The 288,358-nt window shown below is 41.1% G+C and overlaps 1 protein-coding gene and 4 long non-coding RNA genes across 6 annotated transcripts; 1 reads left to right on the top strand and 4 right to left on the bottom strand.

Moving 5' to 3' along the window:
* Positions 1–11,574: 11,574 nt before the first annotated feature.
* Positions 11,575–68,093, bottom strand: LOC146400366 (uncharacterized). Its single transcript, XR_014812287.1, has 4 exons — positions 67,523–68,093; positions 20,167–20,286; positions 13,610–13,858; positions 11,575–11,694 (listed from the first exon to the last, which is right to left on the bottom strand). It is a non-coding gene; the product is annotated as an uncharacterized LOC146400366 (long non-coding RNA).
* A 47,355-nt stretch (positions 68,094–115,448) lies between these two features.
* Positions 115,449–126,941, top strand: LOC146400365 (uncharacterized). Its single transcript, XR_014812282.1, has 4 exons — positions 115,449–116,346; positions 116,515–118,830; positions 124,518–124,610; positions 126,176–126,941. It is a non-coding gene; the product is annotated as an uncharacterized LOC146400365 (long non-coding RNA).
* Positions 126,942–134,893: 7,952 nt separating this feature from the next.
* Positions 134,894–287,959, bottom strand: STIM2 (stromal interaction molecule 2). Of its 2 annotated transcripts, NM_001435944.1 has the most exon segments (13): positions 134,894–136,575; positions 140,904–141,177; positions 150,836–151,074; positions 151,319–151,419; positions 151,823–151,846; positions 152,104–152,271; positions 156,741–156,918; positions 157,451–157,628; positions 160,557–160,672; positions 164,533–164,644; positions 193,229–193,343; positions 226,373–226,503; positions 287,339–287,959. In NM_001435944.1, coding segments are annotated over 13 exon segments (2,265 nt in total). In that variant the 5' UTR covers positions 287,490–287,959; the 3' UTR covers positions 134,894–136,097.
* On the bottom strand, positions 173,856–186,566 carry LOC146400364 (uncharacterized). The gene is made up of 2 exons (XR_014812273.1): positions 181,295–186,566; positions 173,856–179,577 (listed from the first exon to the last, which is right to left on the bottom strand). It is a non-coding gene; the product is annotated as an uncharacterized LOC146400364 (long non-coding RNA).
* On the bottom strand, positions 215,471–217,332 carry LOC146400363 (uncharacterized). Its single transcript, XR_014812286.1, has 2 exons — positions 217,285–217,332; positions 215,471–216,477 (listed from the first exon to the last, which is right to left on the bottom strand). It is a non-coding gene; the product is annotated as an uncharacterized LOC146400363 (long non-coding RNA).
* Positions 287,960–288,358: the final 399 nt, after the last annotated feature.

The following is a 288,358-nucleotide window of genomic DNA, read 5'->3' as shown; positions in this document are numbered from 1 at the left end:
TGACACAGCTTTACAGTGTCTTATTTTTTCTGTCTGTCTAGTCCACCTAGGTGATTTATCAAGATAACTAAAGCTTACATGAGTCAGTGTCAGCTTTTGTTTAAATATGCCTAAAGTGTATTACCTCCTCACCTACATTCTCAAGCAGAGTTCACTGGACATAACTTCACCTATTTCTGATGGCCCAGCTGCTGCCAAGGAGACAGTCTGATAAGGCATTGGATGTTTTTTCCAGCCTTAGTAAGGTGTAGTTGACAAATAAAATTGTATGATATTCAAAGTGTGCATCGCAGTGATAGGATATACACACACATTGTGAAAGAATTCCACCATCTGGTTAATTAACACATCCATCACCATATTTACCCTGGTTTTCTTTGTTTTGTTTTGTTTTTGGTGAGAACATTTCAGTTCTACACCCTTAGAAAAATGTCATTATATAATTTACATGTGATAAAATAACACAAGTTGTACAAGAACATGTAATATAAGACATATAGACATATATAACGGTTACCAACTATAGTCGTCATGTTATATATACCCCTCAGACCTTATTTATCTTTGAGCTGAAATTTGTATTCTTTCACCAACCTCTCCCTATTTCTCCAACCCCCCGACCCAGCCTCTGGCCATCGCTCTTCTAACTCCCTGTTTCTATGAATTTGACTTAAACAAAAAAAAATTCCACAAGTGATACCATACAGTATCTACCTTTCTCTGTCTGGCTGATTTCCTTTAGCACAATGCCCTCAAGGTCCATCCACATTGCCATAAATGGGAAGAATTCCTTCTTTGGTGGCTGAGCAAACTCCATTGTATATAGGTGTCTTCCTTATCCATCTACCGATGGATGGATACTGAGGTGGTGAAATTGCTGGATCATAGAGTAGTTCAATTTTTAACTATTTGACAAATGTCCACGGAGCTTGTCATAGTGGCTGCACCGATCTCCACTTCCATCGACAGTATATGAGAAGTCCCTTTTCTCCAAAATCTCACCAACACTTGTTATTTCTTGTTTTTTGGTTTTTGGGTTTTTTTCATGGTGGCTATTTTAGCAGATGTGAGGAGCTAATTCAGTGTGGGTTTGATTTGCATTTCCCTGATGGTTAGTCGTGTTGAGCGCCTTTTAGTGTACCTGCTGATCATTTGTATGTCTTCTTTGGAAAAATGTTTTTTAGTTCCTCTGTCCATTTTTCATTGGATTGTTTGACTTTTTTTTTTTTTTTTTTTGCTATTGAGTTGTATGAGTTCTTTATATATTTTGTACATTAACCTCTTATCAGATATGGTATTTGCAAATATTTTCTCCCATGCCATAGGTTGCCTTTTCATTTTGTTGATGGTTTATTCTAGTGTGCAAAAGCTCTTTAGTTTGATGTATTCCCACTTGTTTATATTTGCTTTTGCCACTTTTGCTTTTGGTGTCAACTCCAAAAAATCGTTGCCAAGACTGATGTCAAGGAGCTTAGCCTGTATGTTTTCTTCTACAATCTGAACCCGCAACTGGCAAGAAAGTCTAACATGGAGTGTCAAGAACTGAGACAATATACATGAAATAAGATAGCTCAAGCAGTTGCCAATAGCTGAAAGAGTCCAATAGGGCAGCAAGTAACAAAACCAGTGCTTCCTCTAAAAATAAGGTTAATGATTATAGCAGGTTCCTGGTGATGTGTTATCTCACAGGACACCAAATCAGAGGTTGGAGATACCATAAATACAGTCCCTTGGAGGAAGGCCTCATCCTTGATGCTTATGAGTCTGTGTGCAAAGCAGCAAGATGTGTTCCAGATCCCACCAGTAGGGAAGCTCAGGTTGCTGATCCATTTCCTCCCCAGGCCTGGATGAGCTTAGAGATTTCATGGAACTGAGGGTGGGAGGCCATCACTGACTCAATGTGGTAAACTCTCAGGAAGGCACAGGTGAACATAATACTTTTTCATGGCCCAGCATCTTGAAAGTTGTGGCCCTGCTAAAATAAGGTGGTAGCTCCCTTGGAAAGAATACAGTTAGTACATGAACTCAGGGGACCATACCCCTCTCAGCCCACTGGCGTGGCCATTTCTCCACCAAACAGAGAAAAGAGCAGGAGCATTGCATTCACCATGCCCCTTCACTAAACAAACCCCAAACACATAGCTTAGTTTAAAGGTCGCATCAAGACCAAAACCCTCTGTCACTGCAGGCACCCTCTTCTCCATCACAGTGCCTTCCCTTGCCTCTAATTAACATGAATCCATCTCCGTCCCAATGTGAGTCATGAAGCCACAAATCACAGAGTTTGTTACCACACTTCAGACTGGTGATCACCCTGCTTCTGTGAGTGATTCTCCTTTTCCAATTCTGCAAACCTCACCGGTGCAGGCTTTTGCAGGAACCCACACCTCATTTGGCCCTTATAACTGGCAAATACAAAACCCGGAAGATATGTTGGCAAGTCCCACTAGATTTCTGGCTCCACACAAAACCACTCTTCCCCACAGAGCTCAGGTATCATTCCAGTTGCCAACCACATTATTTCAGAAGACTCCATCGTGGATGCTAAGTTTGGGGGGTGGGGAGGGGGGCAAATAGCCAAGAACTGAGGCAGCATTGTGCAGCCCAATCTTCATTTAGCCCATTATAAGGTATTACCTGCCTGCTATTCCCTCTTACTCTTTCCAGTCTTGGTTAATTTTTAAAAGATGCCTCTTGTCCTCTGCTCTCCCTTCTTTACTGAGAGCAGAGAATGTCACCTCTAAAACTTTTTTTCCCACCCCTGCTTTGACCAAGGAATGCACCCTCCCAACCTCCTCCCTTGGCATTCAATATCATATCCAATTCAAATAAATCACAGTTGACTTTAAAACCCTCCAGCAATTCATGTCTGCCTACATCAACTCCCACACTCTTCAGGTGCTCTTGTCACATAAACCATCTTACAGCCTCTTTCCTCTACTACTTGCAATTCTTTACCTGCCTTCCTCCCTCTCACCCACCTGAATCAACCTCCCATCACTAACTATAAAATTACTTATTTGAGAGGGAGCAGAAAAGGTTGAGTAAGGTATCTTAGTTCAGATTCTTACCCTGCTAGTTCCTAACTGTGTGGCCTCGTTAAGCAGCAAAAATAGTAATGAGAACAACACAAGGATTTATCACTGTTAGGTGTTCATCCAATTAATCACCACAACAACCCTATGAGGGAAAGCCTAGCACCATCCCTGTTTTACGGATGCAGAAAAATCACCCAATTTTTTAAGTACAAGTTTTCTCATGTAAAAGCCAGAAGTAATAATATCTTCTTCTCAAGGATAAAAAAATAAAGAAAACTATGAAATGCACAGCATACAATTTATGTCCGTGTCCTTTCTCCCTAGCCCCATCACAAACCCACCTTACTCACCATTTCCCACAATTTCTGCCTCTCAGGAATCTCCACTCACTTGAATATAAGGAAGAATAGAGCAGAGTTCCCATCGTGGTGCAGCGGAAAGGAAACTGACGAGTGTCCATGAGGACATGGGTTTGATCCCTGGTCTCTCTCAGTGGGTTAAGGATCTGGCGTTGCTGTGAGCTGTGGTGTAGGTCACAGACACAGCTCAGATCTGGCATTGCTGTGGCCCTGGTGTAGGCCAGCAGTTGTAGCTCTGATTGGACCCCTAGCCTGGGAACCTCCATATGCCAGAGGTGTGGCCCTAAAAAGACAAAAAAGAAAGAAAGAAAGAATAGAGCTCTTCTTCAGCAATTCAATATTGTCCCTTCCTTCTCTCCTTCATAATGCATAAGAGCTAAACACCAGAAAATAGAGTTTCTGTCTGCTCTGCTCCGGGAACACAATGACCCTCAGCTCAAGACGCTGCTCCCTGTCCCTTGGTTCGAACCAGAAATAGGACTTGGCCTTTAGGAAGGGCAGGTAATTCCTACTAAATGCGAATGGAGGCATTTTCCTCTGGAGAGAAAATGCCTTTCCCATCTGTTTGCCGAAATTCCTTCATCAGAGGACAAAGCTTTTCATTCCACAAAGCCAGGCTTAAAATGCAAATACCATTGGATGAGCTAATACTTTGATGTGACTCCAAGTTACTGGTTTCATCTCTTTTCTTGCCAGCAAGAGTTGGCAGAGATGAGGAGGTACCAGAAAGGGAAAGGAGGCACAGAGACAACAGTGTCCACTTAGCTGCTTGGCCCAGAAAACACCATTTGTCACCATGCCTTGTATATGAAAAGGCCACAGTAATGACCAAGCTGAAAGATACCAGGGACTTTTTTCATGTGACTTCTGAATGAAGAGAGAATTGATAAACTATGATTACAAGCTGCCTGTAGCCAACCAAGAAGACTTACCTCATTTTATAAGGTGGCCACCATTCCTTCTTCTCTATACCCTTGACATTACATGATAACTAATTTTCACATACCCACAAAGTCCTCTAAAGTCACTGACATGACCACATGTCACGTATGTCACGTACGTCAAGGTAGGGTTCGAATTTACTTTCCCTAAATAAATGGCATCTAGATGTAAAGACTGTTTTCCTTCAGTTAAAAACATCGAATAATCACTTTTTATCTCCATAACCATATTCTGGAAGTAAATAAGGTGAAGGAATATTTAATGTTGTGGTGATAGCCTCTAAGATGACCCCAATGATCCCCATCTCCTGGCTTAACAGCCTTATATAATCCTCTCCCCTTAAGGGCAAGTCAAAATTATTGACATGTTTCTAACTAATGTAGAAAAGTAATGAGATGCCCCTTTCGAGATCAGGTGATAGAAAAACTATACCTGCTGTCCTGATGTTCATTTCCTTTCACTCACTCGCACATCTTTCGGAATTCAGTGGCCATGTTTTGAGCTGCCCTATGAGATCAGCAAAGAATTGAGAAAAGAGAAGTCTACTCAACATCCAATAGGAAACTGAGAAGAGAATTCTACTCAACAGCCAATAGGAAACTGAGGTGCTCACTCCAGTCGGCTGCAGAGTACTCAATCCTTCCTACAACCACATAAGTGGTCCTGGGCATGAACCCTCCCTTAGTCGAACCTTCAGATGAGACTGCAGCTCCAGCAGGCAGCATGACCACAACCACACAACCTTGAGCCAGAGACACCCAGACAAGCCTTACCCAGGTTCCCAATCCATAGCAATTGTGAAATAACCACATTTGTATTTTAAGCCACTAAGTTTTGGGCGGATTTGTTACACAAGAATACATAATCAAAGCAAGTAGGAGTTTGCTTTGTGGCTCAGCAGTAATAAACCTGACTAGTATTCGTGAGGACTCAGGTTCCATCCCTGGCCTTGCTGAGTGGGTTAAGAATCCTGCGTTGCCATGAGCTGTGGTGTAGGTTGACGAGGTGGCTTTGATCCCGAGTTGCTGTGGGTGTGGCGTAGGCTGACAGCTATAACTCCAAGTCCACCCCAGCCTGGGAACTTCCATATGCTGTGGGTTCAGCCCTTAAAAGAAAAAAAAAAAATTAAAGCAAGTATCTCTTGAGCTCCTTTTCTTACCAAGCTCCAAAGAATGTAACTGTGACTTTCAGAAGAATAAAAAAATAAACCAATTTTATTTTAATATTTTATTTAATTTTTAATGGGATTCAAAGCATCAAACAAGCTATGGCCTCCTTATTCTCTGTTTGTTTCTTCTAATGCTAAAATGAAAACAACCTTTAGAATATTCTGGTTTTTGTAAAAGAAATGTCAGCGTTTTTTAAAATTAATGTTAGATTTTAAGGATTATGTGCTATAGTGAATTTTAAAATAGCAATTTAACTCTCTCTCTCTCTCTGATGGCACTCATAAGCTTTCTTTGAAAATCACAGCATTGCAGAGTATATGGATACCATCTAGACCAGCAGAAATTTAAGCAAACTGAGCTGAGAGGGGTAGTGACTTTCATGTGGTCACTGAATTAGCATGTGGCAGAGCTCAAACCGAAATCCACATTTTCTGACTCCAGACCATTGCTCTCTCCATCTCACTACTTGGAAAAACCAAGAAAGCATGGCCAGCTCTAATAATCTTGTCCATTTTACTCAAATGAAAGCAGAACATCATAGGAGAAAAATGTAAATGCCCCACAGCAGCATATCAATCCCTGGTTCTTTGTCATCACTTTTGACTTGAAATCTGCATCTCAACAGCAAATAGCTAATTGACCAGCTGATAAACAGACCTGATTTCACAGGTAGATTTCATCGGGCCAGCGCTCTCCTTGAGTAAACTTGCTTTCACATAGGTTAATTTAAATAGCGGTAAAAATTTAGCTTGAAAGGGTAATTACAATATTTCACCTCCTTTTATCTTGGGTTATGTAAATGAGGCTTTCATCTTCTCACAGTTCATATTATATTAATACAGGGAATAATAAGATCTCAATATATTGGATGCTGTCAATCAGTTTAGAAAAATATCCTCCCACAATCGTAGTGGGTACAAACTGGGCAAATTCCCATAAACTTGAGCTGTGCCTATTATCAATAAGTAAACAGATCAAGTTAGAGCTTGGCAGAGTTACCACTTGGGCACTGTCAGGTGTCATTTTTAGCAGCTTGCCAAGTTTGGGGGGCTTTTTTGACATTTCTCTGGTGTCAAGAGCATTTACTTGGTAATCAGGCATAACCCCGAAGAAGCAAATTCCACTTCTGCCCCCTTTTAACCTACGATTTTCACATCCTACTGAAGGTGGTGAAAGCACTAACCCTGAGTGACAGGCTCTGGACTGTAGCCTTATCCTCTCCTTTGCACCACAGCTCTTATGGGACATGCTGTCATTCACAGTATTGAATAGTGAAATGTGATGGTTAGAGAAACGCAGCATCGTCTGGTTTAATAAATATCAGGAGGAAGCTGGCAGATAACTTTTAACCCCAGGGCATTTTTTAAAACTCAAAATACGGTTCTCTATTCTTAGTGTTAACACAACAGCAGGTGTTTCAACAAGAGTTTAGAGAGAAAGAATAACTAAAGTTTTTCCATTATACCTTAAGGCCAAGCTCAAGGTCTAATTCCTCCAGGAAGCCCTCCATGATTATCCCAGCTCTATATACTGACTCCTGCAAGTGTGGGACCACAGGACACCACTTGCTCCAGTGGAAGGCAGTACATAATAGTGGCTAGGGGTATAAGTTCTGTGAATAGAGCACTTGGCTTCAAATTCCAATGCCCCTGCTCACTAGCTATGGAGCTAGGCTCAAATAAGTCTCCTTAAGTCTCAGTTTCACCAGTAAAATGGGGATAGGATCCTATCCCCATCTGCCTCATTGATTGCTTGAGACAATCATACAGAGGGATGGGAACGGCCTGGGCACTCGGTAAATATTAGCCCTTGCATGATTACTGTGTGCCAGCCAGAAACATTCACCTGTTATATTTCCTGTTTCCATATCTCTACTGTATTGTAACAACCCTCTGAGTTAGATTTGATTATCCGTTTGACAAATGAGAAACTAAGACTCATAGAGGTTAAGTAACTAGCACCTCCATACACAGTAAGTTACAGAGATTATATCCAAACCAAGGTATTTTGGGTCCAAAGGCCCTCCCTATAAAATATCACGTCTCGTACTTCTGCAAAGTATTACCTTCTGCCTTCAATAATTTATACATCTATCTCCCTCACTGCATTGTCAAATTATCTAGGGGCAAACATCGTTTCTTATTCTTCCTGGGATGCCCAATGCCCAGCATAACACTTAACCCATAAGAGATGCTCATTACATTTTCTTAAAATGAGTCGGGAGAGTGGCAGCTTCCCTATAACCCTTCTTTAAGGAAAAAGTTTTACCAAAAAAGAAAGGCCACAGATTTCCTTGAGCAAAGAAAATTGTTGAAAGATGAACAAACACCATCGTGGGCCCTGAGCTGTCAAAATGAAAATAAGACTGGGATTCTGCCAGAGGCCTCTCTCCTCAAGCCCCTGATTATCTTGTATTGATTATCTTCTGGATGCTAAAATAACCTCATGAGGAGTTCCCGTTGTGACTCAGTAGTAACAAACGTGACTGGTATCCATGAGGATGCATGTTTGATCCCTGGCCTCTCTCAGTGGGTTAAGGATCCAGCATTACCATGAGCTATGGTGTAGTTTGCACATGCGGCTGGGATCCTGTGTTGCTGTGGCTGTAGTGTAGCCCTGCAGCTGTAGCTCTGATTCCACCCCTAGCCTGGGAACTTCCATATGCTGCAGGTGCAGCCCTAAAAAGCAATAATAATAATAACAATAATAACCTCATGATATTAGTGACCTCCAAACAGCCAGGTCAACCTTATTTCTGACATCTGAAGGAACTGAACAGGTGATTATCTAACCCTAAAGGGCCTCGGAAAACCTCTATTTCAAGTTATCCCTAAAAGTTTGTGGTTCTATAACAAGCTCTCTGTCACACATTGGTTACCTCAGAAAACGAAGCTCCAATTATCAGGTTCTGTGGAGAAAAAGCAAATTGTGCTGTGGCTCCTCTCTAAACAATAAATGTCAGAAATGGAGCTAACCTGTAAAATGTGAGGTAATGAGAAGTTTATTTTATCTTATTTTTCTGTGTTGGTTAAGATGAACTCAAAGTTTTAAAGATATTGACAAGAAAAAATATTTGAAATAAGTAAAGAATCAGTGATAGGGATAATTAGATTTCTACATGCAAAAGAATTAAGTTGAACCCCTACCTCACATCATGTACAAAAATTAATTTAAAATAGATCAGTGACCTAAATATTGAAACTGAAATTACAAAACACTTAGAAAACTATATAGGGGTAAATCTTCCTGACCTTGGCTTTGGAAATAAATTCTTAGATTTGAAAACAAAAGAGAAAAAAATAAAAAGAAGATAAATTGAACTTCACAAAAATAAATCAATAAAAACTGTGCATCAAAGGACACTACCAAGGAAGTGAATGGGAGAAAGTATTTGCAAATCATACATCTCATTCCAGAACATATAAGGAACGCCTAAAACTCAAAAACAAAGAGACAAACAACCCAATTAAAAGTGGCCAAAATACTTCAATAGACATTACTCCAAAGAAGATACACAAATGGCCAACAAGTACATGAAAAGATGCTTGGCACCAGTAGTCATTTGAGAAAGGCAAATCAAAAGCACAAGATATCATTTCACACATACCATGATGGCTATAATCAAAAATCAAAAAGCAGCTAATGTTGGTGACCATGTGGAAAGATCAGAACTCTCATACATTGCTGGTGGAAACATCTGTGGGAATAGTTTAGCATTTTCTCCAAACACTATACATAGAGTTATATGATTCAGCAATTCCACTCCTACGTATATGCCCAAAAGAGTTGAAAAGACAAACCCAAGCATATTTGTGCGCTGTTTGCTACTGCATTATTTTCAGTAACCAAAAGGTAGAAACAACACAGATGTCCATCAACAGATGAACAGACAAATTAAAGTGCTATATAGATACAATGAAAGACTATTCAGCCATCAAAATGGAATGTAGATTTAACACATTTTACCACCGCATAAACCAAATAAGGCAAACACAGAAGGAGAGATAGTGTATGAGTCTACTTATATGAAATATCTAGAACAGGCAAATTCATAGAGGCAGGAAGTACATTAGAAGTTACCAGAGTCTGGCGTTCCAGTCATGGCGCAGCAGAAACAAATCCGACTAGGAACCATGAGGTTGCCGGTTCGATCCCTGGCCTTGCTCAGTGGGTTGAGGATCCGGAATTGCTGTGAGCTGTGGTGTGGGTCGCAGATGTGGCTCAGATCCTGTGTTGCTATGGCTGGGGTGTAGGCCAGCAGCTGTAGCTCCAATTGGACCCCTGGCCTGGGAACCTCCATATGCTGTGGGTACGGCCCTAAAAAGACAAAAGACAAAAAAAAAAAAAAAAAAGGTACCAAGGTCTACAGAGAAGGAAAAAATGGGTAATTTTGCTTAATGGTTATGGAGTATCTGTTGGGGGAGGTGAGTAATGAAAAAGTTTTGGAAATGGCAGCAAAAACTGCACAACATTGTGAATACAATTACTGTCACGAAATTGTACACTTAAAAATGGTTAAAATGATATGTTTAATGTTTCATTTTACCACAATAGAAAAGATTTTTTTGAAAAAAAATCAAGGTGTTCCCTTGTGGCTCAGTGAGTTAATGATCCAGTGGCATCGTTACTGCTATGGCTCTGGTTATAGCTGTGGCGTAGGTTCAATCTCTGACCGGTAAACTACCGGATGCCACAGGCATAGCCAAAAAAAATCAGTTAAGTGCTCCCCTTTCCAACTGGAATAGCTCTTTGAGTCAACTTTCTCCAACAAGTGGAAGTCCATCACCACGGAGATGCCTGTGCTGTGGGAACCCCATGAATCCCTGTGGTCTTACACATACCTCTTTTTTTTTTTTGTCTTTTTGCCATTTCTAGGGCCCCTCCCAAGGCATACAGAGGTTCCCAGGCTAGGGGTCAAATCGGAGCTGTAGCCACTGGCCTATGCCAGAGCCACAGCAATGCAGGATGGGAGCCACGTCTGCAGCCTTCACCACAGCTCACGGCAACGCTGGGTCCTTAACCCACTGAGCAAGGCCAGGGATCGAACCTGCAACCTCATGGTTCCTAGTCAGATTCGTTAACCACTGAGCCACGATGGGAACTCCTTACACACACCTCTTTCACCACTCCCCCTCCCCCTGCCCCAAGTGAAATGCAGCATTGTGGCACTCAGCCAGAAATGACTTCCCGGTTTTTTTTTTTTTTTTTGGTATTTTTAGGGCTGCAGCCATAGCATATGGAAGTTCCCTTCCAGACCAGGGGTTGAATCAGAGCTGCAGCTACCAGCCCAGAGCCACAGCAACACGAGATCTGAGCCACATCTGCGAACAACACCACAGTTCACAGCAACACCAGATCCTTAACCTACTGAGCAAGGCTAGGGATCAAATCTGCACCCTCATGGATATCAGTCGGGTTCTTAACCTGCTGAACCACAGCGGGAACTCTCAACAAATAATTTTTGAGTGCACACTGTATGTGAGGCAGTTTGAAGAGCAGATTTTTGGTGTCTCCATCTTTTTCTGTAACATCTGTGCTTTCTCTGTGACATCCTCCCCTCTCAACAAACTCGCCACATCTATTCCTCACCTCATCGTGGTCACTTACAGTCTCCTCCCTCAAAACTTGATTTCAAGAAAAGCTCTAATATCCACACATTCTTCATTCTAACCCCAGTGCCCAGAACAGAGACTGCTCACTGTTACAAAGTTTACAATTTATTTATTCAAATAGAGTAATCAATGCATATTTTCTGATGAATGAATATATGAATGAATGAACTTTCCTATGCATATTTGATTAAACAAATAAACTTTACTTTGTCTATAGGTTCTCAAAATAATTAGCAAGAATAGGGTCTTGGCTCTTTAGAAAGGCATCATGCATTTGGATGAATGGAGTCTGAGGGAGTAAGATAAGAAAATCTAGAGCCAAACAAAATTGTGTTCCTTGCATTAGTTTTTGGTTTAGTGTGATTTGCTCTGTTATATATTGGCAATTAAATGTCAACTACTAAACGATGGAAGATATACATTGGGAGAAGTGCTTACTGTGTAACATACTTGCCTATAATAGATGACAACATCATTGCTGGAGGAGGTCATTGAGAGGATGTGACCACCTGTTGGCCTGCAAGCTGGACCAGGGCAATCCAGAAGTCCTTCCTCTGTCCTTAGAATGCACTTCCTGCTGGAGGGGAGTGAAAGGTATATTTTTGGCATGAGGATTAATTTAGGCTGACGATTTTTAAAAGTCAGAAGACGCAGGAAGTCTTTCCTTTTACCTCCCCCTTGGCTACCTAAAGAATTTAGATAAAGGGCCTGTTCCCAGAATAGAGCCATCACCAGAGATAGACTATGGGCTGGATGGGGTGGTGGAGATCAGAGACCCCTCTGTCTCTCTGCCCAGCCCAGCAATCCGTTACTGACCCAGCCATTGCTTTTCCATCTTCTTGTGATTTGCCTCCCCCCCTTTTGGAGTCTCAAACAACTACCCTCAACATGCTCTTTCATCTTTAGCTGACGATGTTATTTAAGGGGACGTCTTCGGCCACTCTGGCAAGTTACTCAGTGTTTCTAGGTCTCTCCCCCGTACACTCGCTACAGAATTTTATGTTGGATTTTCTCCTGTCTTATATCAATTTAATTCTTAGACCAGCCAGAAGTCCCTTGAAAGTACAATTTCTTCCTCTCCAACACTGCCCACTGTTCCCACAGTGGAGCCATTTTCAAGGAGGAAGGCTCAAGAGAGTACTTGTTGAAGCATCTGGACTGTATACATGTCTGAACTTAGTGAAGGCCTCTACCTAAAGATTTAAGATTCTGGAGGGTGAGTGTGGAGATCTACTTGTCTGGCCCAAGACAGGCCTCATATGTCAGTTCTCTGGCTTATTAAACCTGCCACCTACCAATGTGGAGTGGCTGCCTCTTTCTTCTGTCTCTCCTTGGTTGAGATTTGCAAAGCAACAGTCATACACTCACTAGACTGTTTGGGGCCAGTTTGCAAACCAACAGACATACACTCACTAGGCAGGGAAGAACCCAGCACAGCCTTTTTTCCTTAGCTTTAAACGTAATATTTAAAGAGAGGAGCTTATGCTAGTTACTGTATCAACTAAGGCTTAGAGCTGAGCTTGAATATATTATCATTTTAACTCTCATCATATTTGAGGTATTTTATGGTTCTAACAGTTAAAGCTAATTTATGTGCCACTTTCTCAATAAAAAATTTAATCTCATCCAATGACATACACTCTCTTCTTTCTGTAGCTCTCACCAGAAAGAAGTCAGCTGAGCCCCAAGACAGACTGGCCCCAGCCAATCATGGGGTGGCTGCTCCCTGAATGCAGGCAAAATTCTTTAAAGAAATGGCCCTGCAATTTTAGAACCTTTTTAGTAATCAGTGTTTCAGAGAACTTGAGGTCAGTGGATTATTGCTACTAATGTGTTTGATGAAAGGTTCACATGCTTCAGAGTCAGACAGACACACTTTTGGATTTCTATTCTATTTCTTTCTAATTATACAAAGGAATAATAATTTTCCTAGGCAAGTTATTTAACCTCTCTAAGCCCTGATTTGTTCAAAAGGTTGTATGAGGAGGTAAGAGAACAGTATCTGGCAGAGAGTTAGCTACTAGAAAAACAATGGGGGTGGCCACAGTCATGGGAGGTGGAAATGGTCAGAAAATTCGTAGGTTTGCACCTGACAAAAGGTGGCCTGGAAGACAATGAGGAACAGGGAGGGAAGACAAAATTCTATTGTGTGCCAGACAATAGAATTTACAGCCCCAAAGGCTCCTCACTCACGTGTGACTTGACAGTAGATAGCTACCAGCGCCTCCATGCCAAAGGTGAGAGAATGAGGCCCATTAAGACTTGATGTAATTTGCCAAGTTACTTACCAGGGAAGGGAAAAAGTTGGAATTCAAACCTATGACTTTGTGACTTCAAAATCAAGGCTCATTTGAGTATCATTTTGCCTAGGTTTGTAATTCCAGCTGTGTTGGGCCGCATCCCACAGGCCTACGTGGTCTGAACAAGACCAAAGAGCTGAGTCAGCTACAGAGGCATCAGTGGCTTAATGGTTGGGGGAGCTTACACACCTGAAGCAAGGTCCTGGAGTGACACGCCACCACGTGCAGAGGACTTCCGGCTGGACAGGGCTGCAGTCTTCACTCCAAGGAGAAGTGGGGGGATTGCCAGGAACTGGGGGAACTGATGTCAGGCTGGCTCACCAGTTACCAGTGAAACCAGCAGAGGGGCAGGCCATTGATAAGAACAATCACGCCCTGGGCCTGGGGCAAGTATGTAGGGAGGTTTTGCAGGTGAGGAGGCTGTAGGCGAGGCAGGCCCTGGAAGAGCAGGGGATAAACAGAGACAAAGAGATTAGCTGTTTTGAGTGGCCTGGCCATATGTTAAATATATATTAAATAGCCCCAAAATACAATCATTATGGCGCATGACTCAATTTAAAATTTTCTAATAACTGCATTTTTAAATGTAAAGAAAAAATGACATTAATGTTAATAATATTTTATTTAATCCAATATAGCCAAAATACTATCACTTTGATATTACCACTTCATGCAACTGATATACGAATTAGTCACTAGGATTTTTTTACATATTAAGTCTTTAAGATTGTTATTTTTTTCTATTATAGTTGATTTACCATGTTCTGTCAAATTCTGCTGTACAGCAAAGTAACCCAGTCATATATATCTATATCTATATATAAATATAGATATATATACACACATTTTCTTTTCCTCACATTATCCTCCATCATGTTCCATCGCAAGGGACTAGATACAGTTCCCTGTGCTATACAGCAGGATCTCATTGTTTATCCACTCCAAATAGAATTGTTTGCATCTGCTAACCCCAAACTCCCAGTCCCTCCTACTCTATATACTGTCTTTAAAATGTAATGTATGTTTTACATTCATAGCACTTCTCAGAGGCACTAAATTCTCACTGTAAATACTTGATCTATATCTAGATTTCATAAAACATACAGTGGAAAAAGTAGATTTCACATAACCAAACTGTTCCTATATAAACTTAAAACTTTTTCAATTGCTATGTATTCATTTTAAAATTTAAACTGATTAATAATTAAATAAAATCTTTCTCAATAGCCACCTGCGGACAGCACAGGTCTAAATGAAAGATTTTGTCTATCTAGAGGATACTGAGAAATATACATACAAGATCTTCAGCAACCTCCCCTATGAAACTGATTTCTTCAGAACATCCCTCAGTGTTAGCTGAGGGTACACCGCTCAGGGTCAAGCAGAAATTCAAGGCTATGAAGTCCAATCACCCAACTGGCTGATTATCTGGAGAGAAAGGATCTCTCAAACGTTCTTCAGTCTACCCTCTGTCTACATTATCAACTTGACTGAGTTTTTGATTCGTAGACTAAAGAAGATAATATTTCATATGCAAGAGTCTGAAGTTTAAGTAACAATTCTGCTGATTAAGAATAATCCATACATTTTGAAAATCCATGGTGGAAAATTGATTAAGTACATCCAAGAACAAAACATACAAAGTTCTTTTGAGAATTAAAAAGATAGATTAATTTTTAAAAGCTCATGAATCCATTAGAAATAATATGTAATTCCAATACTATTTAAATACTGTTTGAAAAGAAAAAAATGTGGAAAGCATTCTCATTTAGCTTTATCGGATCACCCTAACACTTACAACAAAGTCTTAAAAAGGACTTCACAGGTTAAAAAATAACACACATTCAATTCAATTTAAAATGCCAGTTTGTAATGAGTAGGTGCAGAGATTCACCTATGAAATGTGAAAATCCTTTACACGCACTGTTTATCGATCCCCTGCTCTATCTAATCCAGTTATAGAAATAGATGAGTTCAAGTATATTTATGTCAAGGGTTGGGTGATAGAGAAATGACCAAAATGCAAGCATAATAGTAAGAAGAAGGGGAAAACAAGCAGGGGCTGAATCAGAATTCCTTAAGTGAAAATATAAAGAGAACTCCCCCCATTTTTCTCATCTGCTGGAAATTTTTAAATGCCTGTCCCATCCACAGGTCAGTTTTGTGAGGAACTTTCCATTTAAATCGACACATCCGCCTCTTAAGAATCCCGCCGGGAAGGGGTCCTCAGGTTCCATATTGACTCGAGCGGGTCTCCTGCTCTGGCAGCCAGAGATGATTAGCTACACCGCGGGGTGCGCAGAATAAATAAAGATTACATGATTATCAAAATGTGACCAACATCTGAGCAAACAGCATGCACCTTGGCAGGAGGGATGCCAGCATTAAGGCAAATCATATCCAACTGTGGAAATAAACTTGTCAGAGGCAGGTTGCGGCTCCAATCCAGGCTACAGACCTTCTGCTGGGCTGCCAGGCTCCTGGGAATAATTGCAAAGTGGTTCCATGGCACCAGCACCAGCTGGCCGCCTGGGGGAGCCCAGGGCTTCCCCTCCCCCTCCCCCTCCCCCTTTCCTTCCCCCCGGGCTGTTTGTTTGACATGCATGTCGGAGATCATAACATTTGAACTGGCAAGTCCCTCAAGGGGACTGAGCATAAGGAAATGACCGTATTTCTGTAATATAAGTGTGGGGGAGAGCGTTTTGATCTGTGGGTCTCCACATTTAGGCAGGGTGAGCGATATTTGAGGCAGAGCACCCGGGAAGGAAAGAGAGTTCTCTCAAAGGGAGGTGGTGGGGCAGGCTCCCTGGGTGCCAAGCGCTGTGTGAAACGCATCATTGCCTTGAACCCGTACCAGGGCCCTATGGAGTAGGTTCCATTGTTATTCCCATATTTCAAATAAAGCAACGAAGATACAGAAAAAGTAAGTAATTTTCTCAAGGTCACACAGCTAGGAAATGGAGGAGCTGGCATATTAATTCCAGGTGGTAAATCTGGAAACTGCCCTCTTAACAGCAGTGCCACAAGGCCACCCTATGGGCCTGCTGGGGAATTTCACTTGAGGATGAAATCCAGTTAAGAAAGAGTTTCATCAAAATGTACAAGTCAAGGATAGACGCACAGGGTAGAAAGGATGGATGGGGAGTTCCCACAGGGGATCAGTGGTTAATGAACCCGACTAGTAGCCCTGAGGAGGCAGGTTCAATCCCTGGTCTTGCTCTACAGCTCTGATTTGACCCCCTGGGAATGTCCATATGCTGGGGGTGTGGCCCTAAAAAGACAAAAGACCAAAAAGAACAAAAAAAGAAAGAAAGGACTGATGGGAGTTAGGGACTTCATTACAGATACCAAAGAGAAAGTAAACTGTGAACATTATAGAAGAAATAATATAATTTTAAAAATTGGGAAAGAGGGAGGAAATGTGAGAATGCTAAACTTTTATGGCAGAAATTCCAACTCGAAGAGCACCAATAGCTGTATCTTATTTATTTATTTTTGGCCTTGCCCACAGCATGCCAGGGATCAAACCCTTGCCACAGTAAGGACCTCAGCCACAGCAGTGACAACACTGGATCCTTAACCCACTGTGCCACCAGGGAACTCCAATTATATCTTAATAGATGAATGGTGTCTATTTCTGGATGACAGTATTTGGGAGTTTTTTCTTATTATTAATTCTACTTCTATTATTAGTATTACATTTATTCGATTGTTATATATGTATTGAGAACTTACAATGTACCAAGAATTGCTCCTGGCTCTGGGGATACAGCAGTGAAAAAACAAACCTGGTCCTTCTCTTCCTCCACAGGGGACTCAGACAATAAACAGATAAGCACTTATTCCTATGTCAGTATTGAACAAAGAAAAAGTGAATTGGAATGATGACAGGTAGAACTATTTTTTTAATGGCCACATCCACCACAAATGGAAGTTCTCAGGCCAGGGATTGAACCTGAGCCTCTGCAGTGACCCGAGCCACAGCAGTCAGATTCTAATCCACTGCACCACAGTGGGAACTCCCTGGCAGAGCCATTTTTATGAGATTGATGAAGGAAACTGCATGGTGGGAACATTTAAATCAAGAACCAAAAGAAGGAGTTCCCGTCGTGGCATGGTGGTTAATGAATTCAACTAGGAACCATGAGGTTGCAAGTTCGATCCCTGGCCTTACTCAGTGGGTTAAGGATCTGACGTTGCCATGAGCTGTGGTGTAGGTCGCAGATGTGGCTCAGATCCCGTGTTGCTGTGGTTCTGGTGTAGGCTCCGATTCAACCCCTAGCCTGGGTACCTCCATATACTGCGGGAAGCTGCCCTAGAAAAGGCAAAAAGACCAAAAAAAAAAAAAAAGAAAGAAAGAAAAGAAAAGAAGTGCAGGAGAGTGAGCCATGCAAAGACCTGAAGGAAAACATCAATGTACAAAGAGAAGCCAATTCAAATGTCCTGGGGCAGGAAGGGTATAACATGCTAATAAAGGATGGCAGTAAATTCTAGTGCTGAAGCTTTCAACTTGAACCAAGCATTTGGTAAACCAGAAGGCATGCTTGATTTCATGATTCCTAGCATAAGAGTCATGTTCAAGTTGGATCTAGCTTTTATTCATTTTTCTACTGCCTCCCCCAATTCCCAGGCCTCACAGAGCAAACCTCCTCACACTTGGATCCAAGTCCTTGTCCCTGTGGAGGCCTGTGGCATTTAGCGGATAGGCTGCCTGGGTCTTTTCCAAGAGCAATGTTGGCCCAAGTGGAGTGGTTAAATGCTTACGTAACTAAACTAACGGCAGCATTGAAACTTTTATTGACATGAAATCTGTTCAAAGGTATCTGACAACCTGGCTAGAAGCACATATACTGTGCGCATCTCCCTCATTAGTGAGGCAATTAATTGTGAGAATTGGCCAGCTTCATCCAGGACCAAGTGAGCTGCTGTGAAAACAGCTCAGGGCACCTCCTGAAATCCCCAGTCAAGAAAGGCAGCCCCTCTGCTGCTGAGGAGGCCTGGGGTGATTGACAGCTCTGCTTATTGATTTTTGGATTTTGAGAATAACTCCCAGCAGCCTGGTAGCTGGGAGTCAGAGGCGGAATTTGATGAGGCGGATGGGACCCTGAGGGAAAAACATCACGAGCCGGAGCAGCTAAGGGCCCCTTCCCCGACCCTCCGAGGTGCGATAGGAGAGAGTCCGCTTCTCATTTTTACTGGGATTCATTCCCACCAGGCTGCACTTGAAGACGATGACAGCCTGGAAGAGTCTTGCTCTTTGGGGAGGGAAAAAAAAAATTGTTTTAAGCTTCTTAAGCACAAACCTTTAAACCGCCACCAACCGGCATGTGCTTCAGGGAAGAAGAGAAGCAGCAAAGAAGCAAAACATCTGGCGCCCAGGCCCACCTCGCCCCCAGGTTGCCATGTGTTAGAGAGGTGAGAGCACGTGCGTGTGCACGCGCGCGCCCTCTCTTCCACTTGAGACCAGATTCTAGCAGGTTTTCTCAGGGTGCATCTTTGTAGAGGCCCCTCACCTCGCACCCCACGACGCCCGCCATCCGTCGGAGGCAGGTGGCGGGATTATTTGAAGCAAATGAAACAGCACGTCTTCCCTGCCTCCTAAGCAAACAGGTCGCAGACACACTCAGATGGAGCAGCGCCTGGGAGCCCTTGGGGTTTTGCCACACGCGCAAAAGAATGATGTGCTTAATTCCACCTTCCAAGACAAGAAAGGCTTCCTCTGGCAGGAAACGTGACCGCAGGATATGCAGGTGGAGGGAAAGCCCGACCAGACACGACACCCCCTAGGGCAACACCCGAAGTGAGAGGGTTGTGAGCTGCTGGGAAAGGTTTTTACATCAGCATCCTTTTGATGCCACATCATGTGTGGTATATTCTCCGTTCTTTACATTATCTGCATCTAAGCCTTAGCAGGTTAAAATGATGGGAAAAAAATTTTGAGTCGTAAACATTCCCATCGAACCGCTTTGTTGTTTCTACAAATTAGAATAAGTCTCCATTTATGGTTTGATTCTAGAAGGAGAATGGCTTGGTCCAGTGCAGTCTGCGGGAGGCATGCAGTGTGAACCTCACAGCACAGCTTTCGCTATGAAGGAGGATCTTTCCTCCCCTGGGCCAGTGCACCTTCTTCCAGGCTCCCAGCAAGCCCTCTGTGATTCCCAACAAACTTTAAAGGGAGTGGAGGATGGTCAAGGGGGGGGACCTGCTGTCTGGCACAGGGAACTCTGCTCAATATTCTATGATAACCTATATGGGAAAAGAATGGATATGTGCATATGTAGAACTGAATCACTTCACCGCACAGCAGCAATTACAACACCGTAAATCAACTAACTTCAATAAAAATTTTTTAAATGAAATATGAAAAATAAATTTGAAAAATCAAGTTAGATACAAGCATGTAATGTACAGCAAGGCAATATAACTAGTATTTTATAATATAGTAACTTTAAACATCACTATGTTGTATACCTAAAACGAATATAACCTTGTAAGTGAACTGTACTTCAATAAAAAATAAAAAAATGGAGATGGAGAGAAAATATAGAAATAAAAGGAATGGAGGAAATCATTGGAAAAGCAGTGAGCCTGCAGGTTACCCACAAAATCCACTCTCTCCATCTGCCCAGTTGATTGGAATGGAATTAAAGGTAAGCGCATAGCACCCTAGCTAGGCTACCTGCCCAGCCTCACTCTGTCCCTTTGACCTGTCGGACACGGGATGTGCCTCCTCTATGTGCCCGCACCTGTGTCCGATGGCTGGGACCTGAAGACGGCATCAATCCAGCTTCACCCAAATGGAAGATGGCAGCATCTTAGGGAATGGCAGACCAATTGACCTGGACTGTTCTCATCCAGAGTGCTTCCTAAAAGAGAAAGAAACTTCTTTGTTCATTAGACTGTTGTATTGTCAGGTCTCTGTTGCGGAAGTCTAGTCTCACCGTCTCTGCTGCAGGAATTAATCACAAAACCTACGCTGTGAACACACAAGACAATGCTACACGGCTCTTAGTTCCTCGTTTAGCATTTTTCCTGGTTTGCAAATCTCTCCTTTTACCTATTTAAATCCCCTTCCTTCCAGGTTTATCTCAAATGCCACCTCCTCCTGGATGGGAGCCAGCCACACTGGCATTCTGTTCCACAGAATCTCATGACTGTATCACTTGAATGCCTCTTACAGAGTCCAGCCCGTGGAAAGTACTGTTTCTTTTCTGACTGTTGCTTAACATTTTCAACTCAACAAATCAAGTTCTTCCTTTGAATTGGATATGATCTTGAGAATTCTGGCTTGACTGACCACTTGACTGGTATTCCAGTTAACTAAGATGAAGAGCTCAACTACAGAGAGGAAAAGAAGGTGGGCTGGAGAGGGCAGTTTTATCATCTAAGTAGTCTTCCAGAAAACTAGCCAGTTCTAAGAGAAAAATTAAAAGATGCTCTAAAAGAAAAATAAAAAAGGAAAAAAATGTAAATTTAAAAAAACAACAACACGACCAAGACTGATTGGGTCAGACAGCCAGAACTAGTAGGAAGAGAAAAGGCGGGGGCGGAGCTACCATTGCCCTTAACGTAGTAATACAATTTACAGACAATTTTAATTGACTTTGAACTAAAGATTTAATTCCAAATACAGCAACTCCCTCCTGGTCTGAGACTCCTCCAGCTGATCAACTTTTCCTCACTATATTTGCTTTTTGATATGAAAACTGGGAATAATTTTCATCTGAAAAATGAGAATAATGAGATAGCCAAATAGAATAACACACAGGAAAGTAACATAAAAAAGAAAATACCATACGCGTATGAGTTATTATGCCTCACATTGCATTCAAAGTGGGTGGGAATATGGGTAGTGTCTCTGGAGATGGGATGCTACAGGCTGGGGAATGGACTAAAAATAAGTTTGGAATGTTGAACAGGACAGGATGAGGTGCTGAAATAGGAACCTAGAAAATAGAACAGTAGCAAAAGCAGATATTTTTATCAAGCACACTCCTTACTTCTTTTATCCTCCAATGCTCTCCTTCCAGCATGCGCTCTCTCTCTCTCCCTCTCTCTCTCTCTCTCTCTCTCTCTCTCTCTCTCACATACACACACACACACACACACACACACACACACACACATGGATCCACAACCTAGCCTCCTTTGGACCCACGCTGGGGCCTGGAGAGGGACCCCACAAGGAGTGGAAGTCAAGCTGGTAAGCTGCACATTTCAAAGAGAAGTTGCACAGAAATGGCTTATGAAATCATACAATTTAGCAGGTGCCATAGGATCAAGAATAAGTTTTCACAAATGAGAATACAGACTTGGGAAAATGGAGAATTGTTGTCCAATGGATGTAAAGTTTCAGTTCTGCTAAATGAATAAGCTCTAGAGATCTGCTCGAAAACATAGTACCTATGCATTGTGCTTTCCAAAAGTAGTTAAGAGAGTAGCTCTCATGTTAAGTATTCTTACCATCAAAAAAAAAAAAAAATACTCAAGGGAAAAAAGCCCACAGAAAGCTTTGGGAGGTGTTAGATTTGTGTTACCTTGTTTGCAGTGATGGTGAGACAGGTATTTGCATATGTCCAAACTTACCAAATTGTACACATTAAATTTAAGCAGTTATTTGTATATGAATTATACTTCAATAAATCTGTATGTTTTAAAACAGCTAAATTTTCATGAAACGAAATATTTTTCTTTTTTTTTTTTTTTTGTCTTTTTGCTATTTCTTTGGGCCACTCCCGAGGCATATGGAGGTTTCCAGGCTAGGGGTCTAATTGGAGATGTAGCTGCCAGCCTACGCCAGAGCCACAGCAATGTGGGATCCGAGCCTTGTCTGCAACCTACACCACAGCTCACGGCAACACTGGATCGTTAACCCACTGAGCAAGGGCAGGGACCGAACCCGCAACCTCATGGTTCCTAGTCAGATTCGTTAACCACTGCGCCACGACGGGAACTCCAGAAAATGTTTTTCTTAATAATACCACCTAGCCTACATACCAGATCCAGCCGCTGCAAATTTCAGACTCAATATTTTATTTGTCCATTAAGGTACTGAACATTTATTAAAGCACAAGTTATGTATCAGATACTGTGCTTGACATTAATATCACTGAGTATGTTTATTTCTAAATTCATGAAATTAGAAGTTTAGCTCTGCCTTGAGGTAGGAAAATCATTAACTGGGTAAGAATAAAGCAGACTAGAATCTACCCAATTTGAAAAACCTTGAGAAAATTATATTCTAATAGCTCCTTTATTCATTGAACAAATACGATTTGAATTTAATTTTGAGTATGTCATTTCCAAGGCACAGTGCTGTGTGTTATAGGTAAGACAAAAGATAGACAATCTTACCTCTGAATCCCTTATATGTGGCTGAGAGTTTAAAAGAATTCATCAAATGCAGACACTAAGCCTTTGTGATAGATATGATTATCCCTGGTGTAATAATAAGAAAGCCGAGGCCTAAGAGCATGTAGCAGGGAAGGCTGAGGTTCAGTAGAGGCTAAATAAAGTTTGACTCCCTGCACCACAGAGAATCTACCCTTTCCAGATTTGAAGAGAGAACCGCAACTCAAAATCAAGACAGACACAAGACATAGAAACCCAGAGTTTGTATTAGCTAACTGAACCCAACAATACATTAAGAGGATTGCACACTATGAACAAGTAGAATCTATCCTAGGAATGCAAGGACAATTCAATATCCATAGATCAATCAGTGCGATACACGGTATTAAGGACTTGAAGAAAAAAATCATGTGATCCTCTCAATAGATACAGAAAAGCTTTTGACAAAATTCAACATCCATTTATAATAAAAACTCTCAATAAAGTGGGTATAGTGGGAACATAACTCAATATAATAAAGTTTATATATGACAAGCTAACATCATACTTAACAGTGAAAAGCTAAAGGCATTTTCTCTAAGGTCAGGAATAAGACAAGTATGACCACTCCTGCCACTTGTATTCAATATAGTATTGGAAGTCCTAGCCACAGAAATCAGGGGAGAAAGAGAAAGGAAAAGAAGGAAGAAGTAAAACAGTCTCTGTTTGCAGATGGCATGACATTGTATTTAGAAAACCCTAAAGATGCCACCAAAATATCATTAAAACTAATAAATGAATTCACCAAGGTTGCAGGATACAAAACTAATAAACAGAAATCTGTTGTGTTTCTATACACTAATAATGAAATATCAGAAAGAGAAATTAAAAACACAGTCCTATTTACAATTGTATTAAAAAGAATAAGATACCTAGTAATAAATTTAATAAGTGAGGTAAAAGACTTTAGAAAACTATAAGACATTGATGAAATTGAAGACAACACAAACTAATCTATTGAAAGATTACCTGCTCATGTTTTAGAAGAATTAATATTGTTAAGATGACTACACAACTTAAGGCAATCTGCAAATTCAATGTAATATCTATCTATCTGTCTGTCATCTGTCTGTCTATCTATCTATCTACCTATCTGTATCAAAATATTACTCAGTCATGGAAAAGAATATCTTGCCATTTGCAACAACATTGGTGGATCTAGAGGGTGTTATATTAAGTGAAACAAGTCAAGCAAAGACAAATACTGCACTGTCTCACTTATATATGGAATCTAAAACAAACAAACAGAATAAAATGCAATCAGACTCACAGATACAGGAAATAATGGATAGTTGCCAGAAGGGAGGGAATAGGAAGTGCACAAAATAGGTAAAGAAAATTACGAGATACAAACCTCAGTTATATAATAAATAAGGCACGAGCATGTAATATACAGCATAAGAAATCTGCTCAATAATATCATAACTTTGTTGTTACTATTATTATCAATAGGGTAGCACCCGCGGCATATGGAGGTTCCCAGGCTAGGGGTCTAATCGGACCTGTTGCTGGCAGCCTATGCCACAGCCACAGCCATGACAGATCCAAGCCACGTTTGCGACCTACACCACAGCTCATGGCAACACCAGATCCTTAACCCACTGAGAGGCCAAGAATCGAACCTGCAACGTCATGGTTCCTAGTGGGATTCATTTCCACTGCACCATGACGGGAACTCCTGTAATAACTTTGAATGGGGACAGATGGTTACTACACTTGCAGTGATCATTTCATAACTTATGAAACAATCAAAACATTATGTGGACATCCGAAACTAACATAACATAGTATGTCACCCACACTTTGATACAATAAATAAATAAAGGTATACCTAGCTGTGTTAAAAAAAAAAAAAGAACAAAAAGAAAAATAAATTACACATCACCAGAGGTACTATAATGTATCACAGATTTGCTTAAATATAGACCACTTTAAATTTGTATTTATCTGTTTAATTCATTTGCAGAGATACTATTAACAGCTTGCTAAACAGTGCTCCAACAAACACTGCAAAATGGAGCTTCAAATGATGTTTAATGACCTCGGCTGTGCAAGTACCATCAAAGGTGGCCTCGTACAGCTGGCAAAGCATAGAAAATCTTGGCCATCCTCAGTGGGCTCCCCAGACCCCCCTCGCTTTCTGCCCTATTACAAGAGGATGCTGTAACTCTGTGTGCCCGTTCAGCACATAGGTCATGTGCTTGGCACAGGAGCATGATAAAATAAATCAAGAACATTTTTCCTTGCTCCCGTGGTGCTGTCTGGTGAAGGCATGGAGGGTGCATGATCACCACTAGTCAAGGGCACGATGGGGTGATAAACACACAGAGTGCTCTGCAAGCCAGAGCCAGACGGAAACGAGAGCTCTTGAATATTCCCTGTGTGCATAGAAGCATACACAAACACACACACACACACACTAAACTTCACCTGGGATATCTCCACAGCTCTCAGGATAATGTTTGAGACACCACTGCAAGTCGGCAGAATTATGTGATTCTGTTGCCAACATCAGTATTGATTTACTTCCTGCCCTAAGAGAAGCTCTATAACCTCCCGGGGACATAATCCCCCATTTTCACTGAAGGAAAGGCCCTTGCTGACGGAGGCCTGGGGAGAGTCTATTAGCTCGCTGTCACAAGCCAGGGCTTCCGACCAAATGCGGACAGCTTAGTTTGCAGCCTTTACTTTCCAACTAATGAGTCTGCAGCCTCAACCTCAGGCTTAAGTTCTTCACCCCTGATACACTACCACCCAGATGGCCCAGCCCTCCCTGCGTGCTCCAAATGGAATTCAGCTTGGGTTCCTTGAGGCTTAGTTAAAGCTAACTTTTGTGTGTTTCCATCCTGCTCTTTTAGTGAGCCAGCAAAATATGGTCCTCTGTGATATATCCCTTATTCCAGAAAAAAAAAAAAAATACTCTATTTTGGATCAACTGACACACCCCTCGAATATCCTCGAGTTCACATTGCAGCTCAGCGGGTTAAGAACCCGACTAGTATCCATGAGGTTGCAGGTTCAACCCCTGGCCTCGCTCAGTGGGTTAGGGATCTGGCTGTTGAGAGCTGTGTTGTAGGTTGCAGACAAGGCTCAGATCCTGTGTTGCTGTGGCTCAGCTGTAGCTCCGTTTGGACCCCCAGCCTGGGAACCTCCATATGCCGCAGGTGCAGCCCTTAAAAAAAATAAATAAAAGGCCAAAACTCCTTGCTGGCTCTCTCATCTCTCACAGCACTTACCTATCACATACCTGGATTACAATCCCTTCCACTCTCTGCTTTTGACTGAGGCTATTTGGGAATTCCTTGCCTCCTCCACCAGACTGTCATTCCCACAGGGGTCCTGTGGAGGCTCCTGAATATATGGTGGCAGCAGGAACTGGGTGTGTGTCTGTGTGAGTGATAATCTCATTGGAAAGAGAGGCTGGGGACTTACTTGAAGTGCCATTTGTGTTCCATTTGTGTAGCCGGCACATTCGTTCTACTTGGACCCTGGAGTTTTATGAAGCCGATTGATTGCCTTGCAAACTCCCCATTTTTAGCACCACTCTGTGAGGGTTATTTTTATGCTTCTGGATATGCCTGTGAAGGTGTTTCTGGATGAGATGGGCATTGGAATCTGGACCCAGTAAAACAGATTTCCCTTCTGACGCAGGTACGCACCATTCATTCCACCGAGGGCCTGCACAAAATGAAAGGTAGATGGAGGAACTTGACCTTTTTGGCTTCCTGCTGGCATGCTGGAGTTGGAAACTTCCTCTCGTCTGAGCCCTCGAACTGAGATTTAAACCACATCTCCAGACTCCAGATCCAGACTGAATTACACCACCAGCTTTCCTGGGGCTCCAGCTTGTAGACAGCAAATCATGGGACTTCTCAGCCCCCATAATCTTTTTTTTTTTTTTTTTGGAGTTTCTGTTGTGGCTCAGCAGGTTACGAGCCCAAATAGTATCCATGAGAATGTGGGTTCGATCGCTGGCCTTGCTCCATGGGTTAAGAATCCAGCGTTGCCATGAGCTGTGGTGTAGGTCGCAGATGCAGCTCAGATCTGGTGTTGCTGTGGCTGTGGTATAGGCCAGCACCTACAACTCTAATTTAACCCCTAGAGCCTGGGAACTTCCATACGCTGCAGGTGCAGGTTTTTTTTGTTTTGTTTTTTTTTTGTTTTTGTTTTTTTTTTGTCTTTTTGCCATTTCTTGGGCTGCTCCCCCAGCATATGGAGGTTCCCAGGCTAGGGGTCAAATCGGAGCTGTAGCCACTGGCCTATGCCAGAGCCACAGCAACGTGGGATCCAAGCAGAGTCTGCAACCTACACCACAGCTCACGGCAATGCCGGATCCTTAACCCATTGAACAAGGCCAGGGATCGAACCCGCAACCTTATGGTTCCTAGTCGGATTCCTCAACCACTGAGCCACAACAGGAACTCCTGCAGGTGCAGCTTTAAACAGCTAAATAAATAAATAAATAGAACTTTTTTGGATAGATGATAGATAGATAGATAGATAGATAGATAGATAGATAGATATCCTGCCAGTTCTGTTTCTCTAGAGAACCCTGACTAATACATGCCCTCTGTTGAGTTTGGATGGTAAGAGCTGGTAAGAATTAGGGGGATAATAATGCCCTTTCCCAAAGTCACCCTTGGAGCTGCCAATGGCTAGAGCTAAGTCCTGTTCCTGGTCATCTTTCACAGAACACCGAGCACCGTCCATGCAGGGGCTGCACCACTCATCTCTAGGGTGACCCCTGAGACGGATGCACGATCCAGAGAAGGACACAGCAAAGCAGGGCCAGGGAAGGTCCAGGCCCACACAGCTGGGCCTAGTGTAGGTTCAGTGCATGCTATTACAACAGGCAGGTGCCTAAGACAGCCACAGAGCAGCCAGTAGAAATATGAAAAAATCAAAGAAAATCAGCCAAGCACTAACAACAATCCCATGGATCCCCAGGAAACACTCAGGGGGGTCACCTTTAGGAAGCACTCTAAAAGTGGAGGGAGAAATGTCAGCGCTACCAAACGATGGTCAGGCCTTAGAGCAAATTTAAGTTCCTGGCCTCCTGGGCGCCAAGCTCTCTTCAAAGGCATCTTGCCCATTAGCCTGCCGGTGTCTTGATCTAATACCCTTGAGGTCTCTAAGTAGCAGTTTTACAAGGGTAATTGAAAGGGTATTGCTGGCTGTCTATTTATCATCTCTTGATCACCGAACACCATGGTACCTATTAGGATGAGCGAGTGGACTCTGGGCTAAAGGTGCCTGCAGCTGGAAGCTTTGTGGCTGCTTACCCAACAGGAGACAAACAAAACAAGATTCTCCTCAAATCCTCTCTTTTTGGACCAATCTCATGCGCTAATTAATCATGATTACTCCATACAGTAAGCATATTTGAGGAGATTAATCTGCACTCGCCTCGGGTGGGTGTCCTAATTAACAATATGCTGAAGCAGCGTTCTCCTTGTAAGTGTAAATAAGCTTTAATGCCATTTGCAAGACAATGTGACTGTTTATTAGGCACCCACGCTAATGGATGCTACACTGACCTATTAAAAAATCCTCTTTCTTTTGACTTTTCTGCCTTATTGTCTTAGCTGGATAGTCTTGTACTGTCAAGAAGAGGCAGAATATGGCAGAATATGTGGCTCAGCTTCTTAGGATGTGTTAATCAAAAAAAAAAAAGGAAAGAAAGAAAAAAGTGTGGCCAGGAAAATATTGCAGAGTTAGGAAATCTTAAAAATCAATTACTCACCTTCCTATATCAAGTTTTAAGAGCTGAACATTGTTGCTGTCCAGAGTTGAGTCGGACATGATAGATGATTCGGATAATACATTTCCTCCTCTGTGTTTAATGGGCAAATGACATAGAGGCATCTGGAAGAATGGCTGACCACCCGCCCCTGTCCATCCGGCTGCATGCAGCTTTGGTCTTTCTTGAATGCTCTCCCAACTCCTAATCCTCCCTCTATGTTTCAATTTCTCTCTATTCCAGCCGTTCCCTTTTCTCCAGGACTCCCACTTCATGAGAAACAAGAGGAAAATCAGGGAGAATAGAAATTTAATGTGATGTCTTTACAAACCTATTTCAGATGTGGCTCAAATTTCCCACAGCTTCTCACCCTAACTCCATGAAAGGAGATCCTTTGCAAAGATCCAGCTGGAAAGGGGGAATAGGGCTGATAGGGATACCTAATATTGGCAGGTAAAGATCAGAAAGCAGATAATGGATATCTGCCTACTGATTCCTCTAAAGCATATGAGCAGAAGGGATGCGGAACAAAAGAATACATTCCAAGAGTTCCCAGTGTGGCACAGTGGGTTAAGGACTTGGCATTGTCTCTGCAGTGGCTCAGGTTGCTGCTGAGGGTCAGGTTCCATCCCCAACCCAGTGCAGTGGGTTAAAGTATCCAGTGCTGCCACAGCTGTGGCATAGGTTGAAGAGCTCAGATTTGACCTCTGGCCCAGGAACTTCCGTATGCTCTGGGTGCAACCAAAAAAGAAAAGAAAAGAAAAGAAAAAAATATATATATACATATATATATATATTCCAGAGAAGTCCATATCTTTGCAAGGCAAGGGAAGGAAAGAGAATTAAGCAGAGAAAAAAGTTGGTTTGTGATAAAGTCTCCACCAAAGTCTCCGCCAAACCTATGGGAAACTCTAGGGTTGAGATGGTCCTTCAGAGTAGCAACTAGATGAGGAGAAAATTATTGCATTTTTATGTTTTAAAATTATTCTTTGTATATGTGTGTGCATGTTGTTTCAGAGCAAGTTCTGAGATGGGGTGAGCAGGCAGGACACTCCCTGGGAAGTGCTCTCAGGAATACCTGAGGGCAAGGAAAAGGAAGAATGCATTGCTTTCTAGGCCAATAGTATAAATTCATCCACAGGGAAAAAATTCCCTGAATGCCAGGGATGAGCCCCCCCCAGGATATAAAAGGGAACAGTCTCCCAAATCCCTGCCTTCATGGAGCTTTCATTCTAGAAGGGGAGAAAGACAATCAACCACAAACATACATGACACCAGGTCAGGGACTTGTACGTACATTTAAGAGAAATAAAGCAAAACCAGGGAATAGAACGGTATAGACAGTGATTTGGGCTAAAACCATCATGAAAGGTCACTCTGACAGGGTAATGAGGAAAGAGCGAGGCATGCCATTATCCGGATGAGGAGCATTCTAAGCACAACACAAAAAACGATGAGAAACACATGAATTCTGTTTTTTGTGGTTGTTGTTGTTTGTTTTTGATAATTGATCTTATTATCTTCCAGTTTGATTGAGATATAATCGTACAGCACTACATAAGCTTAGGACATCCAAACAGTATAATGACACGACAATACTCATCACAATAAGTTTAGTGAACATCCATCATCTCATATGGATACAAAAAGAAACAGAATACATTTTTTTCTTGTGTTAAGAACTCTCAGGATTTACTCTTAACCATTTTCATATATAGCATAACATAGGGTTAACTATATTTACCGTGTTGTACATTCTATCCCTAGTACCTATTTTTCTTATAAAGAAGTTTCTACCTTTAACCACCTTCATCCAATTTCTGTTCATCCATCCTCCACCTCTGGTAACCACACATCTGATCTCTTTTTCAGTGAGTTTGTTTGTTTGCTTATGCAGTAAATTGACCTACAACACAACACTGATTCCTAGTACACAACATCGAGAAACACACGGTTATATTTAATAATTCACTGAGGCTGCGTAATACAAATGCTCCATAATTCATTAAACTTACTTCCTAATTGATGAGTATTCAAGAGGCTTTCAAGTTATTTCTGTTACAAAAATGTTGCAGTAAACATCTTTCTTCATATACCCTTAGTTTACTTTTCTTTTTTGTGGGATGAATTGACAGGACATTAGGAAAGATTTCCGGGTCAAAGGGTATGCTCACTTTTTAAATAAATAGATTTTCAGGAGATCCCTTCGTGACTCAGTGGTTAAGAACCCGACTAGGATCCATAAGGATGCAGGTTCAATCCCTGGCCTCACTCAGTGGGTTAAGGATCCGGCGTTGCCATGAGCTGCGGTGTAGGTCGCAGATGCAGCCCGGATCTGGCGTTGCTGTGGCCGTGGCGTAGGCTGGCAGCTACAGCTCCCATTCAACCCCTAGCCTGGGAACCTCCCTATGCCACAGGTGCAGCCCTAAAAAGCAAAAAAAAAAAAAAAAAAAAAAAAAAAGTTTTCCAACTTTTTTCAACAGTATATAGCAATTCAGAATACCACTAGCAATATATATGATATCCCATTTCCTCACATCCTCACCAGCACTGATTGTTACCAGCCTTTAAAATTTTTGCCCAACTGTGTCCAATATGGTTTTCATTCTTTTCATTTGCGTTTCTTGATAAATAGAGAAGCTGGGTAGCCGTTCATTTTAACTGTCCACATTCATGGCTTTTCTGAGTTGCTCAGTCATGCCTTTTACTTAGTTTCCAGTTGAGTTGCATGTCATTTCCTTATTGGTTTGAGAGAGGTTTTTGTAGATTAGGGATATTAATACTTGCCATTCATTTGTTACAAATATTCCCTCCCAATCCATTGTTTGACTTTTTAATCTGTTCATGGTGCATTTTTCCATGGAGAAGATTATAACTTTAAGTGATCAATTCTATCCATCTTTCTTTTATGAACTCACAAGATGAAATTTAGGTGGGAAAATTTAAATATTGGCATCTTTTATCAAACTCCAAATTGAAGTTCAGAAAATCCTTGTCATCAGAGATCTTGAGGCTGGAAAATTAAGATAATATTTTAAAAATTGAATTCAAGAAAATGAAATCAGAATTGAACCTATGAAAGGCCTTGAAAATATATTTTGCATTCAGGAAAACAAAAGAAAGACATTATTACATTAGTAAGCATGGATGTCATATTAATTTCCATTTGACTTTCTTGAAATTTTTGAGCTGCTTAAAATTTCAGTGAAATGCTTGTGAATTCTATTTTTTTTTCCTTTGCCTGGTTCTCCATTCAAATGATTAATACCTTCCTGGTTATATGACTCAGAAGATGTTTCCACCCCCTTCCTGGATCACATCCCTGTCAAATTCCTCTCACATCCCGGCGCTCCACTCCTCAGCTCCTTCTCACAGATGTCACCTGAATATCCTTCTGCGTTTGCTGTGCTTCATTTTCCTTTGTCTTCCCCAAGGAGTCACTGCAAAAATCTCTTTGCTTCCTTGGCCATCTGCTTCACCTCCTCTTTCTATTCCCAACTGCCAATTTCCTCTTTCTTATTATCCCCAGCAGAAGAGACTCACAATCCACACAGTTCTCTTTTTCTGGAGCCGAAATTCCAACGGTTACCAAACAGGTGTACAGAAGTAGATGTGATGCCATTTTTGTGTGTTTTGAAGTTGGAGAAAGATGATCCCACTTGAATTTAGTTAAAAAAAAAAATCACAGGCACTAGTTTAGAAGAGGTGATCTGGTTTAACAAATGTTCATGGAAAAATTATTTAGGAGTATGAGTTTTTTAAGAGTGTGAACTAGCAAAATTCTAATAGCAACAGAAATGAAAAAATCCACATACATCAACAGATCAGAATTTGGTCTTCCCAGGGGTAGTGGAGGGTGTGGGAATTAGCTTCATCAGTCTTCATTTTATTTATTTTCTTTTTATATAATTTTTTTTCCATTATAGCTGGTTTACAGTGTTCTGTCAATTTTCCACTGTACGGTATGGTGACCCAGTTACACATACATGTATACATTCTTTTTTATCACATTATAGCTTAGATCCAACTGCTTCTCCACCCTGGGCTGGGACTAGAGCATCGGTCATGGAGGAGAAAAGAGACTGAACATATAAAATACTATTAGAAATTATCAGATGGAATATTCATTTCCCACTCCTCATTTTCCTTCCATGTTGTTGGGAGCTCCATTAGGATTAATCTGCTGGGTCCTCTCTGTCCCTAAATCCACCCAGTTCAAAATGATGAGAAGGTAATAATAATAAAAAAGACAAAAAAAAAAAAAAAAAAAAAAAAAAACACGGAGTTCCCTTAATGGCTCAGTGGAAATGAATCTGACTAGCATCCATGAGGACACAGGTCTAATCCCTGGCCTCGCTCAGGGGTTAAGGATCTGGCATTGCTATGAGCTGTGGTGTAGGTCATAGATGCGGCTCAAATCTGGCGTTGCTGTGGCTGTGATGTAGGCTGGCGGCTACAGCTCCCATTCAACCCCTAGCCTGAGAACTTCCATATTCCATGGGTACAGCCCTAAAATTAAAAAAAAAAAAAAAAAAAAAGACAAAGTGATGGGAAGGGAATGGGGTGCGGTATATGACTGCTAAGTCTGGGAGGATAAACTGTCCAGAGATTCCAACACCCCTTCCGCCAACCCCTCGGGTGATTTAAGAAGCGCGCCGTCTCCTCTACGTCACCCTACTCTATATCTGACACAATTAAGACCCCATGCAGGAAAGTCCTATATATCTTGGGGTGAAAGGGGACATTCAATTCAGGGAACAGTTAACTTCTGATGCATGAGTCAGGAACATTGGGAAATAGATCAGGTATAAAATATGAGGCAACAAAGTCTTCAGGGACATGTAGCTTCTAATGTACAAGAACACCCAGGTCGGGGCCTCAGATGTGAGTATAAGGACAGGGAATTAATGGTCTTGTTGATTCCTAAATGTTTATTTTGATCCATACCATTCTTTTTTAATAGGCTTTAACCACCAAGGCCGGATCAAGAGGCATTAAGCATCTTGGCAGCACAGATTTTTATTGCTCAGAGACGCTTCCTCCACGTGGCAGATGCTCCATGAAAGACGAAAACGAAGGCATCTGGGTCTTGTCAAAGGACTGGGAGTCAAGGGACTCAGCAGAGGCAGAAGCCGTAGGGCTCCAGCCAGGAGGGGGCCTCACCCAGCCCAGGCCACATGGGGTTCAGGCAAAGGGACCCCTCCCTTCTCCCCTCAGCAAATGCCCAAGTCTTCAGCAGGCATGGAGACTGCCTTAGGAGGCAGGTGACTCATGTTTGACCTTGAACCTTGCCTTCATGTTTTCCTCAACAAGTATTACCCTAGGTCAGTTTCCCCAGAAGCAAACCCTGACACAAGGGTTCACATGCAAGCAAGTTATGAAGAACGTGCTTCCGGGAGAAAGTGCTGGGGATTAGGGGAGGGGAGGGGCCGAGCAAAGGCGCCAATTCAGGTCCCAGGAGCAGCCTGAACTCTCAGTGCTGTTCTGGAGTATAAGTGATCCCGAAGATTTTCTCCCAGCTCAAGGCACGGAGGCTGGGCACTCATGCTCCTCAGCGTGAGTATGAAAGTCAGCACTCAGAGTTCTGTGGGCATGAACTGTGTCTTGTTGAGAATCTGGTCTTGATTCTGTATAACTTCCGAGACCCCAGTTGACACTCTGCTCTTGAAAACTCCTCTAGGTAAAACTGCGCAGGCTAGAAGCTGACAATATACATTTTGGATTTGAGGCAGACACACTCGCCGGATGTCCGACAGCCCTCTGGTAACCTCGACAATGGAAGCCACATGCTAAGGATGGATCGGACAGACAAAAAAAAAAGTCTAGGTCCCTGACAGCTCCTGGTATGAATTCCCTAACTCTGCATTTCATTTTACAGGAGGAAAACTAACTCCCAATTCATTTAATCCCCGATAGTCAGCTCTCAGTCCCCAGCAGTCAAACAAAATTCCTACCTAATAGAGCAGGTGAACTACTTAAGAAAGTTTATATCCAAACGTACAAAAATGTTAGAAATCAAAGTATTGTTTTGCATCTTGGTTTTGGTGTTTCAGAGGTTCAGGGATTGTTGCATTTTTAATTCCCAAAATTATGTTCAACAGGTTATGTGTGTATTAATTATTTCATTCATATGTTTATTCACTCATTCCTCCTGCAAATATTTATTGAGCAGCTATAAGCTGCCAAGAAGTGTGCCAGGCTCTGTGGATGTTTAACAAGACAAGAGTCCCTTCCTCTAATGGAAATCCTGTGAAATTAGATGGTTAAGATCATTATACAAATACATATGTGATAAATTCATTTGAGTAATACAATACATAAATAAATAAAAATATTGCTACAATTAAAAAAAAAAAAAAAAGAGTCCCTTCCTCTAAAAAGTGCAGATTTAGTGGGAGAAGCAAAGCCAGAAGAAAGATAATACAGTGCAAAGGGCCAAACGCTATGATAAATATCTGAACAAAGAGGCTGTGCTGTCCCAGAGGGGATGGGTTGTTTCTCTGGTAGCTGGAGGGAAACATGTAAATAGCAGCATCTTCGGCTAAAAACCCAAGAAGGAAAAGACTAGGTCTGTCCTCACACAGCTCCCAGAGGCCTCGGAGTCACCAGCTGGGCACTGCAGCTGCCCCTTCTGTTAGGAGAGGAACTCGTGGAGCAACCACATCTGTACCCACAAAGGATGAATAAGTGGAAGCCTGGAGGTGGGTATGTGAAGTGACAAAGCCCCCAGCCACACACGCAAACCTTTCTCTCAACCTCTGCTTCAAGTCCATTAAAGGAACTGCAGACAAAAGCTGTCCTTGAGAAATCTTTGTGGCCTCCTTTTTTTCCTCTGTCTTGTTTTTTACCGCATCATTGTGCTTTGGGTTTTTAATTTTTTCCCATGAAGATGCCTTTGTGAAATTTACCCCCACAACATTGAACCTTACTTTGAGTCACATTCTTTTTTTCTTTTTAGGGCCACACCTGCAGTATATGGAAGTTCCTGGGGCAGGGGTTGAATCGGAGCTGCAGCTGAGGCCTACGCCACAGCCATGGCAACACCAGATCCGAGACGCACCTGTGACCTACACGGCAGCTTGTGGCAACACTGGATCCTTTAACCCACTGAGCGAAGGTAGAAATCAATCCCACATCCTCATGGATGTTAATTGGGTTCTTAACCAGCTGAGCCACAATAGGAATGCCCTTCTAGTCACATTTGTTTCCAAAACCACAGTGAGTTTATATCTACATGACAGTACTGTTGTGCCCTAAGAGGAAGATTTTTTTCTGAATCACTTAAAGGTTATTCTCCTGCAAAATTTTCTCTTTAAGTTCTTTGTTAGAAGAACCAGTTGCAAATGCTGAAGCTTGGGGAATAGACTCTTGGACTAGACTTATCCAGGATGCAAGGAAGGCAGGGGAGGGAATGAGCCGTGCTGTTCTCCCAACCAGATATTCTTGCCCAGTGGGTCCACTCACCCACCAGGAGGAGGAAGATGGGCTTGTGGGGGCTTGGCTATGGATCACACCATTCTTTTCACCAATCACCGTCTTGATCATTACCTTCAAGGAGCAACCACACAGAGTTCAAAAACCTCTTTGCTCAAAAATTTCAATAATAAAATAATTATCGAATGGAAAGGGACAAGAGAGAACATGGAAAGTGCATCTCATTTATAGGATTAAAAAGACAAAGAACACAGGCTCTCACATCTAGTTTTCAGAATGTTCCCACTTGGTTGTTCTCTACACAAGCCAGCACAGACCCCTCCCGAACCCCCTATTTCCTTGTCTCTTACCCGCAGCTGTCTACCCCTTTAGCTCTTTCTCTCCTATTGAAGTCTCTTGCCAAGAGAGAGAATTCAGCAGAAACAGGAAATGAGAGCAAGGGCTGAGTGGAGGAAGAAAAGGTAAGTTTCCCAAGATTATGTTGGGATATTAGGAGGCAATCTGAGTCTCCCATCATCAGGCTGAGGAGCCTGGGGACATCAAGGCAAAATACATTAGTAATACTCAGACAGGAAACTCACTGAAAAGCCTACTGCTTCTTGTTAGCAAGTAGGAAGCTGCAAGAGAGTGTCATGCCCACTTTAAGCAATGAAGAAGGTCCCAATAAGCTACATACAAAATAGATTTTTAAAGAAATTCTAAGAGCTGAAGATTCAAAGAAGCCTCAAGGAACTAACTAACATTCACAAAGTGGAAAGTCCTTCGGCGGAGAAAAGACAACACAGCCACTTTCATCCCTAGTAGAGCAATGAGATGGGGAGGAATTGGCAATAGATGGAGACAGAGAAACCAAATGAACTTCTTACAAACTTAATGGTCCTACATGAGCCAGGCTTATGCACTAAAATCACAAGAGGCCCCAGTAGAGGAATAAGTCTGCACCCATTTGCCAAAACTTCCTTAAGGTCCTTCTCAGAGTACAAGAAGTTTCCCCCCGAAGTTATAGAACAGAACAGGAGACACATCCCTTCTATGTACAATGACATGGGTCTTCAGGGATCGTGAGGAAGGCTGCAGGCAGGGTTTGCCGACTGCACTGTGGCATATACACAGAGCTAGCGACCACCACGACCAGCCCTCACACCATCATAGCGGCTGGCACCTTCTGATCTCTTAGGTCCCCAGGGCAGCAGTGGGGAGAGAGAGTTTCTGGATGGATAGAGCCAAGGGGCAGGACTGGAAAGCAAAAAACACTCCCCAGTGACTCACAAAATGTTGGCAGCCCAGTTGTAAAGCAGAGAGGGCTTCTCCATTATTCAGAAAGCAGGTGGCCGAGCTGTAACTATTTTCTACAAACATTCCCAGAGCCTTTCTGGTGCTGCCATCCTAAGGCCTGCTGAAGGGAAACCGTCAAAACATTTGAAGCCAGGGTGGACTGTCTCTAAATGAAACTGGAGCAAGCCTGAGACCCAACCCAGCTACAGATTTGATTGATTCAGCCTCATACGCCACCAACCAGAAGGAAAAAGGGGATCCTTTTCTGAAAACAAATATCGTTGACTTTTCTATGTACAATTCGCTTACAATAATGAGCATTCAATCAAAAATTGAAAGACCTCTGGTGATAGAAGAAAATATGATCCGTCTCGATCTTAAGAAGCTCAGCACGTTACAAAGGGAAGGGACCTTTTACCTTCTCTTCCTTTTGGCCACGCGACCACCACGACCAGCCCTCACACCATCATAGTGGCTGGCACCTTCTGATCTCTCAGGTCCCAGTTTAAATAAAACATCTTCAAAGAGGACATCCCTGAATGTAAAATATACACCCTCCCCCATGCCCTGTGAGTATTCTGTCTCGGTGATAAAAAAACAATTTATAATGAATGAATAATTTACTTGATTGTTTTCCCTCTTGCTCCCCTGGAGACAGGAAGACACATAAAGTCTGAGACTGCATCTCTTGTTCACTTCATCCAATTTTAGGAAGGAAAACCCAAGGCTCACGGAACTTATGTTATTTGCCTACCATCACTCATCTAGAAAATAACAAAACCAGGATTCAAACCCTGGGGTCATTCAACAAAACCTCCTTCCCTGGCATTTAACCTGAAGCATGAACCCCTACAAACCTGCATTAAATTGGTCAAAATTAAACAAACTAAAATATGAAAATCTATCATCATGGTCGGATTTTTTTTTTTTTTTTTTTTTTTTTGCCTATTTTTTAGGGCTGCACCCATGGCATATGGAAGTTCCCAGGCTAGGGGTCCAATCGGAGCTGTAGCCACCGGCCTACACCACAGCCACAGCAACATGGGATCTGAGCCGGTCTGTTAGCTTCACCACACCTCACAACAATGCCAGATCCTTAACCCACAGAGCAAGGCCTGGGATCGAACCCAGTCCTCATGGATGCTAGTAGGGTTCGTTAACTGCTGAGCCACAACAGGAACTCCCATGGTCAGATATTTTAATACTCAGTAAAGATGAAAAGAAAAGAGTGTGGTCAGTAAATTTAAGAAATAGGTTTAAAATACAGCCCAAAGCTAAGTAAGAGATTCTTAGATTACATGTGAGCCACTCAAGTTACCCAGAAAAGTCATTTTCCCATCCATCATTGTAACAGTTTAGGTGAACACAAGCTACTCTCCAATTAAATGCCAAAATCTCAGCCATTTCACTCAAGAGATGTTTGTTTTTCATTCCCATGAAATCCAAAACTGTCTTCTAATTGATGCGTAACCTTTTCTGTAAACGAAAATGCAGCCACCCATCAGCATCAAGCCAGGAAAGAAAAGGAACCTGAAGCGTCACATAAGGGAAATCTTTAAGATCTAGATGTGGTTTATATCAGAGCTTCTCAAACTAACATGCATCAGAATGACCTAAAGAGCAGGTATGCAGATTTCTGGGCCCTACCCCCCTGAGATCCTAATTCGGTAAGTCTGGAATGGTGAATGTAGCATCTGCACTTCCACCAAGCTCCCAAGTGATGCTGATGCTGCTGGTCTTTGGACCACACATTGAGTCGCGCTGGCAAGTATCACCTCTGCTGATGTTTTATGGCTAGAACTCAGAAATGTGGCTACACTTAACTGTGAGATGGTATGGTAACTAAGGCCCAAACACATGCTGAGAAGAAGACAAAATGGAATTCCTTTGTGGCTCAGTGATAACAAACTCAGCTGGTATCCAGGAGGATGCATGTTCCATCCCTGGCCTCGCTCAGTGTGTTAAGGGTCCCAGCCTTGCCGTGAGCTGCAGTGTAGGTTGCAGACATGGCTCAGATCCCGGGTTGCTATGACTGTGGCATAGGTTGGCAGTTGCAGCTCTGATTAGACATCTAGCCTGGGAACTTCCTTATGTTGCAGGTGGGGCCCTAAAGAGAAAAAAAAAAAAAAAGACAAAAATGGGTTTGATGCACAATTGGATAGTTTCTTCCACATGCCTCTTTTAAAAAAAAAAAAATTAGTAACTTCCCATCCAGACAATTAAGGAACCAGGAAATCAAAAGAGGGAGATTTATAAATTGAAATAACAGACTCTTCTCCTAGTCAAGCCTCTATCCAAGTAAGATTTCTTATTTAAGAAATCACCGTCAATTAAGAAAATATCAATGGCTATATTTTGAAGCCATTTATCACTATATCCTAACAAGTTAATGCTAAGAATGAGAAAGGGAGATAAAAACCCAAGAAAACAAACACACACGCACACACACACACAATGTTAGCCAAAGAGACTGCATTTGTGTACCAGGATCTAGGCAAACTACTCTTGCAAATGGAAATGCTAATGGGTCCTTAACTCTTGATAAAATATTAGCAGTGCTGTAAGTACACTCACTCATCTCCAGGAGACCACGTTTAATGGATATAACTCCCTGACCTTTAAGATTTTACTTATATTTTTCAGGATGCCCCTGAGAGTCCTTATTCTGTTCCCATTTAGCCATTGGTCATGCAATAACAATGCTCTGTGATATAAGTAATTGCTCAGAACAGTCATTGCCCTCCAGGGTTTCTTTCTTCTCTAGAAAGATTGTGTCTCCAGGTTCGGAGGGACTTAGAGAGGTCATTTAGTCTCTTCTGGCCTTCAGGCTGGAATGTACTTAAAAGAATGTCCCAAAGAAACAGAAATTCAAACTTCACTCAGTAACTCTTTCCAATTTCCATCCACTCTCCCTGGAAAGGAACACTGTTCTCATTTAATCGAAGGGTGTCTCATTGCAGTTAATTTACTTTCCTCTCATTTTACCCTCAGGGAGACAAGAGGTATTTAGCTACCTATATTCTAAGCTCAAGAGCCTTTTGAAAATGTGGTAATCCAACACATAAATTCACTTCATTGAGCACCACATATACGACTGCAACTCTTCCTAGCACTGGGGGTATAAAGGCAGACAAGTCCACTGGCTGGAAAGTAGAAAATTTTGTGTTAATACTACAATAGCAATATTTTCAAATAATATTTCTTGAAAAGAAATGTATTCCATGTGTTCCTTTTGAAGAATGCACTTCGGAGTAGTATAGACACCGTGTGTCAGCTTGATGTCTTTCCTACGAGAAATCAACCAAAATTGAACCATCAGGATCTGGAGGGACATTCTTACAGCCTTGAAAAGAAATGTATTCCATGGTTCCTTTTTTAACAATAAATTCGGAGTTGTATAGACACCATGTGTAACCGTGATGTCCTTCCTTCTAGAAATCAATCAAAATTGAACCATCAGGATCTGAAGGGACATTCCTACAAGCCCTCCAGGAGCTGGTTGTGATTGGCTGGACTAGGTAATCAGAAAGCCATCCTCAGCCCAACTGGTTGGCACTCCCAACCCAGGGCCATTCACTGAGCAACAACTTGGGTCAAGAATTCAATACATAATAAATTAAAAGTTAATAAAGTAAAATAAATAAGTTAATACATTTAAATAAATAAACAAACGTTAAAATAGCAGAAATGAATAAGGGCAAGACTTGGGTTTTGCCTTCTGGAAACTAAAAGAGAGGCAGCCTATTTCAGGAATGGTAATTACATTTTCCCTTCATGTCAAATCTTATTGACTGATGGTGGCTGAGCTGAGTTCTGGGTGGAGAATTACGAAGCGTGGCCTTGAGTCAGTGAGAAAATCCCAAGACTAATTAGCAGTATCTGCCGAGACATGGGCTTTGGGGGTGACAGTTAAGTTATCCGGTGTTTTCTTTCCCCATCTAGTATATTAGTCTGAGACTATACCCAGATGGGGGGAAATTACTTCCCCTGCCTACCAATTTCCATTATCGAAGTTTCTTTCAGGTCCTGCAGACAAAGATAAAGTCCCAAGAGGAGGCCACCGGGGCCTCAGGTACTTGGTGGTTGGTCCTTACATGCCTCCTATTACACTCTAGAGGGAAGTAAGCCTTTCTATTGTTTTTCTTTCCTCTCCCAAAAGAACACTTGAATTGCACAGAATCTAATCTTCCCCTGTATATGTTTGGTGTCACAATGCCTGAAAGTAAAAGCCAGTACAAGGTGGAATTACAGAAACAAATATTCTCAATATCCAAAACTGGATTTTTTTTTTCTTCAAGCTTTTTCACGTTGACTCTACTCCCACAGAAGAGGCCTTCGTGGCTCTTCCTTTAAAATTCTGACCCAAGAATGAACAAACACATCATTCCTGAGACAGCCTGACATTTTCATAAAGAAGTTTCTTAAAATCTAACAGAGGAAAAAAAATAATTTCAGAAATGTAAATGATGTTAAAATCGTGGGGTCTCCAAAGCACAGGTCTGCCATCCTAAGTGTCCCTGGAAATCACAACTAAGAAAAATGAGCCTCACCATCACTCATCGTCAGTTGACTGCATCCCAGTCCTGTGTGGGCAGCAAAGCCAAAAAGAGGCCACTGCTGGCTCCCTTCTCAATTCTCAGAAAGGTGACTTCGGGTGACTTCTGTCACCTTAACCCCTGGATAGTTTAAGGACAAATTCCAACTTTTTTCCTAGTTTCCCACTCCCACTTAGGGTCCTCCTCCTCAATTCCAGATGTCTGCCACACGATCTCCCAGAATATTCATGGCAGTGGTAACTGGCAATCACTGAGATTGAATGAAGGATCTTGCTCTTGCCTTTACCTGCTTTCAGTGGCTTCCGGCAAGATTTTGTTGTCATTCTCTGTCTCTCCTCCTGTACATATGAAGCACTTACCCTACAAGATATCCACCCACTAGAGTGTTAGTAACTCTAACTCATTCACCGCAGCTTGGCAAGGGGGCTCTGGCTCTGATCTGAGGGATCTGGGACTGGTCCAGGCTCAGTGGGAAAGAGTGCAGATATCAATGAGCAATGCCTGCCATGGGTGCGGGCAGTTCATGGGCATCACCAAGCCCAGCTTTAATTGCAAAATAACCATAATACCAATTTAGAGTTTGCAAATAAGAAAAGGCCCTTCCTTCCTGGTTGGCAGGGCCAAGAGGCGTTATCTAGTCTGCAGGAGAAAGCAGCTACAGCAACTATGGAGAAGTATCATGCTAGGTTTCTAGACTGATGATTCATCCACTTTTCCAATTAACTCCAAGCCTTTTCTTTCTTTCTTTCCTTCCTTCCTTCCTTCTTTCCTTCTTCTTTCTTTCTTTTTGCCTTTTGTCTTTTTAGAGCCACACCCATGGCATATGGAGGTTCCTAGGCTAGGGGTCAAAATAGAGCTGCAGCGGCCAGCCTACGCCATAGCCATTGCAATGCCAGCTCTGAGCCTCATCTGCAACCTACACCACAGCTCATGGCAATGCCAGATCCTTAACCCACTGAGCAAGGCCATGGATACTACCCGAAACCTCATAGATAGTAGTCGGGTTCTTTAACCACTGAGCCACAATGGGAACTCCAACTCCAGGCCTTTTCCATCACTCCTACTTTTAACCAGAGTAGATCTTCTTAAAGAAAACCCGCATTTGTCCACACGATGCTTATCCTCATCAGCAGTTGTATGGCTATGTTGGGAATGCTGTCATAACAGCTTTATTTAACATAATCAGGTTGAAATTAATGATACCAGGCAGCTTCCTGGGTCATCTAGTCCTCCAGCTTCTGAGTCGGATTTTAGAGGTTACTTAGTTGCAAAACCAAATGCAATCCACCACAAATCACTCTTCTCCTAACTGAAAAAGCTAGCGTCCAAGATCCAAACTGATCACAATTTTGTTGATTAAAAAAAGGACAAGCAATTTCACTCTTCTAACAGACATTCTGAATTTTAAATGCAAACATTCTCACAAAGAGTATCAAATAAAAGCCAAGTACCCTATTTTGAGTGCAGGCTTCTGATCCTAACTTTAGCTCCTATATATTATGAAGTAAGAGAAAACAGTAGTCTTGATATGTTCTAATGCCAGCGGGAACTATATCAAAAAGACTGATAAGAAATAAGGGGAAAATTAGCAATAGAGAGAAAAAGGCAAAAAGTTTGTCCCACATATTGCTAAAAACAAAACAAAACCAAAACAAAACAAAAAACAACTCTCAGGTAGAAATAGAGAATATGAAAAAAGTGAATAAAGGATGTATTCACCAGTATTTTTAGCACATATCAATACCTTGCTAGGAATCTCAAGGTTTTTAGATTGTGAAAATTGCCCATTAAATTGACATAGTAGAAGATGGGCTAGAAACAAAGCGATGGAGGAATTAGCTGCAAGGTCTAAGAAGTGTGCCTCACTGTTGAGGCTAATTCTTATACATTTAGGACTTGGGGTTCTGGTGAAGAATCATCAAAGAATTTAGAAATAAGGAAAATAAGATTGGAGTTATAACTTTAAGACTAATAAAAAGGGATCAGAGAAGAGAAAAGCAAAGTCAACCTAAGGAAATAGAATAGCTCATGCACCTAACTCCCACTTTGACCGTGATTTGATTTCTCATGTAGTCTCTAGCTGAACTGCATCCCACCCTCTGCCGAAAGACATGTCCAAGTCCTAACAGCCAGTCCCTATAAGTGTAAACTTACTTAGAAATAGCGTTTTTGCAGATGAAATTAAGGGTCTCAAGATGAAACCATCCTGGATTTAGAGTCATTGGATTTAGTGTCTGGATTTCTGAATTCCAGCAACTAATAATGCCATTGGATTTATAATGGAAGGAAGAGAGAAATTTGAGACACTGAGACACACCCGAAAAAAGGGAACTTTATAAAGATAGGGGCAGAGAATGGAGTTATGCCTCCATGAACCAAGAAATGCCAGAAGCCATCAGAAGCTGGAAGAGAAGAAGGTTCATTTCCTTTAGGGCCTTCAGGGGGACTGTGGTTCTGCCATGACTTTGATTTTGGACCTCTGGCCTCCAGAAGCATGAGCAAAGAAACTTCCATTGTCTTAAGCCATCGATTTTGTGATAATTTGTTACATTGTCCCTAGGAAACTAACACAAGGCCTGCTTTCAGGAAAGAAAGCACTGCCCTCAGGACTCAGATGTGCTGCGCTTTCACAGTTCTATCTACCACTGCATTCAGAGGAGCATTTGATGTCTCTGCAGCCATAGACTTGGTATATTAGGCATAATTTTGCTGCAGTGATTTAAAAAAAAATCTAAGTGCCTCCACATGCTACAAATCCATGAGGGGTGGGTGGGGGATGATGCTCTTACACATTCACTCGAGAGCCAAAAATCCACCCCCTTTGTAGCTGTACCCCATGGAATACAAGGCCTCCTGAGGTACAGCAGCAAAAGAGATTGCACAGGAATTTCACACCAACTCTTCCATGTCTTAAACCCCAAGAGAAAGATACAACTTCAGTTCCAAGCCCACCAGCAAAACCTAGTCATGTGGCTTTACCTCACTGCAAGGGTATTGGAAAATGTAGGCAAATAAATGAAATGTTTTGTGACTATTGTTTTACTGCCATACTTGTTTAATGTGAATCCATATGGATTTAAAAAAAAAAAAAAAGACTCTTCTCTGAGTAGACTCAAAAAAAGGAAACTACTAAGTTTGTGAGATTGAAGGTTAGTTCTTAAACAGAAGCAAACTTCTCTTATGCTTCTTAGGGGTAGACCAGGTGGCTTTCTCTGGCCACATGTCATCCTACTATTTCAGTTCTAAGCACAAAGAAAATATTTTAAAATTACTTTTATACTCCACTGTACAAAAATACTGAAGCAGCTCCAAAGATTCATCCCAAATCTAGCACTCTGTGGCTTTAATTCCCAACATACTCCAGCTTCTGGCACCATGGTGCATATGTGCAAGCCACCCCACCCCCCACTCCAGCCAAATACTATATAATTTTGAGTCCCTGGGATTCTCAAGAAATAAGGCATGCTGGGATGCTGAAATACTTGTCAATTGCAGGCCAAGAAAATTTTTATGCCAAGATTTTACTACGAATTCTTTTATGAAGTATCTATGGGCCATTGCAACTTATTAGATGGAGTCAAATCGACATAAAAGAATCTTAACTATTCTGCATCACAGAGTACCTAAATGTCATCCTTCTTCAGATACACTACTCAGAGAGGGATTTCCCACCCCAAGCAAGAGGGAAAGGCTCTATTTTGAGAGGCTCAAGCTATGGGAACTCTTCCAATCTGTCCTTCCTTCCTAGAAATCATTTGGAGTCACACCTTTCCTATTTCATCCAGGTCTCAAGAGACTGAACCCAATCCAAGTTTATTTCTCATCGTTTTCAAACAAGAATAGCAAAATCTGGATCTCGATAATTATCACTGAGGATGATTTACAGGGGAAAAAAAAAAAGGTAAACACTCTACAAATTATGATCTGCTGCAATTTCCAGTGGGGTAAACAAGCGACACAAACACAAACGTTTGCAGAAAATTCTTCCTGTGCTGGTAAAAACTGTTTTTAAATGGATGCAGGTGGCCCTGGTGAGACTCCAGGATAGCATTTGCGTATTCCCTTAAGGACAAGTTTCCTTCTTGCGACTTATTTTTGTCTAAGAATTAATAGGCACAGTTAACCTGGCATTGGGATTTAACTGGTGAGTAGGGAATGGGGACCTAAGAGACGGCTACACGAAGGAGAGAAGCCAGGTCTCCCCAGAAGGCACTGTCAGTTCCCCGTGATGATGCCTAAAGGTCAGAAATAAATGTCCTGCCTGCCAGGGAACTGGCCTAAAGGAAGAGCAAAGGAGATCTCATTTAACTTACAGAAAACCATCCCAAAGTGGTGGATCATATTAGAAAAAAAATGTTGTATCCTGTTACCAACCCTGCACTGCTCTGTTACCCTTTGAAAACAGGACTCTAGAGACCTCTAGTTACTACCCTCATTCGATAGCATCATTTGACACCACCTTGATCAAGGTTCCAAATACTATTGCACAAAGCAGAGGAAAACAGATTCTGCCCTCAAAAGCATGGCTTAACAGGTGACATGATCTAGATAACTCATTAAAAAGAACCATGAGTACTGCCTACACCAGCGTGTAACTTTCTTATGGTTAGACTTGAAAACAAGGCTGTTCATATGAAAATTTGAAACAGTCCGGTATTAGCAGGGAATCTTAGTGGATATTGACTTAATGAAAATAAATGTGTTGCTTTGTCTTAACAGTTTCTAATGGGGTGTCTGAGAAATCCAAATGATAATCCAAATTTAAATGATCCAGATTCTTCTATCAGTAAATGATTACCAACTATCTATTGTGATAGACTAGCCAACCTCCCTCACGCGTATATAGAAAAAATGGCCCAATTTTATTCAGTGAAATACTCCTCCTTTCACTCTCATTTGATGATGTTTAGATTATATTAATCCCATACCCGGCTTGGCTAATGAGAACATTACATCCTTAGCTACCAGGATGGGTCAGGTATGGGTATGCAACCCAATCAAAACCAATGGCTTCTGCTAGAAACAGAGAGAGACAGAGACAGAAGACAGTAAGAGATGCTCTCTTCTCGTTTTCTGGCCTGGATTAGTTGGAGCCAGGCTGCCACCAAGAGAGGCCTGAGCTAACAACCATAAAAACAAACCATAGGAAATAGAAGTGAAGGATGGAGAGATACCAGGACCTGACAAATCATTTGTGACATCATTTGAGCCTGAAACCAGCCACACCTGGAGACAACCCCTCAACTTTTCAGCCACTTAAGTCAGTAAGTTCCCGTTTTTGTTTGTTTGTTTGTTTGTTTGTTTAAATGTTTTGCCTGGGGTTTTTCAACTGAAATAATAAGGTCTACACAATTATGTTTCTAACACTGTGAAAGTATCTTTAAAATACAAAACACATAGGCTAGTCCCCCAAGAAATTTACATACTAGATAAAATAGCACCCATGGTACCCTGGAATAGACATTCATTGCTATGAATTAAACAACCTGCCACTCTGATAAGTTTTCACGAATATTTGGGAAATAGAGCCTGACAGGTTATCATAGTTCCATAAGAAAAAGAACCGGGGTTACCCAAGGTCCTATTTTTAATTCTGGCTGCTGAGTACAAAAAGGGCCCATTCTAGTAATGATTTGAGAATCTTGTAAGAGCAGATTTAGAGACCTCGAAATCTCCACCACCACCACCACCACCACCACCATCATTTCTTGCTTTTTTGTTCATGGCGAAAGGAGCTTTAGATTTTGAGTTCTAAGCTTGTCAAGGTAAAGACATGACACTGGAATCTCAGTTACGCAAAGCACAAAGAATGTCAGAGATGCTGTATATATTATACACGGCAGCAGTGACGAGAGGAAAGGCATTACAAAGAAATTGTACTCCTCAGAATTTTATGAACGTAATCTTTCACTGAAACTAGAAAATCTTGGAAACAATTCTTACTACAGGAGTGGTAAAATTGGGGAGTTAAGGTCTGTGTTTCTAACATGCTATGATTAACCTAGGGAAGGAAATTTTATCATCTGGATCATTCTCCTTCATACAAGGGGTAATGCCTCGTATTATTTTTGTAAACTATATAGAAATTAATCCTCAGATTCAAAGCCCAAATCTTTTCATGGAGCCATTTCTTCTGTGTTGTAATTATTTACAAAATTGGCATATAAACGAGTAAGATTAAAAACTATACAACATTTTGAAAAGCATTCAGAGTTCTGATGTTGTAGTTCAGAAAAAAAATTTTAATTACAAAGAAGTCATGTTAGTTTTCAAATTTTGACAGAAAATGGTACAAGCAAAAACAGAAGATCACAAGAGATCTGTATAAAAGATAAACAAATGGGAGGTATAGATGTGAATTAATTGACTTTGCTATCCTCCAAGGCTTTCTCTGTATTCTCCCTCTACTTTCCCCAACCAAGGAGAGAGAGAGAGAGAGAGAGAGAGAGAGAAATGGCCCATAATACAGATACTCAAAGGGCAGTTCTTTACCCTGTAAATTGTCCAAGTTACCACTCATTCTTTGTGGCATTTAAGAAAACAAGAAGCAAAAGCTGTGATCAGACTTTTCTCTGTTGTTCCTGATTTTAATAATTTGAGTCTTTGCTCTTTTGTCACTGTGTTAATTAGCTTTAAGTTTTGTCAATCTGGCAAAAGAATACACTTTTTTGTTTCATATATTTTCTCTAATGTTCTTATATTCTTCTTTTATGTATTTATTTCCTAGTCCTTATTATTTCCTTCCTTCTGTTTGCTTTGGGTTAGTTGCTCTCTTTTTACTACTTTCTTAAGGTGGAAGGTTAAAAAAAATTGATTCAGGGTCTTCATTTTTCTTCATCACTTCAATATAAGTGATTTAATATAAATGGTTGTTTAATAATCAGATATTTGTAAACACCCCAAATTTCCTTCCTTTATGGATTTCTTTTTTTAATGATTTTTATTTTTTCCATTATAGTGAGTCTTTTATGGATTTCTAGTTGTGGATTTAAATGCTTTTATGATGGAAATGCTTATAAACTTATTGAGGTTTTTTTATGGTGTAACACATAGTCTATTCTGGAGACTGTTCCAATGTGCACTTGAGATGAATGTGCATTCTGCTGTTTTTGGATGCAGTGTTTTATAACTGTATCCAGTTAGTCTAGTTGGTTTATAGTGTTTTTCAAGTCTTCTCTTTCCTCATTGATCTTAAGTCTGGTTGTTCTATCTATTGTCAACATTATTATTGTTAGATTATCTATTTCTTCTTTCAGTCGTCGGGGCTTGCTTCATGTATTTTGGGGCTTTGTCCTTAGGTACATATATGTTTATTATTATGGCTTCCTGATGAATTGTCCCTTTTTTCATTATAATACATTCTTCTTTTTCTCTAGTAACAACTTCTTTCTTAAAGTCTATTTTTTTCTGATAATATGGCTACTCTAGCTCTTGTTTAAGTACTATGTGAATGATATTTAATTCTCACCCTTCTACTTTCAACCTATTTGTGTCTTTGAGTCTAAGTATGTCTCTCGTACACAGTATATACTTGGATCATAGTTTTTTTAATGCATTTTGCAAATATCTATCTTTTAATTGGAGAATATAATTTATTAACAAATTTAATGTAATTACTGATTCTTGATATATGTCCCCCTTTTTGCTGGAGTTTTTTCCTGCATACTTTATGTCTTTCTTGTCCCTCTAGTCCCTTCTATTGTGTTAAATAGATTTTTTTGTATATTATTTTAATTCATTTGTTATTTCTTTACTATATGCTGTGGATTATTTCCTTAGTAGTTGCCATGAGTATTACAATTAACATCTTAATACAGGCTGAGTGCTTTAATACTAATTTAATTTCAATGCTATACAAAAATTTTACTCCAACATAGTTCCATATCCTCTGCTTTCCTTTGTACTGTTATGGTCACACAAATTACATATTTATACATTAGGAGCTTACCAACATGATTTTATAATTATTTTTATGTCATTGTATTTTAAATCAAGAAGAGAAAAATAGTTACAAATGAAAATACATTTTAAACTGTTTTTTATATTTACAAAATAATTACCTTTACTAGCTCTCTAATTTCTTCATATGGATTCAAGTTAACATATAATGTCCTTTTATTTCAGCTCAGAGGACTTCTTTTAGTATTTCTTGGAGAGCAGGCCTCCAGGTGATGAATTTTCTATTTTGGTTTTTCTGCCTATGTATTAATATCAAAATGATGGCTTTTCTGGATATAGAATTTTTGGTTGATAATATTTTCTTTCAACATTTGAAAATGTCATCACATTTGTCCTCTATGATGATAAATTGGTTAATCTTATTGAGGACCCCTTATACATAGTCACTTCTCTCTTGCTGCTATCAAGATTCTTTGTCTTTCTCTTTAAACAGTTCGACTACAGTGACTATAAATCCTTATTTATTCGTCCTCTTGAGTTGCTGTTACAAAAGACCACAGACTATGTGACTTAAACAACAGAAATATATTCCGTCACAGTTATGGAGGGCTGAACATCCAAGACAAAGGTGCAGCAGGGTTGGTTTCTCCTGAGGCCTCTCTCCTTGACTTGTAGATGGGCACCTTCTCACTGTGTCCTCACCTGCCACACATACCTCCGGTGTCTCGCTATGTGTCCAAATGTCTTTGTTGTGTAAGGACACCAGTTAAATGCATTGCAGCTCATTTTAACTGAATCACCTCTTTAAAGGCCCTCTCTCCATATACAGTCACATTCAAAGGTATCCAAGGCCAGGGCTTCTACATGTGGTTTTGGGGAGGATAAAATTCATTCTATAACACCTTAAAACACCTCTGGACACAGAAGCACACAGGAACAAGGCCGTGTGAAGGTGAAGATAATATAGCGAAAGCCAATGTCTACCAAATATTGCCAGCAAACCATGAGAAGCCACGGAGATGAATGAAAAAGATTCTGCCTCAGACCCTCAGAAGAAACCAATCCTTCCAGGACCTTTATCTTGGATTCCTAGCCTCCACAGCTGTGAGACAATAACTTTCCATTATTTAAACCATCCAGCCATGGTACTCAGTTGTGGCAGCCCAACAAAATGAATACACTCCTCTCTGCCACCACAGTGAATGCTGTCAGAGGTCCGACATTCAGACTTGCATTTCCTCATCCTCCCTTGCCTGCATCAGATTTCCTGGCTGCCAAGGTTTGCTCTGCCCACCTGTGTATCAGGGCAGAAGTGCTGGAGTACCAGTGCCCCCTAGAAGTGGCCTTTAACGAAGAAGTATAGAAATTGGTGAGTAAAAACCACAGATCCCTCACCTGTCAAGGGTGATGAGTGTGCTCCAGCTACAGAGTTTCTCCAGGGTATTAACTTTTAAGTGCCCACAGTGGTAGATGGCTTGATAACGTACAAATTACAGGCTGTCATGTCTTCCCGTCCCCTTCCCCACTCTCCTTCAGTGTTCACTCCACCACCCTAACTTTACTCAAATCCTTGCCTCAGACTCTGTTTGGGGAGATTCTACACTGATATATCGTTCTGGGCGGGGCCTGACGATCTACATTTTAACCAGCGCTCCCGTCATTCAAATGCAGGTTGTTCGTGGATTACCCCTGGAGACAGACCTTTTCAGGAATTCCAAGTTCAATTCTTGAGACCAATTAGAATAACCAGAGTTGACACAATTACCTCACAGTGGTTCCTTTCTGGCACAAGCCATTTGATGAGTTGGACTTTAATGTGACACTCCCCATCATTACAAGTGAAATAGCTACTGAAAACTACTTTTTAAACTCATCATGAAACTCTCATCATGTACATAAAATCCCTCCCCCAATTTTTTTTCCTTAAAGATTTTATGCCAAAAAACAATTAAGATCTCTCTAAGGAGCCAGAGTGGTTCTCTGTGATAATAAAAATGTTCATTTGCTCTTTTTTTTTTTTTTTCCCTCTTAGCCTTGGTGAGCAGGAAGCTCTAAGACAAATTAAATGCTCACATAATTATTGAGCCCACATTCACTTCATGTTTGCTTCTCATTCTTTTCGTGCTCTTACATCTCAATTCTACCAGTATTTCCTTTTTTTGAAAGAGTCCATGGAAAGGAAATAAAGCAAATATTAAAGTATGAATAAGGAATAATAAATTTTCCAAGATTACCAAACCACCAGAGTCAAACAGCTTCTCCTCTTTTGCATTTTCTTTTTTTCTTTCTTTTTTTTTTTTTTTGGCTTTTCTAGGGCCGCCAAATCATGCCAGATCTGAGCCACGTCTGCAACCTACACCACGGCTCATGGAAACGCTGGATCCTTAACCCACTGAGCAAGGCCAGGGATCAAACCTCTTCATGGATACTAGTCAGGTTTGTAACTGAGCATGACGGGAACTCCCTCTTTTGCATTTTCAATGATAGGCTTTCCCTGAGGAAATTTAAATGGAGCATTTCACTGGCAAAGGAAATGTGAGTGAAAGGGCCTCTGAGTAAAAAACATAAACAGCATTAGAACGTGGAATGCACTTGACCTAAGAGAATTACTCAATAACACTCTTTTGACCTCTAAGTCCAAGTATATCATATGTTAAAAAATATATATATGTTCAGGAGGAGAAAAACACCAAATATTCTTTAGTCAATAAGAATCCCAAAGGGAAGTTTTACCAGTGCTGAAGAGTTATTGGTTGGGATGGAAAGTAACCATGCACATTTCTTCTTGTGGAGAAGGTGAGAGTTCTGTTTCCATTTCAGTTCAACTCTGAAAGGTCCTACCGCAGACAATCACATTTTTAAATAATCGAGTCAGATTCCCCAAGTCCAAGTTCCTCTCAGTCCCATAAGGGCTTAGAAGAAACCCTTGGGCTAGTTTCTGTGTCAGAGGACATGCCCAGTGGTACCTTGAAAGTGATAACCTCTTGGTAAAGTGAGAGAGAGAAAAGATACTCAGAGAGAAGGGGGCAAAGCACATAGCATCTTTTCTATCTGTTGTCTTGGCAGAAATTTCAGCACATCATAAGCACTCAACATTTGTTTGACAGAATTATTTATGAATTAAATTTTAAAACTGACATCCTCATGAGATAGGTAGGAGGAAAAATTATTTTTATTTCAGAGATGGGAAAAAGGAGTACAGAGAGATGGTGTCTTGGTGGAGGTCAGACAATGCAAATGACTTAAGATGAGGTAGCCCCCATCTTCCCCTCACGATCTGCACCTTCTCCTGTGTTTGACATCTCCGTTCACGTCACCACCCACACCACCCCTCTTGCTGAACTTGTCAGAGTCAAGCTGGACCCCTTCTGCTCCTCCCCTCCTATAGGAGTTGTCCTCAAATGCTACTGAGTCAGCCCCAGCTTCCAGCCCTTCCTCTCTGTCCTCACAGCCATGACCTTGGTCCATCCTTGTCTCTCACCGGGACACTCAGTGGGCTACGAATCCACCATATTTTTGAGCACGACATTGTGCCAGATTCTGAGCAAAGGGACTAAGCAATTCAAACAACGAATACAACTCAACAGCAAAAATAAATAAATAATAAACAACGCCATTGGAAAATAGGCAGAAGACCTGAATAGACATTTCACCAAAGACGACATGCAGATGGCCAACAGACACATGAAAAATGCTCAACATCCAAAAGAAACGAAAAGAGTATTCCCAGCCACCACCCCAAAAAAAAACCCAAAAAAAACAAAACAACAAAAAACCACCCTTATAGTCTCAAGGGGAAGATAGAAAATCTACAGTGTACGAAGGTGACACAATAGAGGTAAAAAGAGCGCACTATGGGCACACAGAGTTCATTCATTCATTCATTTTTAAATATTTTAATGTTGAGCAAACCATGTGCCAGGCATTAGGCTAGCACAGCTGGAGAGCAGCAGTGATCAAGGCCATTAAGTTTATACTCTCCCCACGAAGCTTGTACTTTCATGGAGGTGACAGACCCAAAAATAGCATAGATGAGAGATGATGAGATAGATGAGAGATAGGTAGGCAGGTAGACGGTGTGTGTGTGTGTGTGAGGGAGGGTGAGAATCAAGTAATGTTAATGGCTCTAAAGCAAAATGCAACAGGGATAGAGATCCGTGCAGGTGTTAGTATAAACAGGATGATCAGAGAAAGCCTCTCTGTGGTGGTCCAATTGGAGCTAAGACCTACAAGAAGTGAGGGAACAAGCCACTGCAAAACACCTCTGCAAAATCCTCCAGGCAGCGTGAACAGAGGTACACAAACCCTGTGATGGAAATGTGCATTTCCCTCCAGCCAGGATCCAGGGACAATTTCGTAAAGATGAAGCATGAGCTGACTTGAAGAAAGAATGACTCACCAGGTGGAAACGGAGATGGACGGAACGCATCCCAGCCAAAGACAGATGTGGGCAGATTGCAAAGCCAGGAGAAAGGAACGGTTCCTTCTGGAGCTCCAAGGGGTGGTTATGACTACTTAGCCACCATATAAACTTGGGTCTGCGCCACCAGCTTCCTACACCATGAACTCGCCAGGTTTTCTGCCTCCTCTTTGCTCAGTTTGAACTCTCTTCCTACACAGGCATTTCGCCCAGAAAAGCTCTCTGTTGATCAGCTGCTCCTACAAAAAGCTGGCCCAGCCAGGCACTGTGGGTAAGGTTTTGACGCTTCTCCATGCACTCAACTGGCCTGAGGTTCTTGATGCAGGTAAGGGGGTGGGCAAAGCTCAGACATGGTCCACAGGTCACCCAGGAGGTGCTGGACCACACCCTGAGGCTGTTTCTGAGCAATAGCTCGGGGTAAGGGGTGGGGCCTTGCTTTGCTTCACTGATTCTTTGCAAAAATAAGCGGGGCCTCAGTTTCTCCATCTGTTACACAAGGACCAATAGTTTGAGCTCTCCTCCAGCTTTCCAGTGCCCTGGAGGGTTAATTAAAAGTAGCTTACTTATAAAGCTTGAATTCCTCCAAGCATGGCTTCCTATAAATACAATACTAAGCCTTCAGCAGCAGCCAGAGGGCCTGTGACCATTTCTACATCAGCACTCTTTATTTTTTGCTACAGAAGCAATTCCATCACAACAGAAGTCACAACTGGAGGGGAAAAAATTATTCCCAATGTAGCCTCCATATAATCGAGAAAGATACAAATGGGCCATAGGGATACCACAGAGGAAGCCAGAAGGGGCAAGGGAAGCATCACCAGGCAGCAGGAGCCCAGAACTCAGTGGGGGAAGCGGGGGTGGGGGTGGGGGTGCTACTGAGACAGCCTGACACAGTAGGGACATAGCAGGTAACCACCTGCCATTACAGTCACATTCCCAGGAACAGGCCTGGAAAAGCATCCACAAAATCTCAAGCAACGCGTGCCCTTATCTTTTAAACCAACTACGTCTCCACTTGAGTCCCTTCAAACAACAGAACCACCCGTATCATTGTCACCCTGCTAAGACCTTGAGTGGCATCCTGGATTTTCCCCATCCTCTCACAGTCTAATCAGCCACCAAGTAAGGAAACTGGTGATGTATGAAGCAGGGCTCGAAAGGCAACCCGTAACTGAGCGAATAGGGCCCTTCTACCTAGAAAGCAGCAGAGCCAGACATGCCAGGCTCCTGGAAGGCACTTTCTGCCTAGAGTTTGCTCCTGTCTCCAATCACTTCATTTGCTCTCCAGCTTCTGCTCTATGCTCCCGTCTCCCCTTCCAACGTGGATGCCTGCTCTACGTGACCTTTGCCTTCTCAAACACGGCCCTTGATGCATTTCTGGCACTGACCCCTGGTTTCAGTCTGCCTATGTCTCATGTTGAGGAAGGCACGCCAGCTCCTCCCTCTGCAGCAACACTCAGTCCTTAGTTCATTTCTTCACATGCAGGTAGCAATGAGGGACAGAGATCCTACTGTGTGTCGCATGCCATCTGGAGCACAGAGGACACAGGGACATAAGATAGAGAAGATTTCCACTCTTGGGGAGCACACGTGCTATAAACAGAAGAAATGTCAAGAGGAGAGAGGTGGCTGATGGGGGGTATCTGACAACATAGATGGTCAGGCAAGACCTCTCAGAAGAGGTGATATTGAACAGATGAGAAAGAGCCAACCAGGAAGCAATGCAAGGGATGAGAGTGAGAGTAGCAGAGTCAGGGAGCCCAGCCAGTTCAAGGGTCCTGGGGTCAGATCAAGCTGTGTGAAAAGCTGAGGGAGCTTGTGTGGCTGGGGCAGAAGGAGTGGGGAGATTGATGGGGATGAGATCAGAGAAGTTCCAAATGTTCTAGGGTCTCCTTGCCTAGGGTAAGGATTTAGGGTTTATAGGTGAAATGGGAAGGTGCTCCTAACAAAGAGTCATTGGTTCTGATTTGGGTCCATGTATTTTTAAAGATCACTACGGCTGCTGGGTAGAAGGCACGGGTGGAAACAGAGATCCATCAGGAGGCAGCCACACCTGAAACTGACAGTATTAACGGCCTGAACCGAGCCAGAACCCAGACTGGGACTTGAACCCACGGTTTTAAATTAGAATCACTCACCCTGTGTCCGGACGCACTGAAGTTCAGGTTCTTCATGTCTCCGTGCAGAAAGAATTCAGCGAGAGACAAAGTGATAGGCAAGCAATAGATTTGCTAAGATAGGACGCTGGTGAGAGATGCAAGCAGGCAGGCACAGAAGCTCTGCCCTGAGGATCTGGTGGGCTACAGTTTTAACATCCAATGGGAGCAGGGGTTGAAAAAGTCCGCCTCTTCCTTTCTGGGAGTAGCAACTCCTCCTTGGTATCCAGTAAGGTGTGTATTCAGATCAGCAGTAGGGAGATCCTCAAACTCCAGCCCTTGGTCTGAACCTGAACGCAGGCCTCATCCCATCCCCTACCCAACAACCTGAGGCAAGTCTCGTGCCTCCACTAGTCAAGCAAGCCTGCCTTGTGCTGATGGCTTTTTTGAGCAATTGACTTACGGTGATCTCCCAATGTTGCCTAAGTTTCCCTCGTTACCCGTGGTCTTTTATTGGGACTTCTAAACCTACCTGTGCCTACTCCATCCCTCTCACAGGGTCCAGATGAGTGGAGGTGGGTGCTGAGGTGGGGTGTCTCCGTGAAGATGGAGGGAGTTTCTGTAGTTCATCCACGCCCCGCCTTCACCCACCCGCATGCAAACCTTCTTCCCTTTTGCCCAGATTGCCACAGCAGCCTCTGGATGCTTTGTATTCCCCAGCCGCTCCCACATCATCAGCTCTCAACACCACCTGGCCCTACATCCTGAATCACAGCTCCGGGGACCCTGCTAAATACCTAACCCATCTCTCAGCCCTTATTCGCACATGCCCCTGACCCAATTCGGGTGAATGAGATGCACGGGGTGTGGCTTCCCAGAAAGCCCTGCTTTTCCAAAACAAAAATAACGGACTCAGCTGGCGCCAGAGTTTGCCCAGTTTTTTCCTGTGGTACCCACAACTTGCCTGCAGGTGAAACCCCGTGTTGAGGATGGTGGAGCGCGGAGCTAGAAGGGCCCAGGTCCTGTCTGCATTTCTGAGCCCTGAGAGCATCCCTAGACCGCCCCCCTCTGTTCAAAGCAGCAGAGCGCATGTTCTCACCAAAGCAAGGAGCTCATTCACCTGCAGCACTACCCTGCGAGAGTTTTCAGGGATACAAACTCTTGACTTCTGGGGAGTGACTGCCAGGCTATAGCACCTACAAGCAAATGTGCCACTGGAGGGAGAACTTTGGGCCAAAGCCCAGGGACTCAGCTCATCGTGGAGGTAGCGGTGGGGATAGGGGGCTGGATTCCCTCCTTTGAAGTCAGCGCATCCTTGGAGCATCTAGAGAAGCTCCAGAGCACATGGCCCAAGGCAGTGTCCTAAAGACAAACCCCCTCCGTCAGCTGCTGTGTATCAGGAGACCAAAGAGGACCTGGAATCGAGACAAGACTCACCTCCAAAATCCCAAAGACCCTCAGAGGTGGGACCACGAGCTGGGATGGAGGCTGCTGGTCAGGCCAAAACAACATTACAAACCACCTTATGGACCCAGAGGCAAAGCCCCAGCAGCGTTCAAGAGTCCCTACAGGTGGAAAGGGAAAGTTCCCATCAGGGAGAGGGCAGCACAGATGAATCAGAAGGAATCACATTCAAATGCATATTCCAAGTTGGTTTGTCTGGGGTGAGGCCTAGGGGTCTGTATTTCTAAGAGGTTTGCCCCTGAACCAGCAGAGTACTCGACCCCTCTTGGGATAACAGGAGATGGAACTGCTTTAGGAGCTGGATCCCTGGGGGGGAGGGGGAAGTAGCGAGGAAGCTACTGGGAGGAGTGTGTGTGTGTGTGTGTGTGTGTGTGCAGCCATGTGTATATGTCTGTGTGTTTGTGTGTCTGCGTCTGTTTGTGTGTGTGTCTGTATGCATCTGTGGATACGTGTCTGTGTGTGTGTCTGAGTGTGTGTGGTATGCACATTTGCAGGTGCATATTTTGACAATAGGGATGAGTCCATGACTCAGTAGAATCAGACAAATGAGAATAAAGAAACTCCAGTCTTAATGGACATTCTGAGAGCAGACAGGTTGCCTGGATAGAACCTCAAGAAGTTCCTGAGGAAAGAGACTCCCGTAGGAGCCCTGCCAGCCGCCATCACTACAGTGACAGAGCACGGCGCCCTGGTTCCAGCCTGGGTCTGGGGACTGCAACCCACAGACGCCATTGAGAGGCTGCCCGCTTCTCCCCACGCCAGGCATGTGTAACCAGGACGGACTGCTCAGACCAAGTAAGTTCCCGGAGTTCTTGGACTTGACCCAGGGAAGAAAAAAAAAATAGACCCCAGGAAGGACGATGCGTTCCTGCAATAAAAGCAAGCTGGTGCCCAAGCCATTTCACTTAAATATAAAAAGAGATCTGACCTCAGTCTGAATTCTGAGCCAGCAAGCCAGACAGATTGCTTACCTTTCTGATCGGTGAAAACAATAAGGCTATTTTCATTTGAAAGAAAGTAAAAGTGCAGAAAGGGCCTGGCACTCTGAAAATTGTTCCAGATTGACTACAAAACCAAGCAAGCCCACGCTTCTCCCAAACGTAACCTGCATCGGCAGCTCCAACACTCAAAGTCACAAAAACGCTTGGGTTTTTTTTTTTCTTAAATGTGGATGGGGTGGGGGGGGTAGGGGGATGGGTATGAGTACAAGAAGAGGAAATATAAAAGCAGGAGTGGGTTTGTCATCTGCTTTTGCCAGCCTGTCTGGGACGGGGGTGAAGAAAACATGCCCTGTTCCATCTGCCTTCCTGCTCTTTAAGCTGCACTGAGCCAGTCCTTGAATAAAGAGAAGAGAGAGGTGCTTCTTGCAAGGGCCATGTGTGCTGGACGGAGCATATGCAGAGCCCAAAGCTGAGCTATCTTGCGGTTCAGGATCAAATCTGAATGCCTTGTAAAGGCTCTATTTCCTGTTTTCTTTTCTTTTCCTTCTTGTCTCAAATTCTGGCATTCTCATGGATTTGCCACTAGAAGAGTCAACCAGGAACTGGGCTGCAGGAGAGAGCTTGCAGCTGCCCTGACTCCATCCTGCTGGCTGCTGAGGAGCCCGGCCCGGGAGGGAGGTGCACCTGCTTTTTCCTCCAGCTTCATCCAAGATGCCACTCACTGTGGACCAGCTCTGAGATTCTTGAGGTCCTGGCTGGTTCTCGGGAGGCATGTGTTTCTTCATGAGCAAAAGAAGTTCCCTTCTGTTCTTCTTTCTTATTATGGGTATAAATCCATCTACCATGCTGTCAGCAGAGAGCTCGTGTGCATCAGTCTCTGTGAAGGAGGAAAGAAATTCAACTTTGCTACCAAATAGATAAGGGAAGGCTGTGGGAATGCCAGAGATTTTCAAAGCAAATGTATCGAAAAATGAAACAAGGAGTTCCCGTTTGTGGCGTAGCAGAAAGAATCCGACGAGGAACCATGAGGTTTCAGGTTCGATCCCTGGCCTCGCTCAGTGGGTTAAAGATCCAGCGTTGCCCTGAGCTGTGGTGTAGATTTCAGACACGACTGGGATCTGGCATTGCTGTGGCTATGGTGTAGGCTGGCAGCTGTAGCTCCTATTAGATCCCTGGCCTGGGAACCTCCATGTGCCACGGGTGCAGCCCCAAAAATAAAAGTAAATAAATAAATAAATAAATTATCAGAAAAATAAAACCAAAAAAAAAAGAAAGAAAAGAAAAGTGAGACAAAATGTTTTCTTTTCTTCTTCTTCTTTTTCTTCTTCTTCTTCTTTTTTTTTTTTTTTACGGCTACACCTACAGCATATGGAAGTTCCCAAGCTTGAATCAGAGCTGCAGCTGCTGGCCTACACCACAGCCACAGCAATGCAGAATCAAAGCCTCGTCTGCGACCTACACCACAGTTGCAGCAACACTGGATCCATAACCCACTGATTGAGGCCAGGCATCAAATGCACATCCTCACAAAGACAATTTGGGTCCTTAAGCTGCTAAGCCACAAAGGAAGCTCCTGAAACAAGATCTTTTCAAACTTTATTTCCTATTAAACTTGTGAAGAGAGATTTGCTGTGAATCAAGGATGTGTTTGAAAAAGGGAGAAAGTGGGGACTTGCTAAGTTTTCGATCAAATTGCCCTGCCTGTTGCTGCCTGAGACCTTGGAGTCTCAAATGCAGTTTCTTGATAAATGCATTTCCTGCTCAATTACAGCCTGAAGAAACTTGAGAAAGAACAGAGAGCCTCCAGGTGAGAAAGTCTGATAAGGACCAAAGGAAAAGATTTACTCTCAGATTTCTAATGACTGTAGAAAGGTGTTTTATGTTCAGCCCTTCAGACACTAAAAAATTCAGGAATGCATCTAAAGATGTGCCCCAAAATGCTATGTAGGAAGAAAAAGTTAAAAGTGAGGAAACACTGGATGAAACTAGAAAGAATAATAGAGAAAACCTGGGAAAATATCCAGACAAAATTATAATTTAAAAAGATACAGTATGTTCAAAGCAGCACTATTCATAGTAGCCAAGACATGGAAACAACCCAAATGTCCATGGACAGATGAATGGATTAAGAAGATGTGGTACATATACACAATGGAATACTACTCAGCCATAAAAAATGAAATAATACCATTTGCAGCCATATGGATGCAACTAGAGATTCTCATATTAAGTGAAGTCAGACAGAGAAAGAAAAATACCATGTGATATCACCGATATGTGGAATCTAAAACATGGCACAAATGAACCTATCTACAAAACAGAAACAGACTCAGACATAGAGAACATACCTTGTGGTTGCCAAGGGGGATGGGGAAGAGAATGGGATGGACTGAGAATTTAGGGTTAATATACGGAAACTGGAGAAAAGGAATCTATTGTAAAACACCCCTGTGTTCACCCTGCACAGGCTGGTGGAGAAGATCAACAGGCAAACAGCGAGTTGCCCAGCTGTGTGACCAAAGCCAACTCAGTGCCACTCACAGCAATTAGGAACACAGGGCCACCTCCACCTCCAGGATGGGGCATCAAAACCGGCCGTACCCAAGAGTCGAGGCTGAGAACAGGCATGACTGGGACAAGCAGAGATAATACGGCCTCCCAGTGGAGGGGATGTTAGGAGCAAGGCACCCTGTAAGAAGGAGCACCCTCTGAGGAAAAGCAAAATCACAGAGGACTTGTGAGAGTTCCAGGCAAGGAGTCTGGGAAGATGGGCAGAGGCTAAGTGTCTGCTGGCCTGGGGTGCAATGAGGACTCATGGAGGGACAGGAGGCTAGGGGGTGCCCTCGGCAAAAATCAGCTTGCAGTGAAGTGCCAGGTGGACCAGAAGGGCAGGAGGATGGCAGCAGAGACACAGGTGCAGGAATCTGGGTGAGAAGCTGAGGCTGCCAACCTAAGTAGGGACAGAGGAGGAGGGGGAGGATTATAAAAGAGGGTGGGCGTGGCAGCTAAATGGAGGATAAATGACAGGGGCCCCTCAAGGGGGACAGTCAGGTTCCTATTGGATCATGTGCTGCATGGGACACCCTTCCCCACGCCAGGGCAGCGGGATGTGAGGATGACAGCCAAGGACCGACACCGAGGGCGCCAGAGATTATGCAACCACTCGCCCCTCCTGAGATGTTAGCGGAGGGATCTTTTACAAACGTGAGAAAGATGACATCGCGCCCTTCTTTAGGTCTTAGAGTGGCTCCCACGCCACGCGCCTGGATTCCTTCACCCACGTGATCAGACCCAGCGCCTCTCTGACCTCAGAGCCTCCCCCGGTTTATTGTTCCTCAGCTACACTGGCCTCTTTCTGGTCCAGACCAAGCTCGTTCTTGCTCCTAGACATTTATTTGGGCTTCATTGTCCCTTCCACATAATTTGTGCCTTTCACCATTTGTCTGTTGTTCAGGGCTCCTCTCCACTGTCTTCGCAGAAACGCTTTTCCTGCCCACACTATCTGATGCCACCCCGGAACCTATACACACGCACAGCCAGCAAAGCTCTCACACATTCCTTCCTTTTCTTTAAAGTCTGCGATGATCTCAGATATGCCTCTTTTTGGTCCATCCCTTTAGACTATAAGAGCCCTGAGGATCGAGGGAGGGTCTGCCATTCATCTCTACATTCCCTTTTTTTTTTTTTTTTTGGCCGCCCCCACAATGTTTGGAGTTCCCGCGCCAGATCAGAGCTATAGTTGCGACTTAAGCAATGCCAGATTTTTAGCCTACTCTGTAGGATGGGTGATCAAACTTCCTCCCAACGCTCCCAAGAAACCACCGATCCCATTGCACCACAGCGGGAACTCCATCCCTGGATGCCTAATGGCCAGAAGAGCAGGACTCAGAGGAAATAGTCACTAGTCATCGCTAAAAGGAATGAAGAGGCCGACCTGGGTCACTTGCCTATCCATGGGGTTTGAATTTAATTTTAGAGGGAGACTGAGGGGGAATGAGATATCCTGTGTATCTGTCAAGATGACTGTAAGAAAGAGTGTAGGGAGTTCCCGTCGTGGCGCAGTGGTTAACGAATCCGACTAGGAACCATGAGGTTGCGGGTTCCATCCCTGCCCTTGCTCAGTGGGTCAAGGTTCCGGCATTGCTGTGAGCTGCGGTGAAGGTCGCAGATGCGGCTCGGATCCTGCATTGCTGTGGCTCTGGCGTAGGCTGGCAGCTACAGCTCTGATTCGACCCCTAGCCCGGGAACCTCCATGTGCCGCAGGAGCGGCCCAAGAAATGGCAAAAAGACAAAACAAACAAACAAACAAACAAAAAAAAAAAAAAAAAGAAAGAGCGTAGTCAACAGGACAACAGAGGAGACGTAAATAAAGGGTCTATTCAGAACGATGCGAGGAGCGCTGAGAAATTGATGGGGGATGGCTTAGCACCCCAGGCACAGCCAGAAGCTGTTACCTCCTCAGGCAAAAAGGGGCACAAAGGAAGACTGTCCTAGCAGAGAAAGTGGTGGCTCTGCAGGAGGAGAACCACTGCAGGGAGCTTTAGTGAGGGGTGACCCCAGGAAGGAAGGGCTCTCAGGAATCATCTCACTCTCCAAGCTCCGATCTCTTCTCAGTGCTTCTCAATGGATGAATCCAACCAGAAGCCGTGGGGAAAAGAGTTCAGGGGCTGATGGTCCTGCCGCTCAGCCTCCCAGGCACAAGAGGAAAGGGTGGAGTATGGATCTGAGGGGGCAAAGGGGAGTTACCTCTGCATGGTTTTTTCAAACCTGCAGAACCATAGAGTAGCAGAGCAGTGGCTCATCAACGTGATGCAGGACAAACAAAACACCTCTGTCCACTGTGCATACAGATTGACCGAAAAAGAGAGTCTCATTTCCTATCACCTCCCTCTGGCCCCTTTGGAGTCTTACCTTCCATTTCTTCCCAGTGCCCCCATCACAGCTTCTCACCGCCCTTGGCTTGTCAGACATGGGAAACAGCATGGAGGCTACAATCTGAAATCATCCTTTACATGTCGGTACTGCCTTGGGTTGTGGTGCAGAATAAACTGGAGGCGTGAAAAAGAATGGCGTTCTGAAATTCTTACTGAGCTCAAAAGCAGCAGGAGATGGTAGAACAAGAGATTTGAATTTCATGCCCTCCATCACCTGGGCTGCAAGTTTTGAAAATGCAGAATTCCTGACCTTGGACATGACAGGCTCAGAATTTTCTAAAGGATTTGAGCTGCTCTGTGTTTTCCCCTGCAGTTTGGGTGCTTTTTCCACACAGCGCCTGCAGATGTGCTTGCACATGTCCCAACAATTCATTGACGTTTCTTATGTATTTGTTTCTTTGACATCTCATTCAGTGCTTTGCCCTAGGCTTCATATCACAGGCGCGATCAAGTATTATCAAATAAAACTTTAAACTGTAACCAATGCTTACAGTCCTTTTCTTAATGTAATGGAAACTTAGAGTATGGGAAAGAGAAGAGAAAATTCATCTTCAACCTTCACTGCTCTCCAGCGAGCAGCAGCATCGAGAAAATCTGATCCCCAAAGTTTCAGGTGCTCAGGAGGTGTCATTTGCTGCAGACACTTCCTCTCATCATTGGAGACTTTTCCCCATCGTGGATTGCCCATGCCGAAGGGGTGATTTGTAATTTGCATTTTTAAAATCAAATATCAATGCTGGGTGCTGGGAAGTTTTTGCAGGGACAACTTGGTGCCCCTGAGAAAATACACAGCAGCAACTTCGAATCTCAAGGATTTTTGTTTGTTTGTTTATTTGCAGAATCCACCCTCGGACTTCAAAAATAGTCCTGACTAGCATCTGGAAGAGCTGTCTACAGGAACTAGTCAGGTGCTGGGCTCTGTGACGGCCCTGCTAGAGGCTACCTGTGGACAGGTAAGGAGCAAGGGTGGAAAGAGAGAGAGAGACTAGGAATATGGGAGGGACAAGGAAGGAGACGACAGCAGGGAAGAAAACCAGGATTTAAGTGATTGGTCCATGGTCACTCTAGGAAGTAGAAGAGACAACAGGTACGAACCTGATCTTGACTCCCAGGTATAAATTCCTTTCTCTATAACCAACTTGGGGAGTAGTCACAGGGAATTCTCTGTTAAGGGCACTCTGATAAGGAGAGTTCCTAATTTGTCTGTTTCTCTAGATTGATTTTCACAGAAGCATTTTTAATAGGTCTTAGTGTGTGCCAGGCAGTGACCTGGGTATTTAGGATCCAAAGATAAATAAGACGTATTTCTCACTCTTGAGGAGCCACAGACTAATATAAAAATAACCACACCCCAAAATGTAGTAGGGGTGAAATCATATGTATAAGATGCCATAAGATCAGAGATGGGAGAGTAACAACTGATCTAGAGAATCTGACAAAGATACATAAATAGGGGAATAGTCCCACTAGGTAGGTTTTGAGGGATGACTAGGAGTTCAGCAGGTGATGGCAAGAAAAGGTGTTACAGGCAAAGAAACAGTTATACCAAAAGACAAATGTGGGAATTGTATGTGAAAATGATGAGGGGAGAGATTTGGCTCAATAAAAGCCTAAACAGCCCCCGAATAGAACACCATCCTCCACTGCTGGAGAAGTCTGAGCAGAGGGTACACAGCCCTGTATCCACAAGAGAACAGTCATGGTGACTTGTGCCTAGACTCCTTGGTGGTCCCTAAGGTGTTCCTGACTCAAGCTTGGCTCACATTGGAGTTGGACTGCAATGCAGTGGAGAAGCAGCCGGGTGGGAACCCTGGCTCTTCACTGACTGTAAGCAGGTAAGTTGCTGAACCTCTCTGAGCTTCGGGCATCTGCATCCTTGGACTCTAACACCTGCCTCACCTGCTAGAAATACATGGATTACTCTTGCATAGCACTTAACACATGGCCTGGAGGGGGAGGTGAATCCACAGGTATAACCTTGAATGATGACATCATGATTATAACAAAAGAAGGAAATTCCACGGAGGTGAGTAACGTTGCCGTGCTCTGATCACCTGGGCAACCTGGCCGGGCTGAGAGTGGCAGCCACAGGCAAAAAACATGGACGTATGTCCTGTGGACCAGGCTGGGACATGGATAAGGAGAATGGAGTTATAAAGCGTAGGCTTGGAGCCTGTCTTTATTTAAAATTTTTGGCATTTTGTTCATCACAAGTCTTTTTTGCCTTAATTTTGATTTTTTTCAGATCATGCATTAATATATTATGCATCTTAACTCCTGAGCTTTTTAGTGCCTTCTTAAATTTGCTGCCCAAAGCGAATTGCTCACTACCTTCCCCAGCCCCTCCCCGGGCCCTTCCCCCTGCTTTCCATGTCAAGCCCCACCCACATAGGTAGGGTTCCAGCCTTTGCCTTAAAAATGTCTTTCTCCCCAGGACCCGCTAACCTGTGCTGAGACCCTAAGACTCTAAACCAAACAGCTCCTGGCTCGGTGAGAGCAGACTCCACTTGCTTTCTCTTCTTCCTTTTTCACCTTGTTCTCTCCCTCTTTAAAAAATATTTATTTATTTATTTATTTATTTTGGCCTGCCCTGTTACGAATTTTATAAAATACAAAAAGAAAAAGGAAGCTATGGAACTGGAAGGCTGAGAGCTCTCCACTGGAAAATCAGCCCAAATTGTGTCATTACCCCGAGGAACCAGAGGAGTGCATTGAAACGAACACAGAAAAATCACATCACCTCCAAAGGAGGAGTCTCGATGCCATAAGAGCCCTGTGCCAAGGGCCTGTGTTCCAGGTGTAAAGTACAGACGGCTTCCACCATGCACTATGCCAGACCTGTTTTGCAAAGTGCGGAAGGAAGCCTTCCTCAGCCTTACCGTTAGCAGCTTCCTCAAGCCCTGGTCCTGCTGACGTCTCTCCCTCTGCAGCTGCCCTAAACGATGCTGTTAAGTAATTCAGTTTGAAGAGCTCTTATGGAGATCAATTTTACTAATGCACACACAGCGGAACAGTGGCTGGGCTACTGTAGGGTGAGGACTTGCTCCCTATTTTTTTTTTTTTTTTTTAAATCAGAGAACAAGAACGGGAATTACCAGTCAGGTTGGAGCCGAACCGGAGCTATGGCTTCCCTATGGAGTAACATCTCCTGACTTGGCACTTTGCAGAAAGGTTACAAATATTTATGTCATGTGCAAGCCATGCATGGCAATGAGAGCTTCTGCACAGCTTCAACTGGGACACTTGTGGGGATTTCAATGCAGGCATCAGAGTCCTTGGATTTCTGGTAATAGCTGTCACTCAGAATTGACAGCAAGGGCCTGGATTTTGCATATATATATATATATATATATATATATATATATAAATTCTAAATTATTTCTTAGCATACACAGTCTAAGTTCCTTTACCAATAACCCTTCCACTATATATGTTTCTATTCTGAATGTAAACAATTGCGAAGCAGTTACATTGCTAAGGCTTAGTTACCACCCCGCTAGATGGAGATCTAGTTCCAAGACAAACCTTGGTCCTGTGCGAAGGCTTCTTCAAAATATGCTGTGTTAATAAGAGTCAAGAATCAGCAAAAGGCCAACAACATCAGAACAAGGAAAACATTTTTAAAAGTTGGGGGCTAGGATACTCTAGAAACTGGTCAGGGAAGCACTTAGAATAATGATAATATTCCTGTTAAATTCATGCACATTAAATCCAACAGTTTCGGATTAGAGTGATAAACACACTCCTGTGTCATGTCCCCCAGGACTGCGAGTCTCTACAAAAGCCATGTGCTCTTAAAGCTGAAACTGGTGGCACTAATGGCCTGAACCGAGCCAGAACACAGATTGGGACTTGAACTCAGGTGCCGGCACTCGCGAACCCAGCCTAAACCCAGACTGGGACTTGAACCCACAGTTTTAAATTAGAATCACTCACCCTGCATCTGGACTTACTGCGATTCAGCGCGCAGAAGGAATTCAGCAGGAGGAGATAGGCAAGAAGCGGATTTATTCAGATAGGACGCTTGTGAGAGATGCAAGCAGGCAGGCACCGAAGCTCTGCCCCAGGATCTGATGGGCTACAGTTTCATCATCCAAGAGGAGTGGGGGTTGGGTCGGCAAAGATCACTTCTTCCCTTTTCCTGAGCAGCAGCCCCTCCGTAGTATCCATAAGATGTGTATTCAAATCAGCAGAAGGGCGGTCCTCAAACTCCTGCCCTTGGTCTGACCCTGAACGCAGGCCACATCCCATCCTCCACCCACTGACCTGAGGCAATTCTCTCAACTCCACAAGCCAGCCTCGTGCTGATGGCTTTTGGGCGCAATTTATTAATTTACAGTGATCTCCCAACATCCCCTAGATTTCCTCTGTCTATGGTCCTTTATTGGGACTTCTACAACCACCTGTGCCTACGCCATCCCTATCAAAAGTATGATTTCCCAGTAAGAGAGCGCCCCACCTATTTGCCTCTGTGATTCAGATGTTTCCAATAGCATTTTGGTTGTATATTAAGCACAGCCCCTGCTTGAGCCCATGGAAAAGTAGGACATCAGAGAGGCCTTAGATCACCCAGGCTACTTCACACCGCTTAGAAGATTAGTATTCTAAACGAGCACGCAAAACCTGCTTCAAAATGCCTTTGGCTTTCCAGCCTCTAACTTGAAATAGGCTTCCAGGAAGAAAAGATAAGGCAATGGGAAGGAGGGAGGAAATTAACGTTGATGGGGGTCCACTCTGTGTCAGACGCTACGCCAGGCGCCACACAGAACTTGTCACTTAAGCCAGGTCATGAGGATATGAAATCATCAATCCTCTTGCCTTTTTCTCTTACTTTTCAGAGCAGCCCATTCACTGCCAAGTGCCTTATGTATCAAATTTTAATTCCTTTGTTATGAGTTTGGATGCAAGGGACAGCACCAGCAATTCAAACCAGTTTAGGAAAAATCGGAGATTTATTAGCTCAGCTCCAAAGAAAAACCAAGGACTATGGGAAGGGCAGAGATGCAGCCCAGTTTTATGACAGCTGGAGCCTACAGATTATCACCAAGATTATCTTCTAAAAAGTCGCCTCTTTGTCTCTGGGTGCTGGTTCATTCTTCTTCAATACACCCCTGCTTTCTCCACATTTGAAAGAAAACGTGGCCATCTCAAGAGCACTTAGGCTTGATATCGTGTAGCTTCTAGAGGAAGAGAGGAGTCAACCAGTGTCTCTTATCTCAAGACCAAAACTACCAGCAAGAAAACCATTTGTGATGGACACAAGGCACCAGTGGTAGCCATGGCAACAGGAGGCGGGCACTTCCTGGGAGAAGGGGGCAGCGGGCAGCATACTTAAGACTCCTTACACCCATCTAGAAAGTATTTCTCTCCTTAGCAAATACCTAGTTTAAGTCCTAGCACGTAACAGGTCTTCAGGGTGTAGTTATGAATGTCAAGGGTAGAAAAAGGGAAATAAAAGAAACGGGAGTGAACAGAATAGACAAAAGGCCAGGCTGGCAAGGATTCCAGTTCAAAGTGACCTATCTTCCCTGCAGGTGAGCTCACCACCTACAAAAGCATATTGAGAGCCCAAGGGAAAGCAGCTCGTGAGTGTTTAGAAGAGTGGACGCCTCTACCCTCAGCTGACTCTCAGCTGGTGTGGCGCTCTGACCACAGGGACGAGGCGCTTGAGCTACCAGTGTTTCCAGGCTTATGTTATCTTCCCCGGCAATAATAATATTTTTCTTCTTTTAGCAGCTGGCAGGAGAATCTCTTCTCCAGGGAAGGACCTGCTTTCATCAGGCAAATGCTTTGATAAACGTACTCAGAGGCTCAGGTCAGCTGGTGCTGGGATTAGAGAAGCAGGTGGGGCTGCTCCGCGTGAGATAAGAAAAGCGCTTTGCTCCCGAGACAGGGGAAGGTGGGGAGAGCGGGGGGAGGGTGGAAGGAAGGAAGGAGCAGAGAAAGAAGACTCCAAGTCGAAGGCCCAGGAAAGGAAGCCTGGGAGGGAAAGAGATACGTGTCTGAGGGGGTGTGGTGCTCTGGGCTCTGTTAGGTGAGCCCCCTCCGTGACCCAAGCATCCTTCTTGATAGTAACATTCCCCACTCACTCATAGGGGTGGCCTTCCTGGAGAAGCCTGAGAAGGAGAGAGACTTCGTGTCAAGTGATTACGTGGGCACAGGGGTGACACCCAGCCTGGGTTCCCAATGCCCACGTGTGAAATGACCCACACGCCAAGCTTTAGTCCACACTTCCGGGAGCCCGCAGGGCACCAGCCCTGATGTCCAAGGTGAAGGGCGCTGGCCTTCCCTCCCTGCTCTTTAGGGAACAGGCTGCAGTTCTAACAGCAGTTCCATCTGGTGAGTCTAACCCTTGTAAACAGGTCCCAAGTTCCTTTTACTTGGCTGGCGTTTTCTGGTGCGAGGTCGTATCTGCTCCCTGTCTTCTTCCTCCTTCCTCCCAACCACCTCCCGCCTTCATCAAGTGAGCGCCTCTTTATCCTTCAGATTCACCTTCCATGTTCCTTTGTCTAGGGGAGCCGTCCCCCAGCCTTGTAAGCGCACATCCGCCTCCCTTCTGTGTGACCAGGATTTCCTGACTTATTTTAAGCATCACCCCGACCTGTTGAATTAGAATTGTTTGCTTGCCACTTTCCCGCCTGTCTCTCTCACCAGACTGTAACCTCAGCGAGGCCCAAGCTGCGTCTGTTTTATTCCCCACTGAATCCCTCATGAAGTGCCTGTCCCATGGCAGGGGTTCTATAAACATCTGTTGAATGTGTTTAGCAGATGAGTGAATGAATAAAGCTCTGGGAAAACCCCTTGCAGCCAATTCAGTCCCCACCTAATCGTTCCAAGCGGATCTTTTCCCTGCCTCGGTTCCACATCCTTCCACCACCCCTCCATCGAGGGCAGGTAGAACCTGCAGCCAGGGTCTGCCATCAACAAGTGACTCTTGGAGTTCCCGTTGTGGCGCAGTGGCTAACGAATCTGCCTAGGAACCATGAGGTTGCGGGTTTGATCCCTGCCCTTGTTTAGTGGGTTAACGATCTGGCGTTGCCCTGAGCTGTGGTGCGGGTTTCAGATGTGGCTCAGATCCCGTGTTGCTGTGGTTCTGGCGTAGGCTGGTGTCTACAGCTCCGATTTGACCCCTAGCCTGGGAACCTCCATATGCTGCGGGAGTGGCCCAAGAAATGGCAAAAAGACAAAAAAAAAAAAAAAAAAAAAAGTGACTCTTATGATGCACCTGCCGGTGACCTTCAAGGAGCAGAACATCTGGAGTCTAAGATCCAACCTCAGGCAAATGAGGCTGGGAGAAAAGGACTACTGAGAAGAAGGCTACCAATTTGCTCCATCCTGCTCTCCCCTGGCCATGGCCAAAAGGTCCAGAAAACATCTAAGTGGAGCCTGTAGGCATCAAATATGATCTTTGCCTGGGTGACCAGAGAGGCAAGAGCAGAGCCTTCTAGAAGATTCTCAGGTGTCCTAGATCTCTGAACATGTGAAACAGGAACACCACCATCCCTGTTCTCAGTGAGCCTGGACTCCAGCTGAGTAGACGGGACACCACAGAGAGCCGAGGTCTGTGGAAGGTGACGGCAGAGAGAAGGCAGGGATGGTTAAAGCCCACGGAGGAGAAATCCCTCAGAGAAGCACAGGGACAACCCCCAGAGGACTTAGAAAGCAGGTGGCGTCTGAGCAGACGTGTCGAATTAGGAAGGGGTCGAAGACATGAAGAAGAGAATGGGCAGAAAGACAGAAGTGGGAAAACCAGAGGGAAAGGCCCAGGGTCCTTGGGTCTGAGCCCCAGGCTGTAGAATTTGAACCCTGACTTTTACATGACAGGGACCCTTTGGAAAGCTTTAGGAACAAGTTCCGTCAGAGCAGAATTTGGGGACACGAATCCTGAATGGGAAGCCTGTTTGGGGAGAGGGAGGCTGAGGAGCAGGCGGGGCACCTGCAGCACTGGATGAGCTTAGATGGTCTTTTAAGGACCAGGGCCGTGGAGACAAAGGGCAGGAAGGGGAGGCGGGGGGTAAGAGTCCAGGTGTGGAGCTGGACTGTGAGCAAAAGAGAATTCAGCTTTATCCGAAACACTTTTCTTTAAGGAAAATTATGTATGTGGTACTTGAGTGATAAGAGGCAATAGAAGTATTAGAAAGGAGGGGGGAACAGGCAGAAGCAAGAGAGAAAAGAAAGAAAAAAGAAGAATGAAAGAAAGAGAAAGAAGGAAGGCAGGAAGAGAGGAAAGAAGGAAATAAAAAAATAGAATTCAGGAGTTCCCGTCGTGGCTCAGTGGTTAACGAAGCCGACTAGGAACCATGAGGTTGTGGGCTCGATCCCCAGCCTTGCTCAGTGGGTTAAGGATACGGCGTTGCCGTGAGCTGTGGTGTAGGTCACAGACGCAGCGCGGATCCCTCGTTGCTGTGGTTCTGGTGTAAGCCGGCAGCTACAACTCTGATTCAACCCCTAGCCTGGGAACCTTCATATGCCGCAGGAGCGACCCAAGAAATGGCCAAAAAAAAAAAAAAAAAAAAATAGACTTCAGTAGATTTGGGAGTAGCATGCTTTCTAGAGATAATTACTGGATGCCTATATGTGACAAGACAGAAAATGTTCTCTCCTTCATGGAAACTTTCCTTAATGGAGGAGATAGATAATACACAAGTTAAGAAATAAATAATTTTATTCCAAAGAGTGAGAGTAAGAAAAATAATAAGCTGTCGACATAAGCAGATAATGTTCCAGTTATCTTTTGTGGTCCAAAAACCAACCATCAGGGAGTTGCCTGGAGGCCTATCGGTTAAGGACTCAGCGTTGTCACTGCTGCTGCTTGGATCACTGCTGTGGTGCAAGTTCAGTCTCTGGCCTGGGAATGCCCACATGCCATGGAGCACAGCCAATAAACAAACAAACAAATAAATAAATAACCAACCACCAAATAATATCTTTAAAGAGTAATGATCATTTGGTTTTGTGCATGAGTCTCCAGCCTGGGCAGGACTACTTGGGACCAGCCCATCTCTCTCTACCAGTGTCACTGGAGCGGTTCAGAGCTCTTGCATTCTATTGACAGAAGTAGTCACTGGAGTTCCCGTTGTGGCTCAGTGGTGATGAACCTGACCAATATCCATAAGGCAGGTTCCATCCCTATCCTCAGTAAGTGGCTTAAGGATCCAGTGTTGCCATGAGCTATGGTGTAGGCTGGGAGGTACTGCTCTGATTCAGTCTCTAGCCTGGGAACCTCCATATGCCACAGGTGCAGCCCTAAATAGATCCCCCCTAAAAAAAGAAGTGAGTCACTAAGGCCAGGAGAGGAATTAGTCTCCACCCTTCTATGGGTTGAACATCAGAGGCTGTGTAGACATCACAGGAGAGCCTCTTACACCAGAAGATTAGTAAAGGGTGCTCCAGAATCGTCCGTCAGGGTTCTCCAGAGAGACAGAACCGAGAAGAGATTTTCAGTGTGTTTATAGATATTATTTTTATATAATTATATTGTACATACACACGTATGAAGAAATGTTTCTTTTCCAGGATCGGCACATGCAGTTGTGCTACCTCTGCCAACTGTGAGAAGTGGCAAGTCTGAAATCCACAGGGCAGCCAGAAGCTGGAAACTCAGGCGGGAGTTAACGGAGTGGAAACCGCTGGAAGACCCTGCCCAGGGTGGCGTGATCTGACTCACATGGTGAAGACAGGGCACCACCAGCTGACTGCCCAGAGTTAGCAGGTCCCTGGATCAGGAGTCTTGGGGGAGGCGACAAAGGGGGACAAGGTCCGGCGGCCTGCGCTTTCCAGGCCAGCTGTCGGAGGAGTGTCAGCTGTGGGACAGAAATGAAGAGATCAAAATGGGGCTTCTGTTCTGGGAAAGTCAGGTCTGAGATGAAAACCAATCGACTCTCTTGAATCAAAGCAGCAGGACCTTCAGGGCTGCAGCCTGGAAGGTTTAGCTCAGAGCTGCTGGCTGAAACCAGGGCATGAGGGGCTGCCCCAGTGAGAGAGGCAAGAGACCACAGTCCACAGCCAGCTCCTTCCCATTATCTATTCATGACCACAAGAGGGGATTCGCGAAGGCAAAGAAAGAAAAAGAAAACAGTTTGAAGAGAATACTGCTCTGTTCTCTGTCTCCCAAAAAGGCCACGTAGATGCTGAGAAGGTAGGGCGGCCAGGAGCCAGCGGCCAGGCAAGCGACATGCATTACTTATAAGATTCCACTGAAATGTAAATCGGGGGGAGTGTACTGCCTCCCTTGGCCTTAAATGGAATCATGAAGTATTCATTGGGTCCAGCCAAGGCTTTTCAGATCTGGAGCTCCTCGAGAAATAGGTGGCATGCTAAGGTTACATTAATAAAAAATAAATAAATCCGTGTCCAGGAAACCCGTGCTTGTGCACTCTAAAGCTGCCCATTCTGTAGATATTAATGTTTAATGTGTTGGTAAATAGTGGTTGGCTTTGCCCAGCACAGCATCAAAACCATCCCGCAACCCTCAGCGCGGAACCGCTCAGCCAGCGCCTAAGTGCCCGGCGGAGGAGGTGTTGTTCTGAGCAGAAGCTCACGGAGACACATTAAAAGTTGCTGCGCTAAGAGGAAACGTGCCTGCTTGCTGCTGATCAGAGTTAGAGTCATACTTTCACTCACCTTCCTGTTCCACAGGCTTGACCAGCACAGGAGAAAGGCAGTCAGAAGCGGATATTTTCAGAACTGAATACCTAATGACCAGAAACCTGCTTAAAGCAGGGCACACTCTTTAAAGAAAGGTAAACGTGTCCGAATCAACACAGTTTGGTTTATGGGGGAAAAAGCTGATGAACATTCAACTCAGAGAAGGAAAAGTACTTTTTGGCTTCAGACCACTTGCACGATCTCAGGTGTTTCCCAGAAATTTCTAGAAAGAGCACACCGACCGATCTGACCCATCACTTTCCCAGGCTGCTATACATCAGAGAGGCTGCTCCTGGTAGCTGTTCGGTTTTGCTTTGGGTCTCAGGTCGGTGCCAAGACATCTCTGCTTCCCCTAAGCTGATGTGCAGTCAGAAAACACTTCCGGAGTTCCTGTCGTGACGCAGTGGTTAACGAATCCGACTAGGAACCATGAGGTTGCGGGTTCGGTCCCTGCCCTTGCTCAGTGGGTTAACGATCCGGCGTTGCCGTGAGCTGTGGTGCAGGTTGCAGACGTGGCTCGGATCCCGCGTTGCTGTGGCTCTGGTGTAGGCTGGTGGCTATGGCTCCGATTAGACCCCTAGCCTGGGAATCTCCATATGCCGCAGGAGCGGCCCAAGAAATAGCAAAAAGACAAAAAAGAAAAAAGAAAAAGAAAACACCTACCAGCCCTGCCGACCAAACCTCAGCCTTGCCTGGTGCCTCTAGGTTTCTTTTCATCCAGAGGCACCACTGGGAACCAAACAGTGAAATGAGAAAGGGCAGGTGCAGAGCACAGAGCTGACCACTGAGGAATGGGGATAAATCCTCCAGCCCAGCATCCTGCCTCGCTGCTGACTGCCAAGCAAACTCAGCCCAGATCTGCAAAAAAGAGAGGTGCGTGGACAGCAGAGACTCTCATTCTCCCTCGGGCTCCATATCCTGGCTGTCAGCAGACCCATTTTTATTTCTGCCCAGACTGCAAGGCCATCCAGAGTGTCCCCGAAGTCAGGCACCAAGCTTGCAGGGAGAACATCGGGGCCCTCATAGCTTGGGAGATGCTGGGAGACCCTTGGAGCTTGGGCTTTTTATGCTAAAAAAAAGTGTGGGGCGGGGAGGGGGAATCTGGCTTATGACTTTCCCCTGGAAGCTTTGCTTCTCACACTCAGGGTTGTGGGGTGAATTGTCTCCCCCAGAAAGATACACAGAAGCTCTAACCCCTAGTCCTTGGGCATCTTGGCAATTTTGACTTGAGGATTAGAATAATGAGGTTAATGATAGTTACAATAGTCTCCTCGTCTGTTTTAACATGACACTTTGCTGACTGCAGTGTTTTAGTGCAACTGAATATTTGAAGCATATACTCAGAAATGTCCGTCTAAGAACCTTCTTTTCTCAAGAAAGCATTAGGGATGGAAGGGAGAGTGTTAACACGGAGCTAGCCAGTCCCTGCTGCAGGATTTATGGGGGATTTTCTGCAGAGGAGAGGAGCCTGCAGGTGTTTCAGGGCCTGAATTCTGGACCTGGACCATTTCTATCCAGTAATGTGACCTTGAGCAGGTCACTGTCCTTCTTTGGACCCCACTTTCCTAATTTTTAAAATGGCAGGAGTGGACTAGGAGATAGTTAAGATCTCTTTCCAGTTGAAAATCTCCCCCGCCTCTGTCCTGTGGTTGGATTAGTCACACTGCATTTCTCCTGAACGTGGGCATCAGAAGTTAACATCAAAAGCGGCTCCCAGGAGAAAGACAGAGAGAGACAGAAGATAAGGGTGTGAGTCCCAAGTCTGTACTTGCCGACCACCCTGGGGAGGTATATGGGTTGAATTGTGTTTCCCCAAAAGATGCTGAAGTCTGAGTACCTGTGAGTGAAGGCAGGGCTGTGGAAACAGGGTCTATAGACCCTATAGATGCCCGTGCTGGCTGGAGCCCCGTGGTGAGGGTGGGGTGATCCACACCTGGCACCAAAGAGGCTTCTAGATGGACTGCAGCTGCCAGCAGAACCCCATCTGGGCAGGACGTGGTTCTGGGCAGTGGCAGCTTTCACAGAGGCGTCCCCAACAGCATCACCAAAGTGTTACTGAAACTGAGGCCTAGCAGCCAAGATGCAAGAGGCAAGGCTGGAGGAAAGCAAAGTTGGCTCTATTCTGAAGGCCAGTAGCAGGGGGAGAGGGCAGACTCATGTCCAAAGGCCAGCTGCCCAAGGACAGTCAGAGGATAAGAGCCCTTTAAGGGGACTTTCAGGGGTGTATAGGCGGAGGGAGGGGGCTGCATGCAGAAACAGCACAGGCAGCTCTGACAGTCATTTTGAAATTGGTCATGCTGTGCTCTGATCAGTGTCATCTTGATTGTTTTAAGTACAGTGAGTCTTCAGTTCCACTCTGTTCTCATCATGTCTCTGAGGCCAGTTCTCAGAATTGTCGCAGTTTATGTCATGGCCACAGTCTGGGCATCATGTAGTTAATATCTTCCACCTGGTAGGGGTTTCAGTATCTATAAAACAGCTCAAAGGATATGGTTCAGAATATTACCTATAGCCCTTGAAGAGGAACTAAATATCCCTGACTTTGCCTAATGACTAAACGATTATTATTTGGTCTTGTTTGCCTGCTTTCCTTTGCTTTTGCATGTTCTCACTTCTCTGATTCAATGTATTTTTTGAGTAAAGTTTTTCTACAGACAAAAGACAGGCACGAGGACATGGTGGGGCGGGGTTTGGGAGGAGGGAGGACCAAAGGGACAGAGACAAGAGAAGGGAGTCGTTATCCGAAGGGAGGAGGCTGACCCTGCTGGGTGCCTGGGTAGCCACATCACACATGGTCAGCCCCAAGGGGTAGGGGTGGGGGGGAAGACTGTCCCCAGATAGTCCTCCAGCCTACCTCCATTTCTGGGTCATTTTTAAATGCCCCCCGCCCCCGAGAAGGAGGTGCACATAACGCTGTCCCCATCACTGGCCTGGATTCCAGTGACTCCAGCAGGCCTTAGGAGAGAGTAGGCACCCTATAGCTATTTGTCCATAGGTGAATCAAAGGAAGGGATGCTCTCTGTTAACTCCAGGGCGGGGTTAACTGGCCCCGGGGTGGGGATGGAGCAGGGTGAGAAAGGAGAGAGGGCATGAGGCTGGAGATGGGGAGGCCTCAAGGGGGCAAGTACAAAATCAGGACTGATGTGGGCTCCTCAGGGAAGAGTCCGGATGGAGCCTGGTTTCAAGTCATCTGCCCATGACCTTTAGAACACGGTGTAGGGCAAGTTCATGTAGGGAAGAAGCTGGAAAGTACAAATACTGAGTGCTTCACTCCCAGGAACTCATGGTTTGGCTTCTGAGATCTGCTTTCCCCAAACAGCCTCACTCTGGCCTGCAGCCATGAAGACTCTTCTGGACAGTTAACCCCAACCTTTCTAGAAATCCTGCCATGTTGTAGAGCCAAGTCTGCCACTGACTCACTGGGAAGGACCCAGCTCCATCTCCGTCTGTCTCTTAAGCAGATAGATGAATGAATAAATGAATGAATGAATGAGGTGTTTCTCGGCAGGAGAAATAAACACATGACCCTTGTGACAACATAGCAGGCCATAAGGCACACAGGTTCTGGAATCCGACAGACAGATGGCTGATACCACGTCCTAGCTGTGACCTACTGCAAATGACCACCTCTGGGAGCCCCCATCGCCTCAGGAGCAAAATGGTTGTTAGCAAGAACCGAACAGAACTATGTAAAGATCCTAGCACCTAACGGGGGCTTAATTCCAGGAGTTTCCTTCCTGGTCCCCCCCCCCTCCTGTATTCCTTCCTTATAATAACTAACATTTGAGCACCACCCGGTCGGTGCCAGGCCCTGTGTGCTTAGGACTTTCTTATCCATCATCTCATTCAGTCTCATCCTTACAGGTTAACTATCCTCCTGTATTCGTTGGCTAGGGCTGCCACCCTAACGAAGTATTACAAACGGGGCCACTGAAATTTATTTACCGTTAAACACATTTTAACAGTTTTATAGTGAAATAGAATTCTGGAGGCTAGAAGTCCAAGATCAAGGTGTGGCAGGCTTGGTCCCCTCTGAGGGCTGCGAGGGAGCATCTGTTCCATGCCTCTCTCCCAGCTCGGGGGGTGGGGGGATGGTTTCTGTCACTCTTTGTTGTTCCTTGGCTTGTTGAAGCATCACTCCATGGCTGCTTTCATCCTTACACAGTGTGCTCCCTCTCTGTGTCTGTCTCTGTGTCCCAGTGCCTCCTTTTTAGAAGGATGTTGTTCATCTCGGATTAACCCCCATCCTAATGACCACATCTTACCTGGATCACTCTATTTCCAAGTAAGTTCACGGTCACAGCACTGGCCTCCATTCAAGGTACTAGGCTTAGGGCTTCAACTTCTTTTGGGGAGACACACTTCAACCTACTCACCTCCCAAGGATGGCTAGCACATCCGGAACCAGCACGCACACCCCTGTCCTCTGTCTGTCTGTCTTTCTCCCGGGAGCTACCTTTGGTTGACTGTCCATGCCAAAGTTCAGGAGAAATGCAGTGTGAACGATTCAACCACAAGGAGACAGCTTGGGAGATTCTTATGCACATTGGATCAGAAAGAAATCCATTTTACAAATGAGGACACACAGGTCATAAGAGGGGCAGTGTTGGCCCACGGTCACATAGTTGCGTAGAAAGAGTCCAGGTCCGGGAATTCCCGTTGTGGCGCAGTGGTTAACGAATCCAACTAGGAACCATGAGGTTGCGGGTCCGATCCCTGGCCTTGCTCAGTGGGTTAACGATCCCGGCGTTGCCATGAGCTGTGGTGTAGGTCGGCAGCTACAGCTCCAATTAGATCCCTAGCCTGGGAACCTCCATATGCTGCAGGAGTGGCCCTAGAAAAGACAAAAAGACAAAAAAAAAAAAAAAAAGAGTCCAGGTCCAGAACTCAGGTCCCGATGCACCTGCAGGCCTTTTCTCTCCTCCGTTAAACCTGCAGCAGGGACATGCCATCTCCATGGATGTCGAGAAAGAAGAGGTTTCTTAAACAGAAATTTGAGTAAAAGCTTTAACCACTCCGTTGCACTAAAGCCCAGCAGTAGGCAAAGTGTCCATTTTAAACCAGATGAAGGGATTATTATCGTTCTTATTATTATTCTAAAAGTCAAGTCAAAATTACTGGTAAGTCCAAGAATGCCACTTGCCTCCCATGTCCACTTTCAAAAAAAACAACCCACCAAAAATAATCACAGTTTCAGCTAAACACGTATTGAATTCCTTATGTATTTTTTATATTTTGTTTTGTGCAGGACTGTTTACCTAGTTAATGATGAAATGAAATCTATTGTCATCCAGTCGCTGGGTTTTTTTCCCTTACTCAGTCTTGAAGTGCCCCCTAGTGAATGTTTTCAGATTTAAGAAGCTGAGGAATAAGCTGGAAAGATTTTCAAAGAGCTGAAGAGAATTTTGGAAAGAAATAGGGACCGCGGTGGGGCCGGGGGGAATTTCTCCCTTGTTCCAAAGGGATTTGAACATAGTTCTTCTAAAATCTATCCTGGAGCCCTTTTCTATGTGCTCACTCACGCGGAGTGCTTGGCAGGTTCGTCCCGGAGGCAGGGAAGTTTCACCCACAGAGCACCCACCAGAGAAGTCTTGCAAGCCTGCCTGCAGCCAGGCTGAGGGAACAGCCAGCACAGCCTGACTCCGGGAACCCAAGAGAAGCCAGGGATTCAGCCAGTCACTCCAGCAGGTGCCAAGAAACCCCTGCCAGCACTAGGTTTGCGCCTGAGCGATTTTAGGCAGCATCTTTCCGGGAGAGGAAATCCGAGAGTCATCCTTTGGTTTTTTCAAGTCACGCAAATTTGTATGGAAAACGGCATTTGATGGGACTGTACGTTGGGGGTGGGGGAGTGTACTATGGTACTAAGGGTACTCTCTGTAATAAAAGATAAAATTTATTAGTTAAATTAAAAAATTGTTAATCCACAGCACTTGATAAAGCAAGGAAAACTCAAAGGAACAAAACATCAGAGAGGCAACTAAATATCAGCTTCATCCAGTCAGCAGTTTGCAAGCTGGCCCCTGCTCCAGAGTCACCTCGAGAGCTTTTTAAAAGTGCTCACTCTCCTGGGGTTCCCGCTGTGGCTCAGTGGGTTGTGACCCTGACTAGGATCCATGAGGATGAAATCCCTGGCCTCACTCAGTGGGTTAAATATCAGGCATTGCCGTGAGCTGTGGTGTAGGCTGCAGACGTGGCTCGGATCCGGCATTGCTGTGGCTCTGGTATAGGCCAGCAGCTGCAGCTTCAATTCAACCCCTAGCCTGGGAATGAAAAAGCAAATAAAATAAAATAAAATAAAATAAAATAAAACCTCACTCCCTCTCGCCACCCTCAGAGCTTTGCATTTGATTGGTTGAGCTGGAGCAGGCATTAGTCTTCTTTCTTTCTTTTTTATATATAATGATTTTTTTTCTCATTATAGCTGGTTTACGGTCTTCTGTCCATTTTTTTATTGTACAGCATGATTCATTGCAGCACTGCTCACAATAGCCAAGACATGGAAACAACCAAAATGTCCATGACAGATGATTGGATTAGGAAGATGTGGTATATATACACAATGGAAAACTACTCAGCCATTAAAAAAAGAATGAAATAACGCCATTTGCAACAACATGGATGGACTCAGTCTTCTTTCTAAATCCCTCAAAGGAAGCTAACGTGCAGCCGCAGCTGAGAAACACTGACCAAGATGTCAGCCATGGCCCAGACTCCAGATCTCACCAAAGCACCTTCCAGGTGACCAGCTAGCTGGGTTTCCTTGGGGTCCTTCAACCGGGAGGAGGAGAGGAGAGACTGGCCATGCAGGAGATTGGGTGTGCAGGTGTTAAGTGTGCCCTATCCCCTGGGGCCTTGTGGCAAGTCAATCAAGTGGCTTCCGCTTGTGGATTGGTTTCCCAGGTGAGCAGCTCCCTGGGGGATTCAGCTCCCTGGGGGATTCAGCTCCCCACATCCATTCAAATCATCAGCCTGATTTTGTTAACTGGAAAGGGCCACAGAACAATGCTTCAGTGTAGACTGTACCCCAACCAGACCAGACTGCTACTGGAAGGGCAGGTGCCTCCGAGGGGAATGCATCTGGACACCCAGTGACCCCGTAAGGACAGCCAAGGGGCTGCAGCAGCACGTGCAGGAAGGCCCCTATAATACACAGATTCCTGGGAGTTCCCTGGTGGTCTAGAGGTTAGGATTCAGTACTTACACTGCTTGGCCTGGGTTCAATCCCTGGTCTGGGAACTGAGTTCCCATATCAGGCCACTGCATACCACTTCATAACCCTAACCCAACAAAAACCAAACCAAACCAAACCAAAACAAACAAAACCCAAAACACCAGATTCCCAGAACTGCCCCCAGCTTCTGAATCAGTCTCTGGAGATGGGACTCAGGAATTTGGATTTTTTTCTTTTTTTTTTTCTTTTTTTATCTTTGTAGGGCCACACCTGCCACGTATAGAAGTTCCCAGGTTAAGGGTTGACTCAAAGCTGCAGCTACCAGCCTACGCCACAGCCACAGCAGCTTAGAATCTGAGCCACACCTGCAACCTACTGCACAGTTCACGGCAACGCCGGATCCCTGACCCACTGAGTGAGGCCAGAGATCAAACCCGCATCCTCATGGATGCTAGTCAGGCTTGTTACCATTGAGCCACTACAGGAACTCCCAGGAATTTGAATGTTATTAATTCTCCTTGGGTTATTCAGATGTGCTTCCAGGTATGGAAGCTACCAACATATGAGAAATGAGGACCCAAGTTTTAATCCAGGCAGATCTGAGTTCAAGCCCCAGTTCTGCCACTTACAAGCTGTGTAAACACAAGTTGTTTGCCCTGTCTGAGATTCAGTTTCTCAATCTGTTAAACTAACATGCACGTGCCTTTTCTCATGGAACTGGGGTGGAGCTTAAATTTAAGAGTGTGTGTATCTGGCCCCACGTGTAGTGGGGCTCAATCAACAGTAACATACATTGAGAAGCTTTGGCCCTGATCAAGCTGCTAGTAACTCAGAATGAGGCCCTAGACCCATTCACTTGGGCAACTTACTCAACTTCTCTGAAGCTCTGCTTTCTCATCACAGAATGGAGGGAATAAGAATAAGAAATAGTTCTGTTGAGAATTAAATGTGTCAATTTATGGAGAGCAAAGCTCTTGAAATTCTCCTGGCACATAGTAAGTGCTCAGCAAATGCTGGCTCTTTTTATTGTGTCCAGCGTCTATATATTTGCTTATTTCATAAACCCCTTTTTCAAGGCCTAAGGAAAAATTCTCCTCCTCTGGTTACTCCAGTTAGTCACAAGAAGCCATCCAAATGCAGTAGGATAACAAGAGCCTATAGAAGTCAGGCACCCTGAGTTCAAATCTCCACATGTGGCTTTAGTAGCATGTATCCTTGGTTTTTTAACACTCCTGAACCTCAGTTTTGTTAGCAGTAAAATGGGCATATAAGGGTCTCCAGGCTTCAGAGATAACAATTCCATACCCATCTACTGTCATCCGAGCCCCCGTGCCATGACTTGTAGGAGATTCTCCTCTCTTCATATTTCTGGGAGCCTATGGGGAGCTTTCCCACATTGCAAGAAGCAGTTCCAGCTACAGCTTGTCAGTCCTTGAGGGTCAGACCCCTGGATGGGGGTCTCTTCTGCTCTGTTTCTGTTACATTGTAACCATTTCTTCAACCAACTTGCCTCTTTCTCTTGTGCTCCAAGTATGGGAAACACCCCTTTCCTATTTTTCCTCCAAGCCCAGAAAAGCCAGGCTGCGATATTTGGAGTTCCCACTGTGGCACAGCAGGTTAAGGATGCGGTGTTGCCTCTGTAGCTGCTCATGTTGCTGCTGAGGCGGGGGTTCAATTCCTGGCCTGGCACATTAGATTAAGGATCCAGTGTTGCTGCAGCTAAGGTGCGATCTTTTTGTTTTCATTTTTTTTTTGGGGGGGGGATTGCCTAAGTGAGGAATTTCTTTATTGAGAAGACAAAATAACAAACTACACAGGAAATTCTGCCAGCAGTAATTTGGGGAAAAGGACTAAATAGGTGACATGTGTCACCCTGCTGAACGCCAGGGTCGTAGGATGACTCCGTGTGAGAAAAGCATCTGCAGAACTTTACCGCTGGATTCTGATGTGGGTCTGAAGAGAATTCTTTGCTATGAAAGATTTGCCACTGATTTCATGAGTAAATGGCTTCTCACCCATGTGTATCCATGTGTATGTTTTGTTAGTCCTGACTGAATGTCTGAACAAAATATCAAGAAGTTGCAGTATTAGAACCATTTCAAACAGGGCTATCAGACGTCTCTACTCCCAAAGTGCTAGGGGTTGAATTGGAGCTGTAGCGGCCAGCCTGCACCACAGCCACAGCCACACCAGATCCTTAGCCCACTGAGCGAGGAGCCAGGGATCGAACATGCATCCTCATGGATACCAGTTGGATTTGTTTCCATTGAGCAACAACAGGAACTCTTTTTTTTTTTTTTTTTTTTTTTTTTTGGAGCGAGCTTCTTGAAGGCTGAAGGGACAGGTCCCCTAGAGACCTATATCCATGCTTCAGCCACCCAGGGACTGCGTACCTTGGTAGCTGATCCTGAGAATGTCACCCAAGCAAGGGGGGCTGGGGCCAGGTTGGGGAAGAGGACTTGTCAAGACCCGATAGCCACATGAAGCTGAGTCCTCACTGCTGGCAATGACCACCACAGGACCTGTGGTTCCTGTTAGCTCCTTGGCCACTAATCATACAGCCAGAGTGACACCTGTCCATGCCACAGGGCTGCTTGGTATCATCCAAGGTCCCCCTGTGAATACATGCACCCTTCCCAATAGCCCAAGAGAATGTGAACCCAGGGTCAGACAGGTAGACACCTCGCTGGGAGATGGGGATGCAGGCAGCCTCTCACCTGTTTCAGAGCAAACCTAACATGTCTGGAGTGACCTCTCTTAGGGGTTGTGACACCTCTCCTTACATCTGAGACCAGCTCCTCTCTCCTCATTGGACAGGGACATGCAACACTGTTCTCAGACAGCTAGACACTCTGGCCCCCTTAGCCCAGCCCACAAGGGCACCCCCGGAGCCCAGACAGTGCTTGGAGGAGATAGTGAGAGCTCCTAGGTGGGGACTGACTGCTCTGCCAAGGCGTGCGTGGGCTTCCACAGGGCGAGGAAGGGTGGATAAAGGACAGTACGCATCTGACAATACCTATAGAACTATGCGACACTGTGAACCCTGATGTATTTTATAGAACTATGCAACACCGTGAACCCTAATGTGAAATACGGACTTTAGTTAATAACAAGATATCAGTATTTGTTCACCAACTGTAACAAATGTACCACATTAATGCAAGAAGTTAATCATAGGGGAAACTGGCAGGGGTGGGGTGGGGGTGGAGTCTGGGAGAACTCGCTGAATTTTCTGTGCAATTTTTCTTGAACCTGAAACTGCTCTAAGAAATAAAATCTGTTATTATTCAAAAAAAAAAAAAAAAAAAAAAAGACACCACTCACTCTGTGACTCTCTCATGGAATGAAAAAAAGCATGGCCTTCCCCATCAGAGCAAGAATCAGTTCAAATGTCAGCCCGGCACATCTAATCATCCCACAACCAGGCCATCAGACCCGAGTACAAAGTCTCCAAGGCCAAGGTGGGAGAGGCCAGCATCCTCCCCAGCCACCCGAGAGCCTCGGGCCCCTTCTTAATCCCTGCGGGCTCGTCTTCCTCCCTAAAGTTCACATTCAAGTGTAAATGAACCAACCCAGTGGAGATCCCTGGTGAGGGCTTTGATATTGGGTCCTAGCTGCTCCCTGGGGCAGCGAATTATTTCCTCACAAAGGTGACTGCTTTCTCCCGGGCTGCTTCTGCCCGCAACATCCGCAGGTCGGCTCCCTTGATGAATGTACGCGGGGACCACAACCGGAAATTCTGCACGCCCCATTGGGCGCGCCCCCAGGAAATCCATCCGGGGCTGATGGGAGCTACATCTGCCCACCCCGACGAAGCCAATTTATCTGCCCTGAAAAAATGAGAAGGAAAAAAAAGAATACATGGAAAAGAAGGTCCAATTTTAAGGCAGAGGTTGTTTGTTTCACTATTGTGAAACAGTTCGTCGAAACGGCTATTTATCACCCTTTGCTTACTGCAGTCCACTCTGGCTGCTAGGAACAAGGAGCCCAATGTTCCCATTAGCCTGAAAGTGGTTCAACTTGTGTTATTAAAGCCGCCAGGGAACTGAGTAGCATCCTAGAGAGTACCAGGGGCACCGCCAGGTGAACTGTTTCGACAGCGCCTCCGAGGGGCGCCTTGCAGAAACCGAATAGCCACCTTAGATCTAATTAATGAAGAAGGAAGGAAAAGACTGGTGGTTTTTTAAAAAAAAAAGAATAATAAAAGTATCTCTAATGTAATGTCTTCTCCCTCTGCGCCGGACGACAAAAGGAATATTTCTAGGAGCTCGAATCTCCTCTTTTAATCGTTGGATTGTCCCCTCCCCAACCTCTTTCCACTTGCCCGTCAGTCACACAATCTGGGAGGTGTAGGAATCTCCACTTTCCCTTCCCCCCGGGCGTTTCTTGACAAGAGAATTCTGGCAAGACACTTACCACCACTTCCTCTCTCCAACCAGCTGGGTGGGAGGAGCCCCCAGCTCAGCGCCCGGCCTGAGATTTGTTGAGTAAAGAAAAAGGCGTCACTGGCCCCATTCACAGAGGCCAAGGCAACACCAAAGCCAGAGGCTCCAGGCAGGGAGGCAGCAGTTTTAATAAGCAAGGAAACTTACATAGAGTCTTGCCTTGGGCGTCACAAGGTGAATAGATCTCCATACGCTCCAATCAGAATTTTAGAAGTTACCTAGAGGCCTTCATGGTGTTCAGTCACGCGCATCATCCAGATGGTCTCAACGACATTTTTCTGGCCCTAGGCTGCATCTTGGCCAAGGGTGTCCGCTGAGGGAACGGTGGGCAGAAAGTACCTTCCAAGGACGGGTCCAGTTCGTGGGGTCAATATGCAGTTATGTCCTCCGATGACCTCTTCCAACACTCTGTGAGTGATCCAGCTGTGGTAACAACCCAGGAGAGTGACAGAAAGAGGCAGGTACAGCAAGAAGCCCGATCTGGTTCTCCATGGCATGTTGCTGCCACAGCATGGCTCTGCTACTGGCGGCTGGTGGCTTCACGGTGGGATAACCCAGCTGTTGGCTGAGGCATGGAGCTCAGCCTAGACTAGCACGCAGCCTCCAGCCTGTGCTTAGCAGACCTGCAGCCCCGTTCCCATTCCTGGGATGCATATTTTAAAGGAAAGTTTCTCGATTTGCACGGAACCTCAAAACTGGGAAAAAGTGTTGATGTTTGTACATCGTGAATGTAAAAAAGCCACTTTAGTTAAAATGCTAAATGTCCTATTATGTGTGTTTTGCCACCGTTTTTTCTTTATTCAAAAAAGCATGAATGCATTAACTTCTAACAGCTTTTGATTCCTTTCCAAGTCCCTTTTTGCCCCTTACTTCTTCCCCAGTCCCTTCCTTTGCCTGAGAAGAGGTATTTCTGGAGAAGCAGTTGACCTCCTACCAGGCTGGCTCCTACACCACTCTTTTTTTTTTTTTTTTTGTCTTTTTTTTGCTATTTCTTTGGGCCGCTTCCGCGGCATATGGAGGTTCCCAGGCTAGGGGTCGAATCGGAGCTGTAGCCACCAGCCTACGCCAGAGCCACAGCAACGCAGGATCTGAGCCGCGTCTGCAACCTACACCACAGCTCACGGAAACGCCAGATGGTTAACCCACTGAGCAAGAGCAGGAACCGAACCCGCAACCTCATGGTTCCTAGTCGGATTCGTTAACCACTGCGCCACGACGGGAACTCCTCCTACACCACTCTTAAGTCATCGACTCTAAAGGGTGAGCTGAACTGGGCTGGACAAATGGGCCCGACAGGAGCCCCCGGCTTTCTTTTAAAAATATTTGAAACCTGCTTCTTTGTTTAACATACCATGCACATTTTCTCATTTCAATGTGATCTTCAATATCAGCATAATACTCCATTTCTGGCTGGTTCACCTTCATAAAAACATTGCAGTGAACCTCATCCTATCGACGGCTCCGTGCTCATGTCTAAGTATTTTCATATTTTCAAAGGGTTTTCTGCTTGTTTTTTAGTGTTCACAGAGAGAGCCACCTCCTTTGTCCCCACAACTCTGTCCCCAGGCGCTCACTTCTAAGGCTCCCGGGAGCTCACCTTGACTCGCTCTACCCAGCAGAAGATGCAGAGAGTTCTCAGGATTGCCCCGCACCCCGACTAGATCTTCACTGGCAAATGTATTCGTTTCTTTAGAGGGCATTTATAGACCTCCACTTGCAATTTTAAGCATTCGTTCAGAAAGCATCTACAGACATTTTAAGACATGGGCATTAAACCAGGACATAGGCAAGGACGGTAAACCCAATATTTAATCAAAGGGGGAAACACACACACACACACACACACACACACACGGGGAGAAACACTGTTGAGAAGATCTCTCAGCACGTTGGACAGTTCTTTCCTTTGCAATACATGCATCTGGGAATTGCACTTCGCTCGAGCCATTTTTAAAGCCCATTCTCTTTGAAAAAGAAAACGGTAAGGGACGTATGTTTTATGCCACGAGATAGCTGCAGAAGGTTTGTGTTTCGTTTTGCTCAGAATTAATCTCCACATTCAAGTTGACGCTGCCTTCGCTGAGTCAGCGCCGTTCCTTTAAGTGACCTGATTCTGTAATTCCATTATTAATATTATGAAAATGGCTTTCCTCTCCACTATTTTGTGCTATCAATGGAAAACCACAGTTCCAAAATGCATTAGCCGTTGCCGGCTCTGGCGGGATTATTTGCATCAACAGAAACCGAGTTAATCATTGGCCTATTTGAATAATCAGTCACGTGGTGGGGGGGGAATGCGCACCTCTGGGGGGGGCGGGGGAGGGGGGCTCAGCCCCACAAGCATCGTCCAAGTGAGGCCGAGGAATTTCATCTGGGTCCCGTGTTCTCCTAGGCACTGCAGATTTTCCTGCGAGCGATCAGGGCAACATCTTGCCATTTACTCTGCCATTTTTCCTCTCCTTCCCTGACAGTAATGTAATAAGCCCTTGCCCAGCCCCCTAATCAGCAGGTCCTAGGTGGTAAATGGCATGTGTTAAATCCGATAAGCGAAGTAGAGCAAGAAACGTTCATTAGGAAAAAATAACGAGCCTGGAAGAATAAATGTCAGAACAGCAAAGACACCTCTTATTTTTCACAATATTAAATTGCCTTTGGTATCTTGGGCCTTGAGGTAATATTGTACTGCCTTACAGTTTGCAAAACCAAAATTAAGGCAATTGGGGATGAAGGAAGGGGAGGGGGGACGGTGCAAATTAGATGCTAATAAGGGGCTTCTGAGGCTTCAAGCCTAGGCACCTTCCCTCCCCTAAGCCTCCCAGAACTGTCATGGATTTTCCACCGGGTTGATGTTGGCTACCAGCAGAAAAGTAGGGCATTGGAAGGCTGGGGATAAAAAGAAAGGAACCAAGAAATTGCTTTAAAATGCAAATCAGATCATTTTCCCTTCAGGTAAAACCACAAGGCAGTGCTGGGTGGGGGCCATCCGAATCCACCAGTCTCTCCAGCTTATTGCCAAACTCTCTGCCTCCCCCCCCCCCCCCAGCCCTGTACACCCTCTCTCTCTGTTCCCGCCCCAGGGCCTCTCCTTTCTTCCCTGGGAAGTGCCCCCTCTCTTAGATCTCCCCCTTCCTTCCTTTGTAAGTCACCACCCTCTGTAAGGCTCCTCCTTCTGGTTTCAGATGGTGTCACCAAGAAGCTATCACACCATTTTCTTGAGCACCCTACAAGTTCTCTTTGTAACATGTTTCATGCCCCTAACGATTGCAGTGGTTAAATGGTGGCCCCCCAAAAAGATGTGTTAACATCCCGACCTCTGGGACCTGTGAATGGGACCTTATTTAGTAAAAGGGTCTTTGCAAATGTAATTAAGTTAAGGAACTAGTGATGAGATCCTCCTGGATCATCCAGACAGGCCCTAAATCCAATGACAAGTGTCCTTAGAAGAGACACCCAGAGGAGAGATACCAGGAAGAAGAGAGGCCACGTGCAGTCAGAGGCAGAGGTCAGATCGATGTGGCCAGAATCCAAGAGATGTCTGAAAAGGACCACAAACTGGAAGGGACATGGAGGGATCTCCCCTAGAGCCTTTGGAAGGAGCGCAGTCTCTGATACCATTTTTTGGACTTATGGCTTCTGGAACTCTACAAGAATAAATTTTTCTTGTTTTAAGTGACCAGGTTTGCTTAATTTATTACGACAGCCACAGGAACAGACTGTACACTCCATGGGGTCAGGCCCTATGCTTGTATTGATTACCAGGCTCTCCAGAGAGCATACCACAGTGCCTAGCACATATTAATGCTCGATATATGCTTATTAAATGAATGAATGAAAGAATGGACAAGTGATGAAAGGCGCATGAAAGGCGCCGTAGTATAGGGAGAAGTATTTTTCTTCTATATGAGCCTCCAGCTTATACGTAAGTACCCTATTGGAAAGGGCTCTGTTGTTAGTAACGGAGACTAACCAAAGCTACGTGGCAGTGTCTGAAGGCTACAGAAATGTGTCCGGGCCTCAGGGATGCAGGAGAAAGAACTGGGAAATGGCTATCACCATGTCTCATCTCAGCCCCATCCACAAAGCTGCTTCATTCTTCTCTCGTGCTGCACAGTTTTATCTGCTTCTGCCTGGAGGAATCCACCCATCCCACATCTCCTTTGGGGTGGTCCAGCTGCCCTAAAGAGTGATCTCGGAGTTCCCTGGTGGCTCAGCAGTTAAGGATCCGTCGTTGTCACTGCTGTGGCTGGGGCTGCCATTGTGGTATGGGTTCCCTGTCCCCAGAACTTCCACATGCTGCAGGCGTGGCCCAAAAAAAAAAAAAAAAAAAAAAAAAAGTGATCTTTCTCCTCTCTAATCCTAAATTCTGAGAGAAGGCTGAAGGCCGAACTTAAATCAAATGCCCACTTTTATAAGTCAGAGGCAGGGGCCAAACATGGCTGTAATGAATCACCTACCTTTGCACTTCTTAAAGATAACCCAGGAGGTCCCCCTTATAGCCACCCTGAGCTTATCCTATCCATCTAAAGCACCTGAGGGACCCAGCATCTCTGGAGCCATCATAGCCTTCATGAGCTGCCCCCTCTTGAAGGGACAGCCAGTGAGTGCATGAGAGTGGACTTGGAGGGTCGGCCCTGCACCCAGTCCCAGTGCACCCAGACTTGTGGGTGCTCCCCCTTGAAAAGTCCTAAGAGTGAAGTCAGTTCCCCCAGTACCTTCCAGAGAGTCGGGCTCTTGCTGATATGATGTTACCACAGGGAAAAGCCACATTTAAAAAGAAGAAATCCCACAATAAGAACAAAACTACTTAGAGGCACTTATCATAATGAAGTTACATTAAATTACAACAAATAGATGTCCTCTTGAAAGAGCTTCCCCAGATAAAAAGCTCCAAGTGGCAGAGGAAGGCCAGGAATGTCAGCGCTGGAAGGCATAGTGACAAGCTGTCCTAATTCAATGGCCTCACTAGACTAATGGGAACCAGCCTCAAGGGGAACAGGGACGTGCCTCCATCTCGCTGTCAGCCAGTGAGAAAGCCCTGGGTAGCATTAGCTCTCCCAAGTCCCTGGCTGGTGCCGTTATCGCCCCCTCTCTCCTCCTGCAACTGTAAGTAAAGCCAGTAGCAGCTCAGGGAAAAGACAGAAGCAAAGGGAAAGGCAAACAGACTTAAACACAATGGAATGTTGTAGTGGGGAGCTCCCGTTGTGGCTTAGTGGGTTACGAACCCGACTAGTGTCTGTGAGGATGTGGGTTCAATTCCTGGCCTTCCTCAGTGGGATAAGGATCCAGCGTTGCTGCAAGCAGTGGCATAGGTTGCAGATGTGGCTAGGATCCCATGCTGTGGCTGTGGTGGAGACCATAGGTGCAGCTCTGATTCAACCCCTAGCTGGGGAACTTTCATATGCTGCACATGCAGCTGTAAGAAGGAAAAAAAAAAAAAAAAAAAAGGATGTCATAGTGAAAGAGAAACTCTGTGGTTTTCCCTGAAACCAGCCTGGGATATAATACATGCTCAGTGAATCACACTTAACCCCATGCTAATTGCTGGTATTCTGCCCAGCTCATCGATTACAAACAGCAAAGTCTTTCTCGGAAGGACAACAGCCAGTTATAAGAATATTTTGTAGTGTTATTTTTCTCATTGCTTCTTCTTCTTTTTTTTTTTTTTTTTTTTGTCTTTTTGTCTTTTTGCCTTTTCTAGGGCCTCTCCCGTAGCATATGCAGGTTCCCAGGCTAGGGGTCCAATTGGAGCTGTAGCTGCTGGCCTACACCAGAGCCACAGCAACATGGGATCTGAGCTGAGTCTGTGACCTACACCACGGCTCATGGCAACGCCAGATCCTTAACCCACTGAGGAGGCCAGGGATCGAACCCACAACCTCATGGTTCCTAGTTGGATTCGTTAACCACTGAGCCATGATGGGAACTCCGAATAAGGTGACTTTTGGAAATCACCTACACTGGGGGCTGGTTGTCAGAGGAACCAACCACTGAGTAGAGGGCTGGAACTTTCAGTCCCACCCACACCTCTGGGGAGGGCAGAGGAACTGGAAAATGGGTTCAAATACTGATGGCCAATCATTAAATCCATCATGATTATGTGATGAAGCCTTCATAAAAACCCAAAAGGATGGAGTTCAGAGAGTTTCTGGGTGGGTGAACATGTGGAGGTTTGGGGAGAGTGGAACAGCTGGAGGAGGCAGAGAAGCCCATGCCCTTGACTCGACCTTGCCCTAGGTGTCTCTTCCAAGTGGCTGTTCTTGAGTTATATATACCCTTTTATAATAAAATGGTGATATGACAAGTAAAACGGTTCTCTGGATTCTCTGAGCTGCTCTAGCAAATTAATTGAACCCTGGGAGGGGGGCGTGGGAACCTCTGTCTATAGCTGGACATCAGAAGCACGGGTAACCTTGGCCTCTGCAGGGGGGTGCCGTCTTGTGGGACTGAGCCCTTAACTCGTGGAATCTGAAGCTATTTCTGGGTAAATAGTGTTAGAATTTAGTTGACTCAGAGGACACCCAGCTGGTATCTGAGAATTGCCTGAAGTGAGGAAAAAACACACATTGGAACTGGGTGATGGAACGGTGGTGACCTTCCCAGAGAGGTTTAGGCAGGCTCTGCAGTATGGAGGGAAGCTGCTCCACGTTCGCAGAATTAAAATAGAGACAAATCCCCAAGCCTGTTCCAGCTGGGGACACTGGAGTCGTGGGTCGTTTAGTCAAGTTGAGCTAATTAATGAGCCACACTGGCCAGACCTAGACATGAACTAGAATATGCGTGAATGGAAATTTAGACAGTCACCCCTATATCTGCATGGTCTGATCAGCAGATGGGGAACCTGCAGATAAGGGGGCTGACCATTCTATGCCATTTAATGGAAGGGTCTTGAGTATTCAAATAGTTTGTTTTATTAGGGGGGCAGTTCCTGGAACCAGTTCCCCCTTGGATACCGAGAGGCGACCATATATCCTTTTTTGCCAATGAAGTTAGAACCATCAGCTCCAGTCACCAAAGTATTTGGGGGCACATGGATTCCACTGTCCAGCTTCCTATTAACTTCTGCTGGGGGAAGCTTGGTGTGGGTAGGACATCAGAAAATCAGTTCTTCTCCCAAACTTCAATAGGATACAAGCTAAGCCCTTTTGCCCAGTGGCCACATCTTGCAGGTCTGGGGGCCAAGGCTGCAAGTGTGGAGGCAACAAGGAAGACTACACCGCTGGCCCCATCCTGTCTCGTTTTGCACAGATGCTCAGCACAGTTGGACCATCAGTGTGCAAAACAGGAAGCTGCCATCAGCCTTTTGTCAGGGGCCCTGAAAAGAGCCATCTCACTCTGATATCTTGCTCCTAAAATCGCTGGGTCCCATCCCATCGACATCTTCTTTTAATTACAGCACTGAAGCACATTCAGAAGGTTTTTTTTTTTTTCATTTATTTATTTATTTTTTTTAGGGCCACAACCCACAGCATATGGAGGTTTCCAGGCTAGGGGTCTAATCAAACCTACAGCTGCAGGCCTACGACACAGCAATGCGGGATCTGAGCCGCGTCTGCAACCTACACCACAGCTCATGGCAATGCCAGATCCTTAACCCACTGAGCAAGGCCAGGGATCAAACCCACAACCTCATGGTTCCTAGTCGGATTAATTTCTGCTGCACCACGATGGGAACTCCCAAAGGTTCTTAACACCGAAAGAGAGAGGACCCTGAGGGGAAGAGAAACAAAACAGAGTTATGTTGATGGGCAAGAGAAGGACCAGAGAAAGGAAGCCAGCAGCCAGGAGAGGTGGGAGAAGACAGGGCTCGAGGGGTGTCACAAGGCCACCCCAAGGCAGATGGAAGAGTCTGGGTGTCAGGAGTCCTCCCCTGTGCTGTGCTGAGTGGAGGTGATCACATCAGGTAACCCTAGAGGGACCACCCGCAGGTGAGGAGATACGTGGAACATAAGAATTGCTGGAAATCTCTGTGGGACTCCCCGTAGCCTGGGCGACAGGGAACCCCGCAGGAGCTGGACGGCTGGGTGCATTCCTTCCCCTCCTTCCTTTTCCCTTCGACCCAGTGAGCAGGGCTGCTGTCATCCCCACACCTGCGGCTTAGATCACAACTATCTTGAATTTGATCCCTGGCCCCGGGGTGGACAAAAAAGGAACGAAAAGAAAAGTTTTGGGGAACCATGCCTCCCAGTCAATTTCATCTGAGGTCTGATGGATTATAAGCCCAATGCCTTACATAAGGGGAATCTGAAGATTCAGGAGAGGTGAGTATCTGGCAAAGGGAAATGAATGGCCATTCTGGATTAGATCGCACCTGATTTATCCCTGAGAAAGGACACATGGTCAGATCAATAACTAACAGGGCTACCCCTTTTTATTATTAATGCTTGAGACAGACAAAAGCCAAAACAAAACAAAGCAGCATGAAGAATAACAACCCACCACCCAGCTTAAGAAAATAATTCCTTGACAACAGAGTTAAGTCCCCCTTCCCGGGCCCTCCAAGATTCTTCCACTCCCTTCTTCCTGCCCAGAGGGAACCTCTGTCCAGATTTTGGAGGTTTTACATTTATTTGCATCTTTTTTCTTCTCCATATATTCATCTCCCTGTTGAATGAATAGAACTGTTGGGTGTATTGAACTTTCTTGTAGATATCATATGGCAAATATTCATTTGCAAATTGCTTTCTTTTGATCAATATTATGTGTGTGGAATTAATCCGTATTGATTCCTGTAGCTCTAGTTCATTCATTTTCACTACTATGTGAATTCCATTATAGATATAACACAATTTATTTCTCCTCTGGATGGACACTGGGAAGTTTCCAACATTTTACTGTTACAAACAATACTTTTATAATTGTTCTTTTTCATGTCTCCTAACACTTATGTATGTGCTTGTGTTTGTATATATATGTACACATGTATCTTTATGCTATATATGTACACATATATATGTGTGCATGCACATATGTGTGTATATTAATTCATCTGGGGTATACATCTAAAAGTATACTTCTGACCAATAGTGTATAGGTATCTTCAGCATTACTGTTGCCAATTTCCAACAGCAGCGGAAAAGAGGTCCCATTACACCACACCCTAAAAAAACTTGATCCTCTCAGACTTTTCATTTTTGCCAATCTGATACTGTGAAACAGCATCTAGTGTTAGTTTTCATTTGCATTTCCCTTATTAATAATGAAGATAAGCATCTTTTCATCTGTTTATCATCAATTGATGTTTCCTTTTCAGTAAATTATGTCTTAACTCTTCTGCTCACTTTTACTAACCTGTTTGTTTTTTTCTCTTTGATTTAGAGAAATTCCTTATGTATTCTGGATATTAATTCTTTGTTATTTTATGATTTTTATTTTTTCCATTATAGTTGATTTACAGTGTTCTGTCAATTTCTGCTGTACAGCAGAGTGAGCCAAGCATATATATATATATTCTTTTTCTCACATTATCCTCCATCATGTTCCATCTCAAATGACTAGATATAGTTCCTTGTGCTATACAGCAGGTTATATACAGCAGGATCTCATTGCTTACCCACTCCAAATGCAATAGTTTGCATCTATTAACCCCAGACTCCCAGTCCATCGCACTCCCTCCCCTTCCCCCTTGGCAACCACAAGTCTGTTCTCCAAGTCCATGAGCTTCTCTTCTGTGGAAAGGTTATTTGAACCATATATTAGATTCTAGGTATAAGTGATATCATATGGTATTTGTCTTTCCCTTTCTGACTTACCTTCCTTAGTATGAGTTCTCTAGTTCCATCCATGTTGCTGCAAATGGCGTTTTTTGTTCTTTTTTATGGCTGAGTAGTATTCCATTGTGTATACACACCACATCTTAGGTATTCTGGATATTAAATCTTTATTCCTTCCTACCTTTTCTTAACAGTATCTTTGGATGGAAAAAAAAAACTTTTTTGTTTTAAAGAAAATTGAATTTTTCAATTTTTGCTATAGTTTGTGGGTTTGGAGCATTATGAAATTCTTCTGTCCACCAAATTCATAAAGATGTTTTATTTTCTTATAAAAGTTTTTGTTTTTATTTTTAGGGCTGCACCTGTGGCATTTGTAAGTTCCCAGGCTAGGGGTCAAATCAGAGATTTAGTTGTCAGCCTACGCCACAACCACAGCAGTGTGGGTTTCGAGCCACCTCTGTGACCTACATTGCAACTTGCAGCAACACCAGACCTAACTCACTGAGTGAGGCCAGGGATTGAACCCACAGCCTCATGGATACTAGTCAGATTCTTAACCTGCTGAGCCACAATGGGAACTCCTCTTATAAAAGGTTTTAGACTTTTATATTTAAGTGTTTCTACAATTAGAGTTTTAACCCATATGTCACTGTATTTTTCTCCACAGTAAAAACCAATAAATAAATAATGTTCATTGAAGAGTGTTCTGTTTTTTTCGCTGAGCTGCAGCACCAGCCAGATATGCATGGAATGTGTCTAGGCTCTCTATCCTTTGCCAGTGATCTCCTTGCCTGTGTCTTCACTGTAACTTCACAATCTGTCTCGAGAGCTGGCAGGGAGAGTCCCCCCAATTCCTTGTTCTTTCCTTTCAGAGATGTCTGTTAGCAGAGAATGACATAAAGGGGTACCCCAGTCCCATTAGGCTCCCTCCAGCCAGTCCACACAGCTCTGGCTGCTTGCCTGACTCTGTAACCCACTAAGACCATCTCTCCTCTTTTAATTTGCACATTCAGCAAAGGACGGGATGTTTTGCACTCCTTCGAGCTGAAAGATGCACTTCCTGTTTGAAGCCCCATCTGAAAATAGACACCCCATTAGCAGAACTGCATTCAGACGACAATTCCAGTGTCATAACCAAACCCCACTCGACCACATCAGTGAACTCGAGGGGGTAAAGAAGGGCTGGGCTCGGGACTGTTGCACACCCCCGACCCCATAAAGTGTCAGCCCACCCAAGCCAAGGAAACCTGTGCACAGGCACCAGGAAAAGCTGATGTCAGAGGAACAGCCAGGAAGGATGGGGGCTGGAGTGGAAGTGTTTAACCCTGGCTCCTGTTTCCTCCTCTTCACATCACGGACCACTCCAAGCCCACCTGCACTCCCTACCCACACTCACGCACCCCCCTCTTTCACCTGATAGGGCGAGAAAGAACTTTCAAGTTTACCTCTCCCAGGCCTCCAAGGCTGTCTCAGAATGGAATTTAATGTTCAGATTTTGCCTTCCCACATTCCTACCACTGATCTCTGCTCAGTGCTCCTATGGAATTCCTCATTTCTGCTTATGTATCTCTAAGTGCTGTTTGACACGCATTTATATTTGTAAGTATCTTCAAAAATGTTTTAGGGAAAGGTGAACTCTAAACCCATTTTCTGTTTTACAGAGAAGGAGTTGCTCTTCAGGGAGATGGAAGAGTGTGGTCAAGAATTCGTGGAGTATCTTGAACATAATCAAAGCCATTTATGATAAACCCACAGCAAATATAATACTCTATAGGGAAAAACTGAAAGCCTTCTCACTCAAATCTGGAACAAGACAGGGATGCCCACTCTCACCACTGCTCTTCAACATAGTTTGGGAAGTCCTAGCCACAGCAATTAGACAAACAAAAGAAATAAAAGGCATCCATATAGGAAGAGAAGAGATAAAACTGTCCCTGTATGCAGATGACATGATACTATACATAGAAAACCCTAAGGACTCAACCCCAAAATTACTTGAACTGATTAATAAATTCAGCAAAGTAGCAGGATATAAGATTAACATTCAGAAGTCAGTTGCATTTCTGTATACCAGCAATGAAATATTAGAAAAGGAATACAAAAATACGATACCTTTTAAAATTGCACCTCACAAAACCAAATACCTCGGAATACACCTGACCAAAGAGGTAAAGGTCTTATATGCCAAGAACTATAAAACTTTAATCAAAGAAATCAAAGAAGATGTAAAGAAATGGAAAGATATTCCATGTTCATTGATTGGAAAAATCAATATTGTAAAAATGGCCGTATTACCCAAAGCAATCTACAGATTCAATGCAATCCCTATCAAATTACCCATGACATTGTTCACAGAACTAGAACAAACAATCCAAACATTTATGTGGAACAACAAAAGACCCATAATTGCCAAAGCAATCCTGAGAAACAAAAACCAAGCAGGAGGCATAACTCTCCCAGACTTCAAGAAATACTACAAAGCCACAGTCATCAAAACAGTGTGGTACTGGTATCAAAACAGACAGACAGACCAATGGAACAGAATAGAGAACCCAGAAATAAACCCTGACACCTATGGTCAATTAATCTTTGACAAGGGAGGCAAGAACATAAAATGGGAAAAAGAAAGTCTATTCAGCAAGCATTGCTGGGAAACCTGGACAGCTGCATGCAAAGCAATGAAATAGAACACACCCTCACACCATGCACAAAAATAAACTCAAAATGGCTGAAAGACTTAAATATAAGACAGGACACCATCAAACTCCTAGAAGAAAACATAGGCAAAACACTCTCTGACATCAACATCATGAATATTTTCTCAGGTCAGTCTCCCAAAGCAATAGAAATTAGAGCAAAAATAAACCCATGGGACCTCATCAAACTGAAAAGATTTTGCACAGCAGAGGAAACCCAAAAGAAAACAAAAAGACAACTTTCAGAATGGGAGAAAATAGTTTCAAATGATGCAACGGACAAGGACTTAATCTCTAGAATATATAAGCAACTTATACAACTCAACAGCAAAAAAGCCAACCAATCAATGGAAAAATGGGCAAAAGACCTGAATAGACTGTTCTCCAAGGAAGATATACAGATGGCCAGCAAACACATGAAAAAATGCTCAATATCGCTGATTATAAGAGAAATGCAAATCAAAACTACCATGAGATACCACCTCACACCAGTCAGAATGGCCATCATTTATAAGTCCACAAATAACAAGTGCTGGAGGGGCTGTGGAGAAAAGGGAACCCTCCTGCACTGTTGGTGGGAATGTAAACTGGTACAGCCACTATGGAGAACAGTTTGGAGATACCTTAGAAATCTATACATAGAACTTCCATATGACCCCGCAATCCCACTCTTGGGCATCTATCTGGACAAAACTCTCCTTAAAAGAGACACATGCACCCGCATGTTCATTGCAGCCCTATTCACAATATCCAGGACATGGTAACAACCCAAATGTCCATCGACAGATGATTGGACTAGGAAGATGTGGTATATATATACAGTGGAATACTACTCAGCCATAAAAAAGAATGACATAATGCCATTTGCAGCAACATGGATGGAACTAGAGAATCTCATCCTGAGTGAAATGAGTCAGAAAGACAAAGACAAATACCATATATCACTTATAACTGGAATCTAATATCCAGCACAAATGAACATCTCCACAGAAAAGAAAATCATGGACTTGGAGAATAGACTTGTGGCTGCCTGATGGGAGAGGGAGGGAGTGGGAGGGATCGGGAGCTTGGGGTTATCAGATAAAATTTAGAATACATTAACAAGGAGATCCTGCTGAGTGGCATTGAGAACTATGTCTAGATACTCATATTGCAACAGAACAAAGGGTGGGGGAAAAATGTATACATGTAAGGATAACTTGATCCCCATGCTGTACAGTGGGAAAAAATAAATTAAAAAAAAAAAAGATACCACAAAAAAAGAAAAAAAAAAATTGTGGAGTACTTGGGCTGGAGGTCAGACGTCTAATGCCCAGGCCAACATCCTTCTCTCTTCTTCAGTTTCACCCTCTTCCAGGGCCTTCTGGGAACAAATCTCTAGTGGCCAATCAGGCCACTCTTGCTAAAGGCTGTCTAGGAAACCACAACGGAGCAGAACCTGGCTTCAAGGAACATGATACTGCGGCCCCTGCGCGAGAATGCACAAGCGCGCGCGCGCGCGCGTGTGTGTGTGTGTGTGTGTGTGTGTGTGTACCCACTTTAGTAATTAAGTGTGCATCTGAAACTCTGCAGGAATGGCAACCCCCCCATGCCAATTCCTTTTAAACCCCTAAACCCTCAGCACTCCTCCTAAAGCAGAGTTTTAAAAGCTGTTCAAGAAATGGGGGGGGGGGGGGATATTTGATACCAACTTAAAAGCTCTATTCGCCCAGCAGGAACCATCAGTTTTTTCCTACCAGCGCAGAGAGCTAGCCTAACAATCAGGCCCAGAGGCCCTGTCCAGCAGGCAGAAGAAAGAATTGCAGCAAATTGCAAGAGTGTTAGCACAGGTGTGAATGGGCCCAGAACCAGCTCGCTCAGAGTTCAAGAGCTATAGGAGGACTTTGCCGGAGGGGCAAAGTGGGGCAGGCTGCCAGGGCACAGTCCCTGCATCAGGGCCTGGGTGCCCACCCCCCCACCTGTGCAGGTGCCCAGGTGTCCCTTCTCACAGGTGCGTGCGGCTCTGACCCGGCAGCTCTCATACCTGCGAGAGCATCAGAATCCCCCAGCTAGGAGTTCTGGTTGTGACTCAGCAGTAATGAACCCGACTGGTATCTATGAGGATGCAGGTTTGATCCCTGGCTTCATTCAATGGGTTAAGGATCCATTCTTGCTGTGAGATGTGGTGTAGGTCCAGACGCCACTTGGATTTGGCATTGCTGTGGCAGCTACAGCTCCAATTCGACCCCTCGCCTGGGAACTTCCATATTTCTTGGGTGCAGCCCTAAAAAGACCAAAAAAAAAAAAAAAAAAAAATCCCCCAGACAGGTCGTTCAAGCCGATTGTGCCCCCCACACACACCCAGAGTTTGGTTCAGTGGGCTTGGGGTGCACCCCCAGAATTTCTGTTCCCAAGAAAGTGATGCTTCTAGGGCATGAACCACACATGAGAATCACGGTTCCACCCAGTTCACACCCAGGAAGCCTGAACATATGCAGACTTCTAGGCTCCTCCCAGAACATACAGAATTAGTACATCGCGGATGAGATCCAGGAATCTGCATTTTCAACAAGCACCCAGATCATTCTTATGACCATGAAAGTGTAAGACAAACTTGAATTAAGCTCTGGTTTTCCAAAAAGCCCAGAATTTCTACTACGTGAAAGGTCTCAGAGTAACCCCATTAATATTCCCACTTCTGTTACCTGTTATCTGGCACAGCTGATTCTAAACAAACTGGCTCTTTCCCATAAAATATCTCATAGAAATCTGGAATAACAAGGGGGATGATGAACAAAAAAAGGGAGTGAAACCAATGCCAGGTGAGGTTTAGTAGGTCTGGGTGGAAAGCATGAGATGTGAGAGGTGTCAGGGACGGGGGCGGGGGTCGGGGGGAGGGGAGCGTAGATCGCAAAACGACCACAATGCTTTGCAGCTCCTCCCACAAAGACATAGAATCTCCTTCTTCTCCACTTCCTGAATCGGAGCTGGCCTGTGACCTGCCTTGGTCAATAGGAAGTGGCAGACTCCTTCTAGAATGTGGCATGACACGGTCAAAAGCCACTCTAATCCTTCACAAGCCAGCAAGCCACCACAATGCCTGAGCAAGATGGGCTGGAACCAAACTGCCCTTCTGAGCCCCACCCAAATTCCCTCCAGAATCCTGAGCCAAAGGGATGGCTGCTAGCTTCAGGTGCTAAGTTGTGGGTGGTTTGTTACATAGCAAAAGCCAACTGAGATAAAAGGAGGCCAGGAAAGGTCCAGGGAATCCTAAAAATCACCCCCCTCACTGGAGCACTTTGCCTTAGGCCAGATCTCAGTATCTCGCCCCTTGGGGGGGAACAAGGCCACCTTTTGTCTTCCCCAGACCCCAGCCTGCCACTCAAAATTCATTGCGTTGTGATCAGAAAAGTTCATAGAGTTCCCGTGGTGGCACAGCAGAAATGAATCCGACCAGGAACCAAAAGGTTGTGGGTTCGATCCCTGGCCTTGCTCAGTGGGTTAAGGATCCAGTGAGCTGTGGTGTAGGTCGCAGACACTGCTTGGATCCTGCATTGCTGTGGCTGTGGTATAGGCCAGCAGCTACAGCTCCGACTAGACCCCTAGCCTGGGAACCTCCATATGCCGCAGGTAAGCCCTAAAAAGAAAAAAAAAAAAAATTCAGATCCTTCTACTATCTCAGCTTTGTTCATTGCCCTTTTCCCTGCACTCCGTTCAGATGAGAAACAGCTGCCATTTCATCACTTGCCTCTGCTACCTTCTAGGAAGGCCAAACTGGTCAGTCCCCTATCCGTGCGAGTCTAAGGAGTATCCAGCCACATCATGGGGATAATTGAACCCTGGAGAATTCTCTGTGCTCTGGGCATTCACACTGAGCTAACTCTTAGCAGACAGGGTAGCTGAGAAGCAGATGGCAAGGTGATGGATGGAGACAGTAAGCAATGGCCCAGGGGCCTGGCAACGGGGCTCCCGTCCAGCCTGTGCTCACTGCGAATCTTGGCATGGGCACTTAACCTCCGTGGGCCCCAGGAATTCAGTAGCTGCATCTGCCCACCAACAAGTTTCTACTGATCTGCAGAACAGAGGGTGACGCTCGGTCAGAGATCTGGGCCCCAGTTCAGAGAAAGCTCTCGCTTTGTGGGGGTGCAAGCCGTGCAGTCCACAGGGCCTGGGCTCAAAGAACCCCATGCTCGATTTAATGCTCAACGTCACTATCTTTAGATGCTTAGTAATTTCACCTTTGAACTTGAGTTTTGTACGTGAAGGCTGATGGGACAATAGAACGTGTGCAGCAGCAGAGAAGATAGATAACACCATGAGCATCTGCCTCGGGCCCTTGTCGCCACCTTCGCAGGTGGTGTTTATGGCTCCCTGTGAGCACAGAATCCTGGAGGTCCTGGGCTTCAGCAAGGCTCGAGTCTAGGACTGAGTTGGGACAGGGGGGTACTGACAACCCCAAGAGATCATGCTTTCTGCTCAAACCAAATTTGTTCCAAACAAGGCAGTGAGCTTGAAGAAACATGAATGAGCAAGGAAAATGCTATGGGTTGAACTGGGTGCCTGCTCCCCATATGCTGGGATCCTAACCCCCATTACCTCAGTATGACCTTACTTGGAAATAGGGTCAGGGCAGTGTAATTCATTAAAATGGGGTCTTACTGGAGTAGGGGGGCCCTAATCCAATATGACTGGTGTCTTTACATAAGGGACATTTGGACACTGGCATGAGCACACTGGCGTGTCAAGGCTGGAGTTACACAAGCTGGGGGACTAACAGAAGGCCGGAGAGAGACGTGGGAAAGCCTTCCCTGGACCCTTCAGAGGGAGACGGGCCTGCCAGCACCTTGACCTCAGACTTCTCCCTCTACCAGAGCTGTGAGACAACAACCCATTTCTGTTAGGCCCCTCCATTTGTGGCACTTGATGACAGCAGTCCCAGCGAAGTAAATCAGAACCTGCCACATCCTTTTCCCCTGATGCAACTTCCCTTTGCTGGTCAACCACCTATGCTGAAAAGGATGACACAGGAGGAGAGGGAAAGATAGGCAGCTCCTAATTCTTTTTTCTCTCCATCCTTCCTAACTCATCATCAGCCAAAGACAGACTGTTGGTGGAATGCGCATGTATCAAGAAGAGAAATTTCAAACAGCGGGGGTTCATTTTGTGCAGCATTTCTACTGTTCCGGTAAGAATATATATATATTCTTGTGTGTGTGTGTGTGTGTGTATCTGTGTGTGTGTTTGTGTGTGCGTGTATATAGCGTGTGTGTGTATATGGTGTGTGTATAAATATGGTGTGTGTATACAAGGTGCAAAAGATGAGTTATGTAATTTGGGTGATTATATGAGCTAAATGCTCTTATGTTTGCATTTAAAAGAGGCATTGCACAAAATAAAGATGAACAGTAGAAGTCTTATTAATAATTTAACTTAATTTTTTTCTTTACCAAAAACAACATTAAAGAGCAAATATAAAACCCCATGATGAGCTGAAAAAGAGAGCACAGAAGAAAATAAGGTTTTACATTGCACCACCTTTAGCAGCACTTTTTTCCTGCTTTTTGATTTGCATTTTGTGCTGGGACCTGCAAATGATATAGCTGGCCCCGTTCTGGAATCAGCCAGGACCTGCAGGAAATGATCTTTCTACTTAGGTGCTCTGAACTTTCAGCTTTTTCCCAACTCCAAAATCTGGAACCCCCTAATATTATTTCTCTTAGCAATTTATATGCATATAGCACACATGGATTTTACATAATCACAGCGCTCGGCTGTGCAAAAAATGTCACTTTTTTCATTTCTCCATAACTGATACAAATTTAGTTCTTGAGATGCCATTTACCACTGAGCAGGGGGAAATTGCTAGTTCAAGAAAACTCAGTGACTTAGGGGTTTGGACTCAATCAATTCAGGATACTGTCCCTGTAAACTCATACACACACACACACACACACACACATACACACACACACACACACACACACACGCCCCTCCAGGGAGGGATTAAAATTAAAATCTGGGAAGAAACTGCTGGCTCCATCACTAGCATTCATCCACACTGACTGAGATATAAAATCTTCTTTTGCCTTTACCCTTCGGTCCTCATCCGTCTACAGATGTAGCTGAAATTTGGAGGCCCTCTCCGCCCTCCCGTCCACACAGCTCCTTCTGCATCTCTTTGTGCTCATAGAGAAGCCCTTCCAGGTCCAGGAGGCTGCCTGCTTTCACTCTGAAGGCAGACTTAAGTGGTCGTGGTAGACAATGAACGGTCCACAAGAAAAGCACTTATTATCCGACTCTTTGCAGAAAATGTTTGCCACCCCCTGGCCTAGACACACCAGCGGTTACTTCTACTTCCTGCTCTTTCAAGGCAGCGAGTATTCTTTTCTCCTGTGGGAAGTCTGCTGCCTCCTCAGGAAGCAAGGCTCAAGTCCACTCTATGTGGCAGAAACCCCCAAACTTACCCTGGGTTTCTATCCACCTGTCTAGGAGGATGGGGTCTTTGTCCATGTCCCTAGATGGAAATCCATCACGACCTTAACCTTAGCGACATTCTGTTCACATCCTTTACCACCAACAAGCCATCATCCGATCTTTATGGCCTCTTTGAAAGACAAACTGAATTTCCACCATCAAGCATTGACCACGTGTATTAGTTATCTACTGCTGTGTAATGAATGACCCCCAAACTTAACAACTCAGCAGAACCAATATTGATGATCACAGGGTCTCTACGGGTCAGGAACCTGGGTGATAGCTAGGCGTCTCTGCCTCAAGGTCACTCCTAAGATTGCAGTCAACCTGTCATAGCCAGACTGGATGGGGGAGGATTCATGTCCAAGCTCCCCCACACAATGTGACAGGCCTCAAAAGACCTGCTCCAAGCTCCCTCAGGTGGGCCTCTTCATCGAGCTGCCGGATGACATGCCAGCTGGCTTCCCCAGAGCAAGCAGGCCAAGAGACTGAGGGACAGTCCCAAGATGAAAGCCAGAGTCCTTCCATCCTCTCTTCTCCAAGTGACATCTCATCGCTTCTGCCATATTCTATTCTATTTGATCCAACACGCTATATGCCATTTAAAGACATGGCCTTCAAACTGCCACATCACTCTAAGGCTTATGACAAACTCTAGCTGCAAAATAGCTTTTGTCAAAAATAAAACCAGAAAACAGAGATCTTGACAGCCTGTGCTATCAAGACAATTGTATCCACCATTCTCTCTCAAATTCCATTCAGACACTAGTTCGAAAGCCATTCAGATTTTTTTTCTTTTTTTTCTTTTTTTAGGGCTGCACCTGTGGCATATGGAAGTTCCCAGCTAGGGGTCAAATTGGAGCTGCAGCTTCTGCCACAGCCACAACTCAGAATCTGAGCTGAGTCTGTAACCTACACTACAGCTCGAGGCAATGCCAGATCCTTAATCCACTGACCGAGGCCAGGTATCAGACCTGCATCCTCACCAACACTATGCTGAGTTCTTAACACGCTGAGCCACAATGGGAACTCCCAGAAATGTTTTAATGCTCCCCTTTATCCCACTCCTCCCCTAGAGGCAATAAAAACTTTGTGACAAAAGAGAGAGAGAGAAATGGCAAAAACAAACAAACAAACAAACAAAAAAACCAGGAGGATAAACCTTGGTTATCATATTCTAATTTTATCCTGCCATACCCAGTTGGCAAGGCATTTTGGATGTCTGAAATCTACCTGTTCATATAAAGAAATCAAGTAGATAAGATGGACCAGATGAATGGGACAAGGCAGTGCAATGTACCATAAATACTCCATTGTCTGAAACGTGATTATTAGAGAAAACGTTTAGATCTATATAAATATATGCAATCTTTCAGGAACGGATCATTGGCATCCACCAGCTGACATAAATCAGAGTCACTGTTCAAATGGAGTCTATCCTCTCCACGCATGTATTTCCTCCTCTCTGGCTGGTCCAGGCCCCTTCCTCAACCCTACATGAGAAAAAGTTTCACAATGTCCACTGCGAGACCTCAGCCTTCATTAAGACTAAAGTTAAGTAGGCTTCCAACATCAAGGAGATGAAAACTATTTCCTCTCTTCTCTCCTTCTAAGAATAAGTCACAATTGTATGGGGCTTCTTTAAAAAAAACCAAAAAACAAAAAACAAAAACCCTAAAAATTGAGTTACCATATGATCCAGCAACCCCCACCTGGGCATTTATCTGGAAAAGATAAAGCTCTAATTTGAAAAGATACATGCACCTCAATGTTCATAGCAGTGCAATATACAATACCCAAGACATGGAAACAACCTAAGTGTCCATCAATTGATGAATGGATAAAGAAGATGCGGCATATACCTTTGGAGTATTACTCAGCCTTTTAAAAAGAATGAAATACTGCCATTTGCAGCAAGATGAATGGACCTAGAGTTTATCATACTAAATGAAATGTCAGACAGAAAAACACAAATATTATACGATATCATTTGTACATGGACTCTAAAAAATAGTACAAGTGAGCTTATTTACAAAACAGAGAAAGGAGTTCTCATGGTGGCTCAGCAGAAACAAATCTGACTAGCATCCATGAGGATGCAGGCTGGATCCCTGGCCTTGCTCAGTGGGTTAAGGATCTGCATTGCCATGAGCTGTGGTGTAGGTTGCAGATGCGGCTTGGATCTGACACTGCTGTGGCTCTGGAGTAGGCTGGCAGCTACAGCTTATGGTTACCAAAGGGAAAGGGGAATGGGGAAGGGATAAATTAGAAAGATGGGATTAACAGATACACACTACCATATATAAAATAGATAAACAACAAGGATTTATTGTATAGCATGGGGAACTATATTCAATATCTTGTATTAAACTATAGTGGAAAAGAATCAAAAAAGAACTATATATATACACACATATATATAAATAACTGAATCACTTCAGAATAATCAACTATTCTTCAATTAAAAAAACACAAAACATTTTAAAAAAACAAAAGAATAAGTAACAATAAAAATAGCAGCTACTGTTTTCTGTGCACATATTATCACATTATTAGGCATTTTACATGCATTATCTATTTAATTTTCATTCTCACAACAACCCTGCCAAAGAAATATATTCTCTCTCTTTTTTTCAGATGAGATAACCAGCTCAGAGAAACTAATTCGTTTTCCACAGGTCATACAGCTACAAAATGTGCAATCCAGAATTCAAACCCATATCTGTCTGGGCCCTGGGCCCATTCTCTTTTCAGTATTATCATTCAAGGAGTAAAGCTGGTGCACAGTCTCCCTGGAGCAGCTGTTATCTACAAAGATGTACGGGAAACTATAGCGTGAATGTTAAATAAATTATTACATTTAGGAAAAATTAATATGCATCATGAAGATCAAATAAATGCCATGCCTTTTGGTCTGTGGGTTTGGACCACACATGGAGATCTCTGGGGAGATGGGTTTCCTCTTGGTTGTAGTTGAAGTTTCCTCCATAAAAAATTCAAGAAGCCCAACACCTCCCCCCTGCCTCCCCACACGTAAGCAAATAACAAGCTAAGAACAGCAAGATACGAGGTGGAATGGACCAGGAATGGACTGGGAGTTTGGGGTTGGTGGAGGCAAACGGCTACATTTGGATGGATGGGCAATGCGGTCCTACTGCATAGCAGGGAACCGTGTGTGTGTGACTGGGTCACTCTCCTGTACAACGGAAATTGAAGAAACATTGCAAATCAACTATACTTTAATACAAAGAAATAAATAAAATCTCAAAAGAAATTTTAAAAAGAGAATAGCAAGGCATCAGATAAAGTTTTTGGATGTTTTTGTTTTGAATACAGTCTTGATGCCTCGTGGGGCTTTCTCAACACAGCGACTGCTCTACCTGTGAAAATGGATGGTTGCTTTTCTCATTCCTGTACGCACCCCTATCTGGCCTTTGAGTTCTGATACCACGCTGTTGAGATCCTTGCAGGGGAATGAGACATTTTGAATTGGTTGTTGATTTCAAAGGCAAATCCCTGGGACATATCACCCGAGTTAATGCTTTTGCTTAGTAGAAAACAGTCTTTGCAGCAGGAGCAAGCCATGCAGAAGATTTCCAGACCAGGGAGAAGGGCCGAATAGGGACACTTGGAAAGTCATTGATAATTTCTTGAGATGAACTAATGTGTCCTATTTGAGAGGAAGGTGAAGGGAGCCTAATGGGTCCATTTGAAAGACCGCACATCAATAATTTATTCATTAATTTACCTGTTCATTGAAAATTTGGACCTGGCCTGAATGAATAGATGACTGCCATTTATAGAGTGACTTCAAGCCCCACCTCTGCCCACGCAGACCACGTCTGTTCCTCTCAACAACACGTTGGGGTAAGAATTATCATTCCTATTTTGCACTGAAAAGAGGTGAAAGATTCAGGAAGTCCCCTGGGTCACTGAACTAAAAAGGAATAACAGAGTGTCTGGTTTGGGGGGACAAACCAAGGCGCTGCAAGGGTGACGTGCCCAGGGAGGGCGTGGAAGACGTGTACACGTATACACATGCCTTACACATCTCTTCAACTTGCATGTTCTGGAAGGAAATTCTTTATAAAAAAATGAGTAAACTTAGTTTTTTGTTTTTTTGTTTTTTGTTTTTTTTTTTGGCCACGCTCATAGCAAGTGGAAGTTCCCGAGCCAGGGATCGACCTCCTGCTACAGCATCAACCCGAGCTGCAAAGTGACAGCACCAGATCCTTAACCCACTGAGCCACAAGGGAACTCCAGTAAATGTTTATTTTTAAAAGGTAGCAAAGTAAAGCTTTCGACTGGCATCTGGATCTGCAGGGCCATCAATCACAGGCACGTGCTATGCCCTAGAAAATTTCCCTTATCACAGCAGTCATCACATTCTAATTTCTGATGTAACTGGAAATCTCCCCCACCAGGGGTTAATACATCCTTAGAAGTCTGGGGAAGTGAGTGCTTGAGTTCATAAACCCAGAAGCGCCCTGGCCATAGGGGTAATTCCTGGGAGTTCACCCAGACGCTGTTACAAACCTCATGGCTACATCCACTCTCACCTCTGCCCACAATTCCCTAAAGACAATAGCTTCGTCTTTCATTTTCCAAATCTCACTCAAGTGACTCTGATTGGTTGAATATAACCCAGAACCATAAGAGGACAGGAACTGTGGGGCATGCAAGTCCCTGCTTCTTCCCCAAAACACAGGAGAAAATGGACAAAGGCAGTGATGGTCCTGAGCTGGTCACAGCCAATCTGGTCAAATGCTAGTCTATGCATCGCCAATTTATAACTCCAATTTATACACCTGGGATTACTAAGAGTTTTTTTTTTTTTTTTTAATGGATGCCATTGTTGTCTTATGAACCTATTGCTACATAACAAACTGCCCAAAACTTGGTGGTTTAAAGCAGCAACCATATATTGGGCTCACAGGTCTCTGGGTCAACAATACGGGCTGTGTGCAACTGGTCTCTCTCACATGTCTGTGGTCAGCTTCCTTCCACGGAGTCCAATGTCTTGGGTCATTGGCTGGTGGTTGGCTGGGGCCACCTCCTTCTCACCCTCCAGCAGACTGGTCCAGGCTTGTTCCTATGGAGACTGGCAGGGTTCTAACAGTGTGATTAGAGAAGCTGCAAAAGCTCTTGATGCCCCAGGCTCAGAGCTGATGCGACGTCATTTCGGCCACATCCTATTGGCCAGAACCTGTCACAAGGCCCTGCCCAGGCTCAAAGGGTAAGGAAATAGACCCAGCCACTGATGAGAGAGACCACATTCCAACCAAGGATGCCCACAGAATGGGGTGGATAATATTAGCAAACATCTACGATTATATCTCCAATAATTCTGGGAATGAGGAAAACGAAGTTCAACATGTTCTTATAAATCCCTCTGTAGGTTGCAGATGTGTTCGAGTGCATTGTGTGTGGTGTCCTGACAAAGCCCTTTTGGTTTTGTGTGTCACAAGGGCTTGGGGCGCTGAGAATCAGCCTTGGGGACCACCGCTCTCCCGCTTCGAATTCCCAGCCGGAATAAAGGAAGGCATCTGTTTTCATAATTTAGGGGATAAAGTGCCATCGCTAGGGCAGACATTTTTGTGGGGAAGGTTGTCTTGTTTTATAGGAGGGTTGACAGGGGAAATTAAGCCCCATTTAGTCCCTCGACCTTTGGTTTCCAAACTGGAAAGAGCACAGTGTGTGTTCCAATAGCCTCCCTGAAGTCATTATTGCTTCAGAGCCAGCTGAATTGCTTGATAATAGCGATTCTTTGCACTTGTAGAATGTGTTTCCTCTGAGGAGGGCCAAGTAATTTACAATCACTTATTAATTAATCCTCAGTCCCCTGCATGAGATGCGGCTGCGATGCGGCTGCGTCATTGTGTATCTTTGACAGATGTGTGAAGTGGCCAAAGGGAGACAAAGCGACATTAAGCCTCTGCCCAAGGTCACTTGTCTAACTCACTGGACACCGTCCCAGCTCCACCAGCCTCCCCATCCGCCCTGCAAGCCTTTCCCACAGAAGCGCTGGAATTTCTCGGGGCTGGTTCCAGCCATTGCAGAAAGCCTGACTTTTTCAGATCAAACGTGAGGATTTTGTTGTTCCATTTTGGGAGGGGGTGGGATGGGTGGTTCATTTCTCACTGTTCTGTTTTTGGTTCTGGTGTTGATGTGCACAGCTTTAGACCTGCCGCGTAGATGTCCAAGAAGAGCTGGTTCAAAAAGCGTGGCTTTTGCATTTTGTTCAGGCACATCACTTACTGGGGAAAGCATTCTCCCAGCTGAAAGAGGAAGCACTTCCAGCTCACAGAATGTGAAAGGGGGCTTGAGAGAGAAGGAGGGGAGTGCGTGTTGCCTCCACCAGTGACTTGTATTTTCGCAGCAACGTCCAATTAGGAGATAAATGCCAATTTGCTTTTCTAAACCGATTGTACTCACACCAACACTCAGAAAACGGGAGCCCACTTCGCTTAGCAGAGGAACACATCCACAGAAAAAGCTACCGGCTACAGAAGAGTCTTTGAGCTGACTTTCAGGCATCCTTTCCAATTTATTTTCAAAAGGATCTCTTACCTAAGTATGTGTTTTTTCCCACACATACAAACGAAACCAGCCAGAGTGGGTTTGTTTTTGTACAGAGAAGCAAGAACCTGTCAAATCGAAAGAAGAGCTTACTCGGTACATTGGAGACTCAGAAAGTGTGAGGCAGATACTTCAGTAATGAGGCAATGAGAGCCACAGCCAGCCTTGGGAGCTGTACCAGATGTGCTGCAGTCACAGCTGGCACGTGAGAAAAGACAGCTGGAAGGACATGAAAAGCCAGGGGCCACAAAGGAGTAATTAAGCAAGGTGACTTCCAGGCTCAGTGCAATAGACGAAAGCCTTGTCATGTTTGAACTTTGAGGAATACTCTTTGCATAGGATCCAGTCAAAGTTATGCCAACTGGTGGAGCTCCCTCCCTCCCTTCCTTCCTCCCTTCTCTCCTTTACCAAATGTTTATTGAGCATTTCTTTTGTTGAAAGCCATGTTCTGGGACTCTGGAGGGAGGTACCCAAAGCCAGCAGCCCACAGTGGAACCTTCAGTGACTTAATTTTCTTGTACTTTCTCCCCCTCCCACACTGCCCCCTGCAGGCCCGTGTGCCATTGTGTTCCGCTGGGTATAGTATCCCTCCCATTCCTGGTGGACTAGGATGGAAAGGAGAACTCTGTTCTAGGAAACCATCTAATAAGGTTTCCAGGAAAACCCAAATTCTCCAGGTCTCAAAGGAAGGAGGCATGATGGCAGAGTTCCACTTAGCAAGCTTGCCCTTGTGGGACAGAAGCGGTGTCACCCATGCACCCTATAAGAGCCTCTCAGAGTGGGGCCCGGGGAGTCTGACTTTGAGAAAGTCATGGTGTCCGGGGACTGGCCTACACTTACAGCTACAGGCCTCCTATCCAGAGGCTCCTATGGGACCCCAGCACATTGTCATATTGCTCTCATTTCTCTCTTCTTTTTTGTCCCTGGGTCCTGAGATCAATCTGAACGACTGGTGAATGGATATCCTTACCTGTGTTTTAACTAATTGCTCATTATTGAGTGAAATGTAGTATCTTCCTTCCCATCAGCCCTCACCTCCTAAATTCTCTTGATTACATTCCAAAGCCATGTTCAGCTAGTTCCAACCTCATCTCCACGCCTGCGTGACCCTGGGTGGGAGATTTAACTTCTGGATCTCAGCCCTTGCTTCTGCTATCTGTTTTACAGGGTCACTATTAAAAAGAACTAAAATCACCTTGGCATTTGGCATTGAGTCCACAGAAAGTAGGTAAATGTTCATTCTTTTCACTGCCCCCTCCAATCTCTTCCCCTCTGTTTCCATGAAGTTTGATCAATTATATTTGACTTAGGTGATGGGCTGCTTTGTATAAAAGTTGGTGACAACTAGCCCTTTAAAGTGATGGTGAGGAGTTCCTGTAGTGGCTCGGTGGTTAACAAATCCGACTAGGAACCATGAGGTTGCAGGTTCGATTCCTGGCCTTGCTCTGTGGGTTAAGGATCTGGCATTGCCGTGAGCTGTGGTGTAGGTCGCAGATGCAGCTTGGATCCCGTATTGCCGTGGCTCTGGCAGAGGCCAGTGGCTACAGCTCTGATTCTATCCCTAGCCTGGGAACCTCCGTATGCTGTGGGAGTGGCCCTAGAAAAGGCAAAAAGACAAAAAAAAAAAAAAAGTGATGATGAATAATTTAAAGAAAAGGGAAGCAGACTCTGCATTGACTCACAAAGGTAACAAAAATAGAAATCAAACGCAGCCTTGGGGGGGGCTGCAAAGTGGGGATAAGACAGGAATCATACTTGATTTGCATGTGCTCGTTCACCAGGGAGTTGCAAACAGTCATTATTTATTATCAGATTCTATCATTTCAAATATTTACAAAGCATTTATCAAATCAACACAACCATGTTTCAGAATAAAGTCATCTTTCAGAAATTTACCATAGAAGAGAGTCACCGTATTTCAGGAGACAAAAGGAAATGATAGATGATGATAAACCAAGTTGCTACCCAAAGGGGATATAAATATGATACAAAAGAACCCCAGAGAATAAACATGTGATGTTGGTAAAGGATTTGCTTGCTTTGGGTAGATCCTTGAGTGACTGCCAACATCCATCTATGCACAAACTAATAAAATATGTACACATAAAGTGCAAAGTTTGGCAGACATCTGTGAAATAGCAGCTAGTGGATAATGAGTTAACACATGCTCTGGAGAAAACCTCATTTTTCTGACCTATTTGTCAATGAAGGATAACAAAGAAGATCCTACAAGAAGCAAAGAGAAATTCTACCTCTTACCAAAATCATCTATTGCCTGGTCTATAGCACCACCAGGCACCTAAGCCACAAAAGCACCCGAGTAGGACCAGCCACCCCTAAACTGGCCATTGCCCCCTTCCTGGGACCAGCTGGAACAAACCCAGAAGCAAATCTTCAGATAGCCTCCTGCTTTGAGCCCTGCTCAGCACAACAATATTTCTGTAATTCCACGCTCTTAGGGAAAGAAATGTATCTTCACCTGCATTTTATTTTGAACCAAATACACTTTGGGAAAATCCAAAAGAAAGGGTTACTCCCTGCCTCCCCCTTCCCTAAGCAATGTCTCACAGCTTAATTAAAGACAGTCATGACTCTAGGGACAGAAAACAGGTTCACATTCTAAACCAGCTATAGCATAACATGTTCCCTCCGCAAGCAGGAATCAGGAAAAACAGAGAGAGCGCAAGCCTGGCCTTCTGAAGGTCACCACACCAAGGGAAGTTGATGCAACTCACCTCCAATTTTAAAAAGAGGCAGAAAAAACCAGAAGCAGCAGTTGCTGGTCCACTGAGCTGTATTGGTACTTGGTCAGGGAGACAGGCCTGCAAAGATTATAAAGGTCCCACATTAGCAATACACAACGTAGGCAGAGCAAACCAAACGAGGCTTGCTGGTGTGCTGACTGGGACACACACACTCATCAGATACACTTCCTTTAAAGAGATGTCCACAGGAGTTCCTGTTGTGGTACAACATAAATGAACCACACTAGTATCCATGAGGATTCAATCCCTGGCCTTGCTCAGTGGGTTTCGGATCAGGCATTGCTGTGAGCTGCGGTGTGGGTCACAGACGTGGGTAGGATCTGGTGTTGCTGTGGCCATGGTATAGGCCAGCAGCTTTAGCTCAGATTCAACCTCTAGCCTGGGAACCTCCATATGCCACAGGTATGGCCTTTAAAAAAAAAGAGAGAGAGAGAGAGAGAGGTGTCCCCAAATGAAAAACACTGATTTCTCTCAGCAAATTTGAACTTCTCTAACCTTCTGCTCTGAAGGCACTGTGGGACAAATCTGAGCAAGCCCACACTTCCTTTCACTAAGTGGGACATGCCATCTTCTGACAGGAAGACTTTCTCATGCTTTCCAAAACAATAGATGATGGCATGGTTACGGCTTGAGGTATCAGGCACAGAGTCAGAATCCCTAAACCTCTCTGTGCTATCCCTGATTATAATCGGGTAAGAAAGAACAGATCTCATTCAAATCTGCTGCACAATTGGGAGAGAATTTTAAATTTTATTCCATAACAAAGGTGGCTTTATTGTTGTAGCTACTAGAAAAATATAAATTGGCCAGATTTCTGGCCCATAAAAAGGCCAGCATTAGAGTCTGGAGGAACGTAACACTGAGAAGAGGACTCTTCTGAAGATTCACGTATAAATAAAGTGCAAATCTGGGAACCTGGTTTCTTTAATATGGCGCTTCTTTAGAAATATTTATACAGGCCTTTGGACTGAGCCCAACCATTCAGAGTCGATACCATGCCCTGTTCTCAAAAACTTATCAAATATTAAAAACCCTCTTTTGCAGAAAAACAACAATTTACATGCTGGAAAGGCAGAGTTATGGTTAAATAAACTTGCCTTTGTTTTCCACCAAGAGAAACTCGAGCAGTTTTTTTTTTCCCCCCACCGTTTTTACATTCCATGAAACATCTTTTCCTTTGTTGCAGAGTCGGTAAGAAGGTGGCAACCTGGAAATGTGGATTGCATTCATCCTGGGCTTCTCCTACTGGATGGCAAGGTCTGAACAATTCGGAAACTCAGTCCTGGGAACCCGGCCAGAGAAGAAACGGATGGACCTGCTCTCTGGAGGCTTCCGGTCTCCAGAGGCTTCCGGTCGCTGGAGGCTTCCGGTCTCCTGAGGTTTCCGGTCTCCGGAGGCTTCCGGTCTCACGCTGTAGGAATGCGACAGTCAACCACAGCGAACGTCGCTGCGGTCTGAGATTATCAGTAAATGGTTTCTGAGCAAGGCAGGAACTTAACTGAGCCTTTCCAAATACTGTTGCTTCCACCTGGAACTCACCCTTCATCTCATCTTCTAGAAAAACACCTACGTTTCCTTAAAGAATCTCCACGTCCAAAGTCAGGGCATCTTCCAGCTCGCCTCTCAGCCCAGCTCTGCCTTCCCTCCTCCCTCAAGTCCTTCAGTTGCTGCCAGTTCTGCAAATTACACCTGGAGCGCTTTGACAGAGTTGGCTGGACCATAGGACCTCGGGGCCTGAGGCAAGACAAGATTGTCCCAAGTGGAAATACAGACCTCACGCTCCCTCAAGATAGCTTAGGGTGTGGATAAGTATACACCTGCTATGCATAACAGGTGATTTGTCTTAAAATTTTTCTTGAAACTAGAAAGGTTGTCAGAACTTTAAATGCTCCAGAGAAGGTGGATTCTACCTGCTCTCATTCAGACTCCATTAACACCGGGGGGTTAGCTGGACAAAAAGATAGGAGGCCAGCATAGTCAGGAAGGGTGTCCGGAGCGGCTGGAATAGCCTACCTCAGGACTGGTCCCAGGTGGGGCAGGGGTGGGGCTGCTACGACTTTGCGAAGGAGGATCGGGCTTACATTAACAGGGGTGCCTTTCCTGAGAGCAAAAGTTACCCATGTCCTTTTTCTAGACGGCTTATGTGGGTGTAACCAAGTTTGGCCCCCAAACCAGGCTCCAAGCCAGATGTGGAAAAAGAAGTATGTCAGTAGTGGCGCAAAGGTAAAAGCCATCTCGTGGATCTAAGACTCAAGGCACAAGGCTGTCTCTCTCTGAACCGGGAGCGGTCCCCGAGGACTCTTCGTGCGAGGTAAGCCCGGGAAATCGGACGGGTTCCATCCCTGGCGCCATTTCCCATGATATCACAGCAACCGCCTGGAGGGCTGTGCGGCCAGGGACCCACGCTCCTCACTGCCGCCCGCGGACCACTCCAAGCGGCAGCCCTGCTCACCTGTCCACTTGCATTTCCTTCCTGCAGCTGCTCTCCCCTCAGCTCACTGTGAGGAAAAAACATCACCAGAGTCGCCTATGTCCCTCAGTGGAGCCAAGATTGACGTGATGCTGCCTGAGATGCTCACATGCCCCAGGGAGCTCGTGCAGGGGCTGGAGGACAGCCGTACCCCCACCCCCACCCCCCCGGAAACTGCAGCACCTGAACACTGAATGAGAGAAGCCCTCGAGGAGTTCTTCCGACCTTAATCTTTCAGGGTGTCATTAAGAGGCTGACAACAGGAAAGCTTAAATCCTGCTTGGGTTGGTCCAAGGTGTAATTGACCAAGCTTTTACAAAAGGGAACTTCAGGGTCCCTGTGTCCCACTCAGCTGTCAAGTGGATTAACCAGGACTAAAAAGACAGCCCTTTGAACACCCATAGCGCCAAAACGAAAGAATTAAATCAGTGAAGTATTAGTGTTTTTTTGTACTCAAAGATAAAATTAAATACTTAATATTTGTCTGTCGCATACCAAAGCAAATTACACAAAATAACCCGAAATGAAATACTTAATTAGCTGCTCTGAAATAGATTTGTTCTCAAGCCATTAATCTAATTAGCACACACAACTTCCCTTTTGCAGCACTTGCCTTGTTTATGCATGAGGCCAACACACAGCTCACATTTGTCTACTTATGTATGCGTATATTTCTAAGAGCCTCCTCCTTGTAGTACAGACTATTTTCTGCTCCCTTGCCTCCCACATTTGTGAGTAACATTCATTATCCACAAAACAAAATAAAGAAATTGGTCCGAATGAGAAACATTGGATGTTTCAAAGTGCACAGAGAAGGGGCTATTTTTCCAACATGCATTGCAGATGTGGCAGCTGAGTGCAAGTGCACACACAAACTCTAAATGAACAGCCTGCATAATCGTGACAATTATACGTTGCAATATGTTCTGCTCCTACTAATCAACTCAGGAAGCTCCAAGGAAGGAAAAAAAAAAGATGGTCGTTTTGTTCTTTTAAATATTGCAGCTTATGGACTCTACCTGCTTACTGATAAATTTGACATTATTGAAAAATAGTAAAATAAATTTAGAAACGAAAATGATTCCCACTGAAAAATTACATAATTAACATTTTGAAGGCGGAGGGAATGGGGAATAGCTGAGACAATACAAGTACAATACTGCCATCTAGAGGTATCCATGGGAAAGTACATCCTATTTTAAAAGGTTCGGATTGCTTTATTCCAGAGATGTAAAAGAAGCAAAATTTAAAGGTCTGCTGGTCTATCTGATAATGACAGGAAAAGGAGACTTGGAATTCTAAATAATGAGATCCCTATTATTCTTACATGGCTTAAATCAGAGCTCTCCAAGCTTTTATCATGTCTTTGGACCCTGGGGTATCTGGGAGTTTGAAAAAGAGGGCGTGGTTCTTGCCCAGGCAGAGCGGGCTGGAGTCACAAACTCAGACCACCCGGGCAGGCAGGAACCTGAATACATGAACGAGGCCAGGCTTAGAAGTGCCTGGTCTTCTTTTTTTGTTTTTGTGTTTGTTTCAGGCCATCTGAAAGTTTGTATTTGTATGTGAAGCCTCCAGGTATTTAATTTGGCCACTTTCAAAAAATGTAACTGTGCAGTGTGAATAAAACATGCCTGATCAACAACTTTGGCTCAAAGGGCAGCTGGTTTGTGACCCTGGGAATGGAAGGAAAAAAATAGCACTTGGTGAATCCTGATGAAAGGAGGCAGGAAGAGAGGAACGAGGAGGTGGTTACCAGCTTGGAAATGTATAAAGAGCGATTCTGTGTCCTACCCGGAAATGCCAGCCTAGTCAAGTAGGAAGCATAGGGTCTAATGTAATAGTAGCATTAGCTCTTCAACTCCGTAACGCATAGACCTCTGGGTTACAGAACTTAAGGAAGAGTTCACCATCTTCTACATGCAAATGCAATAAGCTATTTCCCCACCTCGCCATGCAGGGAAGTGTCCATGCTGCTGAATCATTCACGTGTTAGACCAGTTCTTAACCCTGGCCTAACCGTGGAGCTACAGCTGAGAAAGTTCCCCAAGAATTGTGATCCAGGTGATGGGAGACACCATGGGAAAGAAAGGAAAGAGAAGAAGGCTCAGGGGAAAAGCCAAAGGCAGAGGGAAAGTGCCGAAGAAGAAAACATGGGGCTTTTGTTTCAATATTGTTTTCAAATAAATACAATGAACAAGTTAAAAACTGTAACTATGGCCACAGTATCAAATAGAGAGAGACAAACAAAAACACAAAGTGATGCCAACCTCTGTACTTGTCTCTAGTGAGCAAATAAATGTTCTCCAGGAGCGAGCAAAACACCAGGTGGGTTGGGATGTTGCTACTGATTTGCAGTCTTCAGTTGTCTTGTACCGAGGAGCTGCTGCGTATTCTGTTGCAGGTCTGGGAGTTCCCTGGTGGCTTAGTGGGTGAAGGATCCAGTGTTGTCAGTACTGTGATGCAGGTTGGATCCCTGGCCCAGGAACTTCCACAGGCTGCTGGCTCAGCCAGTTATCGCCATCATCGTCATCATCATCTCAGGTTTGACTGTCATGGGACAAAGAGAATCATGACATATGTGTTGTAATTTATTTAGCTGATTCTACATATTTTTGCTAAATAGAGGAGTGAAGAAAGGACATTTCAAGAAAGGGTCCCCAGGAGCCCAGGAGGAAACAGGGTGACAGGGGCACGAGAAGTCATCATGAGTGAAAGGGTGCATCTCCTCTCCTACTTTCTCTCTTTTTTTTTTTTTTTTTTTTGCCATTTCTTGGGCCGCTCCTATGGCATATGGAGGTTCCCAGGCTAGGGGTCCAATTGGAGCCTCAGCCACCAGCCTCCACCAGAGCCACAGCAACTCGAGATCCGAGCCGCGTCTGCAACCTACACCATAGCTCACGGCAACGCCGGATCCTTAACCCACTGAACAAGGCCAGGGATCGAACCCTCAACCTCATGGTTCCTAGTCGTATTTGTTAACCACTGCGCCACGACGGGAACTCCATCCTACTTTCTCTTTCTTTACTGGTTTTTTTTCCTTGGTCTTATTCCATCAGTGTATGAACACAAGGTGCTAAAAATCTCCAGTTATAACTGTGGATTTGTCTAATTCTTGCTTCAATTCTGAGTTTTGGATTCACATATTTAAAAGCTGTATCAGCCTTCCCATTGTGGCTCAGCAGTTAACAAACCAAACTAGTATCCGTGAGGATGTGGGTTCAACCCCTGATCACGATCAGTGGGTTAGGGATCTGGCATTACCGTGAGCTGTGGTGTAGTTCGCCGACATGGCTCGGATCCCACGTTGCTGTGGCTGTGGCATAGGCCAGCTGCTGTGGCTCTGATTTGACCCCTAGCCTGGGAACTTCCGTATGCCACAGGTGCAGCCCTAAAAAAAGACAAATAAATAAATAAATAAAAGCTTTATCATGTGCATCCCTGCATATTTAGTATTTCAGTGCCTTCTTGGTGAATTAACTCATCACTACAAAATGTCCCTCTTTATATGTAACAGTAACCTTGGTCGGAATGTCTGCTTTGTGCAAAATCAATTGTAGGCACAACGGTTTTCTTATGCTTCCAGTTTCATCCTATATCATTTCCCCTCCTTTTTTCACGTTCAAATTGCATGTAGATTTATATTTAAAGTGCTTCATTAGGTGGCATATTGTCTTTCATTTTTATGCAGGCGATCTTTGCCTCTTAAATGAAGAGTTTAGTCGGTTGACTTTAAGTAATTAATATGATTGGGTTTAATCCTACTATCTTGCTGTTTTCTATGTTCCCAGTCTTTCTTGCTTGTTCTTGTTCCTCCCTTTCTCCTAGCTTATTTTCTTTTGAATTAATCACATTGCAAGCTTTCTATGTATTACATTCACTGAAGTTTTAGCTATTATTCTGGAGTGGTTATTCTAGGGATGGCATCATTCACCCCTACTTATCACACACTGCAGAAAGTTTATACTGAACCGCTTCATGTGAAATGCAAGATGCTTTCAAGAGAATAGTTCCATTCTTCTTCTTCTTTTTTTTTTTTAATGGCCACACCCGGCATATGGAAGTTCCTGGGCCAGGGATCAAGCCTGCACCACAGCAGCAAAGCCAACACCGGATCTTTAACCTGCTGTGCCACAAGGGAACTCTTTTTTTTTTTTTAAATAAAGTTTAAAAGATGGTCTTTTATATTTATCCATCCATCTGTTTATCATTTCCAGTGCTTTTCATTATTTTCTATATATCTGAGGTTCATTTTGTTTTGTGTTGTTTTTGGTTTGGGTTTTTTGTTTTTTGTTTTTGTTTTTTGCTTTTTTTTTTAGGACCACATTTGCTGCATATGGAAGTTTCCAGGCTAGGGGTCAAATTGGAGCTGCAGCTGCTGACCTACACCACAGCTCAGGGCAATGCCAGAAACTTAACCCACTGAGGGAGGCCAGGGATTGAAGCTGCATCCTCCTGGATACTGGTCAGGTCCAAAATCCACTGAGTCACAATAGGAACTCCCTATATATCTGAGTTTTCATCAATATAATTTATCCATAGGCCAAAGAGTTTCTTTTAGCATTTCTTGTAGTGCAAAGCTACTGGCAACATATTTCCTCAGTTTTTCTTTTAACTGAAAATTTCTTTATTTCAGCCTAATTTTTGAAGAGTATTCACATTGGATGTAGAATTCTTGGTTGACGGAGTTTTTTCTTTCTTCTAACATTTAAAAAATATTTTTCCATTTGCTTCTGAACTTCATTGTTCCTTATGAGAATTACTTGGCATATACATGATTGTTCCCCTGTAAGTATTTTTTCCCTCACTGCCTTAAGATCTTCTCTTTATCTTTGGTTTTCTGAAGAAGGACTCTGATGTGTCTAAGTGTGGTTTTTTTGTACTCGTTTGGGACTTGCTGAGATTCTTGTATGAATAGATTAATTATTCTTCTGCCACATTTGGGACATTTTCAGGTATTATGTCCTCAAATATTTCTCCTATACCATTCCCTCTCTTTCTCTCTCTCTCTCTCAGACTCTTAATAGATGGTTTAATAATCTCTCACAGATCACTGAGGATCACTAAGAGTCTCTTCATTGTTTTCATCTTTTTTCCTCTTTCTTCTTCAATATTCTACTGAGCTCTTTTCAGGTTCACTGTCTTTTTCTCGTGAGGTCTCCAATCTGCTGTTAAACTCATCCCATGAAGTTTTCACTTTCAATGTCTTTCAGTTTTAGGATTTCCATTTAGTCCTTTTTTATAGTACTCACTTATCTACTGAGAGCTTCTATCTTCTGGCATTTGTGTCCATCTTTTTTTTTTTTTTTTTTTTTTAAGTCTTTGAACATTTTTGTAATGGCAGTTTCAAAGTCCTAGTCTGCTAAGTACAACATTTGGGTCATATCCAAGTCTATATCCATTGACTAGTGTTTTTTCCCTTTGATCATAGGGAGCATAGTTCTAATTGCTCATAGTCTAACAACTTTTTATTGCATGTTGAACATTGTGGATGATGTCTAAGGAGTGTGGATTATATTATTTTCTTTAAAGAAGGTTGGTTCTGTTCTGCAAAAAGGCTAAATCATTGGCAAATTTTCTTTCTCTGGTTTGGTTTTATTCTTGTTAGGATGGTTCTGTTTCATGTTTATCCTTGGTCCCAGGACATGGCTTTTGCTCTCTTTCAGAGGTTGGCAAATGTTGTCTATAAAAAACCAGGTAGTAAATATTTTAACTCTTGTGAGCAATATATGGTCTCTGTCTTTTTCTTGTTCTCCTTTCCTCTTCTTCCAGCTCCTGCTGCTACTCCTCCTGCATCTGAATAACACTTGTAATGATGTAATTATTATTCTTAGCTCACAGGTCACACAAAAACATGCCTCAAGCCAAATTTGGCCGTAGTTCCCTGACCCCTGCTCTAGGGCATGGTCCTTAATCCTAGCATGTGGCCTTTTACGAGTTCCTAACTGAACCCTTGCAATGTTAACTGAAGACATTCCATCTGGGATGGGCCAGACTTCAATGTCTCACAGCACCAGATGACTGCTAGCTCATCGCAGCCACTCTCTCCTAAGCCTCAGGAAGCCTCGCCCTGCAAATGTGCAGCCAAGCTCTCAGCTAAGGAACCAGAAGAAACCGCTGTACTCCACACGACACTGATGTCCCAAAGGTGCCTCAGGCAGCAAGCAGGATCACTGTGTGGTTCGCTTGGAGTCTTTCCCTTCTTTCAAGGAGCGCAGTCTGGGATTATGTGCTTTTCAGTGCCTAAAACTCATTTCTTCACATATATTGCCCTGTTTCATATTTGCTTGTGGCCGATCAGTCACCCCATCAGGACCAGAATGGATGACCGAATAAGTTCCACTTTGAACAGGTTGAGATTTCAATGATTCTAAGACCTCTGATGGAGCTGTCCCAGAGGCAGATGACAAGGTTGGGCAAGATTTCTAAAAATACAAATGGTTAGTATGTGACACTTGATATTAAATCAAGAGAAAGAAAATCTCTCAGGGAGAGCCCACAATTGATAAGAGAAAAGGGCAAAGGATGGAGTCAAGGGGAAAAAATAAAGGTGAGAGCTACCTGAGAGCTAGGAAAGAGCTATATGAAGAAAGACGCCTCTCCGCTCTGCCGGGTTAATTTTCTCTCTGAGGCTGTACATCTTAGGAGTGTCCCGAAGGGCTGTCGATGCCCTCACTGTCTGTGATATGTTCTTACTCTCAGGCGTAACATTGACCCAAATCTTGTAAAATAGTTACACGGTTACTGTTATATCATTCTTACAGATGCTTTTGCTTTCTTCCCTTCTAATATTGTTGATTACTATAAAAAAATCACTAACGCTCAGGCTTATCAACTTCTGGCTTTCTTCTCATGCTTAACCGAAGACCCTGCTATAAGCTACAGGTTAAAAAGTTGGTGTTTTAACAAGATAGGCATCCTCAGAGCCTTAATGGAAAGAACAAGTTCCTCTTACCTGCTGATACTTTAGATAATAGATTTTGGGTACAAACTTACACGCTGACACCACTTAGACAACTGCAGATTTCAGGAGAGGACTGAATCAGGATCTCCAGGACTTTTTTTTAATCCAGAAGCAGCCACTTTGTAAAAACAGACTGCAAATTCAATATTCAGAGCAACAAGAATTAGTTACATGGAACTGAGTGAACTGATAAGGTGAACGTAGTTGTGGTTATTTGTATTGGGATATTATTTATCCTCTTCTTATGTACTGGTATTGTGTGTACTGTTCTATTTTCTCATGGACATAGAATGAAGCCCTTTCTCTTTCTTCTTGATCAATGCCTAACCTTTACTTTAAACTAGGGATAAGAAAACTGTAATCCCTGGTCCAGATCCAGCTTGCCACAGGTCAAATCTAATCTGTGTGCCCATTGTTTACATGCTGTCTATGGCTTCTTTCATGCTACAATGGCAGATCTGAGCACAAATCTTGCAGTAGACTCATGGCTCACAAAACTGAAAACATTTATTATCTGGTCTTTTACAGTAAAACTTTGCTGATCCGTATTTTAGACTATGTCTTTGCAAACTGAAATGAACCATTATTTAAAACATTGTCAAATTCAGAGACAAATGGCTTTTTTTTTTTTTAACTAAATCTCTGATTTCAAAAGAAGATAGTTTTTTAACAAGTCAATAAGTTTTATTTGTTTATTTGTTTAAGCAGGGTATGGTTAGAAAAATTGTGTAACCAAAGCCAAATACATAAAGTGTCACATGAGAATAAGTCTCATTTAGTCAGACATGATATGCCTCCCACTGGGGAACAGGTGTTGTGCTTCATACGTGGAACGAAGGCTCACAAAGAAAGCCCTTTTAGGAGACCCGACTGGCACCTGTTTTATGGATTTCTGGATCCTAGAATTTTAGGTGGCAGAAAGAGTCATTTCTTGGCAGATCAGATACCTTAGTGGATTTGGAAATTTCACAGCAAGAGAGAAATTCATCTGCATTTACAGGTACTCCGGGAAAAATGGATAGAAATGAATTTCTTGGGTTTGGTTTTCTAGCTTCAAAACATGACTGCCAATAAGAACAACAAAAACGTCTCTGGCCTACTGAGAAGCCACTACTAGATTCCACATACGTTCTCCAGACAGAAGGTAATATTTTGGCCCTAGTCAAAACCCTAAGCACAACACCTCATGGCACTGGGTTTGCTGACCATACGTCAAGGAAATTTGTGTTTAATTAACACTTTTTGCTGAACCAATGTTAATGAATCAGAACAAAATAAAATAAGACTAGCTTTTGTGATCAAGAATTATCTTCAGGAATTATGATCACAAGGATGGCTGTTGGACAATGTGTCCAAAACCTGGAAAAAGACAACGGGATTTCTGCCTCTTTTTTCAGTGTTGTGTTGAGCATTGTCTAACAGCCTGCCCAGAGTTATTCTGATTCTCTAGGAGTGTGCACCTCTGTGTGACTTGCTGTTTACTATTTCAGATATTTTTCAACTCTGTAAGGGTAGATGTTAACTCGTAGAAAGCAGAGATGTAAATTATTCTAGTCTAAAAGGAGTGAAAATGAAATTAATTTCTGGAGAGATGCAAATGGAACTATTATGACCCAGATGTCATGGTTTATTTTATATATGACTTAGCAATCTCATTCCAGTATCCTTTCAATGACGTTATATACCTAGTTTCTTAAATCTTCTTTGAAACAGCTTCACCATTCTGCTGAGTCCTTCATGAGTTTAATGAATCCTTGACACAGACTCCTTTTTAAAATATCTAGATGTGCAGTCCTTGACTACCTTCCTAGATGCTTGGGTAAGCTATGGATGCTAGACAGAGTGAAAGATTTTTTTTAAGATAAACAAGATTTGAGTCTGTTTTTCCTAATGTAATAAAGAAAGCCATGAAAAGAGAGAGCTTAAAAATACAGCAAAAAGGGACAATGATGAGTCAAATCTCAGAAAAGGCAGGAGAGCATACAGCTCAACATGGGAATGGCTGGGTGACTCTTCGTTGGAAGAATAGCCAGCTTTTCTTCTGATGGGGAAGAAAGGAAGGACTGTTGTATACACACAGGTAATTTCCTAAGTTAAGGGGCAAGACGTTGAAGATGTTCATGCCCTGGAAGCCAGCTGCCTGTTTCTGGGACGGAGGATTTGGTGGTGTGGTAGGAGAAGGGAAGACGTGGTAAGGGTTTTAGAATGGTCACCGGTAGCAATGGGAAAGGGAGCCAGTTTGGACAACCTTGCTGAGGGAGTTGGTTGGCTGTATTAATGTCACTGTGGGATTTTGGGCGACCAATCAGGGATGTGTCAGAGAAAGTTCCAGGTGACCGCAGTGATGTATTGTGCAATTCAGGGAGGAGGGCCCAGGAAGGGAAGCCAGAAGGTGGCTGATGGACCCAGGAGGTGGACGGCATCCCGAGACTGGGCTGGATATCGGCAAGAGCCAGCAGCAAAGAGGCACAGGGAGGGTGAAGTGGGGGACCGGGTCTGCAGGCAGGCAGTTCAGATGCCAAGGAGGTTTCACAGCGGAGCAGCTTTGGCATCTGACATTCAAGTAAGTAAGGGTCTCGTGGCAACCTCTCAGAAGACTTTGGGGTCGGGTGTAGGGACAGGCTGGTAAAAACGACTTCACTGAAGAATGTACGTGGGATACTAGGCTCTCACGCACTGCTAAAGAGTGAGAAGTTCTTTCGTTCCCAGGGCAGCCCTGGACCTACCCCAGCTATTCTATGTGACTCGGAGGCTGAGGACCACAAGGAAGACGAGACGAGTGGAGCAGAGATCCCAAGGGGCGCCCGGCACTGCGGTGGGCCCTGCACACACGTCCCCTCCTTCCATATAGCGACAGTGGAGGCATTCACACCCCAATGTCTTAGATGAGCTAACAGGTTCCCGGCTGGATCTGCCCAACGCCGCAGGCAGGAGACACCAGGGCTCCTACTCAGAGCTATCAAAACTCTAAAGACCACTTCCATGATCACTGCAGTGTAGTCTCTGGAAGGATAAGGAAATGAGGGAACAGGATTCAGGAGGGGGAGAGACGTGGGAAAAGGCACTCAACAGTTTCTCAAGATGGGAGTTCCCGTTGTGGCACAGTGGTTAGCAAATCGGACTAGGAACCATGAGGCTGCGGGTTTGGTCCCTGGCCTTGCTCAGTGGGTTAAGGATCCGGCGTTGCTGTGAGCTGTGGTGTAGGTCGCAGACATGGCTTGGATCCCGCGTTGCCGTGGCTCTGGCGTAGGCTGGTAGGCTGAGATCCCTAGCCTGGGAATCTCCATATGCCGTGGGTGTGGCCCTGAAAAGACAAAAAAAAAAAAAAAAATTCTCAAGATGTACATTCAGGGATTGAATTGCCTTTTGCAGGTGTCACAACTGTGTGTACTACTGTCCATATGAAGAAATTCAAATGAAAATGCTCAGAACCCATAAAACAAATATACTTTGGAAATGCAGAGAGGAACGCAGAGCCTTTGTATCTGTCCTTCCTGGCTGTTCTGCCTCAGAGGCTCCTTACAAGGTCGCTGCCTTCATGTCGTTATTCAGGGGCCGTCTTGGTAACACTGGTGTTCCCTGAGCATCCAGGTGAAAAGGACACCCACCTCCTCAGCTCTCATGTCATGGGCGCTCCCTTCATCCAACGCGTGACGTATTGCATTTGTTTCTTGCACCCCTCACTGGAATGTAAACCCCATGAGAGTGGGGACTTTGACAGCTTTATCTGGGGGTGGGGGTTGTTTGCTCTTCTTATTTTCGTGTTTTTTTAATTGTTGCATTCCCTGCATCTAGATTGGTTCCTGGCACATGGTAGAAACTCAAGATATTTAAAAATTCATCTCAAAGTCAGGCCAAGAGCCCAATGACCTGTGGCAGACGTTTCTCATTCTTTACTTAAAAATCCACCCCCTTCTTCCTTCTCCTCAGTGGAATTGCATTTGAGGGCAGCCGCGTGCCAAAATAAATAAATAAACGCCAGACTGTTCTATTTCCCAGCTCCTCTAGCTGATGAGGGCTGTGAGGCCTCATCCTGGCTGATAAGCTGAAAAAGGAGGTTCCTGCGTGAGCCCTCCTGCAAAGCTCTTTACAAGGCAGTGGCGTCAACGGGTACACGCCATTCTGCCCTCGCCCGTCTTCCTGCCTGGCACATGCATATGGTGACAGGCAGCGAAGCTATCTTGATGGGTAGGCAACGTGGGGTAGACAAAGTGGAAAGAGGGCGGGAGCTGCACCACTGCCCTGGACCACCTGCCTCTGGACTTCCACCACAGCCAGTCTAGGAGGGGAAAGGAAGCCCTCGTTTTTTTGAGCCGTTGCTTAGTTGTGTTTTCTGTGACTTGCAGCTGAATGCAATCCTATTAAAATCTCCCAGGTCAGAATTAGGCTTCCCACTTCTCTCCTCTGAATCTAGGCCTTGCCATCACTTGTGGGACCATTAGTGATTCTTGGCACCCACTTGGCCAACTCTATGCAGATTCTGGCTTGTGTGACAGCCCGGTCAGTCGTGTCGGGACAAATAATAGGGAGCACAGGAGAGTGAAAGGCCAGCTGCTTTTCCTGTGCAGGCCTGGAAAATTAGCAAAGTTTTCTAATCAGAAAAAAAAAAAAAAAATTCCAGAGACAGTGGAAAGAGAGGATGAATTATTTCCCCAAAGTGGAGTAGTCCCTCGATAAAATGCAGAGATAAGTTGTCCCTGACACTGTATTTTTAAAATGTCGAGGTATTTTTAAAATGTAGAGTGAGTCCCTAGCCTAGAATTAAACAAAACAGAAGCTCCCAAGGTAGGTCCCCTGAACATCAATTTGGGGCAAGCTCCCCGAGGGCTACTGACGGACAGGCTGGTTGAGAACCACTGCTTCCGTGGTTTCAGTCTAAAAGCTGTTGTGCACGGAGGAATCGTGTCTCCCCAAATTTGTATGTCGCCGGCCTAACCCCCAGGTGACTGGGTTTGGACTTAGAGCCTCCAGCAGAGATAACTGAGGGTAAATGAACCCGGACGGTGGGGCCCTGGTCTGATGGGACCTGCGTGTTGTTCCCTGCGTCCTTCTCCCGCTCTCTGCCCGGTGAGGACACGGCAGGAAGGCAGGCCATCTGCCAGCCAGGAGGAGGCGGGCACCTTGACCTCCAGCCTCAAAAACTCTAAGAAGTTTTTGTTATCAAAGCCCCCCAGTCTGCCGTACTTTGCTACAGCAGCCCCAGCTACTACAATGCCTCTGAGTGAAGGTGGCGACCACCCCGCCGACTTCGGTGTCCCCTGCCCGTCCACCCCCTCCACGATCTCTGTGGCGTCCTTACCAGTCTCTTCAAATCACCCTTGTGTTTGTCACCTTCCATCTGGAAACCAAATTGCTAGATATTTGCTGAGTGTCTGATCTAGTGATGGGCATTAAGCGGGAACGCAAAGATGCACACACCAGCCTGTGTACCCCGCAGGCTCTCTGGAAGCGATAGACACAGAAAATACATTCAAGAAGAATCATTTCCCCCGACGCTTAACCCTTTCCATGATTTCTCGCCGGGTCCACAGTCTCAAGTAGCCCCGCTAGGCACCGCACAGTCTGGCCCCGTCTCACTCCTGTCCAGTCTTGTTTCCTGAACACACACCGATTCTTGTCCTCCCAGCGTCTTTCTTCACATGCTGTCGCCACCGCCTGAGCCACTCGGAAACCTGTTCACCTCCTTGTCTGGTTCCTGCTCACTCTGCAGGGCTAAGCACAGGCGTTCCTTCCTTGGCAAAGCCCTTCCTGCCCTTCAAGTTAGACCTCCGTGAAATACCCCCGTGTTCCACGACGAAAACAGACTGCTTACCCCACCCCACCTGTACAAACGCCTTTTCCTTCACAGCATTAATAACAAGCATGGTGATTTCAGTAATTATTTACGGATTTGTTCAGCAAGGGAGGGAAGGGCAGGGTTTATCTGAATTGTCCTGTGCCCAGCACTCAGCATATGGTACGCTCTCACTATAGAATTACTAAAAGAATATGCTCTGATAATACAAAAAAAAAATCACATTAATTACCAGATTATGTGGAATAGTCATTAAATGCTGACGTCAGGAGGGGGGTTGAGCACCAGGACTGGACAGGCGAAGGACCTGTACAAACACCTAAATAGAGTCTGAGAGAATCCAACCATTCTGATACCACTTTTTTTCAGCCGATACAGACCACACTGAGCATTCAGAGTCCGGCTCCAAACTGTTTCACGAAGAAAGCAGACTAGTTACCCCACCCCACCTTGATCTCGTCCTTCCTTGAAATCTGCACCATAGGACCCTGGAGCCGCGCGATGCTCATCTGCGTTGGACAACAGTCTTGAACTGTCTTCTAATCATTAAACTTGTGAATGCCCTTAATAGTCTGAACCTTGAAGGCATCAATAAGGTCTGTTATTTATTTATTCATTCACCAAGCATGTAATGTATCCAGTGCCTGGAGTTCCCTTCCTTGGGACTTCAAAGCGAGATAAGGCAGACTCCCTGCTCTGAAGCAGTTCAGTTTCCTGAGCAAACAAGTAAACGGGTCCTTATAATACGATGTGATGAGTGCTGGACATTCACAGAAATGGCAGCTCACTCTGATCCGGGGCATGTGGAAGGCTTCCTGGAGACACCTGAGCCGACTGAAAGGGCTAGAGTTTGTGACTCAAGCATGGAGAGGACATTCCTGGCTTATTCAGGAACCTGCATGAAGTTCTGTGTCGCTGGTTAGGTTATGTCCGCAACGTGAAGCCACGAGGCGGGAGGAGTAAGCAGGCCCTAGAAGACCGAGGTCTCTTGCTAGTTTCTGTTTAGTTTATCCTTTATCCTATGGGCAATAGAAAGGCATAAGAAGATTTTTAATCCAGTGAAAATCCATCCTCTGGCTTAGAAAGCTCACCACGTGGATGAAAGACGGTGAGGCTGGGCTCAGTTAGCTCTTTAAAGTTAACTAAGGAGTTCCCGTTGTAGCTCAGTGGTTAACAAATCCGACTAGGAACCATGAGGTTGCGGGTTCGATCCCTGGCCTTGCTCAGTGGGTTAAAGATCCGGCATTGCTGTGAGCTGTGGTGTAGGCTGCAGACGTGGCTCGGATCCTGCATTGCTGTGGCTGTGGTGTAGGCCTGCAGCTGTAGCTCCAATTCGACCCCTAGCCTGGGAACTTACACATGCCGAGGGAGCAGCCCTAGAAATGGCAAAAAGACACACACACACAAAATAAAGTTAACTAAAATGAGAAATGAAGAAGGCAAGGGCCCCGGGCAGCTGAGGCATTGGCTGCAATGTTCAGGGATTAAGTGGTGATTTGACAAATGCACCTTCTCCCTCCCTCCTCTCTTCCCAAAGTCCTATTTCCAGGTTTGTTCTCTTACCTTTACTTTAAGGGTTAAAGGCAGCCTCTGGTCCACTGTTGTACCCAAGGCTTACCTATCTATCCGCCTCCAACCAGCACTCCCTTTCTTTCAATTTGCCATCGTGGTTTTTGGCTACAGAGGCTTATCTTTTTTGTGTTTTTTTTCCTTTTAGACCTGCACCAGAGGCATATGGCAGTTCCCAGGCTAGGGGTAGAATGGGAGCTGCAACTGCCAGCCTACACCACAGCTCACGGCAACGGTGGACACTTTAATGCACTAAGCGAGGCCAGGGATCTAACCCACATCCTCATGGATACTAGTTGGGTTCTTAACCTACCGAGCCACGATGGGAACTCCCAGATGCATATCTTGAGTGTTGATAGTTTTTCAAAGAGAAGTACCAAACCTGAACAGCTGGTATTTAAAAGACAAAACAGCCACACTCTTATTCTAGAAACCTCTTCCTGTTCCTAAGTAGTGGTACCCCTCAATCTCCCTATGATTTGATGCCACCACATCCCAGGGACCAGAGGTCTGTGAGGGTATTTCAGAAGGTAACATCCTCACACGTGGGAAATTCACTGATGTGGGTATTTTAGAACAAAGATGCAGCACTTGAAGAGGTGGTACTTCAGAAATAGACACAAGACGTTCTTAACAGAACTACAAGCTGGGATGGCTGCTATGTAACGCCACCACTTGAAACGAAAATGTGGCAGTCCAGGGAGTTCTCGTTGTGGCTCAGCGGTTTTTGAACCTGACCAGTATCCATGAGGATGCGAGGTTGGTCCCTGGCCTCGCTCAGTGGCTTAAGGATCTGATGTTGCTGTGAGCTGCTGTAGGTCACAAACACAGCTCAGATCCCAAGTTGCTGTGACTGTGGTGTAGCTTCCATATGCTGAGGGCCTGGCCCTAAAAAGACAAGGCAATTAAAAAAAAAAAAAAAGGATCGGGTCAGGCCTACCTAGGTAAATCTGAAGAAGAGTATCTTTCAACAGACTACCCTGTTTTAGGGCTGGGGATGTGGGGAGGGAAATAGTCTTTTATCAGTCCCATCAGGGCCTGTATGGGATTATGCAAACACTGTGTTTCTCTTCAGTAAACAACTTACCTTAGAATGGGCACCCTCACAGCTATTACAAAGGAACTCGGTAATTGCAAGCTCACTTGCTGACTAGACGACTCGTCAGTAGAAGCCCTAAGACCAACCTGCTCTTTGACCTATAAGTTTCAGCCACAGCAAATCTCTCAACATCCTCACAGCAAATTGGCACACTTATCCTTGATCTAATAAATACTTTTTTTTTTGTCTTTTGTTTTTTTAAGGCTGCAACCTGTGGCATATGAAGGTTCTCAGGCTAGGGGTTCAATCAGAGCTACATGCACCAGCCTACACTACAGCCACAGCAATGCCAGATCTGAGCTGTGTCTTCACCCTACACCACAGCTCATGGCAGTGCCAGATCCTTAACCCAATGAGTGAGGCCAGGGACCAAACCCGAGTCCTCATGGATGCTAGTCGGGTTTGTTAACCACTGAGCCACAACGGGAACTCCAAAAAATACCTTTGAGTTACATAATCCCTCCCCCCAACATAGAGTTCATATTTCTACTACTGTCCTTATTTTAAGGGGTTATGTTTGACCTGTCTCCCCTATTAGATACCAAATTCCTTCAGGTCAGGTACCTGTCACATTAGTCTCTATACTTTCAGATCTTATCATGATGCTTGGTACATGGTAAGCTATTAAATATTTGTTGAATGAATTAAGCAGATTCTGATCATCTCTAACCTGTAATTTCTTTGGGGGGGGGTACCTACTCTCTCATTCAAGACCTAAAAATAGAAGATTAGCAAGACTAAAGCAAATGTAGCGTTTTCTTTAGCTTATCTTTAAAAATAGACATGAAAAATACAGTTTGATTAGAAAAAAAATTGCTATTTTAGTTGGCAAATGAAGACTACAATAGCAGCTACATGTGAACGATTATGTAAAAGATTTAGAAGAACTCCAGGTCCCCCAGAACTTAATGGGCAAAAGACACTGAACAGACAATTCAATGAAATGAAAAACACCTAACATGAAAAAAAGTTTCCATCCATACTAGACATTATTTACCTATTTAAAAAACCTTAAATTAGCAAAATTTCAACCATACAGTCATTCTGAAACATTGGTGTGAAGCAATAAGACACTCACGTGCTCAAGTATTGGCAGGACCACAGACGTGGGTGTATGGAGCAAGATCTTTAAAAATAGTCAAAGGTATATATGTGAGACTCCGTGTGTCTCCATACGTACACGTATGCATACACATAAACTAAAAATCTTTACGCTTTTCTAAAAATACATATTCTAAGAAATCAAAGGTTCCTTAGAATGTATGCAGTATGACTCAGAAGCTAATGTGCTCTACCACTTACTAGCTATGTGACCTTCAACAAATTATTAATTTTCTGGGCTCAGTTTCCTCATCAGTAAAATGGTGATTAAAAAAAAAAATACTTACCTTATAAGGTTGGCATGAAGATTAAATGAATCCATTAGGGTTTAAAACAGTGCCTGGCATATAGGATACTCAATAAATGTTAAGTGCTATTTTTCCACATATTAGAAATTTGGAAACAGTCTAATATTTAATAATAAAAGAATGACTTAAAAGATTATGGTACATCAATACAATGGCATATCATACAATCATTAAAATGTTCATGAAGAGTTTTCAATAATTCTGGAGAAATGCTTACACTAGATTTAGTGAAAAAGCATAATATAAAGCTATATAGTATGACTTCAATTATGTAAAATATATACCAAAATATAGAAAATGATCTAGCAGAAAACATACCAAAATATTAGAAGCAATTACTTTGGGCAGTAGCATTTAATCTGCTTGCTGTTTTTCTTTTTCATACTTTTCTATCATGAATTTTTTTTTATTACAATTAAGGAAGCTATTACTTTTAAAATCAGGAAAACACCATAGTTTTAAAAGGTTGAAACAAGGTAGTGAATGAGTAATTTTAAAAAATTATCTAACATCTAACTCTTCACATGTAAATGGTGTGATAACAGAAATCACTGGTTTTCCAAAACTTAATTATTTCCTGTTGAAGAAATACAAATATAGAGCATTGTAGGCATGCAAAATAAACATTACAAGCAATATGAAGCAGCAAGTATCCCTTGGTTGAATTTGTAAGTACGTGTGAAATTCAGCACAAACAATGCTTTCTGTGACCTGAGATGGCCCATTGTCTAGTTCAAGCGAGCAGGCAGTTCTGACCCAGCTTCCCTTCCAATGCTGAACAAGCTTGGGGCATGGCTGGGCACCTAGGGCCATTCCTTTTCCCGGCACCACGCCTGCTTCATAGCTTTTACCTTTTCTACTCACCAGACTAAAAAGTTCTCCTCCCTCTTGCAATTTTCAAAGGGAAAAACGCCTGCCTGACTGAGAGGAGGAGAAAGACGACAAGATGTTTCCATCACGCGGAAGAAACTTTCCAGGATGCTTTTGACTTCTTCAGACACAATTCTTCCCCTTCCTGGACAGCTTGAGGGCCTATGTTCTTCCTCTCTTGACCTTACTTAGAATTAGTCCAAAACACTACGTTGATTTCAGTCAACCAACTTTGCCCTTACAGCACTGCCTCTGAAGTGTATGAACACCTGCGTGTGTGGTTATCATTTAAGAACTTACCAGTTTTTAACAATGGCACTGAAGTACACAAAATTTACAGGAGACTTTGGGAAACTGTTCATTCTTAACAAAGTATTTCTTTGGAGCAAATCTCAAACACTGATTGTTCATCAGTCAGCATTTTCATCTCAACAGGACTGAGTTGCACAAGAAGTATTATTTAGCCATAAAGCTGAAAAACCGTTCTAGCTAATGTGTGTCAGTTCTTCATCCAAACCTCCACCTACATGGCACTAACCAGAACATTTTGATTCGATTCTTAAAAGAAGCAGTTGAAGCAGAAACTCCCTAGATGTGAATGTACGTGGCTGCTCTATGTGATAATCCGCAAAGTAAAGTGACCTTTATAAGAAGCTATCAGTTGAACAAGCTCTAAATTTTATAAATTAATACAACAAAATCTAAATGCACCATAAATTTATATTTGTTAATCTTGATATGAGGACATTTAAACATTTCAAACTACATAAAAATATGACAAACAATATAAAATAGAAAGAAATTTGTTGACAACCTTCTTCCAAAACATCACGATTTCTTATGTTGCAGTTAAGCAAGACGACAGCTCACACAGCTCTCCAGAAAACATATAGTGTTTTTAGTGGAGTGTTATCAACAAAAATCAGCACAGTCCCACACAATAATGTCTCTGATTTATTATCTTTTCCACAGTACAAGTTTTTCCACAAACCGTAAATCCTTTGCTGCTGTCAAGTCTGTAAACAAGTGCCTGAAACCCCACAGCCCCCACCTCAGAATAAGCTTGTGACTGTTTTAAGTCCTTCAATCAAGTTTTAACTCTTCTCCTTGTGGAAGGAATCAAGAGCCTTCTCTCTTTAAATTACTTATGTTGTATCATACAGCCTGCAACGCAGAAAATCACAGTGAAAGCCCTGGGAAAAAAACAAAACGACATGATCTCTACAGCAGGACTCGAAACTTTACAACGTTAAATGCGTTTAAAGAAGCTTCCCATTCATAAAAGCATTTTCCTTTCCAGAAATCAAGTCAATTAGAAACCCTAGGTTCTACTTAAAAACCCATTTGATCTAAAAGGGAAAACAGTCCCCTACCCATAGTCTTTTTATAAACTCTATACAGTTTCACTTGCAGAGATTTTTTTTTCCAGTCTGGAAAACAGTAGTGCAATTAGTTTTACTCCTTTTAAGTTATCTTAGTCCAGGATGTAAATAGCTCTGTGGAAAGATAAGAAGATGCTCTGGTAAACAAGGAATTTTTGCAAGCCCATGCTGGCTTACTAGTCCATTAAAGCTTGTAAGTCCACAGTGGCTTTCAACAAACTGTTGTATATACATCACTAATAACAAAGCAGAAATAAATAGGCAAAAAATGACTGTAAACTGTCTCACGTCTGAATGATTTCTCAGTAATAACGGGCTTGACAAACTGATTATATAGTCACTTAAATAAGCAGACAGTAGACAGCCGCCCTTGAGGACATCCCACTAAGGCATCCAGTCTGGAAAGTTACATTCCTAAAATCAACACAAAAAAGGGGGGAGCCAAGGAAGGACGGGAGATGGACGTTTAGAGATGCCATTTGAATGGAATCCCATCCAGGCAGCCAGTTCACTTGGATTTCTTCTTAAAAAGGCTTTTAATTTTCGATGGCTTTTTGCTTTTCTCTCCGTTATGACAAAGGTCATGAGGGATGCTGCTTATCCTGGCGACGCTCGGGGCCTCCTGCCCGGGTTTGCTGTCGTTGCCGGCTGACGAGCACGACGTGTGGCGAGGTTTCGGCACCGGGATGCCGCTGGAAAGCTGGTTCATGCTGCAGGACTTCTCCAAGATGCCGTTGTACACTTTGCTCGCAGGGCTGAAGATCATGCTCTTGGTTTCCGTCAGCCCGACGCAATCGGGGGAGCCCCGGGACACGTCGGCCGCGACGGGCGAGTCTCCTCTGGAGGAATCCTCCAGAGAGAGCTCATCTTTCGAGATTTTTCGAGGCGACAACGTTTGGTAGATCTCAAGGCTGGAAGGAGGAGACTGTTTCCTTCCGATGGAAGAATTCAAGGAGTCACATTCTGAGGCTGTGTCTGGCACTTCCCTGGATAGGTGGAGGCAAAGGGAATATGTGAAATCGATGTATTCGGAAAGGTATCAGCAGACGTTCTAACTCATTCTAAGCAAAACATCCACATATAAATGGGAGAGGCGTGAAAATTCTACCCACACTTCGACAGAATCAGAAAATGACTACGTCAAATAATGTAACTCATCGAAACTCAATGTTTAATTTTTAACATAAACTATAACGATATCCTCTAATCTACAAAACATTATAACTTAGGTTACACCTTCTTCTTTTTTTTTTTTTTTGTCTTTTGAGGGCCGCACCCAAGGCACATGGAGGTTCCCAGGCTAGGGGTCTATTCAGAGCTGAAGCCACCGGTCTACACCAGAGCCACAGCAACACCAGATCCGAGCTGCATCTTCGACCTACACCACAGCTCACGGCAACGCCAGATCCTTAACCCCCTGAGCAAGGCCAGGGATCAAACCCACAACCTCATGGTTCTTAGTCGGATTCGTTTCTGCTGCACCACAACGGTAACTCCTGTTACATCTTTTTCAATTGTCAGAGCAATGAAAATGTTTGAATTTTACAGATGTTTATCATTTCAGCTACTTTTGTGTTTTGTTTCAATACTGAAAGATTTTTTCTAAGTCACATATATTTGAAAAGATGAATTTTAGTCGCCGCCTCTCCCTTTATATTTCGTCATTAAATTGATTAAATATAGCTTCCTAAGGAAGGAAGAAAAAAATGTACACTAGGATTAAGATATAAGTTCTCCCAAGTTTAAAAGGGGAAGAGAGCTGAAGTACAACGGGTGGGAAGGGAGTGGCAAGGCAAAGGCAATGACAACAGAGCTGGGTTTTTAATGAGACCTTCAATAAAGTCTCACAAGTTTACTCCTTTGTGATCCCCCCATTCCCTGGTGGAAAGGGAAATAAAGAGGATTGGAGAAGCAAAGTTTACAGCTCCAAACCCAACACACAGTACATGCTATCAGCTATTCCTTCAAACTCCACCTCAAAGGCACCCCTTCCTACCATCCCACTGCCACCATCCTTCCGGCCCCAGCAGGGAGTCACCTCAAAGACTGTGACTGCTTCCTAACTCCTCTCCTGCTTCCACTTCGTCCCCCCCTCCAAGTTACACCTCTGCAGGGCCCTTAAAGGGGCTTTTCAAAACTCAGTCAGAGCACATCATCCCCTTGCTCAAAACTTTCCAGTGCCTCCTCCCACCTTTGGGTTAGAATCCAAAGCCCTTATCAAAATACATTAAGCCCCGTGGAGCCAGGCCCCCGCTGCCCCTCGAGCTGCACCCTCTCCCATTTTCTGCTTCTTCCCACCACGGCCTCCCCCTCGTTCCTGCCAATCCCGCGGCTCCCGCAAGGCTGTTGCACTTGCCGTTCCCTCTGCTTCTTTTTTCCGCCCCCATTTCTCCAGGGTGTATTTCTCCATGTCATTCAGGCCACTTCTCAAACGCGCTCCCTCCGGAGATGCCTCCCCCAGCCACCCCCAAAGAAGCACCATTCTCTTTCCCCTTCCCCGTCTTTGTGGAGCATCCCGGAACGTACCGGTACCTAAAATATTAACTTATTTATAGTCAGTTTCCCCAGGAAAAAAGGAAACCTAAGGAGGACAGGAAGTCTTATTAACTCCTTATTCTCTGGAAGGGAACGAGCTCATAGTGGATATTTAATGCATATGTGAGGAAGGAAGGGAGGAGGGCGGGGGGAAGAGAGGGAGGAAGGAAAAGAAATGAAGAAAGAAAGGTTGGTCTTGACGACAGGGATCGTGTTTTATTCATGTTTGTAGGCGCCATGCCTGAGATGAATAGTGTCTACTTTATGAAGAGAAGGATGAAGGAATGAAAAGCGGAGTCAAGGTAAAAGTAACTGGCAAAAGAAATAAAGTGGAAGAAGGAAGAGAGCTGAAGACAGAAAGGCAGGAACACATATGATCATAATTCACCAGCTGGAACCAGGCCAGGGCCTTGTCTCACTTGTCTTGGCAGCTCGAGTTATTAGCAAGTACATGGCACATAGCAAGGAGGACAAAACGCGTATTTATAGAGGGAACGAACTGAGAGACCTCTCACCTTGGAAGACTTAGGATCGCCAGCAATATTCATTTGTGACAGGCGTGTTTGCTGCCTTTGGCATGTACTTTATGGTCCTATCATATGTTAGATACATATTAGATTGCCAAATGTATTTAGTTTTTCCCACGTACTTACTGAAACATTTTAATTATGCCACAAGCTCTCAGAAGGTACCAAATCCCCTGGGCAAACCAAAACTTAAATAATGCTCTCATTTAATATAGTTACATGCACTGCATCGTTTTTCAAATGCTTTTACAATTTGAAAACAATGCTAAAGGGAGCAAGAGGCCGCTGAGATAGTAACCAATGACTCAGAAATCAATCACTGGTCAGGCCTTTTCTGCCGGGTTTCTTTTTGGAGTAGATGTCCATTAGTCAAATAGCATCTATCACTGTTCCCTGAAGCTGTTCAGCTTTCAGAGCTGGAGGCCGATCTGGCTAGAATTTTATGAATTTACTTTCTATTCTGCTATGTGGTATGGCTGCTCTGTATGTAAAATATTAAGCGCGTTTGAAAATGTTTCCAACTAGTTTCTAAAATCTAAATAACGTGTGGAAAGAATACTGATCTAAGTCAGGAGACCTAGATTCCTGTCCTGGTCCTGCCATTCATCAGCTGTACAACCTTGAGCAAACCACCTCATTTAGCCAGATCTCAGATTTCCTCAGGAAGAGAATTTGATTCATCTCTAATTTACTTCTAGTTCTAACATCCTAATTCAAAAATAGACAATAATCTTAAGTGTTGCTTCTTCTGCATAACTAATCAGATTTGGAGAATGGGTCCAATACGCTTTAAAAGCTCCCATTTTTTCCTACAGCATATCCTCTTTGGAATGTTGAACTTAATCATGTGTACCATTTATGTTATTTTTCTACTCTTCTTTTTTTCCACAGAGATGTGGAGTTGAATTTATGTAAGTTTAATGCACTTATAACAAGACCGAACTCAAGGTAATTTTTAAGTGTGTGTGTGTATATATATATATATATATGAGTGTATATATGCAATAAGCATAAAACACAAGGGATCTCTAAACAGTAAATGTTACTGTTATTATTATTATTATTATTTTGTAAAGATTCTGATGGTTCAATACTTAAAAGCCTAAAAATGGAGAAGAAGAAATGTTTTCTGAATGCAAATTCTTCTCATGTTTATGAGCTAGCTGTGAATTTTTGACAGTGCTCTTTCAAAGGAAGACTGAACATTTCCATCAACGTAAAAAATTCTACTGGAGTGCAGCGCTCTAGAGTTTTCCTCCTGATTTCCATAAGCAACACAAAATGAGTTTTGTCAGTAAAGCCATCTTACTGGGGACTAGGTATACTGCAAAGGTTAGACAAAAAAGCTGATCATAAAGTACTAACCAAGCAAAGCTGCACCAAATTCTCCAGGTGCAACGAGGATCAAAACCTGTACTATCTCCTTAGGAATATGCTGTGATCATCACTTGCTAATCCTAAGATTTACTTTCCCTGCGGATAAAACAACGTCCTGTGCAGAATCACAGGGCAGAGAGCCACCAGGGATCAAGGACAGCATCCAGCCCACTCCCTTTGGTTTTGTTTCTCTTACGAGAACAGTTAAGAAATTCAAGGCCACACAGCTACTAAACTGCAAAAAAAAAAAAAAAATTAGAAACTAATACCAGTTTTTCTGTCACTTAATACCATACTGCTCCAAAAGAGAAAGATGGTTTAAAGAGATTACCAATAGCAATAGGTCTCATGGAGCTGGGATCCTTAAGCTCTCCCGGGATATGCTGCTGCTTTATCCATTTTACAGAAAAAAACTGCTATGAATACCCTTCCTCTCTCACTCTCTCTCCTTCCTCCTCTGTCCCTCCTTTTCTTGTCTTTTTAAGGCTTTGAAGATGGTGGCCACACCTGGCAAGGAATAGCCTCTAGAAACTGATGGCAGCCCCCAGCTGAGAACAAGCACTGAAGCCAGGACCTCAGCGCTACAACCACAAGGAACTGAATTCTGCCTTCACAGCTGAGCTTTGCCCCCAGGCTCCAGATAAGAACAAAGTCCGGCCAACACTCCGATTTTGTGAGAAGAGAGCCTAGCCACGCGAGCTTGGGCTTTGGCGTATAGAACTGAGAGACCATAAACAGGTGTTGTTTGAAGCCACCAACTCTGCGGTAGCTTGTGACGCAGCAAGAAGAAATTCACACAACACACGTCTCCTACCCACCCAGCCAGCCCAGCCCAGCCCAGCCCAGACTGTATGCAGTTCATTCACTGCCAGTACCATTGCTTTTCAGCAGAGAAGTAAATGGCCTCCTCCTCCTCTTCATTTCGATAAAGAGCGGGGCAACTTGACACTGAGAGGATATCTGGATCGGGGGAAGGCAACGAGTGCTGTGTGTGCTGGGGGTGGTGGGGGTGCCGAGGGTGTGACGGGTGGGGAGCGTGTGGAGGAAGCTGAGCGCGCTGAGACTGCGGCGAGGACGGCACGATGCTGCGGCGGGAGCGACACAAGCTGCTGCTTCTGGCCAGTGATGCAGCAGGCTTAGCCATGGTCCCTGCAAACCAAGCGTAAATAAAAAAAGTAAGAATGCTCGCCGAATCCAATGCTCCTTCCGCGCACGCACGTTACAAATACACACAGAAGAGGACCGATGTTCTAACTCATCCCCAGCGCAGCCACCTTTATTGAATCAGGCAACTGTCCAATTACTATCATCCTCCGTCACCTGCACTGCTTCTCAGGAAAGATAAAAAGTTAAAAAAATAAATAAATAACAGAAGTGAACATAAACACGTGAGATGTGATATAAAATTTGACATTACTAAACATAAAGGTTTAAACATTTACCAAGGCAACACATCCTTCCACCTAAAAAATCAATACAGCATATTCATAAGGAATCTGCATTTGTTACAAAACTTTTAATGAATTTTAACATAAAAAAACTATTCAGTAAAATATACATTGGGTTTTTCAACAAGTATCTTGAGATACCACAAGTTGAGAAATTATAAATCAAGGATTTTTTAAATATTGTAAATACAGTCTTATTACTTGTTTGGCAGAGGTCAGACCAAAAGTTATTTCTTGAACATGGACTACCGTGGAACCAACCAAAAGTCTTGGACTAGCTTGTTTCTGCAACCAGTCTCAGTTGAGACCCACAAAGGCAGCAGACAAACTTGCCCAGTGCATAAAATCGTCACCGAACGGGCACTGCGTTTCTTTGCCTCGTTGCAGCACAGCTCTCCTAAGAGCAACCTTCTCAAGCTGAAGCTGTTCTTCTTACAGACCTCGCATGCTGCAGCATTAGAACAGGAGACGGACGGCCTTCTCACGCCTCAATTTTGTCTGTAAACCCTCGCTCCTTTCTCAAAAACGTGTTCCTTTGGAGCTCACACCATTAAGCCACGTGAATGTTTTACCTCGACTTCACCAGTCACCTCCTGGTCAGTCTCTCTCCTGGCGGTCCATCCTACCGCTCTCTCATCAACTTGAACAATCTCTTCTGGAAGCTGTACCACACACCTTAACCAATCGTGGTTTTCACCTCTTCTCACCAGACACGCACCTCTATTCTACCCCGCCACTCACCCTCATGCCTTGGTCTTGCCGTTACTCAGAATTGCTCCTTTTCTGAAATAATAAGTTTAAGACACATCCCCTGAGAGCTCATCCACAATCTCTTCTGGAAGAGATCTAGATTCTGACCACCTTTCCACCTTCCTAGTTCACACATTCTGTGCCTTCCATGATCTATCCCCGTCCACCTGAGTTCAAGGACCTCACTCTACTGACTGTCCCTTCCACTGGCTTTATTGTCATCTTCTCTCTATTTCCCACCTGCATTTAAAAATAAAAACCGAAAAAACAAACCTGAAAAACAGAGATAAACAACAACAGCAGCAAGAAAACCTCCCCTACCCTCAGACTGTTTTTCTGCTGACATCTCTTCCCTTTTATGTAATGAACAACCAAGCTGCTTTCTCCACTACTCCTCCACGCATGCATGTGTTGATGACATGACAAAACGCTCCCATACAATTTCACCACGACTTATATTCCTCGTTGCTAAACTCAGTGAGTATCTCTGTCCTTGTGTGACAATGGACCAGATGCGACATTATTCCTTCGTCCTTTCCTTGACGTCTCCAACCGTTTTCACCTCTTCCTTTGCTGTCCCTTAACTGTCCGTCTTCAACCTTCTGTTCTAGGCCTTGTTCTACTTACTCTTCTCAGGAAATGCCACTTGCAGTCTGTAGCAGCTCCAATCTGTGTCTCCAGCTTTCATCTTTCCCCTAAACTTCAGAACTTCACATCCTGCTGGACATCTGCATGTTCTGCAGGTGCCCCAGTGAAACTCAACATTTTCCTTCCTGAACCCACTCCTTCTTCTAGCTTCCTTACCTTGGTAGAAACATAAAACAAAAAAACCCACTGCCACTCACCTAGATATCTGAATTGGAAACACAGACATTCTTGACTCTTCTTCCGCCGTTATAATCCACATCTAGTGATTAGAAACAAATGAAGTGTTTCCAATTCCACCTCCTTGATATCCCTCAAATCTATCCACTTCCCCAACTCTCCACCCCTGCTGTATTATGCTGGACTACTGTACCAGACTAAAATCTGATCTTTCTCCTCCAACTTATTCTCCATACTACAGCCTGCACGTCACTTTAAAACGGAAAAAGAATATGACATCGTATTGTTTAAAACCCTTGAGTGGCTCCCCATTACTTCTAGGATTAGATTAAAGTCAAGCTCCCTCACATGGCTCAGAAGGCCCTATTCATCAGCCTCTGTTTGGGAACGAGTGTCCCTCTTCTCTACACAGGAATACCAGGAACAATACATGTCACTCAGCTCCCAAACTATCACAGTCTCTCCTGCTTCAAGGCCTCCCTTCCCCTGCTCTCCCTGGACCTCCCATTTCAGGTGTTTGCTTTAAAAAGCAGTTCCTCCGAGAAGTTTCCCAGCCCCTCCAAGTTTAAGGTCAGTGTTTGTCTTCTTGTGCTCACAATACCACAAGCACGATATCTTGTGCTCACAAGTTGGCAATATCGCAGTGTATCTCCCCATCACATAACTCATCTCAAGGCGTTGCCCTCGTCTGTCGTCCATTAGACTATGTTTCATGAGGGAAAATTATCATGTTCAAAACTGCATCACTACAACCAACACGGTGCCCAGTAAAACAGATGTACAAAAAGTTATTTACTGAGTAAATCAATGAATGACTCAAACAGAAATTGCCACTGAAATAACTTGATGGATTGAAAAAAAAGAAAGCGGGATGAAATTAAAGGGAATATTTACAGATTATCTGACTACTTCCCCTAAATACTGTACAAGGCTTTTCCAAACACAATTATATAATAGGAAAATATTTACAGTTTAGTAGGAAAACATTAGAATTTTTTTCCTTTATAATGTTTCATAGATTAGAGAAGAGAGAAGAGATGTCTTCTTTCGAATCTTTAGTCTGTTGTTCTCACTTTGCCAAAGAATAAACAATATCCCACAAATACTAAAGAATATGTCCAATCTGACACAGATAACCAAGTTCTACAAATCTGAGAATATAATGCAGCCATTCTCATCAATCACTGGTTATTTTGCTACATACAGTAAAATGCAGATACATTCGGCCATGACTAGATGTGATGAGAAAGGATGAGAGGAATCACGATTCCCTGCTTGGAGAAATGAGTGTTACTCACAGACATAGAAAAATATTGCATGAAGAAGGTTTAAGAAAATTAAATACTTGGGAGTTCCCATTGTGGCTCAGCAGCTTAAGAACCCTACTAGTATCCCTGAGGATGCGGGTTTGATCCCTGGCCTCAGTCAACGGGTTAAGGATCTGGCGTTGCCGTGAGCTATAGTATAGGCTGCAGACGTGGTTCAGATCCCGCATTGCTATGGCTGTGGTGTAGGCCAGGAACTGAAGCTCTGATTCGACCCCTAGCCTGGGAACTTCTAAATGCCACGGGTGTGGCCATTAAAAAAACAAAACAAAACAAAAAAAACAGGAAAAGAAAAGAAAAAACATAAGAAAATTAAATACTTTGTATGAGGAAAATTCCAAATAATCCAGTAAAGAATATAACATAAAGATGAAAATCAGTAAATGAGTCACATCTAGAAATTGTTTACAATTCTACAGTCATTTCCAAAAATCTTCTTCTTACATGTTTCCATCTCTTTTGCCTAGAGAAATGTACAAATGTCCATCCATTATAGTTTTATATCCTTGGAGTTGAGGGTCCCTCTTCCTTGCGACTTAAAGTGGTCTACACGGGGCTGCATATGGTAACAACACCATAAAACTCATGTAGGATTAAAAAGTAGTGCCCTTTGACCTTGTAGCAAGCTCTCCTATATGTGGATATGTCTTACCATATCTTCAGGCTATTATTAATGCTCAAGGAAAGCTGACAGCCATCCCCACCTGTGATTTATAAGCACAGTTAAGTGAAACAGAGAAGTTCACTATATAGAAATTTATTTCTGAGATAACTTTTCATTCTAATATCAATACATACATATAAAACATAGGGGTTTGATACAACACTATTTTGCTAACTGTGATTTCCTTATGGCAAAGAAGATAAAATCTGATTTTATAATGGAATCTCCCTGCCACCAACAACCAAAAATAATAATATATGGACTTCTGACTCTAGGAATACAGCAGTCACAGATAACCTGACCACCACCCCCAACTCCCGCCCACTCTTTAAAGACACTAAACACATCAATATGCTGAATAAAATATAGCAGTTTTAAATGCAAAGCTGAGTTTGCAAGGAAGAAGAGAAAATTCTCAGATGCCTCAACAGAGAGGCTGAAAGTCAGAGCTAACAGGCCTATGAGTGATGCTGGAACTGCTGTGGGAGGTTCTCGGTCTCTGTAATTTAAGGGTTTGGGATTTAATTGGGGATATAAATGAAGTCTTGAGCCCACATAAGGTGAGAAATAGGAATTGTAAGTGAGTGCTCTAGAGGAAAGCCTGGGCCTAGATGAGCTACAGTCCTCAGTGGGAGGGAATACTAGAAAAAAAAAATCTGACCAATGAGCAAGGGAACGTCCTTCAATGTATGTTCTCTGGACACAGGAATTTTAAAAGGTTCTTGTGAAATACTCAATATGCTGGGGATTTAATACTCAAGCTCAATATAAGCTAACTCATATAAGCTTGGCATTCAAGTTTATACTACCAGTAGGGTCTGTGAAATGGAACCGGAATCCAGAGAGTTAATGACAGCAACAAAGAATGGTCCTGAGCAGGGGACGCCCTTGAAACTACTGCCAGAAGCAAGATCAATCATTTTGAGGACACGCCTGTTCTTCACCAAGTGTTTCCCAGGGGGAAGGAGAAAAAGGTAAGTCCCTTTAAGATGGCTCTGTAAAAAATCATGAAACCGGAGAAGGCAACCTACTATGCAAACTCGAGAAACAGCTGCAATAATCAGAAACACCAAATAATACAATCACCAAATAAAACTAAAGCATAAGGATGTTTAAAATCATTAAACTATAAAATAAAAATGAAAATATGAGAAAAGAACAAGGCATTTTTTAAAAAGTAGATTAAGAATCAGGAGAACTGATAAAAATGAAACCAGTCACTGAAATTAAAAATTCAAAGGACAGACTAAACAAAATTAGACCTGATGAAAGAATAAGTAATCTAGAAGTCTGACTGAAGGAAATTTCTGTGAATGTAGCACAATTAGATAAAAAGAAAGGTTAAGAGATGTAGAGGATAAAATAAGATTCAATATATAACGAATAGGCTGATATTAGTTCTAATATTTCTATACAGCTAATATTCCAGTAGGAGTGAATAGGAGAAATATTCAAAGAGGATATGACTAATAATTTTTCATAATTGAAAAAAGATATAAACCTGCAGATTCAAAAGCACATCAAGTAGCAGGGAAAAAAATTCTACACATAATTATATTATAGAGAAACTGTATAACAAAAAAGAAAATGAAAACATTTTCTAAGCAATCAGAAAGAAACGACAGATTGCCTAAAAAAGAAACTGGAATAATTTGGCTAAAACTTCTCAACAATAACAACAAGAGGCCAGAAAATAATGACAAATATTTTCAAAATACTATAGGAGAAATAATTATTAATCTCAAATTTGATATACAGTTAAACTATTATGCTCAAGTGAAAATAAAGACATCTTCAAAGACTAAGAGAACTTACCACTTCCAGTTGCTCACTAAAAGAACTTTAACTAAAGAACATATTTTGAAGGAAGAATAGGGAAAAAAGGAGGGTAAAAAAGCAAAATACAATGATGAATAGAGAAACATAAAAGTATTTTTAAACAATGACCAAATAAAACAATAAAAAAAATGACTTTTGCAAGGTATTCAAAAAAACCCAAGATACGAGACAACATTACATACATGTACGTAAAACAGAGTAAGGATTCAAACCTAAGCAATCTTGTTCCAGGGCCCAAATTCTTAGCCACTACATTACCTCTGTAAGAGTTTAAAAAAAAAAAAAAAAAAAGAGGGAAGAAAAAGGAGTATTCCTTGACTTATTTTATGATGCTAATATAACCCTGATACCAAAGTCAAACAGAGAATGTCAGAAAGGAAAATTGACTAATCTAATTACTATTTAAAAACATAAAAATCCAGAATTCCTGCTGTAGTGCAAGGGGATCAACAGCATCTCTGCAGTGTTGGGATGTAGAGGTTTGTCCCAATGTAGGCTTGATCCCCTGCTGGGCACAGTAGGTTGAAGGATCCGGCGCTGCTGCATCTGTGGCTGAAGTCACAACTACAGACTTGATTCGATCCCTGGCCCAGGAACTCCACGTGCTGCAGGGCAGCCAAAAAAAGGCAAAAAGTAAAAATAAAATAAATGAAAATGTAAAAATCCTAAATAAAATAACAAACCAAATCTAATTATTATAAAAACAGAACATTGTGGCAAAAATAGTTTCACTGACATTTAAAGGAATTTATTTAAACAGATTAAAATTCAACAGAATAAAGAAAAATAAAACAAGCTATTACCTCAAATTATGCATAAAAATAATGTGGTAAAATTTAACATCTATTGATTTAAAAGAAAACTCATTCTTAGCAAAACAAAAATACAGATTAATTTCCTTAACTTAAAAGTAATCCACCAGAAACAGAGCAAAATAAATAAATAAATAAAAAAGCCTGGAAATAGGGAAGCATTATATTCCAAAATATTGAAAGCATTCTCTTTAAAGTCAGAAACAGCAATCACTATTTGTCTGAAATCACCTTAGTACTTTTATTCAACATTTTACTGCAGGTCTTAGATGTGATAATAATGGGAAAAGGCACAACTAATTATCACTGTCCACACAAAAAAATCCAAAAGACTGGCATAGTGAAATTCAATGTTTCTGTATACAAAATAAAAGTGTACCAAAATCAACAGCATTTCCCTACATATTAGCAACAAGCAATATGAAATGTACCTTTTTAAAGGGAACACATGTAACTATAAAAAACAGGCTATAAGATACCTTAAACTTAATCTTTAAAAAGGACATGCAAAAACTGTAGAAAAAATTATAGATTTTATTTAAAAGCAGGAGTTCCCACTGTGGCTCAGCAACCTGACATAGGTCCATGAGGATATGGGTTTGATCCCTGGCCTTGCTCAGTGAGTTAAGGATCCGGCGTTGCCATAAGTACAGTGTAGACCGAGGTTGCAGCTTAGATGGGTGTGGCTGTTGCTGCAGCAAGTGCAGTTGTACACCAGCAGCTGCAACTGTCATTCGACCCCTAGCCTGGGAACTTCCATACTCAGCAGGTGAGGCAGTAAAAAGGAAAGATAAAAATAAAATAAGAATAAAATAAAAGCAGATCTCAATAAATGGAATTTATGAATAATGACTCTTCCCAAATAAATAAATTCAAAGAAATTCCAGTAAAAGCCCAATGGAACTTTTCATGGGGTTCCCTGAGCTGATCCTAAAAGTCTTAAAAATAATTTTCCAGGAGTAGCAATTCTGAAATTGAATAATAATCAGGCCTATCGAATATCAATACTTACTATAAAGCTGTAATTTATTTGGGAAGAGTCGTTATAGCAAATAGAGTCTAGTCCGCTACCAAGAGTTTATTAGCAGTTCCAGAAATCATGCTTTTAAAACTGAGCAAAATGGAGTATTACTTTTGTGCCACTGGGTGGAGACAGAGCTCTCAAAGTGTAGTCTTTGGCATAAGTTATTTTTTAGAGATATTAAACTTCAGCATTTCTAAAACACCATACTGAACTGAAAACCAACTCTTGTACTTTTTCATATTTGAAAGTTCAAATTTCTCTGTATACCACAATCACTAAAGACTTGATTATTCATACTTAGTGTTACATGTTTTCTTTTAAGGTACATGTGGATATGTTATCCTACCAAAAGTACTTTAAAAAAAGGGGGAAAAAAACTAGTTCATTTTAGGGAAAACATCTATGCGCACTTCTGATATTGAATAACTGTGGATTCTAAGGAGGAACGGCAACTTTAAACAGCTATCATTTATGAATCAGTGTTGTATACGGCAAGCTTAAGGGCACATAATTCAAATAAACACAGGTTGACACTACTCAAACGGCAGAGCTGGCCCAGACCTGGATAAAACCTTGCAGCCATCCTTACTTGCAGCACGGGGCAAGCGAAGTGACTGAGGTCACACACTTTCAGTGTCCAGGGCATTGACAACCTGTCCTCTCCCCCCTCTGCTTGTAAGAGTTCATTGTTTCCCCAATCTGCTTGCATTATCTGTCTGCCATTAAACCAGATAATTACAATCACAGAAATGAACACAACCCCATAGTCACTGGCTAATTATATGCAGATTTAGGGCTTTATTTCATAAAATTGTTTTAAAATTAGAACCCTTTCTAAGTCATAACTTTAGGAAAGCTGTAAGAATCACACAGAAAAATTCCAACTGCTTATATATCATGCTTCATGTCTCAAAGGCTGGAATTTCTGGGTAAGTTTTCAACTGATCAATGATTAAATTTTGCTCTCCATTTTTTAGAATCTTGTGCTAGCTATACTGTTTCTAAAAGGTTACAAAGACTGGGGAAATGAATCAGGCTGGCAACGATAACAATAAAGAGTTTTTCAAATAATTTTTAATAAAACAAATACATCCTTTTATTATTTACTTATTTATTCATTGTAGGGCCACACCTGTGGCATATGGAAGTTCCTGGGCTAGGGGTCAAATGAGAGCTGCAGCTGTAGGCCTACAACACAGCCACAGCCACACCAGATCCAAGCTGCATCTGTGACCTATACTACAGCTTGTGGCAACGCCGGATCCTTAACCTAGTGAGCAAGGCCAGGGATCGAACCCTCATCCTCACAGACACTGTGTGGGTTCCTAGCCCACTGAGCCACAATAGGAATTCTACAAATACATCATTTTAAATTTAAATTATCTATAACTTTAGAAAAAGTCCAAATATTTATGATTAAATTCTATAATTTATTTAATGAAATCTAAAATATTTAAATTTCACCTTCCTACCAAAATGTATTCTTTACATTGGTAAACATTTTTAAAGAATAGCATATAACAAAGCAACCATAATGAAAAGTGTACATGTTAAAACCACCTTTGAGAGAAGCTCCACTTTCAAGCAATAGAAAAATTAATGTTTTCTAAACAAACACAATTTAATTTTGTTTAAACTGGTTTAGTGCTTTATGAGTTAAGTAAATAATGGAAGAATATTAAAACTGGAAAAGCAAAACAAAATACTACGAAACATGTCTAATGGAAAGGCAACTCAATTTAAACTAAATCGACTGGCTCAAAGTCACATAGTTGGTCAGTTTAGTGGAAGGGCTGGGGTTGGAACTCAAGTTTCCAAGGTCTTCCTCTATGTTTTACTACGTTCTCCTACAGCCTGAGCTGCCATATGAAAGGATCTTTTCCCTCAAAGCTCAGCACTTCACACAATGACTTAACATGTATAATGTGTTGTTACATATACGTAACACACACACCTCATACAGTATCCTCAAACAGTAAACGCAATGAACAAGAGAAAAGAGAAAACGAAGAGTGAATGCAATTTCTCATCATAGATTTCTAAGCAAAGGATTCATCAAAAGCATGGCAGAAAGTTACTTTTAAAACTGTACCAACTCTCTTTCTGAACTCGCCACTCACCAGGAAACTGTGACACTATTGGGGGTGTGTCTTCATCTAAATCATCAACTCCTCCAGCAATGGGATAGGGTGGAATGGAGACTCTGGGCATCACCACCCAGCTGTGATCAGAATAGAGGGAAGAGGTGAGGCTGGGGAGTCCCGAGTTATGGGCTATCTGAAAGCCACAGATCTTCTCAATCTGCTGCCAGCGAAAAAGTCGTTCTCGTAAACAAGTTGTCAACTCAGAGAGAGCTTTCCTGGAAAAGCCAATACAGGAATTACCTGTTGCATCAAAGCGTCTTTAATATGGCACTGAAAAACGGCAACTATGTGAACAGACCGAGGCAATTAACCAATTCCAAGAAGAAATGACCTCCTCTTGCAATCAGTATAAATTATATAATAGCCCATGATTAAACGACAAATTAAAATATCAACTGTCTAAAAATTACACATTTCAACACAAGACAAATGAACAGATAGCTCCAATAATATTCTTACTTTGCTTCCAGAATTTTATGATCTACTTCATCTAGGGAGGAGCTATGTGCAACATGCAGGGTCCCAAAGACTGTGCTTCTCTTCTTTTTAATTTTCTCTGCCTAGAAACCCAAGGAGAGAAAAACAAGGATGGGGAAAAATACACATATACTAATAAGGTTTATTTTGTTTTGAATGTATTAATAATTTAAAAATCAATGGAGAAATATTAGCCAAGACACAGCCCTATTTTTCAAAAAAGAAAACAGATGAGGCAGAAAAAGCATGCTTTCCTAAATTCAACTTTGTTCTGGAGAATTTTTCTCTTATTTCTATGGATCAGAAAGACCTGAATCTTCTATTAAAACTAGCAGAGTAATACTAACTATACCCTACTGCAACGGAGGTGTTAGTGAGTGAACCGAGTTTTTTTTTGCTGTTGTTGTTTTTCTAGAAATCAGATTAAGACTCAATAATTTCACACCATTATTAAGAGTCAGACATTAATTTCTAGTAACTACTAACCTGAATCACATATGAAGCAGCAACCTAGAGGAGAAAAGCTCTGTATAAAACATTTATGATAGTGATAAAAGGGATGATTTTTAACTGATACTAAGGTCATTTTGAAAGGTATGTACTTCTCTAATTTTACTTTTAAAGTCTATGATTTGGAGAGTCAATTTATGTAATTATGTTCCAATTCACGAAAACAATCTGTGATACTAAAAATTTCATTCAGATCTTATATCCCAACTGGTCAATCCCTTTAGAAATGTAGTAAGTTTTGAAATATCATGGAGTACCTCATCTTTAGCAATAGCTAGTTGCATTTCAGCATTCTGCCTTTTAATATTGTAGTACTGGACTTCTACTTCATGCGTTAGCTGAAGCCATTTTTGAAGTGCATCTGGAACAGACCAGCTGCTTCTGAGTTCAAATTCTTTTTCAGCCTTTTTTAAAGCCATTCGAACCTGGGAAGGAGGTAGGAAGGCAGAGGGGGAGGAGTGGGAGAGAGGGAGAGGGAGGAGTAGAGGAAGGTGAGAGAGGTTGGAGAGAGAATGAGAAATTTCTCTTTTTAAAAGATATTTAGGACCCTTTTTTAAAAGAAATTTAAGATTTTTAGTACCAACATTAAGAGAAAAAGTAATCTGAATTACGCTCTTGGCAAACATCTTTTTAATAAGCACAGTTTAAACAATATATTTCTAATGTGAAACTAAAGCTTAAGTTTTAAGTACATCTTAAACTTGCCAATAAACAAAATTGTAAAGCCAGAGGGTGAGAGGAAGACTGCATATATCTTTGGTTTCAGTACTGCATTTTATATTTTATAACAGCCAGAATGAAAGAAAAAACCCAGGGCATGTATAAATTAAAATGGATTACATTTTTTCTCGTAGTGTATTTTTTTAATTTACTACCTAAAACAGGGTGAATACCTGTTCTACTACCCCTTCCAATGTCCCCAGAAGACCTTACTGTAGCTACCAAACTATACACTCATTTTTTTTAAAGTAATTGTACCATTTTAAAAAGTTTTTCATGACATCTTTTTTATGGCCAGTTATTTCTCATTGTTATGGGCATATCTGCCTATCACAGTCTGTTTTACCACTTCTATTTAATTTTTTCCTGCTTCTAACATACCAGAAAAAGTACATAAATTAGCATTTGAGACCAAGTGTAAATTTTGAGAAAATAAACTGAGTAAAAGTTTTGATTTTTCCATGGGAAACTATGAACAGCTGCAGTGTCAGGATACGGAAGTTTTTCTTCTAGTTGCCCCGTAAGGGAGCCAGGCAATAAACAGAAAACTAAAATGCATAGTTATGTGAAGTAGTATTAAGTGCTAAGGAAAAACTCTCAAGGAAAAGTCTCACTAAGAAAATGATAGAGAAGGGAGAGGTAAGCAACTCTAGGAATGATTTACTTAAAAACTAGCAAGAGCTCAAGCTAAGGTTGTGTAAAGATACACGATGGAATTTATGAAATTATGTACACACACTCGAGACTTTCAAAGTGATGAATGCTCTAGAGAGCATCCTGTTTCTGGAGCACCATCTCCGCAAATTAATTTCCCCCAAAGTTATGTAAGGTAACCAAAACTTCATTCCTAAACGAAGATGTGGAAGAACATTTGAGCTGATCAAACCCAATTCATTTAAAGAAACCTTATCATGTGCCAGAATAAACGAGAGTACTATACACAAATTTCTGATAAAGAGAACAGCTGTCAGATACCCTGGGGTGGGGGTGGGGGGAATGTAGAAAATTATTTTTTTAAACTCTAAAATTTTAAGAAAAATCACAAGCAGACAAGAAGTAAACAATTCCAGATACAGATGTTAACAGCAAAGGTGAAACAGCACTCAGGACAATGCTGAGGACAGGAGTCCCGTGCAATGTGCTTGGGGCAATGCTATGCTCATTACAAGAGGGCTGGCTGAGCTGTGTGCTGTCCCTGCTAATCCAGGAGGATCTGAGCGCAGGTCCTGTGACCTGGAGTTCCACATAACACTACAAAGTGTAGGTCACAGGCTCCTTCTCTCGCCAGATTTTAAAGCTAAGATTCCTATTCAGTTTTCATTGCCAAGCAAGTACACAGAGATTCTGAATAAATTCGCTCATGTTTTCCACCTTTAATCAGAAAGATTTTCCTAAATGTTATGTTCATACATTTATTTTCCCTAAAAGAGCTCAATGAACACATGTGGCACAGAACTGATAGATTTCTGTGTCTGGTATAAATTGAGGCTGACCAATGTTTTGATTGAGTATCACATAATGACTCAAAATTTTAAATTCGGACCTTCTAATAACAGCAACTATTTTCTGTTAGTATTCACGAGTTTATCATTTGACCTGAATTCCAACCCTCAGCTTGAATTACATTGTTATTTATAAGGAAATAGATGAAATGAAAATTGAGTCATTAATAGCTTTTAAAAAGGAATTATTAAATTATTTAAAAATTTGGTAATAATCATTTATATAATTTTTGTGTCTTAGGCATAGAACAGCAATAAGTAAAAACATGATGTCACAGAAACAAATAGCTTAAATATCTGAAAACCTGGCTTCTGGACCCAACTTTCTGATTTATAACCTCTGTGACCTTCGGCAAGTTTTTTACTTTCTGAGGCTGATTGTTTCATGTACAACAGGGCTACTATGACTTGCCCTGACTTTAGGCTTCTTGAGACTTTTAAGAACAAAATAATTTATGTGGGAAGTATTTAAACCACAGAAAATATAAAGTGGTACTATTATTCGCCCCAAAGCTTTTGTTTTATGGAAAATAACACTATACCAACTATGTACCAGATTTTCCTGCCTTCTAATTTTGAGAGGCTGATTACCCTCCAGACAAGATACAGAAATGCTTCTTCAAACTATGTGGAACTGTGGATTATATGACATTACATGAAAATTAATTTTCCAGTTAAACTCACTTCTATAAACAAAAGCTTTTAATAGCAGTATGGGAAAACATGAACTTTGGAACAAGATACATGTAATCTTGCCTTTGCTACATAATAGCTGTGTGACCTAAGGCAAATTATTTAACCCCTCTACACATCCTCATCTGTAAACGAGAATAATATTTACGTATAGTGAGGATGACAATTTATAAGCAAACCATCTGTAACGCTGTGCATAGCATAAACTTCTGGCACAGAGGAAGCCCTCATAAAATTGGGTTCCTTATTTCTGGACTCATGTTGGACAGAGGTGCTTTTAAATACCCAGTTCTCTCCTTTAAACCACCCTCACTGACTCGGGATCTCACCAGGATGACTACATTTGTGCTGGCATATAACCTCGCCGTCATCTTCGGGTTCCCTGAGGTGTGCAGGCCCCCTGCGCCCCAAGCCCCATACCAGAATGTTTGTGCTCTGGGGGTCCTTCTTTACGTTGTGGCTTTTCCCTCACTGTGAGGCGGTCTCCTGTAAAATACTGCTATCAGTTTATGTCTCTACAGAATTCCTACTGCTTTCCTATCTGCAAAGTTCAGAAAAACAGCTAACAAGCTTTTCAGGTGAAGTCTCGGTGGAAACAGGCATGGGGCTCTCACAGGACCACAGGCCACCGTATCTCATTCTGAGACACTGTCTCATTTGGGCTGGGCCTTTTTTCTTAACTCCTTGGTTCTTTACTACATTCTGTACAGACCAGGTTTGTCAGGTAAACCGACCTGAGTGCAAAATAGGTCGAGGAGTCAGCTTAGAGAACAAACTCCTTACGTGGAAAAGACCAAGAAAACAGATAGATGTCTGGGGTATGAAAGAAACAACAGTTAACAGTTAACAAAACAGACAGCTGCATTCAGTCAGACAATTCCTACCAAAAGTGACAATCTTGAAGGAAGTAGTAATGTCCCCCGAACATTTTCTCATGAGTTGAAACTGAAACTCCTCCATTACCTAGGTTTTATTTCTTATTTAATACCTGACTGAGAAGGCAACAGTGCACAAAGCAAAGTGGGAGGCAGAATACCTAGGCTCTGGGCCCTGCTTTACGAGTGAGTCACTCTCCATTAACTCGAGTAAGTTTTCTCTTCTTCATTCTGCTCCTCAGTTTTTTATCAGTAAAGAAAGGGTCAAAGTCAGAAGGAGATTAGGCCATGGAAAGAGAGGTTGGAGTGACATGCTTTGAAGATGAAGGAAGGGGCCAGGAGCCAAGAAATGCAGGCAGCCTGTAGGAGTTGGAAACGGCAAGGAAACAGATCCTCCCCTGGAGCCTCCAGAAGGAATGTAGCCCTGAGGACCTATTTTAGACTCTGACTTCAAGAACTATAAGATAATAAATGTGTGTTGTTTTAAGCCACTATGTTTGTGGTGATTTTTTTTTTTATAGCAGAATTATAAAACTAATATGAGTGCCTGTAATTAAATTCTCCCAGGACCTCCCCCCCCTCCTTTTCTGAAGGATTGTGCAATGCCTGAATTCTATCTTGGGTAAATGCACAATAGAAGCAGATATTAGAAAGGGTATGTTTTAGACAACTTCAGAATTTGTGGCAGATTATGTTCTAAAACCAAGAACAGGATTCAGATGGATATTTCATAGAGATTCTTAACATCTGCAGACGTTTAATATTAGATATACTGTACTAGGTTATAGCCAGAAACGGAAACATACTATAGATGTTAGGTTAGGGAAACACCTTAAAATCACTTAGGACAATTAACATGGCGTGGGACAGGGCTTCACGAAGGACTGAACATGATGGCAACTTCATCTTTTAGTGGGTACTTTGTTATTTTGCTATATGAACACTGACCAGTGCTAACAATATGAACAGACGGCTCTCTTGCCAACAAGGGAAGAGCATATGATACATGACGGAACTAAATGCAGGAGACTGAACAGAACCCCGAAAAACGCCTCAGCGGGCAATACCAATACCCTCGCAAATACTTTTTAAAATATGAAATACCTGTTCCAATTCCTGCTCTGCATATTGACGTCTACTCAATTCACATTCAGCTCCCTCCCTTAGCTCTCTCAGCCGACAAGCCTCCTCCTTTGCGTAATTGATTTCATCCATCATTTTGCGCTCTAGGTTTTGCTTTTCTACAGCAACATTTCTGTTTTCTTCCTGTGCCTTTTCAAGCCTTACAGAACAATAAAAATGAAAATTCCTCACAAAAGTTTCCAAAATTTCATCACTTTAAATGAAGAATAAATATGTATCAAGCAATAGGATACATGTTTCAATCCGAATTCGTAACACTGGTTTTTTTACCAGTCTTAAACTTGGACAACAAAAACGTCAGGTAGCCTGCTACGTAGCTCTTCTGGCCACCTTGAGTGAGAAATACAGGGAAAGCGGGGAAATGCCCATCACAAGAAGACTTTTAGGAAAATCATACGTATTTAAATCATGTTAAAAATAAAATTCGATGACACAATTCTACCGATATTTATTTCCACTGGTCTTCCACCCATTTATTCCCTACCACATACTTTTAGAATAAAGCTGTAATTATGATAATGTGATACTTTTCTAAAAATATGAGGTGTACATACCATTCCTGATGTACCAACCTACATACAAATGTGTAGGTACATGCCCATATTACAGATTCACCAACTGTATTTTCCCCACACAAATAACAAGGTTTAGAGTCTTTTCTACCTACTCACCTCTCTTGTAAGTCCATGAGACTTTGCTCTGCAGTCTGTAGACTCTCTAAGTCTTTCATCATTTTTGCAACATGTTCTTTTGATGTCTTATTCTGTGTGTAAGCAAACCAGCACCCTCCAACACCAATTACTATAGAAACAGTGAGGATAAAATCTTTCATCCAATTATGAGGAGGGCCTAGGAAGAGAATTACAGATGGTTAATCTTTGAGTATAATAGAATCTCAACACAGAGCCACTTATTTTAAAAAGTATTAGATATCTAAAACCAAAACAAAATATGGAAACATCCCTCCTATTATACAAGCTCTGGCCTTTTAATAATTTTTTTTTCAAATAATCAGTGTACTTATTATAACTATGTGATATACTAGACCTACAGGAGAGCAGAGATAAACCTGCACGGATGCACCATGCCCCTTCTGTACAAGAGGCAGTGACAAAACTCCTGGGACCTCTGAAAAAGCAACAGCATCTCCAATCATGTACAGAGAGGTCTTCTGCGGGGTAAAAGAAGCTATAAAGAGTATCACCATTATTCCAACTCCTTTCCTTTAGACAAGTTAGGCAGCTGTCATGCTTTGATCAACAAACTGAAATCCTAATCATCCACCAAAAAGCATTAGCCCCAGGCATGCAACTAATTGATGTTAATCAGTGATTCTCAACCAAAGGTGATATTCCCCCCAGCAGACACTGGACAATTTCCACTTTGCCACAACGGGAAAGGTGGAAGTGGGGGGTGTTTGTTACTGGTTTCTCTGGTAGGAAGAGGCCAGGGATGTTGCTAAACATCCAGAAAGGCACAAATTCTTCCCTGCCCACCTCTGGTGGGAACAAAGACTTATCCAGGAATTGTCCAGCCCAGAATGTGAATAGTAGCAAGGTCGAGAAACCACGGGTTAAACGATCTTCATGAGTAATGTTTTCGGTGGCTACTTGCCAGAGATATCTGGGTTACTAGAGGGAAACGTGGACTGCCTGCCCTGTGGCACAGGCATGACCAACCCCCCGCGTGGTTTCTAATGTCAGGAGCAAGGAGCTAGGGCCTGCTGTCTTCTTCAGTGATACAAAACAAAGACAGTGCCAGTCAAATAATTTCCTAGTTTATCCCTGAGTGTGGGGGCTCTCTGGAGAGAGATATGATAACCAATACAATATAATGCAGTATTTGTTATGAAGAGATAACTGTTTTTCATTGAAAAACTGCCTAACTGTCCAGGTCGCCATCAAGACATTTTGCGTGTCTAATGAGATGACGAGCTCTACAGAAATGGCAAGTTCTCATGTTTACCAATTTAGGGCTCATATATATTTACACAGTGTGATAAATACTGTGCTCTCTACCAGAGACCCTCAGCTATGCTTGTCTCCAGAGTGCAGACCCTCGCCTAACGGGAAAGAGATTCTCCCTTCACCCTTTAGTAGAAGGCTAAAACCTCCAAAGGGTTTATTTTTATTCTGCCTCAGACCGAGAGGTTCAGCTCAGGCTCTAGTTCAAATAGGAGCCTTGTTCAGGCTGAACTATCATCACCAGAAATAACAGTAACAGATGGACAAGTCCCAAACTGGGCAATAAGTACCACAAACTGGACAAGATTTTAGTAAAGACTCCTTTAAAATGTATCTCTGTTCACTTGACAATGCTAGTTTGTTTTTTTTTAATAAATCTAACGTGGGTGTTCCAACTGCAGGGATCATTCCCTCAAATAATAATTCTAAGACAAACACATTAAAAAGGTAATGCATCATTAACTTCTTAACTGGTTTGTTTATTAAAACATTTGTTTTCAACATTCTTTGAGACTAGTTTGGTTTCTTTTCAAATAATACTGCTTGGCTTAGAGGGTAGTTTGTTCTTGGATGAATAAAATAGAAACATTCCCGACCAGGTTGTATATAGAGAGAAATTCTATAGTTTAAGTCCTATTTGCCCCAATCATTCACATGGAAAAATTAGATCGAATCTCAACAGAAGACAACCAACCCCCAGCAGATTCAGTTGAAAACTTAGGACAAGGAAAAGGTTAGAAAGGGTATCATCTCTGTGGAATGCCTGGCACTTCGATAGTGTTCCATTTCCTAGGGTTTGTAATTTCCACCAACAGTGCATTTCCACCAACTCTCACAAAGGGGAGTTCCAGCTGTTTCACCAGCTGCTCTTTTAGCCTGAGCCAAAAAAGAACCACCAGTAAAGTTATGGAATCTATCCAACCACTCCAGTAAGCCTTTTATAGCAGGGGCACTCTCCATACGGTCTCATAGAAAATCTGTAAGTCTCTTAACTCCAAGAACTGAGGCAAAATAAATATTAGTTTCTGGAGTTATAATTTGTCAAAGCCATTTTTCTTGCGATTAATTTTGCTATTCCTTTTTAGCTTCTGAAAAATAAAATGTAATTCCTCTAAAATGCGTACTCTTCAAACACATTCTCCCAAAGCTTTCTGTAATTTGAAATTAAATGAAGTAAACGTATTAAACTTTCCTTCTGGGAAGAAAGTATTCCTGTCAAATTAAAGAAGAAGGTTTATTTTCCTTACAAAAATGACATAGTTTCTAAATCGTTTCTTTTTCAGAACAATCAAATAGCATTCTCTGCCTAGTGCTTCTGCCAAGATAGTCTGTTACTTCGTACAGTTTCACGTGGGCCTTTAGGGCCTCTGTTTTTGATCTACATCTAAAAAGTCCTTTTCCTGGTAAGCAATGAAGACAAGTTAGGATTTATTACTTCATGTCATCAAGATGGCGAGACTGCACCTTTTTAAAGGGACTCTTCAGTGAACGAACGAACGTCCAGCTATAATAACATCAACCTTAAGACTGCGGCCAAGAGCTTTAAAACTAGAAATTTAATTCTAAATTATCAACAAATATACAGGTTTTACAACTTTTTGTATCAGTAACCAGCACTGAAAATTCTACTCTCCACATTTCCATGACAGAAAATCTCACCCTACAAATCTTTTGTTCTTAGGGTATTATTTCATTTCTTCTATACCTAACAGAGGATTCCTCTTAGTGGTCTACTTTCTTTTTTCTTTCTTAAATAACAAACAGAGGATCTGATTATTCTTTTCCATCATATTTTGTGAGAGAGAGTACTAACGTGTTAGAGGTCCAAACAAAACCACATCCAGTGCCTTGAGCTGAAGTTTCTGTCTGTGACTCCGGTCGCTGATTTTCAACTGAGAGATCATAAACGAAGGTTCATGCACTGCTATCCTGTTCATTTAAGAAATACATATATGTTAAACAAAAATGATTCTAGTATGTAAATTTAAGTAGTTCAGCCACATATTTAATGCTTTACATGATTACTTCAAGAGTTCATCCATGTATGATTATAACACTTTATTATAATATATACGAAAAACCTTCTCAGTGCAAACTCAGCAGTGCAAATGCTCTCGTATGCTAATAATTTAGTTGTTATATTGATATTTTTGTTTTTAAAGGTTACTTTATACTGTAACTTACTTTGACTTAGAAATTGATTAAATTCAAAATATTTTATAATCATTATTTTCTATCATTTCGCAAACAAGAAAACTATAATTTACTTAATAGATTTTTAAAAATCATTCTCAATTTAGATCTTACCACTTTTCTTTATAAACGTCTTTTTAAAAACCTATACCTTTACATTCTAATACTTAAATTATTTAAAAATTAAAGTCCCTGAAGTCATAAATGGAAAGAAAAAGTCATCACTGCTTTGGGAGTAAACGGATAGACTTATGTAATAAGAAGTATTGAACCATTTCTTTAGTAATGAAAAAAGTACGCAGGATACCAAAAGGCACAGGAGAAATAGGAAATGAAATCACTTTTGTTTTGGACTTCAAATCCAAGGAGCCCAGGGGTCAACTAAGATTTCTTATCAACCAAGTATGATGCCAATAAGGATCTTATGACACTTTATGTGTAATGAAGTATAATAATAATAAATAAAGTAATAAAGTATAATAATAATAATTGTAAGTAATAATAAAAACAAGCACATACTAGGTGCTAGGTCCGGAGTTTAATTAAAAAAATTTTTAAAAACTTTTAATATATTTAAAATTGCCATTTTATAGACGAGGAAACTAAGGTAGTGAGAGGCTGAGCAACTTGCTCGAGGTTACATAATGAATAAGAAAGCTGGGATTCAAACCCAAACGTGTATGATTACAAGGGCTACTCTGAATCATTACATTTTATTTAAGAAGACTTCAGAACCTCTGAGCAGGAAGAAGTTACACGAAGTCCTCTGAGGCTCCTCTAAAAACTTTAGAGAGGGAGTTCCCATTGTGGAGCAGTGGTTAACGAATCCGACTAGGAACCATGAAGTTGCGGGTTCGGTCCCTGCCCTTGCTCAGGGGGTTAAGGATCCGGCGTTGCCGTGAGCTGTGGTGTAGGTTGCAGACGCGGCTCGGATCCCGCGTTGCTGTGGCTCTGGCATAGGCTGGTAGCTACAGCTCCGATTCCACCCCTAGCCTGGGAACCTCCATATGCCACGGGAGCAGCCCAAGAAATAGCAAAAAGAAAAAAAAAGAAAAAGAAAAAAGACGAGGGAAAAACATTAATAAATAAATAAAAAAATTTAAAAACTTTAGAGAGTAAAGAATTCTAACTTTTTCTTTAGAAAAATGCCTTCCTTCGTTCTCTCTCTCTCGGGTATACTTCTGTTACATCTTTAGTATGACACTATGAAACTGCTTAAAGCCATACCATACCTCATCTCTTTACCCCCAAACCCAGCATGGTGCTTGGCAAAAGTAGACTGCATAACAGATGAGTGAATGCATGGATGAAGGCATGAGTGACTAGCAATGCTATCAGTAGACTACAGTTAAGAGAGACAGTGAGATGTAGTAAAAAGGAAACCATAAAACGGAATTCCATGCAAAGTTCAACATGAGCCCAGAGGTGGAAGCCGGAGTTCACACAGGTCTGAAAGGAATGAGGTGTCAGGTGAAGGGAGCCTTCATATAAGCTCTGGTAACCAGAACTATAGAATACAGAAAATACAGTAAAAGGCTTCAAGATAACCATGACATAAAACTTACATGATTTGAGCTACCTACTGCGGATGTAACAATATTTTAATGCCACAGAAAGGAAACGTAATAATGAATTGTAGGCATGTGCACATCTGGAATGTGTAATACATTTTTAATATATAATTATAAATAGCTCCTATCTACAGCTATCTACAAAAAGTTCTGTGACTTACACAGTTGATTAAGTTCCCTGACAGAGTCCCTTTACAGGGACTCATCTCATTGCCATTACCATACAAAAGGGGTTGCAGTTTTCCTTTCCCTTCCTTTCAAAAAGGCTTCGGTGGGCCGACCTGAAAGCTGAACTTCTACATTTATAAACTTTTCTTCTGTAGTAATGTATTCACTATTTTTAAAAACCGATCTTGATTAATTATGTGACGTTATCTCAACAATTTTACCAGCATCTGATGTTATCTCTGATAACCTTTACTTAATAGAAAACAGTGGCTAGAATATTTGTCGTCAAAACATCGAGCAGCCAATTTTATTTCATATTGTTGTTATATAAAGAAACTTCCCAAAAGAGAACAGAAGAAAAATTCTATAGGTTCCAGGATAACATCTACAACTTGAAAAACCCTAATCCCATTTCAATGCTCTACTATCCTGTTTTAACTTAGGAATTTGGCTTTTTTAAAAGCAAGAACTTTTATTTTATTTCATCTTTTTCTTCCTTCCAGCATCTAGTGGAAGATACTCAATACACATTTGTTGAACTGACTCTTAGCTGCATAATTTCATCATTACAGTGACATGCAGAGTAAATTCAACAATACTGATGTTGGAGTTCCCGTCCTGGTGCAGTGGTTAACGAATCCGACCAGGAACCATGAGGTTGCGGGTTCGATCCCTGCCCTTGCTCAGCGGGTTAAGGATCCAGCGTTGCCGTGAGCTGTGGTGTGGGTGGCAGACACGTCTTGGATCCCGAGTTGCTGTGGCTCTGGCGTAGGCGGGCAGCTACAGCTCCGAATGGACCCCTAGCCTGGGAACCTCCACATGCCGAGGGAGCGACTCAAGAAAAGGCAAAAAGACAAAAAAAAAAAAAAAAAAAAAAAAACTGATGTCAGTGTAACAGAAGCCACTTATAAGTTGCATATGTAAACAAACTGATTAGAAATACAACATGTACAAACAGTATACAGTAAGAACGGATTAGAGTCTTTTTTGATATAAGAAACAATCTAGCTTAGAATGGAACATTATCAATCTTGTTAAGGCCAAGTTCCAGTGGAATTACCAAAAATTTTAACATTTAAATTTTTAACAATTATTAGGTTAACTAATGGAGACTTTTAAAATATAATTTAGAACAGCAGTAACTAATAATTCCAGACAGCTAAGAGATAAATTGGCACCCTGTACTTTGGTACCAGATCTTTCCGATTCAAATGCTGCTTTGGGCAAAATATTTAACTTCTCTTTGACTTGGTTTTTTCAATCTGTAAAAAGGGGTTAATAATACATACTTTATTGTAAACTTGAAGCTTAATTGAGATAATATAGAATACCTCTATGTAAAACACATTCAAAAATGGTTGCTATTATTTACATTTTATTTATTAACCTTCATTTTTTTTTGAGGTTTAACTTACGGTCACTAATAATAAGTGGTTCTTATTGCTATTAAAAGAATATCAATTAAGAAGGATCTATACATTAATCCATTCAAACAGGTCTTTTCATAAAGGTGGATCCATATCAAAATGAATAAGTTTTTGTTACATTTACCACATGGTCAGAGGTTGGCCCTTTGGTATTATCTAAAAAAGATGTAGCTGGCTCATCTTCTAACTCTCAAAATTACTTTCCTTGGGAATATGTTTTTTAAAAGCCCTGATTTTTCAGACAAGAAGAAACTAATGACTAAAACTTGCAACTTTAAAACTTACACATATTAAAGAATGGATATATGTAAATATTTTCTTTAAGCCCTTAGCCACAGAAGCAACTTAACAGATTTTGCACTGAAAAGTAACATCTAGCAAATAATTCTCCATGAGTGGAAAAAAATTCATCTGGATAATAAAAACCCACCTGGGAAGCGTTGTTCCTTTGACATTATTGTCTCTAAAATTCTTCTCATATTGGGGTAGTTCAACAAATTCTATCAACCACTGAAGTGTGTCCTCAAGGGTCCAATTATGAACTGGGAAAGAGAAAAAGAGAAGGAATATTTTAAACATACCTGCTTTCACAATTTATACAAATTATATATTTATACACACACACATGTATATAATTACTATAACTTCAGGGGAAATAAAGATGTTAGATTGAATTTTCAATTCAATTCAATCAACAATAAGTACTAAAATGCTATTTAGCATTTTATTAGAATGGAGACATACCTCCTACCCTTTTAAGAGCTTACAATCTAGAACAGAGAAGACAGACACATAAAAGAAAAAAGAACAAAATATTAGCACAGTTAATTCTAAAATAAGCATCTATGCAAAGTTTGAACGGGATGAAATAATCCATTGTTTCCTTGGTTGCAGAAAACTTACCAGATATATATGTATTCAGTCTTTCTTTCACTTAGTCATCCATCCATCCATATCATGCAATAAACCTTCTGAGCATTGGGTGCCATTCTAAGCACTGTGACTATGTCAGTAGACAGATGGATAAAATCCTTACCCTCATACAACAAACTCTTCTGGGAGTAGGGAGAGGCAATTAATAAACAGAGGGAGAAAAGGGGGGGTGGGGATTACCAACAGTGATCAGCTATTTAGAAAGAAAAGAAGATGTCAAGGTAAGTCTCTCTGAGGAGCTATTACTTGAGCTGAGTCCTACAAACTGCAAGGAGCCAACACTAAGATGACCTAGGGGAAAATAATCCAGAGGGGGAAAGCTGGTGTAAAAACCCTAAGATGAGGAATGAACGAGCTGTGTTTGAGAGACAGAAAGAAAGTAGACCAAGGGGTCAGACCAAAGAAGACTCAAAAATTCTGGATAGTTTTCTAATTTCAATAAGAAGGAGGGGTAAATAATCTATATTTTTAGAATATCACTCTCCAATGTGAAGAATGAATTGTGGGAGACAAGACTATTATCAAAGAGAAATAAGAAGACCATTCATTCTTTAACTGTCTATACAAAAGGGGTTACTGCCCAGGAGCAAGATGCTAGCAGAAGTTATAGTGACAGGTGGTGAGACTCAGGACAAATTCTGGGGAAAATGCTGTTAGATGTTCTGATGAAATGGATGGGGCTGGTAGCTAAAGGAAAGCCAAAAACAAACAAACAAACAAAAACAGAGAGCGGGGCTACTAACTGAGCTAGGAAAGAATGAGGAGGAACAGACTGGGGAGACAAGTACAGGCAGGTGATAGAGGCTGAGAGTTCTGATCTTAGAGATGTTCGGTTTAAAGTATGTATTAGGTATTTCAATGCAAATATACAGTAGCAGTCAGATAGATAAGTCTTGAGCTTAGGGAGGAGTGAGGTTAGGAATAGAGACTATATGGTCTTTAAACTGAATGAGTGGCCCAGAAGGGGTGAAGATAGCTATTCATAGATTGTAAATCATGAAGAAAAGGACAGCTAAAATCTCTTTCCTCAACACTTATTTTGAATTTAGCCCTTTATATGCATTTTTTCCTTTAAGCCTAAACAAACAAACAAACAAACAACCCCAGTAACTTATGCGGCACTAACATGATTATCTCCATTTTGAAGATAAGAAACTGAGAAGTTAATGGGACCTGGATAGTCAAGAGCGGGACTGGATCTGGCCAGGCCAATTAACCCAGGACCCGATTCTATGCTACTCTGAGAGCAACAATATTAAATAACAGCAGAGATAGAAGCAAGCAGTTAAACACTGGAGGAAATTCAAATAGTCCTGCTCGAAGAATATGAACAACAATGATGAGTTTATCCAAAAGAAAGAATGCAAGTGTGTTTGAAAAAAGAAGAGCTCCATTCTGGCTGCATTTAATTTGAGGATCTGGAAAAACAAAGTGCTTATAGATCACAGAAAAGGCCGGAGGACAGTGAAGAAAACAAGTGAACAATAAAAGCAGATCTGGGATCCCTCTGTGATAAATCCGAGATGAGATCTTTCTGATAAACTATAGAAAATTAAGAATTCACTTTTGCAAGCAAAGCTAGGTTTTTACAATCTGCCTTTTTCATTAACTGTTCTTTAGAGGAAACGCTTAAACAAACCATAAACACAAAATTAATAAAAATTAAGTTTTAAATTATATACCATAAGTGATAATTGTATACTAAGATAAAGCTTTGACTATTTTTTTAATGAGCTCTCCTTCATGTGTTCCAATCATAAGTTTGGACATGTGCCTGAGGCTGCTGTAGCCATTTAGCCAAATAATTTAAGTTATTATCAGCCAAAGGTTCAGGCTCTGGGTGCTTTCCACTGAATTTAATACATGCAAAGTAGCCTTTTTACACTTGTGTTTATTCCTATTCAAGATGAACAGCATTGAGAATTGCCTTGTCTTGACTGCCAAGAAACCGACAGTGCAGCTGCAATTCGCACACCCACACAAAAACCTCAGCCAAGAAAACAGGATAAGATCCTCTCTGTCATTTCTATGGGCTGTTCAACTGATCAACAGCAAAAGTCCCTAATCTAAACACTCTGTACATCAAAATAGTCCCTCAGTTCCCAACGAGCCAAGATAGAAAAGAAGAAAAACCAAACCAAAGAGTATGTGTAAAGTTCCCAAATCCTGGTACTACTCTATCTAGCTAACAGAATATTACAGTGGTTCTAAAGTGAATGTTCTTTACAATGAATCTTTAAAACAACAAAATTCTAAGAGAGCACACAGTTTACTTTAGGGGAGAGGTTCATTTCCTCTTGTGCTGTTTGGTTTCTTTGGGGATGCCTAGTAAATATCTTCACTTCCCTTAACCAGGACCTGCATTTTATATTAGCTTTTTCTGCTCCAAATACAACAGTCATCTTTCAATTCTTAAGAGAGATAATACGATGTCCTTCCTCAGGGCCTTTGCACATGTTGTTTCTGCTTTTTTTCCCTCTATCTCTGACTTATCTTTGCCTAATTACCTTACTGAGCCTTCCTATCAGTTAAAACTTTAATTCCTTAGGGGAGGCTTCTCAAATATTGCTATACAATCATACATCACTCTGTACTTTTAGGCATAGCATTTAACATTATAATTATTTATTTGTAAGATTATTGTTTCAACATCTCTTTATACCACTAAAGTATAAGTTTCTTGTTCACCGTTCTATCCCTAGCACTTGGCACATAAACAGTGCTCAACAAATTATCTGTTGGATCCTCCTGAATAAGAGTAGAACATGTTTAATTGACAAGTATTATAAAAATCTATTTTCGCACTTTAGAAAGAAGACCTAAAGAAAGAGAAATACGAATTTGTCTGTATAAGAAGCTTTTGATGGTATAAGAGTCATTTAAGAATTATCCATAAATCAACTATACTTCAATTAATAACAAATTAAAAGATAGAATTATCCAGTTTCTTATTACCCACCTCTCACTGTTTATTTGCACGTGCTGTTGCTAAATGGCATTTCTACCAGAAGGCAAGCAGAGAAGGATACGGTATTCCTTAAAAATTTATATATATATTTTTTTAATCTATCTGCAAAGCTACAGAAATGTCAGTTTCTATATTGTTAACTTACATTGTCTCTGCTGGAAACTGTAGCCAATGCTATAGGTTGGTGTGTCTGAGTGATTTTTGGCAACTTATTCCAAGACCAAAAGAAAGAACTCTGGAAAGCAAATAGATGTGATTCTATTCCCAGCTGTGCCACTAACTCACTGTGATATTACAGCCAGGCTATTTAACTGTGACTCAGCTTCTCAAGACACAAAATAATGAAACTGAGCTGCTCCATGTTTAAAATTCATTCAAATTCTATTTTTATGATTCCATTCTAATAAACAAGAGATGGTGTTTAAGATATTGCTAAACTGTTAACCCAGAACAGTAGATTACCGAATACTGAGAGGGAAAAATTAGCTCTAAGAACTTGCGGAAAGGCAACAAAAACTGCTCCTAACATTTACTATGTGTTTATTAAATGCCAGGATATTTACAAAACTTATTTCAAACAACCACTGCAACCACCCTCAAGTATATACTCTCACATCATATTGAACCTATAACTTTCTTGAAGTTCTTAATTAGATGAAACAGATTTCTAAATGGTCAAACCAGGTATCAGACCAAGTCCATTGCTAGAGCTGTTAACTCCTGTACGATAACACCGCCTCTTCAGAGTTAGATAAGTGGTGCTAAATACCAAATTAGGTACCACAAGTAGACAGTTTATGCTCCATACCTACAGCCATTTACGCAGTTTTCTGACTCTGCCCTCCTCCCTTCTTTGCAGGGCTTGCTCTTCCTTCGCCTTTAGGACTCAGATCAGGACCCCACTCCTCCCTGAAGTTCTGCCTACCCATCCCTCTCCAGAGTACAGTTGGCCCTCGTTGTGCCCCCTGATTACATGTATATGTGTCTTCCGTAGGCTTTATCACATACTCTAATCTAATACTCCATGCCTGTAATCCTCTGGGTGATGAGTTCCTTTTACTGAACACAGTGATTATTCCCACCATAATGCCACATTCCTTTGATACACGATTTTACATTTTTCTATACACTTTCACATACATTCTCATTTAACACCCCCCTAACCACATTTGAGAGACAGCTGTTATCTCTACCACTTATACAGAGAACCTGGCCAAGAGAGGCCATTAATTACATTCATGGAGTTACACCGTTTAATCTTCTGACTGCAAGTTCACTGCCGATATAGGTGACTCCTGATTTAAAACAAGAGCTCACTATTTAAAACTCAAAACACATCTTCTCTTAGAAGCCAAACTTCCGGACATATAGTACTAGTAGTAATTCAAGAGTTAAACATTACATATGAGCAGTCAGCCATGGGTAACTGCATTAATGCATTCAGGATTCCATTAAAGACTTTCAAGGCAGCATTGTGGCTTACTGAAGGCCTGGAGGCAGTAACACAGTAGCCCAGTGGAGCTATGCCAGTTCTCCATTGAGAGGGTGACTCCTAGGACTTGAAAAGGGGGTTCGAACAGCCTGAAGGGTAAGATTTCAAATAATCAAGGGATTCAGAGCTGGAGCAAGGTTCTGGAGCAGAGAAAGTTGGGTGGGACAGGGGAGAGTGGGGACAGGATGGTGGCCAGAACCAAAGCTCCAGGAGGCGAAGGGCGTGGGGACACACATTTATGGACTTTTCACAGTAACAGAGGCATGATGAGGGCTCTCCTTTCCAGTATCTCCCCCTGCTGCTATCAACAGGGCTCCTTCTGGAAGAAGAAGGGAGGCTCCTGAGTCTATACCACAACAACTCTCCTTTCTCCCCTTCCTGCTTGCTACTGCCATCCTGTCACCAATTGTTTATAATAATTATTTGGGGTCAGTACTTTAAAAAGTTGAAAAATGGTACCTGGGCCTAAGGGGAGCCAGCTTTTAGACAGCAGTAGGAGCTGTAGTAATGCGGAGAATGAAGAGACAGAAAGGGCTAGAAATAGCCAGTAGCAGAGAGGTAAAACAAAACAAAACAAAACCGACTAGCATTCCTGTAGCTACCCAGCAAAAGCAGCATTTTAAAAAAGGTTCAGGAGTCATGTATAGGTAAGTCCTCAGTTGCAAAACCAGGTTGTAAGAAGAAACACTCCAACTACAAGTGACCTCTTCCTCCCCTGAATTTCGGTACCTCTTACTACTTCTCTTAAATGGCATTATCGCACATGCGGCCTCCTTCTGTAACTATTTGCCTAATTACATCTTACGTTCCTACCATACTGTAAACTTCCAGGAGCCCAGCATAAAGTTGCTATTTAAATATTAGCTGAATATATAACTGACTGTTTTCCTTCCTTAAAGACAAGAACCTGTTTTATTTTGTCTTTAATTGTGTCCACTTGCTATTCCACAATTGTGTGAAAAACAAACAATACTGTTTTCCTGCTATCACATTTCAAAGCAACATAGGAGAATCCCTGACTCAAAAACAGGATCACAGAGACTTACACCACAATGGAGGTTAGAAGGTACCAGTTAACAGCCATGTGCCTGACAGTGGGATGAAAAGAGAAACTGTGTGCATCCAGTCCATTTCTGCCCTAAGCCAGTGTGAGAGCCACAAACAGTGTGGAAGAGAAACGTCCAAAGATTAAAATATATGTATTTACTTGCTCATTTCATCTATAAAAGGCAATCTTATGAAACCACTGCACCCAGTGCACTTAGCCATATACTTGTATTAAGTTACAGGCCTAAAAATACAAAAGAGATTAGTGAAGTACCACCACCACGTAAAATTTTCATCTGTTATATTTAATGTAAGTACATGCTGTCCTAAAAACCATCAAAGATGATTTGTGAAATCACCTAAATAACGTGGAAAACACGAATTCCTAATTATAATGCATTAGTGTACATGTAACAGACACGTGAATATCGCAGTAGCTAACACTATCTGAGCACTTGGCAAGTTCCAGCAACTGTGGAATTATTTCATGAATCCTTTCAACAATCATATGAAGTAGGTTTTAGAAGTAATACAATAATCTTTTTTTTTTTTTTTTTTGCCTGTTTTTAGGGCCGCACCTGCAGCATATGGAGGTTCACAGGCTAGGGGTCTAACTGGAGCTACAGCTGCCAGCCTACACCACAGCCACAGCAATGCCAGATCCAAGCCATGTCTGCAACCTACACCACACCACTCACGGCATCCTTAACCCACTGAGCGAGGCCAGGGATCGAACCTGCAACCTCATGGTCCCTAGTTGTATTCGTTTCTGTTGAGCCATGACGGGAACTCCACTCCTATAATCTTGGTTTACAGATCAGGAAGCTGAAGCTCAGAGAGTATGAGTAACTTGTCTAAATTCACACGCCAAGAAAGTAGTGGAGATAAGATTCAAAACTATGCCTGTTGAGTTCAAAGCCCCAACTCTTCACCATTATGCTCCTTCCTCCTCCCCTCCTCTGCATGCTGAGAAAATTTCAAAATACAAATTCACAATCTGCTGTGTCATATCTTGGACACAACAGGTACACCATTTACATTTTACCCTGCATTTCATATCTTAACATCTCTCCTACTACTTTTTCTTTCTGTCTTTTTATGGCCACACCTGTAGCACATGGAAGTTCCTGGGCCAGGGGTCTAAACAAAGCTGCAGCTGCCAGCCTACATCATGGCCACAGCAACATCAGATCCGAGCCACATTTGCAACCTACGCCACAGCTGAGGCAACACCAGATCCTTACCCACGGAGGCAGGCCAGGTATTGAACCCGTATCCTCAAGGACAGACACAATGTCAAGCTCTTAACCAGCTGATCCACAATGGGAACTCCCTCTCCTACTACTTTTTAAAACCTGCTACATCCTAAATTTATGATTAAAATTTGTAACGGTAGTTCCTAATGTGTAGAAAGCAACTGGCATAATAGTTTCTTTTGGAAAACTCATGTATTTTAGAGAAATCAACTTCTGATATCATAATAGAATACTATATTACTATATTACTATAGCATATCGTATACTATATTACTATATTACTATAGCATATCGTATACTATATTACTATGTTACTATAGTATATCGTACATTATATTACTATATTACTATAGTAATATAGTATATATACTATAATACTGTATAGCTAAATACAGTACCATTAAATACACACTACTTTCCTTTAAAGTATGAAAATGCTTTTTTTTTTTCCATGCCCGCAGTATGTGGAAGTTCCCAGGTCAGAAATCGAACCTTTGCCACAGGAATGACCTGAGCCACAGCAGTGACAGCTGCAGATCCCTAACAGTAAGGCCACCAGGGAACGCTGAAAACATCTTTGTAAGTAACAAAAGGTGCGGTAAGGAAGTCAGGAAGGAGAAAGAATGAACACTATTAACAAAAGTAACTATGTTTACAGTTAGCCATATGAAATTGTTAGTGAAAGAAGTTCTACATTTTGAAGCTACTCTGATACACAAGCTAAAAACTATCTGTTGTTTGAAAAATATCTGGATTATTGCCATGTTTACACAAAGTGCTAATTTCTACAACGTAAGTGCACACCAATGTTCATGACGTTTCCAAATTCGTCTAAGACTTTCAAGTTACAAAAGCGTCAGAAGTTCTTACAGTGACAGACATAACTTATCATGGGAAAATACAATTAACCAAAGGTTTAACAGAGCAGGGCTTCCATGAAAAGCAACTTTCTTGAAGTGTGATATAAACATTAAAAAAAAAAAAACTTTTTAAAATATAAAAGATGAAAACAAGTGTAAAGTCTTCCACACTTCATCTTAATTCAGGCAGTTTATAGACCCTGGGGTGTCACTTCTGAGACTTTAGATGATCAGCTGCTCAGCACAGTCCAGAGAGGCTTATCTTTAGAACAGGGCCAGCATGTGAGCGCCTCGTCTGCATGGTGGTCAGCGAGACATGTGTCTGTAACATGGACTAAATTCCTGCAACATGCTATATTTGGACACCAAAAAGCCACACCCTGAACTTGGGAAGTCTAGATATTAGTAGCTGTATTAAAAAGGAATAAATATCACACTCTCTCTTGAGCACTTTACCTTTCATCATGTAAGAATTACATGCAAATTTTAGGCACCCTAGATAAATACTGGTAAATGTCTAAAGGTTCAGAACTCAAAAATTACCAGGGTGTTTGCTCTCTTCCCCAAAATGACCAGTGGTACAATGCACACTAAGGGGAGGCTTTAATTCCTTTCCTACTGTAAACTGCAGTCTTATCACTGAAACAGACTGTACTATCCACATGAAGATGATGAGGGATAACAAAGACTGATCTAAAAAACAGAAACTGGGGAAAAAAAGAAACTGGAGTAACACCGAGCCTCAAAACTGTATGACTGTTCTAAAGATTAACAAGATATATGTGGAAATAATTCTTAGGAACAGCAAAAGTACTCCACAAATATGTAATAAATAATATAGATAATATATACCACATGTATTATATCATAACATAATAAGTATCAGATCAGAAATTTTTATAATTAAGGAAATTCAAGGAATTTGCTTTCTTTATAAATGATTTAGTAAGATCACTGACGGGCTCAACAGTCCCAATATTTATAAGGGAACTAAATATTTAATTGAGTTTTCCTAAATATCTCCTTATGGTATCACTGAATATATCACCTTAGGGACTAAGTGGCCAAATCTGGCTATGCATCTTCCACTCATATTCAGCCCTCAATCTTTTTTTTTTTTTTTGGAACACTGAACTGAGAACACAAAAAGTATTTCACATCAAACGAAGATAAGTGCTTTAAGGGCACACAAATCTCTTTTTCATTGCTATATTCCCAACATGTTATACAAGGCCAAAAATACGCAGGCACTAAACAAATGTGGAATGGCAGATGTTTCTTAGGAACTCAATTAATACTTGCTGGATGAGTGAATAAATAACAAAAGGATTTATTAACCAAGGCTGCCAGGAAAATGTCACCTTTGCATTCACTCTAAAAAGAGTGGCATTTCTAGATAATGCAACAAATTTTTCAAAAGTATGGCTAAGCTTCATAAAAAGAAAAGGGTGCTACTTTTCAAAGAATATGTTTAACAATGACAATTCTAAATTATAGCTTTATAAATGCTTGCTTAATTTTCTATTAAGATTTCAAAAATGCTCAATTTTTTTTCTCTTGGAATTTGAAAGTTTATTCAAAAGATTTTCTGTACAGGTGACTTGGGATTCTTTAATCAACAAGTATTTACTGAGTGCACAGTGGTTACTAGGCACTAGATAAAATAAATGTACAGTAATCAGAGTCAAGAAATTATTACCAGGACTAGCAGAAAGTTCAATGTAAGAAAATGTATTGATAGGCGTTCCCCTGTGGCGCAGCGGGTTAAGGATCTAGCCTTGTCCCTACAGTGGCTAGGTTGCTGCTGCAGTGCAGGTTTGACCCCTGACCCGAGAACTTCCACATGCCTCAGGTGAGGCAAAAAGAAAAAAGAAAATGTACTGACTTTCAGAGGGAGTTCAACAAAAAATGAACACAAAGCCTGGTTAATAAACACCCTGGATTTTTTTTTTTAAGGGTATTAAATCAAAGGCCAGCTAAACATTGAGCTTTCAATTTTTCCGCTTGTGAAATTGAAAATTTCAATTTCACAGCTTGTTGGCACACATCTCCAGGTAAGAAGAGACACTACATGCAAAACCTATTAACCCTTATTTCTTCTAGAATAGAAACAATCACCAATTCCAATAGTAAAAGCACTTTCGAGATAATTCTACTCAGGACATATGTTCAATCTGTAACTACATGTGACTTCTTCTAATGCATTTAGCATTTAAAACTCTAATAGTTCACAAATACTAACAGACGCATTTACTTGGTATACAGCATTTTCCAACTTAGGCTTCACCTACTACATAGAGGAGTGGTTTAACTCATTATTACAAATGCCAAAACAACTTTTAGGAAAGGTTCCCTTGTTTTTTGAGCTCTACAAACACAGTGATTAAAACAATAAAATACTGAATAGCCTCCCTATTCAGAGGGGATTTTTGTCAACAGCTAGAGTGACGTGAGGAAGGAAATATGAAAATAATGTACTTCAATAAAAAAAATAAATTCCTAAAGATGGACTCAACACAATGTTGCCATAGAGTGCTCAGCTCACTTGACTTCTCTCCAAAGTTCCTTTTTTTATTCTCAAATTGCCCAACAGTAGCAAAGTTCCACATAGGACAAGATAGGCCAGTGGTGGGAAAGTCTACAAAATAAGGACAATGGGAACACTAGGGTGGTGGCTCTGTGAAGGCAGAGGTCCCAAAAAGGCGGGCTCCTGAGTGAGGTGGGAGCACAACGGTGTCAAGTGGCTAAATGTGCACAGCAGGACTGTGCAAATTAGAAAATATACTGAAGTAACAGAGTGAAGGTTTTCTTAAGGTCAGTGAAAGGAGACACAAATAGTGAAAGAAGTTAGGCTCATATTAACCCAGTCGTGTTAGACTGGTATCCATGTGAACTGGTGTCAGGTGTCACGGAGAAATTGTGATTTTCAATATACAGAGAGAAGTAAACATAGGCACGTGTGTTTCTTAACTCTGTCCATTGAGATGGCCTGGAAACTATACCTCAGTGGCAATGAGAACACCTAGTATGCAAATCTTGGTTTCTAAATACCACCTTAACTAAAAGGAACCAGCACTCCTTGGATAAATGGTTGTTTCCAGGGCTGAGAAATAACAAAATAAGCCTGGAACATTGTTTTGTACCAGAATTAAGGAAGGCTCAAAAAATGATGGAGACATATATATAAAAAAACATAAAAGCCAACGTGAAAGGCTTCCCGCTAGCCATATTTGGGGACAAATCAAACATGAAAATAATGACAGTAACAAACCCACTGAATAAAATTAGAACCCATGAGTCCATGCTGATATAAATGAATAAACACAGAAGATCAATCTTTAGAAGAGTCATAAGATTTGGGGATTCACCATTTCTCCAATTTCTAGGACAATTTTCAAAGGACAAAATATTGATAAATACACTCTGTTTGAATTTCTTCCTTACAGTAGGATGCAACTTATAAATGGAAGGAATGATGGCATTGGAAAAATTACAATTTGCCCACCCTCAGAAATAACAATTAATTTAGACAAGAAATCGCCATGAAGGCTAAAACTAGTGGGTGAAAGAGATATGTGGAATAGGATTTTATAGGCTTCAACTTTCTCTCCTCAAAAAAATATCAATTCCATTGGGGGGGTAACTTGACAGTTAGAGAAATGGGGCAGACACTACCTTAATCAAGTGACCAAAGGTGACACTACACAAGGCAAACAGAAACCCGTGCCACTAAAAAGAAGGTGACGAAAAGAATCATTTCTGTGACAGTCCAGCCCCAAATAACCTAACCTAATCCTGTCAAAACATCAAACGCATCCTGATTTAAAGACAATCTATAAAATGACACTTTTGAAAATCACTGGCCAAAGACATGCATGTCCACAAAATACTATGGAATTATTCTAAATTAAAGCAGACTACAAAGCCGGTATAATGGATACTCTTGGATCCTTTGGCTATAAAGGTCATTATTCAGACAAACGGTAAAACTGGAATGAGAGTCTCTGGACAAAGGAGCTCTAAGAGTTCTTCCGTTCTGGTCCTGCAACTTTTCACTAAATTTGAAATCGCTTTCAGTTAAGAAATTTAAAATTGTATTAATAATCTTTCTTTTTCAATTACGTAGGTAGAAAGTTCTAATAACTGCTAACAGCTTTATTAGTTTGCAGTTGGTGTTTTTCTTCAAGAAATTACGGTAATCTTTTAACACTAACTGATAAAAGCAAACACTAGGCCCTTATTACCTGTCAGACATTGTGCTAAGCTCTCTCTCTTAACTTCTTTAATCCTCAACACATTCCTCTAAGGTGGGTACTACCTACATTTTACAAATAAGGAAAGTTAAGTACAGCAAGATTAAGGTACTTGTCCAAGGGAACCGTATAGTAATAGTTATATACAAAGACCTGAAACCAGGCAATCAAGCTCCACACTTGCCTTAGGATTCTGTCTCTCCAGGAAAGGAGAGCAGTACCTGGGAGATTCTCAAGACATTAGCATCTAAAACATGACAGACCTCAGTGATTACGGAGCCTCCAAATCCATAAAAAAGTTTACTTGCTGTAATATTCGCTTAGCACCAGGCTGAAAAGATGTAAGATCCTAAATTCATAATATTGGAAAGCTTCTGGTATGTACTTGTGATGTTTATTTAGCAAAAAACTGATAAACTACTACAAAAATATTTATGATACATTTGAAAACTAGACTTTAAAGAAGACCAGTTCTCTTGATTTTGGTTGCATTCAGGAACAATTTGAAATTTAAGTAGTCTTTTTTAGAAACATGATGATTACACTGGTTCAAAACACTAAAACATTTAAACCTTACTATTTTTCTACTATACAAGGAGAGCTGGAATTAGTTTCTTTCTTCTTCTTCTTCTTTTTTTTTTTTTGCCTTTTCTAATTGTCTATTCAGTAATTCCCAGCTGTATTTCTTTATTCTCTTGCAACTGACTTATTTCTCAGATCTGGAAATGCTTTCCTCTTTTAACTTTTTTTTTTCAGGCCCCAGATTTGTCAATGGGGAAGAAAGTAATTCTTCTCACTTTGGTGAAAAAGCGTTGGAGACAAACCAACAAGTGATTACCAAATAATTAAATTCGGAGTTCTTAAATTATAAACTGCCCTTGCATAATTGATATTCTATGCAAACAGAACACTTTATTATCTAGGAAGTAATGATTATTCACTGTAATGAATGTGTTGACAAAGCATCACTCACAGAAGGGACCTCTAAGTACTGCATAACCAATTTACCCGAAGAACAAGTGAATTCTTACATTACATACTATTTGTAGTTTATACATGCCTCCAGTCTACACAAACACTACTAGTAAAAATGTCACACCAATTTGGTATATCAGATAATTATGCTCCTTGATTCCTATTGCTATAAAAAAGATAATCACAATGACATCAAATTAATTTAAAATATACTATTAAAATTTTTCACCAAAAAATAAGGAAAATGAAGACAGCACTGTAAACAAAACAAAATTTGCATTTCTTATAATAACCTCAAACTCAAAAAAGTACTGCTTTCCCTAAACTTGATAATAGCAAGATATTACCTATAACTACTTATAATTTAATAATTTTTTGTAATTTCATAAAGGCATATCTTCCTAGACAATTCTGTGGATACACTTATAAACTTTATACTCATTTACTCTCTAACGTTATATATGTTCTTTTTCTCGACTGAGAAGACCTCACTTGGCAAAAATTCTTCAGTAACTCAAATGATAGGAACTCTAGGACATCATAAGACTCAGCACTGCAAAAAACCTTCCACATTCTTAAGCTCTTTAGAGCAAAGCAGTCAGGAACAGTAGTTGATATTCTTAGATATCACTTAGAAGTGCAACACTATTTGCCTTTTGGGCGTGTTTAGGTCATGTGCCAAGAAACACATATTCTAAGTTTACACATATTTGGAGGGTGTCACTTTCTCAACATTTCCCAACTAACTCAGAATGGACAGCACCTGGTTTTGGCCATCTTAAATTCATGTCTCTGATCCTTCAACGATGCTTTTTAAAACACCTATGTTTCCTCTTGCACAGTATAGACATGTCTAGTGATCCTAGTCAGGCTTCACCTTGTCAAAGGAAAAAGAGCTGTGCGGGAGTTCCCTTGTGGCACAGTGGGTTAAATACCTGACAGTGTCACTGCAGCGGCTCGGGTACTGGCCTAGGTACTTCCATATGCCAAGTGTGTGGCCAATAAAATAAAATAAAATTAAAAAGAGCTGTGCAACAGTGAAAATCTGTAGTAGAAAGGAAGATATTTGGAAAGCATAGAGATGGAGCAAAATTTACTGATATAGTGTCCAGGGTTGAGAGTTACATAAGCTCATTTAATTAAAATATCAAAATGGGATATAATAAAGCATCTGTATTTGGGAAATAATACACTCTTATAAAATCAGAGGGAAACCCAAAAGAGGCCTATGAGAAACTCCGATTATAGTTCAAATGTTTTGGATTGAAAGTATCAAGAACATACCAAATTTTCTGAAAGAACAGGTGTATTTTACAGCCTGTGACCCATGCAGCCAGACCCCACTCATCTACTTCTAGACCCAGAATAAACTTTTAAGCTTTCCTTCCACCTACTGTTGTCAAAGTCTAGTTTCTCTTGCTCATCAATCTGTTGGAGCTGTTTGTCACTTAGGTACCCCCCTTTTCTCTCTGTCATCTTTCTCTCTCTTTTTTTTTTTTTGCTTTTTAGGGCTGCACCTGTGGCATATGGAGGTTAGGGGTCTAACTGGAGCTGCAGCTGCCAGCCTACCCCACAGCCACAGCAACACGGGATCTGAGCCACGTCTGTGACCTACACCACAGCTTGTGGCAACACTGCACCCTTAACCCACTGAGCAAGGCCAGGAATCAAACCTGCATCTTCAGTGGATCCTAGTCAAGTTTGTTAACTGCTGAGCCACGAAGGGAGCTCCCTCTCTGTCGTCTTCTGGGAAAAGACCCACGATTACTCGGGGAGAAGGGGTGAGAGAAGAAAATAATCATAGGACATACCCTGGAAGTCACATTGATGGGTCTATGGGATGGCCACATGACCTAAGCCGTTACTTCCTGAAAGTTTTCTAACTAGAATAAGGCAGGAAAGACTCCTATTTTTCTTTGGTCATGATCTTGGGAAAAGGTTAAGTCTAAACTGCTAGCAACCATAGAGTTATTAGCTTCTAGGAAATGCAGTAGGAGAAAACAAAATTAAAATCAAGAGAGAAATGGAGAAAGAAATACAGATAACCAGAGTGGATTAAGCCCCTGCCTATATACCTACACTTCCCTTGAGTTAAATAGTTTTTAATTAATACAGGTTGATTTTCTTCTGCATCAATTATTTCTCAACTGGGTCATTCCATTACTATGTAAACACAGTTAAAATCTTCCATCTTTAAAAAAAAAAAACAACACTTCCCTCCATCATACCTATCTTCAAGTGTCATAGTCCCACTTTTCTTCTTCCTTTGAAAGTCAACAATATTTGCTGCCCTCACTTCCTTAATCCACTCCAATCAGACTTTCATTTCCACCACTACAGTGCAAGTGCTTTGTCAAGACCATCAACAAGCTTAACCTACTTTGCCAACCCAAAGGTCAGGTCGCTGTCATGATTTTAGTTGAACTTCTGGAGCCTGTGACAGTAACTAAGCCCTTTTTAAAGACGTCTCCTTCATACACTTCAGCACCCCAGACTCTCCAGGTTCCCTTTATACCTCACTGGTCTTTTCTTCTCTTTCTTCTTTTCTGGATCCTTCTCTGCTTCATGACCTCTCAGCATTCAGTCCTTCACTTCTTTGCATCATGAGCTCCATGTTTCTCAACCTTTTTTTCCCCATTATTGGTCCCCCGAGTCTTTTTCGACTTTTTCCCCTTCACTGCCTCTATCTCCAAGAATTTTAACTGCAGTAAATAACACCTGGGTTCCATCTTTAATTCCTGTGCCCACCCCCATCAACTTCCTAAATCCAACCCAACAGCAAATCCTGGCAGCTATTCGTTTGAACTGTATCACAGATCAGACCTCTCTGCTCTCTGCCTCTCACCAGGTCACTGCAAGAGCCTCTGCAGGCCTTTCACTTCTACTCAGGCCCCGCTTCTCCAGAGTCTAATATCCACACAGTAACTACACAGTCCTTTCAAAAGAGAGACCACACATCACTACTCTTCTGAGAACTTGTAAATGGAGCAGCACTTGCAGCATGCTTACATCGTACTTAAAATAAACCCCAAACGCTTTGTGAGGCCTTGCAAGGTCTTACGGGATCTGGCCCCTGTTTATCTCACTGACTTTGTCTCCTACTACTCTCCCCATCCTTCAAGACCTGCTAGCCTTCGTACAGTCCCCTCGATAGTGTGGTCATTCCAGTCTCAGAGTCTTAGCCAGGATGATCTCCAAACCTGAAATATACTCAGACTTTCCTGTAACTCATTCTCTCTCACCACTCAGGTCTATAACCAAATATCACTCCTCTGGGAGTTCTTCCCTGAATACATTAAACAGCCCCCAACCTACCTGATCACTGCTACGTATCATCCTGCTTTACTTTTATCGTTACCACGTATCTGTTCCAGTAGTCCGCGAGTGTGTATATATCTACATCCACACATGCAAACTTGTTCAGTATCTGTCTTCCTAAAGAGCGATAACTTCATCAAGGCAGTGTATCTCTTTTGCTCAACACTCTATCCTCAAAACCCTGAATAATGCCAGTCTCCAGGAAGAACTAGATCAATTTTTGATGACTTAATGAATGAATAGAGCAAGTGAGTCTGACTTTTGTCACCTGCAATTAATAAAACCATTGATGATAGAGTATTCTTACAAAAAATTTCCCATTTCTTGAGGTTTCTGAGTCTCTCTTTATCTTCTGCCCCTAAAAAGATTTCCTAAAGCAGAGAAACTGCTCAAACTTTAAGCAAAGCTCTGTAGTAAAAAAGAAGACATAGTATACTGTAATTTTAAGCCAACCAACAAAGCATGATGAACAACCAGTTATGCAGAGGAATTTATTAAGCGTTTAGTTTGTGATCAATTCAGCCTCCAGTACTTAATATAGTGCAGGTTCCATTAGAAACTAGAGTGATTACTTTCGGGGGCATTCCTGAAATCCACTCCAAGAATCTAGACATAATCCTAAAGCATATACCCAGTAATTTAAAAGGTAACCTTCCCTTTTTCAAAAGCTTCCAATTACACATGTAAAAGAGAGTGCAGTCTAATGTCATGGTCAGATTCATGCAATTGAGCATGCTCGTGAAAAACAGATGAGAGAAATTTAACAACTGCCAAAGCAGATCAATCTTCAGCTATCTCACACTGCAATCTGAGATATGCTTACCTTTGCTAAGGTCACAGGCTCTGGATCAGTGGGTATGCAGCTAGCACACAGAAACCTATTATTATTCATTGTAGTAGAGTTGTAGCACTATCATTAAAATTCTGCCACAAAATATTTGATACTGGTCAAAACATGGAAAATAAGGATGTTAGAAATTCTACACTCTTACAATATATAATTCAGAAACCAAATCAACAAATAACCATATTTATAAGGTAAGAAATGTCTTGGGCCTCCCCTCTCTAATTACTCACCCTCCCATTTCCCCCTTTTCAAGCCCCCTCCACTCCCTTCCAGAAAGTTCAAGACATTGTTTTAAAAGAACCGTCACTCAAATTTTTCATGGGAAGCAAATTCTACGAAGGATCTGAAAATGGCTAGAGACAGTGCCATCTAGCAATGAAGAATTATTCTGTCAACCAGTGTCTTGCCTGTCTTAGCTTAAAGTCATTTTTTTATTAACCTAACCATATCTTTTCAATCCTTAAACCAACATAATTATCCATAAAGAAAATAAATACTGACATTTATTACACTAAGATGTAAGAAGGTGCAATCCCAACTCTTATGCACAATGGTAGTACTTTCTGAACAAAATCTTTGCAGAATTGAAAATTTTAAATATTCAACTTTTTAAAATGTCAGCAGAGTAGTTCCCTTTTTCTTTAAGAATAATCAGACGTACCAGTTCTTCAGAAAACCTTTTACTAGATCTTACTACCCATTTGTAACCACCATCGAATTTCCTCCATTTTCTTGCCTATGCCTTAAATAGGGGGTTACCCACTGTATCTATTTCATATCTTCTCACTCTCTTAAATCATTTTTATTGTGGTAAAATACACATAACATAAAATTTAAAATTTACCATCTTAACCATTTTTAAGTGTATAGTTCAACGGTATTAAGTATGCATACTGTTGTGTAACCATCACCACCATCCAACTCCAGAACTCTTTCTATCTTGTAAAACTGAATCTATACCCGTTAACCAGTAACTCATTTCCCTACCTCTACTCCACCCTCGTCCCTGCAACCACTTTTCTGTTTTCTGTTTCTATGATTCTGACTACACGAGGCATCTCATCTAAGTAGAATCATACTGTATTTGCCTTGCTGTGACTGGCTCATTTCACTTAGCACAAGGTCTTCAAGGTCCATCCATATTGAAATACATGTTAGAATTTCCTTACTTTTTAAGGCTGAATAATATTCCAGTGTACACTACATTTTGTTTATTCATTTATCTGTTGATGAGCATTTATTTAAGCTGACTCAACTTAAATCTTAGTTTTTATTTTATTTTTTTGGTTTTTGTTGTTTGTATTTTTAGGGCCACAATCATGGCATATGGAGGTTCCCAGGCTAGGGGTCGAATTGGAGCTGTAGCCGCTGACGTCTGCAAGCTACACCACAGCTCACAGCAATGCCGGATCCTTAACCCACTGAGTTAGGCCAGGAATGGAACCTGCATCCTCATGGATGCTCATCAGATTCATTTCCGCTGAGCCATGACAGGAGCTCCATTTTTCTTTTGTTTTGTTTTAAACTTAAATCTTTTTTTAAGATTTATTTTGTGTGGATATGGGAGTCAGTTCACCATACCAATGCTTAAACTGATTTCTTGTACATTAATGATTTTCTTCTTGCCATATCTAATGGCCTTTTTCTAATACATCATATTACTCCATATCAGCACTACTGGCCACTTGTCATCTCTCCTCCCTCTGTTCCTCAGTGAGAGTAAGAAAGAGAGAGAGAGGTTGAAAGAGAGGAAATTACTTACAAAGATTCATATAATATAAAGAGCATAAAACATGAAGGATGTGAATGAACCAGAGAAATAAAATGAAACTAAGAGCATGCACCAAAAAAACCAAAACAAAACGAAACAAAAGAACCTTAATAACAGCTACAAAAAGCAAAGAAGGGAAACAAAATCAGTGACAGGGTTCACGAGATATGCACAAATCATCAACTCAGGAGTAAACTATTCTTATTACACAGACCTAAAAAAAAAACCCCATTCTTCAGGAGGGCTCTCAGCAGGTACTCTGCAATGTGGTGTGCTATGCCTGCAACTACACAACCATCCGTCACTTCCTGAAAACCCTCCCCTATAGACTTTCAAGAAACTGTACCTTCCTGACTCACCTCCCACGTCTTTGATGGCTGCTATTGACTTCAGTAGCTAATCCTTTGCTTTGGTCTTATTCGCATTATGCCCCAGGGACTATTCTCTTTCCTTTTCTTAGTGAGCTCTTAACTCTTAGGACTCTAACTAGGAAGTGAATCATAACTCCCTATCACTAATTGTTTTAGAACAGAGCCCTTAAGTAGCATAAGTTCCTAGTGATAAACACCTGTTTTATACTTTTTTTAGCTGATTACATGGTCAGGAAAGACAACTGATGATGGAAGTAAAAAAAATTCCCTTCAGTGCAACTTACATTTGCTGTTTTCTTTTGTCAGACGGATCTAGACTCTTAATTTTAAACTAATAACTTAAGTAAGCAGCTGATTTTAAACACCCTGAAAAGTATCTAAATGACCCACCAACTTCAACACCTTGGAAGAAATCACACCGATGCAAAGAGAAATAGAAGACTCGCTAAATGTTAGAAGAATGCTTATTAAGGACCTTTTAATGCTTAATCCTTGAAGAGCGCCTTAGCTAGATAAGAAGGCTACAAAATGAAGATTATTTGTAGTTAGTACTCTATCTGAATAAAGTAACTATCCACAGAGTGAAAAGATTTTTAAGTATAAAGACATATATACAATGGCATGTGATTTATTTTTTATCATACATTCCCTCTGAGACATATTTATATATGTAATATAACATACAAGTATATACACTTGTTCCAGAATTATAGAAATGTTTAGAATTTTATAAATAAGTCATGTTCATATTCAAATTGAAATGGATATCTAGAATATCTTTGAAATCTTTATTTTCACTGTATTATTGAAAATCTTTTATTTTCATTGTATTTCATTGTATTTTCATTGCTTCTAAACTGCTAAGTAATATTCAATGGAATTAAAAAAAAAAAAAAAACCCAAGGACGCATACGACTTATTTGAAAGATTTCTGTAAAACTGACCGCCTTTAAAAAGGAAAATACTATTATCAATGAACAAGTTCCTCATCCAAAAGAGCAGAAACAAAGTATTTGTTCCACCTAAAGTAGAATTTGACATAGTGAATCGCCTGCAATAACATATATTTTAATAACCAGAACTTGAACCAGAGCCTCTCCTACCCAACCCCTGCCCAAACCAAGGATGAGTAACGCAAACTTTAACACACACATATGGAACCGACTCCTGGTTGGTGGGCTAAGGGGGGAAAGAACAGTAAGATGGCTCAGGAAAGCCTCCTGTTTTCTAGATAGTCCAAACAGTGAAAAGTGGACAGCCCTCATTTTTACCTTCTGCAGAAGGTTCTGTTACTGTACTCCAAACTTGAGGTATCCCTTGAGGCTGTGAACATAGCAGAGGAGAAATGTAGAATAATTCAGGTGTACAGAAAACCATAATAAGGCAAATTCACAATCAATTTTAGAATAGTACTTCCTTAAATTATAAGAAAAGCTTCACCATATGACTAATCCATAAAAGTTTCTTATTTGAGGAAAAAAATGAAGCTCACAATATATCTAACTCATGTGTTCACACAGAATAGAGACTGTCAAGTTTTCTAGAGCCGAAAGTACAGAGAGATGTAATAGGTAGCTGATCCCTGCATCCTACTCTCAGATGTGGTCTGTATTTCACAACAAAACCAAGAAAGAACTATACAGGAAGACAGCTGTCTCAAAGTCAAGTATCTTCCACAGATGAAAAAGGCATAATTAATCTTAGCAAATCAGTACATGCCGTGACCCTAAGTCTCCAAGAGTCAAGTATCCTGAAGTAAAAGAAGAGTGCCAACAATAAAAGAGAGAAAAGAAGACAACTACTACAATAAAAACCAAAACAGTTAGCCCTGATGAAGAGAGCTGACATTGAGGGAACAGAGAGACCAAAATACTTTCACAGGATGAGATTAAGAAAGATTAGCAATTTACTGTGAGTGCCCTAAAGTGACTTGGATTATTACATAATAAAAAGAAAACTGTATTATTATTATTAAAGAACGCACTTATACAAAGTATAAAAATCAATTCTGATCGATACAAAAGAGTGTTCTGCAAATTGATCAAGTAATTTAAAATTGATCAAGGAATATTTATGCCATTCTTACAGAAAAAACCCATGTTAATATTTAAAAGTTGGTTGATAGAATAAAATAATACATTTGTGTCACCTATTCTCAACAAAATAGAAACTCTGACTGCAAAAGACTTTTGTTAGCCATGCAAATAATGACATTTGTAATTATGAAACTAGACTCTACCTCAAAAACAGGTCTTCTCTCGTCTAAACTACTTTCTGTGGACAATGAAAACCTAGTACCTAGAGTTCCCATCGTGGCGCAGTGGTTAACGAATCCGACTAGAAACCGTGAGGTTGCGAGTTCCGTCCCTGCCCTTGCTCAGTGGGTTGACGATCCGGCGTTGCCGTGAGCTGTGTGTAGGCTGCAGATGCGGCTCGGATCCCGCGTTGCTGTGGCTCTGGCGTAGGCTGGCAGCTACAGCTCCGATTGGACCCCTAGCCTGGGAACCTCCATATGCCGCGGGAGCGGCCCTGGAAAAAGGCAAAAAAGACAAAAAAAAAAAAAAAAAGAAAACCTAGTACCTCTATAGATGGCTCACAACAACTTCTCCTAGAACTAAAAGTAATGTATAATGGTTGAAAAGTGTTTAAAAAAAAAAAAACAAACCCACCCTGAGTTAATAAAACAGCACAAGCATCTGAAGCACATTAAGCCTTTTGTTTTTAACATAATTACAAATATCCGAAAGCTATTAATTCAGCACACTGCCTCCCAGTGGAGGGGTAACAAAAGATGAAAAGTAAGTGTCCCGGAGCTCCCATCGTGGCTCAGCAGAAATGAATCTGTCTAGTATCCATGAGGACGCAGGTTCGATCCCTGGCCTCACTCAGTGGGTTAAGGATCAGGCGTTGCCATGAGCTGTGGTGTAGGCCAGCGGCTACAGCTCCAATTCAACCCCTAGTCTGGGAACTTCCACATGCTGAGGGTGTGGCCCTAAAAAGACAAAAAAAAGGAAAAGAAAAGTAAGTGTCCCTTTAAATGCCACTAATAACTCCTCTGGCCTTACCTGACTCCTGTAGGCAGACCAACATACTTCTTTTTCTCTTGTCCCACAATGCCTTTGACTATCTCAATTACAGATAGTCCCGTATTGTTTAATACCTGTCAACAGACCTTTCTCCAAGAACAGACCGTAGGCAGGTGGAGGACAGAAAACATATTCTCCATCTGTGTATATTCAGTATCTGTGTATTTTCATTCTTCCCATTCAAATCCACATTACGTTAAATTCAAAGCTGGTATTCTTGCCTACAGTGAAATCATCCCCTTATAACTCTTCCATATTATATGGCTTTCTAAAACAAGAAGCTGTAGGAGTTCCCTTGTGGTGTAGCAGGTTAAGGATCTGGTGTTGTCATCCCAGTGGCTTTGGTTACTGCTGTAGAAAGGATTCAGTCCCTGGCCAGGGAACTTCCACATGCTGTGGGCATGGCCAAACCAAACAAACAAAAGAAAAACAAAACAAAACAAGAAACTGTAATAGAGCTCCTAACATTGACTGCAGTGGTGACAAAACTACACACCACCACCTTCTACACGCACAGTACATATTGCCAAGCCAATAATTTCTGCAATAATGTGCTTCTTTGCTATTGAGGCCAGACACAGATCAAGCATCCTTAATACAATGCTCCAGGCAACCACCACTCTTTGGTACGCACTGGTTTATCAGTGGAATCTCACATGTCACTCTTAAAACAGCTCATCAGACTTAAACATCAAGGCTCCTTAGTCCAGTTTCCCTCTCTGACTAACCCCATTTTCTACCATTCCTCTACTCAGCAACATCCGTCTCCAACGTCCCCCACATGGGCCGAGTTCACAGTTTTCTTACAAAAACAGTTAACAAGGGATAGTCACGGAGCACTTGCTATGTGCTAGGCCCTGTTCTAAGCCCGTCACATGTACACATTCACTTCGACCTCAGCGCTTTCCTGTGGTAGACAACCTTTACTCCTATCTAACAGATGGCAAAAAGGTTAAGCCCTATAAAAGCAAAAGACAAATACTAAAACAGTGATTTCTTCTTAACTCATACAATAAAAAATATAATTTCGACTTCTAAATTGTGCTTCTTTGAGGGATTCGGGACTAACACCTGGAATTACACCTATTCATTTACTCGTTTTACTGTGCTAACCTGTCTGTATGTCCTTCTCTTTCTCACTTCTAAGAAAATTTTATTTCTTTCAAAGTTTTGCTGAAAGTCACCTTCCTGATGCAGACGTCCCCATACTAAACCTGTCCGTTTTCTTCAACTCCCCTAACAGAACCACTTAGCAGAGTCTGATCAAACCCTCTTGTATTGTTATTTAATATCTCATCTGGTTACATCTAACAACACTGTCAAGATCCTGGAAGAGAAGGGCCTTATCTTTTAGGTGTATCCTTCCATAGTGACTACTATGCATACCATAAACATTCAAATAAGTATTATGTTGATGGATGCCACGAAGATAATGCCATCCACAAGCTCTACATTTGGCGTCACTCTTCTGATAAAGCCAAACAATGGGTGTGCACTGATCCTTTTACATTTTTTTCATTTGTCTCACTGTAACCAACAGCATACAGATAAAAAAGCTGGTAGATATTATCAGTATTTAGAGATCCACTACACTTTCACACCGAGAAGAAAATCCCTATGAATATCAAGAATCTATACATATAAAGGAGGGAGTTCCCATCATGGCTCAGCAGTCAACGAACCCGACTACTATCCATACGACTTGGGTTCGATCCCTGGCCTCGTTCAGTGGGTTAAGGATCTAATGTTGCCATGAGCTGTGGTGTAGGTGGCAGACGTGACGTGCATCCCGAGTTGCTGTGGCTGGGGCGTAGGCCTGCAGTTACAGCTCCAATCTGACCCCTAGCCTGGGAACCATATGCCGCAAGTGTAGCCCTAAAAAGCCAAAAAACAGACAAACAAAAAAAGAATCTATATAAAGGAAACAGTTATAATCCTCACTTTTAGAAATGTAACAGTCACTGCCCGGAATTCTTTTCTTTCATATTTCCCCTTATTTAACATTTACATTCTTGCTTTCCTAAACAGAAAAAACACTCTTGGTCATTTCTCTCCAGCTGGGTTTTATACACAGTGCAAACAATCATTATTAAATGCCTACATCTTTAATTCTCTCAGACAATTAAAGATCATTTGAATTTCTACTCAGAAAAACAATAACAATAATAAAGCTTCTGCAAATTTTCCAAATGTCTATTCAATTTGTAAAGCCCAAAATTACACAGTGACCTTAGGTAAGATAAGACCCGTTCTGAACAGGATGGAAAGATTACCTCATGGCTGTCACATGTTATAATAGCTATTTAACCCAATGAGTTATTTTTAAAAACATTACACTACTTAATCAGATTTTTTATCTACTATGGTCCTTAGATCTTATACATAACCAATAATTTTCTACCTTTATTTTCCTTCATTAGGTATCTGGCTACTATTTAACTGCTGCATTCAATAATTCTAATATCTGATGTAGGTTTATCAAAATTTGTCTGAAACATAAAACTAGTTTTTTAAATGGCTTTCATTTGCATTGGACTGTTGCCATGTGCCAACTACCCAAGCATTCTCTACCCACACACACAAAAGTGTACATTCTGGTCAGGTTGAAATCTTTTATACGAGATGAGGATCATGAGGAACGCAATTTTATTTTAACCCCACTGACAACATCCCATAAAGATCTTAGGTACATTTCATCCTCCAGAGACTTATATATATACCACAACAGTGAGGATTTCGCCTAATACATCAATTCATTTTGTTGATGAAGATTATGAGACCAAATCAAAAACTTACAAAACCTTAAATAGAGCTGAACATTTTAGTTCATTTGGCATGATTACAAAGATAAGCAAGTCAACACTTCCTAAGGGCCTATCAGGTGTTGCCAGGAATTAAGCCAGGTACTTTTGATATACTACTCATTTATATCACACAAGAACTGCATTTTCTAAATGAATCTTAAAATGTGCCAAATGCCTCAATGTTCATAAAGAGAATGGCCAGGATTTAAATGTGTATAGCTGTGTGTATGCGTGTATTTCAGTGTGTGTGCACGTGTGTTTGTATTTGTATTCATATTCAACAACCTTAAATCACATATTACTGCATTCTAATCTCATTATCAGCACTCTCCACACCTTTTCAGAAGAATTATTTTTTGCTTCCCAAGAGAAATCTTAAACAGAAACAAATTATACCAGATAAAAGAAGAACTCTACACATTCAGCATGCCCTGTCCCTGAGATACCACCAGGAAAACTAGGGCTTGTCAAGCCTGTGAGTTAAGAACTACCGGTCATAGTTCCTTCTGTGGCACAGTGGGTTAAGGATCCAGCATTGTCTCTGTGGCAGGGTGGGTTCGATCCCCGACCGTCACAGTGGGTTAAGAATCTAGCATTGCAGCAGCTGTAACATAGGTCACGGCTGCAGCTGGGATTCAATCCCTGGCCCAGGGACTCTAACATGCCACAGGTGCGGCCAAAACAAATAAATAAATAAAAATAAAAATAAAACCCACTGGTCTAGCAACAATGCCCTGCCTTTACATGAGCACTTTGATAAATAAAAAGAATGTCACATGGTAAAATCAATTGCGAGAAATGACACTGATAAAATCAACTAGGTCACTATAAAGCTTCTAATAGAGATTTATTTCAACTCCCCTCTCTTCCCTCCCAGGCAGCTGTTTCAGTAGGAGCCCTAAGCCTACTCCTCCCAAGCCCTGGTCTTCTAGAAAGGTTATGTGAGAGACTGGGGTTTGAAAAAAAAAGAAAGTACAGAGCAGCTAATTTATACCAACTCTTTGAAGACTTAGGGGGAAATCTTCTCACTACCATAATGGTAAAATCTTAGAGGGTAGAAAATTAAGGTGAAAGCCTAGGGGAAAAGAGATTTAAAAGGCTCTTCAACTTGAAAAGCTTAAGCTAAAACCAAACAAACGTTCTCATAGATCATAAAAGATCCCCCAAAACTCATTAGAGTGAGAAGTCAAAATGGTGTTTGAAGACAGAATCCCCTGAAATTTGGGACACAGTAATAAACAAAATAGACAAAGGATTTCCCCTCTCCCCCCGTCTTTGAGGCTTCCATTTTTTCCAGCAGGGGTAAGAAGGGAGTCAAACTTAACAAATACAATGATATTATGTCTTAGAAAGTGATACATGATATGGGGGGGGGGAGCATAAAGCTGAGTAAGAGGGATCAACAAGAGCACCCAAAAAATAAGGGACAGGTGGGGGCAGGGGATATGTGGTTTGCAATTTTATATATAGTGATCAGGGTAGGCCTCAGGAGAGAACAGCTGAATAATAAAAAAATAAAAAAAAAAACCAGTAGTTCCAGAATATCGGAGAGTCCACCTGGGACAGGGCACAGTGAGTGACGGACTGAACAGAGAAAGCAAGAGTGAGGGTGTAGGAGAGGGCACACCATTTAGAGCCTTGCAGCTCTCTGTAAAGATTTCAGCTTTTACTCTCAGCCATTACAGAGTATTGAACAAATGTGATTTACATTTTAAATAGATTGCTCTGCTAAGTGAAAAACAAGACTACAGCAGAGCACAAGTATACACAGGGAGACCATTAGACAGTTACTGCAGTTATCCTGGAAAGAGATGGGAGCTGCACCCAGGGTGACAGCACAACCAGTGGTGAGAAGTGGTCAAATCTTTTTTCCTTCACTCAAACAAGTGGGCTCCATTCAACTTATCACAAACCCCAAATCTAAAATATACTAGTGGCGAGAGACTCCATAATAGATCTCCCAATCCTTTACTAATACCTACATATTGCTGAGATCTCTCATATCAATAGTTTAAGTCTTAGTGAGTTTTTGACCATTCTGGCACTTTCCCCCATGAAATTAATTTATACTCATTTATTCCTATTCCTACCAAGTTCACATTATTTTTAAATGGTATGGGGAAAGGGAATGGAGGCAGATTTTCTTTTTAAGTCTATGTATCTTTCACTGAGGTCAGTGGTGTTTTTTTTTTTCTTCTTTCTTCTTTTCAGAGTATTTTTCATCAGATGCCTCTTTCAGAAAGTGAAAACAAAAATGTAAATAAGCTTTAAACCTTCTTCTACATTAACAATGAATATTGATGGAAGAGTTTTCTGTATTTCCTTCCCCACTTCCAAATGTTTCCACTGACAGTCTAGTAAATTTTATTATTTCTTCATATTCCTACTTCGCAATCTGTCCCAGCTTTTGATAATTTCATTTCACCTGTCCAACATTATTACAGTGCTTAGAACTAAACTTGCAGAGAAAAATATATATGCTACAACATAATTTAAAAAATAGAAATATTGAAAAAAAAACATTTAGGTTGATTCTGTTACCAAAAAAAAGGAAAAAAAGCTTAACAGATTTTTTTTTTTTTAAAGCGGCTTTCTAGCATTTTAGGTCACATACTTTTCCTGCCCTAAACAATTACTGTCCATAAGACAGCTTGAGGACTTAAGAGTAGAAAAAGGAGTAAAATATAAATTACACAATTTTATCATGCAACTATTAAAGACTTCATGAAGGGTTTACTTAAGGAAAAGCTTAAAAGTTCTGTGCCTTCTCAAAGACTTTAGGAACTGTCCTCTATAACTAAAAAGAAAACTTTGGGACCCATATGCTTATTTAATAAACCTTTTATAATAATTCATTTAACAGATCAAACAATGCTCTAGGATGTTAAGCTCACAGACATGCATTATCTTATTTATTCTAGTATAAGGTGTCAAATTTGTTAAAAATAAGCTGACCCTTAATAAATCCCAAGAAAAATGAAAATTATGTTTTAAAATCAAAAATTCAGTAATTATTTACTGAAATGTAAATATCCTCACAGAAATGTTACTTTGATTTTTTTAGTAAATCATATACAATCAGTGAGCTGGCAATAAGCTGGGCAGAAAGGCAGCTGAGGGACTTGGATCACGAAGACAGTCTTACCTTCCGATGTTTTCCATCGCTTCCATAAATCCTCAACAGTTATGTGCTTATCTTCTCTGTGTAGATGGCTGTGTTTATTAGTAGCATCTTTGTATTTCATATCTTCTCTGATGAACTATAAAAGAGAAAACATCAAATATACTTAAATTCACTACTTTTTTAAACAAACAAAACCAAACAAACATAAACAAAAAAATAAATAAAATTTGAAATCCCGTGGTTGGTAATTTTCAGATAATAACCGGTACATTTTTGGTATTTTATACGTTATCCTTTTTATTTGTTTGTTTATAGTTTTGTATTTTTGGCTGCACCCTCAGCGTGTAGAAGTTCCCGAACCCACACAACAGCAGTGACTCGGGCCACTGCAGTGACAATGCTGGATCCTTAACCCACTGTGCCACAAGAGAACTCCAGTATTTTATGCATTATTCTTAAATGTTTATAAAATTTATTTAATGAGATGTCTTCTAACCATAACAATAGCAGCAGTAGTAAAAGTACTTATTTACCAGGTACTATTCTTTTTTTTTTTTTGTCTTTTGTCTTTTTTAGGGCCACACCCACGGCACATGCAGGTTCCCAGGCTAGGGGTCCAATCGGAGTTACAGCCTATGCCAGAGCCACAGCAACGCCAGATCCAAGCCGTGTCTGTGACCTACACCACAGCTCACAGCAACGCCGCACCTTTAACCCACTGAGCAAGGCCAGAGATCAAACCCGCAACCTCATGGTTCCCAGTTGGATTCATTTCCATTGCACCACAACGGGAACTCCTACCAGGTACTATTATGTTATATAACAAACATGTCATATCTCCCCACACACAAACATACAGATAGTTATTCAACTTCATGACAGTTATATAAGGAAAGTATTATGTACTGTCATTTTACAGATGAGAAAACCAAGGCCCGAAGTGGCTAATTAATTTGCCCAAAGTTGAAAAAATAATGAACATCAGAGCTGAGATTCCAACCCAAGCAGTTTAGTTATTCTCAACAGTATAACATACTGCTTCAATATTATACATTTTACCAAATACTTTAGTGATAGAAGTATTTCAGAACACAACTACTAAACTCAATTATTGTACCATATTTCTGTTCTCCTGCCTTTGAAGTCATATAGTTGAAAGACAATTGATTACAGTGTTTAGAACCAGTGTTTTACAAAGATGAAGTAGATCCTCTGATAACCTTACTTTAAAATATATAAAGAGAGAAAACACTAAAATTTTCTTTGCTAAAAACCAACCTATTCCACATTACTTCATGATATAAAAGTCTTCAATTGCTCCCCAATATCTATCAAATAAAAAGCAAACTGCTTATGAATTACATACCATTTCCCAATCCTGTCCCTTACAAACTTTCAGGGCTTATCGCTTGATGCTTTCCTCATATAAATCTATTACTAATTATATGAAAAAAATAGTGTTTTTTAATTATTATGTTTTTTCTACCTCAGTATTTCTGATTTTTGTTTTTATATTACTTTACATGGTATTTTCATTGGTGTTTCTTTATTCCAAAATTAAAAGAGCCTACAAAAGCGATTTCAGAAATCCATAATTCAGAAAGTGGAAATTTCTTACAGCCCTAAATCCTAAAAGCGTATTCTTCTGACTTGTATATACTGACAATGAACTCACCCTCAGACAAAAGACCAGATTTTGCTTCGAGTAGAGCTATTCTCTATTGAAAAAGAAAAACTGAATAGCTGTATAATATAAAGAAAACCATTTCACTTCTCTGAGCTAAATAACCTTAGGTACAAAATGAAGAAACAAAGTTTTCGGAAAAACCACTACGCCACATGTGATCAACAGACTAGTGTCAGTTACCAAACTGATATACATAGAAATGGAGACATTTCAGAGCTCAGAAACCTTTAGAGCAATTAGACAAAGAATCTGATCCAAGGATGTTACAAATGTACTTGCTGTGTAGGCCCTATCCAAAATGAATTCGAAATGAAAAAGCCGGTCCCTCACCATAGGTAATTTGGAAAGCAATAATCTTGAAGGTGTACTCCAGCACCTGTATATTCTATTGTAGTAAACAGGGCCTTACTCTTTTTTTTTTTCTAAATGCCCTTTTTAAACTTATTTTTAAAGGGACCTGCCTCATTGTCTCCATTCTTCTTGTCAATTTCCTATTTTCTGTTTCCCTATTTCTGCCCATCGCTCCTCTTCCTCACTGATAGTTTCAGAATCTTACAGATATACCTGGAAAAATCACTGCCACTGAGCTGCTCAGAAAATGCCCCCATCTTGGAAGAAATCCAAGAGCTAGACAGAAATCCTAGACTGAAAAACATGATGATTGACAGAACAGAGAGGAAGTCTCTCTTGGAAATGGTCCAGTCAGTTGGAACAAATGGCAACTGTTTCATTTATGTGATACATTAAAAAAAAGAATGTCCTAGGAAAGCTTTTCACCATATGAACACAAAGAACACTGAAGCAGTTTTGGGGCTTTCTGATCAATATATTTCAGAAAATAAAGCTAATACTATATATAAACCAGAGAGGCCATTCTAGCTATGAACTATTTTAGAAAGCCTAGACTGAGTGTTTATACATCCAATCAAAATGTATGCTTCACAACATAATTAAGATATCAAAAATGCCATTTTTCAAAAAGTTTATAAAGGTATCTACAGTGCACCTGCTATCAAAGAACTATCTGGCTCCTGAGAAAGTTGGGTGAAAACTGAATAAATACACTGAATCATATTTTCTCTGGAATTGTCATTTAAAAATTAATATATACATATATTTTATTTATTTCTTTTATTTTTTGTCTTTTTAGGGCCGCACCCACAGCATATGGAAGTTCCCAGGCTAGAGATCTAATCGGAGCTGTAGTTGCTGGCCTATACCACAGCCACAGCAAAGCCAGATCCGACTGGCGTCTGCAAGCTACACCACAGCTCATGCAACACCGGATCCTTAACCCACTGAGTTAGGCCAGGGATCGAACCCAAAACAACTTCATGGTTCCTAGTCGGATTCATTTCCACTGCGCCAGGACAGGAACTCCTATACATATATTTTAAAACACGACCCCCAAGATAACACAAAAGTATGTTCATATAATATAAAATTATATTCTATATTTCATTTATCTTCAATATTTTGATCATTCAATATGACGAGAAAGCACCATAATTAGAATTACTTTATGTTGAAACTAAGTTGGAAAATATTTAAACCAAATACACTACAATACAATACATCAGCTTCCATTAAACACTCTTCCCAGTATCCTACAGAGGAGCAGACAGGTCTGTTTAGACTTTTCTATAATTTCACAGAAAACTGAAAGTGTTGTTTATATATGTGGCCACACCCAGGGCATGTGGAAGTTCCCAACCCGCACCATAGTTGTGCAGCAACACCAAATCTTTATCCCTCTGTACCACAAGGGAACTTCTGAAAACTACTTTAGAAATGAGGAAGGCTAGGAGAGAAATTTTTAAAAGTTACCACTAACTGAAAATGCATGAGCAAATGATAAATACTTCTTATTCATTAAAATCTATGAATTAAGAAATTTGAAAGCAGAATCTGAAATCCTATGAATTAAATCTTTAAATAATATACAATAAATAATGTAGCATTCCTTGGTAATTGCATGTCCAATTATGCAAACCTACTACAGGGTATTGACAATAAAAGGAATGCTCAACAAATAAATGATTGTTGACTATTTTTTTCAAAAACAGTTACCTATATGATTCTTTCATATAAATTTTTCTAGTACCATTAAAGAAATTAGATATGCAGTTTCAGGAAGTTACCTTTTTTCTTTTTTTTTTATCATTTTGGAATATTTTCAAAAGTTGCAAAATAAACAAAGTTTTTTTCCCCAAATGAATCATTTGAGAATACGTTGTCTTCAATTTAGAACGGTTCATCAGCCTTTTCTTGACTTTTATATAACCTGGAAGGAAGTCACCTTTTAAAAGACTGATTTCAGTTCCCCATACCTATAACATATATATTATTTTGAATTTTATATTTGTATTTTTGTAGTACTTTTTACTGTTCATTTTATTTTTACGTTATGTTTACTGCATTTGTATCTATACTTGTGTAGTTATTTTTATGATACTGCTTTAATAAAATGTGGTATTTGGGAGCACTGCTCAGCATATACCTCTTCTCCTGCCACCAACATTAGCATAGATCCCTGAACGTATCCAGTCACCCCTTCCTCCCTCTGTGATCAAAGGACGGATACTTGACCAAGAAGACAATCCAGAGCCTGACAAGGATGACAGAACTCTTCTCATAAGAAACTACAAAGCAGACCATGCAAAGTTAGGTCACTTGGCCAAGGTTCTGGATTTTTAAGATGATAAAGACACCTGTGTTGAAGGTACTGACTTCTGAGTGGTTAAGATGGGCCAGGTGGTGAAAACAGAGGAAGACAATATGCAGAAAGAGACAATAAATGCAAGAGACAGAAAGAAACAGCGCCACAACTGCCTCGGGTCTTAATGACTTTCCAGTTTCAGTTCCCCAGGAGACCTGGGTGACACAATTCTTGTCCCGCTTTCCATAATGTAACGATGATAAATCTATATTTCCTCTTTAATTTTTAAAAACATATTCTTAAATACACAATTTTAAGACCTCAAAACCCAGGAGAAGTGATTTATCCTCACAGTTAAACACTCAGACTCTGGAATCTGATAGACTATATTCCAAGTCTCGCTCCATTACTTCCATTTTCTTTAGCCTCATATTTCTCCTCTGTACAGGGAGGAAAATAAAATTGCCTATCTCATATAGTCATGAAATAAAATAAAAACGCATTCATAGTGTGTAGAAGAATTAGGCAATAAAAATATTTTTAAGCAAAATAATTGGATTTTATATATCAATGTTATTGCGGTTGAAGTTTAAAGACAAAAAGATAAACGAGTTTCAACCTGACTATACTGGTAGGCTTAATCAACATTTTGGGAAATATCAGACATTCATAAAGATAAGACTGCCCAATACCTCTTAAGGTTTCAAACATTCTGAAACAAAACCCATAACACAGAGATTGGGAGGCAAACCACAGCCTTTTCACTGACCATGTAAGCAGAGACTTTCCCAAAAAAGCACCTGTCATCAAAGCAACACCATGTCCATTTGTGAGCCAGACAAAGCAGATGCATTCCCTGAAAAAAACTGCCGGGTCTTCTTGTCTTGAAAAGAATACTAAAAGAGCTTAGTATAACATCTCAGAGGGGAAAAGAATGCATAACAAGAAAGGTAACTACTGTTATTCTCACTTTCAAAGATGAAAAAGCTGAAGCTATTCGAGGCTTAGCAGTTTATTCTACTTTATACAGCTATTTAAGAGACCTAATGCTCGAAGGCAATTTTAAAGAAAGCTTAAATCCAAAGTTTAAGTAAGTTCTTCAGCACCATCCTAATCTGGATGTCTGTAAAAAGGCACTCATTTCCAAACTCTTAGAGGTGACAACATGCTAATTAAGCGTGAGCTGCTCATGTTTCTCTCTTCATCCCCAAACTGTTAAAGCAAGCGGCATAGTGGCTGAGAGCACAGTCTCGGTCTCCGGAACCGAGATACCCCACATCTACTATCTGTCAGATGATCTTAGTAAGTTACTTTATGCCCTGCGCTTCTGCTTTCTCATGAGTAAAATGATAATAAAAGTCATACATCAAAGGGTTATGAAAATTAATTTATTTCACACGAAGTATGAAGAACTTGGTATAAACACTCAACAATGTCAGCTCTTTCTAGTACTAAGACATTGCTTGTTTTAATGACTTTGATCTTATCATCTAAGATGGATGATGACACTGACACAAAAACGCCGGAGAACACAGGCAAACTGGAATCTGTTTTCACGGAAGAATGAAAAAAAAAAAAAGAGGTAAATTATTTAACAACTGAAAAAATTTCTTCAGATCCCAAATTCAAACATTTAAATTCTATGCTAATGAAAACTTCCAGCTGATGTAGACAGCCTCTCCATTTCAACACAAGCATAACTTTACACTTCCCCTCCACCTCCCAGCACGTTAACTCTCTGCAGTGTTTCTATAGTACAATTTCAGCCCTTAATCCTATTCCCTGAGCTTCCAATATCAAAAACCCACAGTTAATCCCCAGTGTACCTACAATAAATCCAACGATGACCTCCTTAGCATTCTCTTCTCTAAACACCTCAGGGTTTAAATGGCTTCGCAATTACTGTCAACACCTCAAATTTAAGCTAGACCATAGCCTTTTGTAAGCTAACTATGCAACATAACCATTTTTTATGACACGAGTGCAACTGACTGATCAGTTAATATATAAATGATAGATGGACAGAGTCAAACAACTAATTCACAAAGAAACATGTAAAACACATTGTTTTTATGAACTGAAGTCAACCTGCCATTTGTTTTAAGAAACTAATGCATGATCTACATCACAGCTACTCTTCAAGATTTTATCCAAAAATCTCTAACAAAATTACCCATGATTCCATCAGTCTGTTCACTAGTTAAAAAAAAAAAAAAAGTACTGGACTGTCATTAGAAAGAACACCAAAATAAAGAGTCCAAATGACTTACCTTCTCTGTTCTCATTTGGAAAATAAAAGGTAAAAACTTATCGCACAAGGCTATAATGATAATAAAGAATGCAAAGCTTTACAAACTTATGGTGTAAATGTGTTGCTTTTATTGGAGTTAAAACAGGTAGATACTGTGCAACTAGAGAGAGACCAAAATCAAATTCCGGCCTTAGTTTCCTCTACCAAAATCTGCTATTAGGATTTGGTCTTGAATTTCAGAATTCTGAACTCCCAAATAACTACTTAAATGTCTTTCTGCCATCCATGAATTTGTGTGTGATCAATACTCACAAGATCGCATAAATTAATATATGAGGCAAGTCATTCAGATTTAACATAAATATGCTGATTTCACTTTAAGTAGTGATAAGCGCTCAAGATGCAACAAATTAAAAAACCTCCTTTTTTTATTGGCTAAATTTTAGTAAGTCAGAACTTATATAACTAACCAAGATGAAATTACAGAGACCAGATTTACTATCCTCCCCTAAACAACTAAAATACCAGACAAAAATATAAGGAATGACAGTTTTCAAGACACTGAACAACAAGCAACAAGGTACAGGGATTCCCTGAGACAAGAGACAACGTATGTCCTGTGGCTTCCCCAAATTAGTTCCTGTAGAGAACTTCCAGAACAAGGTGCAGGAAGAGAGAACCCAGGCAGAGACTGGGAGTCCTAAATTGAAGAGATGGAACTGGAAGTCTGGAGAAACTAAGGGAGGCCAGAGAGTACAGGACTAGATACCAGAGAAGAAAGATGAGGTGCATGAGAGGGAAGCCTGCCTTGAGTCTTTATGATCAGCTCATGCATGCAAGGGAGCTACAGCAAGCCAAGGAAAAAAGACATGCAAAAGAATTAGAGAAAACAATCCCTGAAGATTACACAGGGCAGGGAAGTGTGCTTGTTCCAACAGGGCAGAGTAGAAAATCTCCAGGTAGGATTCCAAAAAGGGTTTTGCCTCAGTACCAAGGGAATATTATCCCTAGACTAACCTATACATTGGTCCTGCCTGAAAAAGCTTGTAAGTGCTAGCCAAAGGGATCAAATGTTCCAAGCAGCTTAACTCTGTCCTAGAGCGAAGCTTCTAAGAACATTTACAAGAATATACTGAAATACCCAGCATCCAACAAGGTAAAATCTATATTGTTTGGCATCCAATGAAAAATTATGAAGTGCTAAGATATAAAAAAATACAACCCCAAATTAGGATAAATGTCCATTTAAACCAATCTAAAAAAAGGCACAGGGTAAGAGATTAGTAAACAAAGATATTATAACAATTATTGCAGCTATATTCTAGATATTTAGGAAGTTTAGGGTAAATACTAAGCCTGGTAATGGAGATATATAAGATGAAAGCTTTTTTAAAAGATCCAAATCAAAATTCTAAACATGAAAACTAGGATGCAACTAGAGATTATCATATTAAGCGAAGTTAGAAAAAGAGAAACTAATACTATAGGATATTACTTATATGTGAAATCTAAAATATGGCACAAATGAACATATACAGAAAAGAAACAGACTCACAGATACAGAGAACAGACTTGTGGTTGCCAAGGGGGAGGGGAGAGAGAGTGGGATAGACTGCGAGTTTGGGGTTAGTAGATGCAAACTACTATATTTAGAAGGGATAAGCAATGAGGTTCCTATTATACAGCACAGGGAACTATATCCAATCTCTTGGAATAGACCATAATGGAAAAAAATATAAAAAAAGAATGTGCGTGCGTGCGTGCGTGTGTGTGTGTGTGTGTGTGTGTGTGTGTGTGTAACTGAGTCACTTTGTTGCACAGCAAAAATTGGCAACATTGTAAATCAGGTATACTTTAATAAATTAACTAAACATGAAAACTATAATGAATGAGATGAAAAATATACTAAATGAGATTAATGACAGGTTAAACATGGCATAATAAATCAGCAAGCTTAAATACAATAAGCATTAAAAAGACAAAAAAAAATTGGATAATGAGCTATGGGACAACTTTCAAGCAGCCTAACTTAGGTGTAAATCAGAGTCCCTAAGGAATCAAGAAGGGGTGACAAAAAATAATTTCAGAGAAATGATGGCCAAATATTTTCCAAGTTTTGTTAAAACTATACATCCACATATTCCACAGGATCAATAAGTCTCAAGAAAAGAAACACAAATTACACATATTCATAGCATAGTCAAATAACTTAAATATGAGGGGTAAACAGAGCAACTAGAGGAAGGAAAAATGGCACATTACACACAGGGAAATGAAAAAAAGGACTGCAGACTTTTCATCAGATACAATACAACCTAGGGAACACTGCAGCAGCATATTTAAAGTATGGGAAAAAAAAAACCTGTGAGGCTACAAATCTTATCTAGCAAAAGCATCTTTCAAAAATGAAGGCAGGAGTTCCCATCCTGGTGTAGCAGAAATGAATCCAACTAAAACCATGACGTTGCAGGTTCAATCCCTGGCCTCGCTCAGTGGGTTAAGGATCTGGCGTTGCCGTGAGCTGTGGTGTAGGTCGCAGATGCGGCTCAGATCTGGTGTTGCTGTGGCTCTGGCGTAGGCTGGTGGCTACAGTTCCGTTAGACCCTTAGCCTGGGAACCTCCAAATGCCATGGATACGGCCCTAGAAAAAGACAAAAAAAAAAAAAACAAAAAAAAACAAAATGAAGGCAAAATAAAACCTTTTTCATATATACAAACACTAAAAGAATTTAAAACAAGAAGTCCTCTACCACTAGAAATGTTTATTAAGCTCTATAAGCAGAAAAAAAATAATACCAGAGGAAAATCTCTGTCTTCATAAAGGAATAAAGACTGCTGGAAATGTAAGCACATGGGACTATACACTTAGGAAACAGTATTCTAAGGAAGGCAGTAATGAGGTTCAGCATGAGACTTTCTAGAAAAGAAAACGAGAGAGAAACTAATGTATTTTTTTAGAATTTAGGACATTAAGTCTGAGATCCTAGCAGACAAAATGTGAGAATGCAATTCAGGACAAAAGTCAGAGCGAACACACACAGATCATTAAAGCCAGGTGCCTGACTAAAGCTTTCTAGAAAGCAAAAGAAAAAGAAGCCCAAGGACAAAATCTCACAGACGAGTCTGCTGGTTTCCGGTTATACACGTAAGGAGCTTGAAAAATGCCACCCCATCCTAACCAGTGAAAAGCTAAACAAGTATACGGGAGGACATGACAAACGGCTGCCCCTAGGCCTGGAGGGCTGACAAGAGAACACAGGGAGTCTCAGCCCACCTTAACTGGAAGAGAGACGGAGGAACAGAAACTGCCGAGGGAACCAGTGCTGCAGTAGGAAAACCTGAACAGGCCCCAAATGGAGTCACTTATGCTAAGCTCCACATCACCAAACCAAGACTTACTAATTACAGCTTTGGCCTCTCCCAGAAATGGAATCTTAAACCAGTAAAGCAGGAATTACCTGGTCAGCAGTGAATGAGCTAATCTACCTAACAGATTGCCGCCATCCCTAAAGGAAGGTGACCTTGCCACAACACAACCCATCTGCTGCTATTGGTATTAACTTCCCTGTCCAACTCCTTACTGCTTAGGAAAGTCATTTTGTACAGCGCCTCAGACCTCCCTTCAATCTGCTAGACTGATGCTGCCCAAATCATGAATCACTGAATACAGACAATAAGATCTTTTAAATTTACTCATTTGAATTTTACTTTTTAACAGTATTGGTGGCAGCAGTGGGATCCAGAGGAAACTTCAAAAGGCTTTGGGTATAAGAAACATAGGCAAGGGTCGCACCTGTGACCTCTATTTTCTCACTGTTTCTCAGAGCTATAAGTTTCTCTCAGGTCTAAGCTCTGCTCTCTTTGCGTCGAACTCCTGATTTAACTGGCTTTGCAGTTCAGGGAAGGTCAGCTTGAGCCAGCAGATGCTTCCACTTAGAATCCAAACCCTTAGGCCTTGGTTCAGTCCCCAGCTTCCATACTGGGAGCTGCTGGCAGTGGTTCAGTCCACAGTTCCCCATTTGATCAGAATCCCCATTCCCACCAGCGGCTGGGTCTGCTGCTTCAGTCCTTTCCCCAGTCTCCAGTTCCACACTGGGCACTGCTTATGGTGCCCACAAGGCCTTCTCTTGGCCAGGTTACTAGTGGTCTCTGTTTACCCACGAGGGAAAGGCTGATGTGAATGATAATCTCAAAAGCTAAAGCCACAAAATCGGTCATGAGTTGAGCACTTTAAAGCTGTTAAGAGCACTCACCACTTACCTAGACTCCTATGTCAAAAGTTTTAGTTGGTCACAGAATAGTTTAGATCAAGTCCTTCGTCAACCGCCAGAAAATTTCCATGAAAGGAGGTACTCTGTCCAACACCACACAACTGCCCAACCCCAAAGCACATCCCCCTTAGGTATCAATTTGATTTCAAGAGACTAAGGCTTAGCTAGAGAAATGGGATCCTTAAAAGTTCCAAAAAGTTGAGCATGCCCCCTTCCAGCACACCCAAATACATTATGTCTAAGAACTGCAGTCCCAGAAGCTGGAGACAACCTAGAATTACAACAGCTATTATGGGGAATATTCCAAGTGGACAAGATCATTCATTTAAAAAGTACACTTGAAAGTGAGGGCTCTCAAATCAAACAGGGACAGGATACCAATTTTAATTGGTATGCAAAAGCCTTCACTGAAAGATTTGTTGCAAAAAGCTAATGAAAAATATAACACACAAGAAGTACCTGAAACAAAAGACGATACGACTGATGTGACTGTGAAGCTTCCCCCCCACCCCATCTTCCTTTTTCCCTGAGGACTCCCATTCTAATTCTCTATCTGAATTGCCTTTCCACTCTGAAGAGACCGTTAAATAGTTACCTTTTAAAATAAGACCACCAGAGGCTGCAGGCAGTCCTCTTCACGTATCTTTCACCTCTTGGTCAAAGACCAAACCAAGGCCCACAGTTAAAGAACTTCCTAAACCCAGGGGGGAAATTCCCGAAAGTTAAGAACTGAGAGTTCTTATGGAGTCTATGATCTTGTGCTGCCAGATCTTTAGCAGCTCATGCACATGCTGACAGGACCTGGTGAAATCCAAATACACACACAGGGAAGAGAATGGCACAACCCCAAGGACGGTTTCTGAGATGCTCCATCTTCGAGGTGGTCCTTTCCTTTACGGAACAGAGAAAGCTCACAAAAGAGCAACCCACCTTTTTAAAGCTATTCCTAGACTTTCCTCCCCGGACTAACTGGTTTACTACTTTCATATGCAAAAAGAGATGAATCTGTGAGAGACTTTGAAGCCCATCTGGAAGCTCTTTTCCTACAGCATTCTGAGTTCCACACAAAAAAATCATGTCACCTAACCTGCTCTAGCTGCCCTATCTGTAAACAGATTATCTCTGGAGATTAGTGAATTAATAAAAAGGCAAAAGATAGGATGGGAAGCCACTGGTCTGACTGAACTCATGACCACAGCTGAGCACTTTAAAAGAACTGTAGAGGAGTTCCTTTGCTGCACAGCAGGTTAAGGATCCAGTGTTGTCACTGCAGCGTCTCGGGTCACTGCCATGGTTGCAGGATCAATCCCTATCCCGGCAACCTTCACATGTTGTGGGGGCAGCCAAATCAATAAATAAAAGAACTCTGGAACAAGCCTGTAAACAAAAGTCTGCCAAGCTATCAGCCTTATAACTACAATAGCTCCAAGGCCAGAAACCAAAAATAACACCTGGGCCTCTTTCACTGTACACCCCTAGGGATCCATCGTCTAGATGCAGGCCCAGGAATCAGTGTCTCATTTGTAACCAATTTGGACACTGGAAAAAAATACTGTCCTCAAAGGTTTTATGCAAACACTTCAACACCAACTTCAACTACCAAAGGGGTGCCCCCACATGGATCCCTCCTAGAACTGACAAGTTTCAGAGGAATTTTTCAGTAAACTGCTACCAGTAATTTCCATAGGCAACCAAGGGAAAACTAAAATGAAAACTGATGGAAAATTCTGCCAAATCCTCGTAGGTACTGGAGCTACACTTCCTACTTTAAACCCTACTCTCATGGAACAAACAAATCCCTCAGAGTAAAAGAGAAGTTTCTATAATGGGGATATTCAATAAAATCCAAAGAGAGTTTCTAGCTCAACCAGTACAAGTGGCTCTGGGACCCTTCTCTGAAAAACATTCCTTTTTGCTATGTAATTCAGCTCCAAGTAATCTATTCAGTAAAAATCCCCTTTCTAAACGAAAAGGGCTAATATGCTTTGTCTCCAATGGCGACACCTTAGAATTTTCTGACAAAACTGAATCTGATCTTTCATGTTCCTCACAATCTGTCCATGATACAGAAGAGGAAGAATTTGGGGACTTCCTATCACGGCTCAGTGGTTAATGAACTTGACTAGAAACCATGAGGTTGCAGGTTCGATCCCTGGCCTCACTCAGTGGGTTAAGGATCTGGCGTTGCTGTGGCTCTGGCGTAGACCGGCGGCTACAGCTCCGATTAGACTCTTAGCCTGGGAACCTCCATATGCTGCAGGTGCGGCCCTCAAAAGACAAAAGACCAAAAAAAAAAAAAAAAAAAAAAAAAAAGAAAAAGAGGAAGAATTTAAGCAAAAAATCCCTAATTTAATCAAGGTAACCCCCAAAAAATCTGTGGACTACCTCTATACTGGCATTAGAAAAATAAAAGTATAGAACCTATAAAAATTCATACACACACACACACACACACCTCTCCTTCAAAAGCCTCAACATCTATCACACCTGCGGCCACACGAGGCCTTACACCCAAGTAAAAGACATAATCGCCAGGGGCTAACCATTCCCTGTACCAGCCCCTGTAACATCCGGATCTTGCCAGTCTGAAAACTTGAGAGCATTAACCAGACAGCTATTCCCCATTTCCCACTTGTTCCAAATCCAAGCATTCTTTTGTCACAAGTTCCACCTCAACTCACTGTTGAGGATCCGTGTCCGGCCTTCTTCAGCATCCTCGGAGACTCCAATAGCCAATTATCTATTTGCCCTCATGAATCAGTAATATACCTGGACAGTCATGCCTCAAGGATTCACTGAGGCCCTTTATTTCCCCCAAGTGCTCCACCAAAATTTAAGTACCCTCGAGTTCACCAGGAAAGCAATCCTTCTACAGTGTGTAAACAACCTCTTGCTATGTCCAGTTACCAAAGAGGCATCCATAAAGGATTCCATTCATTTGCAGCAATAGGCAGCTGAAAATGGACATAAAGTCTGAAGGAAAAAATCTATAATTATCTTTAGATGTTGTTCATTACCTAGGTCAAAATCTAAGCTCTAAAGGAATCAGCTGTCCTTAAAAAGAATTAAACTAATCCAAGAATTTCCTGGGCCCACAACCAAGCAACAGCTTTGTGGATTCCCAGGCCTGCCTGGCTATTACAGACTATGGATTCCTAATTTCTATCAGCCTTCCCACTCTATGAACTTACTAAATTTTCAGTCCCTGAACCTTTTCTTTGAAAAGATAAACATGCCTTTTTAAGACTAAAATTAAGTGCTGCAAGAACCTCCTGCCCTAGGATTACCTAACTATTCAAAGTCTTTGACCTTTTTTGTGCTCAAACAAGATAACAAGCCCTGAGTGTTCACTCAAGACCATGGTGACAAAACACAGGCCTACTTCCTATTCCAGCATATAACTCAATTCAATTATTTGTGCCTCTCCTAACTGCCTTAAGGCAAGAGCTGCAGCTGCAGAGTCAGTAGAAGCCTCAGCAGATTTAATCCTAGGAAATGACATTTATTTACAAATTCCACATGCTGTCCAGTCTTCTTAATTCTGAATTGACTCAGCATTTCTCCACAAACAGCCTAAGCTCTCAGGAGATCCTTCTGCTTTCAGCACCTAATCTGCATCTTAAACACTGCAGTGTTTACTTCTGCTTCACCACTATCCCCGCCTGATAGGGTAAAGGCCATGCCTTCAAGGTAGTAACATCCCATTTCCTGACACCAGTTTATGAGATGCCCCTTTGACTAACACTGATCCAATTTTGTTTACTGATGGATCATAACGTAAAAGTGAAAATGGGTATTTCCCAGCTGGCGAAGCTGTCACTACTCGAAATGAATGACTTGAGACGGGAAACCTCCCGTAAGCTAAATCAGCCCAATAACAGAGCTCCATGCCCTTACTGGAGCATGTCAAGTTATCAGAAGGACTAATTATTAACATTTACACTGACAGTTGATGTGCCTTTGGTGTCATCTATGATTTGGGGATGTTGTGGTAACAAAGGGGTTTTCTTACATCCACTGGGACTCTAATTTAAAAAACAGTCAAGTAAAGGACCTCCTTGCTGCCATTCTCTTACCTTCTGAAATTGTACCAAAATTGAGGCTCACACTAAAAGAACTGAACTTGACTCTGAGGAAAATACCCTGGCCAACCTTCATGTAGACCACAGCAACAGAATCTATAAAGATTGTGACACATACAAATAAAGTCCATTTTGCGTCTGCAAACACTGACCCCCTTTGTCGCCAGACTTTGCCATAATGATGTCCTCACAGCACGGCAACAATCTGCTCCTGAATCAGAGAAACCATGATGGGCAAACAATGGTTGTGAATTAAACGAAGAGATGGGGCCACAGAAACCCAAGACGGCCACTTGGTCCTCCCTGGCTCATTGGCGAATCCCATGTTTCAGATTTCCTCTACCCACCATGGTGCAATTAAGATGACTCAAATTATGAATAAACATGAGTGAAGAGACTTCTATAAAACTGTGAAGACAGTTCACCACCAATGTCTGACCTGTCAAGTCCACATCCTGGGAAAACCATTTTTGTTTCTAGAGGCCTCAAAGGGCCCTGTGGATCCTTTGAGCACCTGCAGCTGGACTTGATTCAACTCCAACCAAGTATGAGTTATCCAAATGTTCTTGCTACTGTATGTATGTTTTCCAGATGGGCTGAAGCCTTCCCTTGCCGCAGGCCAATGCCCTCAGAGTGGCAAAGAAACTGTTAGAAAATGTGTTTCCCACTTGCATGACTTCCACAATCTCCAGTGATCAAGGCATCCACTTCGCTATGCAAATCATCCCAGCCTTAATAAAAACCCTGCAAATTTTGCCACAACTACTAGATTCCCATGGCCTAAGGTATAGCCTCTAGATCTTGCTGACCATTTGCAGTAGTTCTTTCAGGAAACAAACTCACTTCACATATGCAACTGGTATATAACTTCTGCTGATCCCTTATCATATGCTTATGTGGCCACTTACTGTAAGTCCTTGACATCTTATGCTAAAGCTCAGCAGCAGCAGGTTAAAAAAGCTTTCCCAGATCCCAATTCAAAGGCTATTGCTGGTCACTTTGGAGCCTGGTGACTGGTATTGCGGAAATGTCATCAGAACACAGCCCTAAGCCCCACTGGAAGGGATCTTACTCCTGACCATGGACACTATTATGAAACCAGAAGGCACTAAAACGTGCGTACACATTTCACAGCTGAAGAAGGCTCCACCTGACATCTGCTCCTGTGCAAACACTGGAGACCTCCAAATCAGGTTGACTAGGAAGAGAAGTAGCCAAGATTGAGGTAGACGTTGCTGGATCAAGACGTCATACTTCGACTAAATATGAAACTCTTTCTTCTTCTCTTTCTTTCCTTTACTCTGGCATTATTGGCCTGTAAAGATAATGCCATCGCCATATGTTCCTGGCCACTCCTGAGAGAGGCAACCCTTCAGACTAGACTGCTGGATTTCTTTTTTTTCTTTTTTCTTTTTTACTTTTTAGGGCCACACCCGTGGCATGTGGAGGTTCCCAGTTTAGGGGTTGAATCAGAGCTACAGCTGCCGGCCTACATCACAGTCACAGCAACTGGGGATACGAGACACGTCTGTGACCTACACCACAGCTCACAGCAATACCAGATCCTTAACCCACTGATCGAGGCCAGGGATTGAACCTGCATCCTCATAGATCCTAGTCAGGTATGTTAAGCCCTGAGCCACGAAGGGAACTCCCAGGCTGCTGGCTTTCTAATCAAAAACTCTCTGTCTGGAGTTCCCGTCGTGGCGCAGTGGTTAACGAATCCGACTAGGAACCATGAGGTTGCGGGTTCGGTCCCCGCCCTTGCTCAGTGGGTTAACGATCCGGCGTTGCCGTGAGCTGTGGTGTAGGTTGCAGACGCGGCTCGGATCCCGCGTTGCTGTGGCTCTGGCGTAAGCCGGTGGCTACAGCTCCGATTTGACCCCTAGCCTGGGAACCTCCATATGCCGCGGGAGCGGCCCAAGAAATAACGACAAAAAGACAAAAAAAAAAAAAAAAAAAACAACCTCTCTGTCTGTGATGCCAAAGGCTCCCTTGGTCCTCCCTGTGACTAATTTTTCTTCTATTCCCAATGTCAGCATAAACTACAAAAAAGAAAGGGACAAACTACAATCGAATCCTCTTAGAAGTGACTTAACGGAGTCTAACTTTGATGGCCAGCACACTCACTGCTGTGTTTTAACCTTTCTCCAATTATCATTGTACTTATCCAATTAGACACAGATACCTATACACATCATCATATGTTTGCACCCCCACATTCTTAAGATTATCTAAATTGGATCTGCCCAGATCACAAAAAGATCTCACCAGGGGCACCCATCTTTGCAAGGAATTTAGAACCTTTCTAATTTTTTTTTTTTAAATTTCAGGCTAAGAGACTTATTTCCTGAATGTACTGAAAACCTAACTGCCCCATGGTTTGAACAAGCAAATGCAACAAGCCCTGTGAATGATTTCATCAACCACACCACCTTAGGGAGAGTGGTTTGTGGCCCAAGAGGATTAAGCTTTGTCTGTGGTGGTTCTCATTCTCATTGGACATGTGAACACCTAGATGTCTGGCATGTAACTAAGTAATGCCTCTTTGGAGATCGAACTGCACCCCTAATTGTCTACAAAGTTAGACACCTCACTGGTCAACTTCCCTGAATTTACATCAAGTCAGAAGAAACCTAACAGGAAATGTTTAAGATTCAGGATTCCTTTGGCAGACCCCTTGTTCCCTGGTTAAGAGTGAGTACAAATGAGTCTATGATCAGGAACTTCTCCTTATCTACGAAAATACTGCAGAATCCACTGCAAGAGCAATAGCTGCCCAACAAAATCCTTAACTCTCTGGCCAATGTTGTTCTTGATAATAGGATAGTCCTTGCTTATCTTTTACTGAACAAGAAGGTGCCTGTGCTGTGGCCAACACCACCTGCTGCAGCTGGATTAACACTTCAGGGGAAGCTGAAACTCAGCTACATAAGATCCCAGAACAAGCCACTTAGCTTAAGAAAGTAATTGCTTCAACAGAGTCTTTCTTTGACTTACTTGACTTTGAAATTAAAAGTTTGGGTCTTGGGGACCATGGCTCCAAAATATACTTCAGACATTAAGAATTACCCTGCTTATAATAATCTTAACAGTCTCCCTGGTTATGCTGAATTCTCTCAAAAGCTTTAAATGCTTTTGAGAGAATACAGCAGCTGCTAACTATGAAACAAATGATCTCCCTAAGACTGGAACATCAGAAAAGGTACGAAGAGAATGACCAACTTAAAAAAATGTGAACCTGAAGTTGTGACCTGTGAATATCACACAGAGGATCAGCAAAAACTGCAGGAACTTCAGAGCAGCAGCTGGCAGCAGCACTAAGGACTTAAATTTTGGTGACATTTCTCAGGCTGAGGGTCTGCTCAAAAGAAGGGAACTATTAAAAACAAGACAACAGGAGTTCCCGTTGTGGCTCAGTGGAAACAAATCTGACCGGTATACATGAGGATGCGGGTTTGATCCCTGGCCTGGCTCACTGGGTTAAGGATCCAGCATTGCCGTGAGCTGTGGTGCAGGTTACAGACATGGCTCGGATCCCAAATGGCTGTGGCTGTGGCTGTACAGGCCACTGACTACAGCTCCAATTCGACCCCAGCCCAGGAATCTCCATATGCCACGGGTATGGCCCTAAAAAGACAAAAAATAAATAAACAAAAACAAGACAACAACTGTTAAAAACATGACAATGGGCCCATAATGGAGTCACTTATGCTAAGCCCCACATCATCAAGACTTAACAATTATTGTTTTGGTGTCTGCCAGGAATGAATCTTAAACCAATCAATCAGGAATTACCTGGTCAGCACAACTTAGGTAATCTGCCTGCCAGACACATGCTGTCCCCTAAAGGAAGGTGACCTTCACACACCAATCTGATTCCTTGTTCTGCTCTCAGTCTGCCTACCAGGCTGAACATTACAAAGGTCCACAGGAAAACTTCGACTGAATTCTTCAGATATTAAAATTAGGGAAATTCAGGAAATTTACTACTAAAAAGAAAAAAAAAAACCCGTAACAATCAATGAAAGGGTCAATGAGTGTCATTTTAAGTTAATATAAAAAATACTCTTAAGCTACATTACTTCTAAAGAATAGACAGGAAAAAAATCACTCAACTCTGGGGAAAAGGAATAGAAAAATGCCTGAGTCTCTGTCATATTACTAGAAAACAAACTATACCACGTAAAAAGACTGAGATATTAAACTAAGCTGAAATAGATCCAACCAAATTTTACTAACAAAACAAAGCTTTGTACAAACTTAGATCAATTTTTTTTTTTCTTTTTAGGGCTGCACCTATGGCATATGGAGGTTCCAAAGCTAGGGGTCAAATGAGAACTACAGCTACCAGTTCCATGGCAATGGAAGATCCAAGCTGCATCTGTGACCTACACCACAGGCATGGCAATGCCATATCATTAACCCACTGAGTGAGGCCAGGGATTGAACCTGCATCCTTGTGGATATTACTTGGATTCGTAACCCACTAAGCCACAACGGGAATTCCAAACTCGGATCAATTTAATAACAGCTTAGTAAAGGAGCCAAACGCAAGACAACAGAAAGCAGACTGTGATGAGACACATGTGGAGGTAATCACATAGCCCCATTTGCCTGGGACACACCTCATTTACATATGTTGTCCTGGTTACCAGCACTCCCTTTCACGCTCAGAAGTATTCTGGTATGGATGATGAATTTTATGGTTATCCTGTCTATAATAACAATATAGACAAATAACAGTACAGTATCTTTACTGTAACAAAATTAATGTTACAGTAGAGGTACAATTTTATTTAATTCATTTGTGAAATGAGAATAAACAGGTACTGTACCCACCCAAACTCAGAGATGTTTTAGAATATGAGAGTATGTGAAACGTGCTAAACTCTCCAAAAAAAAAAAAAAAAAAAAAATCACCCAAATGCAATGCCATGCTGTGATGCTGAAAATGCCCAGGAAAGGAGGGGGAGGAGAGAAGCAGGACTGGCAGTACCATCAGGCTGAAACTGGAGGAGTGCAGATGCAGCCCTGATGCACACGCCCACACCTCTGCCCCCTTCCAGTCTGTGACAGTATTTCAGAAAAAACTCTCTGCAAGGTAAATTAAAAATTAATAGAACAGGAATGGGAAACAATAGCTTTTTTATTTTTGTTTTTGGGGAAATAATATTTTGAAATGAAAATATAAAATTATCACTTGATATGACTAAGGAAAGCAGAAATAATTTGGAGGAAGGGGCTACATTTTTACCAGCTGAAGCAGGGGTTGCGGCAATTCCCAGAAAGAGCCAAAAGGTCCTGGGTTGAATGCTTCAAGGCCATAAAAGAAATTTCAGAAGTTTTTAGCTCTTTACAGACAGAACTCATACCATAGACCATTCAATTACAGTTTATAACTGGTTGCACTTAAGAGCATTTATTTGCCATTTGAATCTTTCCACAGAGCATTTAAGTTCGTACAACAAAAGTCTAATATTTAATCTCTATGTAACTGAACTATATAGAACCTATGGTGCTTCTCAAATGATCTGTGACTAAGGAAGCATCAAGAAGAAGGAACCCATTATAACAAAGCAGAGATTGAAAGGGTAGAGGTGAGACAGTCTGGAAGGTAAGAAAAGAGAAAGTCTTCTAGTTTCTACGATGGTTACTTCAAAAGAGGAGGTATATGAATCGAAACACTCTGGGAGAATTCGTTTCATCAAATACCATAAAGAGAAAGATAATAACAGCAGCTGGTAAATGAGTTGGAAAGGTAAGAGGCAGAGGAGGAAGTCCAGTAAATAAGTACTATAATTGTCCAGGGAAGACATAAGAGCCCAGGTACTCAAGTAAATAAATGCTGAGGCAGGATAGGAACTTTAGAATTTAAGAAATATTCTATTTATAATTATATAACTATACTCTGAGACATTTTCTTAAGATCTGTCTCAAAATTTTATAGTGATTCTTAACCATTCTAGGCTACAGAGTCATCTTACTTTAACACAAGCAAAGAATCCTCTCCCCAGAAAAAGACATGCATAGCCCTGTTTTACAGTCACTGCATGTCCAAGACTTCCTGTAGAAACTATTAAGCTATTTTTAAGGTGAGACTTGGCAGTATTTCCACCTTAAAAAGTAGAAGGGGAGGAAACAATGTCTTTCCCAAGCCAAATATAAAGTCTGCTTTTATAAAAACTGTTACAAAAGTCTGGTGGAAAAACAACTGTACAATTTATGAAAGTACAAAGTGGACATCAGAATCATGGAAAGACTTGTTAAAACGTTTCCGATTCAGTAGGACTGGGATGGGGCCTGAGAATTTGCATTTCTAATGAGTTACTGCTAGTCCCAGGAGCATACTTTGATTCCTTCCAGCAGTCTTCCAAAGCTTCACCAGCTTCGTTTTCATCCACCTCTCTCCCTTGAGGCCCAAAGATACGGCTGCAGTGATTGACTCTGTCCTGTGGGCTCACTGCCTTTTCTTTCCTCATTCTGTAGGCCAAATAAATGCAAAGGAGAAGACTATCCTAACCTTATTTCTGCCTTGCTTCCAAAACATGCACACAGCCTCCATATTATTTTGACTAGTTCCAGCTATAGATAAGACCATGTGAACACAGAAGAGGCAGTCAAAGTGATGAACAGATATTGGTCCTTAACAGATTGTGATGCGTTGCAGACTATCAAAATACTGTGCACAAACCCTAAGAGATGAGGGAAGGGTGTTTCTTCCACAGACTCCTATTTATTTATTTTTAATTTTTTACCATAGTTGACTTACAAGGCTCTGTCAATTTCTGCTGTACAGCAAAGTGACCCAGTTATACATATTTATACATTCTATTTAAAGGCATTCAAAATCATTACTTCTTACGGAAGCTCTATGGATCACTAATTAGATATATTCCAAACAAAAATCAAATTTAAAAAGTAATAGAATTTGTAACTAAATTAAAAATCATAGGCAAATTTACAGAAAAAGTCATTTTTCAAAGGAAATAAAACGTATATTTTAATCATTTCTTCTCTCATCAAAATGATATCTAGATTTTCTGCCTTGGTCATTCCTTGCCTTCTTTTCTAAATTAGTATAAATGAGTGCAACCGTTGCTCCATTCTTACAATACTATTTCTTATAAAAATCACAGTTTCAGAGCAAATTTCAGTCGTGAAAAGCAAAGTGCTCATGATACGAATACCATAACTGATGTGCTACATAGTAAAGAGATCTATGTACAATGGACAGTAGAATTAGAGGAACAAATATTAACATTATCAAGGTGTCTCTGGAACTTGCTTTTTTGCAAAATTCTCACAGTTGCTTTTTCTTATAAAAATGGGGTGAAATCTATGTGACTGATAATAGACACTGCTTTAAGATTCATTACTGCAATGGGCTCAAAATTCAGTTGCCCAGACCCCACAGGGATGTACATTCTAATTCAGTTTAGAGGTATCAGAACTTCCATTTATATTTAATTTTATCTCATTTTTAATTTATATTTTGTGAACATTTTTAAAAGATATAACACTAATATTCATAGCATGTGTGTAATACAGTAAAAATATTTTTATAAATACATACTACTTATAGACAGTTATTTATTTATAAATTGTGTCAGGGAGGGCATAATGATGGAGACTAATGATATTCGTTAACATAGAAAAGCAACCCAGACCAGAAATCAAGAACCCAGGTTCAGTCTGTCCTATCATTTATAAACTGGTGACCATGGGCATACGGCCTAATCTCCCTAAGCCTATTTCCTTATCTGCAATAAGATAATTATAATATATTCTTGGCTCGTAGGGTTGCTATGAGGAGTCCATACCATAGTGTTTGCAAAGCGTTTACAGTATGGAATAAACAGTAAATACTAAATAAACGTTTTCTGTTATTTTAGTACATAAATCCTTAAACATGAGTTTGAGAAGTCTTGCAGTCACAAAACTAAATTAATTCATCATTTCCCGGTTTTGGCCATCTAGCCTTTTTTTATGGAATAACTATTAACATTCTCCACCCCTCTAATTGTATGCTTACTGCATACTGAAAGAATTAAAGTCTGTTTTTAGCATCAAGTTTTTAGCTAACTGAACTATGAACACCTCAATAATTATAATATTATAATTTAACAGCAAGAATTCTTTCTTTTTTTTTCTTACTCTTTAGGGCCACACCTGCGGCACAAAAAAAGTTCCCAGACTAGGGGTCATATCAGAGCTGCAGCTGCAGGCCACAGCCATAGTCACAGCCACAGCAACTCAGGATCTGAGCCATGTCTACAACCTATACCACAGTTCATGGCAACACCAGATCCTCAACCCACTGAGCCAGGCCAGGGACTGAGCCCTCATCCTCATGGACACTAGTCGGGTTCTTAAACCGCTGAGCCACAACAAGAATTCTTCAGCACCTCCTCTCTTCACCTTACCTTTGCCCTGCCTGTCCTTTCAGGTAAAGCCAAGTGATCCCTCAGTCACATAAGTTGTGCATGTAAAGCACTACTCATTAGATAATGTCAGTCAAACTTAACATGTTTTAAAATGTTAAAGACAGGAGTTCCATTCGTGGCACAGTGATTAACGAATCTGACTAGGAACCATGAGGTTGCAGGTTCGATCCCTGGCCTTGCTCAGTGGGTTAAGGATCCGGCGTTGCCATGAGCTGTGGTGTAGGTTGCAGACACGGCTCGGATGCAGCGTTACTGTGGCTCTGGTGTAGGCCAGCGGCTACAGCTCCGATTTGACCCCAGCCTGGGAAGAACCTCCATATGCTGCGGGAGCAGCCCTAGAAAAGGCAAAAAGACAAAAATAAATAAATAAATAAATAAATAAAATGTTAAAGACATATCCTAAAAATAAACATGAAAAGTCTTATTGTGGGTCACTTCCGAAATGAAGCCTTTTGAAAGAAGTTATATAACTTCACTGTTTTCATACTTTATAATTCCATGGCTTGAGAATTTCCCATCAAAAATAACTCTAGTTAGCAGAGCATAGAAACAAACCATGGTAAGCAGCCTCTAAAATGGCTCGCAATGATCCCCACATCCTCTTTTATCCGTACTCTTGTGCAACCGCCACCCACCCCATCCCACCCCCCGGCCAATATCAGCTGGACCTAGTGACTCACTTCTAACAAACAGAATATAGCAAAAAAGGTAAAAAATTAAAAAAAAAACCTAATAAAACATCCTTGCCAAGATAAGGTTACAAAGAGTTTGACTTATATTATCACTACCCCTTTTCTTTCTCTATCCCCTCCCCTCAACCCCTACCTTCAGCTCCCTCTCTCACTGAGGGAAGCCCACTACCCTAAGAGAGCCCGATGGCAGGAAACTGACTCCTTCAACCAACAACCAGGGAGGACCTGTGGAGTCAAACAGCCACGTGAGCAGGCCTTGATGTGGCTCCTCCCCGAATCAGGCCTTGAGAAGACTGCAGTAACAGCTGACATCTCAACTACAGCCTTGGGAGAGGCCCAGAGCCTGAGACCCAGCTGAGCGGCACCTGGACTTCTCACCATGGAAACCAGGAGATGATAAAGCTATGAGTGGCTTAGCAAACCACCAAGTGTGGGCAGAATTTGTTACCCAGTAATAGATAACGAATACGTAGGTTGAAATTTTAACTCAAACAACTTCAGTAAAGAATATATGCAATTATTCCTTTAGAAAGAATACTCCACATTATTCAAAATTCAAATGATCCTTTCTTTTTTTCCACACCCTACTTTTGCCTGTTTTCTTAAGTGACTCTCCTTGTTCAGACATAGCTACATCTGTGTGGTTAAAACTAAGTTTCCTGAGAGGTATACAGATAGATGATGTCAAAGGTGTTTTTCAGGCAGAATAGCTAATATGAGAAAAAGGGAAATAGCAGCTACAGCTAGATTTCTCATATAAATTAGCCTTAAGGTTGGTTATATACATCAAACCAACTGTTAAGTTTGAAAAAATAAACTATTCCAAATGACATCAATGAAAGGCAAGAAAGGCTAAAAAAGAAGAAAAAGTAGAAAGGGGGAAAAATCTTTTTAAATATAAATGAAAAAAGAGGAAAAGTAAAAAGAGAAAATGAAGTCCATACACACTAGAAATAAAATTTCCAGTCACAAAGTACACAATAACGATGTTAATTCCCACTGCCTCCTACTGCCGTACACGGGCCAAAAGAACTGTTCAATACTCTCATTTAATTGATTGGTTGATCAAGTACTACCCTGTCCAAAATATCTTCAACATTGACGGAACAGGCAAACTTAACTGTAATCAACAACTCAATCTAAACAGGTCACAAATTCAGCAAATACTGACATTTAATCTTCTTGATCTTGGGCCAGATGCCAATGACCTCGAGAGCAAAAGCATTACAGCCTGCTCCTAATCTGAAACACTCCTAGTCTTCCAATTTCAGTTTTAGAATACCTCTGGGAAATTGCCAGATATTTATTCTCTTACTTGTCCAAGTACCACATAGAGTACACTCTTAAAGTGTTAACTCATTAAAGAGTTAATGAGGCCTGCCATGACCATCCTATTTAAAAGTATAGCCATCCATTCTTTACCCATCCTGATCTCCTCTTTCTGGCTTATTTAGCTTTTTTTTAGTCTGTCTTCCCACAAGACCCAACAGAATGATAGCCTAAGGGCCTGAAGATTTTTATGAGATTTTGTCTGTTTTGTTCCTGATATAGTCCAAGATATTTTTGAGCATCTGGCATATAAATAGATCCTCAAATATTAGCTCAATATCAAGTGAATGAATACACTAGAAAAGTAAATGGTTTCTCATACGACCAAAAACAAAGAACAAAACTGTAGAGCACTGAAGAAAAAAATTAAACTTTCAGCCAGCACTTTCAAATGCTAAATATTTTGCTAAATTTAAAAAAAGCAACATTTCAACTCAAAAATTGCAAAAAAAATAAGTTACTTTAAAATTTTTGACTAAGGTTTCCTATTAAACTCACAAGTTTCCTAATGATGGCTACTAGGAAACCTATGATTGTATTACTATTCACTTTAAAAAAGAGACACTTCAACAAGAAATACAAATAAAGACGCAGTTATAATGAACTGAAGATATCAAATGGGTCCAAGAACTACAGAATTAATAACCATTCTTTAAAGCCTACAACATATCATATTCTCTAAAATCAGTCTTGTCCAATAGAAATAAACTGTGATCTATAAATGCAATTTAAAATTTTCTAGAAGTAAAAAGTAAAAAAAAAAAAAAAAAGTAAAAAAAAGTAAAAAGTAAAAAAAAGTAAAAAGTAAAACCAAACGAGTGAAATTAATTTTATATTTTATTAAACATAACCTAACATGTCCATAATATAATCACTTTCAACATGAAATCACTATTTTAAAGTTTAGATATTTTATATTTATACAAATCTTCAAAATTTGGAATGCATTTTATACATATAACACGCAATTTTGGGGGGGGCTCTTTTTTGCTGTTTTTTTTTTTTTTTTTTTTCTTTTTAGGGCCACACCCACAGTCTCTGGAAGTTCCCAGGCTAGGGGTCAAATCAGAGCTATAGCCATAGGCCTACACCACAGCCAGAGCAGCGTGGGATCTGAGCCACATCTGCAACCTACACCACAGTTCACGGTAAAACCAGATCCTTAACCCACAAAGTGAGATCAGGGATCTGAACCCACAACCTAATGGTTCCTAGTTGGATTCGTTTCTGCTGCGCCATAACGGGAACTCCCATACCTCAATTTTAAGTGCTCAACATACAAATGTAGCAAGTAGCTACCATATTGGAAACTGACCTCTAGATTCTTCCGGGTACTAATAAAACATAGAAGCATACTATATTTGTTTTCAAATATTAATATTGAAGAAGTACAGAAAGATATCTTCTGTTTTTAAACATGAAAATTCACCTATCATATCAACAGAATTCTAGTCTTTTAACAAAAGTTTTACTTTTTAAACAGTCTTTATTCTGACTTTCATTACAGCATATTTAGAATTCCAGTAAAATGTAAAAGACTTCAATAAGAATTCTAGTAAGTATAAATTATACAGCCATGCATGCTTACTTTGTTTGGCACATGTGATACTGATAACACTTCACACATTTTGAGCATTTAATATCTGATGATGAGGTAAAAAGATGAAAATAACCTGTAATTCCAGGAACGATTATGTAATCAAAATTACATTCAAAGAGGCTGTTAGACATCTGCATAAACCTACTTAATACTTCTCTGTCCATATATTATACATAATTTGAACAGATCTTTTCCTTGAAGGTATTTTTAACAGTTAAAAAATGTGAATTTTGCTTTTTTCATATTTAAATATTTTTGTAATTGTGATATAGTAAGAAATATCTCTGGTCTTTATCCCTAATTCCTAGCACAGAGCTCTTAAAACTCTTGGAATTTCCTGAGCGATAGTCTTCTGCCCCTTTGATCATACCTGAGTTCATGCTCATGAGACGACTGAGTGTGGGCCCCTAGACATCCTCACGAAGGGGCCAGTCACCAGAAAGACCAAGGGATTAAAGAATTGGAAATTTCAGTCCCACTCATTTGACCTCTGAGGAAACTGAGCACTAGGAAAACTCGTGAACCTCAAGATTTGGCGAGTTTCCAGGTGGGTGACCATATCGAGGTATGGGAGGTGCTGAGAGGCAGGCACACCCAGAGACAGCATGGAAGCTCCGCAGCCCTCCTATCATACCTTGTCCTGTACATCTGCTCCATTTGGTTGTTCCAGAGTCGTATCCTTCTGAATAACCCAGTAAACGTACATCACATGTTTTCTTGAGTTCTGTGAGCCACTCTAGCAATTTTTTTTAATTGCAGTATAGCTGATGCACAAAGTTATCTAAGTTACAGGTGTACAATGTAGTAATTTTTACAGTTTATAACCCATTGACAGTTACTATAAAGTACTGACTCTATTCCTCACGGTGTACAATACATCCTTGCAGCTTAGTTTATACATAAGAATTTGTACCCCTTAATCCCTTACCCCTATATGGCCCCTCCTCCATTCCCTCTCTCCACTGGTAACGACTAGTTCGTTCTCTGTGTCTGTGAGTCTGCTTTTCTGTTTTATTCATTAATTTGTTATATTTTTTAGATTTCACATATAAGTGATATCATATAGTATCTGTCTTTTTCTGCCTAATTTCACTTAGCATATAATACCCTCAAAGTCCATCCACATTGGGGCAAATGGCAAAATTTCATTCTTTTTATGGCTGAGTAGTAAGCATTCCATTGTGTGTATGTATTTGTGTGTATCTTCATTATCCATTCATCTGTTGATGGATATCACTTGGATTGCTCCCATATGCTGGCTAATGCTGCTATGAACACTGGGGTGCATCTATCTTTTTGAATTAGTAGTTTTGGTTTTTTCAGATATATGCCCAGAAAATTTTTAAACCTGAGGAAGGAGTCATGGGAACTCCAGATTTATGACCAGTTGGTCGGAAGTTTGTAAACATAACCAGAGCCTTATGACTGTGATCTAAAGTGAGGGCAATGTTTTGGGTCTTAATTTATGAGTTGGGATCTCCAGGTGTCAGAATTGAAGTGAACTGATGGAAATTCGGTTGGCATTGGAGAACTGAAGAAACGGTTGGTGTTAGAAAAGACCTTAGAGTAGTAATATTTATAACTTCATCTATCAATTAACAACAAAAGTAACTTTATTTTCTAGATTTTTAATATATAGAATCTAGCCTTAGAGTCTCAAAATTAACCTATCTTAATAAGTTAATATGTAACTTCTAAAATGTGGCTGTCTACAGAGTTCCCTTCGCGGCCCAGTGGTTAACGAATCCAACTAAGAACCATGAGGTTGCGGTTCGATCCCTGGCCTTGCTCAGTGGGTTAAGGATCCAGCATTGCTGTGAGCTGTGGTGTAGGTTGCAGACGCGGCTCAGACTCCGAGTTTCTGTGGCTCTGGTGTAGGCCAGCAGCTATAGCTCCGATTGGACCCCTAGCCTGGGAACCTCCATATGCCGTGGGTACGGCCCTAGAAAAGGCAAAAAGACAAAAAAAAAAAGAAAGAAAAAAAAGTGGCTGTCTAAAACTACTCCAGGTTTAAAAAGTGAAATTGCACACCAATCTTTTCAAACATTTTATAATACTAAAACTCTTCAAATTAACCATATGTTCTCCTAGTCTCACCTCTACCTCCCCCCAAAACAGTTCTTAAAGCAATACCAAAATCAAAGGAAAACCTAGCACCATCAGTGTAATTAATAACTTAAAATTATATCCCTTCTACAAGTACCGCAAGATTTAATGTTAAAAGGTACATCTCATTTTTTTTTTTTGCCACACCCATGGCACATGGAAGTTCCTGAGCCAGAGACTGAACCCACTCCACTGCAGCAACCCAAATCACTGCAGTGACAACACCAGATCCCTAACCACCTGAGCCACAAGAGACCTACCTCCAATTTAACTGATGGACAGAATTATGAACTGCACAGGACAATCACCTACTGAATACTATACACTCTCAGAGTTGACACGGAATTTGATAAAACTAATACTGTAAATGACTAAGAAAATGCACAATAATTTTAGGAAATCTAGTTAGTCTATGGTATAATTTCCTCTACAAAGACTATCAAATATATGAACACAAAATTCTACTTACTCCATAAGAACATATAGTAATAATTTATGGAAAAAATAGAATTTATGTTAGAATATTTGACAGTCAAATTCTTAAGCAACTAATTGGCAACTAAATAAACCACTTAGATAATCTTGGAAGGATTAGAAATAACAATTCATCACTAATTGAATTACTACGAAAAAGTAGTTTGGTAGCTTAATTTTATTGTGTGTATGTGTATATTTGTACTGGAAGAGGGAGAAGGAATGATGATGATGTTGAATTAATTACTCAATACAATAAAATGACCCAAATGATGACCACTTTATGTTATTTTCCAGTAAGAAAATTCCTAATAATCCCCTAATTTCATTTATTTTATGACCACAGAATATATTTACATACTTCAAATATTTTTTAAATTAGACACAATGTAAAAATAGGACTATACGGTCATCTGTTATTCTAAAAGTGAAAGAAATTTTACTATTTTGAACTGAAACCATGATTTTGATATTAATGGATCTGAGTTCTAATCAAAATGATTTAAATGATTTAACCAAAACGAGAAGAGATATCTCAGTGAGGAGAAACTAGTCGATACAGAGATATTAAAAAAAGAATAAATATCTGATCTAATAAGTACTAAGAAATCACTATTAAATTTCTTAGCTAGAGAAAAACATTCTCAAAATCATGCAAAATGGATTAGAGAGGAAAAATTTAGAGGTAATAATCTAGGCATAAGATAATAAATACCTAAATTAAAACAGAACAAGCAAATAACTAAAGACATTTAAATGAAAAAAGAAATATTTATTTACTTATTTATTAGTCTTCTGTCTTTTCAGGGCCACACCCGCAGCATATGGAGGTTCCCAGGCTAGAGGTCTAATCAGAGCTACAGCTGCTGGCCTACGCCAGAGCCACAGCAACTCCAGATCTGAGCTGCATTTGCAACCTACACCACAGCTCACAGCAACACTGGATCCTGAACCCACTGAGTGAGGCCAGGGATCGAACTCACAACCTCATGGTACCCAGTCGGATTCATTTCCTCTGCGCCACGACGGGAATTCCCCCCAAAATAAATTTTAAGAACACAAAATTTTATTTATAGCAGAGGTTGGCAAGCTACAGCCTGATGCCTAGTTTTGCAAACAAAGTTTTATTGGAACACGGCCATGCCCACTAGTTCATACTGTCTACCGCTGCTTGGCACATAATGGGAGAGTTGAGAGGAGAACAGAGACCCACAAAAATTCTAATATATTTACTATCTCAGCTGTATCAGTTTCCTAGGGCTGCCGTAACAATGTACCATAAAGTGAATGGCTTAAAAAAACAGAAATTTACTTTCACAGTTCTGGAGTCTGTAAGTAGTCTGAAATCCAGTGTCAGCAGGGCCATCCTCTATCAAAGGCTCTAGGGGAGAACCTGTTACATGCCTTTCTCTTAGCTTCCGGAGTCACAAAAATCCTGTCATTCCGTGACTGGTATCTGCATAATTCCAATCTCTGCCTCCACTGCCACATGACCATCTTCTCCCCTGTGTCTGTCTCCCCGCACGGTGTTCTCCTCACTGACAAGGGCACCAGTCACACTGGAACAGGGCCCATGCTATGCCAATAAAATGCTCACCTTAAAAAACTGCGTCTGGAGTTCCCGTTGTGGCGCAGTGGTTAACGAATCCGACTAGGAACCATGAGGTTGCGGGTTCGGTCCCTGGCCTTGCTCAGTGGGTTAACAACCTGGAGTTGCTGTGAGCTGTGTGGTGTAGGTTGCAGACGTGGCTCAGATCCCGCGTTGCTCTGGCGCTGGCGTAGGCCGGTGGCTACAGCTCCGATTCAACCCCTAGCCTGGGAACCTCCATATGCTGCGGGAGCGGCCCAAAGAAACAGCAAAAAGACAAAAAAAAAAAAAAAAACTGTGTCTAAAATAACCCAGTTTCCAAATAAAGTCATAGTCTGAGGTACTAGGGGTTAGGACTTCAAAATGAGTTTTGGGGAAGAACATATTTCAACCCATAACCTGGCCCTTTACAGAAAAAGTCTACCAACTCCTGACTTGGAAGAGTAAAAACTGAGCAGTAGGTCCACCAGTACCACTGAACAGAGAGGGATTTCAAAGAGAAGATCTGGGATTTTGTCTTAGATAAACTAAATTGAAAACAAAAGTAAGAGTCCTCAAAAGATGTGAGGAAGCAATACATGTAGGTCAGAAACTGGACTGGCTTAGAGATGGAAGAAGCAGGAGGAACCTAAAAGAGGATGAGCATTCTCAAGATAAAGGTTTTATACAGCAGATCAAAAATTGGTTTTTAGAGAATATTACCATTAGAAAACGTGATGAGGGAGTTCCCATCGTGGCGCAGCAGAAACGCATCTGACTAGGAACCTGAGGTTGTGGGTTCAATCCCTGGCCTCACTCAGTGGGATGAGGATCCAGCGTTGCCGTGAGCTGTGGTGTGGGCAGGTGGCTACAGCTCCAATTAAACCCCTAGCCCGGGAACCTCCATATGCCAGGGGTGTGGCCCTAAAAAGACAAAAGACAAAAAAAAAAAAGAAAAGAAGAAAAAAAGAAAAAAAAAAAAAACAATGTGATGAGAGGATGTCACTGTTATTCAACACTGGATAATAATGGAAAAAATAATGTCATTCAGTATTATATACACTAAAGGAGAAGCATCTCAATGGTGACAAATACAATAAAGAAGTTGAAGACACTGGAAAAATGACCAGGGAATTTGGTGAGCATGAGACTACAGTCAAATAAAGAAAACAACATCTATGAAGAAAACTAAAAGAGACACCAGACTAGGGGTCATGTAAGAGAAATAAAGCATTATTTATTTGTACAGTGGGTACAGTAGATTATTACATAGTGATAATAAACCCCCTCCCAATAAACCACATCTCCAAATATACATACCCTTGTATAATTCTCTCCCTCGTACACTGAGCTCAGCCAAATTACTTGCTTTAAGCCAATTTGATATTAACGGGCACAGCAAGCAGGGGCATGATAAGCACTTTCACATGGAAACTTGGAAACTTGTTTTCTTGGAACACAGCCACCTGGAAGCCAGCTGCCATGCTGTAAGGAAGCTTGAGCGAGGCTCCTGAATGATGAGAGGCCAAATGGACAGAGACTCTAAAGGAAAGCAGGTCATCTAAGATATTTCAGCCCAGCAGGGCTCGCAACTAAATTGCAAATGCCACGGTGACCTCAGAGCACAGAAAAAGTGCCCAGCAAAGCCCAGGCAACCCAGAGAATCAGGAGAAATAACAAACTGCTGTCATTTTAGGCCACTAAATTTTGTGATCTGTAAAGCAGCAACAGATAACTGACAGAGTCAGAACAGGATATATGTTTGAGAAACCCAAGTACATGAGCCTGAGGATTCTTATAAAACTGGAAAACTTGTACAGGTGTTTAAAAAAAAGAAAAAAGATGTAAATACAAAGGGTAAAATTAAAACATTAAGAGAAAAACTAAAGATGCTGAAGATGAAGGCATTTAGTCATATGAGGAATAATGGGAAAATTTAAGATGAAAAATTCAGTCATTCTGTTTTAAAAGAATACCAGGGAAAAAGTGTTTCCACCTACTTCATCACTTTCATCTACTTCAATTCCACCATCTTTGTCATCATCCATTTGTTTATGTATTGTTTGAAGAGCTTCCAGACTGAATCTATCTTCTTCTGTGAAGCATGGTGGACTCAGTGACAAGCAGGGATCTGAAATAGAACAAAGGGCCATTACTAACTTGCCATCCCCAAACACAAGGTATAGTTAAGAGAACATAATTTAAAACAAAATCAACAAATTAAATTTCAGACTAAATCAAACTAAGAGGCTTTAAGAAGTCTACCAGAGTATTTTCCACATCAAAAGTATGACATGTGAACACAGTGACTAAAATAATTCAATTTAGTTGATTTTAGTCAACTACAACCAGTACTAAATTCAGGTTGTCCTATATTCTTCTACCTTCTTTAACCATTCTCCTCTTATCTAACTCATTATATTTATAAATTATTCCCCCCCCCAAAAAAAGCCAGGTCAACTCCCTCCTTTACAACAACCAAAAAAACCCCAAAAAACAAACAAAAAGAAACAACTAAAAATCACAGAGTACAAGGAACTATTTGTGTATAATCCAGTTTAATTAAAATGTAGGGCCAAGGGAAGCATTACAAAGAATAAGAAATGTAGAATATTCACATGATCCTTAGAAATTTTTTTTACCATTTTTCTAACAGAATCCAAGAGTCCAATATATGACTTTTTAAAATACATAACTTCTTAGCTTCAACAAGGAAAAACTGAATTTTTAAAAATCTTGTTCTTCATGTGTTCCTTAACATACATTTATTTATTGGCTAAACCTCTTCCTATGGAAAACGAATGAATCCTCACTTTCAGGTTGTCAAAAACGATTTAGAGATTGTGGGGATTTTCATGGCTTAAAATGCAATTAATAAAAATTACCTCCTGCTGACTCAGCGAGTTAACAGCCTATATACCAAGATGGAAAAGTACTGCCAAAACTTCATTCACACCCAATCTGGCTGACTGGTGGACTGACAAAAATCCAGGAACTGACTTCTATTCTACCAGGTCACTAAAATAATGACCTTTTAAAATGCCATCAATATTTAAAACTCTGGTCAAGATCTGCTAAGATCTAAAAACTTACAGGCATAATGATCCATTATGATCCCTAATTCACAAAACATTCAGAATCCTCGTATGCCTACGAGGGATTTTGAATGGATGCAAAGTAAAATACAAGCTCCGAGGCATCACAACATGTGGTGTAAAGATCTTTATACACTGTGTTATTATCTCCAGTGATCTACTTTTTACATATACTTTATTTGGTTAATAAACATATAAAGTGAGTTATTACAACCAGTACATAAGGAAAGGGCCAGCATCACTCACTCTGATTAAACAGGCTTTGTTGTCAAACTCTCTAAGCGAGAAGTCAACAGGGAGGACCAGAGAAACCTTATAAAGCTTTCAGAGAAAACTAGGGAGAACATTACGGTCTGAAGAAAAAAAAAAAAAAAAAAAAAAAAACAACCTCATAAAAACAAAATTGTAATTTTATTGTATTTAATAAGACATTAATTTTCAGGGTCTACTTTGGGATGTAACTACTCCTTGAAGTATTTCATAACTTACTCCATGAAGTATTTCATAACTTCCCGTGAGCACTTTCTTTTTCTGAACACCATTCTACCTGCTGAACAAATATCTACTGAGCACCTACCATGTGTCAGGCATTGACAATACCACAGTGAACAAAAGAGATAAAAATTCCTCATAAAACTTACATTCTAGTGGGGGGGAGGAGCACAACAAGATAAATAGATAAAAGGCAGTGCATGACAGTAGTGGTAATTACTAAGGAAAAACAAAGAAAAGATAGTGAATTGCCAAGGGATTTGAAATTTGCAACTACATCTTTATTCTCAAATCATTCTTTAATGTTGTACTTTTAATTAACCTCTAATTGTTCAGTGGTATTTTGTCTATACAACTAAGCTTATGAACAGGGCAGGGACGATGTTCTTCCATTTTTCACGTGCTTATAATACACAGAAACTCAAAAGTTCTAGGCTTCTGTACTGTGCAAACCAGCGACCGGCACTAGAAATTAAAGAGGTAGGGAGTTCCCGTCGTGGCTCAGTGGTTAACGGATCTGACTAGGAACCATAAGGTTGTGGGTTCGACCCCTGGCCTTGCTCAGTGGGTTAAGGATCTGGCATTACCGTGAGCTGTGGTGTAGGTTGCAGACGCGGCTCGGATCTGGCATTGCTGTGGCTGTGGTGTAGGCTGGTGGCCACAGCTCCGATTGGACCCCTAGCTGGGAACCTCCATATGCTGCGGGTGCAGCCCTAGAAAAGACAAAAAAGAAAAGAAAAAAGAAATTACAGAGACAATAAGAGCATCCTGTATTCGAAAAAGTTCACAGTCTAGGGAGGAAGAAGGCACGTTACAGGGTTTGGTACCATTGAGAACGTTAATTGTGAGGTGTTATGAAAGCATGAATAAAGGGCACCTCATCCACATTAGGAAAGAAAAGACATTTTCTAGAGGTAAACTTGGAGAGTTTTAAAGGATCTGTAGTTGATGATCCTGGAAAGGAGAGAAAAGCACGCCCATGTTCAGCGGCATGAAAAAGACATGAAACACCCAGAGAAATACAACTGGCTAGTATGTCTAGAATACAGACAATCTGTGGGGAAAAAACAAGAGATCAGATGTGAGATTGGTAAGAAGGGGGTCAGATCTCTGAAAGTCATTTTCCATACTAAGAAATTTGGATTTTTCATCCTGAAAACTATGTGAAGCCCATAAGGGATTTCAAGGTTCACACAATCAGGTGCGTTATTCTGGTAATTCTGGTGACCGTGGAAAATAGGATGGAGGTAAGACCGGGAGGCACAGCTGTCAGGCACTTCTTTCAGAATTCTGATACCACTCACAGGTCCACACCCCAAGAACCAAGGAGGTAAACGATGAGGACTGCGCTAAGGTTTGGTGTTCTGCCAAGGTGGAGCAGCAGAAGGAAAGAAAGACAGAAGTTGAGGGGACGGCAGGAGTGATACCACATAAAATTGTACTTCCTTTTGGAACAGTGACTTAAGGCCTGCAAATCTAACTTAGAAGAGGTGTGAATTCTGAACTCGATTCCCTGTTCTGAGGTCTTTCCGATTTTTTTCTCAGTTATTTCCCTTCTAGGTTAATTCAGCACAAGTGATCATTTTAACTCGAAGTAGTTGACAGTTAACAGTCATACAAACTGTTATATAAGATCTATGCATATAATGAATCAGGTATAATGGTTTCAAAGATAACTGCTAAAATACCAAAATCGGCCCCCTTTTGTAACATCTTAGAGACATCTGGCTTAGCCACCCAAGATGCACCAGTGCACATCATGTACTCCACAGCCGGAACTTGTTTCTGACTTGTTCATTTAAACATACGGAGGGCCTGTCGCATGCCAGGCCCTCTGCTTGGTGCAGAACACCCAACTAAGACAAATTTCCTCTCCTCAGTGCCCTCACCTTGTGTTAAATGCTACACGGTATGACACATCTTTTTAGCATTATTACTTTGAGCATTCCTTTCTCTTTTCTCCATCAAGACGAGCACATTCTACTGAGGAAAAAAAAAAAAAAGAATCAGCTGAAATGAAGACTTAACCAAAGTCAGCAATTAACACCATTAAATTCTACCTGTTTTCCTCTACTCAAAGCCAAACACTCAGATTCTGCAGAAACAGAGTTAATGAATTAAAATGATTTCACCTAGTAAGAACATCTAATCCATTCCAGAAGACAATGCCATTTTATGTACATACTGTAATCCCTGTGTGGGGCACATATTACCTCCATTTTGCAGATAAGAAAATGAGACTTATGAGTAACTTGGTTAAAATCACACCCCTAGAAATGACAGAGCTGGGATTCACATCAGTCTTCCCAAACTCCAATTTATGTTTGAGCGTCTGGTGTGATGAACATGAATGCATCCATGTTGCCAGTGTGAGAGAAGCATAAAGGATTTGCTATTGTAGATACTGCCAGAACCTAGCTGAGTGGCTGAGAGCACCAAGAAGCATGTATGTGTCCCACAGAAGGGGATCACTAGACACTGCATGGATGACAGTCATAATCTAGAATACAGACCTATCGCTTCTTACATTATTTCTCCTTTTGATAATAACATAACTTTAATTCACACTCCCCTCGAAAGAACCTTTACAGTAAGTAGATTATCACAGTAACAGCCATATGTTGAAAGTTTAAACATATATAAATATTAGAAGCCAAAAAATAAGCTTCTGAATTTGAGTTTTTAATCTATCAAATATATAAACACCAGGCACCAGGTTAGAAGCTAAGATATAAAGGGTAAAAACAAATAAGGTTAAATACGGCAGGTGTAGTGACAGACATGTAATAAACATATAATGGTAGCCAAACTGAGAGAGAAGTCTTGCACGGCAACAAAACAATTTGAGGAGAAGGCGGTATTTACATTGATTCTTAAAAGACAAGCAAGCGTAATCTAGGAAGACGTGTATAGGCAAGACCATAAACTGCTAATAGGTATGACACTAACAAATAATTATGACAGTAAATATCAATTATGGGGTGTCTATTACATAGCACATAACTGTATATACAAAGTATACATTACACATTTTACTTTGCCTATAAAATAGGCATTATTACTGCCATTTGACTGGGTAATTAAGGGAAAAGACTGACAATATCAGTAAGGGCCAGATTATGGAGGGAACTACAGATTATTCTAAAGTAACAATAAAGGGGAAGAAATATTACTAAATTACTCTCTGAAAGCCCCACTCGCAGTTTCCTCAGCCTGCACAGCTATCTCCCAAGCTGTGCTTGGGCGTGCTTTCATTCCAACACAAATGTTTCTCCTCAGAGATCATCTTATTTCCCTAAAACAGCCTTCCCCTCTTCAATCGGCTGTATTTTTCTTCACAGCACTTTATCGCAGGGCACATGTTATGTATTTATTTTCTTAAGGGCCAACGCCCCCACGATAATGCAGTCATGAGATCAGAGGTTTTGTTTTGATCACCGCGCTCTTTCCCCAGTGCCCAGAACAGTGTCTGTCTGCACATAGTAAGCGCTCAAAAAATGTATTTACTTGATTACTTACCTAACTGGTTTTCAGTATCAATGTTCGGAAGAGAAAAACTTTTCAAGAAATTACTTGGCTGATTAGGAAACTAAGATGTAGAAACTGGCAGTAAAACCTCTCTCTTAATGGTACTAAAATTAAATCCAAGTTGTAAGTAGAAATTCACTCATATTACCCTTCCTCCATTCATTTAAATCTATTCAGAGACCTCCAAGAGCCTAAAGTATAAAGTCTATTTACTCACTGTCAAATATTGCTGTTTAAGTATTTAATGAACAAAATATATAACACATTATTTAAAAATGGAGAACTTTAAAATATTTAAGATGGTCTTCCTCAAGGCACTTACCCTCAGCAGCAAAGATAAAACTTCATGAAGGCAAGGACTCAGCTTGTTTTATGAAGTGCTATCATATATATAAAATATGTATATTATTATCATACAGTACTACTCCTAACAAATAATTATGCCTGACTGACTTTTACAGGCAAGCAACTGCATTTTGGGTGGTTTTAAGTAAAGAGAAATTGGATTTTCATGAGTGAGGTTAAAAAAAGAGAAAACAAGAACAACCCCAAAGAGGAAGTTAAGATGAGCGCTGGGACACACAAGAGCGAGTCTGGCCAGCAGACTGGCTCTCAATAGAAAGGGCTACTGTGCTCCGCCCTGCTCACCTCTCCTCCAGCCGCTGCTACTGGCCTTCGGTGGAAGAGTGGGGAGGCCAAGGATGGTAATAACTACAAGGCACAGGCCAGTCCCACAGACAAAGAACTGTCCTCTGCTAGCCATGGGTACTCCCCAGAGGGAGGAAGAAAACACTCGCAAGCGATGGGTGGAGGAGCAGTAGGATGTGAATCTGGAAAGATGACCTGGGACCATCAGTGAATCTGGAAAGGTGACCTGGAACCACAATGAACCAAGAAGGAAGAGTCTAAAAGAAGCCACTGATCATTTCTGAAGTAAACTATGACTTGATGGTTAACGTAACAGAGCAAAATCACAACTTACATTTTGTGTAGTGCTTTCAAGTTCAAAAAATGTTCTTCCATACAGGCAGTTTTATTTTAATCTAGCGAAGAAACTAGAGTCTCAGTTTACATGCTTGTTACCAATGAATGCCCATTTCAACAGTCCAGGCAGGAAGTAACAGAACATAAACTATAACCACAGCAGTGAGGATAAAAAGAAAAGGTCAGACTGAAGTGACAACTGGATGTAGTGAGAGAAAGGAGACAAATATGACTGTCATTTCAGAACTAAAAGTCAAGGTAAAACAAAGGTACACTTCTCTTCTATTTGGCTGAGTGAGACGGAGCAACAGAGTTACAAAATGTACCAGATGTGATTCCATGAAGCCTTTATGGAAGGCATAAATATTTATGCCCCATTTTATATTCCGCTGCCCCAGTCAATTGATATGAGCAGGGAACACAGTTCAGAAATCTAAGAAAATAAGAGCTTAAAAAATAAATGAAGCTGAAAAAGTAAATCCAATCGTTAAAGCTAGTTTCCTCCTATAAGACCTTTAAGGTCAGCAAATTTCATGGAGAAAAGAGTAACAAAGTAGGAGAGCCAGTAGGAGAGCCAGCCAACTTTCAATCACAAACCAACGACGGTAGCCTGTTAACAATGTGCTGCATCATATAACACCAAGAACTTGGCTCAGCCTCCTGGCAACTATTCACGAGTCTCATGATTAGGATTTTCTTAATTACTACCACTGAGAGAAAAATTTTAAATAAATTTTTTTTTGTACTTAGTACTTCCATTAATCGTTCAAGCATTTAGAAAATCAAATACTTCAATCTGAAAGTTTTAAGAGTAAATTTTCTCTAAAATCTTCAGGGCTAATTATTTAGTATCATTTTTCCCTAAACCAACAATCTGATTCAAACGCAAAAAGGAAAGCAAATAATGTCTTCTTTTTTGATATCCTCTTTAAGGAAGAGTCTGTCTTACTAATGCTTAGCATATAACCAACACCTAGCATATAGTAGGATTAATGGATGCTTCTCAAAAAGTCTGGTAAATAAATAATAAAGGATGCCACATACTTTTTTAAAGAGAGGTAGTTTCAAACCATTACCTATTATATTTTCCAGCCTATGGCAGAGATTCAAAGTATGTTAACATTTACTGAAAGTGTATTACATGCCAGAACAACAAGTGAGAAAGGGAAAGTTGTAACTGGTATATACAAAGCTGTACCAGGAGCTATAAAAATGCAGGTGAAGGACTCTAGAATCTCAAATGTTTAAACACAGACTTTTGAAAAGTTCAACCATTAAAAGAGACATCTTACCAACAGAGGGGTGAGAAGCCACTGCTGATGTATCAAATTATGGCTGAAGTGTTATACTGAAGGGAAAATAAAGGGCCTTTACTTTGAAACCCCTTCTGACTGACGATTGCCTCTTGGAACTCTGAATCACTGACTTTGTTTACAAAGTACTTATTAATTAATTTGACTTGTTAAAAAAAAAATTTCTCCCTGACCTGTTAGCTAAAATTTTCCCTTAAAAATTGCTATGGTCAATTGTACCTTCCAAATGTTCTGAACAGACTAATATAAATTCAGTTACTTAGGTCCTCTCCCACTTTCCAGGGACATTTTTCAACTTAACCATCTTCTGATTATTTCACTCCCACCTATTGTCCCACCCACACAAAGTGTCCTTGCCACTTCAAAAAGCTCCTCCTGCTAATCTTCTCAAAGAGCCTCTCTAAAGGCAGCAGACAGAAGGTGATGTCTCTGCCTCAAAACTATCTTCATATGCAATTCATTTATCACCAACACGCTCCTCAATCCAAAAAATATCTACACTTAATATTCATGGTTAACCAATATGTGCCTTCTATGTATATAGATAAATGAGCAGAAGGAGCGTTGATGCAGCTGTATTTATCTCTGTATTCACTGACAGCTGCTTAATTTTTTCCATTGTGTTTTATACTATAACCCCTCCTAGAAAGCAATACTATATCTATTTATAACATCGTTGTAACTGTCATATGCAGGGGAAATACTGTTGACTAGGTACCAAAAAAAAAAAGTAAACAGGTGCATGCATACACTAATTCACTGATGCCTGGTTTCTAACATTTTGATGAGCAACATTATATGCACAGGGTAGTGGAACAGCTTTGCTTATTTTTATTTATTTTGGAGGGAAGAATATGGTAATTCAAAGTTACACCCAGAACATTACGAATGTCCTTAATGCCACTGAATTATATACTTAAAAATGGTTTAAATGATAAATTTTATGTTATGCATATTTTACCACAATTTTTGAAAAGTCCATAAACAAGACATAAGCTACAGAGAACAAAGACCATTAAAAGCATCCTAAATACATCAATGCTTGGGAAATGAAGAGAATGTTGTTACCACTAGGCATTGGTCCAAGAGCAAGACATTGTTTCACGTCTCTCAGTATAAGAACTTAACTACAATCACAGAAAATAAAATCAGCATCCCAAATTTCACAAGTGAGAAAGGCTCTCATTCTGTAAAGGAAAAAGAATTTTCAATTCTTTCTCATTCTGCCACTTACTATATAATCTAAGGAAAGTTATTTAACTTTGCCTGAATGTCCTCATCTGCAGAATGGGAGTAGCAGCAAATCTGCAAGGTTGCTGTTAGAATTAAGTGAACTATCTATACATAAAACACCTAACAGTGTGGGGCACATACTTGGAACTCCATAACAACACTCAATAGACACCTTTTACTATTATTAAGAAAGGTAAGGAACCCATAGAAATTAATAAACACTGGAGGAATTCAATGCCAAGTCTCCTGCAATCTCGGTCTACTCAATATTACATTACCATTACCTTACCAGATATCAAAGACACCAGTTGTTAATTACACTGAACTCTAAATATCTTTTGGCTGATCCCCAAACCAAATAGACCCTGAAATACAAAGAAAGGAGATAAAGAGGGAATAGAGTCTTCCTCAGGTAATTTACATGCCAGGTGCTTTGCTTGGTTAACTGATTCTACTTCTCTCAACAACCCTCCCAACTTGGAATCCTGAGACTGCTTCTCATGATGCGTAAGCCAAGACTCTCATATGTAAAGGAATTTACCCAGACAAAAGCTTTAGTCATTTTATTGAAATTCAATCCAGGTCTGCCCAAATCCAAAGAACTTTCTTTTTCCCTATATCCCATAACCTGTCAAAAGAAAAAGACAGATTTAAAAGTACCCAAAAAGTATATTTGCTGCTGTAGTCCCATCACCTGGAACATCACCTGAAACATAAGCATTCAGTAAGTATGTACGGAATAAACGACTCAATGCAGAAATTCAATGAGTGGTCACGGGCTAAGCAGGTTTATATTTATATCTGCCTAGCTTTAATTACACTAGACTGCATGCCACGGCCAAAAAAAGAAAAAAAGAAAAAGTGGTTTAATTACACTAGAAAACTTTCTCTTTATCTACAGAACAATCAAATCAACAACACATAACTAAACCATCAAATGTGATAAAGTACCAGGCACTTCAGCTGACAGTGACTCCACTCTTCCAACTGGTAAAGGTCAAAAACTCCAAGGTCATTCTTGAGGACACTCACACATCGAATCCAACCCCAGGAAATCTGTTGGTACTACCTTCGATGTGTACAGGTATGACTGGGTCACTCTGCTGTACAGCAGAAATGATCACAACTTGTAAATTAACTATACTCCAATAAAACTTAAAAAAAAAAAAAAAACGTAGATTCTGCCCTATTCGGAGTCACCATCTCTTACAGGGATGACATCCCTCACCTTTGATGTCTTCTCTCTCCTTTCATAGCCAAACCCACGGCCACCCATTATCATCACTCCCCTGCAAACACCCTCAACTCTTTTGCCATTCTCTCACTTCATCATCCTTAGTTATTAGCAAAGCCATAACCCTGATAAAGATCTTATTTTCCACCTACTGTGCATCTACACCCATATATCTCAACACAGCTGATTGTGATGCCTTAAATCCATAACTACAGACCTCAACTGTATCCTTAATGTTGCCATGCAATCAGGCTCTAACTCCCAGATCTCAACACTCTCCCACTCTATTTCACACCTTCCTGATCCTCAACCCTCAACACTCCGTCCTTATTCACCACACCAAGGGCTTTGCTTCCTATGCTTTGCTGAAAAAAAGAAAAGTTTTTTAATGAAGCAATTGGAAGAGAGGTTCCATAAACTCTCACGACCCATCGATCTAACTCCCAGTGTCTACACCTCATACTGTGCCTCATAATGACCCAAGTTTCTTTTTTTTCTTTTTTCTTTTTGGTCTTTTTAGGGCCACGCTTGAAGCATATGGAGGTTCCCAGGCTAGGAGTCTAACTGGAGCTGTAGCTGCAGGCCTACACCACAGCCACAGCAACACCAGATCCGAGCCGTGTCTGCAACCTACACCACAGCTCATGGCAACACTGGATCCTTAACCCACTGAGCAAGACCAAGAATCAAATCCGCAACCTCATGGTTCCTAGTAGGATTCATTTCCGCCGTGCCATGACAGCAACTCTCGAAGTTTCTATATAATGCCAATTCCTATACTCATGAATTAAATCTCGTCCCAGTGAGCCCCTCCGTATTACTACTGCGGGTATTCATCATTAATATTTTGTTCTCAATGGATCACTGGCATCATAATGCTCTTCTCCCATCCTTAAAAAAAAAAGAAAAAAAAAAGGCAAAATACTTTCAACTCCACTCCACTACTCTTCTTTGTAGAAAATCTCCTAGAAAACACTGATAACATACCATCTCAAATATCCTCCCTCTTTCTACAAAAATACACTCCAACCAAAATATCTTAAGAGGAAGAATTATGCTCCTTGACTTCATACTATACTACAAAGCTATGGTTATCAAAACAGTATGAAAACCAGCACAAAAACAGACCCACAGAAAATCAATGGAACAGAATAGAGAGCTAAGCTATAAATCCATGCACTTATGGTTACCTTAATCTACAACAAAAGAAGCAAGAGTATACAATGGAGAAAAGATAGTTTATTCAATAAAGGGTGCGAAGAAAACTAGACAGCTACATGAAAAAGAATGAAACTAGAATATTCTCTAACACTGTATACAACAATAAACTCAAAATGGATTAAAGGCCTAAATGGAAAACAAGAAAACATAAAACTCCCAGAAGAAAACATAGGTGGAACATTCTTTGACATAAATCGCAGCAATAATCTTGGGATCTGTCTCCTCAAGCAAAAGAAACAAAACCAAAAATAAACAAGTGTGTCTTAATTAAACTTCAAAGCTTTTGCATAATAAAGAAAACCACTGGAAAAACAAAAGGACAACCTACTGAAGGGGAGCAAATATTTGCAAATGATATGATTAATAAAGGATTAATACCCAACATACATAAATAGGTCATATAACTCAACATCAAAAAAACAAACAAACAAACAACAACCCGGAGTTCAGTCATGGCACAGTGGAAACAAATCCAACTAGGAACCATGAGGTTGTGGGTTCGACCCCTTGCCTTGCTCAGTGGGTTAAGGATCCGGCATTGCCATGAGCTGTGTTGTGGGTCACAGACGCAGCTCGGATCCCATGTTGCTGTGGCTGTGGTGTAGGCTGGCAGCAACAGCTCCAATTAGACCCCTAGCCTGGGAACCTCCATATGCTGCGGGTGCGGTCCTAAAAAGACAAAAGACAAAAAAAAAAAAAATTAAAAAATGAGCAGAAGAATTGAATAGACATTTTTTCCAAAGGAGGCATGCAGATGGCCAAAAGGCACATGAAAAGATGCTCAGCATCCCTAATCAGCAAGGAAATGTAAATCAAACCACCATGAGATACCACCTCAAACCTATAAGAAGGACTATCATCAAAAGGAACACAAATAATTAAAGTTGGCAAGAGTGTGGAGAAAAGGGAGCCCTCCTACACTATTTGCGGGAATACAAATTGGTGCAGCCACTATGGAAAACAGTATAGAGGTTTCTCAAAAAACTAAAAACAAAACTAGAGCACAGCCCAGCAATTCCACTCCTAGGAACAGATTTAAAAAAAAAAATAACAAGAATAATTCAAAAAGATATATGCACCTCAGTGTTTACAGCAGCATTATTTGCAACTGTCAAGACACAGATAGCAATCTAAGTGCTCATCAATAGATGAATAAAGATGTGGCATATCCATTCATCCACACACAATGGAATACTACTCAGCCATAAAAAAGGAAATTTTGCCATTTGCAGCAACACTTACATGTGGAATCTAAAAAGTACAACAAACTAGTGAATATAACAGAAAAGAAGCAGACTCACAAACTAGTGCTTACAGGGGAGAGGGATTAGCATTATGGGTGGGAAAGTGGGAGGTACAAACTGTTGGGTGCAATACAGGCTCAAGGATGTACTGTATAACACAGAACATAGCCATTATTTTATAATAACTGTAAATGGAAAGTAACACTTAAAAATTGTTTTGACCAGAAACACAACGTTGTAAATTAAATACACCTCAATAAAAATAACAAAATTTTAAGAAAATTTTAATTAAAGATGGAAAAAAAAAATGTTTTGAAACACTCCAATCAGGCTTGTGCTCTCAAAACTGTCCTGGTCAAAATCACCAGTGACCTCTACATTACTACATCCAAAGGTCAATTCTCATTTCTCATGTTACTCAGCCTATCAGTAAGCACGTCTGATCATTCTCTTCTTTACTCAGTTTCCAGGACAATGTAATGTTCTTGTTCTCTTCCTCACTGACTGATTTTTCTCGGTCTGTTCTCATAAGGGAATGAGGCAACTTTGGGGGATGATGGTTATGTTCATTATCTTGATTTCTGGCAGTGGTGTCACAGTGTATACACATGCTAACATGTATCAAACTGTACACTTTAGAAACTATTCATTATATGTCAACTAATACCTCAAAAAAATGTTAAAAAAAAAAAAGTCAGCCTTCATATACTATTCCTGGTCTCCAAGATTGCTCAGGTAGCATGAAAACAGGATTATTAAAGTTGTTTTTAGAACCTAGAATGAAAATACCCTGGCCACTGAGGACAGTTAGTTCCCTTCTCATCCTATTCTCTCAAAATAACTTGGATCTATCATTTTCAATCATTTTCCTAACAGAAGAGAGAGTCAAATGGGTGGTGAAGAGTTTGACTTTCCATTGTCATCTATTATCATTACAGAATCAGAAGGAATCCGCTACCTTCCTTGTTTTTCTCCAAACATTAATATCCAAAATGTCTTTTATTATTCTTAGCACTCTTTCCAAGCCCCAAATACATTTGGCCTTTAGAATTACGAAGATGGTAGACGAAGATCTGTACTACTTTCTTATTTACTATCAGTTACATGCCCTATTTTCTATCTCTTCATAATTTTTATACCCTGTCTCAATTAACATCTACCCATATCAGGTATTTTAATAAATATCATAAATGGAGTTCCCGTCATGGTGCAGTGGTTAACAAATCCCACCAGGAACCATGAGGTTGCGGGTTCGATCCCTGGCCTCACTCAGTGGGTTAAGGATCTGGCGTTGCTGTGAGCTATGGTGTAGGTCACAGACACGGCTTGGATTCCGTGTTTCTGTGGCTCTGGCATAAGCCAGTGGCTACAGTTCCAATTGGACCCCTAGCCTGGGAAGCTCTATGTGCCGCAGGAGTGGCCCTAGAGGAGGCAAAAAGACCAAAAAAAAAAAGTAATTAAGTAAATAAGTAAAATGGTGCTTGAAGCATAAAAAAATAAACGCATTAAAATATTCTGCAAAAATCAAGTATCTATGTGTGCGTAAAATTATCAAGCTAGCAAAACTTCATGGAAATTAAATATTCAAGGAGCCACTCTGGTTATGCCACAACTTCAAGCATTTAGCGGAACTCATTAGCAATAAGAGACTCATGGAGACATGGATGGGATGGTGTCATATCTGTGTTCTGTACAGTATATTAGCTACAGAGTGTGGATCTGAGGACAACAGACTGAGGACAGAGAGACTAGGTATTTTATCATCCCAAGTCACAAGGTCTAAACTAAGGTTGTGCTAGTAAGGTGAGATAAAATGGAGCAGATTACAAAAATATTTACAAGGCAAATTTTACTAATTCCTGGAACTCTCATTCATTCTACTATGGTATGCAGCTTCCAATAAACAGAGATGTCATCAATCAGAAAAAAATCTTACTGATTATCAAGCATAAAAGTAACTATGTACCACTTTGCTTTGTATTTTATAATTTTAAAGAAAGATATATCTAGATATATAAACTAAATTTCTGAGTAAATAGATACTAAAAACTAAACTCATATTATTATCAACTTTTTTAAGCTCAATTAACAACAAGAAGACTCTTCTTAAAGACAATCCAAGAAAACTCCACCTAGCACATGGCAGATTGGAGCACTGCACCAGGTCCCTTCCATTTCAGGATACGAGGAAAGGACAAGATGTAAGGTGGCATCAAATGGATAGAATCTGGCCTATAAGGACATGCTGTCAAAAAGACTTGACAATTACTGCATTCTTCCTGTCTACAGAACTCAATCAGAAATTTCTAAGAAATGATTTAGAATGATCTAGAATGGAATGAAAGAAGTCATTCATAAAACAGGACTGATCTTGGTAAGTAATGCTAGTTCTGCTTCCTGAAATGTGACTGTGTAGATCCTATCCTGAAAAGTCTCATTTACACTATCACCATAACCCAGGCATAAATTCAGCTTCCATCTAAACAGAAAGCTTTATCACTAAAATCCGTGATTTCTATCTAAACACAGCTACACTTTATCAATTAAGAGCAAAGCTCTTTGTAAATCATCTACCTGAAGATCAGAACCGGGTCAGTTTTCTAAACACAAACTTTTAGCTCTATTTTTGACACAGAGGGGTAAGTGAGAACATCTATATATTGAAACTATTAAACGCTCAAATTCAGTTCCCTCCTCTCCACCTCTCCACCACTGCCATCAGAGAGAACCTCATCACTTCCTCCCACAGCCTCCGGTTAATGGTCTCCCTAGGACCATTACATGACAAATGTAGCCCTTTTACAGCCACCACAAAGACCATCATGTCCCAACCACCTCCCACCCTCTGCTGAAATCCTTCAGTACCTCCCAATCCCCATAAAGAATAAAGTCCAATCTCTGCAGCATGAAATACAAGGCACATTCTGATCCCTAAATAATCACTTCACAGTGATTAACCTCCTCTATAAAGCCTTCCTGAATTCTTAACAGTTAAGATACTTCCCATCCTCCACTCTTACAGCATTTTTATGCATAACCACTATAATCTCAAGTAACTACCCATCAGTCCCTAAAGAAGCACACTGCCACCAATTCTGGGATCAGACATGAGCTCTAATCTCAATTTCATTACTTAAAACCATATAACCTTTAGCAAACTCTTACAATTTTTGGTTCTTAGCTTCCCCAGCTGCAAAATTAGCATAACATATTCACCCTCATAAGTTCTTATGAATAGCACTGAAATACATAAGTGAAAAACAATGCATAGTTTTAGAAAACTTGTAGAACTATTGTGCAGCTAACAACATGCATAAAACCTAGAAAGAAACTAACGTTCATTATGTAAAGAATGAAATTTTCTCTATGACAGGTATAAGCCCTACCTTGTGATGAGGATATATGTAATGAGTTTTATTTAAATAAAACATTCTGGTTTTCAGAGCAAAAAAGTCACAAGCCACATTAAAGTTGATCTTTAACTTTAAATCAACAAAATTATATAATTAATTGTACATAAATGCTTATTAAATCCTCATAGAAATTAGTATGCAAATAAAAAAGCCTCAGTTCCTAGAAACTTCATGCAAAATAACTATCAGTAAATCTATCATTGAATGGTACAATCTTCAGACAATATACAAGTGTGATCAAAATGACTTAAGTAAAATGCTTTTTAATTCATTTCAAATATGGGACACATTTTCTACAAAAGCCTTTGGCATTCCAAAACGACTTCAGCAAACTTAGGCTCCCCCTTTTAATATGTCCCTGTGTGTCTCATCGTTTCACAAAGAATAAACTTCCAGGGAAAGGAAGGATAAGAAAGGAAAGAAAGAGGAAATTCTTAAGTGAGAGCTGACAACAGGAACTGGAGATAAGGATTATCTACTGAAATATGTGCTGTGCCTCCTGAAGGAGAGGGAGGCAAGGAGGCAATGATGGAGGAGAGAGAGTGGCACAGGCTGGTATCTCCAGGACAGGCCGGCAGTGAGAGAGAGGGGAAGAAGCCCCCTCCCAGAGCTAACACTCCTCAAATACAATAACTTACATCTTCAAAGTTCTAATAGTAACAACCCTTACCACTATCGATATCAACTTAAATTTGAAGGAAACCGTTGTCTTCCAGACTATATTTAGTGAGAAGAGGAATTAAGTAGACAAATTAGATCTGAAGGAACTACCTCTTATAAACACAGTGTGAAAGTGTTCATGTTAAACATAAGGAAAAATTTTACTAAAATTACACCGAAATGATGTTTTTTTAAGTAAAATTTCAACTGAATTTCAAGTACAAAGTTATGCAGCAACCACACAGAGCCTTACTTCTTACTGTATTACATGAATTTTAATCCCTGAAAAGTATAACAAGGCTCTCTTTGTCTAAAATCTGGTGGAAAAAAAAAATCAATAACTACTTTGACAGAAGTTTTAATTACTGGTAACTTAAGAAACTAAAGTCTTAAAATTCCTTTTTTCTTTCTAATATCACATGTACTTTTCTATCTAACCTCTTGGGAATGATACATTCAACTATGTGCTTAAAGAATTTAAAGTTTCTTTCAAATACCCAGTATTTAATTTGAAGGAAAATAAAATAGGAAAAGCCAATGACTTGGGAAACAGGAATCCTGGGTTGTGCAGATATATATACTAGTAGCTTCTTGATATATACACTAGTAGCTTCTATTTCCTATAAAACAAAAGGATTCAACCAGCTCTCAAAGGTTCCTTCTAACCAAGGCACACAAAGATATCACACAAAAAAGAAAACTACAGACCAATATCACTGATGAACATAGATGCAAAAATCCTTAACAAAGTATTAGCAAACGGAATCCAACAATACATTAAAAGGATTATACGCCATAGTCAAGTGGGACTTATTTCAGGGATACAAGGATTTTTCAATATCCACAAATTAATTAATGTGATACACCACATTAACAAACAGAGGAATTTTTTAAAACAACAAAGGATCATTGCAATAGATGCAGAAAAAATTCAGTATGAATTTATGATAAAAACTGTCCAGAAAGTAGGCACAGATGGAACATACCTCAATATAATCAAGGCCATATATGACAAACCTATAGATAACATCAATTATTCAATGGTGAAAAGCTGAAAGCATTTTCTCTAAGACAGTAAACAAGACAAGGATGTCCACTCTCACCACTTTTATTCAACAAAATATTAAAAGTCCTAGCCACAGCAATCAGACAAGAAAAAAAAAAAAAGGAAACTGAATTAGAAAGAAAGTAAAACCATCACTGTTTGTAGATGACATGATATGATAAACAGAAAATCCTAAAGACACCACCAGAAAATTAATAGAGCTCATCAATGAATTAGGAAAAGCTGCACAATACAAATTTAATATACATTAATCTGTTACACTTCTAAACACACAAACTATCAGAAAGAGAAATTAAGGAAACAATCCTACATACTATCACATCAAAAAAATAAAATATCTCAGAATAAACCTACTTAAGGAGGTAAAAGACTTGTATGGAGAAAACAATAAGAGACTGATAAAAGAAATTGAAGGCAACACAGATGGAAAAATATACTATGTTCATGAATTAGGCAAAATTAATATTGTTAAAATGACCATACTACCCAAGGCAATCTACAGATTCAACACAATCTCTATCAAAATATCAAAGGCATTTTTCACAGAATGAGAACAAATAATTTCAAAATTTATATAGACTATACATCTGAAGCTAATACAATACTGTGAGTTACTATACTCTGGTAAAAATTAAATTTTAAAAAACTTATGTGGAAATACAAAAGGCCCCAAATAGCCACAACAATCTTGAGGAAAAAGAATAGAGCTGGAAGAATCATGCTCCCTGACTTCAGACTATACCACAAAGCTACAGTTACCAAAACAGTATGAAAACTGGCACAAAAACAGACCCACAGAACATCACTGGAATAGAAAAATGGATTAAAAACAATTAAAAAACGGGCAGAAGAACTGAACAGACATTTTTCCAAAAAAGAGATGCAGACAGACAACAGGTACATGAAAAGATGCTTAACATCCCTAATCATCAGGGAAATGCAAATCAAAACCACCATGAGGTATCACCTCCCATCTGTCAGAACAACTATAAACTGTATAGCTTTTTATAAAGCTATAAAGAACACAGATAACAAATGGTCATAAGGATGTGGAGAAAAGGAACCCTCCGGCACTGTTTATGGAAATATAAATTGTTGCAGCCACTGTGGAAAACTGTAGAGAGGCTTCTCAAAAACTAAAACAAAGCTACCATATGACCCAGCAATTCAACTCTCAGGAATAAAGAAAAAAAAAAAAAGAATTAAAAAAGATACATTCACCCCAAAGCTCATAGCAGTATTATTTACAACTGAAGTGTCTATCAACAGATGAATGGGTAAAGAAGATGTGGGGTATGTGTGTGTGTGTGTCTGTGTGTGTGTATATATATATATATATACATAACACACACACACACACAATGGAATACTACTCAGCCATAAAATGAAGGAAATTTTTGCCATTTGCAGCAATATGGAGGGTATTACACTAAGTGAAATAGTCAGAGAAAGACAAATACTGTATGATATCACTTATATGTGGAATACAAAAAAAAAATTAGTGAATATAGCCAAAAAAAAAAAAAGAAAGAAAGGAAAAGAAACAGACTCACAGACATAGAGAACAAACCAGTGGTTACCAGTGGGGAGAAGATGGGGGAAGGGCAAGACAGGGGTAGGAGATTTTGAAGTACAAATTATTATTATCAAATAGATAAGCTACAAGGATATATTATACAACACAGGGAACAAGGCCAATACTTTATAATAACTATAAGTGAGTACAACCTTTAAAAATTGTGAATCACTATGTTGTACCCCTGTAACTTATAGACCATATATCAGCTTTACCTCAATTAAAAAAAAAAAAGTTTCCTTCTAACCTCTAACTTCCTTTAACATTTTTACTTAGAATCACTATCTTTAAAACCTTTCATTTATACATAATTTACGGTTATAAAGCACTTCTCAGTTAATCCTCATGAAAACTGTGAAGTAGATATCTGTTTTTCAAATAAGGAATTTGAGGTCCCCAAAGTAAGAGATATACTCAAAATAGTAACTGGCAGAGCCAGAGGTTAAACTTAGATACGTAGCTCACTATATAAGATTCCTTAAAGATTTGTTATGTAGAAATCTTACAAAAGTAAGAAACTTAAAACAAATCTAAACTGTATTAAGGCTATATAGGAGATAACCTATTTTATGTAATTGTATTTAATATGTTATTCTTTACAGACAGAAAGAGGCAACACCTCAAAAAAGTGAAGACAAAACAGCTCAAATCAATCAGAAAAAAAAATATTCATCAAGTGGTGGAATTTTCACTTATAACTACTAGCTTATCACCACAGGAAGGCACTACTTCTATCTTACATTCTTCAAAGAACTAAAAACCACCTGGGAATTTTTCCCACAAACAAAATTCCATGCCCAGACATTTTCATTAATGAGTTCTAACAATAATTAAGGAAAGGGGCATTCTACGCTCAACACAAAGAAAATAGAAACTTCCTTAATTCATTTTATGAGGATAACTCAACACTAGTACTAAAACCAAGAAAACAATACTAAAAGTGAAAATTACCAATCTAGCCTCACTTGTAAACATAAATGTAAAAATCTGAAAATATTAGCAAATTAAATTTAACAAACTACAAAAAGGATAATAATTAATACATCATGACAAAGCTGAGTTTATTCCAGGGATGGAAAACTGGTTTAACATTAGAAAATCAATTACTGTCATTCACATTGACAGATTAAAGGTAGAAAACTCATATGATCATATAAACAGATATAGAAAAGCATTTCATAAAATTAGACAATAGATGATAAAATATACAGTTATAAAGGGAACATCCTTAATCAGATAAGGAACCTATAGCAAACCACATTCTCTTTTTAATTTTGTGGCCACACTCACAGCACATGGAGTTCCCAAGCTAGGGACTGAATCTGCAACCTACACCTCAGCTGTGGCAACACCAGATCCTTTAACCCGCTGAGCCATGCAGGGAATCAAACCCACACCTCCACAGTGACCCAAGGCACTGTAACTGGATTCTTAACCCACTGCTTCAGAGCAGGAACTCTACAAACCACATTCTTAATAGTCAAATATTCAAAATGTTGTCCCTGAGGTGAGGAATAACAGGACTGCTTTTCCATTTCTATTCAAATAGTACTCAAGTATTATTTTTATGTATAACATAAAATATCATGTTACCATAGTAAGGAACAAAAAAATGAAAGTTATAAAGATTTGGAAAGTAGAATACAAAACTGCCATATGCAATGATAAAATCTAAAAATAAATTTAAATGAACAAGAATTTAACAAGATTATTGGATTAATGTACAAAAAAGAGATCACATACAGAAATCAACTGTACTTCTAAACATCTACAGTTAGTGAAATTTTAAAGAAAATGTCACTGAGGAGTTCCCATTATGGCTCAGTGGTTAACGACTCTGACTAGGAACCATAAGGTTGTGGGTTCGATCCCTGGCCTTGCTCAGTAGGTTAAGGATCCAGCGTTGCCATGAGCTGTGGTATAGGTTGCAGATGAGGCTCAGATCCCACATTGCTGTGGCTGTGGCATAGGCTGACGGCTACAGCTCAGATTAGACCCCTAGCCTGGGAACCTCCAAATGCCGCGGGAGCGGCCCAAGAAATGGCAAAAAAAAAAAAAAAAAAAAAAAAAAAGAAAGAAAGAAAGAAACAAAATGTCACTGAAAAGCAACAAACACCAGAGTTCCTGTTGTGGCTCAGCAGATTAAGAACCCAACTAGTATCCATGAGGATGCGGGTTCGCTCCCTGGCCTCCCTCAGTGGGTTAAGGATCCAGCACTGCCGTAAGCTGTGGCATAGGTCACAGACACAGCTCAGATCCCGTGTGGCTGTGGTGTGGGCCAGCAGCTGCAGTTTCAATTCAACCTCTCTCTAGCCCAGGAACTTCCATATGCCACAGGTGCAGCCCTTAAAAAAAAAAAAAAAAGAAAAGAAAAGAAAAAAGAAAAACATCAAATACTTAAAAAAAACACACACACACACAAATTCTAAGTGATATACAAATAAAAGGATGGGGGAAACACCTCCTTGGTGTCTTCTGCAGATCCCTTGGACAGCAAGTCATTACTCTGAAAACTGATAATTAAAGGGAAGGGGGGGGGATGAGCATGTTTTCCAAGCTTTCCTGTATGAACATATTTCATGAAAACCAAAAAGTTGATAAAAGTTCTTGATAGTCCAGCAAATAAATGCAGGAATAACTAAGTTAGAAAATCATCATTCTGCAATCTCAAATGAAATGCCAGACCTAGGCAATAATTATCAATGGAAGCCATAACCATTAGGTGAAAGACGAATAATGAAAAATGCTTAAATGTAGGGATGGGGCTGACAATAGCTGAAAAAACTGATCGAACTTAGTAGTCTGAAAAGTGGAACAATCGAACATTGTGTGCCTTGTGATGTGATGCAATGAGCAGTACACAGTATCCCTGTGAGGTACTCTTTTATCTAAAAATCTGAACCCCAGAGCTAACCAAGCCAATAAATCTTACTATCAGTTTAGAGGAAACAGGATAGAACAAGTTAACTGACACAAAGAGAAAGGAATCAGCCAAATCCAAATTAGTCCTGAAGACAAATACCCAACTTCTCCAGCAAATCTATTGCCTGGGGGAAAAAAGGAGGGGGGGGGCGGGGCGGAGTGCTATCAAAAGAGATAACTAAATGATCTTATTTGAATTTGGATTGAAACTAATCATTTCTAAAAATACATATTTAAAACAGAAAAATGTAAAGAGAGACTAAGTATTAGCTATTAGATAGCCATTATCTACTACTGATTCAGCATAAGTATATACTAGCTATTAATATATACCAAGTGTATACTAGTACTATGAGGTACTAGATATTGTGGAATTATTGTTAAATTAAGTGAAGTATTTACAAGTGAAATGTCATGAAAGTATCTGATTTGCTTTATTTGTTTATTTATTTATTTATTTTTGTCTTTTTGCCATTTCTTGGGCTGCTCCTGCGGCATATGGAGGTTCCCAGGCTAGGGGTCTAATCAGAGCTGTAGCTGCCGGCCTACGCCAGAGCCACAGTAACGCAGGATCCGAGCCGCGTCTGTGACCTACACCACAGCTCATGGCAACGCTGGATCCTTAACCCACTGAGCAAGGGCAGAGACGGAAACTGCAACTTCATGGTTCCTAGTCGGATTCGCTAACCACTGCGCCACGACGACGGGAACTCCTCCGATTTGCTTTAAAATATTCAAAAGAAACAAAAGGGGAAAATGTGGTAACTGCTGAAGCTCAATGATAAGGGTTCATTATAACACTGTCTCAACTTTAGTATTTATTTGAAGATGTCCACAGTAAAAAAGTAATCAAAATCCAATTAGAAAATGCACAAAGACATGAATAGAAGGTACTATGATGGCAGATAAACACACAAAAAGATGTTAATTAAACCATGCTAGCCAACAGAAAAATGCAAATTTAAATCACAATGAGATACCACCACCATTCTATTAGAATGGTCAAAATAAAAAATACCAATAGGGCAAATGCTGGCAAGGATGCAGAGAACCAATACCTTGATTTCAGCCTTGGGAGACTCTGAGCAGAGAACCCCGTTAAGCCAGACCAAGACATCTGACCAATAGAAACTCTAAAATAATAAATTCATGTTGTTTCAAGCAGCTCAATTTGTAGTAGTGTGGTAATACAGATAACTAATACACTGAGTTTGACGATTATTCCCCAAACATGCTTACAAAGAGAATGACTCTGGGTAGTGGATAAAGCCAAAAATAGATTCACTTACTTTTTTAAGCTAATTCAAAATTTGTCCGAAACTTAGGCCCTCATGTTCTGCCTCTAAGTTTCAGAAGAACAAACTATCCAAAGAGTTCCACAGTTGAGACTGCAATTCTAGTTGTCCTTCATAAACAACAGAGCAAAATGGAAACTTAAAACACATGCAATTTGGTTAGAGTCAAACTCCTCTTTTTCATATTTCTCATCCATAACGGGTTTCCAAAGCCTGACTTAAGGCATAACTCTTGCCTATTCCTGGCCATGCTAAAAAATTTCAGGAATGGAGAATATATACAAGTTCATGCTTCTTGAGGTATCAAAAAAAATCTCAAAGACAATCATGAATCCGTAATACTACAGCATGGGAACTGACAGCCCAATTTTAAAAATAAAGATATTAGAATATATTTTTTTAAAGAATGTGGGATCAAAACATAAAGTACCTAGGAATAAACAGAACAATGTGCAAGACCTATAAGGAAAAAAATCATAACACTTTATGAGAGCCTTTAAAATAGACTTAAATAAACAGAGCCATATACCAAATTTTCAGGCTGGAAGATTCAATGTTATAAAGATGTCAACCATCTCCAAATCAATTCGCAAGAATCAATGCAATTCCAGTCAAATTCCCAACAGGTTTTTTTCCCCCTAGAGCTGGACAAGCTGACTACAAAATGTATATGAATATGCAAAGAGCAAAGAATAGCCAAACAGTTTTGAAAAAGAACAGAATGAGAAAACCTGCTATGCCAAATATTCAGACATATAAGATGACAGTAACTTAAAAACATTGTGAATATTCTCAAAGCAACAGACAAACAAATCAGTGGAAGAAATAGAGAGCTCAGAAAAAGATCCACACACATGCAGACACTTGATATATGACAAAATGAACAATGCAAATTGGTGAGGAAAACTCAAACTTGTAAAATAAGTGGTTCTGGAATTGGCTGAGCAGCCACATATACAAAAAAAAAAAAAAAAAAAAAAATGGAAATCAGACCTGATTCTCAAGAAACACACACAAATCAAGTTCTAGCAAATTAAAAACCTAAATTTGCAATATAATTTTACAGTTTTGAGAAGACAGTGTAGGATTCACATCTGATCTCAGAAGCTAAGCAGGGTTGAACCTGGTTGGTACCTAGATGGGCAAAGATAATGTAGGATAAGATCATCAGGGCAGGGAGGAATTTCTTAAATAAGACATAAAAAGGATTTAACGGCAAAAGAAAAGCCCAGTTCATTTGACAATACTAACATTAAGAACAAACATTTACACACCATAAAGTAAACAAAGAAATAAGTTATAAACTGAAAAGAGATACAATTATAACCAGAGGATAGATATATAAAGAAGTCCAAAAAAACACTCTAAGAAAAAAAAAAGGACCAGCGCAATAGAAAAATGGGCAGGAAAACCTGAATAGACAATCTTCAAAAGAAGAAATCCAAATAACCAATAATATGAAATAATATACAATATCAGTATGAAGTAATGCTCAAAAATTTCTATAGTAATGAACAAATTAAATACCAAAAAAAATACCATTTTCACATCCACCACAGAAATTTTTTTAAATGTATAATACTGATTGATATTGGCGATGTCAGGAAAGTAAACTGACACGTCTCTTTTGGCAAATAATTAGGCACCACTAAGTAAAGAGGACACCATCTCGCCCGTCAACCTTCAATTACATCCCCTGAGAGACTCACACTGAAGTATGGTAAGGGGATATGCACAGAAGCATTGTTCACAAAAGGCCACAACTAGAAACAAACAAAAGGTTCATCGGAAAAATTTATTACAGAGTATTCAAAAATGGAACATAATACAGCAATAAAATGAATGAAGTTATTTACCTACAACAAAATGAACAAAACCCCTTACTTTTCTGGAGCACAAGCGAGAGAGACAAAAAGTACGTACAATGATTTCAGTCATAATTTCGTTCTCAGGGATCCTGACAGACTTACAAGATGTCACATCCATTACATTCATGATATTATATAAACTAGGACCTAGTGAGCAAGAAGCTGCAACTATTCTGGACTTACTGGTAAGACAATTGCACGTCAAAACAAATTAGAACGAATATTCAGGGGCCTTCCACCTAAGAGAAATTTCTAGGGGTCCAATGGTATGGAGCATGTCAAGATATCCCTTCTAGGGTAAAGGATAAGTTGCATCTGGTCCCTCCTACAAACAAACAAGCAAAGAACATGTAATGGGCCTTTGGATTTTAGAGGCAAACATATTCTTCATTTGGGTGTGTTACTCTAGCCGTTAACCAAGCGTATCAGAGTTTTCCAAATGTGCGAAAGTAGTAAGACATATATATATATATATATATATATATATGGATATATAACACACATATAAGACATATATATATGGATATATAACACATATATATATGGATATATAACACATATATGATATATATATAAGACATATATATCCATATATATGGATATATGACATATATATGGATATGTAACACATATATGACATATATGTCATATATATGGATATATATGACATAAATATATATATATATATATATGGATATACACACTGTGTGTGTACACACAGACATGAGGAGAGGGGATAAAGAGAGAGAAATTTAAGGAAATGGCTCATACAATTGTGGGGTCTGGTGAGTCTGAAATCTGTAGTACAGACCATTGGGCAGCAAACTCAGGAGTTGATGTTTCAGTTTTAAGTCCAAAACCTGCAGAGCAGACCAGCAGGCTAGAAACTCGGGCAAGATTTCTAGATATAATCTTGAGGCGTAATTCCTTCTTTTCTGGGAAATCTCAGTTTTTGCTCTTAAGGCCTTCAACTGATTGGCTGAGGCCCACCACATCATCAAGGGGTAATCTCCTTTACTTAGTAGAGAGTCAACTGACTGTAAATGTTAATAACATCTACAAATTACCTTCGCAGTAACATCTATACCAGTGTTTGACCAAACGACTGGGCGCCACAGCCTAGCCAAGCTGACACATAAAACTTCACATCACGCCGAGTAACTACAGAGTTCCGAGTGTGGCCCAGAAGAAAAGAAAGCTCTGCAACAATGCAGGCTGCCCTGTAAGCTGCTCTGCCACTGGGGCCATGTGATCAGCCTATCTAATGATGCCTAAAATGTCAAAACAGAGAGATGCTGCTAGAACCTTTGACTAGCCTGCTTAGCTGAATCACAGTATAGACCCTTAGGATGTTGGAGCAAAGCCCTGCCACCCTCTGCAAATAAAAACTCTCCTTTTAAGAAAGAGATTCTGACATGCTACTGGGCCTTAGTAGAGACTGATACTTGACAATGGGCCACTAAGCTACCATGTGTACTGAGCTGCCCATCATGAACTCTGTGCTGTTTGACCCACCGAGCTGTAGAATGGCACGCACATCAGCACTCCATCAGCAACTGAAGTAGCAGATGCAAGACAGAGAGCACAGAGGCCCTGAAGGTACGAGTAAGTTATGTGAAGAAGTGACCCAAATACCCATGCTTTCCATTCCTGCTATGTTATCTTCTCTCTCCCAGCCCACATTTATGACTTCGTGAGATGTTCCTTACCATCAGTTGAATGAAAAAGAGAAAACTTGCACAATATGCAGGCACCACCCAAAATTGGATGGCTATAGCCCTGTAGCTCCTTTCCGGGACATCCCTAAAGGACAGTGGTAAAGGAAATCCCTGCAGCGGACAGAACTTCCAGCAGGGCACTGGTTGTTCATTTTGCTCAGAAGAAATGGCCAGAGGTGCCACCGCAGTGATTCATAGGATGTAGTAAATGGTTTATCTAGATGATTAACGACCTGGAAGGACGTGACTGGGGAAACCGGTGACAAGGCAGTCTAAAGAGGAGGCATATGGATATATCTTTCTAAATGGGCAAAACACATGAAAATACCTGTGTCCACCCAAAGGGTCACCTCAGCAGAAAATGATTTTTGTTTGTCTTTCTAGGGCCGCACCCGCAGCATATGGAGGTTCCCAGGCTAAGGAATGAATCAGAGCTATAGCTGCTGGCTCATGCCACAGCCACAGCCACAGCCACGCCAGAACTGAGCCGCATCTGTGACCCACACCACAGATCACGGCAACACCGGATCTTTAATCCACTGAGAGAGGCCACGGATCAAACCTACGTCCTCATGCATGCTAGTCAGATTTGCCTCCCCTGAGCCACGATGGGAACTCTTAGCAGAAAATGATTTTAATAATCAAGTGGATAAGATGACCCGTTCTGTATAGACAAGTCAGCCTCTCTCTCCAGCCACTACTAGCACTGCCCGATGGGCTCATGAAAAAAACAGCCATGGGAGGGAGGAGGGTTATGCATGGGCTCGGCAACATGAACTTCAAACCACAATGACTGCCCTGGCTACAGCCACTGCTGAGTGCCCAATACAGCAGCAGCAGAGAAAAACACTCAGTGCCCAATACGGTACCATTCCCCACAGTGATCGGCCAGCCACCTGGAGGCAGCTTTATTACACTGGACTGCTTCCATCACAGAAGGGGAAAAGTTTTGTTCTTACTGAAACAGACGTCCTGGATACAGATTTGCTTTTGCTGCATCTAATGTTCCTGTTAAACCTTCCGTCCATGGACTCACAGAAGGCTTATCCGCCACCATGGTATCTGACACAAAACTGCCTCTGATCAAAGGAACTCACTTCACAAGAAGTGAGCAATGGACTCGTACTCCTGGAATTCACTGAGCCTTTGTCTTACCTTGTTCCCCATCATCCTAAGCAGCGGCTGATGGAACAACAGAAGGGCCTTTTTGAAGATTCAGCTACAGGGCTAGGTAGGCGGGAATATCTTGCAAGTTTGGGGCAAAGTTCTCCAGGAAGCTGTGTATGCTCTAAATCAGCATCCAATATAGTGTTGTTCCTCCCACAGCTAGGCACTCACTATTGCCCCTAGAGATCCACGAGCAAAACTTCTGCTTCCTGTCCCCATGACTTTATGCTCTGCTGGTCGAAAGGTCTTAGTTCCAAAGGGAAGAAGGCCTCCACTGGGAAATGCAATGATTAAACTGAATTGAAAGTTAAAACTGCCACTGGCCACTGTGGGCTCTTCCTCCCTCTGCATCAACAGGCAAAGAAGGGAGCTACTTTACCGACTGGTGTGAAGGATCCTAATCACCAAAAGGAGACTAGACTGCTGTTACACAAGGGCAGTAAGAAAGAGTGAATCCGGAATAGAGAATGCCTCAAGGTAGCTCACTGTACTACCATGCTCTGTGACTAAAGCCAGCAGAAAACTACAACAACCTGGTCCAGGCAAGACTCCAAGTGGCCCAGGCCCTTCAGGAATCAGGTTGTGGGTCCCCTCACCTGGCAAAGAACCACAACCAGCTACAGTGCTGGCTGGGAGCAAAGGGAACATGGAATGGGTAGTGGAATACGGTAGTCATAAACACCAGCTACAACCACGTGACCAGTTACAGAAATTAAAACTGCAACTGTTAAAAATATTTCCTTGAAATTAATCTATTTCATTTATATATAATTTATTCTTCATATTTAAACTTAAAATAATTGAGACAGAATTTCTTTTATAGATGTTTTTTCCTCCTTCTGCTGTTTCTCTTGAGAACTCTGACTGATAACAGAGTCCTTAAAGATATTAAGAAAAACAGCTATTTTTTTTTTTGCTCCAAAGAATAGATTTAGAACCCACCGAAGGTACTAAATGATTTCAGCTCTATAGCAAACACGTTTTCAAAAACCAGAGCTGTCTCCTAATGAAATGCACTGCTCAAGAACCACTGAAAGCACTGGAGGAGCTAAGGAAAGGGAGATGTGCCATAGGGGTTCCTGTAATTAGTAGAAACCTTGAACATTAAGATTTGTCCATCTCTTCCAATTCAAAGTCTTTAATTACATAACAATTGCTCTGATTTTAGATTAGCAAGATTAAAAAAAAAACCTCAAACCAAATAGAAGCTGCTCTGCTGCCTTTTCCAGTCTCATTTCTTAAAACCAAGTTATCAGTTTCGGCTCATCTCACAAGTAGTTCCTAATGGGCTTTATTATTTGATGTATCATGCTTATCAAAGTCCAGATAAAGTTACATCTGTATCTCTGTAGTTCCTGCCAGGAAGATAAGAATAAAGAAAGGAAAAGAAGGAGTTCCCATCACGGAGCAGCGGAAACAAATTTGACTAGGAACCATGAGGTTGCAGGTTCGATCCCTGGCCTCGCTCAGTGGGTTCAGGATCCGGCATCGCCATGAGTTGTGGTGTAGGTTGCAGACGCAGCTTGGATCTGGCATTGCCGTGGCTCTGGCGTAGGCAGAGATTTGACCCCTAGCCTGGGAACCTCCATATGCCGTGGGTGCGGCCCTAAAAAAAAAAAAAAAAAGAAAGAAAAAGAAAACAAAGGGAATACCAACTAAAGAAGAATTCGAAGAAACACTTCATATATCTTAGCTGTTACCTGTTTAAAAATTAACTTAATGGCTTATAGTAGAATATATAAAATGTCCATATACAGAGGAATGGATAAAGAAGATGCGGGTGTGTGTGTGTGTGTGTGTGTGTGTGTGTGTGTGTGTGTGTACAATAGATTACTCGGCCATAAAAAAGAATGAAATAATGCCATTTGCAGCAACATGAATGAACCTAGAAATTATCGTACTAAGTGAAGTTAGACAGTAAAAGACCAACATCATATGATAGCACTTGTATGTGGAATCTAAAAAAAAGGATACAAGTGAAATGACAATGATACAAGTTTACTTGCAGAACAGAAACTGACTCACAGACTTTGAAAAACTTATGGTTACCAAAGGGGACAGGAGGGGAGGGAGGGATGAACTGGGGGTTTGGGGACTGGCATATGCCCACTAAGGTATATGGAATGATGGGGACCTACTGCATAGCACAGCAAACGCTGCCCAATATTCTGTGATAATCTATGTGGGGAAAGAATCTGAAAGAGAAAAAACACAGGCAGTATAGCATAAGCTTGTGTTTTTACATCACAATGAAGTTTATGTCATAGTGAACTTGATTTTCAGGACAAGAGAACAGAAAGTCTTTCATTCTATTTGGTATCTGCATATAGAACCACCAATACCATCTCCCGCCACCAGGACAGCGAGCACCAGAGCGCCACCACTCTCTCCCACACAGACAAAAAGCCTCCTCACCGGGCTCCCTACTCCCTGAGACCAGCCCTTCTGGAGCCTCGTCGCAATGAAATAACTAAAGGGATCCGTTTAACACGAGAGTCGGACCACGTCACAACTCTTCGCAAATCTTGCAGTGGCTCCCATTCTAGTCAGAGAGAAACCAGCATCTTTCCATCAATCTACAAGATCCTGTACAGCCGAGCCTCGTCGACCTCTGTAACTTAATCTCCTACTCCTCTCTATAGCTTACCCCACACCCGTCCAGTGGGCTCCTTGGAAGTTTCTCCAAAATCCAAGCACGCTCCACCCACGTGCTGTTCCCTCCACCTAAGAGGTACCCCTGCCACTCTGGCCCTCCTGTCCCTCTTCTCAAAGGTTACCCATGCTCTCTTTGACCACTGTAGACAAAACAGCAAATGCACACATACACTCCGCCCTGACATTCTTTATTCCTCTTATTGAATTTCCCTCCATAGCATTTATTACCTCCTGTCTTAATATATAGTTACTTGTCTACTTCTTTACTGTCTTACCCACTTACATGCAGGCTCATTGTTTCATCTTGTTTTCTTTTATTCACTGCTCCAGTGCCTAGAACAATGTCTATAAGTGCTCAACAAATATATGTGGAATTAATATATTAGCCTTAAATTAAAATTTAAAAGAACCCTCTCAATTATGTGAATATGCTATTAAGTACTGAAAGCTTTAAGCAGGGAAATCTGATACACTTTCCTGGTTCTTCCATTCTTCTGGCCGACTTGGTTTTACAATAAATATAAAAGGAAGTGAATGTTCCACCTGTCATGTTTTTCTTCTTTTCCACTTAACCACAAATTATAAACTTTCAGAGTCCCAACTTCCTTATTTGTCAAATAAGAGGAACTGGCCCATGGTAATCAGTTTCTAAAAATCTAGTATGTAAAAATTAGATCTGAAGCAAAGTTTACATGAATTTTCCAATAAATCATCATAAAATGTCTCAGTACTTAGGATAACTCTACGCACATATAAATTACATACAGGTAGACCCCATCTATAACCTGAGGTGCTAGACTTAGCTATCTTCTCAAAATGCAAGTAACACTAGACCTTACAGTGTGAGTTTCTCTGCTCTTAAACTCCTCGGTCTGATAAACACAGTTAAATTAAACACTTCATTTATCTGGAAGGTCCTTGTGATTTCACCTAGGCAAAATACAGATAAACCTGAAAAAATACAAATACATCCTCAGAAATGAAAAAGCTATCACAACTATCACACATAAAAACTCCATATGCTTTACTCAAAGGAGGATCCTTGACACTCCTAAGTGTTCTGACAACTCAAGCCTTGACACTCATCTTTCAGCTTTAGCATATATCAAAAAATTTGTTTATGATTTTTATTTTTTCCATTATAGCTGGTTTACAGTGTTCTGTAAAAAAAAACTGTTTTTACATACAACTGTCCAATGAATGAATAAATGGTGATATAATCACGTTGGTGATTCTACATTTATACTACAATCAAAACCAGAAAAGCTCTCCTATGGTACTGAAGTGAGGGCAGTCGTGGTTACCCCTGAGCAGAGACAGGCAGGGATCATACGCGGATAGGAGGGACGTGGGGAGTGAAGGCAATATTACATTTCTTGATCTGGGCGCTGGTAACATGGGAGTATTCACTTTGCAAAAATCAGCTGATTTTTGTGCCATTTTCTGTCCTGTCACAGCTAAGTAAAAGGCATATGAAGAAATAAATATCACAGCAGTTCAAGGCCATGAAAGATGAAAGAAAGTTGAACAACTCTACACAAACCAACAGTCCTGAAAAATACCTGTGCCTTTGCAATGAGCACCAACAGTGATAAGGTGCCTGTTAACCTGTACTCTGTACAAGGCGAGGTTGGCAACAAATTTTAGAAATAATCTGATTCAAAATGTCTGAAATAAAACAAGTTTATAATTTGGAAGCGCTGAGATTATTCGAGAGTCCAAAGAGGACTAGTTAAAGATAAAAGTGCTCTGGATAGAACGCCTTTCCCTACCACACGCCAGCTCCGTGAACGTGTTCTTAACCTCTCTGGGCCTCTGTTACCTCGCCTGGGAAATGGACATCCACCTTGTAAGCCTGCAGTGAGGACTCAATGAGCTCCCCGATGGAGAGCATTCAGAACTGCTCCCGACACATGCGAAGTACTCAATAACGGCTGGCTCTTCACTCACATGTTGTATCTAATCTCCCAATGATGCTAAATAAACAGGGTGTCTCCACCACAGCCAACTGACACATGGACACCAGAATGCAACCGAAAGCCCCTTTTTAATATGATGTGACCGTACTCATTCTATAAAGCAAGATCATTGACTCTTAGCTTTCTTTATACTTGCATTTCCCAAAGAAGTTGGGATAGTAGCAATAAATTATACTCCAGTCCTATTCTGGGTTTTTTTTTAATCCTTTAATCCAAGTAGCTTTAAGAATTAAATAAATAACCATTTCGAGCACTGCATCATCATAGAAAAAAAAAAGTGTTGGAATTTAAAGTGATACTAACAGCTAACACTTTTTACTATGTGGCAAATATTGTGCCAAACGGTTTTCCTATATTATTTATTACTCACAATAACCCTGTTACGTACACTGTTCACCCTGATTAAAATGGTATAAATCCATTTTACTTGAGAGCCCATTTTCTTACATGTATCTCCTTCACCTTATTCTCTCAATTCTTTTTTTTCTCACGAGTCTCTATGCACACTTGAGTGAGCACAGCATTCTGCAGTAACACGCACCTGCTCTCCCTCGCGAGGTCAGAAACACCTCAACTCCCCATTCCCAGAGCTGGCACAGAATATGGCACAAAGAAGGGACTCAGCAATATTCTCCGGGACTGGTTCATTATCATCCGAAAAGTGGTAATTCTCAAGCCCCACCGCGTCTGAGTGAATTCTAGAACAAGCATCTTCTCTTCCAGAGGAATATAAAGAACTGAGGTCTCATTCCAGTCCCATCTGAGGTAACTTTCTTGGTTTGCCAGGTGTTAATCCAGGTGACAATTTGGAAATCCTATTTTAACAACTTTTCAGAGAATAAAATAAACTTCTGAGGATCCACTTGATGGGCATCTACGATGAAATCAAGTCATCGGCATCCTATCAAAAGACAGTCTTACAGATTTTCATGCCTTTACTATAGCAACAGTCCTCTGGTATTTTACATGCTGCTTTTTCCCCTCAATCACCACGGGAACATTATTTGATACATCATTAAGTCTCCTTCAGAAAAAAGAAAACTAATTAATGCAGCAGGAAGTTTTCCTTTGAAATTAACCTTCGAAGAGTTTTTTCATACCTTATTTTTTTTTTAATTTTTTTGGTCTTTTTGTCTTTTTAGGGCTGCACCCGAGGCATATAGAGGTTCCCAGGCTAGAGGTCTAATCAGAGCTGTAGCCACCAGCCTACACCACAGCCACAGCAATGTGGGATCCAAGCCACGTTTTCGACCTACACCACAGCTCACGTTAACACCAGATCCTTAACCCACTGAGCAAGGCCAGGGGTCGAACCCACAACCTCATGGTTCCTAGGTGGATTCGTTTCCTCTGCACCACGACAGGAACTCCCTTTCATACCTTTTTTAATGATATAATTCTATTTCCACTACAGCTTGGTTACAGAGAATAAATCTGTTAAAATGCTTTGCCCACCACAATGTAACTTACTACATATGTTGGGCATCTCAATGTTGTAACATACGCTGGTACAACTCACACCTGTGTTTATACAATACAGTCTTCCCAGACACTGCGACACTCCCTCTATTTCCCGAGGGAAAAAACAGCCAATTACTGAACACCAAATACTACACGACACAGCACAGGTATGTACATGCTTTATAAACATGCTTTAAAATTTAATTCCTGCTGTGACCTGAAAAGACAGGAATTATCTTCTCCTTTTTTCCCCAAGAAAGGCACAAAAACTTTTTTAGTAAATGATACATGATTAAAAGGTAGGTTTACATTATTCTAAAACCTAATTTTTCCTTTATTCCATGCCTGTCTTCACTCCCAACCCTCTCTTTCTCACTCTGCAGTTTTCTCTGATCACCAGTCCCCAGGGTGGAAGAGACACACAATTCCCGGATTTGCATGGTATATAGTTCAGCCATAAAAAGAGATGAATAACACCAACTTCAGACTAATTTTGCAATTAGGTTATCATGGACCTCACCGCTTAGAGAGGAGTGAATATTCAAGAGGAACTTGCAAAAGAAAATAAAGGCAAACATTTGTAATATGCATAGTAACTTACCGGTCAGAAATTTGAGTTGTTAAATTCAAGAAATTCAAGAAACTAGGTTTCCAGATTAAACTAGAATTTTAAGGAGGGGGAAAAAAACCTACCAACATCTGAAACTTTAACAGAATTGGTGAAAATGGAAGCACATTTAATCTACCAGAAAGCTCAATCCTTTGAATGATATCACACTTCCATCAGAGTCACAATAATGGAATGTCAGGAAAGAATCAGGCTTCATCCTCGCATCAGTTTAACAGAAGAGATTTGCTGTCAGGATCACTCCAATCCACTCAAACTTCTGATCACAGGGGACAACAGGTTTAACAATACACAAAGGGGAAAACATTCAAACTCTCATAAAGAAGTGAAATATGATGTTTCACCCAAAATAGCAAAGATTCTTTTTCAGTGAAAACACCGATGGGCCCTCAAAAACACAACACTTCCAGAAAGCAATCTGGCAGGAATACATGCATTAGGCAAATTATATATACTGCCAGTCATATATTTTTTAAATCTTAAAATAGTCATACCTTTTAATCTAATAGTATGCTTTGGGGAATGTACCCTTAAAATCCAAAATGCCTAAAAGATTTATGTGCATAAGTGTTTATAACCATATTTTTAACAGAAAAACTGAAGACAGTCTATTTAACGATGAGGATGTAGACAAGAACAAGTAAATATATCTTCTATTCCAATTAATAATCACGAAAAAGCTCAGAACGTGTTAATTTTAAAAAGCAAGATGCAAAACTCTATCTAAAAGGACTACAACTATATACATAGAATAATATTATATATAAAAAAAGAACAATACCAGAGTGGTTCTGAGGATGAAATTTGTTTTACTGTCTTTGCTACACTTAAAAAAAAAAAAAGCTATATAAAACAATGAAAACTGAGATGGCACAGCACCCATTTTAAGTATCATAAGATCTAAATAAAGAGAGTGAACCGTTTTTGAAATGTTTAAATTAGCATATATGGTTAAAAATACATTGAACATTTCCTTTAGCTTAATTCTACTTTAGCTTTCTAGCCTGGCAGGAGTTGGGGTGGAGGGATCAAAATACAGAAAAAGATTTGTGTACAAAAGGTATGAATCAAGATATTGATCATTCAAAAAGTTGTATGGATTATCCAAGACACACCAGCCACTATTTAGGTAATATACAAGCAAGACAGACAAGAATCTGATTCTTTAGGAACTTATATTTCTATGGGTAAGTACACATAGCAAGTTAATAAATGCATTAATATGAAAATATCTAGTTGTAAGTGTATCTAAGTGTCAAAAGTGCTTTGTGTGTTTACTGAGGAGAGGAGGGAAGGAGGCGGTCACCAAAAAAGGTCTTTCTGAGAAAGATACACAACTAAACACTAAAGTTGGTCAGGCAAAAAGCTGATGAGGAACAGAGGAACAGTAAAGACGAGAAACTGCAAATGCCAAGACTCAGAAACCAGGGAAAGAGTCTGGCATATTCTAGTAGCAGAAAGGAAATCAGTGGGGGTCAAATGGTAAAAAGAAAGCAATCTGGAGAGGCAGGCAGGGGTCAGAACAAGCAGGGATTTGTGGCCTAGGGTAAAAAGTTTATATTTTATTATAATGACAAAGGAATGCCACGGAGAGGGGAAGGAAATGATCATAAGTGCTTTTCTACAGGCTTCTGAGCGAACAGACTGAGGAAGGTCAAGAGCAGAGGGGACGAGTTAGGAAGCTACTGCAGGAATGCCAGCCAGGGGTCAAGGTGGCCTGGACTAGTGAGATGTCAACGGAAATAGAGAAAAGGAGAGAAAATCAAAACCTATGTGGGTCGTTAGAACCCGTCGTATTTACTGACAGATGGTCAGGATGTGGGAAAAGAGAACTCAGAACAATCGCGGGTAGCTCCAAGGAGTCTGGCTGAATCACTGTTTACAAAACTCGAACTTAAAAGTGTGTTTCTAATAACAAAGGAAGAGGTTAAGTATATTATGAAGTATCCACCAGATAAATATTACTAACATTTGTAGAAGGTTTGCTTCTCTTACTATCTAGAAGTAGTGGGCATGATTTTTAACTATTCCAGCCTTCAGTTTCCTAAAAAATTACTCAATATTTCCTCCAAAAAACAAAACAAAACAAAACAAAACATGCTTTTATAGAGTTGTTGGAAGGATTAAATGTGAACCGAAGAAAAACACTTAGGACGACAACAGTGCTCAATAAATTAAAGCTGCCATCAGTCACAGTAACGGAAGGTAGTCAATAAATATGTTAGAGATAGACAGACAGACAGACAAAAGAAATGGTGGAACAGGAATTTAAACCCAGGTCATCTCACTAAAGCTCTACAAAACCATACACTCTACAACCCAGGTGAGCACTGAAGAGTAAGAACTCTAACAACCATTAGGTTGTGAAATCAACTAAGGAGAACGATGAAATCCTGATTAGAGACTTTTTGGTACAAATTACACAACAATCCAAGGTCCAGAGGGTTTAGTATTATATACAGTCAAGTAGATTAACTAGAATAATTGGCAATTTCTGGATCACAAGAACAACTGAAAAGCTTACTGGCTTTTCAGTTAGTACCTCACATAAGTAATGCTGATGCCTCAACCTGAACACAATGAAGAAGGAGCACAAGAGTAGGACTTTAGTTAGACCATGGGGATCAGGGTCTGGGAAGCAAGCAATTATCATCAGGAAGTCGAGACCGACATAGGGAATACAAATGAGTACTAAGATAAGAGAAGAGAATCCAAAACCTGAAGGAAAGCACTGCCAAAGAGACATATACCAAAACCCATGCTAGTCAGTCTGACAGACAAGCACGAAGCAGGGATAGAGTGAAGAAATGTTCCCATCCCAGAGCCCAGGCAAAGATCCACAGCTTCTGAGGGAGAGGTAGAAGTAAAAGCTCACTACCCCAGGAGAAAGACAAGAAACCACCTGGCCCAAGATCCCATCTGAAACTAAGCAGTAAGGTACCACTGGGCAAAAGACAGGAAACTCAATGGCCTAAGTCCTTCCTCAGACACAAGGCAGAGTTCAGCTGCCACTGGGGGAAGGGGTAGAAGATTTAGAAAGCCCCACTCCCAAGCCCTACTTAAGACTGAAGGCAAAGGAGGAGAACCAAGAACTCCCCAACTCCCACGGCAAACCTAGCACGCTATGGAGGGCACCCCTTACCACGGTCAGGCTGCTGATGGCTGCCAAGGGAACAGTTAACATTATGAGAACATTACAAAACAGAGCAACAGCAATATTCCACTAGGGAAATTTCGGGTCTATGGGGCACTGAAGGGACAACAGTGACAACAGAGCCATACCCAGCTCACCTGGTGATAAAACTGACTCGAACTATCACACTAATAGTCTAATAGAAGAAGCATACTCATTTCCAGACGTACACATCATTTACCTCAGTCTCAACTGTTCTGTCATCCAATCAAAAATTATGAGATATGCAAAAAAGCAAGGAAAAACAAACTCGTGGTCAAGAGATAAAGAAAACAACAGAAACAAACACAGATGACCTTGATGTTAGAACTGTCAGACAGGAAAGCTAAAATAATTATGATTAACACGTTAAAAGATTTAAAGGAAAAGATTAAAATGTTAAAGGATCTGGACACTATGTATGAAGAGATGGGGGATTTCAACAGAGATACAGAAACTATACAGAGAACCAAATGACAATATTAAAATTAAAAACACAATTTCAAAGTTGGGGGATTCTTTTGACAGAATTATCAGTGACCTTAAAACAGGCCAACAGAAATTATCCAAAGTTAAACAAAGGGGTAAAAAGGGTGTTAAAAATAAATAAATAAACCAGAGGGGGTAACCAACGAATGTGGGACAACATATAATAGTCTAACATACACTTAATTGGAGTCCCAAAGAAAAAAATTAAAACAACAGAATTATCTGAAAACACAACTACTGAGATTTTCCAAAATGAAAGACAACAAACCACAGACTCAAGGACGTCAGAAAATTCTTTAAATTGTGAAGTTATCATTATCTTAAATCAAGCAAGTTAAAATAAAAGGTTTCAACAAAGATATAGCCTAAAATAACTAGCTATTGAAGAGTATGTATTTAGCAGATGTTGTAAAAATACTTCTGGTTACCTATAAGAATATAACATATTATCTACTCTCACCACATAAAAATGAACTAGAAGAAAAGGATAAAACAGAAGAAGAGGTGATAAGAGGTGAAAAAGACCTGAACTGTAAAGTATAACTCAATAAACATATTATAGTTTCTTTCCAAGAGTCACCAAACAAATATAGCTATTCAGACTATATTATTTTGACCAAAAAAGTATTATTTTCAGCAAGCACATTAAATAAAGGCATTTAGTTATGAGTTGTAAAAACAATTATTGTTATGTGAATTTAGTAAGTCCTCTGGGATAATTTTAGTTTGTGAAAGTTCTATTACAAATTTATGTATGATTTATCATTTCCAATATTGTGAGAATCTGTGTTGGGGTGACTGGAAAAAAGAGAGACCTTGAGATGGACCATAAAGCAGAGAAGAGCCAGAGCTGAGACTTTAAAAATGTAATGTTGGAGGAGTTCCCGTTGTGGCGCAGTGGTTAACGAATCTGACTAGGAACGATGAGGCTGTGGGTTCGATCCCTGGCCTTCCTCAGTGGGTTAAGGATCTGGCGTTGCTGTGAGCTGTGGCGTGGGTTGCAGATGCGGCTCAGATCCTGAGTTGATGGGACGCTGGCTTAGGCCGTTGGCTACAGCTCCAATTAGACCCCTAGCCTGGGAACCTCCATATGCTGCGGGAGCAGCTCAGGAAAAGGCAAAAAGACAAAAAAATAAAATAAATAAAATTAAAAAAAGAAAAGTAACGTTGGAGTGCTTGTTGTGGCTCAGCAGGTTGGGGACCTGACATTGTCTCTGTGATGATGTGGATTTGATCCCTGGCCTGGCTCAGTGGGTTAAGGATCTGGCATTACTATAACCTGCAGCAGAGGTCACAGATGTGGCTCAGATCCGTTGTTGCCATGACTGTAGTGTAGGCCACAGCTGCAGCTCTGATTCAACCCCTGGCCCAGGAACTCTCATTTGCCACAGATGTGGCCATAAAAATAAATAAATAAATAAATAAATAAATAAATAAATAAATAAATTGCAATCTTGAGTTAAAAGAAATCTAGGTAAAGTCTACTTGGCTTTAAAAGGATTTCCAGTGTCTGAAAGCTGAGAAAGTGCTAAGATCCAAAGCCCTACCTAACTGGTGGGAGCAGGGCCAACTCAGAATGCTTAGCATCTTCCTGTCTCCTGATCCAAGGTTTCCAACAGGAAGAATTAGAATTTTACCAATACTCTGTGAATTACTGAAGACGATATCCAAAAGACTTGTTAAATAAACTTACCCAAAGCTTTTCCCATTTTATTATCCAAGGTAATCAGCATGTTTGGGACCACCGTAGATCCTAAGAGGTAAGAAACAATAATTCCAAGTATCAAGGATGCCTAACTTTTCAGTGGACTAAATACTAAGTAGCACACTAATATGTTCCTTAGTGTACAAACCATCTACCAAAACCTAAAATGAGTTTTCAAGCATCCCGAAAGCTACAAAAGGAAATTCTGAACCCTTTCTTTTAATAAAAAGCTAGTAAATGGAAATTAACTTTTCTGAATTACTAATTCAGAAAATGCAACTATTCTTTACTGTGGTATTTCCTTTCAGCAAATATAAATACTAATAAACTTTCATGTGTCTATTGATCCTCACTTCAAAGCCCATTTTTCCTCTAAGATCTTAGTTCTTCAATTTCAAATTGTGTTAGGGTAAGATTTCTCAGGAACATCTTCATCATAATTAGAAAGAAATTATCTATAAACATACCATGTCTTGCTTTGGAATTTGTATTTAACCAAAAACAGCTGCTGTTTACCTAGAAATCTCGAAAAACTGACTGAAGACAAAAAAAAAAAAAAAAAAAAAAAAAAAAAAAGATGTAGTATCTTTTATTTCCTAAGCATCTATTCCCATGTTGTTGAATTTTAAATGAGAGGTCCTAGAATATCATAACAATTTTTTATTCCCTTACTAATCTAGAATATGAAGAAAAAAGTCCTAATTATTAATATGCCAATATTCAAGACTTATGATGAAATATATCATGACTATCTGCCACCTACCTAAAAACAAATTTTTAGACTCCAAAATATAAAGCTAAATTTTCAGTACACTATAAAAGCTAGTTGATAATTTTATAAACAAGTTTAAGCAACCTATCATAGATTTACATATATATATATATTGACTAAATTCAGAGGGCCAACATATCTGCATGTTTCTATGCAGTTATGCTGGCCCTCTGAATTTAGATCCCAAAAGGTCGAAAGGTAAAAAAAATTTTAAAAATTAAAAATACATGCTAAGGCATAAAATATGTACTTTGGTTTTGGTATTTTCTTTTTTTTTTTTTTTTTTTTTTTTGGTCTTTTTGTCTTTGTTGTTGTTGTTGCTATTTCTTGGGCCGCTCCCGCGGCATATGGAGGTTCCCAGGCGAGGGGTCGAATCAGAGCTGTAGCCACTTCCGAGCCGCGTCTGCAACCTACACCACAGCTCACGGCAACGTCGGATCGTTAACCCACTGAGCAAGGGCAGGGACCGAACCCGCAACCTCATGGTTCCTAGTCGGATTCGTTAACCACTGCGCCACAACAGGAACTCCTGGTATTTTCTTTTTAAGGTCCTACAAATGGTAGCAAACATACTAATACAGAAAAAATTCTAATGAATGCTTAAAAAAAAGAAAAAAAAGATAACTAAGTAAACTTCAAGAGCTGCAAATAAAAACACAAAAACTGATACAGGCACAGGCTCAGAAAAGTGGATGCCCTAATGCTTGCACACAGCTGCACCACCCACGGAAGCATCAAAAGTGAAGTTAACCACACACCTTTAACAAGGCAGAAGCAGCCACCAAGAGCAGAGCAGATGGGGGCATGTCAGGTGGGGCAGCTGCTTCAAGCCAGGGGCGGATGGTGGCAGGTGGTGGGGGGCAAGGAGAGAGAGAGACAGGGAGGGCAAGAGAGAAAGGAAGGCTGGGAGGGAGAGAGGAAAATGAAAAAAACAAAGAGGAAAAAACTAAATTCCATAAAGAAATATTATAGCATATGGCAAAACCAACACAGGGCAAGGCGTTAACAGATTTGAGGTTCTAGTTCTAGGTCTATTATATTGTATTAAAGTTGATTTTAGAATGCATGTATTTTACATATACTTTGTATAAAACACAGAGGTTTATCATGCCTTGTATAACTGATCTTATGAGTAAAAAGACTGATAAATAAAAATCAATGAACCACTCAGTTTCGAATACAAAGGTATCTGAGAACTAGTGAACACCGGGATCAGTGGCAACCATAAAAGGAGGAAGCTGTCAGTTTGTTCAAAAATCACATATAATATATAGCAAAACTACAACTGCCCAAGTAACCAGAGCATTAAAAATGAAATCATGAAAGCAGAGACTTCAGTTGCTGTTTTTCTATATTTCTCCAGCACCTAAAAAGTGTCTAGTGGTTTCAAGTAGGCATTCAAACACTTGCTGAATATATATACTCCCCAACTAACACACTGTAATCTCACAGTCCCTGCCTAATACTTACTGACTTTATGACTCAAGTTCACATTAACCAGTACTTTTTAAACTCTGTGAGATCACAAGTTGAATAAAATTCTATCCTTTTTAATAATCATATTCTAATTTCTCTGAACTCTTTTGAAAAGATGAGAAATTATCAAATAAAGAAGAGTTTATGACTTAAGCCATCTGAGTGATATATTAATCACAAGTGCTTACAGTTTATAAAAGTAAAAACTGAAAGTTGTAATGTTTTTCTACTGTAAGTTGCAGTCACAAAGATGTGCTACGGTTCTTCCCCAAAATATTTACTATATAAAATTTTTCAATACCAACAAAGACAAGTTAGCTAAGAACAGATGTTGATGATTATATCATATGATGTTACAGATTACCCATATATTTTAAGTTCTGGACACATTGTATCAATGTGATACTTAAAACCATTAATTACTACACAGATGTCATGTATCAACTACAAAAGATTACAATCAGAGAGAAATCTTCAAGTCGGAAGTATTTCTAAGATAGGGGACAACTTTTAAGAGAAAGATAGAATAATAGATACCGAGTAAAAAAGAAGAACCGCTGTAATTAGCTGACTCCTGTCAGAACTGCACTGAGACAGGTGTAAACAATCTGTTAAGAAAGTTCCAAAGCAGAAGTCATGTCTTACTGAAGATGACTCTGGAAAGACTTTATGACAAAAGAAACAAGGACCATGACAATTTCTGCCTACCCATTCTATCTCCGACTCTGAATAACAGTGCACTGAACACAGAATATTATCAATATTTATTGGCTGAATAAACAAACACTGAGGGACTGAGAGGACCCACTAGCATGAGAGAAGCATGTAAGGAAAAGAATAAAGATGGAAAAAAGGTGTGTTCAAAAAACAAGGAACAGCCTAATTTTGCTAGAATATATTTAAAACAATCAGAAAACCAGCAGGAGTTTGTGTGCACTATGAACCTCGTAACAAAGTTAAATTTTATTTGGTATAAATGGGAAATAATAGAAGTTTTACGAAGGAAACTAGCATAAGAGAGTACAAGATGAGTGACAAGATCATTGCCTCCTCTAGCCCAAATGATTTAGATCCGAACCAATGTGGTAGCAACAAGAATGGAAAGAATGGGGAAAAGGTCAAATGTAATTCTAGGAATTTGAGTTTGGTTAATCAAAAAACAGTAATCCAGAAACAGCAGTAAAATTAAAAGAAATATAAAGTCAAAAAAAAAAAAAAAAAAGATGGCTAAGAGGGAATCATGTAAAGAAAATGACATTATTGAGCATGCATTCCTTGGCCAAGCATTTCAAATACATATTTTACTTAGTCTTCACAACCCCGTGAGGTAGTTAGTTATACTCCCATTTTAGAAATGAGGCAAAAGAGGTCAAGGTTCTTCCCCAACGCTCACAAAGGTAATGAGTTATGTGTCATTCCCTCCCTTCTTCCTTCCTAAGAAAACCTCTTTTCATTCAAATACAGAGCAGCAACTGCGCAGGAAGGCGGGCCCCTCCCCTAGCCCCGGGACAATGAAACTTGACTATTCTAAACAAGGGAAATCCCATTTCCATTGTGCGGTAACCGCCTGACCTATGAGACAGGAGAAGAAATATGTTGAGGGCTTTGGGAAAGACCTTCCTACCTGCATTAGCATCACAGATGTCAGGAGGAATCTCGAAGCCACCAATCTAAGAGCTACCCTGGATTCCTCCGTTTCTTTCATGCCTGTTTCCCCATCCCTGTGCAAGTCAAATCAATTCTAGTTCCAAAATATCTTAATAACCCTTCCTTTTCTCCTATCATTCTTGTCCAAGCTCCAGTAACTGCTCTCCTGGGCAATCTCCCCATGGCCACTCCTGCTCCCAACAACCCATTCCCCAGAGAGCAACCAAAGGAATCTTTAAAATGTGAATCATGGTTAAACCAATAATCATGATTCCAAGGAGAATAAAAAAAAAAAGATGATGATGCTCAAATGAACTCTAGGGGTAGGATAAAATCATTTTAGAAACTACAAAATAAAATAAAATGTAAATCATGGAGCAACTGGAACCCTTGTGCTCTGTTTAGTGGGATTGTAAAATGGTACAACCACTACAGAAAACAGTATATGTTTTCCTCAAAAAGTTAAAATTAAAAAAAATACCATATGACTCAGCAATCTCACTACTGAGTATATATATATCCAAAAAAAATTGAAAACAGAGTCTGGAAGAGATATTTACACACCCATGTTCACAGCAGCACTATTTACAATAGCCAAGAGGTAAAAGCCACCCAAGCATCTGTCGACAGATGAATGGACACAAAAAACGTGGTACAGGCATACAAGGGGATATTATTCAGCCTATCACATGTAACAACAAGGAGAAACCTTGAGAACCTTAAGTTGTGACATAAGCTAGTCACAATATGACAAATACTTATAATTCCAATTACATGAGTTATCTGAAGTAGTCAAATTCATAGAGAAAAGTAGGATGGTAGTAAACATGCTTAACACTACTGAACTGTAGCCTTAAAAATGTTAAGATAGTAAATTTTATATTATGTGCATTTTTCATCACATAAAACCACACACAAAGGCAAAAAAAAAAAAAAAAAAAAAAAGTTAAGTCAATCACTTCACTCCCCTCCTTAAAATGCTTCCACTGCTTCCAATCACCCACTAAATATACCCCAAACAAGGTCTCTGAGGCTCTGTACCATCTGGCCCTTCCTGCTGTTACAGCCAAACCACATGCTACTCTCCCCCTCCTTCAAGATGCTCAATCAAAACGATATTCTTTCACTTCTTCGAACAATTCAAATTCTTTCTTAGCTCAAAGTCTTCAGCCATTCTATTACTCCTATGTGGAATGCTATTACCTAATTCTTAACAGACTTGGCTCTTTATTATTCTTCAGGTGTCACCTTAAATGTGACCTTCTCAGAAGCCGTCCCTAACCAACCTACCAAATTAATAGGGGCACCTGCACCATCCACATTATTTTCTATTTTGTCTCTTTTGTTCTTTGGCAGTATTTCCTGCAGATTAAAATATTATTTTTTCCCTATCTTCCCAAACAAAATGCAAGCTCCATGGGGACAAGGATCTCATCCATCTTGTTCATCACCGTGTCCCCAATACTTATCATGAGCCTGTTATATAGTTAACATTCAAATATTTACCAAGCAATTTCACATTAAGAAAAAAATCATCCTACAAGACTGTTGCTAAACATATATAAATATATATACAGATTTTTAAAAGACTAACTGATGTTACAACAGTTATTTCTAGTTATTGAAATAAGACGTATTTGGACTTACACTTTTTGGTACAATAAATCCTTATACTCAGAAATTAAATATTTTAAGACTGATATTTCAACTGCTAAATGCTCTAGATCTTTTAATTACATAAAATAATAAAAGTACAAAATGACTTAAGCTAATGATACAACCAACTTTTGAAAACTATCACAGTATTCCTCAATCTCATTGTCTATACTTAGTTTCATATTTCTACAAAGTTTTAACTAATCTCAGACCACTAATGGCTGTTTAGATTACAGAAGTGACTCAAACTATGTATTCTTACTTTTTAAAATGCACATAAGGAGTTCCCGTCATGGCTCAGTGGTTAACAAATCTGACTAGGAACCATGAGGTTGTGGGTTCGATCCCTGGCCTTGCTCAGTGTGTTAAGGATCTGGCGTTGCCATGAGCTGTGGTGTAGGTTGCAGACGTGGCTCGGCTCCCACATTGCTGTGGCTCTGGCCTAGTCTGGCGGCTACACCTCCAATTCAACCCCTAGCCTGGTAACCTCCATATGCCACGGGATCAGCCCAAGTAATGGCAAAAAGACAAAAAAAAAAAAAATAAAATAAAAAAAATAAAATAAATAAAATAAAATGCACATAAAACATCTTAACAATAATACTCAATATATCACAGCACCTTTCTACAACTTTTCTATCTCTACATAGATTAAAAAAAAAAAAGTTAAAAATAACTGAACACACACACACACACACACACACACACACACAAAAGGGAGTTCCCATCGTGGCGCAGTGGTTAACGAATCCGACTAGGAACCATGAGGTTGCGGGTTCGATCCCTGCCCTTGCTCAGTGGGTTAACGATCCGGCATTGCCGTGAGCTGTGGTGTAGGTCGCAGACATGGCTCGGATCCTGCGTTGCTGTGGCTCTGGTGTAGGCTGGCAGCTGCAGCTCTGCTTAGACTCCTAGCCTGGGAACCTCCATGTGCCGCAGGAGCGGCCCAAGAAATGGCAAAAAAAAGACAATAAATAAATAAATAAAAAATAACTGAACACTTACACTTACCAAACCCTAAGCACTTTACATATATTAACTCATTTATTACTTCAAATCCATTTCTGAGATAAGGAAATTTATGTACTAAATCACCTACCCTAAATGACAAAACCACTTCAGACTAGGAATCAAGCACAGGAAATCATGCTCTAGTCTTTTAATCACATTATACAAAAGTTGGAATAGACTTACACCCAAATAAAAATTCAAGCTATAAAATACAATGATCCTTAAAAATTACATTCCATCGTTAAGGAATATTCTTAAACAAAGCACAAAGAGAAATTACCCATTTACTGAGAACACTAGTTAAAAAAAAAAAAAAAAGCCATTTATCTTAAGCCCCAGAAATTATACATTTTAAAATGAGTATTTTTTTTTAAGATTTCAGAATATTTAACAGCAAAATTTTTAAAAGGGAAAAACTGGTTATTTACCAAAGATAAAAGAAAGGAACTCATAAGTTTCCTTGGACAATAAAGATCTAGAATTTAACATTAATCAGAAAGTTTAATTCTGCTACTTCTCTAGCCTCATTTCCTAATTCCCTTCCAATGATACCCTGGGCTTTTATCATAAAAATCATTGGCACATTAGAATGTTTAAGGTATAAACTATTTGAGAGTAATCCTTAATTTCCATTATGTCTTTAATCTCCAAACTTATTACGGACATGACAATAACTTCACAAGGCTCCTATGTGGATTAAATGAGATAAAATATACAAATGCCAGGCATAAATTTGAATCCCACATGCAAATATGGATGTTGGTACACTATGCAGGCTGACCACTGACTCTGCCACCCTGGGTATTTGGTAATTCACAGTCTCCATCTGGCATTCTCAAATGCCAATTCTATCATCAATGTCATTCCCGACTCAGTTGACTCCTCTCATACCACCGTAATTTTTCCTAACTGACAAACTCTTATATATTCTCAGTGAATACCTCTACTGTGCGGGAAGGGGAACATCTTCATTAATAACCCACCTCCCCACACCAAAGTTAGAAACTTCATCTTTGTAATTCCATTAAATATAGCACATACCCTAATGCCTATATATCCCCATCACAATGTATCATCACCCTTGAAGCAGTTATATCTTCTCCTGGAAAACAAGGCAGGTCAATAGCTTATTAACCCTGAAATTCCAAACATTTAATTTGGTGACTGACAAGTAAAAATCACTGAAAAAAATTTTTTGTCTGTTTGCTTATATTTTTTTGTTCATTCGTTAATGAAGAATAAAAGGAACAAAAAGAGTGAACAAAAAAGAACTATGTTTATTTACATCACACCCTGTTCCAAAGAAGGAGAGGGGGAGGCTTACTTTTAATACTGCAAATGTATAACAAGCTCCTATAATATTCAAATAGATATTTTAATAACTGTAGGAATGCTAGTAGATAAGCTACCATAGTCATTTCCTTTTAAAAAACAAATACACAGAAATCTATTGCATTTCTATACTCTAACAACAAACTATCAGAAAGACAAATTAAGGAAGTAATCACACTTACAATCACATCAAAAAGAATAAAATAGATGGGAATAAATGCACTCTCTATCAAAATACCAAGGGCATTTTTCACAGAATTAGAACAAATAATTTAAAATTTGTATGGTAACAGAAAAGATCCCAAATAGCCAAAACAATCCTGAGAAAGAAGACCAACTAGAGGAATCATGTTCCCTGGCTTGAGATTATACTACAAAGCTACTGTAATCAAAACTGCATGGTACTGCACAAAAACAGATCACATGGAACAGAACAGAGAGCCCAGTAATAAATTCATGCACTTATGATCAATTAATCTACAACAAAGGAGGCAAGAATATACAATGGAGAAAAAACAGTCTCTTTAACAGCGGTGCTGCAAAAACTGGACAGCTATATGTAAAAGAATGAAATTAGAACATTCTCTAACACCATGTACAAAAATAAACTCAAAATGGATTAAAGACCTAAGTGTAAGACCAAAACCCATAAAACTCCCAAAAAACAACATAGCTGGAACACTCTTTGACATAAATCATAGCAATAATCAACTATAATGGAAAAAATAAAAATCATAAAAATAAATAAATCATAGCAATAATTTTTGGCTCCGTCTCCTAAAGCAAAGGAAATAAAACCAAAAATAGTCAAATGGGACCTAATTAAACTTAGCAAAGGAAACCATCAACCAAACAAAAAAACAACTTACTAAGTGGGAGAAAATCTCTGCAAATAGCATGCTTAATGAGGAGTTAATATCCAACATACATACACAGCTCATATGGCGTTCCTCTCGTGGCTCAGTGGTTCATGAACCCGACTAGTATCCATGAGGACACGGTTCAATCCCTGGCCTTGCTAAGTGGGTGAAGGATCTGGCGTTGCCGTGAGCTGTGGTGTAGGTCGAAGAAACAGCTTAGATCCCGCATTGCTGTGGCTGTGGCGTAGGCTGGCAGCTACAGTTCTGATTGGACCCCTAGCCTGGGAACTTCCATATGCCATGGGTGAGGCCCTAAAAAGACAAAAGACAAAAAATAAAAATAGAAATAAACGGCTCATATAATTCAACATAAAAAAAAACTCAATTAAGAAATGGGCAAAGGTCCTGCATATACATTTTTCATGTCTAAAGATGACATGCACATGGCCAACTAGCACATGAAAGGATGTTCAACATCATTAATCAGCAGCAAATTAAAAATACAGTGAGATATCACCTCATTATGAATGAGGTATCTACTGAGAATGACTATCATCAAAAAGACACAAATAACAAATGTTAGTGAGGATATGGAGAAAAGGGAATCCTCCTACACTGTTGGTGGAAAGGTAAACTGGTGTAGCCACTGTGGAAAACAGTAAGAAGATTTCTGAAAAAACTAGTAAGAGAACTATCATATGACCTAGCAATTCCACTCCTGGGGACAGATAAAAAAAAAAAAAAAGAGTGAATTCAAAAAGATACGTTCACCCCAACGTTCACAGCAGCATTATTTACAATTGCCAAGATATGGCAGCAACCCAAGTGCCTGTCAACAGATGAAAGAACAAAGATGTAATATAAGCATACAATGGAATACTACTCAGCCATTAAAAAGGCAACTCTGGAGTCCCTGCCATGGCACAGTGGGTTAAGAATCCAACTGCAGTGGCTCAGGTAGCTTCAGAGGTGCAGGTTCGATCCCCAGCCCAGCACAGTGGGTTAAAAGATCCAGCACTGCTATAGCTACAGTGCAGGTCGCAGCTATAGCTCCGATTCAATCCTTTGCCAAGGAACTACCATACGCCATAGGTGTGGCATAAAAAAAAAAAAAAGGCAATGTTGCCATTTGCAGCAATATGGATGGACATGGAGGGCATTATGCTAAGTGAAATAAGTCAGACAGAGAAAGAAAAATACTGTGTGATATTACTTGTATGTGGAATCTAAAGAAACAAAACTAGTGAATATAACAAAAAAAGAAACAGACTCAGATATAGAGAACAAACTAGTGATTATCAATGGGGAGGGATGGAAGGGGAGGGGCACGATAAGGTAGAGAATTAAGAAACACTAAACTACTATGTATATTGGAGTTCTCATCATGGCGCAGAGGAAATGAATCTGACTAGGAGCCATGAGGTGGCAGGTTTGATCCCTGGCCTCACTCACTGGATTAAGGATCTGGCATTGCCGACCATCTGTAGCGTAGGTCGCAGATGTGGCTCTGATCTGGCATTGCTGTGGCTCTGGCGTAGGCTGTCCGATTGGACCCCTAGCCTGGGAACCTCCACATGCTGCAGGTATGTCCCTAAAAGAAGAAAAAGACAAAAAAAAAAAAAAAAAAAAAAAAAAAAAAAACTACTATGTATAAAATAAACAAGGTACAAGGATAAACAGGGAATATAGCCAATATTTTATAATAATCATAAATGTAGCATAATCTTTAAAAATTGTGAATCACTGTTGCACACCTGAAACTTACATAACACTGTCCATCATCTATACCTCAATTTAAAAAAATGATCTCTGTACATTTTTGCAATCCACTCTCAGGCAATTTTCAAGTTTATATTGTTCTTGCAACAATAAAAATGATCAGAACACTCCCTAACACCTTAAGCAAAAATAAACTCAAAATGGATTAAAGACCTAGGTATAAGACCAGACACTATAAAACTCTTAGAGGAAAACATAGGGCAAACACTCTCTGACATAAAGGACAGCAACATCTCAGATCCACCTCTTAGAGTATTGACAATAAAAACAAAAATAAACAAATGGGACCCACTCAAACTTCAAAGTTTCTGCACAGCAAAGGAAACCCTAAACAACACAAAAAGACAACCCACAGAATGGGAGAAAATCTTTGCAAGTGAATCGACTGACAAGGAATTAATCTCCAAAATTCATAAACACCTTCTGCAGCTCAACAACAAAAAAAACAAACAACCCCATGCAAAAATAGGCAGAAGATCTAAACAGACAGTTCTCCAAAGAAGACATACAGATGGCCGAGAAACACATGAAAAGATGTTCAACATCACTCATTATTAGAGAAATGCAAATCAAAACCACTATGAGGTAACCGCCTTACACCAGCCAGAATGGCCATCATCAAAAAGTCTACAAACAGTAAGCGCTGGAGAGGGTGTAGAGAAAAAGGAACCCTAGTACACTGTTGGTGGGATTGTAAATTCGTGCAACCACTGTGGAAAGCAGTATGGAGATGCCTCAGAAAACTAAAAATAGAACTACCATTTGATCCAGCAATCCCACTCCTGGGCATCTATCCAAAGAAAACCACAACTCGCAAAGACACATGTATTCTGATGTTCATTGCAGCACTATTTGCAATAGCCAAGACATGGAAACAACCTAAAAGTCCATTGACAGAGGAGTGGATCAAGAAGATGCAGTACATATACACAATGGAATATTACTCAGCCATTAAAAAGAATGAAATAGCGGCATTTTTAGCAACACGGATGGACCTAGAAATTATCACGCTAAGTGAAGTCAGCCATACAATGAGACACTAACATCAAATGCTTTCACTGACATGTGGAATCTGAAAAAAGGATAGACTGAACTTCTTTGCAGAACAGATGCTGACTCACAGACACTGAAAAACTTATGGTCTCTGGAGGAGACAGTTTGGGGGGTAGGGGGATGTACTTGGGCTGTGGGATGGAAATCCTATGAAATTAAATTGTTATGATCATTACACAACTACAGATGTGATAAATTCATTTGATAATAAAAAAAGAAAAAATAAAAAAACAACAACAACAACAACAAAAAAGATCAATTTTTATATCTCCAGTTCTTTGCATCATGTCTGGCACAAAACAATCACTTAAAAATGTTCAAAACTATATGTGTACACACACGTTCACTGAAGTCTGACTTTGTCATTTTTAGCCTCTATGGTTCATTTTAGGATCCATTTGACAGATCCAGAACCAAACAAACACTGGATGCACATTGTGAGGTATATTTTAAAAAGCAAATTCAAGAAATGGCAGAGGATAGTTATACCACAGCTAGACAAAGATTTAGAGTGTTTTTTTTTTTTAATTGGTACCCAGAAACAGGAAGAAATAAATACCAAGGATCACCACAGTCTGAGTGTGTGTGTCAAAGTAGGAAGAAGAGCTGGAGATGACAGACAGCAGGAAACCAGTGGGCAAATTACATATCTGTCATTAATGAAAAAAGAGATTTATTGCTGGAGAATAGGAGTAAAGAAGGGGAATTAAGATTATCTATTATTCTACATCAGTTGGTGTTTTGGGGGGATTTTTTTTTTTTTTTTTTTTTTTTTTTTGTCTTTTTAGGGCCGCACCCACGGCATATGGAGGTTCCCAGGCTAGGGGTCGAATTGGAGCTGTTGCTGCCAGCCTACACCACAGCCACAGTAATGTCAAATCCAAGCCACGTCTGCAACCTACACCGCAGCTCTCAGCAACACCAGATCCTTAACCCACTGAGTGAGGCCAGGGATCCAACCTGCATCCCTCATGGATGCTAGTCAGATTCGTTTCCACTGAGCCACAACGGAAGCTCCAACATCAGATATTTTTAAAAGGAAAGAAAAACAATAGTGGAAAGAAAACATGACTGCAATAACATGGAACTGTGAGATGTACACTGTGCTAAACAGCTGGAAAAAAATTCAAATAAGGATTTTAAAAACCTTTTTCACTTATTAACAATCATTTAAGAAACAATTACAAATCACTTTCATTACTCTGGAGGTTTGTGATGAAGTTTCTTAGTACTTTTTAATTACATAAATGCTCACTTAAAAATATTTTTAAAATTAAAAACCCAGTTTTTACTTAATTCACTAAAACTGTCTTTGACATTTTCAGTTCCACATAATGTCTAGTTTAGGAAAATCAAAGAGAGAGGTAGAGAAAGTGAAAATGACTAGAGAGAAAAGAGGCCAAGATTCTGATGCACACAAAAAAGTAAATTCATTTGCAAGAAACACTAGGGCAGAGACAGGCATCTGGGTTCTGAAACGAATGTTAGTCCAAGTAAACATTTTTTTTTTCCTAACAGTTAAGATATTCCCACTGAAGAGTCTCTATTAAACATTCTACAACTAATATTAGCTTGAATCCTAAAGTTGTTTCACTTCAGACGAGATAGCTGATGATGCCTAGCAGAAAGGAAATTACTCTCAGGACTATGGCCATGATGGCTGCGCAGTATCACTGCAAGGGCCAAATGAAATAAAGCCAAAAGTCAGATCGGTCACCAGCCTGGGGTTCCCCACAGCCAATTTAGAACTTTCTTAGTAATGAACTTCTCTGAGGAGGAAATGTTCAGCTAGACTAGAGGAACACAAGACTGAGGACTTAGAGGAGAGTCACCCTGCAAATGTGCAACAATGAAACCAGTCAAGGAGAACAGCTATTGAAGGTAGGATTAGCAAGTGTCAAGAAGGACTGAATATCTAATACCTACTAATACAAAGATCTAGAAGGATAAGGAAAAGAACAAATAATTTAGATTTGGCATGTGAAATCATCTACAGATGAATGTGAAATTAACACAATGAATTCAAAAGTTAATTCTGAAACAAATAATATGTGAATACTCTGAAACTTGCTATTAAAAGAGGAGGTTCAACTCTGACGCACTGTAATGCTAGTTCAACCTGGAAACAGTCTTCCTTCTCAAGGAATAAACACCCATTTTTAAATATGGAATGATAAAAAGTTTCATATAAACACTTTGTAAATCACTACATAAGTCCAATCATATACAAAAATAATTTTTATATTAAATAGGCACATTTGAAAAGAAGACAATCTAAAACAAAGTGTTTCTTCTTGCCCATTTTCAAGGACTTATGCCAATTTAAGTCATTCTACAAACTCTAAGAGGTTTTTTTTGTTTGTTTTTTTTTTTTTTTTGGCTTTTCTAGGGCCGCACACGCGTCATATGGAAGCTCCCAGGCTAGGGGTCTAACCGGAGCTGTAGCCCCCGGCCTTCACCAGAGCCACAGCAATGCGGGATCTGAGCCGCATCTGCAGCCTACACCACAGCTCACAGCAATGCCAGATCCTTCACCCACTGGCAAGGCCAGGAATCGAACCTGCAACCTCATGGTTCCTAGTCGGATTCATTAACCACTGAGCCATGATGGGAACTCCTCTAGGAGTTAAAAATTAAAAGGTAACTTTTATTTCTTACACTTTCTGATAAATAGATTCCTTTCTAATCTAACAATAAAAGAAATTTTGTAGAATTTCCTCTAAACATTTTCACAGCCACTGCATCATTTAAACTCTCAAGACCTCCATTTCTATATCGCTTACCAACTGGCCTCTTTATCTCTCTTTTCTCTTCACTTCCATCCACCCACACTTAGCTTTTCAAACACGCAGGGCATACCACTCCCATGTTTAAAAACCACAGGGATCCTCAACCCCTGACAGGCTAATAGATTTAGAACTCTCAGTTTTTGAACAAAACTTTCTGAAAGGTCAAAATACCTATTTAAGCCTTTCATTTGACCTTAAAACTTAAAGTAACTTTACACTTTCTAGAACTTGGGTATGTTTAGTAATGTTAAATGTCTTAAATTACTATCTACTAAATATTTAGTATTTGTTTTCAAAATAATCTAGTAAAATGAATATGCCAAGAAAAGGCATCATAACTCTCCTGTGGCTTTCCATACTTCCCAGCACTTGGCTAAGAGTACCCCAGCTTTAGATGTGTTGACATTTCAATAGAAAGGGAACAGAATAGGAAATACTAACGCTCTTGATAATTGGCTAAACCTTCTCTCTCCTTGAATTTTACACTACTCAACATACACATTATGCCTAACTCTAAGGAAAACTATGAATTTATTCCTTATTCTTACCCATGCCTCCTCCTTGAAAGCCCCTTCGCTGACCTCCATAAGAAGTCCTCTCTACACATCAAGGTCCAGCTCAAACCCACCCTCCTCCAAGTAATATTCTCTGACAGTCTTCCTTTCTCCAACAGTTTGCCGTCCACTATCAATAATCACAGTCTATCTCATTATTATGTCTAGTTGTGTTTGTAAGGATGCATACTACGTACCATTTAAAAATCAAAACTTTGGAATCAAGAAGTTCAGGTCAACATCTGACTCAGTATGACCTTAGGCAAGTTACTGGAGATCATTCTGCATCAGTTTCCTCATCTCTTATATGAAGAAAGCAGCTATCTAACAGGACTAATATCACACTCGAAAGCAATGATGGATATAAAGCACTTGGCACAACACTTACCACTACAAACAGTTCAATAAATATACCTAGGAGTTCCTGTCGTGGCGCAGTGGTTAACGAATCCGACTAGGAACCATGAGGTTGCGGGTTCGGTCCCTGCCCTTGCTCAGTGGGTTAATGATCCAGCGTTGCCATGAGCTGTGGTGTAGGTTGCAGACGCGGCTCGGATCCCGCGTTGCTGTGGCTCTGGCGTAGGCCGGTGCCTACAGCTCCGATTCAACCCCTAGCCTGGGAACCTCCATATGCCGCGGGAGCGGCCCAAAGAAATAGCAAAAAGACAAAAAAATAAATAAATAAATAAATAAATATACCTATTATTCCCAATAGGTAACCCATCTCTTACTCTTTTTTTGTTTGTTTTTTTTTTTTTTTCCGCATTCCTACTGTGTGGTATTCCACACATGCTTAATAACTGCTTGGTGGATGAAATCTGATTCATCCAGAGTAATCTCCTAGGAGGGTCTCGATAAGGTAAAGTCCAAATTCTGGTGAGTATCAAGAACGGCTTAATGTTGATTTTAACATTAGCTTTATGAGTTCATATTTTAGCCACCACATACACCAATACAGACTTCTATGCATCATTACCAAGGAGTAGGGCAATATCCAAAATGCTTGATATACCCAAAAGTCTAAATTAACCAAAAAAACCTTAGCACGTACCCAATCACAAAGCAAGCCTTTAGCAAATCAAAAGAATTTCTATGTGATATAATGCAAGGCTTACCCAATGTGGGAGACGTTGGTTACCTCAGAAAATCAGAGCTTGATGCCTCTGATGCCAAGAAGAGATTTGACAGCAGAGTAGAATTAATTTTGTTGTTCCCTAGTATCCTAGAAATAAAGTGTACCAGGGGGAAAAAAAAAGGAAGAATTCCTGTGGATCTTCCTATTGTTAAAATTAAGCAAAATCCTGAACCCACTTTTCCCGCTGACCCTCTGCATTTTTTCTGTGCCAAGGGACCCCCAAGAGACACCAATCAGTTCTGCCAAGGTATTCTCAAAAAGAGTACAAAGGATGCAATGTCTCCGAACCAGTAAGATTACCACTCATTCTTAAATGGTCAGAATAGACTAGATCAAAGGGGATAAGAGAATTATCCTTTAATTCTGCAGTTAGCGACAGGAAAAAGAAAAAACAACCTACAGCAATGGCCCAAGACTGGTAAAGAAAGGCGCTGGTAAACGAGAGCTTCAGGAAAGGAAGAGAGGACACAAACAGAAGACCTAGTCATCAAAAGGTGGCTTCAGGAAACCCTAAGCTAAATTCAAAAAGAGTAACTTCACTAAAGGAGGAACAACAGTTTCTATTACCACAGGAACTACACTATGAATTTGACTACTGTCACAATGAAAAGATTAACGTGTGTAAACTCATCACACATTTTACTCAAAGCAACATATGCATACTGTACTCAAGTCAACTACTAATAAAAATAATTGACAATATTTGCCGGGTAAATGTTGAGAGGCAAGGCGCGATAATTAAAAGTGAAGTTTAACTTTTTTCCAATGGCAATCACACTCACGTGAGATATTTTCATCTGAATTAATGAAAGCCCCACTACATAGATGTGTTTAACACTAGAGAGTAAAGTGGCTCTTCCAAATGGTATTAATACTTTTGAATAAAGAATATTTTAAATTTCCACTGGAATTTTAATACTCCCAAGAGACATGTTTTAAAATATGCATTTTACATTCCACGGAGTTCCCGTCGTGGCGCAGTGGTTAACGAATCCGACTGGGAACCATGAGGTTGCGGGTTCGATCCCTGGCCTTGCTCAGTAGGTTAACGATCGGGCGTTGCCGTGAGCTGTGGTGTAGGTCGCAGACGCGGCTGGGATGCTCAGATCCCACGTTGCTGTGGCTCTGGCGTAGGCTGGCAGCTACATCTCCAATTAGACCCCTAGCCTGGAAACCTCCATATGCCTCGGGAGCGGCCCTAGAAATGGCAAAAAGACAAAAAAATTAATTAATTAATTAAATAAAATACGCATTTTACATTCCTAGTAACATACCAAATTAGTGTAAAGTATTATAGTTAAAACCTTTATATAGACACTAAAGAAGGTTACATTCATTCATAAAACAATAATAAAAGCAAACATTTCTAAAGTTAAAATTTGTTTTTAAAAATTCTGAAACAACTACATATAAAAAAAGTATTTTAATGTTTCAATTATTCCACATATTTTGCCAGGATAAATGTTTTATATATATACATATATGATACAGGTATGTATGTATATACATAATATGGGGTTTTTTTTCATTGTCCTTTTTCATAAATTATTTTTCAGGGACCATATCTGGATAAGGTCAATTACTCCTCACTAGGAGTCAATTCATTGACTCTACTAAATCTGTTTGGAAAAGTGATGTTTTGAATTACTACTTTTTGATTATAATCAACAAGCTCTCTATAACCAATCCCTGTAGTTCCCACTGTGGCACAGTGGGTTAAGAATCTGACTGCAGCAGTTTGGGTCGCTGGGGAGGTGTGGATTCCATCCCTAGCCAGCCCAGTGGGCTAGAGGATCTCGTGTTGCCACAGCTGCTGCTCCGATTCAATCCCTGGCCCAAGAACTTCCATATGCTTCAATGCATCCATAAAATTAAATTAAATTTTAAAAACCAATTGCTAATTTGCTTTAAATTTCAATCACTTTCAAAGAACCCTAAAAGTATATGTATTGTTATTATTAAAATTATATATATGCCACATATATAACTTAAGCCGTTACTACATAGCATTGTAAATATTTAATGGTTTCATCTTATCAAAACATTTGCGCACAATGAATCCTGAAAAGGTGATATAAAAAAGGAAAATATAAACCACTATTCTTATGACAATGGGTCTGTTTATTTTGATGATTTGACATAGTCTCTCTATAAGAACACCTGCTTGCTCAAAACTATGCATACGATAGATGATTTAAAGACAGCGTATTCTTAAAATACACTAAACCTCTAAAGTAAAACTCTTAAAAGGTAAACTTCAGTGGAAAAGAATGTTTTCTAGATTTTATTAGTAAGAGGGAAACTCTTAGGAAGTTCCTAATGGAAGTATTTAAAATACTAATCTGAAGAGGAAAAGAGAAGATAAAATGCCTTTGTCATTTTCAGAGCTATTAAGAATTCACTCTGTTAAATGACATCTTTAATGCAGAGCCAGAGAGAACAAGTCTCTCAAAATTCTTACAAGAATTTCCCGCTTACAAAATTCACATGAAGTTTAGTTTTATTACTGAAACTCTCTGCTACATTTGTATCCATTAATACTGCCTAGATTCTGATAAAGCAGTATTTTTTAACTTTAGTCTATGGTTCTACTGCCTGAAGTGAACAATAACAATAATTAATTACGTTCTGGGTTCAGTGCAACATTTACAAATGGGACCCATAGAAGAAAGCACTATTCATAAAATCAGAAGAATAGAAAGGAGCCTCACACAGACCATACAATTCAAAGACATTTTCAATATGTTCTAACTTTATCATGGACTTTCGACTTACCTTTTCCCAGATACCAGTGCTACTGACTGTATTTACATAAACGATTAAAGTGACAACAACTTAACTTGTACACTGTGTAGTCTGATTATCCTAAATTTTACATGGAGAAGTTGGGATTGTCAAAAATCAATGTTCTAACAAAGGAAAAGAATAAGAATATTAAAAATTAATCCCAGGGTTAATATGATCAGAGTAAACTTATTTTAAAGCACTACAGCACAAACTCGTTTTGTGTGATCTATCGGATTTTTTATGCACTAACAATCACCATTCCTTTTTCACCATACCATAAATAACTCAGAGGAATTTAGTCTTCAAAAGGAAGGATTATAAACAACTTAGCAAAATACAATTCCATCTTAACTAATTTTCTTGATACAGTCTACATGATATACAATACACTGCGCGTGGTTAATAAACACTACATTTTCTGAATTATGTGCCCTTCCATGAGTTACTAACCAAACCTTCTGCTCAAGAAACCAAAAGCCACACTCCCTCCTGCATGAGACATTACACCTTCACATTACAGTTTTCCCTTGTTACTTTCAAAACAACCACTGTAAGAATTATATGTTCAAGAATAATACCACCCAACTTATCCTCTCAAACCACATTACACTCCTGATACTGACCATTCTGTAAATCATTTTATCAAAATTACCCAGGGATAGGTTTGATGTTTCAAGCTCCATGTAAGGGGCAGATACCTTGATATATTTCAGGGTAAAATAAAGCAAGTTAAATAGTCTGATCATTAAGTTCCATACACTACAAGTTCCAAAGAGCTTGGAAAGTGTACCGACAGCCTCCTCACAGTAAACATCCTGTCAGAGAACCCAGAGAATAGCTGCCTTGCTCTAAAGAACACAGCTCCTGAGCACCGCTCACAGCAGCTGTTGGTAACTTTCAAACGTCCGCTGGACTACCACTTTTGATAAATGAATGATGGGTCATCTTGTGTCATTTACTTTTCCTTTTTAGTTCTGCAATTATGTAAAATCTACAGATTACTTTTAAAAACAAAGTACAACCCCAAAGCTTACTTTCACTCCACTACTTTCGTAAAAGAAACCCATTTCAAGATCCTTACATTACTTAAACCACAACCTACCAACTGTACAGGACAAGGGAAAGCTTTAAAAGGATTCAGTCGGCTACCTAACTTTACCACACGTGTTCGCAAGTTTTCAATAATTTCAAGAATGTTCCATATTTTTTAAAAGGTGCTGATGCAGTGTATCAGAACTGTGCTGCTCGAATACAAGCACTGAACATTCTGCACCAAGTAAATTGTAGGTATACTCCTGGTTACCTGCTGAGCTTTCTGCACCCTTTGTCACCCGGTGATGCTCCCACTAGCAAATACTATCCATCACTGAAAAAGTCTTCCTCTCACCTCTCAAAAAATACACATTAGACTTAGAGGTTTCTGCATACTAATTAGGGACCACTAATACTGCTAGGTATTATGGCTCTCAAAGAATCCTCTCTAGCAGACTCCCCTGGGATACTGTGCTCAGTGGGGCTCTGAACCGGTGAGACTCGCTGCCAGCTGCCTTTGCAAAAGCAACACCAGAGGCAGACTCAATACCGCATTGCTGCTGCTGCTGACTTTTTCAAGCAGTCTCCAAAAGAAAAACAAAACAACAACAAAAAACACACAGCCCAGTACCCTGCTCTGCAGACCCTGCTGGCTCTTCTGCGGCACGGAAGAGAAACCACCGCATTGCTCAGCGTGGAACACCGAGGAGCAGACCTAAGTGGGTGCCTTCGAGAGGCTCTGCCGAGGGCGGGGAGTCAGTGGGGGAAGAGGGAAGGCGTCCGGAGTGCAGGGGATCGCGACGAAGCAGCGGCCAGGACGCCAGCGTCTGGGCACCCGGCTGGGCATCGCTTACTGGCCAGGGCCGTCGAATAACAGGCACCTGGCAGAGGCGCTGGCCGCTCCCGGAGACTGGGGGTCCCGCAGCGTCCTGCCGAGCCCCACCCGCCACCCTCTGGGCCCTCACCTGTCATGAGCGCCGGGCTGTCGCCCGCCGCCGCGGCGGGAGAGGAGGCGGCCGCCCCGGCAGAGCCAGCCGCCCGCCGCCGGCGAAGGTGCCTGGGCACCAGCTCGCATCCGTCCGCCGCGCCGGCCACCAGCAGCCCGAGCACCAGCAGCGCAGCCCAGCGCCGCCGCAGCAGCAGCAGCAGCAGCCAGCTCGAGGCCGGGCCGGGCGTCGTGGCGGGATGAGGACGCGGAGGAGGAGCGGGGGGAAAGCGCGGCGGCGCCCCGGCCACGGGCCACTCCGCTCCGCGAGGTGCCGCCGCCGCCGTCGCCTGCGACTCCTCGGGCCGCCCCCGCCGCCTAAGACGCCAGCTCCCGCAGGGCGCCAGCCTGGTCCCGTCCGCACCGGCGGCCTCCAGATCTTGGGTCCCAGCTACGTTCATTGGTTCCGGTTATTTTTAAAAAAAAAAAAAAAAAGGGGGGGGGGTGAGGATCAAAAAGGTACGGCGTCTTCAGGCCGCGCGCGGCACCCCCGCTGCTGCGGCAGCGAGACCGGGATCCGCTGCTCTGGCGCCTCGGAACACCAGTCCCAGCGCCCGCGCCGCCGCCGCCGCCACAGCCGCCGCCGCCGCGGCGCATCCCCCCGCCCCCTCCGGCCCGCGCCCGTCGTAGTACCACGCTCGGCCCGGACACCTCCTCCCCTCACACATTCGCTCGCATACCAATCCCCCGCCTCCTTCAGCCCCTCCACAGCGCAGGCGCAGCGCCGCTGCACTGGGCCTGCGCGACGCCCGAGCCCCGCCCCCGGGGGCGTTCCGGGGAGGACTCGAGAGCCGCGGGGTTGTTTCTAAGGGTTTCGCTAAACAGAAGGAAGGGGATGGGGGGGAAGATGAGCATACCCCCTCCCGGACCCATGCCCCCACTGCGACAGAGGCGGCGGGGAGGGCAAGCGGGAACGAAGTGGGCGGAGAGAAGCATAAGAACATCCGAAATCCTTTGGGCAAGTTTTAGCCATGCAGACGGCAGCAAAAATAATTGCATG

This window comes from Sus scrofa, chromosome 8 (assembly GCF_054392235.1).
Source record: "Sus scrofa isolate SSC_HxYL_T2T_F1_AM1 chromosome 8, Sscrofa_HxYL_maternal_Yorkshire_Landrace_v2.0, whole genome shotgun sequence".
Classification (NCBI taxonomy): Eukaryota; Metazoa; Chordata; class Mammalia; order Artiodactyla; family Suidae; genus Sus; species Sus scrofa.
This window is presented reverse-complemented; position numbering and strand designations above follow the sequence as displayed.